Genomic DNA, 288,358 nt, shown 5'->3' with positions numbered 1-288,358 from the left:
ATTCTCTGTCTTCATCACTGCTCTTTGTCTGATTTTTTTGTAAAGATCACATTTTCACTTCTCACCTGTAAAACTACTTAACTGAGCTCTAAAGACAAATGTGTTCTGCTTTTTATTGTGTTTTATTTAAAATTAAAAATTTTATGTTAAATTAAATTAATTTAAAAATCTTCATTATAATCTGCATTAAAAATCTTCAATGCACTTTAGTTTTTAAGATTTATAGAGACAGAAAGTGGTGCCTGCACACGAGTATCAAAAATATATTTTAATCCATGCTCCCATTTGGGATGGGCTTCCCTGGTGGCTCAGAGGATAAAGCTTCTGCCTGCAATGCGGGAGACCAGGGTTTGATCCATGAGTTGGGAAGATCCCCTGGAGAAGGAAATGGCAACCCACTCCAGTACTCTTGCCTGGAAAATCCCATGGATGGAGGAGCCTGGTGGGCTACATACAGTCCATGGGGTCGCACAGAGTCGGACACGACTGAGTGACTTCACTTTCACTTTCATCTGGGATGATCTTAGAAAATACTGATGTAAAGAACAGTATTCCTTTAATCAGCTCCATCATCTTTCCTTATGTGTTTACTAGAGTTTAATTTTTTGGATTTATATTTTACTTCAATATTTTTAATCATGTATTAAACTTTTCTTTTTGACCTAGTACATATGTGGCATTTAGGAAAAATATCCCATGAATACATGAAAACTATATTGATTACACCACATAAAATATACAAATGGTAGTTCTGCTTATTTACTGAATTACTTATGCCAAGTTAATTACATAAATTACATAAATTACAAAAATTACATATTTTGGTGCTTACTATATGGCAGGTTCTTACTTAAATTTTATCTACATGACCACTAACAGATTCAACATTTTTTAGTCTCCAAATACAATTATCTGTATAAATTCTTTGTCTTGCTTATAGAAATTTTTGTCATGTATATTTTGATTTTATACTATTCAACATTAAGATTTCTATTTGTTATTACATAATTATTGTTATTGCATTGTATCATTTGTTATCCATAATTTCCTTTAATTTTATCCTAGTTTAATTCAGTTTACTGTACTTTTCATTATAATCTAATTTTTTTTTCAAGAAAGATCTCTAGCTTGCAAATGCCAAGTTGTTGAATTACATTGGTCTTAAACTTTCAAATATGAAACTCTTTAACCATCAAGCAAAAAGGTCTGGACCACTTATACTCTCTTATAATTATACTGTAATTATATTGGGATCAATTTCAGTTTTTCTGTTTGATACTTTTCACTTCCCATATTGACACTTTGAGAATTTTGTTCTCATTATATGCACTAGAATATATTTGTTGCTATTATTCACAAAGCAAATATTCTAGATTTCTTTAGAGACAATTTTAAAATACATAATAGACAAATATTTTAATAAGTTTTATATCTGTGATAATCTAATCAGGAAATGGCAACCCACTCTAATATTCTTGCCTGGGAAATCCCCTGACAGAGGAGCTTGGTGGGCTACAGTCCATAGGGTTGCAAGAGTCAGACAGGACTTTGCAACTAAAGAACAACAATGAGAAAAATGACTTTAAATATAGTTTTATTAAGGGCTACTATAAAGAAATGCCATGTCACATATTATTACAGAAATGTCAGGAGAAAGATGGTGTTGAATTCAGGCTAATTAAATGTAAAACTGTGGTCTGCATGGTTGTTGATCTTTATCCTTAGAAAACACTTTCATTCAATAGCAGAAGACAAGAGCATCAGCACCCAAAGACCTCTCTACCCTCCCCTTGTGTTTACCAAGGTTTCGATGTGAAAGTTTATTTACCTCGTCTTGATGCTGGACAAAGGTCTATCGCTTCATCTTGATTCTCTGTGAATATCCTATTTCTCTCTCACAAGGACTGCCGAATCCTTGTTACTGTTCTATCTTCATTAGGAAGCTGTGGCTAAATTATCTTAATTCTCACTTTCATCTTACACAAGGAAATCAAAAGTGCTTTGAACTTTTATCATTTACTGTCTTATGATGTAGATGGCTACCTTTTCCACAAGCCCAAATAATCTTTCTACTGTTAAAATTGAAAACAAATGAGACCAGGCTTGAAAGTTCCCTGAGCAGACAAAACCAGTTTAGTCGTATCAAGGGAGCTCAACTTAGCTTATTTTGGCAAGACTATCTTGAACTGGGTCATTACTTGTTTGTGCCTCTGGATAATCGTAAGCAAAATTTAAACAGTTTCCCAAGATTGGTAGGAGGTAATCACTAACCAATCCGCTATCATTTAAGATTCTAATATCACCACCAATCCCTGTGAACAATCGAAGTCACAGCCTTCTCACTATAACAATATATAGCTGTTTATAACAATATACCCTTGAGCCTCATTCCATTTTTTGGTTTGACTGTTCCTGGTTCACCAACTGACTTTCTGTGTGTGCAAAATAAGCTCTGATTGGTTACGTTGATTGTCTGGTTTTACTGCTGTTTTTCTCTTTTGACACCACCTCCTCCCAAATTCATGCTTAAAAATAGAGCCCTAGGACTTCCACCTCTAACTACAGAGGATTACATTGTATCGGACCAACATCCCTATGAGTAAAACACTCAACAGCACCAAGAGCCTGCAGGTGGCAGCAAGCCTTCGCTTCTTAAGGCATCTGTGGCAGTGAGAGTGAAAGGCGCTCCGTCCTCTGGACCCTCTGCAACCCGGTGGGCTATACAGTCCATGCAATTCTCCAGGCCAGAATACTGGAGTGGGTAGCCTTTCCCTTCTCCAGGGATTGAACCCAGGTCTCCCACATTGCAGGCAGGTTCTTTACCAGCTGAGCCACCAGGGAAACCCATTTGAGGCAGACTCATGTCCAAAATGCCCCCAGTTTTCCACTCTTCCCATTGGCATCTTCCCATTGGCACCCACCCCCATTGCATTTTGACGTTGTAGACCCTCCCAGTAAAAGTAGAGTCAAGTCCCACACCCGTGGGTATAGAGGCGGATTTGGAACTTGCTTTCAGCCAACAGAACACAACCGAAGGCCTGCAGTGTCAGTTCCCAGCCTGTTCCATGAGAACCTTCTGGAGTTTCCTAACGTGGGTGCCCACCACTGCCCCCTGAACGTCTTCAGTGAAAAAGATGAGACGCAGGGACAACAGCTAAGGTACCCAGGCTCCCGGCCAACCAACCTCAGGCAGCACAACAGTCTAGTTACTCCTAACTGCGTTAATATAAACCAGGAAACCCAGTTTAAGAAAGAAGCCCTCTGCAGAGTCCAGGCCTAAACGGCGAGCCTCCAGAACCAGCGATAGGCGGATGTCTGTTATTTTCAGTTGCTAATTTGCGGCGTGGTTTGCTTTGCAGCCGCTGCCCTCTGCAGTGTGGCCTGTCTCTCCGCCGGCCCAGCCTGCTCCTGGGTGCCGCCAGCAGGCTCCGAGCCTGCCGCGGACCTGGAAAAGACCAGGAGCCCCAACAAGGAGCCGCCGCGGGGCCTCCGCCTCCCTTCCCCCCGCAGAAGCTGCACCACCTGGAGGTGCTTTAATGCTAGAAATGGCCTCTGAGACAGCTGCCCAGAAAGGGGGACATTCTTAAGACGTCTTAGAGGAAACAGGAATATGCACGAAGGAAAACCGACAAATCAAGGAGAGAGGAAAGCATCATTGCAAGTCAAAAAAATAGAATTCTGTTCTTTAAAAGTCACTGCTTAAGATGGCATGATGTGCATTTGACTTGTTAAACAGCCTGTTACGGAACCAAAACACCTGTCACCACTATAAATGTCTTCCGGGTGTCAGTCTCATATTTAGCATTGCCTACTTACTTTCTCTAATAGGGAAACCATACCTTAGGTTGGAGCGAACAGCAGTCCTGGAGCAATCACAGGGATTTATCTATAAGGATACAGCTTCCTCCCCTGAAGCTCACTTTCACAGCAATAGATGATTCCGGTCCAGAGGAAGTGCAAACTAAGGTGTTCAATCTGTTATCATCATCATTTGCTGTGAATTGAAATGAAAACCTATATTCACTCACTAAACCCAGCCTTCACTCACCTGTAAAATCTCCCTGTCAAGGATAAGCCAATGACCCACACCTGACACTGTTGCCAACCAGGGTTCTTGGCTTCCTTAATCAATAAAAATTGATCAGAGGCCAGAATAGAAATTCAGGAGAGGCTTTATCAGGGCGCCTGCTGTCTCAGGGGCACAAGAACAAGTGACGGATTCCCTTGCTCGCTGGCTCCCTGGGCAGGGAGGTGGGGGGGTTGGTTAGCTTGCTCCTCGCATGGGGTCAAGGTAGGGGTGAGTCCAGGGGTCAGCAGGCAGGGTGGTGTAAGTGGTTTGCCCACCCCTTAGGTGGTGTTGCATGCAGGGCGCATGCACAGTACCTTGCTGTGTTCTCAACCCCGTTTTTGTTCCCAGGTCTTCAAAAGTGGCAGTTGAGCTCTTTTGATCTTTCAGCATCTTTTGTCCAGAATTTGCCCCAACTCCACACACATGCAGTTGTTTTTGTTTAGTCGATTAAAGCGTCCGACTCTTTGGTGACCCCGTGGGCTGTAGCCCCCCAGGTTCCTCTGTCCGTAGGCTTCTCAGGCAGGAGCACTGGAGTGCGTTGCCTTTTCCTTCTCCAGGGGATCTTCCTGGAGGGAAGGATCAAACCTGCGTCTTCTGCATTGGCAGGCGGGTTCTTTACCACTGAGTCACCAGAAATTATAGTCCCTTATAATTTCTTTGTATCTTGTAGCTCCAGGACAGGTCTATCCAAATGCAATTGCAACATTGCAGCAAAGGGCTCCAGGTCCCAGCCTGTCTTAACACCACTCTGCTAGAACTGTTTCCATGGATGTTTATTTAATAGACCCATCTCCCTTCCACCCCCCTCAATTCTACATGTCTGTTTTTTCCAACCAGGAAAACAAACAAACATAAAGACTTGCATAATATTCTTACCTTCTAAATACATTTGGGTTTGTCTCAAAAGACACTTACCCCCTTTAGCTTTCATTTCGTGTCTTTCCAGTTCTGTAGGTTAATAAACAATGGCAGTGATGAGTTTTTAGGGTGGCCTCCATCAAATAAAATAATGAAAAGCGTCCCTAGATTTTAAGGTTTTGGCTTATTCAAATCTTTTTAATTAGGAAAGAAAACTACTTTATTAAGAATGTAGTTTTCACCTCAACTTTAAAAGCACAATAATAGTTATCCCAGGCTGTGATTAAGCTGACCTTAGATTTAGTGGTATAACTAGAAGAGGTTAGTATTTGTATGAATAGAAAAAAAAACAGTGTTTCATTTATCTGTGTCAGTTCATCAGAATTATTAGAATATAATAAAGAATATATGTATATGTATAACTGATTCTCTGTCATACACCAGAAACTAACTTAACATTACAAATCAACTATACTTCAATACCAGCTTCCCAGGTGTCACTAGTGGTAAGGAACCCACATGCCAGTGCTGGAGATATAGGCACAGGTTCGATTCCTGGGTCAGGAAGATCCCCTGGAGGAGGGCATGGCAACCCACTCCAGTATTCTTGCCTGGAGAATCTCATGGACAGAGGAGCCTGGCAGGCTACGTCCACAGGGTCTCAAAGAGTCGGACATGACTGAAGTGACTTAGCACACACAGATGCATACTTCAATATGTAATAACTAAGAAATCTTCTTTTCTAAGAGTCTTGCCCAACAGTATCCCCATTGCTACGAAGCTGGTGGGGTGTCCCTTTTCTGCTGGAGAGGAAGAGAAGAGACAGATGTGCTCCTACTCTCATGCTGCAAGGCAGATTCTGAGCAGCTGACTTTTCACCTGCCCAACTGTGTCGCAGTCGCATTGCCCAGAGTTCAAGTGCAGGGTTAACTGTCAGAGTCACTTGTGCCCAAGCTAAAGGGTTGCCGTGTCTCCGTCACACAGCTCTGTTAAGAGCGCTGAGGTGATAAGGATGTGATGCTTTATAGCACCTGCTTCAATAGCTTCAGAAACTTCAAACTTTCAAGAACTAGTTCAAGATACTTTTCACTTCCTTCCTTTCCCTTACTCCATCCCATCTCTACTCCCCAACTTAGGTAAGACATTAGTAAAATAAGAATTAAAAGTCACCGGACCCCCATACACACACACACAAGAATGGCTATAGAAGGGGTTCTTCAAACAGAAAGCAATGATGAAAGAAAGAATCTTGGAGCTTCAGAAAAGGAAGGAAAGGAGAAAGACTGGAAAAATGGGTAACCACAATAGACTTTCTTTTCAGGGGTTTTCTAGATCATACGTGACAACTAAGATAAAAATTTGAATACCAAGTGATACTCAAGACAATGACAATGATACTTTACCGTGGGGAGAGGAGACAGGTCTCTTGAAGTGGTAGAGTGCTGATACCGGGGGACTCTGACAAGCTATCCATGCAGACTGCAATGCTTGGAGTAACCACTAAGAAAGCAGTACAAACTATACACTCAGAAACGCTACAAATAAGTCAAGGTGGACTGCAAGGAGATCCAACCAGTCCATTCTGAAGGAGATCAGCCCTGGGATTTCTTTGGAAGGAATGATGCAAAGCTGAAACTCCAGTACTTTGGCCACCTCATGCGAAGAGTTGACTCATTGGAAAAGACTCTGATGCTGGGAGGGATTGGGGGCAGGAGGAGAAGGGGACACCAGAGGATGAGATGGCTGGATGGCATCACTGACTCGATGGACATGAGTCTGGGTGAACTCTGGGAGTTGGTGATGGACAGGGAGGCCTGGCATGCAGCGATTCATGGGGTCACAAAGAGTCGGACATGACTGAGCGACTGAACTGAACTGAACTGAACTGAGAACTCTAAAACAGGTTCAGTTCACTCACAAGAAGACATGAAAAGAGTAGCCGAAGAAGAGGAAGCGATACTCTGCAGGGCCCTTTGGTGTCCCTCATTTCTTTGCTTATAGGAAACAGCCTTCATTCAGCCTCCACGAGCTTCCCTGAGTTCCACTGGGCAGATTCAAGCAGTCGTTCCTGAGAGAAGGGAGGAGACGTGAGACCAGGGAGAAACAGTCAAAGAGCAGCCTTGGGGCAAGTTCCTATTTCTCCATCAACAGATACATGCAACAATTCAGTTCAGTTCAGTTACTCAGTTGTGTCCAACTCTTTGCAACCCTATGAGTGCTTTGAGCTATTTTGCCGATCCTGAAACCCGCTCCGGGTGGGAAAAGTTAGCAAGCAATGATGGGAAGCTGCCCACAAGCATGTAGACCTCAGACCAGTTGGACCTGAAGGCTGATGATGCTGACTCCTCACCACCAACCCATTGGAAGACTGTCCACATGCGCATAACGCCCTCTGTGAACAATTACTGTACAACTTCTCACTACCTTCCCCAAGTTGGGACATGCACTTCTGAGGGCATTAACCTGCTCTACTCCCCTTTGCCTGGCAAAATAATAAGGCAATCCTTGTCTACTTCAGCGGACTCCCTTGGTGGCTCAGACAGTAAAGCGTCTGCCTACAATGTGGGAAACCCGGGTTCGATCCCTGGGTTCGGTCCCCTGGAGAAGGAAATGACAACCCATTCCAGTATTCTTGCCTGGAAAAATCCCATGGATGGAGGAGCGTGGTAGGCTACAGTCCATGGGATCGCAAAGAATCAGACATGACTGAGTGACTTCACTTTCAGTTTCTTTTTCTACTTCACCCAAAACTCTGTCTCAATTTGGCACCGGTATACAAAGAAGCTGAGCTTTGGCATGAGAAACAGAAGGGAAAATAAATAAATAAATGGCAAACTTAAACCCTAACATATCAAAACTGTAAATGACTTAAACATACCAATTAAAATATAGAGATTGGTAGAGTGCAATCTCTTTTAAAAAATAAAATAGACCGTTGACAGATATCATTAAGGTAACATCAACAGTAAGGCTATCTTGATATGATGTGATGTAAATGCCAAATTAACTTGGTGGTATTTCTCCCCCCAAACCCATAACCGCAGTCTTATTTTGATTTCTAAAAAAAATAAGCATATCCCAGTTGAGAAACATTCTACAAAATATTCAAACAGTAATTCTCAAAACTTGAACTTTGTTAAAGTCATCAAAAATAAGGAAATTCTGAGAAAATATCACAATCAAGAGGAGCCCGAGGAAACATGACTATCTTGGTAAGGAACTGAGGAAGTCTGAGTAAAATATGAATTTTGGTAAATAATAATGTTTCAAAATTAGTTCATTAATCGTGACAAATGCACCCTAATAGTTTAAAATAATAATAGGAAACAGTGAGTGGAGGATCTATGGGAATCCTCTGGTTTGCTCAAATTTTTGTGCAAAACACTATAAATCTAAAACTGTCCTAAAATTTAAAAATCATTTTTAAAACTGAATGATCAACGGATGATCTCTTTAAATGACTATCTTGTACCCTTACTCCTTAATGTTCCAGATCTGCCTTATAGCAGTCCAAAACTAAGCATTGCTGGAGTTTCACGGCAGCATTAACGTGATAAGTGAAAGTCGCTCAGTCGTGTCCGACTCTTTGATACCCCACGGACTATGCAGTCCATGGCATTCTCCAGGCCAGAACACTAGAGTGGGTAGCCTATCCCTTCTCCAGGGGATCTTCCCAACCCAGGGATTAAACCCAGGTCTCCCACGTTGCAAGAGGATTCTTTACCAGCTGAGGCTCAAGGGAAGTCCTCACTGCAGCATGGTGTAATGCTAAAGTTGTAAGCTTAAGCTTGATGTTCAGCAAGGAGCACCTTGCCAAAAATTTTAATGTAATATGTTAATTTCACAGTACATTTGTACATAGTATCTCGTTGTCAATGTGCCCATAAAGCCAAAAGCAAGCCACATGACTTTCAGTCTCCCTTCTATGAGGCAGCACATTTATGGTTATCGAAACTGAGTTCATATAAACAACCAAGTAAGTATGTGTCTACTAGCTTCTCAAGGAACCCACTTTAAGGTAGAATGAAGTCCATTAAGTGGTAACTGATGTCAACCTCTTTGAATGGTTTTGTTGAATTTATAACTGGGATAAATTTGACAGGGATAATTGTCTTATGCATTGTCATGTCCTATGTGTCAGATCAACAGACCATTTCTTCTTCTCTGTGGTTTTAAAACCAACTGTCCAAAGTGCACTGGAGCTTAGCTTTTCATTGCGAAGAGGGATATAGACTGAGCTGGAGGGGTGGAGTTCATGACACATTTCACTACACATTATGAAATATTTAGTAGGATAATGCCATTTTCAGGAACATACAGTCAAGCAGCAATACTCAAAAATGATTTTAGCAAAATCTCATTCCTATTCTTTGAAATAAGCAGTGGTTTTCATCTAAAATCATGTTTTTCAAAGTGGAATCAAAACCTCCAGGGACGTCTAGGTTTTTGGCAAGGCACAGAGCTCTGAGGCAGGCCTGTGTCTGGCATCTATTTTTTTCTCTTTCCATCATTTCTTTCTTTGGGTGAGGAATATAGGCCACGTTAAATGGATGCTTCCTGGTGGGTTTGCTGTTGCTGGAAAAGAACTTCTTCCTCTCAGGACATGCAGTATAAGAAAACACAACCCCAGGAATATGTGAGATCAGGCCTCTCATCGAAGGAAAGGTGGCAGTCTGAGAAAATAAGTGATGAGATGCAGAGAGAGGAACTCTGTTAGTCTACATTTTCTAATGCGCACAGTTCTGGGCAGGAATAACCTGAGACCATGAAAAACTGCAAAAAGAAACATGAGAGGCTCTATGGGAGCTCAAGGATTAAAAACGCAAATCATGAGGATCCAGTAAAAAAAAAAAAAAAAATCATCAAATGAACATGAACACTACTCTTGCATTTTGCATGCTGGCATGCTAAGTTGCTACAGTCTTGTCTGACTCTGTGCGACCCTATTTACTGTAGCCCACCAGGCTCCTCTGTCCATGGGATTTTTCAGGCAAGAATAATGGAGTGGCTTTCCATGGCCTCTTCCAGGGGATCTTCAGGGATTGAAACCACATTTCTTATGTCTACCTGCATTGGCAGGAAGGTTCTTTACCACTAGTAACACCTGAGAAGCCCACGCTTCCATTTTATGGATGAGTTAATGATTGAAAGCCTTTCATGGTCTTTACCATTGTGTTACACTCTAACAATAAAATCTGAATTCACCAGATAGGGTTCTGGTTTTCTAAAGACATCTTCACTTTCCATAATAAATTATAACCTAATTACTTTAACAGTGAAATATTCTTATATGTTGAATGATATCAAGCAAAATATAAATTGAAATATAATAATGTATAAGTAAGTACTTACTGGAAAAAAGGAGCCGTACAGTATTTTGCTACATGGAGGAGGATGATAAGCAACTTCTTAAACAGAAATAACCTCAAGACGTGAAGTTAAGGTAGTTATAGTACTGAGAAATGGAAATATAGTACTGAGAAATTTCCTGCTGTATCAAGAATGTCCTAGTCATCAGAGATTGCAGCAACCCAATGTGAACTCCTGATCCTTAAGGACACTCAGGAAGGAGAAGAACACCTGTGATCTAACAGCCTTCAGACTGTAACCACTCCTTATGCTGAGCCCCAAGGGAACTTAGGATGTGAGCAAACAGGATACCAGCCCAGAAGAGCAAAGATACGTACAGAACGAATGATTTTACTGAGCCCAGACTCTTGCATCTTCCCATACGTAGAAAAGTGCTAAATTTCCTAACTTAGGATATCTGGTTTACTTTAATTCACCATAACGTTTTGATGTTCAGACTACTTGCCCTTTGTTGCAAAACTCCTGTATAACCTGGTTCCTCCCCTCATCTCTTCCAAGCAGTTCTCTCAGGATTACTTGAGATGCTGTCTCCTGGGCTTGAAATCCTAAAAACTCCCACCGAATAAAATTTAACTCTCAACTATTTAGGCTGTGAATATTTAATTCACCAGTACACATGGTAATAGCCACAGGGATGAGCTATTACAATAATGAAGTTTCCTCTCTTTAGTTTTTCAAGCAAAATATGTACGAATTTTTCACAGTGCTGGAGATACTGTTTTTTGTTATCTGCAATTCAGTTCTTCTCAGATACTTTGGTTTTCAGTTTTATTTCTTTCATGCTGCCTGCCTCCCATTTTCCAGTCTAAGGACGTCAAGGAGAAATGAGAATTGAAATGAGTCACATCATTTAAGATTATCAGCTCAGTTCAGTTGCTCAGTCGTGTCCAACTCTTTGCGACCCCATGGACTGCAGCATGACAGGCTTCCCTTTAATTATAATTTAACTTATAATTTAAGATCATAGGAGGAAATAAAGTCAAGAAAGAAAGTCAGAGTTGTTAGCTCACTGTCCTCAGGCCATATGCCTGATAGGGACTGAGAGCAACCAGGATGTTCTCAAAGATTTTCCATTGATTTCCCCACCTTTGCCTGGGGCCAGGCATGAAGATGATTCACCTCAACAATCCAAACCTCATCAGAGATCTAGTAAAGAGAGCTTTGAGCTTCTCTTTATCTTGACTGTTTCCAGTGGAGACAGAGATCATTCAGGATAAACTGAAATGTGTAAAAGCATAAGAATGTGTAGATTGGATCAGAAACACTGGAGTGAGGCAGTGGCCTCATATATCAGAACTTTTCATAAAATGAAGATATTACACACTGGGTGTAATTGTGTGAAGCTATTCTTTATAGTGGGAAAGTTAATCCAAAAAAAGGTAGAAATTTATTCATTAAATGCATAGATTGATGGCCACAATCCATACAAGCCTTGAAGCGACAGCCCACCATTGCATACATGTTATATTTAGGTCCAGAGGTCTTGTCTTCCAGAATGTAATTGGGTGAAGTAGTATTTCTTCCCTTCAACTCTACAACTTAAATCGCTTATAACACAGAAAATGATTATCGCATGGAATTTTGGTCTTAAATCCTACTCGGGTTGGTGGTAATACCCCCAAGTTTTTAATCCACAGTCACCGGGTAAGGCTGCAAGACTGTAGGGCATGAGTCAACAAATGGTCTCTGTAGAAGCCCAGAGATTGAATATTTTCGGTTGGGGGCCTTTATCTCCTCTGCCACAACCACTCAGCTCTGCCATTGCAGCACGCAGACAGACACAGACAGCACACAAATGAACAAGCGCCACGGCCCAGAAACACTTTCTTTACAAGACCAGCTGGCAGATGGACTGGGTCTCAGGCCATGGTTTGGAATTCTCCGCTCTAGGGAAGATTTGCATGGGGCCACATGCAACCTAGCATGTCTGGAATCTGATATCAGTATTGGCAGAGGGAAGCAGAGAGGCTAAGGTAGCCCCTCGTCTGTGAAGGGGCATCAGCTTTGTCCCATCCTGATACAGAGACTCGGGGGACCATCAGAAGCATGTGGGATTGGGATGTGAGAAAGCTAAGCATAGGAACTTCGTGACTGGTGGCAAAATGTGGCAACCGTGAACCCCAATAGTAAGTTTTAGCACAGTGCCCTGTTAAATTAATTAAACAAGAGGCTGTTAGACTGAAGGGGCTTAATGCCCTGGCTTCCTGTGTAAGCAAATCAAATTCTAAACCTAGACGGACAGGGAAGCCTGGCATGCAACAATGCATGTGGTCGCAAAGAGTGGGACACAACTGAGCAACTGAACTGAACTGATAAGCGCCTCAAGGTTACAAAACTGAAACTTAAGGACAACCAATCACAAACAGAAAATAGGCTTTAAGCTATAGATAATCAGTAATTTCTTTTCTTTGTGTTCACCTTTATAAAAACCTCTCCCCGAAATCCTGTCACTGGAACACTCCTACCATTTCTGGTTTGGAGCTGCCCAGTTGGAATTGATTTTTACTCAAATAAAGTCCTGAAAATTTTCATTATGCCTCCATTTATGTTTTAACACCTGAAACATCCATGGATCAACCATGGTCACTAACTCAAGGAATATATGGGACTAGTCACCCCACAAGAGACTAGAGAAAGTCAAGAGAAAAACCACTTGATTCCACAGAACTTGTCTCCTGAATCACCATGAGGTCACATAAGCCCAACATTGTGCATATCAGAAGGCATCTTGGCAAACAGCTGAAAATGATTAAAAAAAAAAATTGAAATACCAATTCATCTCAAAGAAAATGTTACCAGATTATATAAAGAAACTGTGGAAGAAGGTGAGGGTCGGATGATTTGAGAGAATAGCATTGAAACATGTATATTACCATATGTGAAATAAGTCACCAGTCCAGGTCCGATGCATGATACAGGGTGCTCGGGGCTGGTGCACTGGGATGACCCAGAGGGATGGGATGGGGAGGGAGGTGGGAGGTGGATTCAGGATGGGGAACACAGGTACACCCATGACTGATTCATGTCAATGTATGGCAAAAACCACCACAATATTGTAAAGTAATTAGCCTCCAATTAAAATAAATGAATTAATTTTTTAAAAAAAAGAAACTTCAAATTGCTGAATTTGAATGAATTTACTGTAAGAGCTTCCCAGGTGGCGCTAATGGTAAAGAATCTGGCTGTCAATGCAGGAAACAAGAGATGTGGGTTCAGTCCCTGGGTCGGGAAGATCCCCTGGAGGAGGAAACTCACTCCAGTGTTCTTGCCTGGGAAATCCCATGGACAGAGGAGCCTGGTGAGCTACAGTCCATGGGGCCATAAGTGAAAGTGAAAATGTTAGTCACTCAGTCTTGTCCGACTCTTTGTGACCCCACAGACTGTAGCCCTCCAGGCTCCTCAGTCCATGGAATTCTCCAGACAAGAATGCTGGAGTGGGTTGTCACTTGCTCCTCCAGGGGATCTTCCTGGCCCAGGGATTGAACCTAGGTCTCCCACATTACGGGCAAGACTCTTTACCAGCTGAGCCACCAGGGGAGGCCTATGGAGCCATAATAGTCAGATACAACTGAGCGACTGAGCACACAGCACACACACAGGCACTGTTACTGTAAACAAATATAATAAGGGAGGAGAAGGTGGACCCGAGACCTCTGTTCTACCCTATAGTCAAGGCATTGCAAGGAAAGCCAGGCAAATTATAGCAAGTAAAGAAACATTTTTAGTTGAGCAGATCAGCATCAAAAATAAATATTCAACCCTATTACACAATTTCATACAAGGTATTTCTTAGTCCTTGAAAATTTATTTTGTGAAAAAAGGATGTTAGTTCAATTCGTATCCTCATCCTTCCTGTGTGTGTGTGTGTGTGTGTGTGGGTTTTCAGTCATGTCCGATGCTTTGCAACCCCATGGATTATAGCCTGCCAGGCTCATCCGTCCATGGGATTTTCCAGGCAAGACTACTGGAGTGGGTTGCCATTTCCTTCTCCAGGGGGTCTTCCTGACCCAGGGATTGAACCTCTGTCTCTTGTGTCTCCTGCAATTGGCAAGTGGACTCTTTACCACTGAGCCACCTGGGAAGCTCCCAAAAGAGAAAAATAATCCCTATGCAAATTTTCATCCTTAGGTCAAAGACTGATCAAGGCTTAGACTCTGACAGGAGGAGAAAAATTGAACAAATAATACAGTCCCACAGAAGAAGAAAAAAATATTCAAATAGCTTGATATACTTTCAAACTTAGGAATCTGCTTTACTTTTAATACAAGCTTCTCCGTTCTAAATTTCCAATGATAAAATGCAAATTCAGGAATATTGGGAAGGTCAAAAGGATTTTTTAAGCACATGATTCTAATCAAAGCTAGATGATAATTAAACTGAAAGAGAACGTTTGATTTGGCAAAGTAGCTTTTCCGTTCGCAGGAGGCTGGTCCTTGCTTTTATGACTCTAGTGCGCTTCCTGCTGAACTAAGAAGGCATTTGATTTCTGCTTTAGATTAAGCAACTCTGGTCCTTGTTCCTGATGGCTCTCCATGTCATTGTACCACAGTGATGTTATGGAAGAAAACACCAAGTCATATCATTCTAAAAGCAATCTTTAATTATTAACTGATGGGCCAGTTTCTAACATAATATAACTGAAGATAGAAATCAAGATCCAGCCCCAAGCTTCCTGTATCCTGCATCGAACCTGGACTGGCGATTTGTTTCTTATATGGTATTATACATGTTTTAATGCCATTCTGGGATGACCCAGAGGGATGGTATGGGGAGGGAGGTGGGAGCAGGGTGCAGGATGGGGAACACGTGTACACCCATGGCGGATGCATGTTGATGTATGGCAAAACCAATACAATATTGTAAAGTAAAAAAATAATTAATAAAATAAAATAAATAAATTTAAATTAATTAAAAATTAAAAAAAAAAGAAATCAAGATCCATTTTCCCGATGATTTCCAAATGTCAATGATAGAGATAAGCAACAAGAAGTATGGCAATGCTTTACAGCTAGAATTTTTTATTTTTTTTAAATTTTTTCCTTATTTCTAAGGCTTCTCTATTAAGATGTTCCTTTAGGGCTTCGCTGTTGGCTCCGTGGTAAAGAATCCACCTGCCAACGCAGAAGAAACGGGTTTGATCCCTGGTCTGGGAAGATCCCATATATGATGGAGCGACGAAGCCATAAGCCTCATCTACTGAGCCTGAGCTCTAGCGCCTGGGAGCCGCAACTGTTGAGCCCACGCACCGCAGCTTCTGAAACTCAGGAGCCCTAGAGCTTGCGCTCGGCGACAAGAGGAGCCATGGCAACGGAAAGTCTGCACACCGCGGCTACAGAGCAGCCCCTGCTCATCACAACTGGAGAAAAGCCTGCACAGCAACAAAGACCAGCGCAACCAAAAATAAGTAGATAAAAGTTTGTTTTTTAAAAAGACATTCCTTTAAAGGCTTAGTCGATGATGTCACAAACATTCCTGAAACCCCACACTCTTTTTGCAAAGACTCCTGCTATTTATTTATTTGCTATATGAAGAGAAGACCCATTCCTGAAAGCAGACATTCTGACTTGATTTTTCTAAGCCATCAGGATATTGTGAAAAATAAAAAGAATAGATCCCTGGATCCCTTAAGTGACAGATAACTAATAGTATATGAAGGAAACAGGGCCAAATATTCAAAATAAAAAAATCAATACCATATTATTATGGTAATTATTATCACAGACAAAAATTACTAGTGTATTGTTATGGTAATACCATATTTAGTTACATAAATCCATATATTTTCTCACAATTTCATTCTAACTGAAGGGTGAGTGGCATGCAAGAATATAGATTCTGATCTATGGCTACTCTTAACGAACCCTTTTATATCTCACCATTAAATAAATAATAAAGAATGATTTAAGAATTCATTGTATTTAAGGGCATAGTTAATTAAAAATAAAAGAATGCCCTTAACTGAGATATCCATTTCCTAATATTTATTCCTCTTAACTACCTAATTCCACAGAAAATAATGTATCTAATCACAGAAAAAGAAAGACAAATCATCAGACCTTTTAAGTTTGGAATTTTCAATTAATTTTGTTTTCAGGCATAAGATAAAGAAAAACAGGTCCTTCTCCAGTTTCAAGGTTGTAGGATATTCTTCCTAGGAGATATTTGCAGGGTAAGAAAACAGAATCTTGTTCAACTCAAGTCTTTCCTCTTTCCTTTGAAAAATGTCAGCCTATGAAGAAATTATCTTAAAGTGAGATGATTTGAGAAAAGAACCAAATCTTCCAGAGGATTACAACCCTCAGTGTTGGAAAGTGGTATACTGAGAAGCAAACCTAAGGGAAAAGAAGTCAAAATAATGCCATTTTCTTCTTTCTGAGAAGACAACATCCTACAGAGTACCTCTAAGAATTTTCAGCATTTTCCAACACTTCATGTTTGTCTTCAGTTCAGTTCAGTTCAGTCGCTCAGTCGTGTCCGACTCTTTGCGACCCCATGAATCACAGCACACCAGGCCTCCGTGTCCATCACCAACTCCCGGAGTTCACTCAGACTCACGTCCATCGAGTCAGTGATGCCATCCAGCCATCTCATCCTCTGTCGTCCCCTTCTCCTCCTGCCCCCAATCCCTCCCAGCATCAGAGTTTTTTCCAATGAGTCAACTCTTCACATGAGGTGGCCAAAGTACTGGAGTTTCAGCCTTAGCATCATTCCTTCCAAAGAACACACAGGACTGATCTCCTTCAGAATGGACTGGTTGGATCTCCTTGCAGTCCAAGGGACTCTCAAGAGTCTTCCCCAACACCACAGTTCAAAAGCATCAATTCTTCAGCGCTCATCTTTCTTCACAGTCCAACTCTCACATCCATACATGACCACAGGACAAACCATAGCCTTGACTAGACGGACCTTTGTTGGCAAAGTAATGTCTCTGCTTTTGAATATGCTATCTAGGTTGGTCATAACTTTCCTTCCAAGGAGTAAGCGTCTTTTAATTTCATGGCTGCAGTCACCAGCTGTAGTGATTTTGGAGCCCAAAAAATAAAGTCTGACACTGTTTCCACTGTTTCCCCATCTATTTCCCATGAAGTGATGGGACCAGATGCCATGATCTTCGTTTTCTGAATGTTGAGCTTTAAGCCAACTTTTTCACTCTCCACTTTCACTTTCATCAAGAGGCTTTTTAGTTCCTCTTCACTTTCTGCCATAAGGGTGGTGTCATCTGCATAGCTGATATTACTGATATTTCTCCCAGCAATCTTGATTCCAGCTTGTGCTTCTTCCAGTCCAGCGTTTCTCATGATGTACTCTGCATATAAATTAAATAAGCAGGGTGACAGTATACAGCCTTGACGGACTCCTTTTCCTATTTGGAACCAGTCTATTGTTCCATGTCCAGTTCTAACTGTTGCTTCTTGACCTGCATATAGGTTTCTCAAGAGGCAGGTCAGGTGGTCTGGTATTCCCATCTCTTTCAGAATTTTCTACAGTTTATTGTGATCCACACAGTCAAAGGCTTTGGCATAGTTAATAAAGCACAAATAGATATTTTTCTGGAACTCTCTTGCTTTTTCCATGATCCAGCGGATGTTGGCAATTTGATCTCTGGTTCATCTGCCTTTTCTAGAACCAGCTTGAACATCTGGAAGTTCACAGTTCACGTATTGCTGAAGCCTGGCTTGGAGAATTTTGAGCATTACTTTACTAACGTGTGAGATGAGTGCAATTGTGCAGTGGTTTGAGCATTCTTTGGCATTGCCTTTCTTTGGGATTGGAATGAAAACTGACCTTTTCCAGTCCTGTGGCCACTGCTGAGTTTTCCAAATTTGCTGGCATATTGAGTGCAGCACTTTCACAGCATCATCTTTCAGGATTTGAAAGAGCTCAACTGGAATTCCATCACCTCCACTAGCTTTGTTCATAGTGATGCTTTCTAAGGCCCACTTGACTTCACATTCCAGGATGTCTGGCTCTAGGTCAGTGATCACACCATCGTGATTATCTGGGTCATGAAGGTCTTTTTTGTACAGTTCTTCTGTGTATTCTTGCCATCTCTTCTTAATATCTTCTGCTTCTGTTAGGTCCATACCATTTCTGTCCTTATCGAGCCCATCTTTGCATGAAATGTTACTTTGGTATCTCTAATTTTCTTGAAGAGATCTCTCGTCTTTCCTGTTCTGTTGTTTTCCTCTATTTCTTTGCATTGATCGCTGAGGAAGGCTTTCTTATCTTTCCTTGCTATTCTTTGGAACTCTGCATTCAGATGCTTATACCTTTCCTTTTCTCCTTTGCTTTTCGTGTCTCTTCTTTTCACAGCTATTTGTAAGGCCTCCCCAGACAGTCATGTGAAGTGATAAATCAAGAGAATGGATTGAGAGGGTGGGGAGGTCAACTGGAGATTGGGGGAAGATGAAAAGGTTTCTGGCAGGGAAGCTCACATTCCTATTTCCATTCTAAGTCCCCTGACTGGGGCCATGCTGGGTTATTTATCTTCAATGACATACAACTTCATTATCGATTAGTATGAAGAGAACCAAAAGTTATGACAGGCAAATAGTCGTTATAATTGATGTACTTCATGTTGCTGTTTCTTTCAGGTTATCGGGGGTGGGGGGGAGAAGCCAAATGTTGCAAAATAATCTAAATGATTTCCTATATTCTTCTACTTATCCAGGGTTTCTGTTGGTATGCAGTAAATTTTATGATGTATGCTATTATGTCTAAGTTTTGAAACTCGTTTCCTGAAACATGCTTAGTTATAGAGCTGACCAGAATTATTATTTACTGGGTTTAAGGCTGCCCGGTAAAAGATACCTTTTATGTGTATTGTATACAAGAAAGAGACAGTGAGGTCTTCATGTTACTATGCCAACATAGCTCTAGAGTGTGTTCATTCATTTCTTTTATAGTGATTAGTTTGAATAACAGTCATTTAATCTTCTCAAATCTCCATTTCTTCATTTATTAAACCTGTCCTGAAAGGTTGCCTGGACTAAAGAAGTTCATATATGTGAAGACACTTGGTTTCAGGAACATACGGGTTCTGAATTTTTCTAAACTTTACTGATTCATGAAGTAGCAGCTATGAGATAAGTGACTTGAATCAATGCAAAGATATACATGACGTGTTCTCTACCCTAAATTTCTGAGGTACATTCATGACTAGGTCAGTAATAGAACTTAAACATGTGACCCCGTGCACTGTAGCCCATCAGGCTCCTCCATCCACAGGATTTTCCAGGCAAGAGTACTGGAGTGGGCACCATTGCCTTCTCCAAATAGACTGAGCCCACAGTACTGTTCTGTCTGTGACAGTGATTTGTAAGGGGTCTTTTATGTACTTCCTGCCGGGGTTATGGGGACACTTTCTGCCAGGAGCTCAGAACTCTTTCAGCACTGACTGCCCAGCAACAGCAGTGCTCTCTCTGCATAAGACGACCCCAGATGCCCTGGGCTGCGAGTCTGTGCAAGGTGCCATCACTGAGTTTCCCCATGCTTCCCTTCTCTCCACTCGTGGTACTCCATCATCATTCTAGTCACCACCTGGCTTTCCTGCTTAGGAAAAGATTACTAACCGGCCATAGATAAGCTCTACAGAAAACAGCAAGCTTGTAATAAAGATGTCATAGAACAAAATGATCAGCAGACAACACCCTGGTATGGGAAGCCGAAGGATAGGGGACCCACACACTGGATCTGTGTGATGAGAAGTGCAATTTTTATGACTGAAGGCAGAAATTTTCACATCTTCTTTAACAAGAATGGATCATATGATCCAAGACATACATATGTTATGCTAGGACTATGAGGACACTTGCACATTTCACTTTCTGACAAATGTTTTGCAAATTTCTAATATTTCCATAAATCGGTAGCTGAGTATATAAAATTGTGATTATGTAGTCTCTGCAAAATCAAATGAAAACTTCTTTAGGTGACTAACTTCAGGATTTTCAAAGTATGCATTTTTCATAAATTTTAGTTTCAATTATAAGCAATCAATCCCCGGGTACTTCCAGCCTGCTCCATAACTGAGTCAGACTTGCTCCATGATCAGCAAGGAAGACAATGGACAGTAGGTAAGCTCCTCACGGAGGCTGAAGGAAGGGGCTGGGTGCTGATTGTATCCTGGCACAGTAATGGAGTCTGTGCCTTAAGATGATTTGAATTTGTGTGATTTGAAGCAAATGACGAAATAAGTATGGTCAGAAAGAAGAGTGTGTGTGGACTCTTTACCCAGTTTTAATAGCACCGGGTATGTGATGGTAATGGAACATTTGAAAATGTGTGGATGGGACTTGAGAACTGATGTGGCTGAGTCTGATACAGCATAAACCAGAAGACAGGCTGAGGGGAATTCCCTGGCAGTCCAGTGGCTAGGACTCCATACTCTCACTGCCAAGGGCCCAGGTTCTATCCCTGGTTGAAGAACTAAATATGCCAAATGCCGGGTGGCACAGCCAAAAAAAAAACAAATGTCTGGAGCAAGAGAAAAGTTGGCATCTAGGAGGCAAGAAGAGCCACCTTCCCCCACCCCCAGAAAAAAGAGCAGGCTTAAAGGTTGAGGAGGAACTGGATACTAATGAATTGGCATTGAACTTATAGTACTATGCCAGTTTTACAATTTTAGAATTTTTTATCCAAAATAATTTGCTTCTAACATTAATTTGGAGAGGTACTGAAAGTTTTGATTCTACAATATTAAATTTCATTCATCACTGATGCAGGATTATCTATAAGAGGAAATGTACAGACTAATTTTTACAAAAGTAGACATTGTTTCCTGAGACTTCAGTTTTCAAACGCTGCTGAATAAATACTTCTTCAACTTTCAGAAACCATACCCTCAGGAAAGCCTGAGAACAATGTGAAAAACTCAAGTCAAAACTATGTTTTATTTTAGTTCATTCCAAGTGATTGTAAATATGGAATTTTGCTGAAAGCTAGTTTGTAAACTTAGTTATTGTATTCATTATCATATACCCCATGATAACAGAGTCATTTTGTCCAAATGACTTTCCCTCATTTTGGTTTAATAAAAATGCTGTTCCAGTTGTTCCTGCTGCGAAACCCGCCTGTATAACTCTGCCACTGCAAGCTCAGCCACCGTTGGAATTGCAAAGCTTGCTCTCCTGGCCAGGATCAAGCTTCAAGTCCAGATGCATCGCATTTCTGTGACTGGAAAATAGATGATGCAATCAAAGCATGTCAGAAATGTACCAGCAGAAGGAAAGAGAAACAAGACCAGGAAGTTCTTTCAGGAAGATTCTTTAGGCTTATTATCTCTCGTGATAGTATCTTAACAGCATAATGAACTGTTTTCTTCTTATTAGTTTAATGATAAAACTTCCGATATCTAGATATTACATGAACTCAGTGATTATTTTACTAGATTCTAATTTTCTCAGTGTTATATAGCTTAAGGGTGCTTATCAGTAACAAAGAAAAATGATTACTTTGATTTTCAGAGTATGTTAAAGTCATACACATTTCTTTTATTAACAAAGCTGTGAACACGTAACTTTAAGGCACTCAGTGGCTACAATTTACCCCATGTGAATGAATCACAAAGCTTGCCTTTCTCACCAACCCTGATTATTGTCATGCCCTAAGCTGCCAGTATTAGGTTTTCAATCAAATGAATTTAAAGTTGTGCCCGTAAGCATACAAATGAAATATTGTATTTCTGTGGACTTCTATTACTGTGGTCAAGAAGCTTTTTAAAAACTCAGGATTCGACTGTGAGTAAAAATGTGTGTGTGTGTGTGTGTGCGTGTATGTGTGTGTGCAGTGCAAAAAAAAGCTTGGAGGTCTATTTAACCATTCCATAGCAAATGTATTTAAAACATGTTAGTATAAATGATTTCAGTAGAAAGCACTGAATTGGTATCTATACAAGATGGAAAAACCCTGGCAATGAACCAAGACTTTGCACATTCCCTTGACTAAATTCTTCCCTTTTTAGCTGATTATTCTGGCATCCTGTGCAGACACAGGTGTCTATTACAAATTTTTAGACAAATAACACATTTCATAAAATCTTCGCTCCGTTTGTTTTACTTTGAGATCCATCAGTCTCTGTACATCTTTTTCATAAAAACATGGGCCAGTAGAATGAAGAAGGATATACTGTGAAAGGTCTACTGAAGTTTAGGTAATTGTACAGAAGGAAAATTTTAGACCTTGCACTGAAAAACACACAAAACTCTTTGTAAGTCCATGTTTTTGCAAAAATAATCCATTTTCCTATATGAATCAAAAGGTTTTAAACTTTAATCTTTGTATAAATAATATACACAGAGAGTTTGAAATGTCAAACAGCGCTGAAAACTTAATAAAAGCAAGTTTTTTGAAATGTCAAAGACAGAAGCTGTACGATTTCAGTTATGTGAGGAAAATAAAAAACAAATGAACAGACATAACAAAATGAAGTCATAGATACAGAAAACAATCAGGAGTTTTGCCAGAGGGGAGGAAGTTGGGAGGAGAGAAAAAGATGAGGGGAATTAACTGTAATCTAGTTCCAAAATAAACGAATCATGGGTAGGAAAAAAAGCACAGTTGGGGAAGATAGTCAATAAGTATGTAATATCTTTGTATGGTGACAGATGATAACTAGCCTTATCATGGTTATTATTTTAAAATATATAGAAACATCAAATCACTGTGTATAACAGGAATGAACACAGTGTTGTAGGTCACTTATACTTCAAAAACAAACAAGCAAGCAAACTCGTAGAAAAAGAGATCAGACTTGTGGTTACCAAAGGCATGGGGTGGTGGGAGGGGGAACTGGGGAAAGGTGGTCGAAAGGTACAAGTTGTAAGATGTATCAGTTATAACTGGATAAATACCAGGGCTGTAATGTACAACAAGGTATATATAATCAACATACAGCTGCATGTTATATTTAAATATTAAGACAGGGAATTCTGAGTTCTTGACACAAAAAATTCTTTTCACACTTCTTTATTTCTGTTTCTATATGAGATGCTTGTTTACTAAACTTAGTGTGATAATCATTTTGTGATGTATGTAAGTCAAATCATTATGGAGTCCCATCTATGTTATGTTTTTTAAAATGCTCTGAATTTAGCAAACAGTGTCCTGCAAGAAAGTATCTTTCATACATTTTAAAAATTAGTATGTTCTTCCATGATTACTACTGGATGATTTTCAAATGCCGCTAGTTAATCTTCATTCCATTGTAATCTCATCCCCTGAACGTTCTGCTTAAAATTTGTTATTCCTTAGAAATTTTTCTAAGATATCAATCTCAGGTCTATTAAGTTGGATGACATGGTTTCAAAACTATTAAAAATAAAACGTTTTATTTTCTTTTGATTTCCTTCATTTTCATGTTCTGAAATCGCTTTATGTTCTAAAGTATCACATCTATCAGTTTAGGCTGTATATCTTCAGGTACGATTGTTTATCTCATAGTAACTGATAGACTCATCAAATTCATCTCTGATGTCCGATGCATCTTGTATTGCACTCAAACCCATTTAAAGATACTGACCTGTCATATTATTAATATTTTATATTATGGAAAGAAAGAGTAAATTAATCATTATAGTCACACATCAGAAATCTGTAACAGTGTTCAAAAAATCTAATAGGTTAGATCTATCTAGAGAGACAGTGACTTTGCCCATGATATAGTAAAAAAAAAAAACAAAATGGGGGGAAGTTGCTTTAGAGTTTTATAAAATAAAATAGACAAATGAATAAGTAAGAAAACTCTTTGCAAATGTGTGTGTGTGTGACTACACATAAGAAAAAATTTGAAAGCCTAATGCACTTTCACAGCAGTTAATTAAGGGAGTTGAATCATGAGATGTGGAAAGACTGAGCAAAGAATGGTGAAGGGATGAAAAAATTATTTGATTTGTGTCGATAGTCACATAAAAACGTTATAATTTAAACTATTACAGAAAATATTAAGTATAGTCTCCTGAAAAGAAAATTCCAGAAACTTTTTTGAACCTGGTATCACCGACTCAATGGACATGAGTTTGAGTAAGCTCCGGGAGTTGGTGATGGACAGGGAGGCCTGGCGTGCTGCAGTCCATGGGGTCACAAAGAGTCAGACACGACTGTGTGACTGAACTGAACTGAACTTGAACCTGAGTTCTGATGTCTTACATAGTTTAACACACAGGAAGATTTTTTTGTCATAATTTAACCATATGTCTTCTTTGCTAGTCATTAAAAAAAAAAAAACCTTCTTTCATGAAGCTGTGTAAAGTATAATGATATATTGAAATTTAGGTATTGAGTTGGACTGTTGGGCAAGCCACAAATGTGAAACGATGGTTATCATACTCATCCTAGGTACAAACCTTGTACCTTTTCTGGCAACTAATGTCATCCTTGTTAGATTCCCCTTTGTCTCTAAAATGATTTTTTTTTAAATAAGTGTGATATCTCCCTTCTAACTTATAGAAGGTTGTGGTAATGTATGGGATACGAATTAACTAACATATAAAACAGTGAAAATGTCTGTAAGTATAAATCAGTAATAATAACTTGTAATACTTGAATCAGGTCAAAAATGGCAGATTACAAACTTTGCATCTAACTAAGCAGAGAGAAAAACTCTTAGGGAATATAATTAAAAGCAAAATCTCCTCCATACAGGAGGAGACGGAAGGAAGTTACGAGTTCGACTATTTCAAAGGCCCAGTGGAATATTTAAAGTTTTTAGGAAAACACAGCATTACTCAGTATCTGTTGTACTCTGTACAAACTGTTAGCTTGAGAAATTCAAAAAGTCTTAATATTTGATTGTACTATATTCCTTTACATTATGACATATCCTTGCAAAGCTGGGTTTTCAGCAGTCACTATTAAAGAGCAGAGATATCATTTTGCCCACAAAGTTCTGTACGGTCAAAATATGGTTTTTCCAGTAGTACAGATGTGAGACCTGGACCATAAAGAAGGCTGAGCACCTAGGAATTGATGTTTTCAAACTGTGGTGCTGGAGAAAACTCCTGAGAGTCCTTTGGATAGCAAGGAGATCCAACCAGTCCATCCTAAAGGAAATCAACCATGAATATTCATTGGAAGGGCTGAAACAGAAGCTGAAGCTCCAATACTTTGGCCTCTTGATGCAAAGAACCAACTCATCAGAAAAGACCCTGATGCTGGGAAAGATTGAGGGCAGGAGGAGAAGGGGATGACAGAGGATGAGATGGTTGGATGGCATCACCCACTCAGTGGACATGAGTTTGAGCAAGCTCCAGGAGATGTGAAAGACAGGGAAGCCTGGCGTGCTGCAGTCCATGGGGTCCCGAAGAGTCTGAAATGACTGAGCAACCGAACAACAACAACAATGATAATAAAGCAAGTACCTGTGAAAAGCAAAGTAGGAAAGGAAACAAGAATTGCAGTTTCCAATCAAGAATTGATGCTTTTGAACTGTGGTGTTGGAGAAGACTCTTGAGAGTCCCTTGGACTGCAAGGAGATCCAACCAGTCCATTCTGAAGGAGATCAGCCCTGGGATTTCTTTGGAAGGAATGATGCTAAAGCTGAAACTCCAGTACTTTGGCCACCTCATGCGAAGAGTTGACTTATTGGAAAAGACTCTGATGCTGGGAAAGATTGAGGGCAGGAGGAGAAGGGGACGACAGAGGATGAGATGGCTGGATGGCATCATTGACTCGATGGATGTGAGTCTGAGTGAACTCTGGGAGTTGGTGATGGACAGGGAGGCCTGGTGTGCTGCGATTTATGGGGTCGCAAAGAGTCAGACACGACTGAGCGACTGAACTGAACTGAACTGAATCCAATCCTAAGCTTTAAGAAGATGTGCCCAACAGGTGTGTATATTAGTAATTCTGATTACTGAAGAATGAAATAAAAATATAATTTTTCTTTCAATTTATGTATGCTTTTTTTCAAATAACTATATTTAAATATCTATTTATTTGGCTGTGCCGGGTCTTAGTTGCAGCACATGAAATCTTCGCTGCAGCATGCAGGATCTTTGGTTGAAGTACATGAACTCTTAGTTGCAGCGTGTGGGATCTAGTTCCTTGACTGGGGACCAAACCCAGGCCCCTTACATTTTGAGCATAGCATCTCAGCCACTGGAACACCAAGGAAGTCCCCAAAAAGCTGTTAAATTTATAGGAAATAAATATTTATTAAATTTTGTATCTGTCCAGTTAATAAACACAACTGTTAGCTGTTTCTCTGGATCTAGATGTGCCATGAAAAATTTACTGAGATGATAAGTTGGTTATGAACCATGAAAGCTCGGGACCTTCTGGATCAGCACCCGATCTCTGAAAAACTACTGTGCTATATAAAGGAGTACAGTAAAGTCACCTCAGTCTGTGCCTCTTTTCCTGACACTCAAGTGCATATTCATTAAAATGGGAATAATTCTAAGACTATCTTTTTGGGGTTTTTTTTTTTTTTCAGTATTTTTCCAGTAGTCATATATGGATGTGAAAGTTGAACTATAAAGAAAGCTGAATGCCAAAGAACTGATGCTTTTTAACTGTGGTGTTAGAGAAGACTCCTGAGAGTCCCTTGGACTGCAAGGAGATCCAACCAGTCCATCCTAAAGGAGATCAGTCCAGAATATTGATTGGAAGGACTGATGTCGAAGCTGAAACCCCAATACTTTGGCCACCTGATACAAAGAGTTGCCTCATTTGAAAAGACCCTGATGTTGGGTGCCGGGGACCAGCCCTGGCTGATCCAGGGTACTCGAAGCGGGGACGGCGTCGGCGACCTATTTATTTAAATATTTTATCAAAGATAAAAAGAGTAATAGAATGAGGATAGCTCAGTAGGAAAATTCAGAGGAGAAAAGAGGCTGAGTAGCTTGGTTTACGCGGGAGACCAATAAAACTTCAAGACAAGAAGTTTGCACCACTTACGTAGGCCGCAGGCGTCCTTCCGTTCTCCCGAAGGAAAGGAGACACTGAGGCCTCCCTGGTCAGATCTTAGAAGCCCAGGCATAATTAGCAAGCATGGCGGGTTCCGCGCTCCAGATGGAGACTCAGCCAGAATTTGGGAGACTGAGCGACATGGGGAGACCAAGTTTTGGTGAACAAGGCCCGCACTTTATTTTCCAAAGTAGTTTTTATACCTTAAGTTGTGCATAGAGGATAATGGGGGAAGGGGTGGAGTCATGCAAGGACAGCAGTTCCTGGTCCTAATCGAAGCCAGGCTTTCAAACTTATCATATGCAAAAGTTCAGGTGATTTACATCATCTTCTGGCCAGGAGGCCTGTTAACATTTTAAGAAACTTATCTTTTTCTAAAGGTGATTATTCCAAAATCAGGCACCAGCCTCCAAAAAAGCATTGAACAAAGCTGCATTCCTATAGGGCAAAGGTGAGGTGGGCTCAATCAAGAAAAGAATTAACTCAAGGGTCCAAGGTTACAAACATTGAGGCTACTACTTACATTTCTATATACCCATTATATCAATCAATACACTGCCAAGGACACTGTATGTAAGGAGTATGGAGACTTAGCAGCAAACATTGGCCCAATAACTGAAAAACCCTTCACCAATACAATTTCTAATCAATCTTTTAACTACTCAAAGGAATCTGTGTTTAGACAGTTTAGAACATCTCCTGCCTCTCACAGTTGGGAGGCTCTGAACAATCACATGTGGCCGGAAAAACCTATTCGGGCAGGCTAGAGGATTTCCAAGGGAGTTTGTAGGTTGAAACACTCTTGTCACGCCCAGGAATTATTAACCGGAGCTGTAAGCTAACTCTTTTTTCAGAGAGAGGTAGTGGGGAACAGCCCCCCGTAAAGTCAGAGGTGTAGGTGAAAGCACAAAGCAGAAAGTAGGCAGACTCTGGTTTTGGGGGTAGATGCTCGAGAATTTCCAGGGAGACTCCTGAGGCTTGATCCCGCCTTTGCATATGCCGAGCCTCCTTCCTCATGACCTTCGCCAAGGGCAGCGCTCGCTCCCCGCAGTTGGGAAAGATTGAAGGCAGGAGGAGAAGGGGACAACAGAGGATGAGATGGCTGGATGGCATCACTGACTCGATGGATGTGAGTCTGAGTGAACTCCAGGAGCTGGTGATGGACAGGGAGGCCTGGTGTGCTGCCGTCCATGGGGTCACAAAGAGCAAGACACGACTGAGCAACTGAACTGAACTGAACTGAACTGATCTTTTTGTTTAGGACACCACATTTAAGTTTTGTTTCCCCTCCCTAATGACCAGGTCCACTGCTATCTTTTTATCTTTTTGTGCGTGTGAATTTATATATATATATATATATATATATATATATATATATGTGCATGGGAATGAATTAATAAAAAAAAAGTTATTTTCCACCAAAACTCAGACATCTACCCAACAGAGGACCTAACTTCCTGGGCCTGACAATTCATTGAAAATTTAGAAAACAACCCTGCTCTGACAACCCATCATTTCATTACTTCAGTTCAGTTCAGTTGCTCAGTCATGTCCAACTCTTTGCGACCCCATAAACCACCAGGCCTCCCGGAGTCCACCCAAACTCATGTCCATGAGTCAGTGATGCCATCCAACCAGCTCATCCTCTGTCATCCCCTTCTCCTCCTGCCCTCAATCTTTCCCAGCATCAAGGTCTTTTCCAATGAGTCAGCTCTTCGCATCAGGTGGCCAAAATATTGGAGTTTCAGCTTCAGCATCAGTCCTTCCACTGAACACTCAGGACTGATCTCCTTACTTAAATAGCTATTGATGTGCACATCCAGCAGTGTTTTGATTGATAAAGAAAGAGGACATGACATTGGGCAAGTCCTGTCTTCAGCTCACAGTGTCTCTATTCTTTGAGGCTTCACATTTACAGAATTGTATATCTGCAATGTAATTAATTATCTTAAGCATTAAAGAGAACAGAAAAATCAAAGAAACAAAGGCCAAAAAAAAAAAAAGCTAACCTGTATACCACCCATGTGTCTTGTGTTCTCCTATAAATACTGGATTCACGAACCATTGCCAAAGCAGGTCATTCATTTCAACTGGAATGAAACACGATAGCAATGTAATTTTCTTAATCTCCTGTATGGCTTTCCTTCCACGCATTACATTTCCATCCCTCATTTCTTTTGTCTCATTTCATGTCTTCTATTATAGTGGCTTTAATATGCTTACTCCCCAATCTCTTATTGGCCCACATTCAAACCATTTTCTGTAAGTAATTAGCTTTAGTGTGTCTGAGCCTGTGTTATCTCTGCCTGCTCTGTTCACAGCAGTCTTTTATATGTAGTCTTCTCATATTAGAATTTTAAAGAGTCAGAATAGGATCAATGTTTGCTGAGGATATTATACAGTTTTGAGGAACTAATTGCTCCACAACTCTTTGAGTAAAAACACAAATCCACTGACAGATGTATCATTTAATTAAAAAAACAAAAGGTTAAATTAGACTAGAATTTATTAAAGGTTATTACTATATCACAGAGTCCCTAAATTCAAAATAAAATATCAAGTGTTGAATTTAAAAAAGAAAGTACAATGTGAGAGCTGGGAGTAAAGTTTTATTTGGGGCAAAATGAAAAGACCCTGATGCTAGGAAAGATTGAAGGCAGGAGGAGAAGGGGACAACAGAGGATGAGATGGCTGGATGGCATCACCAACTCAATGGAGATGAGTTTGAGTGAACTCCAGGAGTTGGTGATGGACAGGGAGGCCCGGCATGCTTCAGCCCATGGAGTCGCAAAGAGTCGGACACGACTGAGCGACTGGACTGAACTGAACTGACTGAAGACTACAGCCCAGAAGACAGCACCTCAAACAACTCTGAGAAACTACTCCAAAGAGGTAGCAGGGGAAGGTCAGTTCCTATGTGACTTTGGTGAAGGTGGGAGAACATGCAATCAAGCACGTTTATTTTTTAGAAGGTGTCCTCTGGCCTCATGAGGCCTCTGCTTGTCACGAGAAACAGTTGTCACCATGAAGGACTTCAGTGCTTTTCTAGATCTGAGGAGATTCAAGAATTGGGCTTATAAAATCAGCTCCTGAGAATACCTAACTACCTGAAGACCTGTCCTGCGGGTTCCCCCCTACCCCCACCCCAACCCTGAACAGGAGGCTGCATTTCTGCTCTCCACTCTGCACTCCTTTCAGGGGGCGTTGGAGGTCACCAGCTGCAGGGCACATGATATAATCCTTGTAGAGGTAGACAGCAAGTGCCCGAAGATGTCAAGTACCAATCTGTAGTTGGCACAAGCAACCATAAAAACATCCTATATAAAATTGTGCTCAGACAGGGTTAAGAAAGATCGAAATAAAGTAAAAAAAAAAAAAAAAGAATGTGCCTCCTTTTGACTAGGACAGCTTCAACATATTCCTCAGCTTGACTGATCTTAAAAATTAAGCTTCTTCCTAATTCTAGGCCCTACCTTAGAACATTTACTTTTAGAAAATTGGTCACTGTAAATTCTTTCTCTGTTTATTTGAGATGTAAACATTTTCTTTCTTTTTTTAGTCTTTTTGCCTATTTTACAACCTAGCATTTTCTTTCTCAACGACTTGAGAGATTTCCCCTTAAAATGTGCTATCAAGGAAGATTCTATTCATAATGAGTTGAAGAGATGGGGTTGGTAGATAACTGTTAGAAAGGATCTCTTTCCCACTGAAATGGAATGATAAAATATGGTATTATTCATCCCTCCTTCACCCATTTCTGTGTAAGGATTGGAGCCTAACTTCAGTGGGTTCCTTGCTCTGAGTAGTAAAAGTATCTCACTCACGAAAAGACTAGAAAGTACTTTTCCTTGGGTTAAAGCCAGTTGACAAACACAGATGGCCTACAATCTCCTCCCACCCCACCTCTTACGAACCACCTTTTCTTTATGCAGAGCTGAGTTCATACTGAGTTTGGCGTCTCTCCCCTATTGCTGCAACCTTGAATAAAGTCTTCCTTCTGGTTTAACTTTGCTAGAGCGATTTTTGCTTTGATACCCTAATACCACTCCTTGATGACTCAGCTGGTAAAGAATCCGCCTGCAATGCGGGAGACCTGGCTTGATCCCTGGGTTGGGAAGATCCCCTGGAGAAGGGCACAGCTACCTACTCCAGTATTCTGGCCTGGAGAATTCCACCTTTTAAAGTTATTTTAAAATATATTTGAAATTCTCAATTTTGTTTCATTTTTTTTCCCTATCTCTGGCCAATCAGCTGGGTATTGTAGAGTTGGAAAAGAGAATTCAAGAGAATAACTGTTTCCATTGATAATCTATATCAGCAAAGTAATTCATATTTCAGATTATGAAATTATCATATATTCTTAAAAAGAAATGTTTGAAAATAAAATTAAGAAGCTAAATTTAGTATTTAATCATTCTTGGTGGTTTAAAATTCTATTGTCTCTTCACAATAACATATATTATGAAGAAATAAAATTTACTCTAGATGTAGACATGGCATTTTGTTTATTCTGCTTTCACATAGTACGATCCAACACATATTTATTGAAGAAATTTAAAACTGTTTCTAAGTTTATTATATATTTGTATGTTTCAGTTCAGTTCAGTCACTCAGTCGTGTCCAACTCTTTGCAACCCCATGGACTACAGCACGCCAGGCCTCCCTGTCCATCACCAACTCCCGGAGCTTACTCAAACCCATGTCCATTGTGTTGGTGATGCCATCCAACCATCTCATCCTCTGTCGTCCCCTTCTCCTCCCGCCTTCAATCTTTCCCAGCATCAGGGTCTTTTCACATGAGTCAGTCCTTCACATCAGGTGGCCAAGTATTGGAGTTTCAGCTTCAGCGTCAGTCCTTCTAATGAATATTCAGGACTGATTTCCTTTAGGATGGACTGGTTGGATCTCCTTGCAGTCCAAGGGACTCTCAGGAGTGTTCTTAGTGTTGGTGCTCAGCTTTCTTTATGGTCCAACTCTCACATCCATGCATGACTACTGGAAAAACCATGGCTTTGACTAGACATAGTCATAAGCTATGACATACATAGCTTTGTCAGCAATGTATCTGCTTTTTAATATGCTGTCTAAGTTGGTCATAGCTTTTCTTCCAAGGAGCAAGTGTCTTTTAATTTCATGGCTGCAGTCACCAACTGCAGTGATTTTGGAGCCCAAAAATGTCTCTCACTGTTTCCATTGTTTCCCCATCTATTTGCCATGAAGTAATGGGACCAGATGCCATGATCTTAGTTTTCTGAATGTTGAGTTTTAAAGCAACTTTTTCACTTTCCTCTTTCACTTTCATCAAGAGGCTCTTTAGTTCTTCCTCAGTTTCTGCCATGAAGGAGATATCATCTGCATATCTGAGGTTATTGATATTTATATGTTTATTTCCTTGAAATTATAGTCATTATATGCAATAGTGGTGTGTTCATAATCAATGGTAGAGATGGGAATTGTTTATGGATTTAGAATAGATGCTGAGGGGTTTAGAATGCAAAGCCAGAAGTTGTTTGGGGCTCAGCTGGGTCCAGTCATTAATTAAAAGAGAGAAAACCAGACAGGTAAGAAAAGCCAGCAGGACAGGGAAGATGGTGAAATGAGCTGCTGACAAATTAAGTTTCCAATGCCTGTGATTTAGCCCAAGGGAGGTGTCCACTAAAACTCTAAAGACTCATCAGGGCTGGACTTGGGCATTGGAAAGCATGAGGGAGACAGATAATGTCCTATAGAAGGAGAAACACAGAACTCTTTAAATGAAAAAATGAAATGAAACAGAGAAAAAGTAATATATTCCACAGAAGAGAGAGAAATAATTGAGGAATGTCCTGAGAAAGAAGATCAAGGGGTTTCAGAATGGAATGAAGTGATAGGTTAGTAGATAAGTAACTGCTGAAAAGGACCTCTTTTCCACTGAAATGGAATGAAAGAAGATAAACGTTAATTTGTAAACAGGGCATAAAGCGATGCAAATAGAAGCTGAGAACAGTCCTATTAAATAGTCTCTGTCTTCTCTGATAAGAATAAAGTACTATCACCTGTGGAAAATGAGATCGGGCTGGATAATCAGGGCTTCCAAGTGTCTGCTCCGCTATGGAGACAGCTCTAACTGGACCAGCCGGGGCACAGAGCGCTGCAGCCCGTCTGCGACTGGCATCGCTTTGTGACATGACATCAATCCGCCACCTTCCAAATCACTGATACAGCTGTCACTCCCCTGCATCAGCTACTGTGTCACTCCCATTGTGTGTTCTGGTAACAGTTTGAACACTATATTGCACTTACAGACATGTACCGACCGTAAGCTCCGGCTGGGGACTGGGGGATGTGAGGGACGGGCTATATTCCCATGTTATCAATGCTATGCCTGACACCGAACTCCCCCGCCCCACAAAACTCCTGGTAGTAAAATTGAACTGTATTTTAATATTATTGATTAAACAGTTCAATTTACAAAAGTCCACAAGCCCCTAAAGATTAAATACAGACAGAAGGGCCTGTCTCAGGAGTTCCAAGCATTGTCAATAAATGTTTCTGAAAGGTGAATATTTTGACTTTGTGTTCAAATCTTTAATTGCTTTAATGTTAACCCTTAACACACTTATTTTATTTTGCCAATTAGATTCCAACCTTTTGAGGAGAGTAACTTTAGTCACAAAACTGCATAATAAAACCTCTATTGGCTTGAAAATAAAACCTTGAGAGAGGCAGTTTTGTAAGAAAACGACATATAACATAATGCATTTCTCGGCTAGCCAAAAAGGATTTGAGAATCAGAAAAACAACTGAAATCTGCTTTTGAGTTCACTTCAGTTCAGTTGCTCAGTTGTGTCCAACTCTTTGCAACCCCATGAACCGCAGCACACCAGACCTCCCTGTCCATCACCAACTCCCAGAGTTCACTCAAACCCAAGTCCATTGAGTCAGTGATGCCATTCAGCCATCTCATCCTCTGTCGTCCCCTTTTCCTCCTGCCCCCAATCCCTCCCAGCATCAGAGTCTTTTCCAATGAGTCAACTCTTCGTATGAGATGGCCAAAGTACTGGATTTTCAGCTTTAGCATCATTCCTTCCAAAGAACACACAGGACTGATCTCCTTCAGAATGGACTGGTTGGATCTCCCTGCAGTCCAAGGGACTCTCAAGAGTCTTCTCCAACACCACAGTTCAAAAGCATCAATTCTACGGCACTCAGCTTTCTTTATAGTCCAACTCTCACCTCCATACATGACCACTGGAAAAACCATAGCCTTGACTAGATGGACCTTTGTTGATAAAGTAATATCTGCTTTTCAATATACTATCTAGGTTGGTCATAACTTTCCTTCCAAGGAGGAAGCGTCTTTTAATTTCATAGCTGCAATCACCATCTGCAGTGATTTTGGAGCCCCCAAAAATAAAGTCTGACACTGTTTCCACTGTTTCCCCATCTATTTCCCATGAAGTGATGGGACAAGATGCCATGATCTTAGTTTTCTGAATGTTGAGCTTTAAGCCAACTTTTTCACTCTCCTCTTTCACTTTCATCAAGAGGCTTTTGAGTTCCTCTTCACTTTCTGCCATAAGGGTGGTGTCATCTGCATATCTGAGGTTATTGATATTTCTCCCAGAAATCTTGATTCCAGCTTGTCCTTCTTCCAGTCCAGCATTTCTCATGATGTACTCTGCATATAAGTTAAATAAGCAGGGTGACAATATACCACCTTGACATAGTCCTTTTCCTATTTGGAACCAGTCTGTTGTTCCATGTCCAGTTCTAACTTGCTTCCTGACCTGCATATAGATTTCTCAAGAGGCAGGTCAGGTGGTCTGGTATTCCCATCTCTTTCAGAATTTCCCACAGTTTATTGTGATCCACACAGTCAAAGGCTTTGGCATAGTCAATAAAGCACAAATAGATGTTTTTCTGGAACTCTCTTGCTTTTTCCACAATCCAGTGGATGTTGGCAATTTGACCTCTGATTCCTCTGCCTTTTCTAGAACCAGCTTGAACATCAGGAAGTTTACAGTTCACGTATTGCTGAAGCCTGGCTTGGAGAATTTTGAGCACTACTTTACTAATGTGTGAGATGAGTGCAATTGTGCAGTGGTTTGAGCATTCTTTGGCATTGCCTTTCTTTGGGATTGGAATGAAAACTGACCTTTTCCAGTCCTGTGGCCACTGCTGAGTTTTCCAAATTTGCTGGCATATTGAGTGCAGCATTTTCACAGCATCGTATTTCAGGATTTGAAAGAGGTCAACTGGAATTCCATCACCTCCACTAGCTTTGTTTGTAGTGATGCTTCCTAAAGGCCACTTGACTTCACATTCCAGGATGTCTGCCTCTAGGTGAGTGATCACACCATCATGATTATCTGGGTTGTGAAGATCTTTTTTGTACAGTTCTTCTGTGTGTTCTTGCCACCTATTCTTAATATCTTCTGCTTCTGTTAGGTCCATACTATTTCTGTTCTTTATTGAGCCCATCTTTGCATGAATTGTTCCCTTGGTATCTCTAATTTTCTTGAAGAGATCTCTAGTCTTTCCCATTCTGTTGTTTTCCTCTATTTCTTTGCATTGTTCTCTGAGGAAGGCTTTCTTTGGAACTCTGCATTCAGATTCTTATATCTTTCCTTTTCTCTGCTTTTTGCTTCTCTTCTTTTCACAGCTATTTGTAAGGCCTCCCCAGACAGCCATTTAGCTTTTTGCATTTCTTTTCCATGGGGATGGTCTTAATCCCTGTCTCCTGTACAATGTCACGAACCTCCGTCCATAGTTGATCAGGCACTCTATCAGATCTAGTCCCTTAAATCTATTTCTCACTTGCACTGTATAATCATAAGGGATTTGAATTAGGTTTAATAGGAAATATAAAGTATGAGATCATTTTATGTTCTCATATCAGATTTGCTCTCTTTTTCATTTAATGTTGAAGAGGTCTTATCAACACTGATTGAATGAAATGTCAGCAAAAAGTAAAAAAAATGTTAATTTTAGTATGTACGGAATGCATGCTGACCAATGAAAAGACAACTTGAACAAAATTTTGAAGTTTTTTTTTGGGGGGTGTTTTTTCTGTTTTTAAATGATCATATTCTTTTTATGAAAGATAATTCAGATAGCTAGTTGGCATTTTAAAATAAAATATAGAATAATATGAAAAATTCACTCTTGGTCAGAACTTGTATAGAAAACTTATGAAATTAGAAATATGTGACATCCTATTTCTAAGCAAGTAAAATCAACACAATGAAAACTATTCTGTTGCATACACCAAATAATTCTTGTTAGTTATTAAATAGTTTCTTTTCTAACTGGAAACCTTTCCAATGATATGTAATGAGAAAATAATTATGTAAAAATTATTAAAATATAGGAAATTAAAAACTGTAAATGTAATTTTTATCAAAAAGTCAGAAATACTCCTCCATTAAGAAAAGATTTGAACTGTGGTGTTGGAAAAGACTATTTCGAGTCCCTTGGACTGCAAGGAGATCCAACCAGTCCATCCTAAAGGAAATCAGTCCTGAATATTCATTGGAAGGACTGATGCTCAAGCTGAAACTCCAATACTTTGGCCCCTTGATGCAAAGAGCTGATTCATTTGAAAAGACCCCGATGCTGGGAAAGATTGAAGCCGGGAGGAGAGGGGGACGACAGAGGATGAGATGGTTGGATGGCATCACCGACTCAATGGACATGTAGGAGCAAACTCTGGGAGATGGTAAAGGACAGGGAAGTCTAGCGTGCTGCAATCCATGGGTTCACAGAGTTGAACAAAACTAAGCGACTGAACAGAACTGAAGGAAAGGTTCAGGACTTCCCTGCTGGGCCAGTAGTTAAGAATGTGCCTGCCAGCACAGGGGGCACGGGTTCAGTCACTGGTCCAGGAAGATCCCACAGGCTGCAGAGCAACTAAGCAACTGTTCAGTTGCTACTGCAGCCCCAGCACCCTAGAACCCATGCTCTGCAACTGAAGGAAGTCCCCTGCAGCAAGGAAGACACCACAGTCAGAAATTAAAAAAAAAAAAAAAAAAAATTCAAACAGCAAAGCACTTTTACTGCAGTAGCCAGGTCAACACTACCACCTGCTGGTCAAAACACAAATCGCAAGCCTGGAAAGGGTATGAAAGGGTTTAAGTTAAACACTTTCTCTGGGAAGTGAAGTGAGACTCATCCAGTCCAGTCCGACTCTTACCAACCCCATGGACTATACGGTCCGTGGAATTTTCCAGGCCAGAATACTGGAGTTGGTAGCAGTTCCCTTCTCCAGGGGATCTTCCCAAGGGATATTCCCAACACTGGGATCAAACCTGTCTCCCACATTCTTTACCCGCTGAGCCACCAGTGAAGCCCAATACTGGAGTGGGCAGTCTATCACTTCTCCAGGGGATCTTCCCAACCCAGGAGTGCAACCGGGGTCGCCCGCACTGCAGGTGAATTCTTTACCGGCTTAGCCACCAGGGAGACCAAATTATTTTCATGTCTGTGTGCCTGAAATTTGCTTACCAACAGAAACTTCATAAAAATTTTGGAGCCAAACTTAATTCAAGTTCTAGCTCTGACCACTTATTAGCTTTTCAGCCTTGAAAACTTAATTTCCCTCGGTGTTAGCTGTCTCACATGTGAAACAGCAGAACTGTAGTGAGTATAAACCATATGTATGTCCAGCACATACTCGAGATAATAATAACTGATATTTTCAAGCAAGAGCAGCCTCATTTTCACTAGAATTATCTGATCTCTGCTATTTTTTTAAAAAGTGTTTTCATGGGTAGTGTTATCCAATAGGTTTTGCTGCTGCTAATTTTCAGGCCTTGAAACTCCTTGTCAAAGGTCCATGATAATCATCATCATACCACTTACAGAGACAGAAAGCTAACAATAGACTTATTTAACCTAACCAAGGCAAAAGAGGGATATATATTAAACAAGGAAAAGAGAGAGAAGGGGAAAAACATTCAGACGCGTTTGAATCAGTGATTCCATTTTTCCTTATCTTGGACAAGCTTCTGCTTATTTAACTTACATACAGAGTACATCATGAGAAATGCTGGGCTGGAAGAAGCACAAGCTGGAATCAGGATTGCCGGGAGAAATATCAATAACCTCAGATATGTAGATGACAGCACCCTTATGGCAGAAAGTGAAGAGGAACTAAGAAGCCTCTTGATAAAAGTGAAAGAGGAGACTGAAAAAGTTGGCTTAAAGCTCAACATTCAGTAAACTAAGATCATGGCATCCAGTCCTATCACTTCATGGCAAATTGGTGGGGAAACAGTGGCTGACTTTATTTTTGGGGGCTCCAAAATCACATGGATCGCAGTCATGAAATTAAAAGATGCTTATTCCTTGGAAGGAAAGTTATGACTAACCTAGACAGCATATTAAAAAGCAGAGATATTACTTTGCCAACAAAAGTCTGTCTAGTCAAAGCTATGGTTTTTCCAATAGTCATGTATGGATGTGAGAGCTGGACTATAAAGAAAGCTGAGCACTGAAGAATTGATGTTTTTGAACTGTGGTGTTGGCGAAGACTCTTGAAAATCCCTTGGACTGCAAGGAAATCCAACCAGTCCATTCTAAAGGAGATCAGTCCTGGGTGTTCTTTGGAAGGACTGATGTTGAAGCTGAAACTCCAATACTTTGGCCACCTGATGTGAAGAGCTAACTCATTGGAAAAGACCCTGATGCTGGTAAAGACTGAAGGTGGAAGGAGAAGGGGACGACAGAGGATGAGATGGCTGGATGGCATCACCGACTCAATGGACATGGGTTTGAGTGAACTCCAGGAGTTGGTGATGGACAGGGAGGCCTGGTGTGCTGCAGTTCATGGGGTCGCAAAGAGTCAGACACAACTGAGCGACTGAACTGAACTGAACTGAAATGAAGCAGAGTAGGTTAAATTCCTCACTACAGACAGTCTCAAACTTAGGATGGTTCAACATAGTTTTTTCGAACCTTCGGATGGTGTAAAAGTGACGCTCGTTTAGTGGAAATTGTACTGTACATTTTGTCCTTGGATCTTTTCCTGGGTCAGTGATATGGGGCAGACATGCTCTTGCCACATGAACAGCAATGGCAACCGCTCCCAGTCAGTCACCTGGTCACAGAGGTATACCACTGATACACTTACAATCATGCTGCTGCTGCTGCTAAGTCGCTTCAGTCGTGTCCAACTCTGTGTGGCGCCATAGACGGCAGCCCACCAGGCTCCGCCGTCCCTGGGATTCTCCCAAGCAAGAACGCTGGAGTGGGTTGCCATTTCCTTCTCCAATGCATGAAAGTGAAAAGTGAAAGTGAAGTCGCTCAGTCGTGTCTGACCCTCAGCGACCCCACGGACTGCAGCCTACCAGGCTCCTCCGTCCATGGGATTTTCCAGGCAAGAGTACTGGAGTGGGTGCCATTGCCTTCTCCAGCAATCATGCTAAAATACTAAAATTTTTTTTTTTTTTTTTAAACTTTACAAATTGTATTAGTTTTGCCAAATATCAAAATGAATCCGCCACAGAAAAAGTAACCAACCTTCCCTGACCGGGAATTGAACCCGGGCCACGGTGGTGAAAGTGCCAAATCCTAGCCACTAGACCACCAGGGAACTACTAAAATGTTTTGATCCACTTCACCAGATCTGATTCTGATTGCTTAGTTATTTTAGATCACTTACATGAAGTTCCAGTACTTTGGCCACCTGATGCAAAGAGCTGCCTCATTCATTGCGAAAGACCCTGATGCTGGGAAAGATTGAAGGCAAAAGGAGAAGGGGACGACAGAGGATGAGATGTTTGCGTGGCATCCCCAACTCAGTGAACATGGGTTTGGGTGGACTCTGGGAGATAATGAAGGACAGGAAACTCTGGCATGCTGCAGTCATGACATGACTGAGTCAGACATGACTGAGTGACTGAAAAACAACACATTTAACATGTTAATGTTATTGTCTGGAGTACAAAATGCTAAAGGAACCTGAATGTGTTAAAGTGAAGGGAAAACATCATTACATCTCAAATTAATGACCAATGTGATTTCTTTAAAGATATTGTACTGAGTATTTTGATAATCCATGATGAATTAAATGTATAGCCTTTTGAAGACACATTACTTTCGGTGTCAGATACTTCAAAACAAACCATCTGTTAACACAAATCCTTATTATATCAATCCTATATATTCATCTGCCTTACATGGAAACTTTTGTGTGAAAGAATCTTAGTATATATTTCATAATGAATGGCTTATACTGAATTAAATACATCCACTGAGACAGCAGAAATCATTGCAGTGAATTACATTCGCAAGTTCAACAGGTCAGATTTTCCCTCTCCCAACCAACAGATGTGTGCGTATACATAAACAGAGATAAATCATATTTTTAAATCTGTGACTTTAATAAGATTAAACACTTAAACAAGTACAAACATATTGATATTTTAAAATATATAGTTTTCACATAATTATTTATAATAAAAACTGAAAAAATAGAGTTAAAATTTTATTTGCATTTTCCTCCAATTTATACAGCTAAACAATTGTACAATTCCTTCCATATATAAAGGTTTTACATTTGTATTTCCTACAATTAAGAAAATTCAAATGTTAAATTTTGACATACCTTCAATTATGTACAAAAAAAATCACCAAATTACAAATTTAAAAATCATTATAAATTGTGAAAAATACATATTATAAAAAATTATGTTCTAAAAGTAGCATTATACTAATTCATATAATCTAGGTAACTTCAAAAAAATAATGTTTAAAAATTATAGTAGTGTCTATATTGCCCTAGCGTAAGAGGAGGTATTCTTTGTAAATATGTATGTTATAAATGAGTCTGACTTCTTTCAGAAGTGCCAAAATTATTTTCACTTTAATCATTTTCATTACAAATTTTGTAAAATGTTTATCATCTAATAAAATTGAGTATGCTGAACACAATGAAACCCTTTATAACTAAAAATCATTGTGAATGCCAATCATTTAGTGACTTATTCATTCAACTATTTCTATGAGTAGAGTGATTTTTTTCTTTTCTCTCAAGTGGCTTTAGACTAATACATTTTATAGTTTTTGTTTCCACTCTATAAATGAGTTTTTGAGGATTTGCCATTATTTTACATCTACAAAATGTTTCCAATCAACTCCCAGCTTCCACATATAGGATTGCTGCTGTTTAGTCGCTAAGTAGCGCCCGACTCTTTTGTGACACCCTGGACTGTAGCCCACCAGGCTCCTCTGTCCATGGGATTTTCCAGGAAAGCATATTGGAGTGGGCTGCCATTTCCTTTTCCAGGGGATCTGCTCAATCCAGGGATTGAACCCAAGTCTCCTGCATTGGCAGGCAGATTCTTTACCACTCAGCCACTGTGGAAGCCCCACACATAGGATATAAAAAGCCTAAAATCTCCCTTTAGACTTACCTCTAAGAAACACTTAAAATGTGTCTGAGTGGTGCTTCCCTGGTGACTCATTATAAAGAACCTGCCTCCCAATGCAGGTGACATGGGTTCAATCCCTGGTCCGGGAATACCCTACATGCCACGGAGCAACTAAGCCCGCCTACCACAACTGTTGAGCCTCTGCTCTAGATCCTGGATCTGCAGTACTTAAGTGCATCCAGGTGGCCATGCTCTGCAGGAAGAGAAGCCACCCCAACAAGAAGCCTGAGTACTGCCGCTGGAGAGTGGTCCCTGCCTGAGCACTGCCGCTGGAGAGTGGTCCCTGCCCCCAGCAGCTAGGGAAAAGCCTGAGCAGCAATGAAAACCCACACAGCCAAACTAAAAAAATAATCTAAAATGTGTGTGTGTGGCTGGGTAGGAGGGAGACTGCTTCTGAATTGGGAGTATCATGTGTCTGTTCCCCTGTCTACTGTGAACTGTCTCTTTGGTTGTTACGCATTTCCTGTTTCTCAAGCACGTGGGTTTTTGACCACCCATTCTGGCTTCAGCCTTTGGCGCTTACGTGTTCCTAGTTTAAGTAGATCTGTCTCTCTGATGAGTGACCCACTGCTCCTCCAATTCCCTGATATTCACGTGTGCTTGCTTGCCTCACTTCAAATTCACTCCTTGCATCTCAATCTATAAATGCTACTCAATTCTTGAATCGCCTCTGGCCACCAATTACCACAAAATATAACTCTTCAAAATTCTGTGAATTACTAGTGCTTCTGATCCTGGTCTCCTATCAGGCCTTTACCCATTTTGTTACTCAATAAAACACTGATTGTAAACAGCTAACCTAGGAAAAAGCTGATAATGAGTCTTATCAAACCAGTAACCTTATTTTATGAAATTTCAAATGGGTATGAACTTCAATAATTTTCTTAATCAGTAAAGTTCTTGACCAGGTAGAAGTTATTTCTATTGATGTTTACTGATGTATTTCCTCCACAATTCTGAGTACACAAAGTTGGCTGAAGTCTGAGCTGAAAAAATGGAATTATAATGCTATATATGTGAAATACTTAATCTTTAAATACACAGATTAGTTAAAAGTACAGTTTAATGTTTTAACCAAACAATAATACATGCCTACTATAAGCAAAGCACTGCTTATGTGCTAAGTAATGTACTAGGTGATCTGTTTTTCAAACGAGAAAAGTTGAGCTACTGAGTATATAAACACTGATCATAGTTCATGAAGAAAGCTTTTTAAAGAAAATCAATAAAATGGACATAAGCCATTTTTTTAAAAAAAAGAAATCTTTTCCTATCTAATTGGCACTTTACTGAAGCTGGCACCTTCCTCTGGAAGACATGGAACTGAATAATACTATCACAGAATAATAAAAATGTTAAAAATCAGCAATATCAACAAATCACTTCCTGGAATTCTTGAGTTAAAGTGAAGATATGTGTATAGAATGCCAATATTTCTGAATGCACTATGTACTGGGACACAAAAAAGATAAGTAACCCACACTCTAACAGTTCACTAACTGTCTATAATAAATCAAGGACAGACTAGTACATATAAATGTAAAAACAAATAATATTATTTAAATGGTTTTAAATTCATGTTCTTTCAATAATAGTTCTTGAAACTTAGAACTTAGACTAGATATATTTAAATTTTTACACCATGAATTTTCTTAAAAAGGCCAAACTACTGACAATGATAATTAAAATAAAACAAGTTGTAAGAGGGATAGAAACATCACTTTGGTTTTAAAATGTAAACTGTTAAGCAAACATTGGCTTTTTCTTTCTAGTATTGTTTATTAGCTGGGGATTTCATCTGTGTGTGTGTGTGTGTGTGTGTGTGTTCTGACGCTTTTGATGGGCTTTGAAGGCACAGGTCTGTTTCTTATATTAAAACAAAAACAAATTCAGAGTTCATACATATAAAAGAAAAACATTTAATTATAAAAAACCAGTTTCTAAAATATGTTGCCCATATTGGATAGTTAATGCTGCAGTGATAACATGAATTCTTACAAATGCAGGCCGATTTTCAATCTTCTCTTTTGCTGTTTCATCCGTCATTCCCTGCTTTGTTGAGATCACATTCTAATGAAACCGCAGTCAAAACTGCATTCTGATTTTGAAATGCCACATCTGTGACTGATGGTGGTGGTTTATACAAAAAGACTGCAAGTCCATTGAAGAAAACAGTGATAATTTTACAAATAACACCTAAGTAGAAAAACAATAATTAATCATGGATTTTAGGCTTTAATTATTACAAAAATTGATCCTCATTGAAAATTCTTCATGAATAGAATCTCACTACATAAAAAAACTTTCACTTTCGCGTTAAAAAAAGGAGTATACAGGCAATTAGTTTTATGTTTTTAATTTTTAAAACTTTAGTAAGAAAGGTGATAGTTTTCAATAGAACATCATCTACAAATCAATGAATGAGTATTCTTTTTTCTAAACAACGAAAATATACAATAACTATTCTATTTTTGGCTATGATTGTACATTCTTCTGGAGAAGGGCATGGCAATCCACTCCACTATTCTTGCCTGGAGAATCCATGGACAGAGGAACCTGGTGGGCTACAGTTCACAGGGTTGCAAAGAGTCGGACATGACTGAAGGGACTCAGCATAGCATAGCATACACAGCATGTACATTCTTAACCAAGGAAAGATACTGACAGCTTACATCATCATTGAACCTGAATAATCAGTTGCAACATTTTTGTGTCCATGATGAAAAGTAATTCTAAAAATAAAAAAAGCTTCAGAGTTCTTAGGAGAAAGTCTCTTTGGTAATATATAATATTCAATACTTAAAATTTACCTTTAAGCATCAACTAAAAATATGAAACATTTAGATTCACATCACAGGCTTCAATTTATTTTCAAAGAACTCTGAGAGTTTTTTGAAAGAATATCACCTTTCTTACCAAAGTTTTAAAAATTAAAAAGAGGCTCTTTCTCTTTAAAGAAACTATTTCTGGTCAGAGTACAAGCATCTAAGTGCTACCTAAATATATTAAATGACCTCACATTGTAGTTTTTGCAGTAACTAATTTGTATTAATCGTTAATATTTTACTCAAACTGGGCATTTGAGAAACAGAAATACTCATTGAGCTAAGCATTTCTAGATTTATACTAATTATAGGTACTATTATTATAATATTTTTGGAATACTTAAAGGTACATATGTTTCTGGTGGAGGAATTCTCATATTTATCACTGAGTAGAAGGCACCCCACTCCAGTACTCTTGCCTTGAAAATCCCATGGACGGAGGAGCCTGGTAGGCTGCAGTCCATGGGGTCGCTAAGGGTCGGACATGACTGAGCGACTTCACTTTCACTTTTCCTTTCATGCATTGGAGAAGGAAATGGCAACCCACTCCAGTGTTCTTGCCTGGAGAATCCCAGGGACAGGGGAGCCTGGTGGGCTGCTGTCTATGGGGTCGCAGAGACTCAGACATGACTGAAGCGACTTAGCAGCAGTAGCAGCAGGTAAAAGAAAAATTAATTATCTACATTTTTGGTCAAAAAGTATAAACATAACCACTTAAATAATTTTTTAAGCATAAAAATACACTGAATAAAAAATGTTTCTTAACAGGTAAAAGTGATGGGAAGATTAATTTTGCCGATTTTAGTCAATATTTATCATCTCATTGTTTTCCTAGATTTATGTATTTATTTCTTCAGTGGATAATTTATTATTCTGTCATTATAAATTCAGACAGCATATTCTGAATTTAAACACATGTAGGAGAAATAAGGGGCTTCCCTGATAGCTCAGTTGGTAAAGCATCCACCTGCAATGCAGGAGACCCTCGTTCAATTCCTGGGCTGGGAAGTTCCCCTGGAGAATGGACAGGCTACCCACTGCAGTATTCATGGGCTTCCCTGGTGGCTCAGACAGTAAAGAATCTGCCTAGAATGCAGGAGACCTGGGTTCAATCCCTGTGTTGGGAAATCCCCTTGAGGAGGGCATGGCAACCCCCTCCAGTATTCTTGCCCTGAGAATCCCCATGGACAGAAGAGCCTGGTGGGCTACAGTCCACAGGGTCACAAAGAGTCGGACACAACTGAGCAACTAAGCACAATTTCTTAGGTTGTTTTTAAATTTTCTAATTTTATCTACTGAAGGCAAAATGGGTTAAACATCACAGCTAACCTGTTATATCATAAAAAGATCTCTTAGGAAGTACCTTAGAGCCAAGAATACATCCTGACCTAGGCTCTATGTGCTCTCCAAAGCCCAAGTGCTTAGATGACAGTCATTCCAGTTTCTCAGAATTCTCTTTTAGCTTTTTGTTATACTTTCCAAAAAAATTTGAGAAAAATTGGTAAAAGAAAATTATATAATATGTGATGCAAGGACAGCTAAAATGTTACTCCCTTCTATCTTGGACTGTGCCTCACAGACTCTAGACATGGCCTTTTAAAACATGCTTTGATAACTGTTCTCTGCTTCAAGACTAAAGGACAGTCCAACTGCATGGACCAAAACATGTCAAAACCTAAGTAAGAAACAATAAGATATCTTTTCTCTTGTCATAATCCATTTACTGCAAAGTTATCAAGAAGTCACCACTTACTTATGGCCACTAGCATATAGGCCATCCTGACGTTATTATAAATCCAGCAAGCTCCTTTATTTCCACATTCGTTAATATCCCAGAGAATACATGTGCTGTCTATTGTGCTGCCAAATATAATAGGTCCAGGTATGGTGCCTAAAATAAATCACATGTAAAATACATGAGTGAAGGTTATAGTTTACAGTAACAGGGTTTTTTACATATATTTTCTACATAAATGGGAAACAGGTATTAATCTGTCTATCCTACAAATGAATCAGTTCATGTGCACGTGATAGGAATATAAAGAAACACAGATAAAACATTCTAAAATAATTATAGATAATTATTATATATTTCAGGTCAATTCAAAATTTATTTTAATAAACATCTTATTAATCTATTTTATATTAATACATTAATAAATATTACTTTATTTATTAATTAATAAATAATAAATGATATATAATAAATAAATAATAATATATTATTTGCTATTAAATAAATAAAACATTAATAAATGTTAATGGGTTAATATTTAAAGAAATATTTTTGTTCATTGCTTTTCTAATAAATGTCTTTGAAATTACCTATTATATTTTAAAAAAAATCAAAATAAATATCTGATGCATGGAATAAGTCTCCTAAACTTCAGCATATGTATTATGTGTATGTATATGTGTACATGTTCATGTAAAGTAATATGGTTGTGTGAGTATACATATATATATATATATACACTGTATATACATACATACACTGACATGTATGTGCATGGGAGTGTACATGCACAAACATATTCACACTAACATGTTGAGTTCACCATTAATTGTACAACTATGGGCAAATCCCTGGATCTCTCAGGTCCTTAATTTATTCATCTAAAAAAGGGGAAAATTGGTCTAGGGGATCTCTAATGTTCCCTGCTTTTGGTTTTCATTTTTATAAACAATTGTAACATTATGTGTATCCAGGGTATTCGAAGGAGAGACGGCGTCGGCGATTTATTTAAATATTAATTGGAGATATAAAGAGTAATAGCATGAGGATAGCTCAGTAGGAAAATTCAGTGGAGAAAAGAGGCTGAGTAGCTTGGTTTACGCGGAAAATCAATATAACCTGTGACACCAGGTTAGCTATGACCACGGAGGCCGCATAGCCTCTCGAATAGCGGAAGGTGCCCCACCTTAGACACCTTCTCGAATGGGTCTTAGGAGCCCAGGCAAATAAATGGTTGCAGAGGACCTCCACGCTCCAGATGGAAACTTCAGACAGAAATTGAGAAAAAGAATGACATGGGGAGAACAAGCTTTGGTGAGCAAGGCCCGTAGCTTTATTTTCAACAGGGGCTTTTATACCCTAAGTTACACATAGAGGATAATAGGGGATGTGAAATCATACAAAATCAGCAGTCTTTGATCCTTATTGAAAACCAGAGTTTCTTTTCTGCAAACTTATCTTATACAAATGGTTTAGGTGATTTACATCATCTTCTGGCCAGAAGGCCTATTAACATTTTATGACTCTTGACAAAGGTTTGTCAACCATAAGACTTATTTTCTCTAAGAGTAATTATTTTAAGGTTTGGCGCCATCCTCCGAAGGTGTTAGATAAAGTTGCATTCCTATAGGGCAGAGGTGCAGTGGGTTTACAACAAAGGAAAGAATTTATTACTTTAAGGGTCTAAAGTTGCCAACACCAAGGCCACTACTTATTTTTTCTACATACCAACTATATTAATTAATACACATTCAAGGATACAGTACGGGGGATGTGGAAACTTGGCAGCAAGCATTGGCTCATCAATGAAATCTTTTACTAGTTTTATTCTGACAGTTTCTATCTCTCTGAGAGGCTCTAAGCTATTTGAATATCTTAAGCTTCCCATGCCTCTCAAGGCTGGGAGATTGTAAACAATCGTATGCATAGCTGTAGGAGTCCGGGTAAACTTGTCAGGCAAGTTAGAGAACTATCTGAGGGGGTTGGATTTAAACACTCCTAATGCCCAGGAACTTATTAACTGGAGCTGTAAGTTAACTCTTTATCAGAGAGAGTGAGATGGTGGTGGGGGACAGCCCCCTGTAAAGTCAGAGGTGAGAGCACAAAGCAGTAAAGTAGGCAGACTCTGGTATTTTGGGGGTAGATGCTCGAGAATATCCAGGGGGACTCCTGAGGCTCGATCCCACCTTTGCGTATGCCGAGCCTCCTTCCTCATGACCTTTGCCATGAGTGGAGTGCCTCTCGTTGGCTCCCGGCAGTGTATAATATTATATGTAAAATTATACACACAAATAATTATGTTGCTGTCTTATTATTCTTCCTATATCTTGAATCTTACATTTTGGGGGGCTTAAGTTATTTCTTTCATCAATTTTTAACTAGACACAATATTTACAGTACAGTTTTTATTGAAACATACAAACTCATTATTTTTCACTGCTAATGCAAGAAGATTATGTCCCAAATGGAGTTAAATACAGGGAAAAAAAGGAATTACAATGGCAATAAATAAGATTTTATCATAATTTAGGTTGGTAGTAGGTTTTATGTGAATAAACAAAAAATTTGTCTTTTACTGTGCTGTGTTAGAAATGTGCTGGTGATCATATGTCATATTTTAAATAAATATACTCTTTAGCATTATATTTGCAACAGAATTGGAAACAACAGGGAATCAATCAGGTAAAAAGTAAAGTCTATATCTTTTTATGTGATATATAAATACTACATCTTGAATAGTGGAAGATAGTTTTCTTCAAAGACAATTATGTAGTTGCCCACTACAAATAAACTAATTGTTTTATTGGCACATATTGTAAGTAAATAAATCAATTAACAGTAAGGAATAAAAATAGTCAGCAGTTACCAATGCACTTAGAAAGATGACATACCTAATAATCGAAGCAATGTACACTGTATTCCCAATGCTAGAGATCGCTGCCTTTGATTAACACACCTGGAGATATTTAATGCATAGGAGACAAAAAATAGTTGTATAGTATATTTACTCTTTGAGAAAATTCATTTTTATATGAGCTCAACATTTCTAGATTAAAGCAAACATTATACATAGGAAGTAAACAATTATTTATAACAGCTTATATACAGTTCAACCTTTCTGGAATTGTAAGAGAAGAAAAATTTTATCTAAACTAAAATAGTGCAAATAATACCAAAGAGAGTCAAATGAGTTTTAACAAATACACAGAATATGTAGGAATAACACCAAACATAAAGGAGAAAGGACATTCATTAACCAGACTATTTCTTCTTGACTATTTGATTATTCTGTATGTTACAAGTTACATGACTTAAGTTGCAAGCAAATAATTCTTACTCTCTTACTAGCATTGAGACAGAAATTACACCTGTGAGTTAAAATTACAAATTAGAGTCAGTGTAAAACAGTTTCTGATATTCGATTTGATTCCACAATAAGTCTTTTCAGTAATAACTCTCAAAGATGGATGAGACATGATGTTGGCACACAAGAGAGTTAGACAGGAGATAAAGGAGATCAGTCTTTAAAAAACAAATATGTAGGTAAATGGTGATGTAGATAAAATAGGTGTAATATTAACAGACTACTTCATGTTTTTAGACAAAATCTCTAAAGTTTCCACTTGTCAAAAAGTATGTGGAAAGGTAGTGACTGAGTATCAAGAAACAAAGACTGAAGAGGGAAAAAAACTAGTTTGTTAGGAAATATAAAAGAAAGGCTGATGAGCTTATAAAAGGGCAAATAGGAAATATTTTATAGCTCAGATGATAAAGAATCCATGTCCCAATGCAGGAGACCTGGGTTCAGTCCCTGGGTTGGGAAGATCCCCTGGAGAAGGGAAAGGCAACACACTCCAGTACTCTTGCCTGGAAAATCCCATGAACAGAGGAGCCTGGGGGGCTATAGATCGTGGGGTTGCAAAGAGGAGGTTCAAGACGGAGGGGATATGTACACCTATGGCTGATTCATGTTGATGTTCAACAGAAAACAACAAAATTCTGTAAAGCAATTATCCTTTAATTAAAAAAATAAATTAATTAAAATAAAAGAGTAGGATACAACTGAATGACTAACACACACACACACACACACACACACAAGAAGGAAGAGGCAATGAAACTATGAAACACTGTGAAGAGCCCGGTGACAGGCAGCGTTTTTACTGTTTATGGGAAGGTTTACTATAACAGCACCTACTGTATAAGGCAGAATGCCCATCAGTCTGATTCTGACATGTGGAATGCACTGCCATTTCCATCATACTCAAATACAACTGATCATAACCACAGCTTACAACTGAAGCCTCATTACAGGAGCAAAGAAAATAGCATTGAACAGATGTCAAGTAGGTAATGTTAAGACACTTTCACAACCATGATCTCATTAAAGCCTCAAACATCTCAGGTTCAATGAGGTAGCTCTTCCAATGCCATAGAACTAATGATCTAGTGAGCACTGAATTAGTAACGGAACCAACAGTCAATATAAACCCCAAATGCATCCCTGAGTCCATTTTCTTTTTCATTCAACATGTTGCCTTAGGGATAGCAAATTTCACAATGTAACACATACCTTAGGATGGACACAGTTATAGGAGTACCAGCCATGAAGGTAAAAACAATTGCAGCAAAGAAAACGCCAAGGAATGGGGGCAAGTTTTTACATTGACTTGAACACTTTCCAGCTTGAGCTTCAAGACTAACACTTGATGGAGTAGGTGTTATATGAATTTCCCCTTCAATACATGAACAGTTATAATATACCTAGAAATATTAGACATAAACATATGGAAAGTGCTTATCTTGAAAACATATTTTATCATTGCAAATTAAGTGATTTCTAGACATGGCAAACACTCTTACACAATCTTAATTCAAACACAACAAACAATGATAACCCTTAAGAAATTAAGCAACTGAAAACAAAGGGCCATATTTACAAAGTAGAATACTCTGTATTTGACTTATGTGTCTATGATTTTAACTTGTAACCTGTTACTGATTCATGTCTTATAAGACAAATTGACAAGAATATAACTATTAGATGATCTAGGGGGCTTCCCTGGTGGCTCAGATGGTAAAGAATCTGCCTGCAATGCTGGAGACCCAGATTCAATCCCTGGGTCAGGAAGATCCTCTGGAGAGAGAATGGCAACCCACTCCAGTATCTTTCCCTGGAGAATCCCATGGACAGAGGAGCCTGGTTGGTTACAGTCCAAGGGGTCACAAAGAGTCAGACACAGTGGAGTGCACACACACACACACACACACTCTAGACTGCTTTCAATAGAACTATTCAATTGCTCAAACAGTTTTCCTGCTAGTTTTCTTCTTTTCCATTATTATGATACAAAGAAAAGCATGCATTGTGACAATCTCACTATCTATGCTAGCTTGAAAGAACATTTTAAGTGTTTGCCACAGTAAAATTAAATAATACAAGAGTTTGGGGGAAAAAAATACTGCTTTCAACTGAACTTTTTACTTTAATTTTCTAAAAAAGGAAACTGTATCCATCTTAAGATGACATATTTACCATAAACAAAAAAACAGAAGTTATTACATTATCCTAAAGGTTATTTTACATATAAAAATTAACTATTTAATATATGTATACACATATACATGTATATATACATGTATACTATAATAGCATGATATGTTGGAAAGTAAAAATGGTGGGAATGCAAACTAGTACAGCCACTATGGAGAACAGTGTGGCGATTCCTTAAAAAACTGGAAATAGAAGTGCCTTATGATCCAGCAATCCCACTGCTGGGCATACACACTGAGGAAATCAGAAGGGAAAGAGACACGTGTACCCCAATGTTCATCGCAGCACTGTTTATAATAGCCAGGACATGGAAGCAACCTAGATGTCCATCAGCAGATGAATGGATAAGAAAACTATGGTGCATATACACAATGGAGTATTACTCAGCCATTAAAAAGAATACATTTGAATCAGTTTTAATGAGGTGGATGAAACTGGAGCCTATTATACAGAGTGAAGTAAGCCAGAAAGAAAAACACCAATACAGTATACTAACACATATATATGGAATTTTGAAACATGGTAACAATAACCCTGTATACGAGACAGCAAAAGAGACACTGATGTATAGAACAGTCTTATGGACTCTGTGGTAGAGGGAGAGGGTGGGAAGATTTGGGAGAATGGCATTGAAACATGTAAAATATCATGTATGAAACGAGTCGCCAGTCCAGGTTGGATACACGATACCGGATGATTGGGGCTAGTGCACTGGGACGACCCAGAGGGATGGTATGGGGAGGGAGGAGGGAGGAGGGTTCAGGATGGGGAACACATGTATACCTGTGGCGGATTCATTTTGATATTTGACAAAACTAATACAATTATGTAAAGTTTAAAAATAAAATAAAATTAAAAATTAAAAAAAATCACAAGTATTACTTTTGTAGGAAAATAATTCAGGTGTATGAAAAGTGAGGCATAATCATTTTGCAAAGGCTTTTTACATCTCAACTTTATCCTCACTACAAATCTTTGTCTATGTTTAAGGCCACAGTAAAGTTGGAGCAGAGCTAGAGAAGTCAAGGTGAATCAGTGCTTTCATTGCCCCGAAGGCCAGAAACCACTGGGACTGATTCAGGAAACCCAGATGTGGAGGTGACATTCCTAAAATGACTGTTATGGACTCAGCAACCAGATACATCAAATAATGAAATAATGGAGCCTTTAGAAATATTAAGAAGAAAAACTGAAAGCAGTATTTTCTATCCTAATGAAATTTTACAACTCCCTTACATAAAAAAATATACAGTTGCCTATAATATAGATAGCTGTTAGTTAGCATCTGTTTCTGTCGTTTAGACCACTGGTATGAAATATATTCTATTTCTGTGAACAAATGTGTACAGTTCTTTATTACATTATTATTAATGCATTTTTGCCTATCTAAAATATTTCATTTAAAAAATCCAGTGAAAAAATGAGTTGTTACATGGATTAGCTGGGCATAAAAAAAAACCAGGACAAATAGAAAATTTGGAAGTCAAACTAACTTGCTTTTCTAAAACAATCCCTAGAAGACAATTTTACTGTTTAAAACGGTAATGATAATATATGGTGACAAATACAAATATTGAATTAACCATGTCAAAATGACCAATACCATTTCAGGTGTGCTCTGGGTATTAGAATTTTTTATTTATTTACTTATTTATTTATTCATTTATTTTGGTTTCCTTGTGCAGGATGTTATTTGTGTCTATACATTTTGATATGTGGATAAAACCCTTCCAACAATTTAATTCCTTATCATAATCTTCTAACTGAAGTTAATTAGTAGCACTTACTGATATTTTTTTGATTATTTTAATATACAGGAAAAAGCTACCTACTTATCTGCTTCTCAAAGAAACAGTTTACCTTCTAGATAGTTCTGAACCTGTGATATGCACCATGCTCACTTGTGGAATTTGATTCCTTATAACTGACACAAATACCTAATTTTTTCAACCTGTTTTGAAACTAAAGCCTCCCCAAATGTCCACAGATTTGAAGGTATGGTAAACCTCAGTTCTGGGGCTTTAAAAATCTTCCTGATGTCTTTCCTAAGTTTTTATAGGAACTTTATGGTAGTGATCTAATTAATTGGTTTTATTCCAAGGATTAAAACTGCACATGTCAATGAAGTCTATTAAACCTGCTATGATTTATCACATTTTTTTCTGCCATATTTTCAATATTCTTATACCACTATTTTTAAATCTAATAAGCAAAATTTAAACTATTTTTAAATCTAGTAAGCTCCAGGAGTTGGTGATGGACAGGGAAGCCTGTCGTGCTGCAGTTCATGGGGTTGCAGTCGGACACGACTGAGCAACTGAACTGAACTGAATTGAAGCTAGATAATATGAAAAAAATGTATACTCTTTCCCACATTCTGGTTTACCCCCAGCAGAAAAATGAAATCCTACATCTCTGCTGAGATAAATGTTCAATGTATTTATCACACACAAAATCATTAGATAGGTACACATATGCACAGACATATTTGTGTGTGTATATATGAACATATAAATATGTATAACCACACACACACAGATATCCATGTTAGTTCTAAAAGAAATATGAAGTAATTTTGTGATCTTAAACTTATCTTCATATAGGAAAAAAAAATGCCATATCACTAATCCATATTTCAAATAACCAATATTGTGCTGTTTTGTCATATAATTCTTATGTATCTTATTCATCGTAGTCTTTTATATCATATATTTCCCTCAGATCTTTTCAAAGTTATCACATTATCTGTTAACATATAACATAACCTATTATGTACTACTAGTAATGTGAATATTATTTTTCTCAAGGCTTTTAAATTTAATGAAGATAGAATTTTTAGATTGTAGATGTAGTACAACAAAATTCTATGGGATTTTTTTTTAATGATTTAATTGAATTTAAAATAAATAATATTCAGGTAAGCTAATATGCATTCTAATCCACTACCAAAAGTAACTTTGCACTTGAGAATGGGTTAGTGATTTGTATATTTTTTAATGTGTCCATTGTTTATCAATTAAAAACAAATATTTATTCAGTTTTTATTATATACAATGTACTTAGTAAGAATAAGAGAAGTTTCCTGACTTCAAGGGACATACAGTATAGTTGAAAAAAAATTTTTTAATGTAAAAAGGTAAATAATATTTCGGAAGTGATGTTTAAAGATATATGTGAAGAACTGTCATGACAGTAATTGAATCTGAGGCATAAAAAATGGGAGAGGTTGGGGCCTTTTTAAAAAATTAAAGCAAGAACAACAATGAATTTTAAGTGTATAATGCATTATTATTGACTGTAGGTACAATGCTGTACAGCAGAGCTCTAGAGCTGACTCATTTCACTCAACTGAAACTTTATGCCTGGCTTCTGAATGGAGGCGGTAGGCCAGCGAGAAGAGACTGGTCATAGCATAACTCCACTGGAGGAAGATAGAAGGGCATCCAGAAATACATAAACATACTGCCTCGTACAGTAGTAAAGGAGCAAACACAAGTTACCTTTGGATGTATTTTGGAAACAGATTGTGTACAACCTGCATAGCAGGGAGAAAAATACTGGACTCCATTTCCTCCACACACGGGATAATAATACGATCGCAGGCAGTTACAGTGGGCATTACAAGGAGCCGTCAAGTTTCCCAGTTCTCCTGTCCTGTCAGCATGAAATAAAAGATGGATAAATTATCTACGTTATAACTTTTAATGAACAGATCAGAAGCAAGCATTGCTGTATTTTGCCATTCAGTCATTTATTCATTCACTTAATGCTTATTTAATTAGCAAACAAACAAAATGTCTGCCTTTTCACATAGAGCTTAACTTCTTGTGGAAGAGATGGGCAGTAGAAACGACAGCTATATAATAGAATGTCTGTCAACGTTTTAAAAAACATAGGCAGAGTAAGCAAAGCAGTTTCTCATTTGGTATCAGATAATTTTTTTTTTTTTTTGGTGGGGGTTGGGGAGGGCTGGTTCTGGGGATTTTAAGACATTCAACAGCATCCCTAACCTCTACCCACTGGATGTCAGTAGCATCCCCATAGCTATGACAACCAAAATGTTTCCAGACACTACCCTATTTCCCTAACATGAAAGACAATGAAGTCACTCGGACGTGTCCGACTCTTCGTGACCCCATAGATGGTAGCCTGCCACACTGCTCTGTCCATGGGATTTTCCAGGCAAGAATACTGGAGTGGGTTGCCATTTCCTTCTGCAGGGTATTTCCCTAGGGAACGGGTAAAATGTTGAACCTGGAAGGATGAATACAGTTATAATATTGAGCATACTCATTTTATCAATGGGAAAACTGAGGCCTAGAGAAATTAATTCACTTAACCTTCTCTGCCATTTAATATCCCTGGTTCCCAGGTTCACTGTTACTCCATCCCGCCTCTTAATAGGAGGCAACCTCTTTTAAAGTATAAAGGGTTACCCTCGGCAAAGATGAGCTTCCCATGTGGTGCAGTGGTAAAGACGCCGTCTGCAATGCAGGAGACACAAGAAACTGCAGGTTTGATCCCTGGGTCAGGAAGATCCCCTGGAGAAGGGAGTGGCAACCCAATCCGGTATTCTTGCCTGGAAAATTCCACGGACAGAGGAGCCTGGTGGGCTACAATCTGCAGGGTTGCTAAGAGTTGGAGATGACTGAGCACACATGCATAGACAAAGGTATTTCTCCAATCCCTCATCTATTTATTCACTCAATCAATATATATTGAGCAAGTGCAAGCCACTATCCTAGGAATTGGGACCACAGCGCTGAAAAGGTGGTTGTCATCCTCAAAGATTTCACAGTCCAGGAGCAGAGATGGACCAAATGTATACAATAATATGGTTATAGACTGTGGTTACAGGTATCAACAACATGCATTTTAGATACCTGCACTGAGGAGTGATGCTTAAAACAAGCCACAGTTTAGGTAAGAGGGTTGAAGGGCTGCTACTCGAGTCGTAAACAATGAGTCAGTTAGCTGGGTAAATGGGGAAGGCGAAAGGCACTTCAGAGAAGCTGATAAAAGATACAAGGACGGGAAATAGCATTCTACATTCTACATTCTATATGGAGAAATATGAATGACGTCTAAGGCAGAGAGTAATAGGAAATCTAGTTGAAAAATAGTCATGGATCAGATTATTGAGTGCCTCATGAGCCTTGTTGAAAACAAAGGGCTTTAACTTATTTTGAAAAGGTAATCAAGTATTTTAGACTGAGAAATGACATTGTTAAAAGTACATTTTTAAAGAAATAACCCTAGGAGTTATACAAAGTTTCCAGTTACAATACCCCAGGCAATAAGTTATGACAATGTGTAGTAGAGAAATAGAATACTGATGAAAGAAAACAGATTTGAAAAATATTTTGGATGTAGAATCAGTAATATTCGGTGTTTGGCTGACTGGAGATAGGAACCGAATGGAAGAGTTAAGAATGACTCCTAGTGTCTAACCCGGCATTTTGGCAGAAAAGAGCTAGTTTTAGGGAAGAGACGATGGGTGTGGTTTTATAAATGCATATTGAGATTAAGAGTCCCAAATTCGGTGAAGAAATTTGGTCTGGAGCCAGGTATCTTAATATCCATCTGCATATGGATGTAGCTGAAACTATGAGAATGATAAGATCAACCATGTAAAGAGTGGGAAGAGTACAGAGAGGTCCTGGGAGTTCATGTATTTCATGAATACATAATGAGCTCCAATTATGTGCTTTAGTGGATATAGATCCAAAATAAATAAAGAGACAGAAATAAAGATAGAGAAAGAGAGAAAGGAAGGAAGGAAAAAGAATGGAAGTCAGGGTGGAATAAAATTTCCTGCAACCATGAAGCAATGTTTCTTGTACTGGGGATGAAGGACATAAATGAGTGATTTATCTAACTATTAGAAGATAGTAACTGCTATATTGCAAAAAGGTGACACTTAAAGAGTAGGTGGAAAACAAGAAGTTCATACAGGGAACAGATTAAAGAGAAGGATATAAACAGGAAGATAACCAGTGGGGAATTTGAAGGAAAGGGTGATCAAAGAGTTAATTTTAAGTAATTCATCTCCTGCTTGGAGCCTCTCCTTCAAATCTATTCTACCAGCTGCTGCTAAATTTCTTTATCAAGCATGATTCCATTCATGAAATCAAGCATTACAGTCTCTGCTCTCATCTAGTTTATAATATATATGTAGAAATAAGGTAACAGAAAAACTATCCCTGCAACTCTAGAAATAGTCTCTGCACAGTAACTTTTAAATTAAAATATTCTTATAATTCCCATATTATTGATAAATGATTACTAAGAACATCAAAGTTTAAGACAGTCATGTAAACTACCACAGAAACAAAGAAATGTAGAATATATTCCTTATTATCAAGGATTAGTCACTGTAGCCTATATATTTGTAAAGTTTTATTTCATGAAGTAAAGGGGGAACTATTATCAGGAAAACAGCCAATGTTTGTTAAGTTTATGAATTTTTAAAAAATTTTAAAATATGTAAAATATTTTATTTTAAAAAATTGAATACTTTTAAAAACCTGAATATTAAAACTTTAATATTATATTTAATATACACAAAAATACACATAACTGTGTGTTTATACATATACATATGTAGATATAAGAAACATGTTTAATCACAAATAGCTGAATTTAATCATTAATGTTTTATTTGAATCCAAAATATTATTCTATAAATATGCTTCTACAAAAAGCAAAGATTTCCCTAAATCTACTGCAACTCCTTGATGGATATGCTTCTTTAAGGTGCTGTTTCAGATAAGCAATGAAATCACAGCTTTAGGCCCTAGAAGGAAAAAATATTGTGTGTGCTTACTAAGTATAAAGTAAAATGCAAATCACCATAACCAACACTGATTACCAAAACAGACCCAAAGATCTTACAGATAGATTACCAAGTGATATAGGACAATGGCAAATTTTAATACCTACTAGAGTTCTGGAAATATCCTTTGACAATCTCCTTTCAACTGAATTTAGTGTTGTACTCATGTGTGTGTGTACTTAGTCGTGTCTAACTCTTTGAGATCCCAAGAACTCTGTCCATGGAATTTTCCAGGCAAGAAAACTACAGTGGGTTGCCCCTTCCTCCTCCAGGGGATCTTCCTGACCCAGGGATCAAACCTGCATCTCCTGTGTCTCCTGCATTGGCAGGCAGATTCTTTATCACTGCATCTCCTGGGAAGCCCAGTGTAGTGCTCATATCAAACATTTAAAAACACATTTATTTCAAATATTATGAATATTACAAATATCCCCTGAAATGATCAGTATTACTGATCTTAAGCTTTGGATATACTGTTATATAGGACTTTGAATGAACCTAACAATAAGCCTAATTCATTAATTCAGAGTTATAAAAGCTTTTTAATCATCTATGGTTACACAGCAACGGGCAAAGATTCTTGGCATCACTCTACTAGAAATCCTGCATCTTGACAACCTCTCTTTCTCCCACTCACTAAGGAGGTATTTCTTAAGCTTCCAAGTCTGTTCTATCCATATACTTTTTCTTACGAGTGAGTTTCTTGCATAAGGTTATTATAACTAAGCTGTCCATGATATGGACATTTTAATATGCAGGGTACAGAGGTAAATTAAGAATGTAGGGCCACAGAGAAAAATGATCTGACGCTGTCACACCTCTGTTGTGGCTTGGCTTTATCTCTATATGTATGTGTGTATGTGTGTATGGGTTTTTCCAGGTGGCTCAGTGGTAAAGAACCCACCTGCCAATGCAGGAGATGCAAGAGACATGGGTTCTATCCCTGGGTTGGGAAGATCTCCTGGAGTAGGAAATGACAACCCACTCCAGTACTCTTGCCTGGAAAATTCCATGGACAGAGGAGCCTGGTGGGCTACTATCCCTGCTGTCACAAAAAGTCAGACGTGACTGAGCACACATACACACACACACACACACGTGTATGTGTATACTCACTTTTAGTCTTTTCATCACTAAGAATGTGTATGTAATTAAGCACGATCTCTATGTCCCAGATCTTGATCTCTCTCCATGACCAGTCCCCACAGACACCTCAAACTGATACCACCTCACTTGCCCTCCCTTCTGAGTAAGCTAAGGATAACTCATTGGGTAGTGACTCTTGTTTAAGGTAGAAAACACCAGATGGACTCACATCCACATCATTTGCCAAGGTGATAGAGTAGTAAGTTTCTGTACTTCTAAAAGGAACATACGAAAAACTGTGGTTTCTTGGAGCACATCTGGGTGAAGTTTATGGGTGTCAATCACATCTGTACAACTTACCCTCTATCTACCTTTCAACCTTTCCAGGTATTCCCCTCCTATGTCCAGACACATGACTTAAGTCCCATTCAAACCAGTACCTGAACCGAGCCTTCACTTTCTAGAATGTATGCTTTGGCTTAACATATTCCTCTGCATTCCCTCTCTCCAAATCTTTCTCTCTCAAACTTTTTGTATATTTAAGAGGATATATTAGCCCTATTTCTCTATTGTGCCATGAAGCCCTACCTAAATCTAAATTAAAGAAACTGAAAAGCTCTCTTCTGAATTCCATAGCCCTTTATATTGCTCAACACCTAACACACTTTTCATTCACTGTTCTGTCTCCCAATCTATGCAGCTACCCAGGAAAATCCTTTAGAGTAGGAATTTTGCTGTAAAAGTCTACCAGAGGAAGCAGTCAATAAATGCTGAATAATGGTAATAAAGCTGAACCAAACACTGCTTTAGAAGATTCGCCATTTTTCATTAATAGAATGACAGACATAAACATTAGCTACAAATCATGATAAATGTTACTGACAAATTTTTCTCTATATTTATGTTATCTGAATCTATATTAATACAGAATTATAGAGTTCCTGACCTGGTGCACCATCCCCTTCAACAGTCTCAAACACATATATTCAAACAATTAAAGCAGTACTGTGGGCTATAAAACACTCTGCTGAACAATGCCCTGATCCTCTACTTGTGGATTACAATTTCAAAGCAGAATAAACCAGGCAAAGAAAGATAAAATAGTCAAACCAGTTAAAGGCAGAAACATGTTTATAGGTCAGAAAAACGAGAACTTATTTCTTTAAAACAAACTTCTAAAGTAAATACAACAATGATTACCATCACCTAGTTCTAGCTTCATTTTAATTTCTCTCCTGCTCTATGTTAAATCTACCTAATGAAAGAATTTCATCATAAGGTGTTTCAAAATTTAAATCAACAGGAACATATAACATGAAATTCTCCCTAGGATGTTGAATCCACTATGGACAAAGATTCTGTAATATTGATCTTTGTATCCCTGAGCATAGTACTCAGTACAGAACAGTTGTTCCTTAAGTTCTTCCTGAAAATATCCAACTTTTAATATGATATCAATTACTGAAACTAAATAGAAAAACTACATATTCTTACATAGGAAAAGCAGCCTTCCAATTTTTTTTAAGCCAATTACTCATCATTTTCTTTAAGAAAGCATACACTTGGAAATACACACACAGTTTATTACTCTGATATTGATATCAAAAAGCAATGAAATATATTTACCCATTATATGATTCAGACACACCCGCAAATGGCTCATTTTCACAGTTGGCATAAGCAAACACAAAAGTCAGTACAAGTGAAATTACAGATGTGAGCAAAGCAAACTTCATTATGTTTTTACACGTCATTTTGAATTTCGAAACAAGAACACCACCTAAAATCTGACCAAGAGCAGCTCCAGGAATTAAAACAGTCCCTAATGAGAAAAAAGATACAGACAGTGAGAAAACATACAAGTATACTCAGTAATTTATACCAAAAATTATACTATTTTAAAACTATAATTTTTATATGTGTGTGTTAGTCACTCAGTCGATTTTTATATAATTTTAATAAAATTTATACCATTTTAACCCAATAGAAAATGGTACCTTCTACTTCCCTCATACCAAAAATTGGAAAACATCAAAAACAAGTACTACTCTGGTTCTAACATATGAAGCATTCATGTCATTTAGAAATAATAATAGTCATATTAAAATGAGAAGTTAATAAAATTAATGCTTTGAATATTAAGATTAATATGTATATAGCCTCTGTAGCTCTCAAATTCATACAACAAATTGTCTCATATCAGAAAATCGGAAACATATCAAAGTCAGTATAAACTTCAACAAGTGGCTATCCAAAATTTTGCTTCCTTGGTGGCTCAGTGGTAAAGAATCTGCCTGCAATGCAGGAGACCAGGGTTCAATCCCTGTGCTGGGAAGATTCTCTGGAGAAGACATGGCAACCCACTCCAGTCTTCTTGCCTGGAGAATTCCTTGAACAGAGGAGTCTGGAGGCCTACAGTCCACAGGGTCGCACAGAGTCAGACACGACTGAAGTGACTAAGCAGCAGCAGCATCCAAAATTTTACACACGTAAAATTTAATACACATCTAATGTGGTAAAATAAAATTATTAAAGTTACAACAAAAGAAAATGTTTTACCTGCAAGAGTAGCTGCAGAGCTAGAAGACAATCCAAACTGATTTTCTATAAATTTAGGTAAAAAGGTAGCAAATCCAGTAGTAATTAAGGCTTCTGAACAAGTTGATAGAACTAAACACATAAAGACAGTATTCCTCATCAAATTCTAAAGAAAAAATACAGTTCACCAAATGAATAACTATGATTATACTGCAAAATGTAGCACTAGAATGGTAAGTTCCCTGATGAAATAGCACATTTTAAATAAATACAATTATTTCTAAAATTTCAGCATTTCCTTTAGCACAAAAATACAAATATTGATTATTGATAGCCTTGTATATAAATGTTGATAAAATTTATACATAGAGCACCTAGAAAATTGACACATAATTAATCAGTAGGGTGAATGTGCCCTGATCACAAGCAAGGGACCAGGGAAAGGAGGTGAAAGCTGGTTTGGAAAGTTCCCTTCCCCAGTCTTACTATAAATCTCCACATAATAAATCTACGTCTTACTCAATTTTTTTATTGTGTTCTGAATTCCTACAGTCAATAAATGAATAATTGACTGTGAGCAGAGATGAGAGTGGTTCCTAAGTATCATACTTGTAGTTTCGCTCCACAAGTGAAGCAATTAGTAGTTAAGAACCTTAGTTGGGTATTTCCTTATCGCTTCAGTCGTGTCCGACTCTGTGCGACCCCATAGACGGCAGCCTACCAGGCTCCCCCATCCCTGGAATTCTCCAGGTAAGAACACTGGAGTGGGTTGCCATTTCCTTCTCCAATGCATGAAAGTGAAAAGTGAAAGTGAAGTCGCTCAGTCGTCTCTGACTCTTCGCAACCCCATGGACTTCAGCCTACCAGGCTCCTCCACCCATGGGATTTTCCAGGCAAGAGTACTGGAGTGGGTTGCCATTGCCTTCTCCATAGTTGGGTATAGAGTTAAGCAATTTTAAACAAGGGTCTATATTGCTGGTGTTCTCAGAATCTATTAATCTACCGGAGGAGAGTAGAGAGATTCACTTATTTCACCATATGTAACTATAAAGTGAAAAACTACAAAGTATAGTTCTGGAACATTCAATGCAAAAAAAAAAATCCATAACTAAGCAATACACACACACAGAGGAGGCACAATAAGGCAGGATAAAAGATTCAGAAGTCAGAGCCAGATGATGCAACACAAAAATAACAAGAATGACAAAAGGGAAAAAGCACCTGAATGAAGAAATGCAATAGTTTTTTAGAATAGTAACTAGAAAATATTTAAGCTTTCAGATTGAAAAAGGTAATGGATTCCTAGTAAGCATTAATGAAAAATGATAGACTCATAGGACCTAGTAAAGTTCCTGAAATCAAAGAGAAATTCACAAATTGGCAGATGGAAAGGATAATTAAGTATCACATAAACTTGAAACTTCTCAACTCCATCATATTTAACTCGAAAGAAGCCAAACACTATCAACTTACAATGAAAATTAAAGAAGTATGATCTAAAAGTATTCATACAGTTAGAAATATCATTCTGATATTCAAGGATACTTAGATGGCATCCTATCTGAGAAAACAGTGATAAAATGCTGTATCTATAGAGATTTGAATCAGAATTGAGATATTCAAGCATGAGAACATAAGGATTAAAAAAAGCATTGGTGAGTAATGAGTCTTGAGGTAATACATGTGAGAATTAATAAAAATAAATTTAAATAGAAACATATGAAATAAAACAAAACTACTATAAAAGAAAATAACAGTTGTTGGAATTTAAAATTATAAACAATCACAGCAAAACACAAGAATGTGCCTATATGGGAGGGGAGGAAGGAGAGTTAACAGGTAGGATGAATGAAGTAAAAATATTTTAAGGCTTTCATTTGAGGAGGAAAAAAAAATAATGAAAAGTAAATAACTTCAAATCTTGAAAAGGTAAAATTATAAACTCCCTTATGTACAAAACTTTTATGATGCTAAACAGAATACTCTGCCAAGTTTAATAAAATAGACCATATAACACTATTGTTTCTTTAACCTCAAATTCAAAAGAAGTAACCTCTAACTGCCACTTTTTCCACAAAGGAAAAAATACTGGTTTGGCATTCTCAAGAACAGTTACAATTCATTGGTAATTGATCCACCCATTACATATGATATATGGGATAATGGACTACATGCTAAGGAGTAACTACTGAATATTGATATTGCCAATAAGATAACTCATGTTCTTCCAACCATTCTACTGAGGAATACTTTTCATTTACTCAAAGCACAATACAATTAAATCTGGAGAAGGCTGTATAAGAGCTAGAACTACAGTAAATAAGCAAGCAAGAATGCTTTGTGATAATACTTGTGTGTATGGGTATACTGTTTATTAACATTTGTTTTACATTTTTATCAATAACCTCAGATATGCAGATGACACCACCTTTATGGCAGAAAGTGAAGAAGAACTAAAGAGCCTCTTGATAAAAGTGAAAGAGGAGAGTGAAAAAGTTGGCTTAAAGCTCAACATTCAGAAAACTAAGATCATGGCATGCAGTCCCATCACTTCATGGCAAATAGATGGGGAAACAGTGGAAACAGTGGCTGACTTTATTTGTCTGGACTCCAAAATCACTGCAGATGGTGATTGCAGCCATGAAATTAAAAGACGCTTACTCCTTGGAAGGAAAGTTATGACCAATCTAGACAGCATATTCAAAAGCAGAGACATTACTTTGCCAACAAAGGTCCGTCTTGTCAAGGCTATGGTTTTTCCAGTAGTCATATATGGATGTGAGACTTGGACTATAATGAAAGCTGAGTGCCGTAGAATTGATGCTTTTGAACTGTGTTGTTGGAGAAGACTCTTGAGAGTCCCTTGGACTGCAAGGAGATCGAACCAGTCCATCCTAAAGAAGATCGGTCCTGGGTGTTCATTGGTAGGACTGATGTTAAAGCTGAAACTCCAATACTTTGGCCACCAGATGTGAAGAGCTGACTCATTTGAAAAGACCCTGATGCTGGGAAAGATTGAAGGCAGGAGGAGAAGAGGACAACAGAGGATGAGATGGTTGGATGACATCACCGACTCAATGGACATGGGTTTGGGTAAACTCCAGGAGTTGGTGATGGACAGGGAGGCCTGGAGTGCTGCGGTTCATGGGGTCACAGAGAGTCGGACATGACTGAGTGACTGAACTGATACTGATACTGATATATATATACATATGTATTTGTGTGTGGAGTACGTGTGTGTGTATGAGTGTGTGTGTGTGTACACACTGTACCTTTAGAGCAGCTGGAAAATCTTTAAAACTTTGTCCAAAATTACCATCTGTAGCTTGTAAGGAAGCACTCTGATGAGTTTGGGAAACTTTTCCTTCTTGAATTTTTGCTGTACCTAAAAAAGTAGTGAATATACTCACTCTATCTTCTTGCTTTCAAATGATTCTGTCTCATCATTTACACATTAAACAAAGTGAGTTAAAAGCTTTTTTCTTTTACTCTAATTCTAACACAGTTTCTAGGTGAAATAATATTTACTATTATCATGTCCTTTAATTTTTAATAACAGTACTGTGAATAAAGTTGAGAAAAGTCACTATGTGGAAACAGAAGCTGAATGGCCCAGGGTAGAAAAAAATCAATGAGTCCATCAACTGCTACTCTTCCTACTTTTCTTTTGCCTGTTTCCAAAAGTTAATCATCTATTCTTGTACATATAACAGTAGAAACAATGAAATGTCTTCAGCCTAGAGAAAAATACTTCTATAGATATGTTTATGAACCACACAATTATAAAGAAGTAAAATCTCACAGAGAAAGGAATGGATATTTTTTCCATTAATCTTTTGTTTTTTGTACAAATTTTTAGTATTGAAATTTGGTGGGAAATAAGTATACTACAGCATAACTTTGGTGACAACTGAAAAAAAAAAAGTATTTGTATTATCCTTAACCAATAACTAACATCAATAATTTAACGCAGATTGGGTCCTGAAGTTACTAACTAAATACAAACTAACAGTTTAAAAGATATTATATCTTACATAAACATAAAACAAGATTCCTATAACACATAAGTTACAAATTTAGCAAGTATTTAATAAAAAGGTGAATATGTACAGTTTTACTAGATATTAATGAAAAAACAACAAAAGCCATGAATATTAAGATTGTTACCCAATATCTCCTAAAATAGAGGCATATTCAAAAGTTTGCATAAGCAGACAACTGACATTCTATGTGAAAAAAAAAAAACAACATTGAATTTCCCAGAGTTCTTACTAATTCCCAGGGTTCTTATTAATCATTTAGGAAGCACCACTTGGCCTAGCATTGGAATAAAACTCTCTGATTTTAAAGAAGATATTTTTACCTGGTAAATGTTTTGGAAAGCAAGAAAAAGGTATTATCAAAGACCAAGCAAGCAGCCAAGATATAAGAAATCCAATCCACCATGCCCCCAGCCATCGAGGGTCATCCTCAGTGATATCAATGCTGTGTGACAGAAAAACAAGAGGCAGACGTCAATTCTCTCTTGTTAATTAGAACTCAGCCCTGATAACTACATAATTTATAATTCAAATGCATATACAAAGAAACTATATTATTCAAAATTTCAAGTGGAACCATTTTGAAGAATCCCAATGGATAGCAGGCATAAATGGCCTACAAGTATTTCACACGACAAATACAACATAAAAGTTTTAGCTATTTAATAGTAAATGTAAGTATGTTAACTATTTGAAGGCATACATTGAATTTCTGAACATTCTTCAATCTTGGTTAACTTTTTCTTCTTTAAATATTATAATATGTAGATATTATAATATAGATATAGATAATATAGTACAGAACACTAAATACATCTCACAGCAAATCACCAATTTTTGTTAAAAGCCAATATACTGTGCTTCAATTGTGGCATTCATTTGAATGTAAAAATTCTGCTTAAAGTGATATACATTAACAGTTTCTTAAAATGGTTGTCACATTTTTATATCAACAGGCTTTCCCCTAAAACACACTATTCCGATAACTCATTTCACCCCACCAAAATGAAAGTCCAGCTCTCTACTCCAGGACTTCCTCTCCAAACCTTTTAGATAGTCTCTAAAAGATTAACCTAGGACTGCATACAACAGTATCGTTACATAGTACAACCTCTGAATGTTTTTATTAAGCTACAGTCTCTAAAAGATTAACCTGGGACTAATAGCTAAAGAACAGATCATATGCTGTGACTATATTTCCTTATTCATTGTTCACAGTCACGCAAAGGACTGTGTAGTTACAGTAAAATGAGATAACATGCCCTCATCAAAGGTTACTAATTTCTCTATTCAAGAAAAGGAGAAGGTAACTCAGTGGGTAAGAAGGGGGTTTCAGAGTCAAAAAGACCTACTTCATTTCATGCCTTGGCCACTTACCCAGTTCTGTATATCAACTACCTTATAAGATAAGTAAGAGGATTAAATAAAATGGCATGTAAAACAAAGTTTTATATATATATATATTTTTATATACACAAAACCTATATTATACATATCTTATATACACAAAAATACCTATATTGTCTGAAACATAGTATGGGATAAATAAACATTATCTATTCTTATCCTCCACTGTCACAATTGTTAAAGCTGAACAACTGTTATCTCTATGCTATTATCAGAGCTACTACAGCACTTTGTCTGAGAACCATAAACTATTAAGACTCTTTCAGGCTATCTACCCACAGCAACATCTACTGAAAGCACAACTAATTTTAACTATTAGTTTTGAACAATGCATAGCATCTTGGTTGTATATTTTGAAAAATAAGACCAGCTAACTATTAGTCATCCTTATTTATCATCACTTAGTCATCACTTACCAAGTGATGATGTGGCATTAATTCATGAAGCAACACAGCCAAAATACTACATAAAAATTGTGTGTATTCAGTTTTTTTTCCAGAAAAATCCCTCATGATAGTCTGAAGAAATACTATAAGAATGCTCTGTCTGTGGTACTAACATGATTAAAATAATAATATAAATCTAAATAAAAGAAACATAGATATCGCCTTGCCTGTGTTTCAAATCAACATCAATGTACAGGGTCAGCAACTGTCCTCCCAGCACGTAGCCAACAGCAGGGCCTAGAATTGACATGGCATAGCCAATTCCTAGAAAAAAGCAAAGACACTGAACATGATCATCGGTGCAATTTTGCTTTGAATGTCTGACAAGTTAAGAAAGACAAATATTTTACTATAGAAAAACAAAATGATTCAAATTATATCAAAATTACACATTTAACTAAAAAAACGCCATTTGAGTGGTATCACTGTCAAGGAGCTTCAAATACATGAATCTATATAAAATTTTTTAGACTACAATAATGACTGCAACAAATCCAATAATTATAAATATATGGAAAGCTCTATTATGTGAACTCACAGCAGGGGTAGTCTCCATCTACCATTACCCTCTGTGAACAGTGATGGTAATTATTGTCTACAATGCTCATGGAAGAAAGCAATGTGAAATGAGAAGCCTTTTATCTTCTGTGCATACATGCATGCTAAGTTGCTTCAGTCGTGTCTGACTCTTTGCGGCCCTATGGACTGTAGCCTGCTGTACACATTCCAAAAGCATTCTTTATTTTGGACTATGGCAGCTGATTTAAAACCTGGATTTGGTCATTAGTCTGCTTCTTAAAAGTATACCAGTAAACTCTTGCTCTTAGTGAATCTCCCATTTTAACTGATATTTAAAATTTTGCCATACACAACTTTTTACTTTTTATTAAAAAATTGTTCATACAAAAAATTATATCCTCATATGGCACCACCTTCTGAAATGATTATTAACTACTGAAATTCTCATTCCTATACATGAAAGGAAAGGAATATACCAAACACAAAGTGAAGCAGACATCAGTGGCAAAAATGATTTATGTACTAGATTAAGGCTCCAAAGTAGAGGTCATGCAAGATGATCTGAAAACATATAAGACTTTTATTTATCTATGGGCTCTCCTGGTGGCTCAGTGGTAAAGAATCCATGTGCCAATGCAGGAGATGTGGGTTCAGTCCCTGTGTAGGAAAGATCCCCTGGAGAAGGAAATGGCAACCCACTCCAGTGTTCTTGCCCAGGAAATCCCATGAATAGGGGAGCCTGGGAGGCTACAGTCCATTGGGTCACCAAAAGAGTTCGGCACGACTTAGTGACTAACATATATTTTTAAATGTAAAAAATGTGTTAGTAGAAAATTTTAAGTATATGTAAGATTCATGTTCACAAAACTTTTATGGATAGAAATACATGATTTAAAATGTTGGAAATTGATGATTCCCAAATTATCTTTAGTGATAGATCTTTTTTATAAATTAAATCCAATTGGGTTTAGATAGATACATTTATAAGAATGGTAGATGGACTAGGTAGACTAGTGTTTCCAACCAAATTGCCCACTAAGAAAAACTTTTAAAAATTATAAACATTATTTTTAAATATATACTTGAAGGCAAAGAGATAAAAATAGTGAAGGATCACTGTGTTAAGATTCTGAAGAAAAGAGATATTTAACAAAAATCAAGGCTGATTTTTTTTTTTTTTTCCTGAGTACACTGGTTGATTCTACAAGAGGCACTGGAAGGGGAAACTGTCCCTTGCTAGGCTTTAGGAAGTAGGGATACAAATGATGCAGCTCAAAGTGTATCTTGTAAAGTTTCCCTGCCCTACATTTTAAGTTGGCCCCAAGGAGGTTATACTCTAAAAGCGAGGATCAGTTAGAGGTAGACTGGTTCACAGCATAAGTGCAGCTTAGCTTCAAATAAATGCAATCCCTGAAATTAGATAAAAGGCATCGCATTTCAGTGTTCTGGCATATGAGAGAGAAGGCAATGGCACCCCACTCCAGTACTCTTGCCTGGAAAATCCCATGGATGGAGGAGCCTAAGGAAATGGCAACCCACTCCAGTGTTCTTGCCTGGAGAATCCCAGGGACAGGGGAGCCTGGTAGGCTACCGTCTATGGGGTCACACAGAGTTGGACACAACTGAAGTGACTTAGCATAGCATAGTAGGCTGCAGTCCATGGGGTCGCTAAGAATCGGACATGACTGAGCGACTTCACTTTGACTTTTCACTTTCATGCATTGAAGAAGGAAATGGCAACCCACTCCAGTGTTCTTGCCTGGAGAATCCCAGGAACGGGGGAGCCTGGTGGGCTGCTGTCTATGGGGTCGCACAGAGTCGAACACGACTGAATTGACTTAACAGCAGCAGCAGCAAGTTATTAAAAGACATGTGTAGTGATTCTCAAAAAAATTCTAGAACTATAGAATACATCTGTCAAAACAAACATGAAAAGGATCTACAGTAGCTTACTTAGAACTAAACTTGTTATTATGAAACTGGAAAATATATTATTAAATCAGTAAATATTTATCAAGACACAAGAAAAAATAAAGATAGAAAGTATAGAAAGGACATTAAAGGACAAATAATACATTAAAAAAAAAAAAAAAAGGCCTAGCATACAGGTAACTGGAATAGGAGAAGAGATAATAAAGCTGAAGTTAATATATTGGAACAGTCTGCTTGTGCTGAATTCTCTTATTTTTCCATCTAAAAATGAGTATTTTCACTGGAAACAGAAGATTAACTGCCCATTAATGTTCTCTCAGTACTTTAAAAGCACTATTCTACTGTGTTCACTTCTACTCCTTTCCTATGATTATTAATATAATTTCTAACTTACTGACTTAAAATTGTTCTTCAAGTTAAAGGAAAATGATTTTTAAATAAAGCACTGCTGATGCTGCTGTTGCTAAGTTGCTTCAGTTCGTGTCTGACTCTGCGACCCTATGGGCCATGACTCGCCAGGCTCCTTTGTCCATGGGATGCTCCCGGAAAGAATACTGGAGTAGGGTGCCAGGTCCTCCTCAAGCGGGTCTCCCCAATGCAGGGATCGAACCCACATCTCTTACATCTCCTGCATTGGCAGGCAGGTTCTTTACCACTGGTGCCACCTAGGAATCCCAAATAAATCATTAATAATACTTATTTCAGGAGCTTAAATATAGAAGGGATCACAGGACACAGAAAGAACTGACTAAATGCTGGGACAAGAATAAAGTTCAAAGGTTTTAAGATTATGTGATGATCAGGAATGTGATAAAAGTATCAATTAACATTAGAATTTCATAAAATCAAGTTTGCATATAAGGTAATTAGTAGATGAACAATAAAAGAGCATATACCTAGGAAGTTAATAGAGGGGAGAAATAAAATATGATTTTAACACAAAATAAGATTTAATGAACTTAAAAGTTTAATTAAAGGACAAAAATTGTAAACTCCAAAAAGCATTTAAAGACAAAGACATAATGAGTGAATGGCATGGAGATGGCTGTGAGGTTAAACATGCTGTGTGACTACAATTTTCCCATCATTCTAATAGGTACCAAATTTTGACTGTTTTCATTTTCCCCATTTTTGCCTTGCTGCCTAAAACTGTTTCACATAGAGGGAGGCATCCTATCAGTAACAGATACTATTGTAAAACAAAGAAAGAATGGGGGAAGATTTTGGAAATGGGGAAATGTATAAACATTAAAAAGCTTAAGAAAGGATTTCACTCAACAAAACCTAAGTATCCAATGAAAAGAATCAGTTACCTGACATTGAAAACAAATTAAATGAGTTTCCCAGTTTTATTACTTTTTTTTTTTTTTTTTTTCTTTACTCTCAAAAATTACCATTCAGTGAATTCCTACAGTACTGAAAAGAGTTACAGTAGCAGGCTTTGTGGCTGTAATCTTTAGAAAGACCGTGCTTGTGAGGTTGACCCTGGATTTGCATCTGGGATCTTAAGTGTCCAGAGGGATGCCACCATTCCCATATAAAGGTGGATCATTGTGCTGAAACTGTTTGTACAAACAATGAGGTTTTTCCAAACACATGTATTCCTTCTGAGAGTCTAGAACTTTCTTATGTGCAAGTCAGAGGGTTCCTATACGGCCAATTCCCAGTAAAATCCTTGAGCATTGAATCTCTAATTAACGTAGCTGGCAGAAAACATTTCATATATGCTCTTACAACTCCTGGCTGAAGGAATTAATTTTGGCCTCTGTGGCTCCACTAGGGGCAAGTGGGTGCTTGAAGCTTGTGCATGGTTGTGTATGCACTTTACCCTAGGCGCCTTTTCCCTTTGCTGATTCTCCTTTGTATCCTTCTGCTGTAATACACTGTAGCCCTGAACACTGTCAGTCCCAGGGAATATAAAATCTGGGATGGTCTCTTGGGCCTTCACCCCACCCTTCCATTCTTAAACAATCTTTGAAAAACTTCGTATTTTGTGTGTTACTAAAATATAAAGACTGAAATTGTTTTATGAGAAGCACTGATTAGAAGAGGACCTCAGAGAGAAAATCTGTGAACTGGAAGACTGAAAAGCAGCACTGGTAGCTAGCTGAAATAAAAGCACTGTTAAATTTGTTAAGTGGAGTTGTACAGATCAGCCAGAATGTATGAGAGAGCATCAGATCTTGTGCAAAGACCAAAGCAAAGCAAGCGAACAGGTAGAAGTGTAGTGGTTTCTGTATCAGAGATTCAGGGCTACACTGAACACAAGTGACTTCCAGTGACTATGGCAACAGGTCTCTTTAAACATTGAAAGTTGATGTCGCCCCAAAATTCATATGTTGAAACCCAATTCCCAATGCAGTTGCATTTGGAGGTGGGGCCTCTGGGAAGGGATTAGGTCATAAGAGTTAAGCCCTCAGAACAGGATTAGTGCCCTTAAAAGAAGGCCTCAGAGACCTCACTTGTCCCCTCTGCCACAGCTAAAAGGCAGCTGCCCACGAATCAAGAAATGGACCCTCACCAGATACTAAATCTCTGGACACCATGATCTTGTACTTGCCAACCTCCAGGACTGTGAGAAATAAATTTTTATTGTTTGTAAGCCAACTAGTCTATAGTATTCTCTTTGAGCAGTCCAAGTGGACAAAGTCCCCTACATGTGAGTATACAGATAAAGTGAAAGTGAAAGTGTCAGTCGCTCAGTTGTGTCTGACTCTTTGAGACCCCATGGACTATAGCCCGCTGGCTCCTTTGTCCCTGGAATTCTCCAGGCAAGAATACTGGAGCCATTCCAGTAAGAGAATAAGGAGTCATTCCCTTCTCCAGGGGCTCTTCCTGACCAGGAATTGAACCCAGGTCTCCTGCACTGCAGGCAGATTCTTTAACCACCTGAGCCACTAGGGAAACCTCGATAAAGTGAAAACTCACATGTAAATATATTACACATTAATTTGGATGTAGGCCATGCATGGTTTAGTCAGCTCTACCTTCCAGGAACTCCAGGGATGGAATTTAAGAGAAACTTGTGCTGTCAAGAATTAGATCACAAAGGGAAAATACTGAGTCATATGTAAAAAGCATTAATCTGAAATGGACAACTCCACAGAAGTTTCTGAGTACCACTGTGTGGTTTCTTTTGTTGCTTTAGTCAATTCCATGTAGGATGAAGTAAGTCACACAGAACAGCAGAACTCTACCCCCACACCTGTGTACATTAGCCTGGGAAGCATTCCAGCAATCCAGATGACCTACTTCTTGGATGGCACTTCCAGGAAGGCTTGAAATGCCCAGCACAGGAGAGAAAGGAGGATGCCGATAAAAATCAACCACATTCAACTGAAGGACATGGTACTTCAGCAAATAGTTAAACAAAAAAAAGTAATATTGCATTTACCTAGTGTAAATACTTATGAAATCACAACTAACTTCTTTAAAAGTGTATGCTGTACATTACTTATAAATTAAATAAGCAATAACATGAAATGACACTGAGTATTAGCAGCAAACTTACCTATATAGAGAGAAGATTTGTGGATGGGCACAGAGTCATCAATAAAGGCTGTTCCCAGGGTATACAGAGGAGTTCCTCCTGTTCCCAGAAACAGTTGTCCCAAAATAAAGACATACAAGTAGTAGAAAAGTGGAGAACTTGAAGTGCTACAGCTGCCTTTATTCTTTGCTGTTAAGCAAGTATCTTTAGGGAAAAAATAAAATAAGATGGTGAATTTATCAAGATGTTAGCTAATAATATAAATTTCATAAGTTATATTTGCCTAAAGAGACTCTGATGCTGGGAGGGATTGGGGGCAGGAGGAGAAGGGGACAACAGAGGATGAAATGGCTGGATGGCATCACTGACTCGATGGACATGAATCTGAGTGAACTCCGGGAGATGGTGATGGACTGGGAGGCCTGGCGTGCTGCGATTCATGGGGTCGCAAAGAGTTGGACACGACTGAGTGACTGAACCGAACTGAACGTAACCTTCCTTCTTCACTTTATTATACTTAAAAATACTTAGAATATAATTAAGATATTTAAAAGACATATACTATTAAAGAAAATACATGAACCATTGGATGCCTGCTCAATCACTCAGGTGTGCCTGACTCCTTTGCAATCCCATGGACTGGCCTGCCAGGCTCCTCTGTCTGTGGGAGTTTTCAGGTAACAATATTAGAGTGGGTTGCCATTTCTTCCTCCAGGAGATCTTCCCAACCCAGGGATAGATCTTGGGTCTTCTGCATCTCCTGCACTGGCAAGTGGATCCTTTACCACTGAGCCACCTAGGATGCCCATATGAAACATTACAGCTTCAAAACATGACAGCATCAAAATATGTGGTCCATATATGCAATGACATATTACTCAGCCATTAAAAAGAAGGACATAATGTCATTTGTAGGCAACACAGATGGACCTAGAGACTGTGGTACTGCGTGATGTCAGACAGAGAAGAGTATCCTATGACATCCCACACATGTGGGATCTAAAAAGAAACAATACAAATGAACTTACTTACAAAACAGAAAGACACTCACAGACTTAGAAAATGAATTATGGTTGCTGGAGGGAAGGATTGAGGGAAGGTATAGTTGGGGCATTCGCGATGGACATGTATAATATTGCTATATTTAAAATGGATAACCAAAAAGGGCCTACTATATAGCACAGGGAACTCTGCTCAGTGTTACATGGCAGCCTGGATGGGACAGGAGTTTGGGGGAGAATGGTTACATGTGTATGCATGGCTGAATCCCTTCTCTGTTCAACTGAAACTTATCACAGCATTGTTAATCGGCTATACTCCAACACAAAATAAAGTTTAAATATATATATATATATATATATATATACACCTTTTTTTTACCACAATATTGATTTTATCAATCAATATATGGTCATATGGCATTTGTCTTTCTCTGAGTTACTTCACTTAGTGCGATACTCTCTAGGTTCATCCATGTTACTACTACAGCTAACCATTGTTTCTTTCTTTTAATGGCTGAATATTATTCCATTGCATGTACGTGTGTATATATATATTCACACACACATACACACACACCCTGCATCCTCTTTATCTTATTCACCTATTGATAGACATTTAAGTTGCTTCCCTGTCTTGGCTATTGTAAATAATGTAGATATCAACATTGGGGAGCAAGTATCTTTTCAAGTTAGAGTCTTCTCTGAATAAATGCTCACGAGTAGACTCTGGATCAATTTAGTTTTTTAAAGAACCTCCAAACTGTCTCCACCAATTTACACTGGCTGTACCAATTTACATTCCTTCCAGCAGTACAGGAGGGTTTCTTCTTCTCCACACTCTCTCCAGCATTTGATACTTGTAGTTCTTTTTTTTTTTAATCATGGCCATTTTGACCAGTATGAGGGGATACTTCATTGTAGTTTTGACTTGTATTTCTCTAATAATCAGTGATGTTGAGCATATTTCACGTGCCTATTGAACATTTGTATGTTTTCTTTGGAGAAATTTAGGTCTTCTGCCCATTTTTTGATTGGGTTGTTTTCTGTTATTGAGTTGTATGAGCTATTGGTATATTTTGGAAATTAAGCCCTTGTTGTTCACATCATTTGCAACTATTTTCTCTCGGTCTATAGTTGTCTGTTTGTCTTCTTTATGGTCTTCTTTGCTATGTAAAATTTTATATGCTTGATTAGGCACCATTTGTTTATTTTCACCTTTATTTTGACTGACTTGGAGACTGACCTAAGAAAACATTGCTACACCTTATGTTAAAGAATGTCTTATCTATGTTGTCTTCTAGAAATTTTATAGTGTCATGTCTTATATTTAACTCCTTAAGCCACTAAGTTTATTTTTGTGTCAGATGTGAGGGAATGTTCTAATTTCATTGATTTACATACAACTGTTCAGCTTTCCCAACATCTCCTACTGAAAAGATTGTCTTTTTTCCATTATATACTCTTGCCTCCTTTGTCAAAGATTAACTAACCCTATGTGTGTGTGTTTCCAAGCTCTCCATTCTGTCCATTAATCCACATCTGCTTTTCTGCCAATACCACACTGTATTGACCACTGTAGCTTTGCAATATTGTCTGAAATCTGAGAAGGTTATACCTTCAGCTTTGTTCTTTTTTGTCAAGACTGCTTTGGAAACTCTGGATCTTTTATAAAGATCCAGATCTTTTATCTCCATATAAATTTTAGAATTATTTGTTCTAGTTCTGTGAAAAATGTAATAGGGAATTTGATAGGTATCTGCATTAAATTTATAGATTGCTTTGGGTAGTATGGCCATTTTAACAATATTAATTCTTCCAATCCAAGACCATAGGATATCTCTCCATTTCTTTAAATTATCTTCTGTTTTCTTTATCAATGTTTTATAGTTCTCAAAATACAAGTCTTTTACTTCCTTTGTCAGGTTTATTTTACTTTCGCAATGAAATTTTAAAAGGGATTGTCTTTTTACTTTTCCTTTCTGATACTTCATTGTTAGTGCAAAGAAATACAACAGATTTCTGTGTGTTAAACTTGTATCCTGCTACCTTGCTGAATTCATTTATCAATTTTGGAAGTTTTTGTGTGGACTCTTTGAAGGTTTTCTACATATCATAATATATCATCTGCATAAAATGATAATTTTACCTCTTTCTTTCCAATTTGGATACCTGAAAATGGTTACCTTGAAGTTTGATTAAATAAAACCTTTTATAAAAATATTACATTTAAAGGCTAGGCATAATAAATCCATCTTTTCTAACTTCATCATGGGCTTCCCTGGTGGCTCAAACAGTAAAGAACCCACTTACAATGCAGGAGACCTGAGTTCAATTCCTGAGTCAGAAAGATCCCCTGGAGGAGAGGGAATGGCTACCCACTCCAGTATTTTTGCCTGAAAGTCCCATGGACAGAGGAGCCTGACAGGCTATGGTGCACAGGGTCACAAAGAGTCAAATATGACTGAGTGACTAACATACACACACAAACAAACTCATCATATTATATTAATGAACTAAGAGACTTGTTAAAAATATATCCCTAACCCTCTCACTTTAAATCTAGTGTAGCACCCAGGAATTTGTATTTTAACAATGACTTCAGCTAATTCTATTTTCATTTTCTTGATGTCAGATCAAGGTTTATTATTTCCAGATTGATGAGACGTACTCTTGCCTAGAAAATCCCATGGACGGAGGAGCCTGGTGGGCTGCAGTCCATGGGGTCGCTAAGAGTCGGACACGACTGAGAGATTTCACTTTCACTTTTCACTTTCATGCACTGGAGAAGGAAACGGCAACCCACTCCAGTGTTCTTGCCTGGAGAATCCCAGGGACGGTGGAGCCTGGTGGGCTGCCAGAGTCGGACATGACTGAAGTGACTTAGCAACAGCAGCAGCAGCAGCAGGGCCCCGAAAACACCAATTCTGAATATTCTTTAACTGGTTGATAGTCATCAAATTTTCAGATGCAAATTCAATGCGTAAAAATAATTCTTAAAATTTTGTATTTAAAATATTCTCTACAATAATATTGTATATATTCATGCTATAAGAGGTTGGCGGATATTTTGGCAGGTAATCCGTATTTATAACGGGACTAACTCTGCATTATTTGTGATATTTCCCTGGCCATGTCAAACCTTTGAATTATAATTCCTGATTTCAATATTTACTTTCCTGGAAGTAGTAGCTTAGACTATCGATCTCTTATTACTTGATACACTGCAAAATTGAACACATGTATATGCATTATTGTTTTACTGTTTTCTCCTACTTCCTTTTTTATAATAGATAAATTGCCTTTAGGAAAATATTTTGTTGTAATAATCTGGTAGACATTTTGATTATATGAGTATTCTATGGGGTTTGGTGTTTTTTTGTTTTTCCCAGAGGAAGTAATCAATGAGCTTCAACTTGCTTGTTTAAATAAATTTTCAACATGCTTGAAGAACATCAAGAAAAATATACAGGGTTAGGAGAGAAGATGGCTGAGAAATAAAAAGGCGAGATCACCTTCCTCCCCACAAACACATCAAAAATTCATCAGTATGTGGAACAATACCTACAGAATAAGTTCTGAATGCTGGCAGAACCAGCCAAGCTTTCAAAAAGGCAAGCCAATCTCCTTAGAACAAGACAAGGCAAAAGATAAAGATAATAAAAGAGACAAAGGATTTCGGGACAGGGACCTGAAGGAGGAAAAGTTTCCTCATACTAGGAAACTCTCTTGCGGGTGGGGTCAGGGGAAGCTTCAGAACCACAGAGGGGAGCACAGTGGTGGGCGCTCAGAAGGCACAACGGACGGAATCCACCACATGGACGTCACGACCAAGAAGCGGCTTGGATGTCTCCGCCTGCAGCAGAGGTTAGAGCAGGGTGTCATGGCTCAGGTGCGGGTGTTGGGCCTCAGGGAGAGGACCTGGGTTGGCTTCCACTCTCTGAGGGAGCTGGGATGACACAGTGCAGGGAGTCAGGGAAAAGACTGGGCATCTCAGAGGGGCAAGAGGTCCTTGTCACTGGGACACCCTAACTCTGCACTCACAGACAGTGAGAGCTGAGTGAGCGCCTGCCAGCGGCCACCAAAACCAACCAAACCAGTCAGAGCCCCAAGCAGAATTACACGTGACTGCAATTTACAATTCCACAGCAGGAAATGCAAGCTACCAGACTATGGCATCTGGTGTCATCACTTCACTTCAGGGCAAAGAGTTGTGAAAAAAATGAAAACATGGACAAACTTTATTTTCTTGGGCTCCAAAATTACTGTAGATGGTGAATGCAGCCATGAAATTAAAAGATGCTTGCTCCTTGGAAAAAAATTAATAATAAACCTAGACAGTCTATTAAAAAGCAGAGACATCGCTTTGCTGACAAAGGTCCTTATAGTCAAAGCTATGGTTTTTCCAGTAGTTATGTACAGATGTGAGAGTTGGACCATAAAGAAGGCTGAGCACTGAAGAACTGATGGTTTTAAATTGTGGTGCTGAAGAAGACTCTTGAGAGTCCCTTGGACTGCAAGGAGATCAAACCAGTCCATCCTAAAGGAAATCAACCCTGAATATTCACAGGAAGGATGGATGCTGACACCGAAGCCCCAACACTTTGGCCACCTGATATGAAGAGTTGACTCATCAGAAAAGACCCTGATGCTGAGAAAGACTGAAGGCAAGAGGAGAAGGGGATGACAGAGGATGAGATGGTTGGATGGCATCACTGACTCAATAGACATGAGTTTGAGCAAACTCTGGGAGATGGTGAAGGACAGGGAAGCCTGGCGTGCCACAGTCCATGGGTCTCAAAGAGTCAGACATGACTGAGTGACAACAACAAGCCACTACCAAACCCAGGGAAAGTGCCTGAAACAGCAGACAAACCGGCACTGATGCTGCCCAGACCGCAGAGGTGGTGATCACCACCAGGTTGTGAGCAGACATGGGTTGCTGCCTGCACCCTGCGGAGAGGCTAAGCAGCTTGGTTCTTCCCAGGGTCCCACGGTCTGGGGCCAATTGCTCTGAGTATGCATGACCCATATCAGGCTGTAAGAACATCCAGCAGGTCTCCACTGCCACAGGCAGCCCCTAGAACTTCCCTGGTGGCTCAGACAGTAAAGCGTCTGCCTGCAAGGCAGAAGACCTGGGTTCAATCTCTGGGTCAAGAAGATCCCCTGGAAAAGGAAATGGCAACCCACTGCAGTACTCTTGCTTGGAAAATCCCATGGGCAGAGGAGCCTGGTAGGCTACAGTCCATGGGGTCGCAAAGAATAGGACACAACTGAGCGACTTCACTTTCACTTTCACATCCCAATTGTGGCTGCCATACCCACTCCCTCTCCCCAGCCAGAGTGAGCAAGTGAGTCCTAAGAAGTCTCAGCCTTTGCCTCCTCGTGTCTAGGCAGGGAAGAGTCATGAGAGGACAACCTACAAGCAGTGCGTGTGTGCGTCCTCAGTCACTTCAGTTGTGGCTGACTCTTTGCAACCCAGTGATCTGCCGTCCACCAGGTTCCTCTGTCTATGGGATTTCCCAGACAAAAAACTGGAGTGAGTTGCCATGCCTTCCTCCAGGGGATCTTCCCGACCCAGGGATCAAACCAGTGTCTCCTGCACTGCAGGATTCTTACCCACTGAGTCACCTGGGAAGCCCACCTCCAAGCAGAGGCAGACCTAAAACCAAAGCAGAACACCAGGGGCTGTGTGACCAAAGAAGAAAAAGAGACTTAGCAGCCACAGGTGCAGCGGATCAAATACCCACAATTAGCCTAAGACTGTGGACTCTAGAGACTGTGGACTTTGGGACAAAGTACAAGCCAGAGTAAGGCCAGATCTGAGACTGGGCGGACCCCACACAGCCCACAACAGGTTTAGAGAACTTGCTAGAAATATTGGAGGACTTTGGTGTGTGTTTCTCTGAGTGTTCTGGGCTGTTGAGTATTGCTTTTACCAACAGTCTTGGGGTTTTTATCTTCTATGCTGTGTGGTTTGTGAGGTTTTAGTGCCACAGTAAAGGGTTAGACTTGAACCCCTGAGGTGGGAGACCTGAGTCCAGGACTTTGAACAACCAGAGAACTCCCAACCCCATGGAATATTAATTGATGAGAGCTCTCCCAAAGGTCTCCATCTCAACACTAAGATCAAACCCTACCCTAAGGTCAGCAAGCTCCAGGGACAGATGCTCCATGGCAATCCTTCAACAAGACAGGAGCACAACCCTGCACATTAGCAGAACGGCAGCTCAAAGCATACCAAACCCACAGACACATCAAAAAGCACTGCTGGACATGGCACTGCCCTTCAGAGAGACAAGATCCAACTCCATCCACCAACCAGAAAACCTTCACAAGGCACTGGTCCAACCCCACCCACGGGGGGCAGACTCCACAATAAGAGGAACCTGACCTTCCAGCCTGCAGAAAGGAGACCCTAAACATAGCAAATTAAACAAAATGAAAAGCCAGAGAAACATGTAGCAGATAAAGGAGCATGGTAAAAACCCAAAAGACAAAACAAATGAAGAAGAAAAGGGCAGTCTACCTGGAAGAGAATTCAGAGTAATAATACTAAAGATAATCCAAAATCTTGAAAATAAAATGGAGGCATGGATAAATAGACTGTAGGCACAGATAGAGAAGATGAAAGAAATGATCAATAAGGATCTAGAAGAATTAAAGAATAGACAATCGGCAATGAACAACACAATAACTGAGATGAAAAATACACTGGAGTGAACCAATAGCAGAGTAACTAAGGCAGAGAAATGGATAAATGAGCTGGAAGATATAATGGTGGAAGTGACTGAGGCAGAGCAGACTAAAGAACAAGGACTAAAAAGAAATGAGGACAGTCTCAGAGACCTCTGGGGGGCAATATTAATCATAAAAACATTTGAATCATAGGGGTCCCAGAAGACAAAAGGAAAGGGCATGAGAAAATATGTGAGGAGATTATAGCCAAAAACTTCCCTAAAATGAGAAAGGAAATAGCCACCCAGGTCCAGAAGGCTCAGAGATTTTCATACAGGATAAACCCAAGGAAAAACATGCCAAGACACACATTAATCAATCTAACACAAAGAACAAATATTAAAAGCAGCAAGGCAAAAGCAACAAGTAACATAAAAGGGGATCCCCATAAGACTAACAGCTGATCTTTCAACAGAAACTCTGCAGATCAGAAGGGAATGATGGGATATACTTAAAAGTAATGAAAGGAAAAAACCTACAACCAAGATCACTCTATCCAGCAAGGATCTCATTCACATTCAAAGGCACAATGAAAAGCTTTACAGATAAGCATAAGTTAAGAGAAATCAGTACCACCAAACCAGCTTAACAACAAATGTTACAGGGACTTCTCTAGACAGAAAACACAAGAGAAGGAAAAGGCCTACAAAAGCAAACCAAAAACAATAAATGATAATAGTATCATGCTACTGCTACCACTAAGTCGCTTCAGTCATGTCCGACTCTGTGCAACCCCATAGACGGCAGCCCACCAGGCTCCCCCGTCCCTGGGATTCTCCAGGCAAAAACACTGGAGTGGGTTGCCATTTCCTTCTCCAGTGCATGAAAGTGAAACGTGAAAATGAAGTCGCTCAGTCGTATCCGACTCTTCGTGACTCCATGGACCGCAGCCTACCAGGCTCCTCCATCCGTGGGATTTTCCAGGCAAGAGTACTGGATTGGGGTGCCATTGCCTTCTCCGATGTATCATACATATCAATAGTTACCTTAAATGTAAATGGATGAAATGCTTTAACCAAAACACACAGATTGGCTGAATACATACAAAAACAAGACTTCTGTATATGCTGCCTACAAGAGATATGCCCGAGACCTGGGGACACATACAACTGAAAGTGAGGGAACTAGAAAAAGACATTCCATGCAAACAGAAATCAAAGAAAGCAGGAGTAGCAATACTCGTATCAGATAAAATAGACTTTTAAAAAAAGACCATGACAAGAGACAAAGAAGGACACTGCATAATGATCAAGGGATCAATCCAAAAAGAAGATACGATGATTATAAATGCACCCAATATAGGAGCACCTCAATACATAAGGCAAATGCTAACAACTATTCAAGGGGAAATCAACAGTAATAACTGTGGGATATTTTAATACCCTACTCACACCAATAGACAGGTCATCCAGACAGAAAATTAATAATGAAACACAAGCTTTAAAAGATACATTGGACCAGTTGGACCTAATTCATATCTACAGGGCAATTCATCCCGAAACAGTAGATTTCACTCTTTTTCTCAAGTGCACATGGAACATTATGCAGGATAGATCACATCTTGGGTCACAAATCAAGCCTTAGCAAATTGTAGAAGACTGAAATCATCCCAAGCATCTTTTCTGACCACAACATTTTAAGATTAGCTATCAACTACAGGGGAAAAAAACAACTGTAAAATAACACAAACACATGGAGGCTAAACAATATGCTTCTGAACAGCCAAGAGATCACTGAAGAAATAAAAAAAGAATTAAAAATATACCTAGAAACAAATTACAATAAAAACACAACAATTCAAGGCCTATGGGATGTGCTAAAAGCAATGCTAAGAGGGAAGTTTATAGTAATACAAACCTACCTCAAAAAGCAAGAAAAACATTGAATAAACAACCTAACCTCACACCTGAAGCAACTAGAAAAAGAATAAGAAGAACAACAACAAAAACACCAAAGTTAGTAGAAAAAAAGAAATCATAAAGATCAAAGAAAAAATAAATTAAAAAGAAACGAATGGGACTATAGCAAAGATCAATAAAACCAAAATCTGGTTCTTTGAGAAGATAAACAAACTTGACAAACTTGACATTATCCAGACTGACTCAAATCAATAAAATGAGAAATGAAAAAGAAGTTACAACAGACAATGCAGAAATACAAAGGATTATAAGAGACTACTATGAGCAACTATATTACATGCCAATAAAATGGACAATCTCGAAGAAATAGACAAATTCTTAGAAAAGTATAACCTTCTAAAACTGAACTAGGAAGAAACAGAAAATATGAACAGACCAATCACAAGCATAGAAATCAAAACTGTAATAAAAAAATCTTCCAACAAAAAAAGCCCAGGGCCAAATGGCTTCACAGGTGAATTCTACCAAAAGTTTAGAGGAGAGCTAACACCTATACCACTCAAACTCTTCCATAAAATTGCAGAGGAAGGACAACTCCCAAACTCAGTTTACAAAGCCACCATCACCCTGATACCAAAACCAAAGATGCCACAAAAAGAAAATTACAGCCCAATAACACTGATGAACATAGATACAAAAATCATCAACAAAATTCTAGCAAACAGAATCCAACAACACATTAAAAGGACAACAACACATCATGAACAAGTGGGCTTTTTTCCATAAATGCAAGGACTCTTCAGTATATGCAAAATAATCAATGTAACACACCATATTAACAAATCAAAAGACAAAAGCCTATGATCATCTAAATAGATTCAGAGAAAGATTTCAATAAAATTCAACACTCATTTATAATAAAAACTCTCCAAAGAGTAGACACAGAAGGATCAAATTCAACACTCATTTATAATAAAAGACTCTCCAAAGAGTAGACATAGAAGGATCATACGTGCATGTGTATTTAGTTGCTCAGTTGTGTCTGACTTTTTGCAACCCCATGGACTATAGCCTGCCAGGATTCTCTGTCCATGGAACTCATCAGGCAAGAATACTGGAGTGAATATCCATTACCTTCTCCAAGGGATCTTTCGGACCCAGGGATCAAACTCGGGTCTCCTGCATTGCAGGCAGATTCTTTACAAACTGAGCCACCAGGGAAGTCTCTCATAGGGATCATACCTCAACATTATAAAAGCCATATACCACAAACTCACAGCAAACATTATTTTCAGTGCAGAAAAACTGAAAGCATTTCCTCTAAGATCAAGGAAATACAAGGAATAAGACAAGGGTGCCCACTCTCACCACTATTATTAAACATAGCTTTGGAAGTCCTAGCCACAGTAATCAGAGAAGAAAAAGAAATAAAAGGAATCCAGATTGGAAAAGAAGTAAAACTCTCACTGTTTGCATATGACATGATACTATATTTAAAACCCTAAAGATGCCACCAGAAAATTACTAGAGCTGCCCAATGAATAAAGTCACAGGTATAAAATTGATACACAGAAATCCCTTGCATTCCTACACAGTAACAATGAAAAATCAAAGCGCAATTAAGGAAACAGTCCCATTAAATACCTAAGAATAAACCTATCTAAAGAGACAAAAGATTTTTATGCAGAAAAGTACAAGACATTGATGAAAGAAATCAAAGATATACAAACAGATGGACACACATACCATGTTCTTGTATTGGAAGAATCATTTTTGTGAAAATCACTATACCACCCAAAGCAACTGACTGATTCAATTCAATTCCTATCAACTACCAATGGTATTTTTCATAGAACTACAACAAAAAATTTCATAATTTTCATGGAAACACAAAGACATCAAATAGCCAAAGTAATCTTGACAAATGAAAATGGAACTGGAAGAATCAACATTCTTGACTTCAGACTAAACTACAAAACTATAGTCATCAAGACACTATGGTACTGGCACAGAAACAGAAATGCAGACGAATGGAACAAGACAGAAAGCTCAGAGGTAAATCCACAAACCTATGTGCACCTTATGTGACAAAGGAGACAAAGTTACACAATGGAGAAAAGATAGCCTCTTCAATAAGTGGTGCTGGGAAAACTGGACAGCTATATGTAAATGGACGAAACTATAACACCTCCTAATATCATACACAAAAATAAACCAAAGTGGATTAAAGACTTAAATGTAAAGCCAGAAACTATAAAGCTTCTATAGGATAACAAAGGCAGCATACTCCTTGACATAAATCACAGCAAGATCCTCCATAACCCATCTCCTAGAATAATGGAAATAAAAACAAAAATAAACAAGTGGGACCTAATTAAACTTAAAAGCTTTTGCACAGCATAGAAAACTATAAACCAGGTGAAAAGACAAAATTCAGAATGGGAGAAAATGACAGCAAAGGAAACAACTGACAAAGCATCCATCTCCAAAACATACAAGCAGCTCATACAGCTCAATACCAAAAATACAAACAATCCAATCAAAAAACTGGCAGAAGATCTAAACAGACATTTCTCCAAAGAAGAATACAGACAGCTGATAAACATGAAAAGATGGTCAACGTCTCTCATTATTCAGTTCAGTTCAGTTCAGTTCAGTTGCTCAGTAGTGTCCAACTCTTTGTGACCCCATGAATCGCAGCATGCCAGGCCTCCCTGTCCATCACCAACTCCCAGAGTTCACTCAAACTCATGTTCATCGAGTTGCTGATGCCATCCAGCCATCTCATCCTCTGTTGTCCTCTTCTCCTCCTGCCCCCAATCCCTCCCAGCATCAGACTTTTTCCAATGAGTCAACTCTTCACATGAGGTAGCCAAAGTACTGGAGTTTCAGCTTCAACATCAGTCCTTCCAAAGAACACTCAGGACTGATCTCCTTTAGAATGGACTGGTTGGATCTCCTTGCAGTCCAAGGGACTCTCAAGAGTCTTCTCCAACACCACAGTTCAAAAGCATCAATTCTTCGGTGCTCAGCTTTCTTCACAGTCCAAGTCTCACATCCATACATGACCACTGGAAAATCTCTCATTATTAGAGAAATTCAAATTAAAACTACAGTGAGGTATCTCCTCCTAGGGTCAGAATGGCCATCATCAAAAAAGAAAAATCTACAAACAATAAGTGCTGGAGAGGGTATGGAGAAGAGAACCCTCTTGCATTGTTGGTAGGAATGTAAATTGATATAGCCTTTAAGGAGCATAGTATGGAGATTTCCTTAAAAATCCAGGAACAGAACTACCATACGACCCAAGAGTCCCACTACTGGGCATACACTCTGAGAAAACCATAACTGAAAGAGATGCATGTATCCCAATGATAGTTGTCGCACTATTTACAATAACTAGGACATGGAAGCAACCCAGATATCCATCTACAGATGAATGGATAAAGAAGATGTGGTACATGCATACAATGGAATATTACTCAGCCATAAAAAAGAACCCATTTGAGTCAGTCCCAATGAGGTGCATGAACCTAGAGCCTATTACACAGAGTGAAGTAAGTCAGAAACAGAAAACAAATATCATTTATCAGTGCATATATATGGAATCTAAAAGATGGTACTGATGAGTCTACCTGCAGGGCAGCAATGGAGACCCAGACATAGAGAACAAACTTGTGGACACAGTGGGGGAAGAAGAGGGAGGGATGAATTGAGAGAGTGACACTGAAACATATACATCACCATGCATAAGACAGATAACCAGTGGGAATTTGCTGTATGATGCAGGGAGCTAAAACCTGATGGTCTGTGACAACCCAGAAGGTTGGGATGGGTAGGAGGTGGGAAGGAGGTTCAAAAGGTGGGGACATATGTATACCCATGGCTGATGCTGCTGTACAGCAGATACTAACACAGTAGTGTAAAGCAATTATCCTGCAATCAAATTTCTTTTTTAAAAAAGGCAATGGAGAAAATGTTAACAATGCAAAAAAAAGAAAATAAACTCTCCCATACCTCTACTTTCCTCTACCTTATGCTCTCCCATGTCACTTAGATGGAGGCAATAGCCCCTGTCAACAGTTTCTTTGATCATTTTTCAGACATTTTCTCAGACATTCACAAGCCATATCCATTTATATTTTTATACATGATCATATTAAACATACTATTCTTGTATTCAACAACCTCCAGTTTCTACTTCTTATGTCCTAGATATCCTTGATATTAAAACTCAAAGCTATAGTTAAATTTCTTTGTTGGCAGTGTTATAATATTCCACAGAATAAATGTCTTGTGATTTATTTACCAAGTCCACAACTACTATTTAATAACTAATAATATAACATATATGGCTTCACATGTTGTTCAGCGGTAAAGAATCCACCACCTGCAAAGCAGGAGACATGGGTTTGATCCCTGGGTTGAGAAGATCCCCTGGAAAAGGAAATAGCAACACATTCCAGTATTCTTGCCTGGGAAATCCCATGGACAATTAGTCTGGCAGGCTAGTCCATGGGGGTGCAAAAGAGTTGGACACAATTTAGTGACTAGACAACAACAATATAACACAATTATTAATGTTATCATATTATGCATACATTTAGGTCAAACTAATGCCATGATGAATATTTTTAAAATTTATTTTGGCATATCTGTGCAAGCCTATCTATAGGACAAGTTACAGAAGTGGAATTTCTGGATCAGCATGTGTAAATCTTTATATTTGATTTGTCAAACTGCCTTATCAAAAAGTTATAAAAATATGCAATCCCATTAGCAATGAAGGAACACTTTACATAAAAAAAGCTTGAATCACTACCAACCTCACATAAATAAAATATATATGGACACACACAATTTTAAAATTTCATTTGAAAAAATCAGCAAAGTAAGCATTTTTCCATATGCCTCTTGGCCACCTTCATGTTTTTCGGTGAACTAACTTTTCAAATTCACTTCAGAGCTTTTAATTTTGATATCTAGTTTATAAAAGTCTTCCTTTCTCCTTGATTATATATAAATTCATTTATGCTAGGTTTCATCCTATCATTTTTACTACTTTAATTTTTAATTCATACATGTAATATATTTTAGTGGGAAAATACAAGGGTACAGCATTCTGTCAATTAATCAAAGAATAGATCTCATTAAATTTCTTATGCGTGGTTTATTTCTTGACAATCAGTTTTATCACTGATCTTTGCAGCCCCTCTCCCCAGATCTCTTGTAAGTACTTCATCAGTCCAAGGCTTGTGGGTATTAGAAGCTCAGCCCAGCTACAAACCATTTTACATTACTACATTTAAGGCTCTGTAACAGATATTATTTTATCATTTTCCCCAAATAAACAAGGTCTATGAGTTATTTATAAAACTACTGTATCCAATATACTGGATTACTTTCTGCATTACTTCTGAATATTTCCTTCTACTACTTTTCCTAAAATTGATAAAAATTGACAGTGACATTTCAAGCCACAGAAAGGCAAAGAATCTTAAAGTGCATATTTCTAAGTGCAAGAATCCAGTTCACAAAGGATATACACATAATAATTTTAAACATATGACAATCTGGAAAAGCAAAAGCATGACAATAGTTGCCAAGGGAAGAGGGGAGGGAAGGTTGAATATATGAAGCACCCCAGGATTTTTTAGGGTAGTGAAACTACTGGATATGTTGGCTTGATTGTGGATACAAGGCACTATGCATTTGAACATCATAGTACAAAGAGTAAAATCATTTCAAAGGCCAAAAGGCGTCAGGAGGAAATACAGAATGTGACAACAGGATCTAACTAATACAAATGCATGAAACGCCCTCACTGCAAGGATGGGTCCTGAGTAACTGTGGAAATGAGTGGAGTCTTCAAGACTAAAGGCAAAAGGATCTATATATAATCTCTATACTCTCAATGATAAAGTTATTTCCCATCCTGTAATAAAGAAACCAGGGCCCATGAGAGAAACAGTTAATCCTAGAACTGGAGCAGGAAATACACAGGATGAGCCTGAAGCATCTCAGAGTGCCAGGACATAAGGAAGTTCTCAAAACAAACAAAAAACATCTACAGTAATGAAGGTAAATGGAAAGGAGCCAAATGGAAAAACTCCAGGTAGACAAAGCTAGAATAATTTGAACAACAAAATAAAGTAGCATTGGATTATAACCAAAAGTATAAGATATATATCCATGTATCCACACTGAAAAGAAGTGGATTTTTAAATTTTTATTTTACTTAAATAAATAAATAAATAAAAGTGGAAGGAGAGACAAATCCTAATACAGAATAATTCCAAGTAATTTATGCAGTTACTCCATCCTCAAAGAGATGGAACATAACACTCCATTTCTGAAATGTGGGGTACATTTAGTGACTTTCTTCTAAATTGTATACTATAGAAAGTAGGAAAAGAGCAACTTCACTGCAAATTAACCTCAAAAATACTACCTGAGCCAAGTAATCAAGGTTATCATCAAGAGTGATAAGTGATGCTTATATCATATCCTTGATATGATGTGATGAAAATGGCATTTTGCTGCGTGGTCCTCCCCCTGGAAATCCCATTAGCCTAGTCTAATCACAGGAAAAACATCAGACAAATCCTAATTGACGGACAGTTTACAAAATATCTGCCTCAAAACTGCTAAGATTATCAAAAGAAAAGAAAGAAAAAGAAAAATCTGGGAAATTATCAAAGCCAAGAGGAGCCAGAGGGATAATGACAACTAAATGTAAAAGGCATACTGGATCAGATCATAGAACAGAAAAAGGAAGCTAGGTAGAACTAAGTTCAGTTCAGTTCATTTCAGTTACTCAGTTGTGTCCGACTCTTTCCAACCCCATGAACCGCAGCACACAAGGCCTCCCTGTCCATCATCAACTCCCAGAGTCCACCCAAACCCATATCCATTGAGTTGATGATGCCATCCAACCATCTCATCCTCTGTCATCCCCTTCTCCTCCTGCCCTCAATCTTTCCAAGCATCAGGGTCTTTTCAAATGAGTCAGCTCTTCACATCAGGTGGCCGAAGTATTGGAGTTTGAACATCCGTCCTACCAATGAACACCCAGGACTGATCTCCTTTAGGATGGACTGGTTGGATCTCCTTGCAGTCCAAGGGACTAAATCTACATAAAGTTGGGACTTCAGTTAACAAGCAGAAACATTAATAAATGATGTATCAATATTAGTTCATTAATCATAAGAAATGTAGCATACAAAGCAAGATTTTAATAACAGGAATAAATGGTTATGGTATAAACGCAAACTATACTATCTTCACAATATTTCTGTAAATCTACACCCACATCCAAATTTATAGGCTATAACTAAAGTAGTACCATAGCAAAGCATCTCATTCAAACAAAAAAGACACTCCCCAAAGAAAGAAGTCAAAATAAGAGACATGTTAAAATAAATCACATATTAATATCAGTAAATTGCCCCTAGCACTAACACTACTGGCACTAGATGAGTTTATTGTAGAATATCAATGGAGAAAATAACATACAAAAGAATATCCAGGAAAAAGAAATACGGAAAAAATCAAGCAATTAAGAAGCATCTCTAACAAAAAGCAATTAAGAATTAACAAATGAATAGACATCTGATTAATAAAATATAAAATAAGAAAAGTCACACAAAAAAATCATCTGAAATAACCAGCAAAATATATTTACTAACATAATGAAAAAGGAGAAATAACATACATACAAATAATACATGAAAAGAAGGAAATAAACTATAAAGAGAAGAAATCTTTTAAAATTCACAAGAGACTACTTAGATAAAAATTCTAGCAAATTAATTCAATCACCTAAAATGGCTAATTCCCAACCCAGTTAGTTTCAGAGATGAATTTTATCAGAACTTTATATATTAATAATAATAAGTCTAATGCTACTTAAAGTACTCCAATACATAAAACAGGACTAAAACTTACCAAAATATCTTTGACTACAAATTGATAACATGAAAAAGATTAACAATACCAAAGAAAACCATAGACCAATCTCATATGTGAATATCAATACAAAAAAGTCATAAACAAAACATTAGCAACAAAATCCAATAACATGTATAAAAAATACAGCATGACTCTATAAAGAAGTACATTCAGTTCAGTTCAGTCACTCAGTCGTGTCTTACTCTTTACAACCCCATGAATCGCAGCACACCAGGCCTCCCTGTCCATCACCAACTCCCAGAGTTCACTCAAACTCATGTCCATAGAGTCGCTGATGCCATCCAGCCATCTCATCCTCTGTTGTCTCCTTCTCCTCCTGCCCCCAATCCCTCCCAGAATCAGAGTCTTTTCCAATGAGTCAACTTTTCACATGAGGTGGCCAAAGTACTGGAGTTTCAGCTTTAGCATCAGTCCTTCCAAAGAAATCCCAGGACTGATCTTTAGAATGGACTGGTTGGATCTCCTTGCAGTCCAAGGGACTCTCAAGAGTCTTCTCCAACAGCACAGTTCAAAAGCATCATTTCTTCGGCGCTTAGCCTTCTTCACAGTCCAACTCTCACATCCATACATGACCACTGGAAAAACCATAGCCTTGACTAGACGGACCTTTGTTGGCAAAGTAATGTCTCTGCTTTTGAATATGCTATCTAGGTTGGTCATAACTTTCCTTCCAAGAAGTAAGCATCTTTTAATTTCATGGCTGCAATCACCATCTGCAGTGATTTTGGAGCCCCCAAAAATAAAGTCTGACACTGTTTCCACTGTTCCCCATCTATTTTCCATGAAGTGATGGGACCAGATGCCATGATCTTAGTTTTAGGAAGTCTATTAAAATTTAACATATTAGACCTAATTAGAAAAATCAAATGACCAGTTTCGTAGATTTTAAATAGACAATTGACAAATGTCAACTAAATCATATTATTCAACATAAAACAGGAATAGGTATTTAACATAATTAAATATATAAGTGTGTATACACACACAGGTATATATACACACACATGCAGACTGCTAAAATCAGGAGCTAAGACAAGGATACACACTAACTCTGCAAATTTTCATATTATACTAGAGGGAAAGAGAAAAGAACTAGAAGCCTATGAATAGGAAATCAAGAGGTAAAGCCACTCATATTTGCAGAAATTATAACTTCTTTTTGGGACACTGAATTCATTCCAGAACCAATGGAAAAACTACTAAAAACAATAAGGGAATTTAGTAAAGCAGTAAGATACAAAATTAATTAAAATAAAAAGAATATACAAAACAAAGTAAGCTTCACATGCATAAGTTAGATGACAAGAGGAAAAAAATGTATAGAAAGAAAAACACTAAGTACACTTAGAAATAAATGTGAACATCTTACAGGAAGAATACTTGTCTACCTAGCATCACTGAGAAGTCATAAAGGTGGAACAAAATAAGGAAGAATGTGTCATAAAGCTGAGGAGCCAGACAAAAATTCTAAATTTAAGCAGCAATCTTTCCATGTGGGAAAGAAAGAAACGCTCCATGACTTATTCAGGAGGAACATCCATCTCAGCCAGAAAACAATTACCGTTTGTCCAGAACAGAGCTGCAGGCCCTCTCCTGAGTGCGTGTGAAGTGAGGCAGGGCCCTAAAACGGTGCCCAGCGCTCCCAATCCTAATTCCCGGGCCTGACTATGACAACATCACACCTCTGATTATGTAACAGTGGCAAAGGGAAATCTCAGAGTAAATCCATCTTACTAATTAACTAACTTAAGGTACTAAGTTGATTTTGAATTAGTCTGAGAGATCCAAAATCACTACAGGTGGTGACTGCAGCCATGAAATTAAAAGACGCTTACTCCTTGGAAGGAAAGTTATGACCAACCTAGATAGCATATTCAAAAGCAGAGACATTACTTTGCCAACAAAGGTCCGTCTAGTCAAGGCTATGGTTTTTCCAGTGGTCATGTATGGATGTGAGAGTTGGACTGTGAAGAAAGCTGAGCACTGAAGAAATGATGCTTTTGAACTGTGCTGTTGGAGAAGACTCTTGAGAGTCCCTTGGACTGCAAGGAGATCCAACCAGTCCATTCTGAAGGAGATCAGCCCTGGGATTTCTTTGGAAGGAATGATGCTAAAGCTGAAACTCCAGTACTTTGGCCACCTCATGTGAAAAGTTGACTCATTGGAAAAGACTCTGATTCTGGGAGGGATCGGGGTCAGGAGGAAAAGGGGACGACAGAGGATGAGATGGCTGGATGGCATCACCGACTCGATGGACGTGAGTTTGAGTGAACTCTGGGAGTTGGTGATGGACAGAGAGGCCTGGTGTGCTGCGATTCATGGGGTCGCAAAGAGTAAGACACGACTGAACAACTGAACTGAACTGAGAGATTAACTGACTGTGTTCAACAATCTAATCACAAAAGCAGAAGCTTTCTCTGGCGGGCAGAAGATTTAAATTAGCAAAAAGATTCTGTGAACTTTCGCTGGTTTTAAAGATGGAGAGGACCATGTGCCAAGAAAGGTGAGGAGCTTCTAGAAGCTGAGAGAAACCCCCATTGACAATCATCAAGGAAATGGAAGATCGTAGTTCAACAATTCTGAGAAACGGATACTTCACGACAGTTTAATAGGTTTGCGAAAGAATTCTTGTCTAGAGCCTCAAATGAGAGCACAGCCAGCGGACACCCTGAGATGGAGATTCTGGGCAGAGAACTCAGAGCTGTGCCAGACTCTTGAACTATGGAGATGGTAAGATAATATATTTGTGCGTTTTCAAGTTGGTAAATTTGTGTAATACGCTATACAGCAAAAGAAAGTTAATACAAACTTCATACAAAAAGCTCTCCAAGGTAATAATTCACCTCATTCAAAATAATTTCCTCATAACCCAAAAGGAAAAGCAAATACATAACAGAACAATTACCATATTGCTAGCCTTTAAGTGATGAAAACAATTGGTTCTTAAAATCAAAAGCTGAAAATAGGGATTTAATAAGCTCATTCATAAATGTGGTGAGATAAGGGATTTTAAAAAGAGAAAAAGTAGGCTGAAAGCTCTGGAAACACATGAAATACAAATGAAAACTACCACAGAAATAAAAGTCACACTGCAATGGGCAAGAGAGAGAAGAGAGATTGTGAGAATTACAAGGACAGACAGAAAACACTTGAGGAAAAAAAAAATTAAATAAACAAAAACCAAGACTTAAAAGATTAGAGAGAAAATTACAGAAATGATATCTAGACAAAGAAAATCAAACATATGCAGAATCAATCAGAATATAAAAAATACATATATTCAAGTAGGAAGCTTTCCTAAAATAAAGACTAATCTATAATTTTAAAAGACGTTAAACAGCCCTAGTGATTTTGATGTAGAACTTTCAACAAGACATTCCCTTATAAAGCTACTAGATTTCAATGATGAAGAAAGACTTCTTTGAACAGTCAGGAAAAAAGATAGTCACTTAGGCAGAGGGAAATTTTAAAAAAGGATTTAGCTGGACTCAGACTACTTTAAACCAAAATTAATTCCATAAAGGCAGTAAAGGAATGACATAGAAAATCAGTGAAAGATAATGTGACTCAGAAAATTTACGCTGAGCCAAACTGTTATCCAAACAAAGATAAAAGACAAATATTTAACATATTTAAAATCTCATGGAATTAACCTTTCCTTAAAACAAACAAACAAAAATCTACTAGAGGATACATTTCAGCCTACCGTGAAACATAAGTATTTCGTTCAGAGATGCACTCTGCTGCTGCTGCTGCTAAGTCACTTCAGTCGTGTCTGACTCTGTACGACCCCATAGACGCCAGCCCACCAGGGTCCCCCATCCCTAGATTTTCCAGGCAAGAGTACTGGAGTGGGTCGGCATTGCCTTCTCCAATGCATGAAAGTGAAAAGTGAAAGTGAAGTCACTCAGTCGTGTCAAACTCTTAGCGACCCCATGGACTGCACCCTGCCAGGCTCCTCCATCCCTGGGATTTTAGGGCCCTAAAGAATACACTGACATTGTACAGGAGACAGGGATCAAGACCATCCCCATGGAAAAGAAATGCAAAAAAGCAAAATGGCTGTCTGGGGAGGCCTTACAAATAGCTGTGAAAAGAAGAGAAGTGAAAAGCAAAGGAGAAAAGGAAAGATATAAACATCTGAATGCAGAGTTCCAAAGAATAGCAAGAAGAGATAAGAAAGCCTTCTTCAGCGATCAATGCAAAGAAATAGAGGAAAACAACAGAATGGGAAAGACTAGAGATCTCTTCAAGAAAATCAGAGATACCAAGGGAACATTTCATGCAAAGATGGGCTCGATCAAGGACAGAAATGGCATGGACCTAACAGAAGCAGAAGATATTAAGAAGAGATGGCAAGAATACACAGAAGAACTGTAAAAAAAAGATCTTCACGATCCAGATAATCACAATGGTGTGATCACTGACCTAGAGCCAGACATCCTGGAATTAAGTCAAGTGGGCCTTAGAAACCATCACTACGAACAAAGCTAGTGGAGGTGATGGAATTCCAGTTGAGCTATTCCAAATCCTGAAAGATGATGCTGTGAAAGTGCTGCATTCAATATGCCAGCAAATTTGGAAAACTCAGCACTGGCCACAGGACTGGAAAAGGTCAGTTTTCATTCTAATCCCAAAGAAAGGCAATGCCAAAGAATGCTCAGACTACTGCACAATTGCACTCATCTCACACACTAGTAAAGTAATGCTCAAAATTCTCCAAGCCAGGCTCCAGCAATATGTGAACCATGAACTTCCTGATGTTCAAGCTAGTTTTAGAAAAGGCAGAGGAATCAGAGGTCAAATTGCCAACATCAGCTGGATCATGGAAAAAGCAAGAGAGTTCCAGAAAAACGTCTATTTCTGCTTTATTGATGATGCCAAAGCCTTTGACTGTGTGGATCACAATAAACTGTGGAAAATTCTGAAAGAGATGAGAATACCAGACCACTTGATCTGCCTCTTGAGAAATTTGTATGCAGGTCAGGAAGCAACAGTTAGAACTGGACATGGAACAACAGACTGGTTCCAAATAGGAAAAGGAGTACGTCAAGGCTGTATATTGTCACCCTGTTTATTTAACTTCTATGCAGAGTACATCATGAGAAACGCTGGACTGGAAGAAGCACAAGCTGGAATCAAGATTGCCGGGAGAAATATCAATAACCTCAGATATGCAGATGACACCACCTTTATGGCAGAAAGTGAAGAGGAACTAAAAAGCCTCTTGATGAAAGTGAAAGTGGAGAGTGCAAAAGTTGGCTTAAAGCTCAACATTCAGAAAACGAAGATCATGGCATCCGGTCCCATCACTTCATGGGAAATAGATGGGGAAACAGTGGAAACAGTGTCAGACTTTATTTTTTTGGGCTCCAAAGTCACTGCAGATGGTGACTGCAGCCATGAAATTAAAAGACGCTTACTCCTTGGAAGGAAAGTTATGACCAACCTAGATAGCATATTCAAAAGCAGAGACATTACTTTGCCAACAAAGGTCCGTCTAGTCAAGGCTATGGTTTTTCCAGTGGTCATGTATAGATATGAGAGTTGGACTGTGAAGAAGGCTGAGCACTGAAGAATTGATGCCTTTGAACTGTGGTGTTGGAGAAGACTCTTGAGAGTCCCTTGGACTGCAAGGAGATCCAACCAGTCCATTCTGAAGGAGATCAGTCCTGGGATTTCTTTGGAAGGAATGATGCTAAAGCTGAAACTCCAGTACTTTGGCCACCTCATGCAAAGAGTTGACTCATTGGAAAAGACTCTGATGCTGGGAGGGATTGGGGGCAAGAGGAGAAGGGGACGGCAGAGGATGAGATGGCTGGATGGCATCACTGACTCGATGGCCGTGAGTCTCACTGAACTCTGGGAGTTGGTGATGGACAGGGAGGCCTGGCGTGCTGCAATTCATGGGGTTGCAAAGAGTCGGACACGACTGAGCGACTGATCTGATCTGATCTGATCTGAAAGAAGACCATTCATGTTAAGTAATATCAATTTATTAAATTGCATATGTTATAATACAGCTTTACAAGATAGCTAGATTTACCTATTACATGACTTCTGTGGTATTAATAATTGAGGGAACTATCTGAACCTTGAATTTCAACTTCTGATATGAAATCAAAAAGTTTCTGACAAAATACTTTCAACGCTAAATTAAATGTATGTGATTTGACAAAACACCACAAGAGGGAGCTTCTATGTCATTTAAGAACATAAGAGGCGTGTTGTCAAAAAAAACTTAAGGCTCAAATTTTCTTTAATGAACAAACTGGTGCCGAACTCTGCCCAGCAACATGTGCAGGAACTAAAGGCCAAAGGGCAAAAGGAAATCCATAATCCAGAATATTCAGAACTTAAATATAAAGCTCAAAGCAACCCTCAGCCTTGTCCAGAGGGCCCCAGCCTGCTCCACCCCACCACCCCACCTCCACCCTGGCGGGCATTCACCTTCAACACCTGTTAAAGGTAAAGAGGCCACCTTTTCCTCTGGCCTATCCTGCTGTCGAGCATTGGGAAGGAGTGCAATCCATTCCCCCAACCACACTTTTCTGACAGTATTTCCAGGAAGTGCCTGAAACTCCCAAGAAGCAGTTTTATGGGGAACCCCGTCTGCTTCATTTACCTGTACTCTGAGGTGGCTGACTTGGATGAAAAGCAACCTCTCTTTCTCCCCAGGGAGTGACTTTTTTTCCCAAGGCTCCACATCCCATCACCTTAGCCCTTGCCCTGAAGAAGGAGAATGAACTGCTGCTTTTGTTTGAACTTGACCATCCCCAAGTCAAATTCCCAACATTCACTGGATCACAGAGAAAGCAAGAAAATTTAAATATATATATATATATATATATATATATATATATATACTTCTGCTTCATTGACTATGCTAAAGCCTTTTACTGTGTAGATCAAAACAAACTGTGGAAAATTCTTAAAGAGGTGGAAATACCAGATCATCTTATCTGTCTCCTGAGAAACCTGTATGCAGGTCAAGAAGCAACAGTTAGAACCAGACATGAGACAACTGATGGCTCCAAACTGGGAAAGGAGTATGACAAAGCTATATCCCATCACTCTGCTTATTTAACTTACATGTAGATTATTTCCTGAGAAACACCGGGCTGGATGAAGCACAAGCTGAAATCAAGACTGCCTGGAGAAACATCAACAACCTCAGATGTGCAGATGACACCACCCTTATGGCAGAAGAAGAACTAAAGAGCCTCTTGCTGAGGGTCAAAGAGGAGAGTGAAACAGCCGGCTTGAAACTCAACATTTCAAAAAATTAAGATCATAGCATTTAGTCCCATTGCTATGTTATGCTAAGTCACTTCAGTCGTGTCCGACTCTGTGCGACCCCATAGACGGCAGCCCACCAGGCTCCCCCGTCTTTGGAATTCTCCAAGCAAGAACACTGGAGTGGGTTGCCATTTCCTTCTCCAATGCATGAAAGTGAAAAGTCAAAGTGAAGTCGCTCAGTTGTGTCCAACTCTTAGCAACCCCATGGATTGCAGCCTAACAGGCTCCTCCGTCCATGGGATTTTCCAAGCAAGAGTACTGGAGTGGGGTGCCATTGCCTTCTCTGCTGGTCCCATTACTCCATGGCAAATAGAAAGTGAAAAAGTGGAAGCAGTGGCAGATTTTATTTTCTTGGGCTCCAAAATCACTGCAGACAGTGACTAAAGCCACAAAATTAAAAGATGTGTGCACCCTGAAAGGAAAGCTATGACCAACCTAAGACAGTGTATTAAAAAGCAGAGACATCACTGTGCCGACAAAGGTATGTGTAAGTCTAAGCTATAGTTTTTCCAGTAGCCGTGTACGGATGTGAGATTTGGACCATAAAGAAGCCTGAGCGCTGAAGAACTGATGCTTTTGAATTGTGGTGCAGAAGACTTCACAGTCCCTTGGACAGCAAGGTGTTCAAACCAGTCCATCCTAAAGAAGATCGACCCTGAATATTCACTGGAAGGACTGATGCTGAAGCAGAAGCTCCAATACTTTGCCCACCTGATGCAAAGAACTGACTCCTTGGAAAAGCCCCTGATGCTGGGAAAGATTGAGGGTAGGAGGAGAAGGGGACGACAGAGGATGAGATGGTTGGATGGCATCACTGACTCAATGAACATGAGTCTGAGAAAACTCCTGGAGATAGTGAAGGACAGGGGAGCCTGGTGTGCTGCAGTTCATGGGGTTGCAAAGAGTCAGACATAACTTAGCGAATGAACAAGTCTACACAGCATCTTCTGACCTGGAGATGGTAGCTCATCCCTATCTCCCTCTTCTATAACCTCTGTTCACTTATCTTATTATCACTCTTTCAAAAATCTTTCTTACAAAACTTTAAAGGGAAGAAAAAATTATCTCTGAGTTTCACTATCTGTAATATGCATCCCTGTAAGCACAGGGATCAGGGGAGGACCCTTCTTACCCAGGCCCAATGGCAGGCAGCTGGCGGCATATTTGTGTAAGAGGAGGGGGAAAAAAATACTCTTTCTGGAGGTGGGCAGCGACACTCTGAAGTCCAAGCTTCCCGAGAGTTCCTGAAACAACTGATGGAGAAACACATGATAAGTCAGGTTGCAGCAGGGTATCCTCGGGCTACTTTGGTTCATAAAAATAGAGCAAGTGGGTGAGGAAAGGCAGCACAGGGAATCTCACAGATGATTTAGGGCTCTGTATTTGTGGGAGCTGAAGACCTGGAGAGCCTCTGCCTGTTTGTCAACTAACCCACCTGGGATGCTGAGCTGATCACTCATCTCCCACGAGAACCTAGCTCAACCGATAAAATGATTAAAAACAAAAAACAAAAAACTATCACAGCATCCATACAAAGATGCTGTTAAGAAAAAACTGCAACATACTTTCATTCAAATTAAGATTCAGACACTGACTAAAAAACATATTTTTATGGAGCAGATGAAAACTGTGAGCACATCGTAATGGCAAAGCAGAAATGAAATAACTCAGAAAAGAAGTAGTGAGAGAAAGAGGAGATGAAGTTTGCACTGTAAAACTCCAAGAAAAAAGTAAAAGGGAATAGCCAGAACTGTGTGGAAAGGAAGGTAAACCACAAGGATGAACAGGTTGAGAAAACACAGTCATGGACACATAATACAGACATTACAAAAGGGAGTAAAATGAAAGATAAAGAAAAAGGCAGAGAAAATGCAAAGGATATAAGGTGGCCAAAGAAGATTACATATACACATAACTGAAGTATCTGAGGGGGAAAAAAAACAACAAACTAACATCAAAGAAGAAAATACTCAGATATGTAGTTTAAGAAAATGTCCCTAAAATGTGAAAATATGCATTTAAACCTATATGTTTCAATCTGCGTAAATGGGTGCTAGGGAACCATGAAATCAATAGTCATCCTAAGATATAGCTTCAACTGGACTTTGAAGAGACTCCAAAGTGCACAGACATATGGACTCTTGAGAATATTCTTGGTAGAAAATACGAGCATTTATATTGTATATCTGGGGCTTCCTTGGTGACTCAGCTGATAAAGAATCTGCCTGCAATGCGGGAGACCTGGGTTCGATCCCTCGATTGGGAAGCTCCCTTGGAGAAAGGAATGGCAACCCACTGCAGTATTCTTGCCTGGAGAATTCCATGGACAGAGAAGCCTGACGGGCAACAGACCAGGGGATTGCAGAGTTGGACATGACTGAGTGACTAACACTATACTGGACATCCAGCGTCACACGCAGTTCTAAATGATTTCAGAATACACAGGTGGAAAAAGGCCATTAATAACTTAAATATAAGGATGAGTAAGAACTCAGGGAGTTGGTGACGGACAGGGAGGCCTGGCATGCTGCGATTCATGGGGTCACAAAGAGTCGGACACGACTGAGCGACTGAACTGAACTGAAGAAAGTCCCAAAAAGGCAAAGATCAAATTATGAACATTTTTAAAAAAAGAGAAACATTGAAATTACAAATCTGAATTACATCTTGTGCCAAATAACACTCACCTTTAACTACAATGAAATCTATCCTATTTTACTCATAATGTATTATTCCAAAGGAAAAAAATTTAAGCTTTCACATACATTTCTAGCCTAATCTTTACAACATTCTGCAATCATTCTACAAATGAAGAAATTGAATATCAAAGTCACATGCTATGAGGAGTCAGATTTTGCAACATAGCCTAATAATTGGATTCCTAGTCTTCTGATCCTCCAATACATTCTCCGTGATCTTTGGGAGCTATAATTAAATGAGCTGAGCCATTACCTAAAGAGATACAAAGCAAGATTTCCTCAAATATAATTTATGGAATCCTAGGCTTCTGAGAATTTCCATGAATGGAAGGGTGCTATGGTCAAATCAGTGTGGGAAATATTGTATTATAGTACCTCTCCTCTTAGATTAATAAGCATGCATTTATAAGTAATATGAAAGTTTTATACATTATCTGTCATACATTCAAGTGGCTTTTTTCTCCATTAATGTCTAACATCTCACAGAACTAGTGTTCCATAAAACATACTTTGGTTTGAAGTATAACGAAGGTGTCAGGTAAAACAAAACAACCCTAGGTAATTAAAAGTTTTAAATTAACTCTTGTATTGACAGACATAATTCTGAAAGGATTAGTGTTATCAGTAATCATTAGTGATTCCTAGTGCCAAGACTCTATTATTTTGGGGGGCTCCAAAATCACTGCAGATGGTGATTGCAGCCACGAAATTTTAAAAGACACTTGCTCCTTGGAAGAAAAGTTATGACCAACCTAGACAGCTTATTGAAAAGCAGAGACATTACTTTGCCAACAAAGGTCCGTCTAGTAAAAGCTATGGTTTTTCCAGTAGTAATGTATGGATATGAGAGTTGGACTATAAAGAAAGCTGAGCACCAAAGAATTGATGCTTTTGAACTGTGGTGTTGGATAAGACTCTTGAGTCTTGGAGTCTTGCAGTTCATGGAGTCGCAAAGAGTTGGACACAACTGAGTGACTGAACTGAGTGCCAAGGCTCAAATTTTGCTTCCCATCTTTTGTCTTACAACACATCTCCTTTGAAATGAACATACAGATGTAGAAACTGTGAGGATGACTCCAAATCTCAATTTGAACTTCCAGTGTTTTATGTTCTAGAATTACACTTTTCTAAAAAAAAGAAATCTATATTTTATTTATTTAGAGTTATACTTCTAATGCCAAGCTTGTACCTCTAAATCTAAAACAAAATTCTTCACCACAAACCGAACTTCCCCACCTGATATTCCAATATCTGTTCATAACATCCATTTTCTAGTCATCAAGTCTGAAACATGAAAAGCATTCATAATATAGTCCTTGGCTATAATGACTGTGTCAAGTGCTTTTTCTCCTGACACCACACCCATTGTTCAAGTCTAGTCATCTGAGTTGCCCTAAGGAGATTTTCATTTACTATTTTTTCTTTATTCAGTGACTAGGCCTGTATGACTCACTGGGCTCTTAATTACCATGCATTACTTTTATCTTATCCTCATTTATGTTAACAGCAATAAAAATAATACACACTGGGTACTTATCTTAAGCAAGGTCCTTCAATGGCAAACATTTTCTTATCTAATCCCCAGAAAAATCCTATGAAAGTGATACTATTGCTTTCCTCATTTACAGATAAGTAAAGTCTGGTTAGATTAACTTCAAAATTTCTTAAGATTTAAGAGCCTATCCTATGTATTTAAGAGATTTCATCTCATGGTTAATGGTGACATAAAGTAAAATTAATGTTTCTTGAATAGTTTGGGATGTGAATTCAAAACATTTCTATAAGAGCTCCTGACTGTAAGATAAAGAGACAAAAACTTTTTAATAATAAGATTTAAAAGTTGATCTCCTGATCATCTCTAAAGTACAATAGAAACTCTGGACCTAACAGGCATTAACCCATTAAAAGATAAGAAAACTGGAATTGCATATCATGAATATAACAGGAATGACCATAAATGCATAAAAGATTTTTTTAGCATTAGAAAAGTATATGTATAAGTATATACCAATAAATTTAAAATCTCTTAAAATAAAAATATTGACTACAAATGATATAAAATTTGAATGAACCTATTGTGGCTCAGCTGATAAAGAATCCGCCTGCAATGCGGGAGACCTGGGTTTGATCCCTGGGTTGGGAACTCACTCCAGTATTCTGGCCTAGAGAATTCCATGGACTGTATAGTCCATGGGGTCACAAAGAGTTGGACACAACTGAGTGACTTTCACTTTCACATGATTCAGGAATAAATTGAAATAGGAATCAAAAGTGTACTTCTAAAATCAACCTATCCAAAATGGTTTCTCTAGAGAATGTATATCAAAGCTCCATCAACAACAATCAATCGGTATATGGTATTTAAACTGTTCCAATATAGGGAAGAAAATAAAAAGTTTCTCACTTTGTATGAAGTATTAGCACAATTGGGCTTCCCAAGTGGCTCAGCAGTAAAGAATCCACCTGTCAGTGCAGGAGACCTGGGTTCAGTCCCTGGGCGGGGAAGATCCCCTGGAGAAGGAAATGGCAACCCACTCCAGTATGCTTGCCTGGGAAATCCCATGGACAGAGAAGCTTGGCAGGCTACAGTGAAGCTTGGCAGGCTACAGTCCATGGGATTGCAAAAGATTCCAATGTGACTTAGCGACTAAATGGCAACAACATTAGCACAATCTCACTTCAAAACAACAGCCAGTTGCAAGGATGAGCTTAAATCAAAATATTTGTTGTTAAGAGTCGTTAGAATATGTGTATATTTTTATATATGAGTTAAGGTTGCAGTAGGGCACAGATAAAAGAGATAACAAGCAAATTTAAGATTTTTGTATGGATGCTTTACGAGTGAATTTTTTTTTTACAGAGGCAGTTAAAGGAAGAAACACTGGGTGCAACTGGGCAATTACTGAAATTGCAGCAATGTGGCCTTAGGCAGAGACACATAGCAACTTTCAACCGGGAAAATAAGCAGGAGAACCCCTCCTTCCCCACATGCAAACTCCCAGTGGCTGAATCCAACTAGAAGCCACATGACAATATAGTCCATGTGGCTTATTCTAATAAATCAGACAGCTGACAAGCTTGGTAATTCTCCTTTCTGTAATCACTTCTATCATCCAGGCTGTTTCCTTACCACCTGCCTGTCTCTCAGTTGATGAGGGATTTTACAGTCTTTATAAGTCTTCAGCTGTTCTCGATTAGGTTGCCACAGGGCTCCTTTTTTTTTTTAATGAAAAGTATCAGTATATTTTTATTTATTATTTTATTATAATTAATGTAAGCATCTGATGCCAAAGAAGTGAAAGTGATTTAACAAACTCAGAATTTTGGCACATCCATGAAATTTCCATTTTATTTATAGCTTTAAATCGCATTAGTTCAAATGCATTTCTCTACAACTATTTCAACATAGCTACTTCAGAACTATTTCGGTCATCCTTATCAGTTGACTTTACCAAAGACTCTGAATCTAAAATAAACATAAAATTTCCAATCGGTAACGTTTCATTACAAATGGGGTAAGTCACAAGTTGATGGCTGGGGCTGTTAATTTCCAATAAGACATTCTTTTGACATGTTTCTTCTGATACCCCTAGTATAAATGAGAACCTTCAGAAAACCAAAGGGCAGAACCAAGGTACATTAAAGAAGCCTCTGCAGCTTAAGCTTCCCACAGTCCTAGACCCCTGAGAGACGCAAGGCAAAGCATCTTTCCAGCACAGTAAGTGGGTTTCCAATATTTCCATGTGGTCAGGCTTTCAGAGACAGACACTTAGGCATATCATGAGGATATACCATCTTGGCTCTGGTTTCCTTATCTATGCCAGAAGAGGTTAATACCCATCCAAGTCCAAAGGTGGAAGAACACATAAACAGATACGGTAATCGGCTACAGCTGACTGTAAAAGCACAGGCTGGTGCCAGCGCAGCCCTATGGCAAGTTTTCCTCCACACAGCCCAAGTAAAACAGTCCTGCTGAAGATAAACGGAACAAGGACAGTCAGTGCACAGAGAGACAGAAACCTTCTTCCCCACCACTCTGACCTTTTAAAAGGTAGATAGTACTTAGCATATTGACTTGTGTGTGCTGCTTTTAAATATGATCTAATGCTGCTCCACTTCTTCTTGCTTCTATTCTGATGTGTCATCCCAGTTGCCTATGGTATCATATTAGGAACCCCATCAGTAATTGCATAGGCTATTCCTAACTCTTCATTCATCAATTCATTAATGCTTCATTGAGCGGCTTATTGGAGAGAGGACACAACGGGAACTGCAGCAATGCCTGGTCCAAGATGCAGGGCTGTTTCTCCATCCTCTCGCTCCCGTCTGTGGAGGGCCGGACCCCTAAGCGAGCAGACACTTTGGGGAGACCACCGCGGATAGCGGCACATGTCCCTCAGCAGGGCTGCAGCGGCCAGCCGGCCACACATTATGCTCAGCAAGGTCTGGCAGCCCGCAAGCGGGCTCTGTGCACAGTCGGCCACATTCCACGGGTGTTCTTTTAACAAGTACTATTGGGTATATGAGAGTTGCACTATAAAGAAAGCTGAGACCGAAGAATTGATGCTTTTGAACTGTGGTGTTGGAGAAGACTCTTGAGAGTCGCTCGGACTGCAAGGAGATCCAACCAGTCCATCCTAAAGGAGATCAGTCCTGGGTGTTCATTGGAAGGACTGATGTTGAAGCTGAAACTCCAATACTTTGGCCACCTGGTGCAAAGAGCTGACTCATTTGAAAAGACCCTGATGCTGAGAAAGGTTGAAGGTGGGAGGAGAAGGGGACAACAGAGGATGAGATGGCTGGATGGCATCACCAACTCGATGGATGTGAGTTTGAGTAAGCTCCATGAGTTGGTGATGGGCAGGGAGACCTGGCGTGCTGCACTCCATGGGGTTGCAAAGAGTAGGACACAACAGAGCGACTGAACTGACTGGGTACAGGGATATTAACAGGAACCCTCAGTCCAAAATACACTCTGCCTTGCCAGTGATTAAAAACAACCCAATTTCCCTTCTTAACAAGGATCCATCACTTCTGCAAATTCAGTGGTCATCTTCTCTACCTGTTGATTATTTAGTATGAAGACTAAGGCTGGAAACAAATTCTGTAAGTGGATATTTAGGTACAGAACTAAAAGGCTCCAACCCACTGCCACTCCCTAGTCCAGTACCCTATGTATGCTGGCTATGGAGGTCCCAGCAACACAGAATGCATTCTGCCTCACTTAATGAATATACCATGTTCTGTAGAGAAGGAAATTTTATTCTTCAAGTTATAAGAAAACAGACACTATTCTACCAAGTCAGAGACTTCTGGGTGTTGGGGTACATAGTAAGACACACAAGTGAATTTCATGAGCAGAAGTCTGTTACTGTAATTCTGCTGCAAATGAATTTCTTCATCAGAAGTGATGCAACTTCTTCAGAAGTTAGCTATAATAATGAATTGAGTAAGTTCTAACAACATTGAGTGTTGCTAGAAGCATCACAAGTGGTAAAAATAAATTCATGTCTAGAATATGTATTTGTCTTAGGAGGACAAACTGCAACCAGGATAGATATACTCTGGCTCTCCTGGGGTATATTGGTTGCCCTAGGGAATGTTACCAAATCACTGCTCTCAGGACTAGATCCTGAAGTTGGTAAATTGGGTAATGCATCTGCAATACAGGAGTTAGACCAGTCTATGAGGAGGGAAAAATCATTTTGAACCCATGTTTAGCTTCCTTCTATACTATGTGGTCATTTTTAATATGGGTCAATTCCACAAAAAGCACAGTGACTGGGGAAAAACACTGACTGACACTCACTGGACAGACCATATTTTCTTCCTGATTGAGAGTGTCTTCTACAAAGGATGCCCTCAAGTTAACAAGTGGCAAAAAACACCTTTACATTCTAGGCTTCAGATTCAGCATCAGTCCTTCCAATGAATATTCAGGATTGATTTCCTTTAGGACTGACTGGTTTGAACTCCCTGCTGTCCAAGGGACTCTCAAGAGTCTCCTCCAACCCCACAGTTCGAAAGCATCAATTCTTGGGCACTCAGCCTTCTATTTGATCCAACTCTCACATCTGTACATGACTACTGGAAAAACAATAGCTTTGACTAAAGATACCTTTGCCATCAAAGTAATGTCTCTGATCTTTATTAATAATATGCTGTCTAGGTTTGTCATAGCTTTCCTTCCAAGGAGCAAGCATCTTTTAACTTCATGGCTGCAGTCTACTATACATGTGTATTAACTCATAGCATACTATTAAAATTACCTTGTTAACAACTTTCATTTTTGTTTTGTTTTGTTTTCAAGCTTCTGACTGGCCAGCTTATCTATTAGAGTGTTGTGCATGGAAGAGTTAGTTGCTCAGTCATGTCCAACTCTTTTGTGACCCCATGGACTGTAGCCCACCAGACTCCTCTGTCCATGGGATTTTCCAGGCAAAAATACTGGAGTGGGTTGCCATTTTCTTCTCCAGGGGATCCTCCTGACCCAGGGATTAAACCTGGGTCTCCCACACTGCAGGAAGATTCTTTACTGTCTGAGCCACAAGGGAAGCCCAGACTGTTGTGTGTGAATCAATGAAAATCTGTACCTCAGGCCTTCTCTCCTATCAAAACAGAATTTCCACAGACGATTGGCTTTTAGGGACATGCCTGAGTGGGATTTCTCTACAAAATGTTCACCTTTGGTAGGTGCCAGCAAAAACCCTTTGTAAGCCAGGCTACACCTTTTCCTGCTCTGTTAGCCAGTCACCAGGAACTCTGTGAGATCCTTGTAATGAGGACATCTGGGGTTTTGTAGTAAAACCATGCTAACTCCTGCCTATAACAACCTTTCTCCATTGGAAAAGAGGGAAGTGCAAGTCAATAAAAAACAAGTAGGCTAGTAGCATGAGATATATGCCTATAGTTACTTGCATCTTTCAAATTTATTTTCATCTACCATTTCATTTAAAAACAAAATGTCCAACTTTCACATGTCTAATTTTATGATTTGTTCCCTTGTAGCTAAGCTAGTAAAGAATCTGCCTGCAACGGTGGAAACCCAAGTTCAATCCTGGGTCTGGAAGATCCCCTGGAGAAGGAAATGGCAACCCACCGCAGTATTCTTGCCTGGAGAATCCCCTGGACACAGGGGCCTGGTAGGCTACAGTCCACAGGGTCACAGAGTCAGACACGTCTGAGCAACTAAACCACCACCACCACAGTAGTAACATACTTTATGATGAGGAGTTCAGGTTGCACAGTGATCCTAATCCTGTTTATGTCTAATATACCAGCACTGAGGAGCAAACCAATGGTTGCTTTTCAAAAGAATAATGTAGGCAAAAAAGCTTAGCCTTACTAAAAAAAACCCAGGGGTCCTCCCTGTGAAGACTTGCCAGAGGCTTCCTATATCTTCCCAGTCTGCCATCAGTTCAGTTCAGTTCAGTCACTCTGTCGTATCTGACTCTTTACGACCCCATGGACTGCAACACACCAGGCCTCCCTGCCCATCACCAAATGCTGAAGCTTACTTAAACTCAGGCCCATCGCATCGGTGATGCCATCCAATCATCTCATCCTCTGTCGCCCCTTCTCCTCCTGCCTTCAATCTTTCTCAGCATCAGGGTCTTTTCTAAGGAATCAGTTCTTCCCATCAGGTGGCCAAAGTATTTGGAGCTTCAGCTTCAGGTATGGCCAACGGGTATGGACAATATTTATGACAGTGTTCTTTGGACAGTCTGCCATAAACAGTCATAAACATTGTCCATACCTGCTGCAAGAACTTTATCACGTTCCAGAACTCAGAAGGCCTTTGAGCAATACAGGTCAATTAAAATAGACTGTGGAGTAGATAAAACCATGGCCCCACTTGCTGTTAATAGCACTGAATGGATTAAGGTGACCCCAAGCAAAATACATCCCATGACATTTGTTTTAAAACCTACTTGTTTTAATGACCTGAACTTCAAGCAAATACTTTTAATTGGAAAATAAGGCTCAGGGAAAAGTGCCAAAGGATTTGACTCTTCCTTACTCTGATAAGCTTAACTAAGTCCAAAGAGACAAGACACAATGAAAAACTTAGAGTGTGATTATTGGCACATAAACCTGAATCATGTGAAATGATTTTCTTGGGCTCCAAAATCACTGCAGATCGTGACTGAAGCCATTAAAAGACACTTGCTCCTTGGAAGAAAAGCCATGACAAAACTAGAAACCATATTAAAAAGCAGAGACATTATTTTGCCAACAAAGGTCTGTATAGTCAAAACTATGATTTTTCCAGTAGTCATATATGGATGTGAGTTGGACCATAAAGAAGGCTGAGGGCCAAAGAATTGATGCTTTTGAACCGTGGTGCTGGAGAAGACTTTTGAGAGTCACCTGGACTGCAAGGAGATCAAACCAGTCAATCCTGAAGGAAATCAATCCTGAATAATCACTGAAGGGCCTGATGCTGAAGCTGAAGCTCCAATACTTTGGCCACCTGATCCAAGAGCTGACTCACTGGAAAAGACCCTGTTGCTGGGAAAGATTGAAGGCAGAAGGAGAAGGAGACGACAGAGGACAAGATGGGTGGATGGCATCACCGACTCAATGGACATGAGTTTGAGAAAGCTCTGGGAGATGGTGAAGGACAGGAAAGCCTGGCGTGCTGCAGTCCATGGGGTCACAGAGAGTTGGACATGACTGAGGGACTAAACAATAACAATACCTGAATCAATTAGTTTCTGAACCATCTACACTATTAAATGAACCATTAGCCTCTTCCAGGAGAGATTGTGACTGAATAAATATTAAAATGACCCTCAGTTCCCTAATTTTTATAGGCAAGAAACAGGCTAATACAACTTTTAAGCATCCAAATATAGCCAGGGATAATTATAAAACAGGACCAACAGAGAAAAATGAATTGTAAAGCCCCTCCCAAGAAGCTGGAGGAGAGTTTACTCAAGGAACAAGCATGACAGCTTCCCAGTGGGATTTCAGGATTTCTCTGAACCAGTGACTCCTGGAGTGCAGTCAACATTGCAGTCTATGGGGTTGCAAAGAATCAGACAGGTCTGAACAACTAAACAATGAACAACAAACTGGTAATGATTATTGTGGCAAGTACATTAGTTTCACATTTCTGTTTTTAAAATGTAAACAGAATGTTAACTGGAAATACAAAGAAGAGTCAAATAAATAATACAAATATAAAGAGTCATATCAACTCAAGATGTATCACAGATTTAAATGGAAAATGGAAAACGATAAACAGACTGGCTCCAAATTGGGAAAGGAGTACGTCAAGGCTGTATATTGCCACCCTGTTTATTTAACTTATACGCAGAGTATATCATGTGAAATGCCAGGCTGGATGAAGCTCAAGCTGGAATCAAGACTGCCAGGAGAAGTATCAATAACGTCAGATATGCAGATGATACCACCCTAATGGCAGAAAGCAAAGAGGAACTAAAGAGTCTTTTGATGAAAGTGAAAGAGGAGAGTGAAAAAAGTGGAATAAAATTCAACATTCAAAAAAATAAGATCATGACATCCGGTCCCATTACTTCATGGCAAATAGAAAGGGAAGCAATGGAAACAGAGACAGACTATTTTCTTGGGCTCCAAAAGCACTGCAGTTGGTGACTGCAGCCATGAAATTAAGACAGTTGCTCCTTAGAAGAAAAATTATGACCAACCTAGACAGCATATTAAAAACCACAGACATTACTTTGCTGACAAAGGTCCCTCTAGTCAAAGCTATGGTTTTTCCAGTAGTCACGGATGGATGTGAGAGCTGGACTATATAAACAGCTGAGCACCAAAGAATTGATGCTTCAGAACTGTGGTGTTGGAGAAGACTCCTGAGAGTCCCTTATACTGCAAGGAGATCCAACCAGTCCATCCTAAAAGAAGTAAGTCCTGAATATTCATTGGAAGGACTGATGAAGCTTCAGTACTTTGGCCACCTGATGCAAAGAACTGACTCCTTAGAAAAGACCCTGATGCTGGGAAAGATTGAAGGCAGGAGGAGAAGGGGATGACAGAGGATGAGATGGTTGGATGGCATCACCAACTCAATGGACATGAGTTTGAGTGAACTCCGAGAGTTGGCGATGTACAGGGAAGCCTGGCGTGCTGCAGTCCACGGGGTTGCAGAGTCAGACACAACTGAGCAACTGAACTGAACTGAACTGATAAACTTTTTGAAGAAAAGAAATAGAAAACCTTTGAGATCAAGGACTAGGAAACGAGTTCTTAGGCTTGACAACAAAAGGAAAAAGAGAGACACTGAATTTCACTCAAATCAAAATTTTTTGCTCTGTGAAAATCTCTGTTAACGATGTTGAAAAGGATAAGCTACAGACAAGATGAGAATATTTGCAACCTACCTATGTGACAAAGATCTAGTACTTGAAATACATAAGTAACTTTCAAAACTCTACAGTAAAAAAAAAAAAAAAACAATCTAGTTAGAACATGGGCGAAAAATAAAAAAGATATTACATGAAGGACAAACAGATGGCAAAAGAGCACAAGCAAAGATGCTCAACATCATTAGCCATTAGGGAAATGCAGATTACAAGCAGAACAAGATTTCACTACAACCTATCAAAATGGGTAAAATAAAAAATACTGAGGGGGAATTCCCTAGTGGTCCAGTGGCTAGGACTCCATGCTCCCAATTCAGGGGGCCTGGTTTCCATTTTTTTTCAGGAACTAGATCCCACATGCCCCAATTAAAGAGCTCACATGCTGCAACTAAAAATTACTGCATGTCACAACAAAGATTGAATATCTCATGTGCAGCAACTAAGATCCAGCACAGCTAAATAAATAAAAATAAATACTAAAAAAAAAAAACTTTTAAAGTAATGACAGCAAGAAATGTTGGCAAGGACGTAGATAAACTGGATCATTCATACATTGCCAATGGTACTGTCACTCTGGAAAACAGTAATAAACTAAGCAGAGAACTATCATACGACGCATCAGATTTACTCCGAGGTGTCCATCCCAGAGAATGAAAAGTATGTTCATCCGTATACAAATGCTTATAACTTAACTTGGGACAGCCAAAAAAACTAAGATCAACTCAAATGCCCTTTAGCAGATAAATGGTTGAACAAAACATGGTAAATCCATACCATGAAAAACTTATTAATTAGCAATAAAAAGGAAAGAGTAATTAATAAACTCAACCCTGATGAGTCTTTACAGAATTATTCTGAATGAAAAAAGTCAATTTCAAAATGTTAAGAACTGTATAACTACCAAAGTATAGTACAATTTTTAAACATAAAAATGTTATGAGATGCTTTATTATGGAAAAGTTTTAAACTGTAATTATTTAGCTCTGTGAGAATGGTTAATATATATAATTGAATATGGTACAAGAACAAGAATGCTCATACATTGTAAACTATGAAAAATATTATACTAACTCTATAAGAGACATACACAATAAAAATATTAAGACAATCCCAAAGTTGCTCTCTTGAGGAAAGAATAATAATGAATTTTTTTCCCCTCTTTCTACTGTCTAGTTTTACTCAAACTGTCTGCCATGACCAATAGAACTTTTCTAACGAGAAAAATAAAATGCATTAATAAAAATCACAACAAAGGAGGGTCAGTTAAATAGATTATCTATAAAATGAAACAATATAAAAGCATAAATATTCTTCATTTTGTCTTTTTAATATTTACAATATCCCACATATATTCTAAGTTAAAGAATAGATACCCATAAGTTCAAAATATTGTTTCCTTAGAATGTGCATTGGTATATATATGTGAAAATGTGATAAAAAGATATATGAATATGTATAAAGGTTAGTAAGAAGGTATGAGAATATATTAATGACTCAGTTCAGTTCAGTTGCTCAGTAGTGTCTGACTCTTTGCCACCCCATGGACTGCAGCACACCAGGCTTCCCTGTCCATCACCAACTCCTGGAGCTTACTCAAATTCATGTCCATCGAGTCAGTGATACCATCCAGCCATCCAATGACTATGGATGGATCCAATGACTATGGTATTAATGACTATGTAATGTAAAAGTGCAATTCTGCATAACTACTTGTGAATACACATATGAATATGTATATACATTAAAAGGCTGAACTACTGATAGTGTGCTATCTAGGATGTGTTATCTTGCAGACTTACTTCCTTTTATTCCATATATTCTAGTTTTTCCCCTTTTATATCATTTTTTTAAAATTTTTCTATCTTCTGATTGGCTGCCAAAGGGACATATCATATTCAAAATTAGGAAAAATTTAAAACTATTTAGAAAGAGGTACCTTGGCTATTTAAAAGGCAATATTTTAGTATGTTATACTGAGTAGCCCCAATTAATTTAGCTACGGCAAATCAAATTTCGCCAGACTTTTGGATATGCTGATATCAAATGGCACTTACAAAAACATATGTATCAGACTGAAAGATTTTTAGTTGTCCATATTGTAACTACCATTGATAATAACTAAAACAAACCAAGAAAGGCAGTTTTTTACATTAAAATAGCTGTTAATTAGCATGAACAGAATTTTTATTCATTACTATTATTTGATGAGAACTTACCAATACCAGGCACTGCCTTAGCACTGTGTGTAATTTCCTATGAAGTAGCAGTTACTACTACCATCATGATTTATAGTTGAAAAAAACCTGTGCAGGATCACACAGCTCTATCATCCAGTGCTCGAGCAAAAATTTAAACTGTTTTGTCTGACCTTAATATCCCTGTTATACTACTGATACTTTCATTCAATGTAATGTGCTAATACCACTAAAATAAAAGAAAAAATACAGTAAAACACACTGGTTAATTTGTGCATTTTTAAGAACTAGTGACCAAGAAAATTGAATTTCCTCATTTTTTTCTCACCACAATTTTTACCAACCATTCTGAGGAAGCTACAAAAAGCATTGCTTAATCATTACCTCCCATACATTACATCTGGTTAGACACAACTATGCCTATGGTCCGCTTGAATGCCCTACCAGACATTTCCTTTTATTTCACACATGAAGATAACTAAGGGTAATCACTATTACAGTCTATCCAAAAACATCTGACATTTTGGTATCACTTTAGAAGTACAGTAGATAGTGAAATCAATATTTTAGCAAGCAATTTAAGATGAAAGCCAAAAATTTAATATCAATGCATTTCGCTTCTATTTCTGAATATGCTTCTCATTTTAGCTTCCTTTTTCATGTTGCAAATTTTTAAGATACCAAATCTTACCCATAAAAGTCATTTATGGCAAATAATCTTTGACTCTGATAACTTATAATTCTTTCCAACTCAGTGGCCAAAAGAAGGGAAAATTATTCTTTATGGAGTAATTTTGGGTTCCATAAGGCCAAGCTAACAGAAAATGTGAACAGAGAATCCCAGACTGCCTTTATCTGCCGTAACCTACTCTTACTGCCTTCTGTGAAAGGACAAGGCATCAGACTCCTAACATGCCTCTTCTGAAGGGGTCCAGTCATTCATTTATATGTCTGATAACAAACATTTCTCAGGTACCTACTATGCATCATATGCTGTTATAGGTGCTGGCCATAATGAAGTTTCTAAATCCAATAATCTGGAGGAGAAAATGTAAAGTGAATAGTGGAAGCAGGGTAAAAGGGACAAGCATATCCATGGAGTTCTTTGGTCAATAAGTTCAGAACCATATATTTCATATACCCTAACCAAAGAGTCACACAATGCATTCACTTTTACAGTGATACAATAAGGCACGTCTTCAGCATTCATCTTTTCTCAAACTCATTGAACTAGAGGAATCCATGCTTAACATATCCCTGATACCATCAGAAACTCGGCTTGGCAGATCATATTTTGGTAAATGTAGCAACATTACTGTCTCTTGTTCAAGACCACGAACTTTAAAATTTGTATCTGTCTGCAAACTATAACTGTGGGCAGAATTGAGTTTGTGCTAACATCTCATTGACACATGCCTCCCTACTTATTTTTCTCTGTGAGTTTCCTCTATTTCAGAAGTTAGGTCATGTGAATTTCAACAAAACTGGCTACATTAAAGTAGGTAGTATTTCCTTATGCTTGTGAAACTCCTGTTTTAAAGGAAAATATAAAGCAATAATCCTGAAATGAAAAGAAACATTTATTTCTATGTCCACAGTTGATACTACTAAATAAGGAAATTCTAAACTGGACAAGTATTTCCCAAAATGGACTTCTAAAATAACCAGGGTAATTTTTAAAAACATAAATTCCTGAGTTTCACTTCTTGAATTAGAATTAGGATCTCCACAGGGCATTAAATAAGGGTACCAACCGTCTAGGATAATTCATATTATCAAGACCATGAACTTTAAAATGTGTATATGTCTGCAAACTATAACTGTGAGCAGAATTGAGTTTGTGCTATTATCTCATTGACACATGCCTCCCTACTTATTTTTCTCTGTGAGTTTCTTCTATTTCAGAAGTTAGGTCATGTGAATTTCAACAAAATTGGCTACATTAAGGTAGGTAATCTGGGAAACAGTAAAAACAGTGATGTTAAAAACAATGATAGGTTCTTCTACAGCACTGAATACCCCTAAAGTTAGCTCTAGCTCTTTTACTGTTGTATATTAAATTTAAAGATCATTTTAAATAATTCACTTTATTACACTAGTATATATTTTAACCTAAGAAACCACCTGCCCTCTTTATTGCATTATAGTAAAATTTAAATCTAAGAAAAATCAAAGTGATTTTCATAAGAAAGAAGCAATATAAAGAAGGAGGAACACCCAGAGACCAAGCAAAATTAAAGCGTCCTGTATTTCACTGAAAAACTCTAAGATTTTTGGCCCTCTGTCTTTTCCATTCTAGGCAAGAATTCCATATTCAAAAAAAAAAAGCTTTAAGAACACAAGACAAAAACAAAACAGTAATTAAAAATTAAGTCCAATCTTGAGTCCTGCTCTAATCATTTTCCTAATTCAACATTTTTAGTTAGTCAGCCTGTGCAACTAAAGTCCTTTGATGCAAAATGCTCCCTGAAATACCATTTCTAAAACATTAGAAATTTAGTGATTAAGCAAATGGGAAGTGTTGAGAGCTATATATATATATATATATATATTTTTTTTTTTAGAGAAAAGGATATGAAAGAGAAACAAGAAAACAATACAACTTAAGAAAATGTATCCAACTATTGATCAATAGAGAAAAACAGCTTTACTGGATTTAGTAATTAGTTCTCTATAATTCTTAAGTGTTTACAAATGACTCCTGTCACAAAGTCTCAAAGACAAGAAAAGATTATTTTATTTACCAGCATTAAATTAACACTCATCCAAAGGAAATTAAAACGTGTTTGGATGAAGACAAAATGTTATGTGGCAAAGTTTTGATTATTTATTGCATTTTAACAATATTTAAAAGCTATATTAAAATATGTTATGTTCTGTTGTTGGTCTGACCCAGGTCTTGTGCACAGCAGGCAGACACTTTACTGTCTGAGCCACCAGGGAAGCCAAAAATACAGCAAAAATGAGTGGCGAATATGATTTACTTGAAAATGGTTTATGACATTATTCTATTCTCAGGTTAACATATAAAGAAATCAGCCCTTAGAAGCATTTATTTCCCTAAAATTAATTCTTCCTTTTTTGTGTGTTTGTCTTTCCTTTTTTTTTGAAATTAATTCTTCCTTTTTTCTTGTGTTTGTCCAATAACAACAAGTAAAACTTCTCTTTGATAAATGTTATTTTTTCCATTCAAAGTTAGATAATTGCCTCTAACCCTTCAGTTCAGTTCAGTTCAGTTCTAACCCTTATGTCTCCACTAAAATTTTCTTTAAGAAAATAATTTCCCAAACCTACTTAAATTTATTTTTTATAGAATAGAAAATTCAAGCTGTTTCCAAACACTTTTCTTCCTTTTTTGCTAATTCTTAACCTCCTTTTGTGTTATTCTCACACCTGTGGAAATTATACATGCTTATCATATTTCATATTTTGTTTTCTTCTACTTACCAATTATATTACATTACTTTAATCTCCTCTTACAGAGAGTATTTCATCCAAACTGCTGTTTGGTTTCCCTCAAGTTCAAAACAATACCAACAAAAAAAGCATACAAAGGAATATATTCATTTTCTCAATGTTGGTTTCAAATTAACTTAAAATGACATGTATGATTCAAATAATATGATTTCTTAATGGTATACTCTTTAGGTTATTTATTTAAAATTACCTAAGAAGATTATACATTTCCTTCTAATTTATTTCCAAAAGCTTTCAAATTCATTTGTTTTCCTTTTCTCACTTAAATCTCCAGTTTTTTTTCAACATTCTCCTTAGAGTTGGATAAATAACTCAGATTTGTGGTTACACGATCCTGTATTTACAAAAGTGGATTAATTCACTTGAGCAGACAAGTTAGTGCAGACCATTAAAACTGGCTATCTGTTACAGATGGCCCAAAAGCACACAAAAGGATGGTCAACAACACTAACTAGTATACAGATGCAAATTAAATCTACAATGAGGTATTACCACTCGCAGTTCAGAATAGTCATCATCAACAAATTTACAAACAATAAATACTGGAGAGGGTGTGGAGAAAAGGGAACCCTCCTACACTGTTCACGGCAATGTAAATTGGTAAAGCCACTATGGAGAACATGGAGGTTCCTTAAGAAACTAACAACAGAACTACCATATAATCCAGCAATCCTACTTCTGGACGTATCTATGGAGAAAACTATAATTCAAAAATAGACATCTACTCCAATGTTCAAAGCAACACTGTTTACAATAGAAAGGACATGGAAGCAACCTAAATGTCCATTGACAGAGGAATGGATAAAGATGTGGTACGTGTGTACAATGGAATATTACTCAGCCACAAAAAAGAACAAAATAACACCATTTGCAACAACATGGATGGACCTAGATACTGTCATACTGAGTGAAGTAAGTCAGAGAAAGAAATATCATTTGATATTACTTACTTGTGGAATCTAAAAAAATGGTACAGATGAGCCTATTTACAAAACAGAAATAGTCACAGATGTAGAAAACAAACTTATGGTTACCAAGGGGCTTCTCTGACAAATCAGTTGGTAAAGAATCCACCCGCAATGAGGGAGAACTGGATTAGATCCCTGGGTTGGGAAGATCCCCTGGAGAAGGGAAAGGCTACCCACTCCAGTATTCTGGCCTGGAGAATTCCATGGACTGTATAGTTCATGGGGTTGCAAAGAGTCAGACACAACTGAGCAACTTTCACAAGGGAGAAGGGGGAAGGGATAAGTTTGGAGACTGGAACCGACATATACACACTGCTATATATAAAATAGGTAACTAATAAGGACCTACTGTATAGCACAGGAAACTCTATTCAATATTCTGTAATGACCTATGTGGTAAAAGAATCTAAAAAAGAGTGGATATATGTAAATGTGGGATTCTCTGGTGGCTCAGACAGTGAAGAATCTGCTGACAGGAGACCTGGGTTCAATCCCTGGGTCAGAAAGACCCCCAGAGAAGGGAATGGCAACCCACTCCAGTATTCTTGCTTGGAGAATTCCATGGGTAAAGGATCCTGGCGGGCTATAGTCCATGGGGTCGCAAAGAGTCAGACACACTGAAAACTCACACACACACATACATGCTCCACCTTGCTGTACAGCAGAAACTAACACAACATTGCAAATCAACTTTAATAAAAATTAAAATAAAACTGGCTATATGAACTTAGGGAAGAAATGGCATAATTTCTTAAAAATGTTGTAATTATTTTATATACTTAATTAACCACCAGTAATAAATAAAAAATTTTAAAAACCTAAACAAAGCATAAAAACTAGTATTAATTTTAGCTGTTATTGACCACCTATGAAATCACCAGAAATTCACTTCACCTATTTTCCTAGGGGGTGTGTATGTGTGTGTGTGTGTGTGTGTGTGTGTGTGTGTGTGTGTGTGTTAGTCACTCAGTTGTATCTGACTTTTTGCAACCCCATGGATTGTAGCCCGCCAGGCTCCTCTGTCCATGGAATTCTTCAGGCAAGAATACTCCAGTGGGTTGCCATTTCCTTCTCCAGGGGATCTTCTCATTCCAGGGATAGAATCCAGGTCTTCTGAATTGCAGGTGGATTCTTTACCATCTGAGACACAAGGGAAGCCCTGTCCTAAGGTTCTTCATGGTAAAAGAAGGGATTCACAACTTCTAACATTCTTTCTATTTGCAAGTGTCCAGTTTCCTTTACATATATAATGTAATTTCAACCCTGAGTTTTTTATCTGTTACATTGTAAACACCTCCACTTACACCAAACACAGCCCAGTGACATTTCTATTAAGGAAAAGTTTCAGGAAAAAAAGAATGTAAAAATTTCAAAATAGCAACCAGGCATTTTTCATATATTGACTGCGGAAGAGTAACTGGTATATTCTTTCCTAAAAGTCAGTGTGACATTACCTATCAAAAATTAGAATAAGGAAGCCCTTCTAACCAGTGTTTTCATTTCTAGGAATGAAGACTAAAGAATGACTTGAACATTTACATAAACATTCATGTCTAGAGAGATATATTGCAACACTGGATATATAGTATGCAGTTCATACTTAAGTCCAAACCTGAATTCTTGATTTGCACTCCCAATTCTGTTCTACCCAGTCTTCCACACAAGAGTAAATGGCTCTAGTTGGCCAAACCAAATATGAAGGAGTCATTATCCATTCTTTCTTCACAATCAATCCACTATAAAGACCCATCTCTTTTTCCTCCAAAGCAGATTGAAAATCAATCACTCCTCTAAATTTCTACTGTTACCAATCCCACCCCAACCACCTTTATTGCTCACCTGAACTATAGTGAAAATCTCCTGGGTGATTTTCTCACAAATACTCTTGTCCCTCAGAACAACAGACGCCAAATGATCATTTAAAAACATAAATAAGATCATGTAATCCCCTGTGTAAAACTCTCTCATGAATTCCCACTGCATTTAAAGACAAATCCAAATGACTCACGCTGTGGTCTGCCTGCCTCTCAAGTTTATCTCAGCTACTTTCTCCCTACCTTTGAGAATGCTGGCCAAAATTGACACTTCCTAAAATCTACCAAGCTGTCTCCTGCTCCAAAGCCTGCAATCATTTTTTCTCCTGCCTGGAAATCATCTTTCAGGACTGGCTCCTCATTATCCAGTTTTTATCACAATAGCCTTCCCTTGCCCATGTATTTTCCCGTGTGTGCACTATTACTTCATACTATTTCTTCCCTTATACACTCACCTCAATAGTGTTTGTTGCTTTATTTTGTATTTCCTCCCACTAGTATATACAATCCAGAGGGCATGAAACTGTTTCACTGCTATTATTTCGGCATCAGGTAGAGTCCATATCAATAAATATTCATCATACCAATGGCAGAATAAGGGCAAACTGAATTTTTATTTTTATTTTCCATAGAGAAATTGTTATTTAAATTATTAGTAAATTTAGAGTAAAAAATTTACAGCTCCTCCAATTCCTCTACCTAATCTACTTCAACTAAAATCATGGAAAACATCAACATGAATGTGGTGAAAACTTGCATGATATACAATAATGTACTGAAAGTTTATAATCTGGTTTCAAGAACCTTTTTGGCTTCATCTCTGGCCACACACTTCTTAATTTGTGGCAATTTCCCTTTGGGGAATAGAAATTATTCAAACTGGCTGCGACACAACGGGTGTATGGAAGAGAGGAAGCAAAGAAGATGGCTGAGGACAGATCAGGCTTTTGCACTTGGAGCAGGTGTTTATATTTTAGTTCAAAGAGTTAAAGTTGTATACTTTAAGAACAGTAGGGTATCTGATCAACTGGAAAAATGAGGGATTAAAATCCGGACAAAGATCACCACCTAAAGGCTATCAATACAATACTGTTTTTGCTATCACAGAATCAGTTTTGTATTTCTTGTGACAGACAAAAATTCAGCTTTTCCCTTACCATTAGGATATCAAAGATACTATACGAAATCCTGCATGTCTTATTTATAAAACTACTCCCAGAGAAAGTATGTGCAGTTGAGCTAATAAAATTTTATGGAATCTTAGATAATATACTAGAACCCAGTAACTGTTCTTTCTATAGATAACACATTCACCTTATCTCATTCATTTCAAGCTTTATCACCTTTTTAATATATCTTCTCTTGATCCATATACTTGCAAATTCTATTTTTACTTCTAAAATGAAGTTTGCTTACTTAGTATGTACATCCCTAAAACCACACTGTATGATATATATACTTTGTTATTGAAAATACTGTCCTATTGTCAGTCTACAACTGGGAAATAGATCTTGGGAAATGTTAACACTTTAATATGAATCTTCAATATAATACAAATATAAAAATCTTAACTTTTTGAAAATAATGACTGTCATGCAGCAGGCCCCAGTTCCCCTTTCTTCTTACTATAAGCCTTTTTTTCATTTACCTAACCTCTGAAAGCTTCTGATTTTGTGGCTCTCTGATTTTATTTCAATATTTGCTATTAAAAGTCTCAGGAAGGACAAAAATGTCTACTTTCATTTGTACATTTCTCGGGTTCTCCCATAATTGGTTTTCCATTAAAAAAAGATACTTTGGGGGAAAAAAGGAGAAGGAATATAATTAATCAAACTTCCTTTTTCTGAGCCTTTAAATAATGTACTGAGCAGAGCAACACTTTAGGTAACTAAGTTCTGCGTCTCTAAATCAGAGTCAAAAGTGAAACTGGTTTCAGTACTCAGAAAAGGCCCTACTCCTGTAAGTTTCACCTCTCATTCTCAAATCAGGAGTCAACAGGTCCAGGGTGCAGAGCTGTAAGCACAGCACAGAACTAAGGGGAAAAACTAGATCTTAAAGCCCCAGCGAAGCCACACCACCAGCAAAGCAAAAAGGTCATGTTTTTTTTTAAGGAAGATTGTGTATAATATGGGGAATGAGTATTAGAAGATTAAAAACTTGGAGATCCACTGAAGCAATGAACAATGCACAATCTGTCTCAATAATCTCCTGCTCCACACAAATCACATCGTAACAAAGCAGTGAACACTGGAAGACAGCTAAGCCCTTACCCTAAATACCATACAAGTGAGGTGCAGTACAGAGCCAATACAACTTCTTAAAACAAGCAAGAAGGGAACAGAAACTTACCTTCATAAAGAGACCCAAATTGGTATTTTCCACTAAAAAATTTGGGCAGTGAAAACACAAGCGCTCCCAGCCCTAACATAAAGGATGCAAACGCAAGCCATCTGGGTTTGTGTCCTCTTTCACCAATGAACGATACAAATAAAGACAGCAAACAGAAGGCAATGTCATAGCTTGATGATATCAAGCCGGTCAGGGAACTCTGCAGTTCATAGCGCTTCTCGATAGTGGAAATGCTAATATTTACTAGGCCATTCACCACAATACCTAAAAGAGAAAAGAGTAAATTTATGTGCATTATTACAACTTTACCATATAGAGTATGATAATTAACATGACATTACTAAAGTTTGTTCATTTCTATTGATATTTTTAAATGTCCAATTTTAAAAATCTCAACGTTTCAAAACTAAGCAAGCCAAACATATTTCCTTTACAAATCAATTCTCTTTTAAATTATACATTTGTAAATTTTCAGTCATTAAGTAAAGTTGATGTTTATCACATACTGAATTACAGCTAACCATGTTTCTTTAAATACAAAAGAGACTGGTAAAGTCTCATGAAGCTGATTCATTAGAGAGTTTCCAGGTATAGTATATTCCCATGGGCCTCACTTGGAAGACTACAAAACATATAGGTGATTGAGAGGTTAAAAGCTAAAACTGTTCAAATTACTCAATCCTTGACTTAGTCTTAGGAAAGGTGCAATTGAGTTCTCAAACCTCTACCTTCTTCCAGCACTCTTAGAGTCATTAAAGTCATCATTTAAAAGTTCCTGGGGCAAAAACAAACAAACAAAAAGTCTATTTCAATTACTAGCATTCTAAATCATAGGCAACGTGACAGAAAATAACAACTTACACTTCATCTGCTCATTATAACTGTGATTAAAGAATATAAGATAAACAAGAAAAAGCTGAAAATTCAAATCTGACTAACAACAAAAATGTCTAATTAGGATACTGATTATATAGAAGTTTAGATATTACTATGTTGCTGCTGCTGCTAAGTCACTTCAGTTGTGTCCGACTCTGTGCAACCCCATAGACGGCAGCCCACCAGGCTCCCCCGTCCCTGGGATTCTCCAGGCAAGAACACTGGAGTGGGTTGCCATTTCCTTCTCCAATGCATGAAAGTAAAAAAATTACTCAGCCATTAAAAAGAATACATTTGAATCAGTTCTAATGAGGTGGATGAAACTGGAGCCTATTATACAGAGTGAAGTAAGCCAGAAGGAAAAACACCAATACAGTATACTAACGCATATATATGGAATTTAGAAAGATGGTAACAATAACCCGGTGTATGAGACAGCAAAAGAGACACTGATGTATAGAACAGTCTTATGGACTCTGTGGGAGAGGGAGAGGGTGGAAAGATTTGGGAGAATGGCATTGAAACATGTAAAATATCATGTAAGAAACGAGTTGCCAATCCAGGTTCGATGCACGATACTGGATGCTTGGGGCTAGTGCACTGGGATGACCCAGAAGGATGGTATGGGGAGGGAGGAGGGAGGAGGGTTCAGGATGGGGAACACATGCATACCTGTGGCGGATTCATTTTGATATTTGGCAAAACTAATACAATTATGTAAAGTTTAAAAATAAAATAAAATTTTTTTTAAAAAGTGAAAGTGAAGTCTCAGTCATGTCCGACTCTTAGTGACCCCATGGACTGCAGTCCACCAGACTCCTCCATCCATGGGATTTTCCAGGCAAGAGCACTGGAGTGGGGTGCCATTGCCTTCTCCAAGATATTACTATAAAGTGAAAATAAAAAACCATCTAATCAAATTACAAAGTTTCAAACTGATTATTCTTTTTACTTAAGAGGCTACCATGAATTGTTTTCAATCATTAATTAATATAAAGAGTACATCCAAGATATTATCTCTGTAATCTCTTCAAATTTTGCTTTATCAAGACTGTAACTGGGAATATATTGCAAGAAACTTCTTACAAATTTTAAAAGTCCTAACATGATTTTTACTTTCATATCAATTTAATAAATCTATACAGCAATTTATAGCTCTTGATGTTTTAAGATATAATTTCTAAATAGCTAGGAATGACAGATTTATAAGGGGGATAGCTTAGTCGGTAAAGAATCTGCCTGCATGGCAGGAGACCTGGGTTCGATTCCTGGGTCAGGAAGATCCCCTGGAGAAGGAAATGGCAATCCACTCCAGTATTCTTGCCTGGAAAATCCCATGGATAGACGAGCCTGGCAGGCTATAGTCAATGGGGTCACAAGAATCAACAAGACTTGGTGACTAAACCACCACCACCAAGGTTGTCTGAGAATCTGAAAAGTTCCCATCTAAAATCAACTTCCCAACACCCTTGCTATACTGATTAAAAATCAGTCATTAGAATTATTGTTTTTACAGTAAAAAAAAATTTCTGAGAAAGTAAATTTGTAGACTCTTACGGAAAGACAGCATTTTAAGCCTAGGATCCCAAAGTAAATTCTACACTACATAAACTCCAAGAACTTTGCTTTTTTAAAAAAAGAAATCTCATGAAAGGCTACATACTATGTCCACTGTAAATGCACGAAGCTAGGAGGTACATTAGGAAATTAAGTGCTAAGAGAGAGTGAGTAAATGAGTGAAGTCGCTCAGTCGTGTCCGACTCTACGACCCCATGGACTGTAGCCTACAAGGCTCCTCTGTCCATGGAATTTTCCAGGCAAGAGTACTGGAGTGGGTTGCCATTTCCTTCTCCAGGGGATCTTCCCAGACCAAGGATAGAACCTGGGTCTCCCACACTGCAGGAAGACACTTTATAGTCTGAGCCACCAGGAAAGCCAGTGCTAAGAGAAATACTGTTTATTTTTGATAAGTGGCTGGGTTAAGTAAATTCATTTGACAAGCTTTGGCTCTTTTTTCACCAATCACCTATTATAATACTGTATCTTGGAAATGGTATTCCCAAGAATCAAGATTGAGAAACATGATAATGTTTTCAGTCATTCAAACTTAAGCTGAAATAAGAATTTATGGAATCATTTTCATCTCAGATTACACTTCTGAAGTTGGAGATTTCTAGATAGGGTAACTCCAGGCTAAACTTGACACATTTCTCTAAGAATTTCAACAATATTTTATATTAAACATAAAATGATATATTCTGGAATAATATTGCAGTTTCAGAATATGTCTTAAAACACAAGATAAATTTTTACTTGTGAAAGAGTCGGACACGGCTGAGCAACTGAACTTTGCATTTGACCTTAAGACGCTTGGTAATCACTGATTTTGGACAACTAAGGTTAAGATGCTGAGAGAGGGCCAACTTTGGTTGGGACAAGAAAGGTGGAAAAGGAAGCAACTCAAGCACAAAACTGTCCTTCCGAGAAGAGCTGCAGCTGCTTCGCAATCAACAAATATTTACTCAGCACCTAACCTGTGCAAGCAACACTGAGCTGCTTTAAGACAGTGGGGCAGGAATAGGAACAGGTAGAATATATTTCGATTCAGTCTTCTGTTAATCTTAAAAAAGAGCTATTTCAAACCCATTTTTTTTTTCCGATTACATTTCTTTCCATCAGTACTTAATTGCCTTTACAAAAGTTTTAAACTGTGACTCCCCCCCCCCCAGAAAAAATCTACATACTATCAAATTCCAGCTAACTTATTGCATGTCCTTGAAGATGTGCCATTTCAATGTCGCCCTAGCATAAGTTCCATTTCTTTCATTCTCTGCATGCCTTCCTTCGTGAGAATCACTGTCTCTCTGCCTCACTACCTACCCCTCCAATAGAGACTTAGATTGCAACTTCCTGAGGGTATAAACCTGGGCTTTTATCAGTAACTCCTGCTGCTGCTGCTGCTAAGTGGCTTCAGTCGTGTCCGACTCTGTGCGACCCCATAGACGCCAGCCCACCAGGCTCCACCGTCCCTGGGATTCTCCAGGCAAGAGTACTGGAGTGGGTTACCATTTCCTTCTCCAATGCATGAAAGTGAAAAGTGAAAGTGAAGTCGCTCAGTCGTGTCCGACTCTTAGCGACCCCATGGACTGCAGCCTACCAGGCTCCTCCGTCCATGGGATTCTCCAGGCAAGAGTACTGGAGTGGGTTGCCAGTGCCTTCTCCATCAGTAACTCCTAAGAGAATCTAAGAGAGATCCGTGAACAAACAGATACGGGGTTTGAGGTGCCTTAACAGTTCCCTTGTGGCTCAGCTGGTAAAGAATCTGCCAGCAATGCGGGAAACCTGGGTTCAATTTCTGGGTTGGGAAGATCCCTGGAGAAGGGAAAGGCTACCCACTCCAGTATTCTGATATGGAGAATTCCATGGACTTCGACTTCTCAGTCCGTGGGGGTCGCAAAGACCGAGTGACTTTCTCTTCACTTACAGGACTTCCCTGACGGCTCAGACGGTAAGGCGTGTGTCTACAATGTGGGAGACCCAGGTTCGATCCCTGGGTCGGGAAGATCCGCTGGAGAAGGAAATGGCACTCCAGTAGCACTCCAGTACTACTGCCTGGAAAACCCCATGGACAGAGGAGCCTGGTAGACTACAGTCCATGGGAAAGAGTTGGACACGACTGAGTGACTTGACTTACACTTACCAGTTAATAACGCCTGAAGCCTCTGCAGATTTATATTCCCTAGACTCAGGAGAACATCCAATGCTCTCCAATTACACTCACAAAAACCTGAATGCATAGATATGACCAATCCTATGTATGTCCAAAAAGTTTCTCCTTGGCGAACCGCCCTACCTTCAGGTGCACATTTATCCACTCTCTTCCAGAAGCGATGTAAAGACAAATCCCTTTAATAAGTTGTTTTTTTTTGTTTGTCTTTTTGTTGTTGTTGTTTTTTAGCAAAATGCATGCTTTTTGCACCCAGTTCCCGAAGGAGGGCTCCCCTCATTTCCACCTTCTCTGCAGGAAATTGCTAGGCTGGAGGTAGAACACTTAGAAGAGAAAAGAGCTTGCCTGGCAAGTTTTCAATGTTTCGCTGTAAGAGAAGCTAAAAATGCAGAAGCGTGAACCTGGTTGGGTGGCGTCTGTGCGAGCGCTTGCCAGCCCGGAGCCCGGGGACCACCCGCCTCAGGCGCGCAGACCCCCTCACCCCCGGGGCTGGCGGCGCACCTGCCCCCCCTCCTCCTCGCCGGCGCCCCTCGACGCCCCCGGCTCTCCCACCTCCTTCCCGAAGCCGGCGCCGGTCCTCACCTTGCGTGAGGGCCAGGAGGCAGTAGTGAAACAGAAAGCCCCCGGGCGTGTTGCAGCGCTGGAGAGCCCGGGGTTGGAAGCTGCCCCAGCCGCAGGGCCCCTCCTCATACTCAGACAGCGACTCGAGCTCAGAGGCGCCGGGAACCCCCGAGAGCTGAGGCGGCTCCAGGGGCTCCTGAGGCGCGGGCGGCGGCGGCGAGCCCGCGGCCGGGGTGGGCAGGACGGAGATGTCGATGGAAGGCGACGACGCACAGACGCGGCGCGGGGTGTCTGGGCTGGAGGAGACGAAAGCCGGGTTCTCGATGCCTTTGCAGCTCTTCATGATCCGGGCGCGTCCTCCCGACTCCCCGGGGCTGCCGGAGCCGAAAAAAAAAAAAAAAAACAATAATAATAAAAATAAATAAAAAATACACCAAGGTTCCGCTGGGGCTCCTCCTCCGGGCAGGTGGCAGCGCCCCCGCGCGGGGCGAGTCCCCGCCTCCCCGGCGTCCCTCTCAGGGGCTCTGTCTCCGCCGCCGCCGCCGCCGTCGTCGTCGCCGGGAGCTTCCTCAGCTAGCTGGCGGCCGTCGGCCTCGCCCACCTGTGGCCGCCCGCGCGGAGGGAGTCCACGCCTCCCGGGCGTCCCTCTCAAGGGCTCCCGGGCGTCCCTCTCAAGGGCTCCCCGGCGTCGTCACCCGGAGCCTCCTCCGCGAGCTGGCGGCCGCCGATCGCGGGCGTCCGGCCCCGCGGCGGTGCGGTCGGCCCTCGGCCTCGCCCGCCCGCGCGGAGAGAGTCCCCGCCTCCCGGGCGTCCGCCTCAGGGGCTCTCTCGTCGTCGTCGTCGACGGGAGCCTCCTCAGCGAGCCGGCGGCCGCCGGCCCCGCGGCGGTGCGGTCGGCCCTCGGCCTCCCCCGCCTGTGGCCGCCCGCGCGGGGCGAGTCCCCGCCTCCCCGGCGTCCCCCTCAGGGGCTCTCTCGTCGCGCGGCCCGTCAGCCTCCTCAGGAGCCTGAGAGGGGGCCCCCGGTTCCCCCCGCGCCCCTTCCCAGGGACTGGGAACCAACAAGAAACACACCTGCTTCAGGAGAAAATTCCAGAAACTCTTCAGCGGACTTCTACCCTTGAACCAGTCGCTCAGTCGTGTCCCCCTCTTTGCGACCCCATGGACTGTATAGCCCACCAGGTTTCTCCGTCCATGGAATTTTCCAGGCAAGACTTCGGGAGTGGGTCTCCATTCTCCAGGGCATCTTCCCGACCCAGGGATCGAACCCGGGTCTCTTGCTTTGCGGGCAGACACTTTACCCGCTGAGCCACCCGGGAAGCCTGCCTTTGCCGATTAGCGAATCAGGCTTCGGCCTGGACTCCCAAGGATCTGAGCCGCCACAGGTACAGTATTTTGGATTCCGTGAGCATCCTGCTAAAAGACTTTGTACCTGTCATCCTCCCTAGAAACGGAAATACCTACCAGCCCTCACCACTACAGCGATTGGCATGATAACCACCTTTTTTGTAGCTTTCACTTCCCCCAAAGTGAAGGAATACAAATTAGGAAACTTTAAAGCCATGTATATATATAATATTCTTTCTGCTGTACATTGCATACCTTCAGATGAACAATGCTGATAGCACTGTAAATAATTTCTATCTGTGGAATAAATAAGAATAACACCTTGAACAACCGAATACCATTATGCTAATTGTAGTTACAATTCATTCATTCATCCTTTCATTCATTCAACAAAACACATTTATTTTCCGGACTCCAAATACTGTTTTAAGCCCTGGTGGTGAAAAAGTGCGCAAAAACGGACAAATACCCCTAGGCTTACTGTGCTTACATTCTGATAGAAGACGGACAATAAGTAATAAATATGCAGTGCGTGTGTTCTCAGACATATGTGACTGTCATCCTGTGGACTGTGGGATTGACCCTATGGACTGTAAGATTTTCCTCGACAAGAATATTGGAGTGGGTTGCCATTTCCTTGGCCAGAGGATCTTCCTGACTCAAGGATGGAACCTGCAGCCCCTGTCTCCTGCACTGCAAGTGGGTTCTTTACTACTGAGCCCACCTGGGAAACCCCTACATATGTAGTGCCTGGGTGTGCTCAGTCCTGTTTAACTCTGAGATCCTCTGGACTTTAGCCCACCAGTCTCTGTCCATGGACTTTTCCAGGCAAGAATAATGGAGTACATCTCTACAAATGCTATGGAGAAAAAATGCTATGGACAGGCTGGGAAGGGTGTTTTGGGGAAGGGGGAGAATTTGATGCAGTTTTAAATAGGGTGGACAGGAAAGGCCTCAGGTTTTTAAGCAAAAACCTGAAGAAAGTAAAGGAGGGAGTCTGGTATGTTGGGGAAGTAGAGTGGGCTCAAATGAGATGGTTGGAGAGCACTAGAAGCCACAGCAGGGGTGTAAAGGGGTACAGGTGGGGTGGGAGAGAAGTGGCAGGGGCCAGACCCTGTAGGCCATTATAAGGACTTTGGCTTTATTGTGATTAAAACAGGAAGGTTTGGAGTTGAGGCATGACTTGATCATGGTATGATTAGGTTTTCAAAGAACCCATTCTCTCTCCCCTTCCAAAGGTAAACTAATGCATCTGAAAGTAATGTATTTTAAACAAAGACATTATGATCTTGGAATGTTCATCTTTCCCTAAATGAAATGCTTATTCCAAAAAGGAACATAATAAAAAACCACAAATACTGTCTATTTGCTACATAATCAGGGCTATGTACACAAAGCTGTTGGGCTTCATAAGACTGCAGACTGTTAAGGAACCAGCTTCTTCAGATCTGACTATTGGTTATGCTGTGCTATGCTGTGCTTAGTCACTCAGTCGTGTCTGAGTCTTTGAGACCCCATGGACTGTAGCCCACCAGGCTTCTCTGTCCATGGGGATTCTGCAGGCAAGAATACTGGAGTGGGTTGCCATGCCCTCCTCCAGGGGATCTTTCCAACCCAGGGATGGAACCCAGGTCTCCCCCATGACAAGCGGATTCTTTACCGTCTGAGCCACCAGGGAAACCCAAGAATACTGGAGTGGGTAGCCTATTCCTTCTCCAGGGGATCTTCCCGACACAGGAATCAAATTGGGGTCTCCTGAGTTGCAGGTGGATTCTTTACCATCTGAGCTACCAGGGAAACCCCAGTTGTTGGTTATAAAAATTCTCAATATGTCTGAACTACGTTTAGCAAAGTTAATAGAGGTCTCAGATATTACTGGATACTATACTGCTGTCATTGTTGTTCAGTCTCTCAGTCATGTCAGACCCTCTGTGACCCCATGGACTGCAGCATGCCAGGCTTCCCTGTCCTTCACTATCTCCCTGAGTTGGCTCAGATTCATGTCGATTGAGTTGGTGATGCTATCTAACCATCTTATCCTCTGCCACCCACTTCTCCTTCCTCTGCCACCACCCCCTGTTCAATCTTTGCCAGCATCAGGATCTTTTCCAATGAGTCTTTTCCACTACACTGCTATATGATATCATTTTCAGTACATTAGTACTATTATTCATTTGTAAGGGCCCTTTTATCGAAAGTTGGAGTACTTCACTAAATATTAATTAATCATGCTATTAAGTTCTGGGCTTCCCCTGTGGCTCAGCTGGTAAAGAATCCACCCATAATAGAGATCTGGGTTCAATCCCTGGGTTCGTAAGATCCCCTGGAAAAGGGAAAGGCTACGTACTCCAGTATTCTGACCTGGAGAATTCCACAGACTGTATAGTCCATGGGGTTGCAAAGAGTCGGACATGATTGAGAGACTGAACAACAATGACAGCAGTATAGTATCCAGTAATATCTGAGACCTCTATTAACTTTGCTAAAAGTAGTTCAGACATATTGTTTGAGAATTTTTATAACAAATTCTAGAGACAGTTTTCAAGTCTTCCTATCCTCATTTAGGCTAATTGCCCGCCCAAGAAGCTACCTCTAGATTCAGTGCTAGTGCCTCTCAAACGGCAGTAATTCAGTAGCGCGTGCTGCCAAATTGGTTATAAAAAAGTTAGCACGTGCTAACCATAAAAAGTGCATGCTTTTTATAACCAATTCTAGAGACAGTTTTCAAGTCTTCCTATCCTCATTCAGGTTAATTGCCTACCAAAGAAGCTACTTCTAGATTCAGTGCTGCTGCTGCTAAGTCGCTTCAGTCGTGTCCAACGCTGTGCGACCCCATAGACGGCAGCCCACCAGGCTCCCCTGTCCCTGGGATTCTCCAGGCAAGGACACTGGAGTGGGTTGCCATTTCCTTCTCCAATGCATGAAAGTGAAAAGTGAAAGTGAAGTCACTCAGTCGTGTCCGACTCCTAGTGACCCCATGGACTGTAGCCCACCAGGCTCCTCCGTCCATGGGATGTGCTAATGCCTCTCAAACAGCTATAATTCGGTAGCGCATGCTGGTCCTATCCAAGTGTATCCTTACATCCAGAGATGAGAGTATGGTGATGGAAAGATTATCATTCATCCTGAAACAAGACGTTTTATTTATTGTAACCATAGACAGTAGGCTCACTTAATGTAGCATGGAGGAATGTTTGTCAAACACTATTACTTCTTAATAAAATAAACTAGAATTTAGAAGAAAATTCACAGTGAATGACATGTAAGTACTATTTTGTAAAACTTTTCTCACTTATATATATACTAAGCCTATTTTACTGATGAGGGATTGAGATATAAAACATTTATCTTATTTTGAACAGACACACATTTGTGGCTCAGTGGGTAAAGAACCCACCTGCCAATGCAAGAGACATAAGAGACGAATGTTCAACCCCTGGGTCAGGAGGATCCCCTGGAGGAGGACATATCAACCCACTCCAATATTCCTGCCTGGGGAATTCCATGGACAGAGGAGCCTGGTGGGCTACAGTCCATGGGGTCACAAAGAGTTCAACACGACTGAAGCAACTGAGCACAAACACACGTACATTCTGTTTTTTATCCTCTCACAGTCAAAAAAAGTCTACCCTGGCCTAAAACCTAAGGAAAGAGTAGAAGTAGAAACTAGGATTTTTTAAATGTCCAATCATTTTGAGTTCAGTCCCTCAGTCGTGTCTGACTCTTTGTGATCCCATGAATCGCAGCACGCCAGGCCTCCCTGTCCATCACCAACTCCCGGAGTTCACTCAGACTCACATCCATCGAGTCGGTGATACCATCCAGCCATCTCATCCTCTGTCATCCCCTTCTCCTCCTGCCCCCAATCTCTCCCAGAATCAGAGTCTTTTCCAATGAGTCAACTCTTCGCATGAGGTAGCCAAAGTACTGGAGTTTCAGCTTCAGAATCATTCCCGCCAAAGAAATCCCAGGGCTGATCTCCTTCAGAATGGACTTGTTGGATCTCCTTGCAGCCCAAGGGACTCTCAAGAGTCTTCTCCAACACCACAGTTCAAAAGCATCCATTCTTTGGCACTCAGCTTTCTTCACAGTCCAACTCTCACATCCATACATGACCACTGGAAAAACCATAGCCTTGACGAGATGGATCTTTGTTGGCAAAGTAATGTCTCTGCTTTTGAATATGCAATCTAGGTTGGTCATAACTTTGCTTCCAAGGAGTAAGCGTCTTTTAATTTCATGGCTGCAGTCACCATCTGCAGTGATTTTGGAGCCCAGAAAAATAAAGTCTGACACTGTTTCCACTGTTTCCCCATCTATTTCCCATGAAGTGATGGGACCAGATACCATGATCTTCATTTTCTGAATGTTGAGCTTTAAGCCAACTTTTTCACTCTCTACTTTCACTTTCATCAAGAGGCTTTTGAGTTCCTCTTCACTTTCTGCCATAAGGGTGGTGTCATCTGCATATCTGAGGTTATTGATATTTCTCCCGGCAATCTTGATTCCAGCTTGTGCTTCATCCAGCCCAGCGTTTCTCATGATGTACTCTGCATATAAGTTAAATAAGCAGGATGACAATATACAGCCTTGACATACTCCTTTTCCTATTTGGAACCAGTCTGTTGTTCAGTGTCCAGTTAAGAGCAGTATCTACTATCATCTTCATTTTACATATTAAAGAAACTACACTCCAGAAAGGATTAGCAACTCTTCCAAAGTCATATAACTAATAAATAGTCAACCACTTATTAAGGATTTGAATGAATTTTCTCAGATCTCTTCTCTGGCCTCTGCATTTTCTCTCTTGTAATGGCTATAGCTTGTATTTGTGGTTACAATTATTGCATAGCAATTCTGAGAGATCAAAACTCATATTTACTTCATATTGATGAGGTCTAGAAGACTAATGCTGCTCTGAATTCCCCAAATTTTGCAAATATTCAAATTAGAATTGATATGTAATCATTCTAGACTCATTGAAAAAGAATTTTTGACAAAAATAAGTGGTATTTAAATGTATAAATAGATATGGTCACCATTTTATCTCTGAAATACAAATTAACTTAACCAATCAGCAAAGTTTGCTTGATGAGATTTAAGTACATTCGTAGTTTAAGACTATTTTGCAGCTTTGAATGAACAAATTCGAACTATCAAAATCAAAGAAGCATAATCTTCATGCACTTAAATCCATGCTGGCTAAGGAGAATTTGCCACTCTTGCTGTGAGGAAGAGTAGAATTTTGCTGAAAGATTAGCAAAAGTACCATTGCTTCATCTTAAGTTCTTGCTCTTCATGAAAATGCAAGAAGTACTTTCCTGTTCCCTCACATCCTTTATGCTGCAATTTTAAAACGAAGGGGGTTGAAGTTTGCAAAAACCAAACAATTTCATAGATTTTTGTCTCTGATAATTGTGTGGAAAATTGTCATTTGAAAATTCTTTGTTCAACCTAGGGTAAATCTAGTGAGCATATTCAAAATGCCATCTTAATTTTTAAGGAAGTAATTAATAAATTGCTATTCTTTTGGCAGATTTTATTTGCTATATTTTTTAACTGTGGAGAATGAGAGAAAGAACAGCATCTAGATTTTAAAGTAGAAACCGCCCCCCAGTGTACATAGGAGCAGAAGTCCCTGCCTGCAAGTTCCATTTTCTGGCATGTGCAGTAGCGGATCTTCCATATCAGGAGCTGGGTGAACCCAGGGGAACTGGACCAGGGACAGAAGCTTTCGAGATGATCCCACCAACTCCCCTTGCTCTGATCCCATGCTTAAAAGCATTCTAATGATTATATTTTTGTGTTCTATGTAGATACGCTTATAGGGTGAAAATGTACTTATCTGCCTATCTAGAGTATTTTATATTCCTTCATTTGATTGTAATACTCCCATCAGTTCCCTTCCACTTTCAGACAGGATGTGAAATCTTTGGCAGTATAGCATTATAAGACTTATAGAATGTTAAAATTGGAGGGATCCTGAGGAAGCCTGAAGAGAAAGATGGTCAGATGCAGATATTTTTGAAATAACTTAAAATCCTAGCGTTCACATACATACTACTATATAAAATGGGTAACTAGTAGGGACCTACTGTATAGCACAGAAAACACTTCTCAATATTCTGTAATGACCTTATGGGAAAAGAGTGGGTATATGTATATGTAAAACTGATTCACTTTGCTCTACAGCAGAAACTAACACAACATTGTAAATCAACTATACTCCAACAAACTTTTTTAAAAGGACAGAACAAAACAGAGTGAAGCAACACCAGAAAAAATTAAGAAAAATTCCCAGCATTAAAGATTTATACCACTAGATCTTATATTAACTAAACAAAAGCAGAAAAGATTGTTTCATTGCCTCATTCAAGAAGACTAGTGATTCTCCTAGTATTCTTCACTTTAAACTCTCTCCAAAATGTATAATTAAAAATTATATCCAAGAAAAAATTTAATGCTGACTAGATTTGTAAAATACTGCTTTGAATTGCAGTTTCACAGGAAAATATGTTTATATTAATAAGGAAGACAGCTATATTTTTCATTCAGTAATACAAATCATAAATCACAATGAGAGTATCTATAAACAGGATTGATCATAATTTTTAAAATAAAAAAGGTAAACATTTAATACAATAATTCTCATAAGAAAGTAAACTCAGTAGGGAGTGAAAAATGAACTATTAGCATAAAATTTACTATATAGTATCAAGTTAAGCCTTTCATTGATAAGTGATTGTTATTATAATTCATTCAAAACACTGAATTCCTTAAAAGCATACTTATGGCCAAGTATCACAACATTCAGTTCAGTTCAGTCACTCCGATCATGGAGAAAGCAAGGGAATTCCAGAAAAACATCTACTTCTGCTTCATTGACTATTCTAAAGCCTTTGACTGTGTGGATCACAACAAACTGGAAAATTCTTAAAGAGATGGGACTATTAGACTACTTTAATTCTCTCCTGAGAAAGCTGTATGCTGGTCAAGAAGTAACAGTTAGAACCAGACATGGAACAATGGACTAGTTCCAAATTAGGAAAGGAGTACAACACGGCTGTATATTGTCTTATATATTGTATTATTTAACTTCTATGCAGAGTGCATTATGTGAAATGTTGGGCTGGATGAACCATAAACTGGAATCAAGATTGCCAGGAGAAATATCAACAACCTCAGACTGTACCATACCAAATTAGTAATTATGATATTATTTCTATAACACATTGTTTTTATACTCAAGGTCTGGTTTCGATCCCTGGAAGCAGTCTTCAACATGCTGTGATTCTATCAGTCAACTCAGTTGCTCAGTCGTGTCGGACTCTTTGTGACCCCATGGACTGCAGCACACCAGGCCTCCCTGTCCATCACCAACTCCGGAAGCTTGTTCAAACTCATGTCCATTGAGTCGGTGATGCCATCCAGTCATCTCACCCTCTGTCATCCCCTTCTCCTCCTGCCTTCAATCTTTCCCAGCATCAGGGTCTTTTCAAATAAGTCAGTTTTTCACATCAGGTGGCCAAAGTATTAGAGTTTCAGCTTTCGCATCAACCTTCCAACGAATATTCAGGACTGATTTCCTTTAGGATGGACTGGTTTGATCTCCTTGCACTCCAAGGAACCCTCAAGAATCTTCTCCAACACCACAGTTCAAAAGCATCAATTCTTCGGTGCTCAGCTTTCTTTATAGTGCAACTCTCACATCCATACATGACTACTGGAAAAACCATAGCTTTTACTAGACAGGCCTTCATTAGCAAAGTAATGTCCCTGCCTTTTAATATGCTGTCTAGGTGGGTCATAGCTTTTCTTCCAAGGAGCAAGCGTCTTTTAATTTCATGGCTGCAGTCACCATCTGCAGGGATTTTGGAGCCCAAAAAATAAAGTCTGACACTGCTTCCATTGTTTCCCCATCTATGAAGTGCTGGGACCAGATGCCATGATCTTAGTTTTTTGAATGTTGAGTTTTAAACCAACTTTTTCACTCTCCACTTTCACTTTCATCAAGAGGCTCTTTAGTTCCTCTTTGCTTTCAGCCATAAGGGTGGTGTCATCTGCATATCTGAGGTTATTGATATTTCTCTCAACAATAGTGAATGCAGCTTGTGCTTCATCCAGCCCTGCATTTCTCATGATGTACTCTGCATATAAGTTAAATAATCAGGGTGACAATATACAGCCTTGACTCTCTTTCCAATTTTGAACCAATCTGTTGTTCCATGTCCAGTTCTATAGGATTTACACAACCAGTGTCATAATCATTACAAAATACCTTCTTTACTGAATAGAAAAATGGCCATCCTACCACTCTTGATAGTCCCCATGACACCCACGATTTAACCACTCTCCACTTCTTAACAAAAGGAGATAATGAAAGTTACTAGAATTTAGATTTATAAAACTATATGAGACATGAAGGTTTTAGTTCTAGCAGCCTGCTTCTATCAAGATTAAGGTCCAATACACCCAAAATCTCAGTGCATTCAGAGGCAGAAATAGGCCAGTAACAGAAAAAGTGACAGTGGTGAGTGAGGAATTTTCATATATTCTTTCACAATAATCTTTTTAGAATTCACTGGGAGTTAGGAAACGTCTAGTGTGAGATGAAGGGAGCTAGCAAGATGCTATTAGCATAATAATTTACTTGTAAATAAATTAAGAGCTTTAATAAACAAAGTTCAAGGCAGTAGACACAGGTAAAATAAAACCCTTACATTTCCACTCTACAACTTGTGAAAAGCTCTTAGAGTATGGTCCTATAGGGCAAGGACAAAATGTACACTCTGCAAAAGAGATATGAAAATAGAGAATTGCTTGAGTATCCAAAGAAATACACAGAATCAACTGTCAATTGATTGACAGTTTAACTGTCAGTTTAACACAATTTAACAGACAGTTTAACACAATTTAACTGTCTCTTCAGTTAAAGAGAAGGTACAAGCCTCTCCATACTCCAACTTATCAGGGGAGATGAAAATTTGCTAGACCAGAAGAAGAAAAAAAATGCAGAAGAACTATAAGAAGTAAAAACTTCTGAGGCAGTCATGAAACAAAAACATTTTTTTTTAAATATGAAAAATGGAGTACAAAAACTGGCATTAAAAGAACAGTCAGTAAAGGGACTTCCACTTCTAGGCAGGATGGGGTAACAGAGACTAGATTTAATCTCTTCTTGAAATACCCAAAAGAAGAAGACAAAAAGAAAGACTCTAAGGGGGAAAAAATGTTTTCAAGACACCTGATACCAAATTATGAAGGGGAGTAATCTCAAAGAGATGGGAAACAAACTAGGTGAGCAGTTTGCTGCCTTGAGAGAGTTTTCAAGTGATGGTGTGTGTGGGTAGGGTGGGACAAGATGTGAAATCCATAGAAAACCCAGCAGACTCTCTCGAGTTGAGAAGACAAAGCTGAAGGTCCAAGACAGCTAGAATGTGCAAGACAAAACACTGAAATGGAAAGCTGGACTGGGTTGATGGGCAGAGGATTCCCTCTAGTATTTAGCAGAGCCCAGAGAGATGTGTAAAGAAATGGTGCTAGTCCAGGAAAAGAACCATCTTAACAGATTAGAAGGACAGTGGCCAGTAAGGCAACATGAATGTGAAACAAGTTTTCAGACATTAAAAAAGGAAATATTAATAATTTATCTTCCAGAGCACCTGCAGCTATGTTATAGAAGTCCTTCAGGCTAAAGGAAAATGATAACAAGTGAAAATAATGATTTGTGCAAAGCCATAAAGAGCACCAGAAATGAGGAGATGGAGCTTAAGACCCATGGAGAAATATGTGTGATTTTATTATGTCAGTCTCTTTAAAAGACAGTTCATTGTTTAAACAAAAATAAAGAAGTATTGTGGGATTCATAGTTGTGTAGAGGCAAAACATATGCCAACAATAATGCAAAGACCAGATAAAAAGAAATGGAAGTATGCTATTGTAAATGTCATATATGTGAAGTGAAAACATGTCAAAGGTTTAATATGATGACTTACACCATGAGGCATAGAGCAGCCTCTAAAATAGCAACAATAATAAAAAAGCCAAGGGAAAAAAATAAAGTGGAAATACATTCAATTAATCTAAAGGAATGCAGAATAAGAGATGAAAGGGGACAGAATGGATAAGACAGAAAGAGAACAAGTAACAAGGTGATGATTTACACCTAAATATATTTATAATCAAGGAGATCCAACCAGTCCATTCTGAAGGAGATCAGCCCTGGGATTTCTTTGGAAGGAATGATGCTAAAGCTGAAACTCCAGTACTTTGGCCACCTCATGCAAAGAGTTGACTCATTGGAAAAGACTCTGATGCTGGGAGGGATTGGGGGCAGGAGGAGAAGGGGACGACAGAGGATGAGATGGCTGGATGGCATCACTGACTCAGTGGACGTGAGTCTGGGTGAACTCTGGGAGTTGGTGATGGACAGGGAGGCTTGGCGAGCTGCGATTCATCGGGTCGCAAAGAGTTGGACACGACTGAGCGACTGAACTGAACTGAACTGATATTAATAATCACACTAAATGTAAATAAAGATTACAATTTAAAGGAAAAGATGATCAGGTCTGATACAAAACGCAAGCACCAATTAAATACTGCCCACAAGTAACATACTTTAAATATAAATGCTAAAAGTAGAAGATTGAAAATGATATATTATGCTTATACTAATCAAAAGAAAGCTGGAATGGATACATGAATAACAGTCCAAATAGACTTCACAGAGAAGAATATTATCTGAGATAAATTTATTTCTTAGTGATAAAGGGGTAAATTCCTCAATAGCACTTCATCTCAAATAATTATGCACTTAAAATAGTGTCAAAATGCATGAAAATTAAAACTGATAGAACTGCAAGGGAAAATACACAAATCTACAATCATGCTCAGAATAATTAATATGCTCTCAATGATTAATCCAACAAATAGAAAACTCAAGAGTATACCAGATTCAAACAACACTATAAGCAATCTTGATCTAATTAACATTTATAGAACTTCTCGCCAATAACAGTAGGATACATATTCTTTCAAAGTGCACATGGAATGTTTATCAAGATAGACTTTGAGCCATGAAAAAAGTCTCAGTAATTTTTAAAAGATTCAAGCCACACAAAATATGTTCTCTCATCACAATGGAATCAAATCAGAAATCTGTAACAAAGAGAGGTAGAAAATCTCCAAATGTGTGAAAACCAAATAACACAGCTCAAACAACCCACAGGTCAAAAACAAAATCAAAATGAAAATAACTGAATGAAAAAATAAAAAGCATCCGAATTTGCAGGATGCTAGTAAAACAATGCTTATAACATGCCTATAAGAAGAAAGGACTTGAGTCAGTGACTTCAGTTCTACCATAAGAAACTGAAAAATAAAGAACAATTTAAATGTAAAGTATCAAATAAAAAACAACAGGAATAATAAAGGCTGGAGAGGAAATTAATGGCATAGATAACAGGAAAACAATAGAGAACTTAACAAGACTAAAACCGATTTTTTAAGAAGACAAAATTGAAAAATTTCTAGTCCGACTGACCAGAAGGGCACAAATCACCAATATCTGGAACAAGAGAGGTGATATCATTACAGACTCTACATGTATAAAAGGATATAGTTATAAATAACCTATGCCTACAAATTTGACAGTTTGGGTGAAATGAACAGAAGTCCATAAGACAAATTACAAAAGAACTCTTAATGGGTAACAGATCATCTGAACAAGTCTAGGTCTGTTAAAGAAATTGAATTTGTAATTAGAAATCTTCCCACAAAGAAAACTTCAGTCCCACTGACTTTTTTTTAATTAAAAGATAATTGCTTTACAGTATTACATTGGTTTCTACCAAACATCAACATGAATCAGCCATAGGTTTACCTATGTCCCCTCCCACTTGAACATCCCTCCCACCTTCCTCCTGATCCCATCCCTCTAGGTTGTTATCAAGCCCTGGTTTGAGTTCACTGAGAGTAACATGGAACATACATTACCATATGTAAAACAGGTAGCCAATAGGAATTTGCTATTTGACCCATCGACTTCTGTAAGGAATTCCACTGAGCATTTAAGGAAGAACTTGTATCAATTCTAGACTTCCCTGGTGGCTCAGCAGTAAAGAATCCTCCTGCAACATAGGAGACACAGGTTCAATCCCTGGGTCAGGAAGACCCCCCTGGAGGAGGAAATGGCAACCCACTCCAGTACTCTTGCCTGGGAAATCCCATGGATAGAGGAGCCTGGTGGGCTACAGTCCATGGAGTTGCAAGAGTCAGACACAACTTAGCAACTAAACAGCAAAGCAATTCTACATAAACCCTTTCAGAAAATCAAAGATAAGGGAACACAACCCAACTTACTCTGAGGCCAGTGTCACTTATCATTTATCTAAATTTCACTATAGCATCTACCAACAGTTATCTTATATGGATTCGATAAATAACTGTGAGGCAAATGACAGTACTGTTAGTCTCCTCAGTATTGTTGAGGTATTAGGGCCGTTTTTGGTTGAATGACTCTGGCAAAACAGTGTTTGAATAACAGACAAATGTCAACCATAGAGAATTTTAATAGAAGCTGAGAATATGTATTGGGATAGGCTGCCAAATAATTCCATGAACTTAAAGCAGATTCTTTCTGGTTCATAAATAACAGATTTTTTCTAGTTCATGAAAGGTTCAGTGTGACTTTTCCTCTTTAGGAGGATCTCCTGAATGTTCTCCTTCCAATGAAGAACTCAGGGATCCATGTTCCTCCCACTTTCTCGTTCTCTCTGAAGTCTTTCCTGGCAGTCAGTCAGTTGGAGAGAGAGTACACCTCCGTACTGCGTGTTCCTGGCTAGCACTGAAACAGATCATAGGGAACGTCTGTCCATATGTCACTGATCAAACTCAGACCTATGCTTCAATGCCAAAGGAGCTCAGTATATAAAACAGTTCGGTGAACATATTGCATTATATCTGCCATTAATATTATAAAAACTTTGTATAGCAGCATCAAGATTCACAAACTAAAACCATGATCCATATCTAACAAGATGACATAGGTCTAAAAAAATTCTATAAATAAACTTAAAACTGGAAAATAAACATTTGACTAAACATCAGCTAGTTAAAATATGGATCAAATGTGTGTTTTAAGAAACATTAATTGAAGTATGAAATCCAGGTTAAGATTTTCTCTCTGCATCATTCAGACTGACCTGAAATATTGTTTACTACCCTGATTCATGCACCAAAGAAAGAAATGACTAATGGGAACAGGCCCAATGATGTAAGATGGAATGAAAAACTGTAAATTTTCACATGATAATTAGTTGAAAAAAGTATGAGAGTTTATCCTGAAGGAAAGATACAGGGATAATTAGCTGTTATACAATATTTCAATGAGGGGACCATTTGAAACAGAGATCACGTTTATTCTTTATGGTTCTTAAGATTAGTAAAAGGACCTTTCATGTTGAAGGAAAACATGAGTTCAAAATAAAGAAAATCCTTTATAAGTAATTGGAACAGTGATTCTCAAAATGTGATCCAGGAACCCCAGGAAAATCTGAGAGCTTTTCAAGGGGTCTGCAAGTTCACAGCTATATTTAAATAATACTAGGATGTTTTTTGTCTTTTAGATTCCCATTGTATTATAAAGGAACAGTGAAGTTTTCTTGAGGCTGTTTGACATATCACAAAAAAGAAGACATAAGAACCCCTTGTTAAGCTAGACATTAAAGAGATTTGAAAAGAGATAAAACCATTTCATTCTCCTCACTATCATTGCTTTAAATGTATTTTTTAAACTTTATTGAGATAGTAGTAACAAAAGTGGTATATATTTAAGTTGTGGTGGTGGTAGTTTAGTCTCTAAGTTGTATCCGAATCTTGCAACCCCATGGACTGTAGCCTGCTGGGCTCCTCTGTCCACGATATTTCCTAAGGAATAGTTCTTGAGTGGGTTGCCATTTCCTTCCCCAGAGGATCTTCCCAACCCAAGGATCAAACCCAGGTCTCCTGCATTGCAGGCAGATTCTTTACCATCTGGGCCACCAAGGAAGCCCCAAGCTAACATGCTGCTGCTGCTGCTGAGTCGCTTCAGTCGTGTCCGACTCTGTGCGACCCCACAGACAGTAGCCCACCAGGGTCCCCTGTCCCTGGGATTCTCCAGGCAAGAACACTGGAGTGGGTTGCCATTTCCTTCTCCAATGCATCAAAGTGAAAAGTGAAAGTGAAGTCGCTCAGTCGTGTCCGACTCTTAGCAACCCCATGGACTGAAGCCCACCAGGCTCCTCTGTCCCTGGGATTCTCCAGGCAAGAGTACTGGAGTGGGGTGCCATTGCCTTCTTCACAAGCTAACATACCCATCAATTTATATAGTTACCTTAGTGTGTGTGTGTGTGTGTGTGTGTGTGTGTGTTGTGTATGAGAACACTTTAGATCTATTCTCTTAGCAAATTTCAAGTATACAATGCATTAACTGTAGTCACTGTGGTGTACCTTAGGTCACCAGAATTTCTTCATCTTATAACTGAAAGCTTGTACTCTGACCAACACCTCTCCTATTCCTCCAGGTCTTCCAGTCCCTGGTCCCACTCTTTTCTCTGTCTCCATGAATTCAACTTTTTAAAAAATGCCGCATGTAAGTGAGATCATGCCGTAGTTGCCTTCCTGTGTCTAGCTTATAATTATTAAAATTTAAAAACATTTATGCTAATATTTAATGGGTGTATTGTCACTATTTTATATGAACTAATTCTTTAAAAGCTTCATTTTAATTTGTAACATGATAACTATCAATAGATGCATCCCATATAAACAAAAAGCTGTTTATGATATTCTATTCAGTAAGTTCTGACAGAATAAATGGACCTGAGACAAAAAAAAATTTGACCCATTGAATTAGAGGTATACAAAATGGGACAGATTGCCTCAGTAGGTAAAAAATTCTCTTTCACTGAAGGGGCTAGCTGGTTAGTTAATAGGGATATTGTGGGAATGTATTAGCATTCATACTATAGAGATTTGGGTTAGATAACCACTGAACCCCTTTCCAGCCATCCATTCATTTCATAAAATACTGATAAAAATATAAACTCAATTAAAATTTTTCATCTAACATCTATTTCGTGTCAGAGCCATACTTAGAATTTTGTCTTTCTACTCTGCCGCTTTTTTCCTGTGATCCTATTCCCATAGCTAGCAACCTTATATTTACTTCCAGGCCTTGGCCAGGCAAATAAATGTTCTATTCTAACTAGAACCATTCATGAGCTCACCAGCTAAGATGTTTGTTTATTGTGACCACCTTCCTTTCTTAGCACTCCTTGACTGAATAGACAATAGACTTCTTGATTTCTGGTGTACTGTTTACTGTTTATTCTATTTATGTCTAAGGCATTCAAGGTACATGTTAGCCAAGAAAGAAAGATTCAGTTCTGAGATGTGGGTGAGAAGAAAACAAGAAAGAAGCCAGATGAAATACTACCTAGTTTCGAGGTCATCCATGGAGTGGAATGAGTCATGAAACAGTAAAGCAGGTTCAATTGTATGCCCACAAATGCTTGCCCAAACAATGAACCTGAGTATAAAAGATGTATTCAATGAATGTCATGTAGTACTTTCTAAAGTAAGTGTAAAAAATCAGTAAGTATGGTATGGTGTAAGCATGGAGATACTGTAGGCGCAAATATTAATTAGGTACTATCATATATGTGTCAAAATATTCAAGTATTGTTGGGACCAAAGTTCTAGATCAATTACACATTCCTTTAAAATGGCCATGGCTCAGAAACTTGTGCCTATTATTTCCTTGCCCCCCCCAAAAAAAATGTTAAGTGTTAAGGCAAAAATCCTAAGGTGAAATTCAAGCAGTAAAATAAAATTGCCCACAGGATACCTGCAATGACACCAGACTGATCTGAAATATAATTTCCTACCGGTCAACAGGTGTCATTTTATGACTCTCCCAAATTTAAACACTTGAGATAATTTCAGTTGTCCCCAAATATTTTTGCATTTACTATCTGAATATTTGAAAAGTGACCTATTCTGATGGTGCCTGGTATATAGAAATCTTATCTTCTCTGAATCCTAGAAAAGGAAAAGCCAGTATACCGTCTTAGATGTTTTGAAGACAATAGATTTCATCAGAGAGAACTGACACTGTTGTATTCTTCACCTCTCATATATGAACTTCCTTACACTATTCTTGCAAGTTGTCTATAATTTGTAGAAATAGAAATTTAGAATAAAAATTTAAAAAATAAGATCTTTCATAAAACAGTCCAATCCTTTCCATCATACTTAGAATAAAATAGCATCCTTCCCACAGCCTATGAGGTCCTATATACTTTAGTCCCTGACTACCTCACCAACATTATGACACTACCTCTTGCTCAGTATACTTTGGGCTTCCCAGGTGGTGCTAATGGTAAAGAACCCACCTGCCAATGCAGGAGACGTAAGAGATGCTGGTTTGATCCGTAGGTCGGGAAAATCCCCCGGAGGAGGACATGGCAACCCACTCCAGTATTCTTGTCTGGACAATCCACATCAAAGGAGCCTGGTGTGCTACAGTCCATTGGGTCACAAAGAGTCAGACACAACTGAAGCGATTTAGCACACATACACGCAGTGTACTTTATTCTTAAGTTTCTCCTATATCCTTAACATGCCAAACTCTCCTCTGCCTCATTGTCCTGGAACTTGCTAATCTCTCTGCCTACAAGATTACTTTCCAGAATCTTATAAAGCTGATATTTTCTCCATGTTCAATCTCTGCATAAGTATTATATCAAGTAGGCTTTCCCTGTCTGAATGGAAACAGTCATCACACGCGCGCACACACACACACACACACACACACAATCACCTGCTCTGATATCTTTCTTTATATTATTCATCAAAATTCACAAATATTTTATTTACCTTTTTATTATCATTGCTATCCTAAACCAAATAATTTTGTATTTCCCGTTCTAGCATTATAAGAGTTGAATAAACTTTTGTCAAGTAAATCAATTTGAAAGAAAGCCACAAAGTAATTATTATAACGATCATTATTGACAGGGATGTGCTAAGTCCTTTATGGGCATTTTTGTGACCTTATTTTACCGACCACTGTATCCTTATCTTTCTTTTTTATTATTTAACAAAATTTTTATTTTATATTGGATTATAGTTAATTACCAATGATGCATTAGTTATAGGTGTACAGCAAAGTAATTCAATTATACCCATACAAGTATGTATTCTTCAAATTCTTTCCCCATTTAATTTATTACAGAATACAGCTGAGTTCTTTGAGCTATGCAATAGGGTCTTGTTGGTTATTTATTTTAAATATAATAGAGTGTTCACATCAATCCCAAATTCCCAATTTTTCTCTCCTCATCCCTTTCCCCCTGGTAATCATAAGTTTGTTCTCCAAGTCTGTGAGTGTTTCTGTTTTGTAAATAAGTTTATTTGTATCATTTTTTTTTTAGATTCTGCATATAAGCATATTATGTGATATTTGTCTTTCTCCAACTTCACTTAGTATGATAATCTGCAGGTCCATCTATATTGCTGCAAATGGCATTATTTCATTCTTTTAAATGGTAGATAATATTCCACTGTGTGTATATACACATACACACATATACCACATCTTCTTTACCCACGCATCTGTTGATGGACACTTACCTATAGTAGTATCGTGGGCAATTTCTGAAATGACTCCCAATGACTCTTACCTCCTGATACTTATTCCATTATGTCATCTCCTTCCTTGTGTGTCCTGGCTAGACTTAGTGACTTATCTCTAACAAACAGAATATGTCAAAATTGGTGGTAGTGGCAGGTTGATATTAAAAAAAATAGTAACTTCACTGAAGTGAAACCTGATGCATACAACCTTGACCAAACCATCAGACTTATGGATACTGGCAATATATATTGACATCTTGTACCCATGTTATGATAAAATGGAAAGGGATATCACTTTTGTGTTATCCTTCTAATAATACAAAACCTCAACAAAATCATGAGAAAATATCAACAATTCAAAATTAAGGGGCAATCCTACAAAATAACTAGCTCTTCTGAAAAAGTCAAGATTACAAAACCCAAAGAAAGACTGAGGAATGGTTACTAAGAGATGAAGGGTTACAAAGAGACTAAGGAGACATGACTACTCTGAATTGGACCCCAGGTGGAGGAACTGTTGAAATCTGAATAAAGTTGTAGTTTAGTTTGTTTTTTGTTTTTTTTAAGGGACGAGCTATCAATTCTGAGACTATGCTACAGAAGACCCTGACTTCCATCTAGTTTGTACTTACTCTTGGGCTCTTCCTGCTTGCTGCTCTGATGAAGCAACTTTCATGGCATAAGCCACATGGAGAGGTCCACATGGCAAAGGACTTCTGGTCAAAAGCCGGTGGAGTCACTGAGGCCATTGGTCCAACATACTTTGAGAAGCTGAATCCTACAAACAAAAACAGTATAATTACCATGGTTAAGTTTGGAAGAAGGTTCTTCTCTATGTAAGACATGAGTTGACTGCAGTCACAACTGACACACTGATACCACCCCCCTGAGACCCTGAGCCATAGAACCCAGGATTGTGTGCTGTGCACTTAGTCGCTCAGTCATGTCCAGTTCTCTGTGACCTCATGGACTGTAGGCCACCAGCCTCTTCTGTCCATGGGGATTCTCCAGGCAAGAATACTGGAGGGGGTTGCCATCCAGGGCATCTTCCCAAACCAGGGATTGAACCCAGGTCTCCCACATTGCAGAGGAATTCTTTACCATCTGAGCCACCAGGGAAGCCCACCCAAGCGAACTGCTCCCAGATTCCTGACCCACAGAAACTAGGTGATAAACGTTTAAAATCACTAAATTTTAGATTAATGTATTACACAATAATAGATAAGTAAGACCCATGGTTCTATACAATTACTATTCCTGCTTTCTGCAGGAAAGAGAAAAGTTGCTTAAAGAACTTAAGTAACTTGCCCAAATTTACATAATTAAGTGACAAAACTGGAATTCAAACACTGGTCTATCAGAGACAAAGACTATGGTCTTAGTCACTGCATTAAAATGTGCTCACAAGGTCCCTTACCGTTACATATAAATATAACAGCAGTTATATTTCTGTTAATGAAATTGATCTAAAACAAAGTAAAGTTTTAAAAGCATCTGAACCTATTACCAAATAAATTTCAGAAAAAAATAGACTTTAACATCTAAACAATGTCAAAGCAAAACCACGAGTTTTTGAGAATGATCGACTGAACTGAACTGAAGCCCAGCAATGATAGACAAAATCAGACATTCTATAAGATTCCATAGTGAGTTCGAGGGATTTCAGGGATGAAAAAGTGCCGGGAGCCGGCATATTGCATATTGAGTGCATATTGCGTATTGCATATTGAGTGCAGCACTTTCCACAGCATCATCTTTCAGGATCTGGAATAGCTCAACTGGAATTCTATCACTGCCGGTAGCCAGCGTGAGGAGCTCCGCCCATGACAAAGGTCATGAGGAAGGAGGCTCGGCACATGCAAAGGTGGGATCAAGCCTCAGGAGTCCCCCTGGAAATTCTCGAGCATTTACACCCAAAACCAGAGTCTGCCTACTTTCTGCTTTGTGCTTTCACCTACACCTCTGACTTTACGGGGGGCTGTCCCCCACTACCTCTTTGAAAATAGAGTTAGCTTACAGCTCCAGTTAATAGTTCCTGGGTGTGACAGTGTTTCAACCTACAAACTCCTTTGGAAATCCTCTAGCCTGCCTGAATAGGTTTTTCAGGCCACATGTGATTGTTCAGAGCCTCCCAACTGTGAGAGGCAGGAGATGTTCTAAACTGTCTAAACACAGATTCTTTTGAGTAGTTAAAAGATTGATTAGAAATTGTATTGGTGAAGGGATTTTCACTTGCTGGGCCAATGTTTGCTGCTAAGTTTCCATATCCCTTACCTGCTGTGTCCCTGGCAGTGTATTGATTAATATAATTGGTGTAAGTAGTAGCTTTAATGTTTGTAACCTGGGACCCTTGAGTTAATTCTTTTTCTTGTTATAGCCCACCGCACCTTTGCCCTGTAGGAATGCAACTTTATCTAATGCTTTTGGAGGGTGGCGCTTGACTTATCACCTTTAGAGAAAAATAAGTTTTCTGAAGAAAGGGTCTTAAAATGTTAACAGGCCTCCAGGCCAGAAGATGATGCAAATCACCTAAGCTTTTGCATATGATAAGTTTGCAGGAAGAAAGCCTGGCTTGCTGCATGACTCTACCCCTTCCCCCATTATCCTCTATGCATAATTTAAGGTATAAAAACTACTTTGAAAAATAAAGTGCAGGCCTTGTTCACTGAAACTTGGTCTCCCCGTGTCGTTCTTTCTCTTACCTTCTGGCTGAATTATTCAGCCTCTTTTCTCCACTGAATTTCCTCACTGAGCTATCCTTATTTCAGCCTCTTTTCTCCACTGAATTTCTTCACTGAGCTATCCTCATTCTATTACTCTTTATATCCTTAATTAACGTTTAATTAAGCAATTGTTTCCTGATCTTCGCCTAGCCGTCTCTCCTTCGAATACCCTGGATCAGCCGGGGCTGGTCCCCGGCAAAAAAGGGGAAAGATATGACCATGAGATGGCAGTAGTACTATGAGCCTTATCTCAGCAAGACAGGTTTTCTTGTAGGGGAAGTCCTCACCGCATGATAGTTCAGTTTAGCCAGTCAGTCCTGTCTAACTCTTTGCTCCCCCGTGGACTGCAGCACGCTGGCCTCCCTGTCCATCCCCAACTCCCAGAGCTTACCCAAACTCACGTCTATCAAGTCGGTGATGCCATCCAAACATCTTATCCCCTTCTCCTGCCTTCAATCTTTTCCAGCATTAGGGTCTTTTCCAATGAGTCAGTTCTTCACATCAGGTGGCCAGAGTATTGGAGTTTTGGCTTCAGCATCAGCCCTTCCAATGAATATTCAGGACTGATTTCCTTTAGGATGGACTGGTTGGATCTCCTTGCAGTCCAAGGGACTTTTAAGAGTCTTCTCCAACACCACAGTTCAAAAGCATCAATTCTTTGGTGCTCAGCTTTCTTTATAGTCCAGCTCTCACATTGTACATGGCTACTGGAAAAACCATAGCTTTGACTAGATGGGCCTTTGTTGGCAAAGTAATATCTCTGCTTTTTACTATGCTGTCTAGGTTGGTCATAGCTTTTCTTCCAAGGAGCAAGCGTCTTTTAATTTCATGACTGCAGTCACCATCTGCAGTGATTTTGGAGCCCAGGAAAATAAAGTGATAGTGATAGTATTGCAGCCTAAAGCCCTGGGGTAAGGGGTGAGAAGACTAATCTAGAGAAAGGGAGGCAAGTGAACTCCCAAGGGAGAGGAGACTCACGGAGGAGACTTACATGTCTCAGAGATGTCTCGCTGGAGCCCAGCAGGGAGTCGAGGTCAGAGAGCTCCAAAGGGCAGCAGCAGCTCTGATTTTGTAGCTCTGTGTGTGTGTGTGTGTGTGTGTGTGTGCTCAGTCCTTTCAGCCTTTGCGACTCCAGGGACTGTAGCCTGTCAGCCCTCTCTGTCCATGGGATCATCCTGGCAAGAATTCTGGAGTGGGTCTCCATTTCTTCCTCCAGGCTTTTGAAGCTACAGGGTTTATTTTATCCATGGCTGGCAGATGTTGGGCATAGTTTCCCATGATACAGAAAGCAGTCCAACTCAAACTGACTAAAAATCTATTATGTTGAAAACTATTAATGTGTAAAAATTTTAGTTTGACACCAGTGACCTTTAGGGCAACAGGACCCAGTCTTCTGTGAATAAACAACCTAGGGGGCATCTTTGATTACTTTATAAAACAGATTCACACTAAAGTTCTTCTGCTATTAACTGGGTCTAATGGGAACATCTTGCCTTTAAAGATCTCTAGGCTAAGGTGAAACCAAACTTTTAGTTCACAGGAAACGACTGCCACAGAAGTATTATTCAGGCATAAAGTGAAGTCGCTCAGTCGTGTCCGACTCCGTGCGACCCCACAGACTACAGCCCACCAGGCTCCCCCGTCCCTGGGATTCTCCAGGCAAGAACACTGGAGTGGGTTGCCATTTCCTTCTCCAGTGCAGGAAAGTGAAAAGTGAAAGTGAAGTCGCTCAGTCATGTCCGACTCTTTGCGATCGCATAGACTGTAGCCCACCAGGCTCCTCCATCCATGGAATTTTCCAGACAAGAGTACTGGACTGGGTTGCCATTTCCTTCTCCAGGGGATCTCCCTGACCCAGGGATTGAACCCAGGTCTCCCACGTTGCAGGCAGACGCTTTACTGTCTGAGCCACCAGGGAAGCCCATTCAGGCATATGAGAGGCTCAAAATTCTTTGAGAAAAATATTGGCTCCTCTCCTAACATTACTGTAGACTCTGTCCCAGGCACCTCCATGAGAGGTGGGATTACCTCCAAGCAAAAATAAAACTACCTCTTTAATTTGTGTAACTGCATCTTATTCTGCCTATTGACCATCATCCATAAGGAACATATGAATCTTTTCAATAAGATACACAGTCCTTATTCCAGTCACTAGCCAGAGAGCACAAGTTAGATCTGGAAATTTTATGTGCTAAAAGTGTAGATGAGAGGTTACAGTCTAAGGGCAGTGTTACCATAAAGTCTTTGGAAATTCTGTAATTTCTATCTTTAAGCCAGAACTCTAGAAATTACAGAAACTTAGTTCCTGACAGAACTATTTTTACTAAGTTATATTTAGTATCTGCATTTTTTTTTTATAATAAACTATGTCAAATGGCAGTAACAAATGACCACTCCAACTGTGGTGGCTAAAAATTATTTCTAGCTCCACTACATGTTCAAAGAGGATTTGAGAATGTTTTCTCGGTTATACGTAGGTCCTCGGGGGTGCACATTGACTGAGAAGCTGCTGTCTTAGGGCTGTACCACATAAACCACACAGTGATGGCGCTAGAAAATAATCTGATCCCAACGAGACCCATTTCACTTCTGCTTACATGTCACTGGCCAGAATGACTAACATCTGACTTCGAGGGGACTGGAAAATGTAAGTGAGGGGAGGGAATGTTTGATGAATATTATCTCTGTGACAGTATCATTCCTGTAAATTTTTGAGAACTCAATATGATAGATACACTTATTTGCTATTGCTGTTTTAACAAATGACCACAAACTAGTGACTAAAACAACAAGCAATACAATTCCTTACAATCTTTGACGATCAGAAATCCAGAATGGTCTCACTGGATTAAAATCAAAGTGCTGGCATTCCTTGGCCCATAGTCGCCTTCCGTCTCCCATCTTCGAAGCAAGATGTGGGCAGTTTGGATTTTCTCACATCTCTTCATTCTGACACTGACTCTTCTGCTTCCCTCTTCCACAATCCAGGGTTCTCATGATGACATTTAACCTGGAAAAGCCAGGATACTCTCCCTATTTTTAAGGTCAGCTGATTAGAACCTTAATTCCATCTGCAACCTTAGTTCCCCTTTGCCACATTCTGAAACATACTGACAGGCCCCAGTTAAGAATATGGACATTTTTGAGGGGCTATCATTCTGCCTATCAAAGTAGGATATGAAAAATTATGTACAGCTTTGTCATATTTGCTATTAAAGACCTACTCCAGTATTCTTGCCTGGGAAACACCATGGACATAGGAGCCTGGTGGGCTACAGTCCACGGTGTTGCAAGAATCAGACACGACTTAGCAACCCCACCATCACCACCACTAAGGTAAGTACCATTCTTTTTGGGCTTCCCTGGTGGCAAGGTGGTAAAGAATACACCTGCAATGCAGAAGATGTAGGAGACATGGGTTCAATCCCTGGGTCAGGAAGATCCCCTGGAGAAGGAAACAGCAGTATTTATTTCCACTCCATTATTCATGCCTGGAGAATCCCATGTACAGAGGAGCTTGGAAAGCTACATTTCATAGGGTTACCAAGAGTTGGACACGACTGAACTGACTGAGCATGCACAATATTTATTATGTTAAGTAGTGAATTTTATATAAAATTTTCATTTAAAAAACTATGAAAACTTCCTTTTTATCAATTCATAGGAACAAAGTAACACAACCTCTTTTCTTTGTAGTCTTAGAGACAAGGAAGAAAACTAAATTCAGTAATGCATTGCCATATGAATTTGTGTCACTTTTTTTAAGCAAGCAAATCCTGCATTCTTAGGTAGTCTTATAATTTATTTCTCCTTAAAATAAATGCTTCCTGTTGCTCCCAATGTTTTTAAATCAAAAAATATAGTGTATTAATAACAATAATGTCAGCATTGTTGAATTAAAAAATTATAAAATACGGATGCAAAGTGAAAAGAAAAACACATTTTGAATATTTTCTACAGAATAAAATTGTTCTTATATTTTATTTTCAGTAATATAGAGATCAAGGCATGCATATTCTCAGGAAAGAGAATATTCAGAGAAATGAAGAAAAATCCCTTCTCTCAAGGAGCATAACATTTATTTGGAGTGATAAAATCATACACATAAAGGTATAACTAGCTACACCTAGCATGAAATAAACAGAAAAGTGCCTTCTAGTTAAATGCTATGAGAGCCATATCAGAAGGAAAAATGAGTAATTATGTGGAAAAGAAATGTCTGATTGGAGAAGAGTAAGTATTTTTTTTAATAATAGACTTTATTTTTTAGAGCTCTGTTTTCGGTGCACAGCAAAAATAAGAGAAGGTACGGAGATTTCCCATATAAACCCTGTCCTCTGTCCTATACATGCAGAGCCTCCTCCATTATCAACTTCCCCCACCAGAGTGGTAGATGGGTTACAACTGGTGAAACTATCTTGGCAAATCATTACCACTTAAAGTTCATCATTTCCTTTAGATCTCTCTTTTGATGTACATTCTATGGATTTGGACAAACTTATTGCCTGGAAAATTCCATAGACGGAGGAGCCTGGTAGGCTGCAGTCCATGGGGTCGCTAAGAGTCGGACTCGACTGAGCGACTTCACTTTCACTTTCACTTTAATGCATTGAAGGAAATGGCAACCCACTCCAGTGTTCTTGTCTGGAGAATCCCAGGGACGGGGGAGCCTGGTGGGCTGCAGTCTATGGGGTCGCACAGTCGAACACGACTGAAGCGACTTAGCAGCAGCAGCAGCATAATGACATATATCCACCATTATACTATCATACAGAGTAGGTTCATTGTCCTTAGAATTAATCTGTGTTCTGCCTGGGGGTCCTCCTCTCCCCTGGCAACTACTGATCTTTTTACTGTTTCCAAATTTTACCCTTTTCAAAATGTTATGTAACCTGGAATTATATAGTATGTAGCTTCTTCAGATCGACTTCTTTCACTTGAAATATGAATTTAAGTTTCCTCCAGTCGTTTCACACAGCTTGAAGGCTCATTTCTTTTTAGTGCTGCATAATATAACTGTCTGGATATGCCACACTTTATTTATCCACTCACCTACTGAGGGGCATATTGTTTGCTTTCAGGTTTAAGCAATTATGAATAAATCTGCTATAAATATCCAGTGCAGATTTTTATGTGGATGTAAGCTTTCAACTCATTTGGGTAAATACTAAGAAGTATAATTGCAGAATATCATGGTAAGAGTATCATTAGTTTTGTAAGAAATTGCCACTCTGTCTTCCAAAGTGGCTGCACCATTCAGAATTCCCATCAGCAATGAATGAGAATTCCTGCTGTTCCACATTCTTTCCAGGACTTCGTGCTGTTGGTATTCCAGATTTCAGCCATTCTAACAGGCTGTAGTAGTATCTCATTTTTTTTAATGTATTTTATGGAATCATGGTTGATTTACAATGTTATGTGAATTCTGTTGAACAGCAAAGTGATTTAGTTATACATATCTATATATATTATTTTTCATATACTCTTCCATTAATGGTTTATTATAGGATAGTAATTGTAGTTCCCTGTGCTATACAGTAGGACATTGTTTATCCATTTTCTGTATAATAATTGCATCTACTAATCCCAAACTACCAATCCACACTTCCTCAACCATCACCCCCTTCCCCTGGAAACCGCAAGTTTGTTCTCTGTCTCCATGATTCTCTTTCATTGTTGTTTTCATTTGCATTTTCTTGATGACATATGATATTGAGCATCTTTTCACATGCTTATTTGTTGATTGTATATCTTTTTTGGTTACATATCTGTTAAGGTCTTTGACTCATTTTTAAATCAGTTTGTTTTCTACTGTATAGCACATGGAACTCTGCTCCATGTTAAAATGTGCCAGCCTGGATGGGAGGGAGGTTTGGGGGAGAATGGAATCAAATATATGTATGGCTGAGTCCCTTAGCTATACACCTGAAACTACCACAACATTGTTAATCAGGTATGTCCTAATACAAAATAAAAAGTTTAAAACGTTTGGGAAGAAATCAGTTTGCTTTCTCATTGAGTTTTAAGAATTCTCTTATATTTTGGAGAACAGCCGTTTATCAGATGTGTCTGTTTCAAATATTTTCCTCCAGTTTGTGGCTTGTCTTTTCCTGTTCTTTTGCAGAGCAGAAGTTCTTTATTTTAATGTTTTAGATTTTACTAAATTTAAATAGATAAAGACCCAGAAAAAGGGCTCCTGCCACTTTTATGGACCAGGGGTTTGCAGGGGAGGATGGGGCTTCACTTGTAGCTCAGCTGGTCTTCCAAAGAATCCGCCTGCAATGCAGGAGACCTGGGTTCAATCCCTGGGTTGGGAAGGTCCCTTGGAGAAAAGGGAACAGCTACCCACTCCAGTATTTTGGCTTGGAGAATTCCATGGACTATATACATATCCATGGGATATATATATATATATATATCCAAAGAGTTGGACACGACTGAGTGACTTTGCTTTCAAGAGATGGCTGGGAGTTGAAAAGTACTAAATATTGAGTTAGGATGAAGAAAAATATCTTCAAGACCTTTCAATAATGTAACCTGAGCAGAGGCACCTGAGAGTGGCATTGGCCAAAGTCTCCTGATAAAAACATCTCCAAACTAAAGTGTTTGGGCTGGGAATACAGGTACCCATAAGGTACAAATAAGAGCATGCTGGCCAACTGAAGGGCTGAGTCCTTGAAAGTAACTCCCTCCAGACTTGGTACCAAGTCTGGTGCAGAGGGGAGATTTGACCCATGAGACCTTCCAGGTAAAGCCTTTTAATTATGAATGGTTGGACCTGAGAGATCACAAGTAGGATTTTGGTGTGGTGCTGGACTCCTCAATTACTTATTATCAATATTACCTTTGCCTCATTTGACACCTTCTTTATCCCTTAACACAAATAAGAAACAATGAACTTGACCAATATGATAATTATTAAGGATCGTGTGTGTGTGAGTCTGTGTGTGCGTGCATTAGTTGCTCAGTTGTATCTGACTCTTTGCAACCCCATGGACTGTAGCCCACCAGGTTCCTCTGTCCATCGAATTCTCCAGGCAAGAACTCTGGAGTTGGTAGCCATGCCCTCCTCCAGGGGATCTTCCTGACCCAGGGATTGAACCTGGGTGTCCCACATTGCAGGCAGATTCTTTACCATCTGAGCCACCAGGGAAGCCCATATGATCATATGATATATTTAAAAATCCAAAACTGTTGAAGTGATTGAGTCATAAGATTCCCTCCATGGTCAACTCCACTCTAGCTTTCTCTGTTCCTTCAATAAACCCAACTCATCTGCTTTGTATCCTTTGTATAAATTGTCTGAGACACTCTAATCAGATAGTCCTGGGTCACACATCTCAGTCTATTTAGATCTCTGCTCAAATGCCACTTCAGAGCAACACTAATTTAAATCCAGTAAAATATGGAAGTCACTTAGTCGTATCCGACTCTTTGTGACCCCATTCTGAAGGCCAGAATACTGGAGTGGGTAGTCTTTCCCTTCTCCAGGGGATCTTCCCAACCCAGGGTTCAGACCCAGGTCTCCCGTATTGCAGGCGGATTCTTTACCAGCTGAGCCACAAGGGAAGCCCAAGAATACTGGAGTGGGTAAGCCTATCCCTTCTCCAGGGGATCTTCCTAACCCAGGAATTGAACCAGGGACTCCTGCACTGCAGGCGGATTCTTTACCAACTGAGCTATCAGGGAAGCCCCATCCCCCCCTCCAAAAGGAGTACGTTAAGGCTGTATATTGTCATCCTGCTTATTTAACTTACATTCAGAGTACATCATGAGAAACGCTGGGCTGGTAGAAGCACAAGCTGGAATCAAGATTGCCGGGAGAAATATCAATAACCTCAGATATGCAAATGACACCACCCTTATGGCAGAAAGTGAAGAGGAACTCAAAAGCCTCTTGATGAAAGTGAAAGTGGAGAGTGAAAAAGTTGGCTTAAAGCTCAACATTCAGAAAATGAAGATCATGGCATCTGGTCCCATCACTTCATGGGAAATAGATGGGAAAACAGTGGAAACAGTGTCAGACTTTATTTTTGGGGGCTCCAAAATCATTGCAGATGGTGACTGCAGCCATGAAATTAAAAGACGCTTACTCCTTGGAAGGAAAGTTATGACCAACCTAGATAGCATATTCAAAAGCAGAGACATTACTTTGCCAACAAAGGTCAGTCTAGTCAAGGCTATGGTTTTTCCAGTGGTCATGTATGGATGTGAGAGTTGGACTGTGAAGAAAGCTGAGTGCCAAAGAAATGATGCTTTTGAACTGTGGTGTTGGAGAAGACTCTTGAGAGTCCCTTGGACTGCAAGGAGATTCAACCAGTCCATCCTAAAGGACATCAGTCCTGGGTGTTCATTGGAAGGAATGATGCTGAAGCTGAAACTCCAGTACTTTGGCCACCTCATGCAAAGAGTTGACTCATTGGAAAAGACCCTGATGCTGGGAGGGATTGGGGGCAGGAGGAGAAGGGGATGACAGAGGATAAGATGGCTGGATGGCATCACTGACCCGATGCACATGGGTTTGGGTGGGCTCTGGGAGTTGGTGATGGACAGGGAGGCCTGGCATGCTGCGATTTATGGGGTCACAAAGAGCCAGACACGACTGAACGACTGAATTGAACTGAACTGAAAATATGGAAACTGTTTTCAATATAGTTCTGTTCCAACCTCCCTCCTTTGTGCTTATATAAATGTGTTACAAACCCAGCAACATAGTATTAAAATTATTGCTTCATAAAATGTTATAGAAATAAGGAGAACAAAAGAGAATATTATATTTATGAAGTTTTTCTTTTTTATTAACCTACATATATACCATTTCTGATATTCTTCATTTCTTCCTAACTTTTTTCCAAGTTACTCTCTGGTATTATTTCATTGTTTCAGTATAGCTCCATTCTCTGCTGCTTCTTTTAAGCTATATTGTTGCATAGATTATATCCATATAGAACTCATTTTACTTGTTCTATTACATATTAGTAAATTAAATATTTCCACAGACAAGATAGCTTCTAAAGGAGAAATTACTGTTATTTGTACTTAATTGAAAGCATATATTTTGTAAATGCAATGTAATAAGAAATATTGTATAGTTTTAAATTTTTCTTAAATATTTCCTTCTTATCTAGGGAATTCTTCATCAGTTACCAAATAACCAACCTGTTAATTATCTCCTTGGTACCTAGTTTTGTAAACAAGCTGTTTAATCTATAATTTTTTTTTTTAAGTTAAAGCTTACACATTCTTGTCACTACATAAGACATTTTTACGTTGTCAGTGACTCATGGTAAAGCGTCTGCCTACAACGCCGGAGACCCAGGTTCAATCCCTGGATTGGGAAGATCTTCTGGAGAAGGAAATGGCAACCCACTCCAGTATTCTTGCCTGGAAAATCCCATGGATGGAGGAGCCTGGTAGGCTATAGTCCATTGGGTAGCAAAGAGATGGACACGACTGAGTGACTTCACTTTCTTTCTTTCAAAGCCAGCAGTGTTCTTCAGTTCCACAACTCTCCATATGCCACAGGACACAAGACTTGTCTGTTGCTAGACCAAAAATACATGGTCTGGGAATAGTACCTGTGAAAAATATATTTATGTATTAATAGCCAGCTTGCTGTCTACAAATTGGGATAATATTTTGTTAATTAGATTTAAATTTAGGCATGTGTTTTCAGTTTCATTCCACTAAACATGTCATTTTACATCATCATGCACTAAAACGTGAACACAGTGAGGGCAGGGGTTTTCATCTATTTTGTTCACTGATATAACCCCACTATTTGGAAAAAGTTTAACATACATGATGAAATAAAATTTATATTTCAAGGCAGGTCAGGAGAAACATAGAATTCTCTGTGTCCATTTGGGCCTCTCCCTTCCTCCCTAATGTACAATGTGTATCTGCATTATGCATTAGCCACATCTTCTCAAAGATGGTCATGCCTGCTTGAACATAAAGATCCTTTTTTTCCCTTTCTTCTCACACTAGGAGTGTAACTTCTCAAAAGAATAGTGTTCTTTTCCAACCCTGTAGAGGGTCGTGGTGACTTGCTGCTTGCTTTTTACATGCTTATCTATGTTAGGTAGTTAGAATAGGAAGAAGGAGTCCAGAATGGCGGTGGCTAAAAGACAAGGAAGGGGAAAAGCCCATGAAAATAGAACAAAGGAAAGTCTGAGGACCAGAGTGAGGACCTCAGGTAGAATAAATAGCACTCCTGGCTAGCCCAACTTATATAACATAGGCCCAGGGAGGAGGAGAAAAAAAAACAAATAAAAATAGGAGCCAAAGGGCTATAGGGCTCTTGCTGTCTCTCTCTCTCTCTCACTCTCTCTCACTCTCTTCTCTTCATGTCTTTTGGGTTGGCGTGCCCTCACACCTCGAGGATGTATTTTCTTTTTACTTTCTAAATAAAACCGAGCTGTAAGATGGAGCTGTAACACTGATCTGTCCGAGAGCTGTGACACGGTCTGTCCGAGGGTCTGTCACTTCAAATTTTTGAAGTGACAAGCCACAACCGAGGAAATTACACACTCCCCCAACACCTAGACTATGTATCTTTGGTGACTTTTTTTGTATATAAAATATCAATATGTAATAAACTCGCACACCTATGGGCACCTTATCATTGACAAAGGAGGAAAGAATATACAATGGAGAAAAGACACCCCCTTCAGTAAGTAGTGCTAAGAAAACTGGACTGCTACATGTGAAAGAGGAGAAGGCAATGGCACCCACTCCAGTGCTCTTGCCTGGAGAATCCCAGGGACGGGGGAGCCTCGTCAATGGCACCCACTCCAGTGCTCTTGCCTGGAGAATCCCAGGGTCGGGGGAGCCTCGTCAATGGCACCCACTCCAGTGCTCTTGCCTGGAGAATCCCAGGGACGGGGGAGCCTCGTCAATGGCACCCACTCCAGTGCTCTTGCCTGGAGAATCCCAGGGATGGGGGAGCTTCGTCAATGACAACCCACTCCAGTACTCTTGCCTGGAGAATCCCAGGGACGGGGGAGCCTCGTCAATGGCACCCACTCCAGTACTCTTGCCTGGAGAATCCCAGGGATGGGGGAGCCTCGTCAATGACAACCCACTCCAGTACTCTTGCCTGGAGAATACCAGGTACGGGGGAGCCTCGTGGGCCGCAGTCTATGGGGTCATGCAGAGTCGGACACGACTGAAGCGACTTAGCAGCAGTAGCAGCAGCACACATGAAAGAATGAAACTAAAACACTGTCTAACACCATGTGTGTTAGCCACTCAGTTGTGTCCGACTCTCAGTGACTACATGGACTGTAGCCCACCAGGTTCTTGTCCATGGAATTCTTCAGACACAAATTCTGGAGTGGGTAAGCCATTCCTTCTCCAGTGGATCTTCCCAACCCAGGGACTGAACACACACAGGCAGATTCTTTATTGAGCCACCAGGAAAGTCTCGGATAATATATTTTTGATAGTAAGTTATGAAGCACCGGAAAATTTTTTTACAGGTGGTAAGAAAACCTACTCTGTGATTAGTTCCATAAGTACGTGAGGTCTCATTTGGGGTAGTGATTATTTGGGAGTTTGAGAATATATATAGAATTCATGCTAGACCTGTTTTTCTGTGGGGTTATTTTGTTAAAATTGCTTAAGAACTTTGATTTTGTGAAAGGCCAAGGTATTCTCCATAGTGGCCAACTCAAACCTGATTTATCATAATATTGAAAGACAATGAAAATGAAATTGACTTTGAGATGAACTTGTCAGGTCTATAGTTTTCCTTTCTCCTTATTCTGAGAAAGTAACCATGCTCTTTGTGCCTAGTTCCCTGAGAGAAAGTTGATATTATAGAACCAAAAGTAGTAGTAAATAACCTGCTTTCCTGGCTTTTCAGCTCAAGAAAGTTTCAGCTCCTTGAGAAATTATGCTAAAGAGATGGGAAAGGAAGAGATTATTTCCAAATGCACAGGAGGATAGAGGCTGTTGGGCTACACAGAGATGAGGGGCCTTCCTCTGCCACCACTCCTAGCAGCAGTGGATAAAACATGGCCACATGTGCACAGTGAACCCAGAGAAGCTGAGACCCTGGGACTCCAGGATCCCCAAGAGGTGCTGAGAATGGAGATCCCTGGCCTAGGCAGACACCTCACTGCCAATCTTGGTTCCTGACTAACACTTTATTTTCTTGGGCTCCAAAATCACTGCAGATGGTGACTGAAGCCATGAAATTAAGACACTTGCTCCTTGGAAGAAAACTTATGACCCAACTAGACAGCATATTAAAAAGCAGAGATGTTACTTTGCCAACAAAGGTCCATCTAGTCAAGGCTATGGTTTTTCCAGTAGTCATGTATTGATGTGAGAGTTGGACTATAAAGAAGGCTGAGCACCAATGAATTGATACTTTGGAATTGTGGTATTGGAGAAGATTCTTGAGAGTCCCTTGGACTGTAAGGAGACCCAACCAGTCCATCCTAAAGGAAATAAATCCTGAATTTTCATTGGAAGGACTGATGCTGAAGCCAAAACTCCAATACTTTGGCCACCTGATGTGAAGAACTGACTCATTTGAAAAGGCTCTGATGCTGGGAATGATTGAAGGTAGGAGGAGAAGGGGATGACAGAGGATGAGATGGTTGGATGGCATCTCCACCTCAATGGATATGAGTTTGAGTAAACTCCAGGAGTTGGTAATGGACAGGGAGGTCTGGCGTGCTGCAGTCCATGGGGTCACAAAGAGTCAGTCACGACTGATCAACCGAACTGACTGAACGGAACACTGAGTCAGTCACTCTCAAGATCAACCATGGGCTTCTAGCTCTCAATGGTAAAAATAATAATCTGAAAAATAGAGGCAGTTTTGGGGCTCCAGGTAAGTATTCTGAATTCCCAGTGTTATCTGAAATGGCACACTTTATACCCGCTAGGGATAGAATCTAATTAGAGACAACAATATGCAAATTGAGCTCAGGTCTCTCTAGTTTGTCTCTGCAATGGTATCTGCTACCTCATAAGGTTTTGCACCAGTTTCAGCAACAGGCCAGGGTGAGGGTTGCAAAGAAGTCTCTCTAAAATCCACGACTCCTCCCAGGCAATTCTATTAGGACCAGAATTAAGGTGGTTGGAGAAGGAAATGGCAACCCACTCGAGTGTTCTTGCCTGGAGAATCCCAGGGACGGGGGAGCCTGGTGGGCTGCCGTCTATGGGGTCGCACAGAGTCGGACACGACTGAGGCGACTTAGCAGTAGCAGTAAGGTGATATTATTAAACTAAAAACAGTCACCATGTATTTTTCTTAATTGCCTCTGAAACACGTATTTCTAAGAAACTTTTATCTGTGAAAAAAAACATCACTAACTGCTGGAGATTGCTAATTTAAATTCTGAATTATATTACCCTCATGGTAAAATATGTGAAGGAGAAGTAAAGGAGAAACGGTTGACTGCCATTCCAGTTCTACCAAGATCAGCCTTTAGCTCCTCTAGTTGCCCACGGATTGAGCACCCTGGGGGGATCTCAAGAGGAAGAAAAACAGGAAGCATCCTATGCTGTGCATGTACAGGCCCCTAGACAGTTGAAACACAGATCTCAGGAAACATTTCAATGCACTCCAGATTTTTGTATCTTCTCATGTTTAGAAAAGGACTAAAATCATCAACCTGAGATGTCTATTCTTTACGATTAGCAGTAATATTTTGATGTTTGACATGTTTTTTCCTAGCAAAAAAAAAAAAAAAATCATATATATCCTGACTCCTCCCTTACCTCTTTGGAGCAGGTCCTCAGAACTCTGAGAGGCTGGTTTCCTGGGCTGTTTCCCTCAGTAAGGTCCCTGAATAAAATGTAAATCACAACTTTTACGTTGCACTTTTTTCTTTTGTCAACAGATACGTCACATGGTAAAGTATGTCAACAAAATTTAGGCTAGTTCTATCCTCCTTCTAATTAAAAAAAAGCCCTCAACATAGTACATTATACACATAAATTATAAATCTGACATTTTAGCTCATGCTTTATAAGGTACATAATAGTTCAAACTCTAAAGAGGTGACATGTCTCCACAATATGAATCACCAGTCATACTGAGAATTAGAGGAAGGTTTCAGGTACATGCCCACAATAATTGACTCAAACTAACTGCAAAATGTTCTGATGTAAATGCCAGTGTTCATTGTGGCATCTGACTACAGCATGCATCCACAGATATTAACTCTGCTTTTTTAGTTCTGCTTTTGCTTTTAATACAGATAGCCATAAAATAATAGGAATGAAAATTCAAAAATATTTCAAAAGAATAAGAAAGAATACTTCATTAGTGACCAAATTCTTAAGCTGTATAATTAAACAACATTTACACTTGGTCCATTTGAATTATAACAGAAATAATAGGATTCCTGCTGTACCAAATTACAGGATAATTTTTTTTTTCCTGAGAAGAAATAAGTTTTAATTTCTAAAGTAGAATTACAGAAGTACATTTCTACCTCTTTATTCACTCCAATGAAAGAGCAGAAATTCTTCCCAATGATGACTGCTCCAACATGGGTTCTCCATGTTTTATACCAAGAGAGATACACTTTTCATGTGTGCAAGAAAAGACACATTTATATATTTACAGGATGATGGGAAAGGTAATTATTTAGGGCACTAGTGCCTCTTCTTGGACTCTCATAAGCAATAATGGAGAAACCAAAGCTATGTATAGTATTTCAGAAAAAATAATCCAGAAATATCACACTTCCTAATTTCAAACCCCATTATAGAGCTATAGCAATCAAAACAGTATGACACTGGTATAAAAACAGATATATAGGCCAATGGAACAGAATCATGAAACCCAAGATAAACCCCTGCATATGTGGTAAACTAATACTTGACAAGAGCCAAGAATACTCAGTGGAATAAAGATACCTCCTGAAAAAAAATGATGCCGGTAAAACTAGTCATGTAAAAGAGAATGAAACTGAACCCCTATCTTACATCACTCACAAAACTTAACTCAAGATGGATTAAAGACAAATATAAAACCTGAAGCTATAAAGCTCCTAGAATAAAACAGGGAAAAATCTCCTCTTGGCAATGGTTTTATGGCTATGACACGAACAGCACAAGCAACGAAAGCGAAGTAAATAAGTACAACTACATCAACTCAAAAGTCTGTATACAGCAAGAGAAGCAAGCAACAAAATGAAAAGACAACCTACAAAATCAAAGAAAATCTGTGCAAATCTGACATCTGTTAAGATGTTAATATGCAAAATATATAAGGAACTTATACAACTCAAAGGCCAAAAAAAAATTGAACAATCCAATTAAAAAATGGCAAGACATTAATAAATTAACATTTTTTCAAGAAGATATTTAAATGGCCAACAATTACATCAAAAGGTCACTAATTATCGGGGAAATGTAAATCAAAACAACAATAAAATATCACCTCACACCTGTCAGAATGGCTGTTATTAAAAAGACGAGATAGTGTTGATGAGGATGGGAAGAGAAGGAAGCCCTTGTGCACTGTTGGTGGTGGGAATATAAATTAGTGTAGCTGCTTGAGAGTAACTAACTGTGGACCTCCTGTTTCCTGTTATTGTACAGCCTAAGAATAGTTTTCACATTTTTTTAATGGCTTAAAAGAAATCAAAAGAAGCAGATTTTGTGGCACATGAAAAGTATATTAAATTCAAATTTCAATGTCCATAAAGTTTTATTAGAACATAGCCATGCTCATTTGCTTATGTATTGTAAGCAAACCCAAAACTTTTACCCTCTAGAACTTGGCAGAGCAAGGTTACTGACCCCGGACCTTAGCAGACTGAACACCACTGAGGGGCAGGGGCTAGAACAGACAAGTAAGGCAATGTAAGTAAATCAAATAGCACAGGTGATATGATAAATTACTTGTTTGGGGGAAGAAAAATTGAAAAGAAAAAAAGCTTACATGAGAGTCTATGTAAAATGAAGCTTGGAAGTTTCTACTAGGGGTTAGTGGAAGAGTGGTTCCAAGAGAAAGGGGCAAAGGTTTTACTCAGAACTGCCAATGCTGGTGTTTACCAAGAGAGCAAAGTTCAAAAAAAATAGTAGAAAAACACTTACCTGTCACAGAGAAAGTTATCAAAATATTGAATAAAATAAATGAGTCAGAAGTTCGGAAACATTTCACTCTTTTAGAAATACCAGGCTGCTCCTGAGATGTATTGAAAAGGCTTTGGCTTGTTGTCATCCATATGTACAAAGGAGTTGCTATCCTCTTTATATTAATAATTTTCTGATTCTTCATATGCTACCCCTGACCATTATGCATTTTAGAATTCAAAATGACCATATTCAATCAGTTCAGTTCAGTTCAGTCACTCAGTCGTGTCCAACTCTTTGCAACCCCAAGGACTGCAGCACGCCAACCAGGCTTCCCTGTCTTTCACTATCTCCCAGAGTTTGTGCAGACTCATGTCCATTGAGCTAGTGATGTCGTCCAACCATCTCACCCTCTGCCACTCCTTTCTCTTCCTGCCTTCAATCTTTCTCCTCCTTTCTTCAACCCTTTCAGGGTTTTTCTAATGAATTTGGCTTTTCACATAAGGTGGCCAAAGTATTGGCATTTCAGCTTCAGCATCAGTCCTTCCAATGAATATTCAGGACTGATTTCCTTTAGGATGGACTGGTTGGATCTCCTTGCAGTCCAAGGGACTCCCAAGAGTCTTCTCCAATACCACATTTCAAAAGCATCAATTCTTCGGCACTGTTTTCTTTATAGTCCAACTCTCACATCCATACATGACCACTGGAAAAACCATAGCTTTGACTATATGGACCTTTGTTGGCAAAGTCTCTGCTTTCTAATATTCTGTCTGGGTTTGTCCTAGTTTTTCTGCCAAGAAGCAAGTGTCTTCATTTCATGACCACAGTCACTGTCCACAGTGATTTTGGAGCCCAGGAAAAGAAAATACATCACTGTTTCCACTGTTTCTCCATCTATTTTCCATGAAGTGATGGAACCAGATGCCATGATTTTAGTTTTCTGAATGTTGAGTTTTAAGCCAGCTTTGTCACTGTCCTCTTTCACTTTCATCAAGAGGCTTTTAGTTCTTCTTCACTTTTCTGCCATAAGGGTGGTGTCATCTGCATATCTGAGGTTATTGATATTTCTCCCAGCAATCTTGATTTCAGCTTGTGAGTCATCCAGCCCAGCATTTCTCATGATGTATTCTGCATAGAAGTTAAATAATCAGGGTGACAATATACAGCCTTAACATACCCCTTTCCCAAGTTTGAACCAGTCCATTGATGGGAATACCAGACCACCTGATCTGCCTCTTGAGAAATTTGTATGCAGGTCAGGAAGCAATAGTTAGAACTGGACATGAAACAACAGACTGGTTCCAAATAGGAAAAGGAGTACATCAAGGCTGTATATTGTCACCCTGTTTATTTAACTTATATGCAGAGTACATCATGAGAAACGCTGGGCTGGATGACTCACAAACTGGAATCAAGATTGCCGGTAGAAATATCAATAACCTCAGATATGCAGATGATACCACCCTTATGGCAGAAAGTGAAGAGGAACTCAAAAGCCTCTTGATGAAAGTGAAAGTGGAGAGTGAAAAAGTTGGCTTAAAGCTCAACATTCAGAAAACAAAGATCATGGCATCTGGTCCCACCATTTCATGGGAAATAGATGGGGAAACAGTGGAAACAGTGTCAGACTTTATTTTCTTGGGCTCCAAAATCACTGCAGACGGTGACTGCAGCCATGAAATTAAAAGACGCTTACTCCTTGGAAGGAAAGTTATGACCAACCTAGATAGCATATTCAAAAGCAGAGACATTACTTTGCCAACAAAGGTCCGTCTAGTCAAGGGTATGGTTTTTCCTGTGGTCATGTATGGATGTGAGAGTTGGACTGTGAAGAAAGCTGAGTGCCAAAGAATTGATGCTTTTGAACTGTGGTGTTGGAGAAGACTCTTGAGAGTCCCTTGGACTGCAAGGAGATCCAACCAGTCCATTCTGAAGGAGATCAGCCCTGGGATTTCTTTGGAAGGAATGATGCTAAAGCTGAAACTCCAGTACTTTGGCCACCTCATGCGAAGAGTTGACTCATCGGAAAAGAGTCTGATGCTGGGAGGGATTGGGAGCAGGAGGAGAAGGGGATGACAGAGGATGAGATGGCTGGATGGCATCACTGACTCGATGGACGTGAGTCTGAGTGAACTCCGGGAGTTGGTGATGGACAGGGAGGCCTGGCATGCTGCGATTCATGGGGTCGCAAAGAGTCAGACATGACTGAGTGACTGATCTGATCTGATTGTTCCATATACAGTTCTAACTGTTACACTTTGTCCTGCATACATTATTCTCAGCAGACAGGCAAGGTTGACTGGTATTCTCATCTCTAGGACTTTTTCACAGTTTGTTGTGATCCATATACAACTATAAATAATAAGTTATTGTATGTTATACACATTTATATATGTAACTTGAAATTTGGCATTTTTGTTCATTTTATTTTTAAATATTCATTTTGACAGCTCCACCTCAGTTTCACCATTTAATAGCAATTGGTTTCCATTATAAAAATATCACATAATGCATTTATGTTATCTGACCAATTACAATTTTTATTGTTCACCTATTTTCTCATACAAACCATTACTTCTATGAACATTTCTTAGCATGTCTCTTTCTGAACATATGTAAGGGTTTTCTAAGATGTATACTCCTAGGAATGGAATTTTGGGGTTACATGGTATATACACTTTCAACTCAGAACATAAAGCAAATAAGTGTTCACAATGCTTCTACAGTTTCACACTTCCGCCATATAGAAGTGTAAAAGTGTAAAAGTGAAAAAGAGAAACTCTATTTGCCCAAATTCTCAACAAGAGATCTTGTTATGTTTTTTAAATTTTTAATTCTGATGCATACAAAATGACTCAATTTTCAATTATATTTTCTCAGGGTATATGCCCAGGAGTGGGATTCCTGGGTCACATGGTAGTTCTATAGTGTTGTATTGGTTTACATTCCCACCAACAGTGCAAGTGGGTTCCCTTTAAGATTTAATATTGTGTTGATGCCCATACTACCTAAAGCAATCTATAAATTTAATGCAATCCTTATCAGAATACCCATTATATTTTCTACAGAACTAGAACACACAATCCTAAAATTTATATGGAACCACAAAATGATCCAGAATAGCCAAAATAATCTTGAAAAAAAATAACAAAACTGGAGGTATCATGTTCCCTGACTTCAGACTATACCACAAAGATACAGTAATCAAAATCGCATGGGACTGACACAAAACAGAAAGTACAACGGAACAGGATACAGAGCCCAGAATTAAGTCCAAACACTTACAAACAACTAGTCTATGACAAAGGAGGCGTGTCATATAAAATGGATAAAAGATAGTCTCTTCATAAATGGTGCTGGGAAAACCTGCCATCAACACATAAAACGATGATATCTGAACATTTTCCCACACCATATACAAAAGTAAATTCAAATGAGTTAAAGACCTAAATGTAAGCCTCAAAACAAAACAAAAAAACTCCTAGAAGAAAACATGCAGAACACTTTTTGACATAAATCATAGCAGGATTCTTTTGAGTCTGTCTCCTGAGGCCAAAGAAACAGAAGCAAAAATAAGCTATTCCTACCTAATTAAATATGAAAGGTTTTTCACAGCAAAGAAAACCATTGACAGCCTACCAAGTGAGATAAATACTTCCAAATGATATGGCCAATAAGGGGTTGATATCCAACATGTATAATCATTTCATACAACTCAATACCAAAAAAACAAACAACCCAATTAAAAAATGGGCACAAGACCTGAATACACATCTTTTCCAAAGAAGACATATGAATGGCCAAAAGGCACATGAAAAGACACTCAGTATCGCTAATCACCAGAGAAATGCAAATCAAAACCACAGTGAGACAGCACCTTGCATGAGTCAGAATGGCTATCATCAAAAAGTCTACAAATAAATGTTGGTGAGGGTGTGGGTAAATGGGAACTCTAACACACTTAGAAGGCAAGTGGGAGCACACCCTGGGAAGACAGTATGTTGGTTTCTCAGAAAAACTAAAAATAGAACTGCCATGTAATTCAATAACTCTACTTGATATATATCCAAAGGGAAAAAACAAAAAACAAATCACTAATTCAAAAAGATACCTTCACGCAGTGTTCACAGCAGTACTATTTACAACAACCAAGATACAGAAGCAGGGACTTCCCCGGTGGTGCAATGTTAAGACTCTGAGCTTCCAATGAAGGGGCCCTGGGCTCAATCCCTGGCCAGGGAACAAGATCCTGAATGCCATAATAAATAAAAAATAAAATAACTATACTATTTTTTTAAAGATATAGAAGCAAACTAGGTTTGTATCAACAGATAAATGGATAAAGAATATGTGTATGCATGTATATACATATATACCATGAGGGATCACTCAGACCTAAAAAAGAATTCTGTCATTTGCAAAAACATGAACAGACCTAGAGAATGTGATGCTTAGTGAAATAAGTCCCAAAGAGAAAGACAACTATTTTATGTTATCACTTATATGGGATTTGAAACAAACCAAACAAAATCTAAAGTCATAGAAAAAAAGATCTGATTTGATCAGGGGCAATTAAGATGGTCAAAGACGCAAACCTCCAGTCGTAAGATACAGAAGTACTGGGGATGTACACCACGTGATGACTACAGTTAGCACTGTGTCACTGAGAGTTAAGAGGGAAGATCCTAAGAGTTCTCATCATGAGGAAAAAACATTGGCTCTTTCTTTGTTTTTCTTCCTTCCTTCCTCTTTCTTTCTTATCTATATTAGACGACGAATGTGACTGCGGTAAACTTACTGTGGTAATCACTATACCATATGTGTGACTCAAGGCATCACGCTGTACACCTTAACCTTACACAGTGTGCGTTGTGCCCGGCTGTGTCTGACTCTTTGTGATCCCCTGGACTACTGCCTGCCAGCCTCCTCTGGTCATGGAATTTTCCAGGCAAGAATACTGGAGTGGGTTGCCATTTCCTACTGCAGGCCAGCTCTTGTGTTTCCTGCATTGGCAGGCAATTTCTTTACCACTGTGCCACCTGGAGCCCAACCTTATACAGTACTGTGTGTCAATTATATCTTAAAGCTGGGGGGAAAGGGGAATAAACTCTTAGTGCTGAAAAGGAAAATGTTCTGTTAATAAACCAGACCTTGATGCTTTTCTAGACTATATATGTAAGGTTAAATGCTAAATGTTAAATCAAGAAAGCATCAATCTAGTTTACATAAGAATCCAGAGAAGAAAAAGATTGAAGAGACAGGATAGTCATAGGTATTAAGACTTTGGTGAAAATGCAACTTAAAGAGCACAAATAAACTCATCAATTCTAAAACATAAGCACTCTGCTGTAACACCAGGTATTGTTGTTTAGTCACTAAGTTGTGTCCAACTCTTTTGATCCCATGGACTGTAGCCTGCCAGGCTCCTCTGTCCATGGGATTTCCCAGGCACGAATACTGGAGTGGCTTGCCATTCCCTTCTGCAGGGACAGAACCCTTGTCTCTTGCATTTCCTGTATTGGCAGGTGGTTCCTTTACCAATGAGTCACTAGGGAAGCCCAGTATTAAGTAGGCTTTGCTTAAAAATGTCCCTTCAGGCAAAATCAAGCACCCAAAATAATTAGGCTGATGGAGAAAATACTGTAGAGGTAAACCATTCAAAAACCTATGCAACTTTGTAACCACAGTCCTAACAAAAATAATCACAATCTTAATGAATTTTAGCTTAGCTAAATCTCTCTAGCATTTTCACCCAGCATCACAGTCAATCGGTACTTTAAGTTTTAAGGCTGGGGCTCACCTCCCTCCTTTGAAGAAGTAGTTCCTTGAGGTCACCAACTGTCAATAGAAAGCTGTTTCGTCAAAAATTTAAATTTAAAATCTGATATTTAAAAATGTCTTTGCAGCTTCTTCATCTGCAGTTGCAGCTTCACTGGATACATTAACACTCTAGAATGTGTACTGATCCTTGATAGCATTAAAATACTCAAAACTGATTACAAAGAAAAGTATTTCAATAGGATTTTTAGCTGGCCTTTTTCCTTAAGACTAAGGTTTTCTCATTAACATTGAGAAGCTTCCACTAATTGTTTTAAAAGCTGCTAAATTGGTGTTAACCAGTGACATTGGGGTTATATTTTCTCTATCAATCCTCTGTGAACTAGTTTGCAGCATAGAAACACACGTTCTATTGTAGCAGAATATTATATGCAAATTGAAGTCCTAACACTACTCTCCAAATTGTTATAATCTTTACTTTTACTCTACTTATGCAAAAAATACATATATAGATATTTACACATAAACACAGAAACATACTACAAGTTCCTTCAAAATGGATCAGAATATTATTATCTTATTTCCTCATTGCATAAATTTTCAAATAATATTTTTGGACAATATTAAGAAAGAATATAAATACCTTACAAGTATTAACCTGTAATTCTAGGAAAACCTATACTGTACATTGGTGTTTAAAATCCTACATACATTAAAAACATAAGAGAAACACTTTATAGGAAAGTACTTTATTATGAAAATACAAATCACCACAGATTACATTTCTACTACTTTTGCAATCACATGTGATTTTCCTTTTCTGAATGTAGCACAGCAACAGATCTTGTAGAATCTTTAAAGGAAAAACTTCTGTTTTCACATTCTGATCCTCAGATATTCTACTATCCTGCTGGTTCAAACAGAGGACAGTCAAGTTTCACATAAAGGCAAGTTTATAGATTTTCACAAATGCATGTTACAGCTAGGTAGAAAAACGTATAGGAAGATATGAACACTCCCTGCTTCACATTTCCTTCTGCCAGCCAAGACCATGAATAGGGCCATGTCTGCCTTTACACACAGGGTCACTGACTAATATGAATAACAAAGGAGAAATTTTGTCAGTTGTTCATTCTCCCAAGAGAACAAAAGCAACATTGTAGAGAAGTTTTTGTTTCATAACAATTTTATTTTTTAATAGTTGGAAAATTGCTTTATAATTTGGATAGGTATTAAATCATGTATGAAATAATTATATCAACATTTTTCTATTGAAACACATTTAAGCTTAAGAAAAACTCCACAAATGGTTGGCACGTTTTCTGCATTCAGATTTGAACATTTTTTAAGTGAAATGATTATGATTAATCATAAAATTAAATATAAAAACACAAAAATGGATATCAACTGAGGTATCAGTAGTCTTTACCAATAAAATTCAAGTCAAGAAATTAAGTAAAACAGAGAAGTATATGATCATATTGAATTTCATGTCTACTAATAGTAAAGAAGCGTGAAAATATGTATTGTAAACTGGCCAACTGACTGTTTGGATAAATTTTCTGAGAAAACCTTTCCATTACCAAATAAAGGAAAAATGCTAATTTTTAAATAGTTTGACATGTCTCCTTTTGGAGAGCAAATATGACTTTCATGTAAATATTTATTGTATGAACTGGATTGGCACATCTAGTCTTATTTTGAAAATTATTTATAAATATGCACAGCCCAAAGGAAAAGTAGCAAGAATAAACTACATGAAACCTAAATAATTCTGCACAAAAAAGGGAACGTGTTAGTTCTTCAGTTGTGTCTGACTCTTTGCGACCTCATGGAGTGTAGCCCTCCAGGCTCCTTTGTCCATGGAATTCTCTAGGCAAGATTACTGGAGGGGGTTGCCATTTCCTTCTCAACGGGATGTTCCCAACCCAGGGGTTGAACTGGGGTCTTATTTCTGGGAAAGACTGAGGGCAGGAGGAGAAGGGGACGACAGAGGACAAGATGGTTGGATGACATCACCGACTCAATGGACGTGAGTTTGAGCAAGCTCCGGGAGATGGTGAAGGACAGGGAAGCCTGGCGTGCTGCAGTCCACAGGGTCGCAGAGTCAGACATGATTTAGAGACTGAACAACTCCCTCACTGCAGGCAGATTCCTTACCATTTGAGCCACCAGGGAAGCCCAATCCTACATAACCAAAGACCAATAATGAATATATAAGACATCACTGCAGTTACAATTAACTTTTGTGTATTTTCTACTTTCACGTCATCTTTTTCTTTCAGAGTATGACCTTTCTATTGTAAGTATTAAATATGTGTGATATCTTTTAAAAATGCAAAACATAGACTATATTATTATTTTATATTCAAAATAATAAAACTTATAAGATCACATGAACTTATTAAACATGTAGTTATATTAAATTATTTTAAATTTTATTAATATCCAATAATATCCCATTGATAGATTGACAATTGTGTAATTCTTACATAATGTTGATTCTTCTCTTTCATTTTTTTTAACTCTTGGATTCTTCACAACTGTAGCCAAGACATCACTATTTTCCTGTGGTAGATTTCTATATAGGCTCAATGCAACAGCATTAAAGAAAATAGTAGCTACTTTGCAGGTAAAACCTGAATTTGAAAAAAAAAAAAAAATACAGTCATCAGATGCATCAATTTATGTAGAGCAAAATGTTTATGGAAAGAAAGATATTTACCAAAGAAAAGGTGAACATATTTCATCTCTAAAGTTACCAATTTTCCAATTGTAGAATGTAAGTAATGTCATAAACTTATATCAAGTTACTTAAAGGAAAATGTGTTTAAATGTTTGTAAAACTTTTTAGATTTCTTAAATGTATGACCCAAGAAAAATGCAAAGTATATTACTATTTCACAGAATGTATTAACTCTAAAACATAAAAATACATTTCTACTTTCAAAACTAATTATCAGTGGAAACTGGAAACTTTTAAAGTCACTTCATGCAACTTTACTCTTTTTTGAAATATATATAACTTTCTAAATGCCAACAGAAACATTTTAGAATAACTAATTGACTATGTTTAAGTTTTTAAATTCATTTTCATTTTTCAAGTTTCAGAAAAGTATAGGCATTATATCAAAGTACTTGAAATTTGGATGCAAATAACCCTGTTAAAGTAAAAAATATTTTATAGCAACAATATCAATTATAGTGGTTTCAAAGATAAAATAGGAAACATTAATGAGTCTATATCATTTGTAATGATACATTTCAAACATTTATTTATAACAGCCAAACAGGGCAAACAGCCCAAATATCCATTAATAAGAGCATGAATAAACTATAGCATATTCAAAAATGAAATGGTATTCAGAAATTTTTAAAAAGCACAAACTCCTGCATAGAGTAACATGGATGAATCTCCCCAAAGTGTAACATTAAGCAAGACAGGTGAAATCTGCCCCGCCCCCAGCATATATTCTATTCCATTTCCATAATTTCTAGAACCGGCTAAACCAAGGTTTTGTAATAGAAATATGAAAATGGCTTATCTGTGCAGAAGGAAAACTGACTCGAAAAGGGCGTGGGATGAATTTCTACAGTTGTTTTGGATGCGGCTTTCACAGGTGCACCCAATTATCAAAAGCCTGACATGGAACACCCACGACATAACCATATGAACTCCTGTGTTAATTGTAGTGAACTCAATCTTATTTTTTTAAAAAACAGTACCACTTGATACATTTTTCACAAACTAAATAGCGTGACCAGCATTTGGATGAAGAAAATTAAGCACTGCCAACACACCAGAAACCCTTCTCATATTTCCTCAAAGTCACTGATGACAAAAGTTTAATCTTATTTGCTTTGGAAGAATATTTATAGCACGTTAAAATTCTGTAAGTGGAGTCATACAATACATATTCATTTGTGTCTAGTTTCTTTCCTGCAACATTATGTGATTCATATTTTATGAAGTTGTGTGCTTTTAAATTTCACTGTTTCATAATATTCCATTGTTGATGTTATCACAATTTATCCATTCCATTGTTTTATGAATATGTATATATATTTAGCTTCCAGCCTCTAAGCCTCACATTTTAGATTAACTCAGTTCAGTTCAGTTCAGTCGCTCAGTCGTGTCCGACTGTTTGCAACCCCATGAATCGCAGCATGCCAGGCCTCCCTGTCCATCACCAAATCCCAGAGTTCACTCAGACTCACGTCCATCGAGTCAGTGATGCCATCCAGCCCTCTCATCCTCTGTCGTCCCCTTCTCCTCCTGCCCCCAATCCCTCCCAGCATCAGGGTCTTTTCCAATGAGTCAACTCTTTGCATGAGGTGGCCAAAGTACTAGAGTTTCAGCTTTAGCATCATTCCTTCCAAAGAAATCCCTGGCATTCTCAGCCGCCGCCCCTGACCTCAGACGTGGAGTAGCTCCTCTCTGCGACTTAGATTAACTACTTAATAATATTATAAATGTGAATGCACAGCCTGATAACTGGGAATCTAAATGACATAGATTTACTTATTATTTATGTAACCATACAAAATTTTATATGCAGCAGGAGCTTTTATACTGTAAAATCTGACCTCACAAACTAGCTTACATATAAAACATAGTTACTCTTTACTCATCTGTCCTAACCTAGAAAGTGTTGCACCGATGCTTTTTAAGATGTTCTTAAAACAGATGAGTTCTCAACACAAGCTTAACAAATCTGAAGCACCACCCTAGAAATACAAACCCATGAATATAAAAATTGTTTTACCAGAAACAGGTTATGAGCACCTCTTACCAAAGTAGTACTACAGGGAGTTACAATGTTGACCCAAAGAAGACACTGGTTTCTCATTAAGCTTTTTATTAATGGGTCTCAAATTCTGTGACAGATTTTGGTCAAGTTGTTTTCATTAAAAAGTACTGATTTTAAGAACTAATAACTTAAACTGCCACACACAAAACATATGGTCCACATAACATTCTCCTTTCCTTCTGAAGGTTTTACGATGCATTGTTATCATTAACCAGTCTTTGGCTATTAAACATAAATGGCCAATTGAGACAAACAGTTCTGAGACCGTTCTTCCACCACTATTAAGACTTGGGGTGGCAGGTATTGGGGATAATATTCATTTAGCCTTCTGAGCTTTCTGGGCAGCCTTGGTGACCTCGCCAGCTCCAGCTGCCTTCTTGCCCACTGCTTTGATGACACCCACAGCGACCGTCTGTCTCATGTCACGCACAGCAAAAGGGCCCAGGGGAGGAGAGTCAGAGAAGCTCTCGACACACATGGGCTTGCCGGGAACCATATCAACGACGGCAGCATCGCCGGATTTCAAGGATTTAGGGCCATCTTCCAGCTTTTTCCAGAACAACAATCAATCTTCCCCTTCAGCTCAGCAAACTTGCAAGCAATGTGAGCTCTGTGACAGTCCAGCACAGGTGCATATCTTGCACTGATCTGGCCTGGATGGTTCAAAATAATCAGCTGGGCTGTGAAGCCAGAGGCTTCCATTGGTGGGTCATTTTTGCTGTCACCAGCCATGTTGCCATGACGAACATCTTTGACAGACACGTTCTTGGCATGGAAGCCCACATTGTCCCCAGGAAGGGCTTCACTCAGTGCTTCATGGTGCATTTCTGCAGACTTCACTTCAGTCATTACACTGACTGGAGCAAAGGTGACCCCCATGCCAGGTTTGAGAACATCAGTCTCCACACGACCCACAGGGACAGTACAAATACCACCAACTTCATAGACATCCTGGAGGGGCAAACGCAAGGGTCTGTCTGTTGGGTGAGTTGGTGGCAGGATGCACTCCAGAGCTTCAAGCAGGGTGGTTCCATGGGCATTGCCATCCTTACGGGTGACTTTCCATCCCTTGAACCATGATTGCTGTTAGCACTTGGCTCTGGCATGTTGTCACCATTCCAGCCAGGAACTGGCACAAAAGCTACTGTGTTGGGACTATAGACAATTTTCTTAACGTAGGTGCTGACTTCCTTAACAATTTCCTCGTATCTCTTCTGGCTGTAGGGTGGCTCCATGGAACCCATTTTAACTCCAACAATTAGTTGTTTCACACCCAGAGTGCAGGCCAGAAGGGCATGCTCATGCCCGCTCTTGGAGATGCCAGCCTCAAATTCACCAGCACCAGCAGCAACAGTCAGGACAGCACAGTCAGCCTGGGAGGTGCCTGTAATCACGTTTTTGATGAAGTCTCTGTGTCCAGGGGCATCAGTGATGGTAACACAGAACTTGCTGGTCCCAGATTTCCACAGGGAGATAGCAGTGGTGATACTATGCACGTTCAGCTTTCAGTTTGTCCAAGACCCAGGCGTACTTGAAGGAGCCCTTCCGCCTCAGCAGCCTTCTTCTCGAACTTTTCCACTGTTCTCTTGTCAATCCCGCCACATTTGTAGACCGGATGGCCAGTCGTGGTAGACCTCCCTGAATCTACGTGCCCAATGAAGACACAACAATGTCGATGTGGGTCTTTTCCTTTTCCATTTTTGGTTAGGTTTAATGGTGGTTTTCAAGATACTTGTGTCCTGGAGGCAAACCCGTTGTGAAAGTGTTTTATGACTCTTTGATTATCCACTTTTCTAAAGAGTTCTTTCCAACATTTTGTTCATTTTTCTATTAAGTTATATATCCTCTATTTATTGGTGTTCTGTGGGGTTTTTTTAAAAAGTATCCTGGACATTAGTTCTTTTTCACCTTTTTACTTTTTCCACTGTCTTCTAACATTGTGGTTATCTTTTCTGTCTCTCAGCTGTTTCTTTGGATGATCAAATTTTATTAATTTTATAGCTTGTGCTTTTTGTATCCTTCTTTATGCAGTCTTTTCCTACTTCAAGGTTGTGAATATATTCTACTGTTAATCTCTCACACTTGCTTCAGCGCATCTAGAAATGATTTTTGTGTATAACGTAAGGGAGGGATCAAGATACATTTTTCCAGATATGGAGATATAAAGTAATCTATTACCCTTTAGTTAAAAGACCACCTTTTTACCCGCCTAGTGTCTCCTTTGTCATTATCAGATGAGTGTGCAAGTGTGGGTTTACTTCTGGGTTCTCTACTCTGTTCTATTGGTTAATGTGCCGACACTCGCACTAATACCCTTTTGTATTGATTATTACAAGTTGATAGTAGGTTTTGCTATCTGGTGGCATATACCTTTCAATTTTGTTTCTTCTTTAAGATTCTCTGGATAGATCTTAGCGCTTTGGCTTCCCATATGAATTTCAATTCCCTTGTCAATTAAAAAATTTCCTTCTGGGATTCTGTGACCACACCAAGGCTATACATTAATTTAGGAGAGGCGGTATTTTTAAATCTTCTTATCTGTAATCGTGATACATTTTTTTCATTTATTTAGATTATGATTTCCCTCAAATAAATTTTATATTTATCCGTGTAGAGGTTTTATACAACTTGCAACAAATTTTTTCTTGGTATTTGATTTTTAAATGTTACTGTATTTTTTAGATTATTTCTGTATTTGGTTGTGCACATGATTTCTGTGTATTGATTGTATACTAAGCAACTTTACTAAATTCATGTATTAATTCTAATATGCTGTGTTTCTTAATTTGAGTGCTAATGATACATATGCTCACTTTATAAAAATGTGTTCAGCTATACATTTATAATATGTGCTCTTTCTTTATATTTTCTATAAAAATTTTACCAAAAAACTCAAACTTGATGAAGTTGGTTGATGAATTTCCTTGCTACCAAAGAGAACCGACAGATTGATAAAATACATTTTTCCTAACTTTTTTGAGTGATAAAACTTTTGAGGATTTGATGAATGCCACAGTCTTCCTCTATAGCAGATTCACGACTGTACAAACAGAATTTTAGGATTTCAAAATTACACAAAGTTTAACGTGGGCTCCCAGCATTCCTGGATCCCTCTTGAATAAGTTTTGCCCTAGAACAGTGGTGTGCACAGAACTGTCTGTGACGATGGCAGTGTTCTACATCTGCACTCTCCTACAGGGGCACTGGATGTTTAATTGCATTAGATTAACAGAAAACAACTTTATATGTGATGCAGCATTTCAAATACTTACATAAATTCCATAGTAATTTAGTTTCTAAAATATTTTGTATATAATAAGGTTTCTTTAATAATTAAAGTATCCACTTGTTCTTAGTTTATTATGACTATGCCTTACTCCAAACAGCCATAGTTTTAAAAAACAATTTTACTTCTTGACATTCTTCAATAGATATCACTTACATACTGCTACCAATAGGTAGGCCATTTTTGTCTTGTAATAGATCCAACAATTTCCAGTGCTTCCACAGCGCTCAGTATCCCGAAAGATGCAAGAAGTTTCTCTTATTATTTTAAAAATTACTGGTCCAGGTAGAGTCCCTATCAAAAATGCAATGATGATAAATTCTCCATGAAAACACTGTAGGCTGGAATCAGAATGATTTTTATCCCAAACTTAAACTTATATACTTAGCCATCATCACTCTAAACATACCATTTTAAATTATCTAAGAATTTATTTTTAATAGGATTGTTAAAAAATGGAAACACAATTGTGTGTTTTTGAAAATCCTTATTCTTGTAGATATTTAAAAAAAAAACAAAAACTAGCAGATTCTCATCTTCTTAGAATGGTATGCATGCTCTTCTTTAGTTCAGTGGTCCTCAACCTTTTTGGCATCAGGGACCAGTTTCAGGGAAGACAGTCCTCCCACAGATGGCGGCAGGGGATGGGCCTATGACTCAAGTATGTGACATTTACTGTGCCACCACTGATCTCACAGGAGGCAGAGCTCAGGTGGGCATGCGAGCAATGGGGTGTGACTGCAAATACAAAAGAAACTTCACTTGCTCACATGCCGTTCATCTCCTGCTGTGTGGCCCGGTTCCTAACAGGCCACCAAACAGTACTGGTTCATGCCCTAAGGGTTAAGGACCCCTGATCTAGTTGACATCTCAACATTTTTGTTAATTTCTGAATTAAAAGTTTAGGAGGAAGTATTTAAAACAGATTCTAAATACTGATTTTGTGAATCCAATGTATCTCCCAAAAGATTTAAAATTCTGAAATTTTCAATGACTGAAAAATTAGTTTTAAATGCAGTGTGTTATCTGTTATGTGTCAAGATATTGAGAGAAATAACTGAAAAAGTAAATTCTTAGGTATGTTCATAGCAGCCCTAGCTTCAGAAGACCCCAAATCTAGAGGCATACTTGTGTGCTGCCTGAGGGAAATCTCTGTATACTCATAGAGAAAACATCTTCCCAGCAACAGTATCACTTTCAGATAAAAGTGAATGAAATCTTTAAAAAAATGAATAAGTAAGTAAATAAATACCACTCCAAAGACATTAGAGATAGGTTCTCAGAACTAATATATCTGGGTTCTCAGAACTAACATATCTAATGACTAACCTTCTTGCTTAAGAAATTGTGAGTTCTCATGCGTCATGACTTTGATGCCTATCAAAGAAAGCTACCCATCACCAGATTTCCCAATCCCAGGGAGTGCCGGTACTCTGTCTACAATTGCTCAAAGTGAAATGAGGCCTATTAACTCAATTTTTTTATCTATTTCCCTCCATGTTTTTTCCAATCCATGATAAATCTTTGTAACACTAACTCCAAGTATATCTTGGATAAGTTGATTTCTCTTTTTCATTACAACCCCCAGAATCAAATTTAATATAACTCAGACTAAGACTTCAGCAAACACATTTATCTTTTATAAATACTTCTCTCCAGCAGCAAAGTTATCTTTTAAATGTAAATCAGGTAATATCTATCATCTGCTTAAATTTTCTGAGACCTAGAGACAGTCATATCTAAAAGATCATCACCTTGTCCCACCCTCTATCATTCAAAAATGTACCAGCCTCACTGGCTTCATTTCTGAGGTAGGAAACTGTGCCCTTGCTCTTTCTTATGCTCCCTCTACCATTCAGAATCTATCTTTATCCATTGGATCATTGTCCACCATTAAAATATGATCTAATTTTTCTCAATCAAAATAGCTATTTTGAATTCTGAATACTGAGCTAAGAATTTCTTAGATTCCCCATTACAGCCACATTTAAATTTTTCTACATTCTTGATCCTAATTACTGTCTGTCTTTGTCTTCAACCCAGTCTAATCTTGTTTCCTTACCCCACCAATATTTTAAATCAACTTCTTGAATCAGAGCTCCTAATATAGTCTTCATGTGGACTTGAAAGCTAGTTTTTGCACTTTAAAAAAGCCTGAAGTACAGAGTGCATCACCATCACAAAAATATATTTGTTCTTTGTATGTAAATCTTTTAAAACATCAGATACAGTATCTTTGGTAATGAAAAAATTTAAAGCACTAATCTAGGTTAATGATTTCTCAAACACGCAAGAATGTAAAATATAGTTTCTGTGGTTATATGTGCTTTGTTTCAGCTTACCAAACCATTTGTATAAGCTTGAAGAATATATTTCTGATCAAAAAGATTTTCTTCTAGTTGAGTAAAAAATTAATATACATTTTATATGACAAGATGGATTTACATTAAGTATTATCTTTTTATACTGTCTCCTAAATTCTGTAAAGCATCTCCCCATTCACTTGTTTTGTCAGTTTATCCTTATTATCATTATTATTTGTTTGAAATTCTATATATACATGTTGACACATATAAATCAAAAGAGAAACAATTCAATTCAATTCAATAATAGATTGCCAAAAATCCATACCACATATTCTCAAAATCACAAAGGTCATACCCATGGCCAGAGGACGCTGTTTGTCAGACACAATCCTGCAAGCAAATAGCAATGATATCATCAAAACAGCATTATAATTAGCTGTAGAGAATGCTTACTAGGTTCAGGGGTAATTTTTTTTTTCCCCTGTGCATCCATTAGACTAAGAATCTTTAGCCAGTTGACAGAATTCAGTCTGGTTGAATTAATTACAGCTCTTCCCATTTCCCCATATTTTGCCAACCAACTTTAAAACTTCTTACACTTCTCAAGGAGGAAGCATTTATGGCCCAAACTCTCTGCTCCAGTCTTTGCTGGAAAAAGTGTAGCACTACCTTTCCTACTCCTCATTTCATTCTGCAGGGCAGTTGTCTCAGATGTCTTCCTTTTGGACCCATGAGATTCGTCCTCTACCTTTCTCTCCCTTGCTCTCTGCCTTGGGAATCTGACTTGAATGGACTTCATCAGCAGGTTCTCTTGCCTCTGGCTACTGATTGGGTTCTGCCAATGCTGTGCTCCAGACTGAGAAAGGAAAGTGACGTCAAGGTCTTCAGCCCCAGGTTTCCTCCCTGAAGAGTTTCCCACGTTGACTGGGTCTCTAGGCAAAGCAGTCCCCGCTGCAGGTCTCTCCTCTTCCCACCCTTGTTCCTCTTGGGTGTGGGGTGGTAAGAGACCTGAAGCTGTATACTTTGCCTTATACCCTGCCCACATTTTAAATAGCCACTTTATTCAACCTTACTTGTTCTAATTGGAGAGTGCCATCTCTTTTCTGTTGGAAATCTAAATTTTACCCTCACTATTCAAAAGTTGAAATAAATGAAAAAATAACTTTCTAAAAATATATATAAAGAATGAAGATCTCTGTACTTTGTATGGGTCAAACTAAGTATTTGTTTTAAAAAGAAATCATAATGCATAGTGTCACATATTAGTAGTTAAGAAAATAAACTAAACTAAAATAAAAGTAATAAACCTTTGAATATTTTCAAAAGTAAAAAAATCAAAGCTACATTTAAATGGATATTTAAACAAATCCTATGCATATCCTTTATTTCCTTGTTCTGGAACTTGAATAATAAACAAATATGACCAAGATTGTCACCTAGAAATAACTCAGTGTATTAAAATTCAGCATTTGGACAGTATTTTATGACTTTTTTGTAAAAAATAACTCCACCTGTATCAACCTGATAAAATTACATACTCTTCTCTCAAAAGTTTACTACTGGGAATATGAAACCAAATTTACCAATTTTTAAAGGATTTAAAAATGTTTTTAAATAAAAAATAATTCAACTGTTAATATGAGTAGATTCATTAAAGACATATAAAGGAAGTAAAGTGAATTTTTTTGGTATTTTATCTAAGAGGTAAGGCTGTGATAAGATGGTTTAAGAATTTCATGGAATAAACAAAACATGTATTAGTACTCTTTCAAAATGGAACAGGCAGTTTCCAATATCTCTGATAACTTCTAAATTTATATTTTCAGCCCATATTTTCTTAAGTTCTAGACTTCAGTTCCTATCGTACACAAAAGTTGCATTCCCCTCATGCCCCTATCACAAGAAGTAGAATCATCATCCATGCAGCTTTCAAGCCCAAAATCTAGAATGAGGCACGCTTAAAAAAGAGTATCCTTTCCCACTTTCATCAAATCAATAATAAAATACTGTGATTTTTAAAAATAACTTTTTCCCCATCTCTGATTTTCTTAATCTCTAATTCCACTAACCTACTCCAAGCATGTTTTTTTTTTTTTTTTGCATGAAGAAAATGAAACAGTTTCCTTACTTATCTCCCCCAAATCATTTTTAATTCTTTCAGCCCACTCTCTACATAGAGCCATAGTGATTTTTTTAAGGTAAAATTTTGATTATTTCATTGCCCCCCTAGGATCCTTCAATGGCTCATCAGTCTCACTGCACGCCACCTCACAACTTTTGCCTTTGGCATCCTCTTTGCTTACATTCTATCACACAACACTCTTACAAAGCTGTTTCTTGCACTCAGCTCAGAGTCTTGCATATATTGTTCCCACTGTGTGAAATTCTCATCCCTCACCTTGAGGACTGTTAAAATGTGATTTCTTTAAGGATACCCTCTCTGAATCTCCAGACTAATTAAGATTGTCCCATAATTTTCTCCTGGCATTCTTCTACATTTTCTTTGCAGTATATTTTATTGTTATAATTAAACACTTAAAGTGAAACTACTTTTTTTTTTTTTCCCCCGGCCTTACAACCCTCCAAAGTCCATCAGAGAAGCAGGGACCTGGTCATTTCTATTCCTCTTTCAATTCACCGTTTTCCCTGAAAGTGCTCATCCACCTTCTAGCTTAAATCCATGGTACCTATCACAAGTGAGAAGAATACCGAGACATGCTAAAATAATGAGGAATGGAAGGGAAAGACATGAAGAACTAATTTTTCTTCATGAGCGCCTTGATGGAGAGAGAACTGAAAAATCATACTTCTCTGTTTAGACTTAAGCCTCACAGCTTCAGACGGGTCAAATTAGTCCAGAGGAAAAGGAACATTGTCTTTCTTTGTTATTGTTTTGTCGCCAAGTTATGTCCGACACTTTTGCAACCCCTTGAACTGTAGCACACCAGGCTCCCCTTTCCACAGGATTCTCCAGGCAAGAATACTGGAGTGGGTTGCCATTTCCTTCTCCAAGGGATCTTCCCGACCTAGAGATCGAACCTGCGTCTCCTGCATTGGCAGGCACATTCTTTACTGCTGAGCCACCGGGGAAATACTACCCCTCATCAAGAACTGTAGGGTCGGTTTTAGATCCCTATTACATCTCTAAAAGCCCTGCTCTCTCTGGAATTGTAATCCCTCTAGTCCTCTGCCACCTTGTGCCTTTAATATATTATCTCAGCTTTTCCAGTGATCTTCTGAAAGAGCACTGGCCTGCTGCAAAGTATTTCATCCTACATCACTTCCATGACATGAATTATCACTTGATAATGACATCACAATTTAGGTATTTGACTCTATTATTATATTTTTAAAAAATAAATTTTGTTGAATTTGTATTATGATTATATGCTTTGGAAAGCTATAAAAAGCACATACTAGAGAGACATGCTTGTTTATACCCCGGCTCTCATCTACTTCCTTTATGCACTTAATTAGAATTTTACTTTTGTTGTATTAAATTCCTACATGGGTTGAGATCTATTTCTAAGCTTAATGTCATTCTATTCATAAATCAGCACTATACTGCTTCAGTGTTGAGGCTTTATGGTGCATTTTAGCTTATGAGGATAAGCCTCTGTTATTCGTGCCTCTTTGTTTCAGATTCCCAAATCACTCTTGCTTATTATTTTTCCAAAAAAACTTTAAAATCAGGTTTTACACTTCAATAATTCTATTGGTATTTTCATTATCACACTAAAATTACACATTAACTTAAGGAGAATTGATATATTGGTGGTGCTAGGTCTTCCTATTCAATAATAGGAGATATAACCTTTCAAATTGTTCAAGTAAGTTTTTGTGACATTCAAGTGTGTTTTGCTTTATTTTGAAATTATTATTTATCTTGAAACTCATAGGTGGTTGTAAAAATATTAATAGTACAAAACATCCTGTGTACCCTCACCCAGCATCAGTAAATGGTGAAATCTTATATAACTGTAATTATAATATTAAAACTAGGAAACTGACATTGGCTCATTGCTGTTAACAAAACAACAGACCTTAATTTATTTTCATTTTTCAGTTTATAAATGTTAAATTTTTAAACTGAATTCGTGTGTTTGTGTGTGTGTGTAGTTCAATATATCTGTTATTTTTTTATATTCTGTTACCTTACTAAACACTTAGCTAAAATGTACTGGCTATTATTTCTAATACAGTGTAAAAAAGAACTGGTAATATTGCTCTTAGAAGTTCTATTGTGGCTGGGTAGATAAGTACTGGAGTTCATATCTCATCAAAAGTGAAGGATCTTATATTTAACATACCTTTCTTTCAATTAAATTCTCCTGAAAGACTATACCCTAGTATCAGTCTTAGAACTGATAAGATCTTTAAAAAACTTACATGGACAAGGAAATGGCAACGCACTCCAGTGTTCTTGCCTGGAGAATCCCAGGGACAGAGGAGCCTGGTGGGCTACAGTCCATGGGGTCACAAAGAGTCATACATGACTGAGCAACTGATACTACTACTTAAAAAACTTAAACCTATCGTCAAATCAGCCAAGTTTTTGCTTGGTTTACAGGGAACTGTTCCTATCTACCTTTCTTAATCAAGCTATTGTAAGATATTTTTGGAGTTATTAACATTCAGAGTCTCTATTATTTTTTGGTGCACAAAATCTCACATACGATTAAAAATAAGTACAGGTGTTTTAAGAGACAGAGTCAAGAGAAAAGTTGAAATTTAATAATCCTACAGAATATTCAGATACTAGATACCTGATAGATATTTTAAATTTAGGGGACTAATAAGTTCAAGGAAACAAATGACAAGGTAGAGAATATTATCAGAGAACTAGTCTATTAAAAAGAAATAATTCTATAACATAAAAGTACACTAATTATAGTGAACTCATGCATGAATTGAAAAGCTAATAAGATACAGAGACAGCTAGAATTAGTAACCTAGGGTACATAACTGAACAAGCAGGTGGAAATATGATTAATACATTGGAGATCAGTGAAAAAACTTAGGCTGAAGCGCAGAGCATAAAAACAAATGAAACTGAAAGTAACAGTGAGAAGATACACGGATATAGTGAAAGGTTTACAATTTGTGTAACTGATATCCAAAAGGTAAGCAGACTAAGAATGGAACAGAAGCAGTATGTGAATAGATAATAGTTAAGTATTTTCCAAAACCAGTGAAAGATACTGTGGTAGATAGTTACCTGAGATGGCTATCATTGATTCTTTTTTCCCCTCAGACATGCACATTACTCCTGATCTCAAGAAGTGGAATCTAATCACCCTCCTTTTGAAACATGACTTTTTGGACAAACAGAATGCAGAAGAACAGCATTCTTGGACTTTCAACCTGGATCAAATGAAGCCTTGCAGTTTATACTTGTAGCTTATGCCTGTGTCTCTTAGAACACTAAAACTTGGGATGTTCCCTTTTGGAATTCTTGCACTTTGTTAGCAGACATTTAAGTTACATAGCAAAGCCACTTGGCAACAGCCCCACCTAGGCTCCTAGCAAAATTCAGCCTAAATTATCAGCCATCTGGGAAATCTAGCCCAGTCATGCTATCAGACAACTCAAATGTTATGTGTCATCTGACCACAAGCTCAAGAGAAACCTCAAGCAAGAACTATTCTGTTGAGTCCAGTCAACTCACAGAACCATGAAATATGAGGAAAAATGTTGTTAAGTGATCAAATTTGGGATGGTTTGTTGCTGCTCTGGACTGACTTCCCTTCAAAATTTATATGCTGAAATTCTACCTCCAGTACTTTAGCTGCTGCTGCTGCTGCTAAGTCACTTCAGTCATGTCTGACTCTGTGCGACCCCATAGATGGCAGCCCACCGGGCTTCCCCATCCCTGGGATTCTCCAGGCAAGAACACTGGAGGGGGTTGCCATTTCCTTCTCCAATGCATGAAAGTGAAAAGTGAAAGTGAAGTCGCTCAGTCATGTCCGACTCGTAGCAACCCCATGGACTGCAGCCCACCAGGCTCCTCCGTCCATGGGATTTTCTAGGCAAGAGTACTGGAGTGGGGTGCCATTGCCCTTTCCGCCAGTACTTTAGAATGTCATCAAATTAGAGACAGGGTTTTACAGAGATAATTAAGTTAAAATGAGGTCAGTTGGATAGGCCCTAATCCAATAGAACTGACATTCTTATAAGAAGAGAGAGTCTGGACACAGACATTCACAGAGTGAAGATAATATGAAGACTCAGGGAAAGACAGCATTGAAAGGCATACTTGAAAGTATGAGAAAAAATATATATATCAAGACTTCTGGGATGCAGCTAAATTTATACTTGGGTAGAAAAGGCATATATACCAATACACAGAAGACATAGGTGAATAAAATAAAAATACTAAAAATGCAGAAGCAAAATGATAGAAATTATAAAGATAAAAGAAGAATGATTTATTAGCCACATACATACACATTCAAATTTCAATTTAAAATATTCTCACAAATTCTAGGCCCAGGCATATCACAAAAAATTTCTTCTAAAGATTTAATTAAAATACATAATAATAAAACCAGATTAATAATGATGCCCAAAGCTAACAAGCACATTGATAAGAAGGAAAATTCTAAGGCAAACTTCAAAAAAAAAGGCAACCTTATTCTTGAAAATGGGGCTTCCCAGGTGGTACAGTGGTAAAGAATCTGCCTGACTGAAGGAAACATAAAAGACGTGGGTTCAATCCCTAGGTCAGGAAAATCCCCTGGAGGAGGAAATGGCAACCCACTCCAGTATTCTTGGGGCTACCCTTGTGGCTCAGCTGGTAAAGTATCCACTTGCAATGCAGGAGACCTGGGTTGATCCCTTGGTTGGGAAGATCCCCTGGAGAAGGGAAAGGCTACCCACTCCAGTATTCTGGCCTGGAGAATTCCATGGACTGTATAGTCCACGGGGTCACAAAAAGTCAGACAGGACTGAACGACTTTCACTTTCCAAGGACACTACAAAAAAACCTGCACCTGTCACAGTAATGAACTTTTATCTCCCTCTAGTGATAGCCTTTAGCAATCAATCATGTAAAGATAAAAATAGCTTCAGCTTGCCAGCAGGGAGCATAATTCTTCTGAAGCAACTTTGCAGCCTTGTGGGTTTTGCCTTTACAAACACCTGCATTTTATCTCTTTCTTGGAACACATTTCAACTCTTGCTCAAACCAATGTCTTCAGAACTGGAATTCTCAGACCACAAATAAAGCCTTTATTTCTTCGCAGTTCTACTGTGGTGAATTTTTTTCTACATTGTATACAAAATTGGAAGTAATCTACCAACTAACTATTAGAAATTAACATGAAGGCAGTCACAGGATACAAGATAAAAGCACAAGAATAAATTGTATGTCCTTCAAATCAGTAATAAACAAGTATATTATATTATACTGCTGCTGCTAAGTCGCTTCAGTCATGTCCGACTCTGTGCGAGCCCATAGACGGCAGCCCACCAGGCTCCGCCGTCCCTGGAATTCTCCAGGCAAGAATACTGGAGTGGGTTGCCGTTTCCTTCTCCAATGCATGAAAGTGAAAAGTGAAAGTGAAGTCGCTCAGTCGTGTCGGACTCTTAGCGACTGCATGAAAAACAGTTAGCTAGGAATGCACCAAAGAATTGATGCTTTTGAACTGTGGTGTTGGAGAAGACTCTTGAGAGTCCCTTGGACTGCAAGGAGATCCAACCAGTCCATCCTAAAGGAGATCAGCCCTGGGATTTCTTTGGAAGGAATAATGCTAAAGCTGAAACTCCAGTACTTTGGCCACCTCATGCAAAGAGCTGACTCATTGGAAAAGACTCTGATGCTGGGAGGGATTAGGGGCAGAAGGAGAAGGGGACGACAGAGGATGAGATGGCTGGATGGCATCACCAAATTGATGAACATGGGTTTGGGTGGACTCCGGAAGTCGGCGATGGACAGGGAGGCCTGGTGTGCTGCGGTTCATGGGGTCGCAGAGTCAGACACGACTGAAGTGAACTGAACTGAAGTGAACTGAACTGAACTGAACTGAATGGCTAATGAATAAAAGAAAATATGTTCAATAATATTAGTCCTATGAATAAGGAAATTAAGATTACAATGAAATATCAACAGTTACACAACAGTAGACTGCTAGAAGAACTTATGCACTTATACAAATACTTAAAAAATTTATTAAAATGCTTAACATACTATGATTCATAAATTCTGTTTATACATGTACTCAACAGAAATGTATTCATTTTTTCCAAAAGACAAGTAAAAGCATGTTCATAGAAATAGTAATCATATTAGCCTAAAGTGGGAACAACATTAACTATAGAAAGAATAAATTTTAGTATATTCACACAATGGACTACTATGCTGCTAGTCACTTCAGTTGTGTCTGACTCTGTGCGACCCCATAGACAGCAGCCCACCAGGCTCCCCTGTCCCTGGGATTCTCTAGGCAAGAACACTGGAGTGGGTTGCCATTTCCTTCTCCAATGCGTGAAAGTGAAAAGTGAAAGTGAAGTCACTCAATCGTGCCCGACTCTTAGCGACCCCGTGGACTTGGGCCCACCAGGCTCCTCCGTCCATGGGATTTTCCAGGCAAGAGTACTGGAGTGGGTCGCCATTGCCTTCTCCCTATAAAACCATACTATACAATATGGTAACTATTACCCACATGTGCCTACTTAAATTTAAGTCAGTTAAAACTAAATACAATTAGAGTTCAGTGCTTCATTCACACTGACCGCATTTCAAATGCACAGTAGCACATGTGGCCAGAGGCTATAGTGAACATCGGAGATACAGAACATTTCCATCATTTAAAAAAATCTGATTGGATAGCACTGCAATACAGCAATAAAACTGAATTTCTGCTATATGCAACTATATGAATGACTCATAAGCACGTCATTGAGTAACAAAATGCAGACACAAATAATTATGTGCTGTATCCTCCTGTTTCTGCATAAAGTTCAAAAACAGGACAAATTAACCTATTCATTGCAGAAGTCAAGAGAGTGGTAATCTAAGGGATTAAGGATTTAGATAAGAAAGGAGGTGGAGGCAAAGTTTTTGAAATAGTTGAATTATCTGTTTCTTGAGCTGGACTCTGGTTACATAGATGTCTTCACTTTGTAAAAATCTATCAATCTATACTGGTAATTTAGCACAGTCTTCTGAAAATGTATTATGCTTCAATAGAATGTCTGTAAAAATAATATCAATATTTCCTGCACATATCCATATACAAACTGTTTATAACTGTAGGATAGTTTTTTGATGATGAAATAATGAGCTAATGTTTTCTTTCCTTGAGGATTTTTGTTTGGCTAGTTTTCAGGAGATGAATGCTACCGATGAGAAATTTGATTGAAAACATTTTTGAGTTCTCTCTTTTTTTAGATGACAAAAGGACTTTTTCTTCATTTTTAAATCCAATAATTTTACCACAGTATATCTCAATGTTGAGATATTAGATACTCCTTAAGAACTGACAGCAAGGCAAATTATAACCAACCAAGATATAACTGGATAAACTTTGATAAAATGTCTGGTGACTAGCATCAAGTACGTTAAACTTCTTATGTTATACTACTTAGATTGACATAGATTTAACCACTTACATTAGCTGGTATACTTAATTAATTAATTAATACTAGAACTAAGACTAAGTGAACATAAGGGTGAGAAAATGAAATAATAATATCTCTTGTCTCCCCATCTATTAGGCAGCCATCAAGTTTTCCTTCTTTTGATCTTGACCCTGTTCACTTCTCCAATTTTTGTTAGTTGTATGTGTACACTGGATCTCCTTTTCCTTTCTTCTATATTTGTCTCTTCTCACTAATACATTTCTGACTCTTACTTTATATTCTCCATTCTCCCCCTTCTATGCCACATTTTTGTTCTTGTTCAGTAGCTCAGTCATGTTCGACTCTGCAACCCCATGGACTGCAGCATGCCAGGCCTCCCTGTCCTTTACTGTCTCCTGGAGCTTGCTCAAACTCATGCCCATTGAGTCAGTGATGCCATCCAACCATCTCATCGTCTGTTGTCCCCCTCTCCTCCTGCCTTCAATCTTTCCCAGCATCAGGGTCTTTTCCAATGAGTCAGCTCGGGCATCCTCTGCCTTTTCTAAATCCAGCTTGTATGTCTGGAAGTTCTTGGTTCATGTACTATTGAAGTCTAGCTTGAAGGATTTTGAGAATTACCGTGTTCCATGTGAAATGAGCACAACTGTATCATAGTTGGAATATTCTTTGGCATTGCCTTTCTTTTGGGATTGGAATGAAAACTGACCTTTTCCAGTCCTGTGACCACTGCTCAGTTTTCCAAATTTGTTGATATATTGAGTGCAGAACTTTTACAGCATCATCTTTTAAGATTTGAAATAGCTGCAATTCCATCACCTCCACTAGCTTTGTTTGCAGTGATGCTTCCTAAGGCCCACTTGACTTCACACTCCAGGATGTCTGGCTCTGGGTGAGTGACCATACCATCATGGTTATTTGGGTCATTAAGACCTTTTTTTTTTTTTTTTTACTGTTCTTCTATGTATTCTTGCCACCTCTTCTTAATATCTTTTGCTTATAATAGGTCCATATTATTTCTGTCCTTTATTGTGCCCATCTTTGTATGAAATGTTCCCTTGGTATTTCCAATTTTCTTGAAGAGATCTCTAGTTTTTCCCATTCAATTGTTTTCTTATATTTCTCTGCACTGTTCACTTAAGAAGGCTTTCTTATCTCTCCTTGCTATTCTCTGGAACTCTTCATTCAGTTAACATATAGTTATGCTTATATTTTTATTGGATTCATGGTAACATTGTTCTCGAGCATTTTTACTGTCTATAGCAAAGTAATGCTTAATAATTTTAATTTATTTTACTATAATTATTTGGTATAGAGGAAGGAATTCTTCCTTTTTTATCCATTTTTACTTAACCATATTTGAATGAGATACATTTTCTTAAACTAGAGGCAGAAAGTTATGGGAATGGAACATGCAACAGGTTTCCAAGCTTCAAAACTAAAGAGATCTCTGTTTATGTAGAGGAGGGGTTTTAATATAATCCCTATGTGCGGTTACACTGTCTCCACTCCTGCACACCTGGCCTGCTTGCAAAGAACTTCTGTTGCCAGCTCTGAGCTTCTGAGATCTCTTCATATTTCTTGCTTTCCAAGGTTATGTATTCATTTATAGAAGGTACATTTTGCTGGCACTTTTTGAGATCTGCTGTCTGGACCTCCCAGGCATTTGCAAAGCTTTTCTCCCATTCTTTCCAAAAATAATCTGCTCTGACTTATCTACCTAGGTCTTACTCCCAGAACTTTCATCTTAAGGTGGAACTCTCACCTTCCAAGAAACAGTAATATATGCTGGAGATATTGAGATCTGTCAATTCCGAGACTCAACATTTGCTGTATCTTTTTGTGATAACATTTGTGATATCTTTGTGAATCTACAATCTGGTTCCTTGTTCTACTTCAATTTTGGTAATATTTATATGCAATTACAACTCTTTTTTTTGTCTCGTAACTGTACTAAAACAACATTATAAGTGTGCTCATGTGTGTTTGTGTGTGCATACTTATGTGTTTTATTCTTCTTATTGCTTTGTATAGTTATCAGGAGAAGTGAGAAGATTCAGAACCAGACCTCTAGAAAATTACAATCATCTTTCTCATCTCACTGCTGAGAATATTTACTCAGAAGTTTCACATGAACTTTAAATAAGGCATGATCAATACTTTAATCATTATCTTCAATCTGAGCTTTCTCTTCTTGAATTTCCTATCTCAGTTAATGGATTACCATTCATTTAGTTCCCAGACTAGATATCTGGACATCAGTTCAGTTCAGTTCAGTCGCTCAGTTGCGTCTGACTCTTTGCAACCCCATGAATCGCAGCACGCCAGGCCTCCCTGTCCAGTGAACTCCCAACTCCTGGAGTTCACTCAAACTCACGTCCATCGAGTCGGTGATGCCATCCAGCCATCTCATCCTCTGTCGTCTCCTTCTCCTCCTGCCCCCAATCCCTCCCAGCATCAGAGTCTTTTCCAATGAGTCAACTCTTCGCATCAGGTGGGCAAAGTACTGGAGTTTCAGCTTCAGTATCATTCCTTCCAAAGAACACCCAGGGCTGATCTCCTCTAGAATGGACTGGTTGGATCTCCTTGCAGTCCAAAGAACTCTCAAGAGTCTTCTCCAACACCACAGTTTAAAAGCATCAATTCTTTGGTGCTCAGCCTTCTTCACAGTCCAACTCTTCCATCCATACATGACCACTGGAAAAACCATAGCCTTGACTACATGGACCTTTGTTGGCAAAGTAATGTCTCTGCTTTTCAATATGCTATCTAGGTTGGTCATAACTTTCCTTCCAAGGAGTAAGCGTCTTTTAATTTCATGGCTGCAGTCACCATCTGCAGTGATTTTGGAGCCCAAAAAATTAAAGTCTGACACTGTTTCCCCATCTATTTCCCATGAAGTGATGGGACCAGATGCCATGATCTTTGTTTTCTGAATGTTGAGCTTTAAGCCAACTTTTTCACTCTCCACTTTCACTTTCATCAAGAGGCTTTTTAGTTCCTCCTCACTTTCTGCCGTAAGGGTGGTGTCATCTGCATATCTAAGGTTATTGATATTTCTCCCAGCAATTTTGATTTCAGCTTGTGCTTCCTCCAACCCAGCATTTCTCATGATGTACTCTGCATATAATTAAATAAACAGGGTGACAATATACAGCCTTGACGTACTCCTTTTCCTATTTGGAACCAGTCTGTTGTTCCATGTCCAGTTCTAACTGTTGCTTCTTGACCTGCATATAGGTTTCTCAAGAGGCAGGTCAGATGGTCTGGTATTCCCATCTCTTTCAGAATTTTCCATGGTTTATTGTGATCCACACAGCCAAAGGCTTTGCCATAGTCAATAAAGCAGAAATAGATATTTTTCTGGAACTCTCTTGCTTTTTCCAAGATCCAGCGGATGTTGGCAATTTGATCTCTGGTTCCTCTGCCTTTTCTAAATCCAGCTTGAACATCTGGAAGTTCACGGTTCACGTATTGCTGAAGCCTGGCTTGGAGAATTTTAGCATTACTTTATTAGCAGTAATGTAGTACTACATTTCCCCACATTTTATACCAGGAACATCAAATTAATAACCTTGCCCTTTTATCCAAGCTAAATACTTCTCAATTATGATCTATTCTTTCTCTCTTTCAGTAGAGATAAATTCTAAAATGGTTTCTTAAGTTCTTTTCTTTGTTTCCAGTTTTCCCCCATGAGCTCCAGCACCCAGACTATCTTCAAAGTAATCTATCTAAAACACATATTTGATAACTTTTACTTCTGAAGTCTGCTCTCTTTAATGGCTTTCTGGTGTACACAGAATAGCATCATTCACGTTAACATGGCAGAGAAAGCGTTCCACGACCAGGCCCTTATCAAGCTCAAATCTCCCTGTCCAATTCACAATCATGGTACTCTTGCAACTAACTCCTTGCCAATATAGTTCACACACTTTTGCCTCTACATTCCCTACTCATTTTTCCTGTTGAGAACTGTCCCCCGTTTGCTTGCATTATGAGAGATCACTTATCTTTATGACTCAGTTCAAGTGCCACATTGTCTTAAGCATTTTCAAATCATCCTAGATAAAAATGACCATTTTTTCTCCTTTGTTCCCAGGTCACCCTGTACAAGCTTTAATCAAGGCATTCTAAGTGCTCACTGCACTCCTTTTTATGTGTTTTTCTCCTCCTATTAAACTCTAAGCAACATAAAGACAGGTCCATACAAGGTCCTTGTAGTTTCAGTACCAGATACAGGTGAATAAACGAAAAGCCCATCTCATTTTACAGATATGTTCAAGTTTTGTCACCCATCTAAGCTGCCAGTTCACCAAAGACAGAGACCATATATGCCCAATTTAGATCTTTCATTGGCATATATTTATTCATGTTTTCTAGTCTATTTTTCTAGCAGACGACAAATTGCTTCTCACGACCTAAGGATTTACGCTAGCCTTTTGAAAAAAATAATTTGAAAATAATGACCAATTATTCTGTTACTATGATAAAAATATCAAATATACTTCATATATTCAGGAGGAACAAATGAATAACCAATGTTTGTTTATTTTAGAATAATAATCAACTTATATATTAAAATTCCAAAATTCTAGAAGCTATTTTATGTTCCCTTATTGATGACACTGATGTTTTCTCATAGTCAAACTGGCTAATATAGAAGTAAGTAGGCAATAAACATCTATAACCAATGAATGAACATTGAAATAATGTGTTAAAATTGAGATTTTTCCTATATCTATGAAATTTCCAGGTGCGTAAAATTAATGTTTAGTTTTAAATTAAACTAAATCTGTTTTCTACATACCTTCTGCAAATAAATTAGAGGATTAAGCACATACAAGAATTTTGAAAATATAACAATTTTCCCCTTGAGCAGTTGCTACCTTGAAAAAAAAGCTTAAATTATTTACTGCAATATTCTAAAAGCTTCCTAAAATTGTCTTTCACATGTATTAAATGAATAATGATTATGAATAACATATACACACCGAAGGATGGTCAGGATGCTTGGTACACCAGCAAAAGCAGAAAATACAATTGTAGCAAAGATAAAAGCAATGAACAAAGGTAATTTATAACACTTTGGATCACATGTCCCTTTTGTAGCATCAATAAAATCACCTTGATCATCTGAGGTTGTTAATCCTTCTTTAATGCAAGAACAATTGTAGTATGTCTATAAAAATGAAGATAGGAAACAATCTTTAGAAATATAATCATAAGGTAAAAGCTATTATAGTCATAAAATAAAAATTAAATCATTAACTGTAGGGAGACTAGGCAGTTTTATTAGTAAATATTTTTTGCCGTGTTGCTGATATTTGTTGTTTTAGTCACTAAGTTATGTCCAACTCTTTTGTGACCCCATGGTCTGTAGCCTGCCAGGCTCTTCTGTCCATAGGATTTTCCAGGCAAGAATACTGGAGTGGGTTGCCATTTTCTCCTCCAGGGGATCTTCCTGACCCAGGGATTGAACCCGCATCTCCTGCATTGCAGACAGATTCTTTACTGCTGAGCCACCAGGAAAGCCCAATTAGTAAATATGCTTACATTAGCTCATATGTTGTTAATTTATAAATTCAGGACTAACGATAAATAATATCAAGGCATTTTACCTAACAAAGAATTGGGTACATGAGAATATACAATTATAGTTACTTAGGAAATATTGCATTAATTTAAGAAATTTCACTAAAAATATTTATATTTAATTATACAATAACTGAGAGAGATATGGGTTGAGAATGAATAAGGAAAATATAATGAACAAAATGGAATTTTAGATGGGATTTGAAATATGGAGAATTACTCAATTACGGACAGTTTTAGAACTGTGCTGAAAAGATGAGACTTTACTCTGTATGTGATGATGACAGGGCTGTTATCTATTAGGCAGAGGAGGCAAAGTGTGCCTAGGGCCCACAATACTTTCAGGACCAAAATAGAGGTTTTAATTTTACTGTCTTTTAAAATCAGAGAAAAAATAAATGTCATAATAAAGGAATATATTATAATGTATCAAGCCTGGATCATATTTGTCTTTACACCATTGCAGTTGAACATTAAATCAAATTCTCTCTCTCTTTCTTTTGTTTTAAGTGAAAGAAGAGGTTTACAAAGACAAAAGTGCCTAAGGTCAATGTAAGTCATAATGTAGTCCCTAACGAGAGCCAATAAAACCTTCAGGTTGTTATTTTAGTACTGGTAATTCAAGAAAGATGAACAGGTGACATTTTCTAAGAAGAGCTAAACAGAGCTGGAGATACAAAAACTAGTAAGCAATTTGCTAATATATTGAGAAGATTCTAAATTAAATAATTTTGTTGTTCAGTCGCTAAGTCATGTCCAGCTTTTTGTGACTCTATGTACTGCAGCACACCAGGCTTCCCTGGGGAAATAAAGATGACTTGAACCTCAGTGATTCAGAAGATGATGGTACAAAAGTCATATCAGTTGTTTAGGGAAGCTGCTAAGTGGTTGCTGGATATGTTAAACAAAAACAGAAATATCCAAAGAGTAAATCATTCTTTCCGTCGTATTTTTTTTATAATGCCCTTTTACCAAACATCATTTTAGGTATTATTAAAACAGAGTAAACATACAACAGAAATCCCTGCCCTCATGTAGAAAATTTACTTGCATAATATAAGTGATTTTTTTATATAAAAAGAACCTTTAATGGAGCACACGGTGATGAATACTACGGAGAAAAAAATAAAGGAAGGAAAAATCAGAGAGATGATAAGGATGAGTTTTGCACAGTCAGGTAATGCCACAAAGACACAGTGATATTTAAGCAGAGGTTTGAAGAAGGTAAAGAAGTGAGCCATTGTGGCTATCTGAAAGAAGTATATTCCAGGTAGGAAAAACAAAATAGAAATTAAAAAGCCTTGGGACTTGAGCTTGCTTGACAAGTTCAAAGAAAACAAGGTGGAAAATTTGGTTGAATCAGAGTGGACATAAAGAAAACTAAGAGAAAACAAGATCAGAGTAATGAGGAAAGGATTTATACAGAAATTGGTAGGTAATTGCAAGAGCAGTTTAGAACTTTGGTTTATATTCTTAGCAATATGAAACCATTAGAGGGGTATATGTATAAGTGATATATTTAAAAAGACTACTTTAGCAGCTATATTGATACTACTGAACTGTGAAAGCAGAGAAAAGTTAAAAGGCTATTGAAATAAGATGCAAGTCAGTGGTGACTGGGGCCCAGGTATCAAAGAAAATGATGAAGATAATCAGATACAGCATGTATTTTAAAAGTAGATTTGAAGGGTCCTAGGGGAATGCTTACCAGAAGGAGAAAGTCATATGGAGAAGGCCTCCCTGAAAGAAACTAAGATTTGCAGGAAAGGGCGATCAGTCCAAGGCACAGAGAGGGAACCAAGAAAATAAACACAATGGCTTTACTTTCTCCTACCCCATCTTTCTGATTTTCTACTAGGACTTCTTACTAGCATATAGTCCAGTCAGAAGCTACAGGGCAAAGGAACTCTCATCCTATAGTCCAGTCTTCTGGAACAATGAGTAGGGTAGAGAAGGTGCAAAGTAGAGATCTAGTGTAACAAACAATTGCAGGCCATAGAACCTAAGCTGACCAACAGGAAAAGTGAAAATATGAAGAAAGTTTAGTGAACAGATGATAGAATTACAAGATATTAGGCTCTGTGGAGTTATAACCAAAGAGATATAACCAAAACGGCAAAAGTTAAATTAAAAATGAAACATTAAAAAATATTCAATCCAAATAATAAAAGAGGAAGACAGATCTAACTCTACAATATCAATAATTACAATAATTGTCAGTTGTCTAAAAATGCCAATTGAAAGACAGACATTAACAGAAATGTGGAATAAAGCAAAAGCATATTATCCATGGGCTATGGGAGACACTTTAAACTGTTGGAAAATAAAATGATAGAAATAAGATGCACCATGAAAACAGCAAGAAAATCTACAGTGACTATTTAATACACAAAACATACTTCAAGAAAGAGTATTATCAGAGTTGGAAAGGAACATTTTGTAAAGATAAAAGAAACAATTCATCAAGAAGCTGTGACAATTATTAATGTTATGCACACAGTGAGAGAGTCTGAAAATGCATGAAGCCAAAATAGAGAAATAGATGATGGTATAATTATGTTGATATATTTTTATATATAATGTTTAGGATTTCATATATCATTACAAAGTATGCAAAATGATAAGAATAATCGGCTTAAAACTAGAAGAACAAACATAAGTAGGCTACTACAAATAGTAGACCTGAAAACAAGAACTTTAAAATAGTTATAATTAATATTTTCCAGAAAATAGAATGTAAATAGATAAAATATCTTAAGGAATGTACAGTTTCTCCAGGGGTTTGGATTCTGCAAAAACACAGTGTTAGAACTGAAAAATACAATGAGTAAACTTACCACCTCAGTTAATGGGTTTGACAGCACAGCAGACATTGCAGAAAACAGAAATAGCAACTGGAAGACAGGCCAATAGAAAATATCTAAACAGATAAAAGGAGATGGAAAATGGAAAAAAAAAAAAAAGGATGGGACGCAGTAGAAAAGTCTATTTGTAGTCTAGTGTTAGGCAGAATTCTAAAATGGCACCTATGAATCCCACCCCTCTATTTTATAAACCTGCATAATTACTAGGTTGATGGAAACTGGTGAATTTTAATCCTCTTACTAAGTTTATGTTACATGGCATTGCTAAGAGGTGGTAAACCTCACCCAATCAGATAGTGTATATAAGCAACTGGGCCTTTCCCGAACTCAGAGATTCAGAGCATGTGTCATAAGTGAGATTCCTTTGCTGGCTTTGAAGATGGAAGGAGTCATGTAGCAAAGAAGGGGGGTGGCCTCTGAGACCTAAAATCGGCCCTTAGCAGACAGCTAACAAGTAAAAGGAGGCTTCATTTTTTACAGTCCAAAGGAACTAAATTTGGCCCATAATCTGAATGAGCTCGGAAGTAGGTTTTTCCCCCCAGAGCCTCCAGAAAGGAATATATTTCAGCCAATACCCTGATTTCAATCTGTGAGACTCTGAGCAGAGGACTGAGTGATGCCATATCTGGATTTCTGATCCTGTCAGCTAATAAATGAGTATTATTTAAAGACACTAAGGCTGTAATAATGTGTTACACAGCGATATTAAGCTAATATACAGTGCTTCCCCCTCCAATAAAAGAGGAAAAAATGAGGGAGAAACAATTACCAAGAATTTTCCAACTGATAGACTATAAATCCAAAAACTAAAGACATTCTGTGAAACTCTAGCAAAATAATTATAATGAAAACCGCATCCAAGCACATCAAAGTAAAATTCTTGAAAATCCAAAATAAAGAGAAAATTTTAAAAGCAGCTAAGCAGCCAGAGACATAAAGACGACATAATGGCATCTTCCAAATGTAGGGGCGGGGCAGGGAGTGGGGACAGATCATTGCCAATATAGGATTCCATACCAAATGAAAACAGTTTTTCTTTTCAGAAATGAAAGGTAAAATATAGTTCTTCAGGAAGAAAGAAAATAACCTCATATGAAAATGCAAGGAAATGGGCAAATTGACTGTACAAAACAGCAACAAAAAGCGTATGGTGTGTGCTGTGTCTGACTCTTTGTGACCCCATGGACTGTAGCCCGCCAGGCTCCTCTGTGTACGGAGGGGGTGGCCATTTCCTGCTCCAGGGGATCTTCCCAACCCAGGGATCCAACCCAGGTCTCGTGCATTGCAGGCAGATTCTTAACCATCTGAGTCACCAGGGAAGCTCATAATTTACATAATTTATCAAAATTACATATGTCTGCAAGAATACTGAATATGTCACCCAAGGATACTGGAGTGGGTCGCCTATCCCTTCTCCAGGGGATTTTCCCAACCCTTTGATGTGGGGTTTCCTGCATTGCAGGTGACTTCTTCACCAGCTGAGCCACCAGGGAAGCCCAACAAAAAGGATATGGGTCCTTAAAAGTATATGGGGAAATAAAATATATATGACAAAAATAACACACACAAAAAACACAAAAATAACACAAAGGAGGCAAATCAGTAATGAAATTAAAATATTCTAGGGGTGTTTCAACTGGAAGAGACCCTAAGCCTGGCTTCTTGTAATCCTTAACACTTTGGACAATACTGACTTCCCTTCTCTATAAATAATTAGAACGAGGCTCCTGTTGAATGAGAGCAGTCTCTAGAAGAAGCCCCCTGAAACTGCTGTTTTATGATGAAAGCCATATCAGCTGCTGAAAAGAACTGCTGCTAAGCTGCTAAGTCACGTCAGTCGAGTTCGACTCTGTGCGACCCCACAGACGGCAGCCCACCAGGCTCCGCCGTCCCTGGGATTCTCCAGGCAAGAACACTGGAGTGGGTTGCCATTTCCTTCTCCAGTGCATGAAAGTGAAAACTCAAAGTGAAGTCGCTTAGTCGTGTCCGACTCTTAGCGACCCCATGGACTGCAGCCTTCCAGGCTCCTCCGTCCATGGGAGTTTCCAGGCAAGAGTACTGGAGTGGGTCGCCAGTGCCTTCTCCGGCTGAAAAGAACTAGTCCCAGTGAAAAGATCATGAAGAAAAGCTAGAGATTTCTTTCATATCTATGTAAGGATAGTTGAAGGTCTTTGATAGCATGGAAAATAGCAATACATGTGGGTCTCAAAGAGACAAAACACTTGGAATATTATCAACATGAATAGCAGATATCTGTTTTCAGTTTTGGTAAAGCTGTGAATCTCTACAGAAAATTAGAAATCTTCAGAGATGTAGTGTTTCCTACCACTCCTCTTGTAAATTTTTGCATAAATCTAATGAAGGGCACTCAATTCTAACACATTTGACCCTGATCATACTTTGAATATGAACATTTAATCAGAATTATTTCAAAGTTGACATATTTTCATTGAAAAAAAAATTTCCAGAAGGAATTCCACTAACACAATTTAGACACAATAGTTTTTTATATATGTTTAAAGTTTTTTAAATATTTCTCTTATTTAATTTTCATTTTGTTAAAATTATGTTTATTGGTATCAGTTCTTTCCCACTTGAAGTTAATGTATGTTTTATCCATTAATTGGCTTCATCTGTATCAAATGGTACTAATCATAACATCTGCTATGGTCAGTTTTCCTTCAGAGACTTTATTGCGTTTCAAAGCTAATTGTCTTGGGTAATTTGTAACATCTAATTTTTGGTCATGGAGAAGGCAATGGCACCCCACTCCAGTACTTTTGCCTGGAAAATCCCATGCATGGAGGAGCCTGGTAGGCTGCAGTCCATGGGGTCGCTAAGAGTCGGACACGACTGAGCGACTTCACTTTCACTTTTCACTTTCATGCATTGGAGAAGGAAATGGCAACTCACTCCAGTGTTCTTGCCTGGAGAATCCCAGGGATGGAGGAGCCTGGTGGGCTGCCGTCTATGGGGTTGCACAGAGTCGGACACGACTGAAGCAACTTAGCAGCAGCAGCAGCAGCAGCAGCAGTAACGGCAGCAATTTTTGGTCAAAAATATTTCATTCTTTTAATTTTTATTCAGGATCAAATGTTATCACAGAGCACCAGCCTGGGCTCCCTGTATTATGTGGCAGCTTCCCACCAGCTATCTATTTTACAGATGATAGTGTATATATGTCAATACCAATGATATAAATAAAAATGTTATCACACAGTTTGAGTCACTATTTTGTGAATTACTTCATTATTCCTTAAGAATTAATTATTCCTTAGACAAATTAAATATAAAGATTTTTATGAAATAGAAACAAATCCCTAAAAGGGATTCCCCAGAAAAAGAAAGAGGGGTTAGAGCATTTCAGTGAGTGGGCTTTTTGGCTCTTGAATATCCCATGGGATCAAAACACCAAAGTCAAACAGTTCTGCTTTATACTGTGGTTACAATATGAACACTTAAAAAATCATTTATTTAAAATAAAATTTTCCATAAGTTAATAAATTGTTGAAGATGGGTAACATATAGGAGTTCATTATGCTTTTCTACTACATTTAAAGTTTTCTATAGTAACCTATTTTGAATAATTTAAAATATTTTAAATATATTTTAAAATATATAAATCATTTAAAATATGTAATAGTTTTTAGAAAATATAATATTTATAAATAACCATCTTAAATTTTAAAAATTTAAGGAATCATTTTAAACATTTAAGAAAAAAATTTTTAAGGGTATATAATCTTTTCAATATAAATATTCAATAAAAACTGAAGATACATTGTTAAATCATAGGCCAGAAAAAATACGACAATGAGGAACTAAAGTTGGTCAGGTATGTTATTATCTTGTAATAAAATTATCTGTTTGTGACAGCAAAAAAGAATATTGTGGTGTAGATACAAATAAATAAAGTACTAGTAAAGTACTTCATTGCCTACTTGGGAAGATGGTATAATGTCCATATGTGAGGAAAAATGCTCTTTGTTTTTCTCTTCCCCTCACAAAGACTAGCCAGAGAGAGAGGAGAGAGAACCATTGAATAAAATGATGGATCCCAAAGTCGTTCCTGGGCTTCCCTGGTGACTCAGATGGTGAAGAATCTGCCTACAATACAGGAGACCCGGGTCCCATCTCTGGGCTGGGAAGATCCCCAGGGGAAGGGAATCTTGAGTATTCTTGTCTGGAGAATCCTATGGACAGAGGAGCCTGGCAGGCTACAGTCCATGGTGTCACAGAGTCGGACTCCATTGAGTAACTAACACTTTCACTTCACTTACGGTTCTCCATAAGTACTATGAATTGTGACCAATAAATCCACAATTTAAGAAAAATTTAAGAAAAGAGAAAATAAGGAGAAAAAAAGGATTTTATAGAGAGCAAGAGTAAAATGTAAACATCTATAAGATGCACTTCTTAATGGAGACAGAGAAGCATAATAGAAGATAATAACCTTGCTAGCCTTTAATGTTTTAGACTGTGTACAACCTGCAAAGCAAGGAGAAAAATATCCAATATCATTTCTTCCACATGTAGCAGAATAAAATGCAGACGAGCATTTACAATGAGAATTGCAAGGAGCTGTCAGGTTTCCCAACTGCCCTATTCTGTAAAAAAAAAAAAGAGATTGAATGTAATTATAATACTAGTGTATTATACATATTAACACACACATCGAGATATCAATGAGACCAATAAAATGTGATTCTTAATTTTAACAGATTTAGGAATAACTTCTATACAATAAACTGTACATATACAAGGTGTAGAATTCGCATACACTTGTGAAATCATCACTGCAATCATGTTAAAGAACACGACCATCACCCGCAACGGTTCCCTCATGCTCCTTTGTATTAATAGTTCCTCCACCCCATGGCATCTGCTGATCTACTTTCTGACACTATTCATTACTTTCAATTTCAAAGCATTTTATGAAATGGAATCATACAGTATGTGCCCTCTCTTTGTCTGACTTCTTTCGTGAAGTTGGTCTTTACATGGTCTTTGTATGGTCATATGTTTCCATGTCTCTTGAGTAACATCAAGGACTAGAATTTTTGTATCATATGGGAGGTGTTCGTTTAACTTTTTAAGAAACTGTCAATTAGTTTTCCAAAGTGATTGTGTTATTTCATAATCTCAGAAAGAGTGTATAAGATTTCAACTGTTTCCTATATTTCTTGCCAACACTTGGAAGAGTCTTTTTCATTTTAGACATTCTAACAAAGATATAGTTTGAGAGTCCCTTGGACTGCCGGGAGATCCAACCAGTCCACTCTAAAGAAAATCGGTTCTGAATATTCACTGTAAGGACTGATGCTGAAGCTGAAACTCTACTTTGGGCACCTGATGCGAAGAACTGATTCAATTGAAAAGACCCTGATGCTGGGAAAGATTGAAGGCAGGAGGAGAAGGGGACAACAGAGGATGAGATGGTTTGACGGCATCACTGACTCAATGGACATGGGTTTGGGTGAACTCAGGGAGTTTGTGATGGACAGGGAGGCCTGCTGTGCTGCAGTCTATGGGGTCGCAAAGAGTCAGACACAAATGAGTAACGGAGCTGAACTGAATATGAGTTTCCCTAATGACTGATGCTAGACATCTTTCCATGCACTTATTTTCCATCTATATTTATTATTTGGTTAAATATCTGTTCAAATCTTCTCCCCATTTTTGTGGCTTTCTTATTAAGCATTGAGAGTTGTTAATATTAGCAAGAAATCTAGTTCTTTGTTAAACATATGATTTTCAAATATCTTCTCATAGTCTATGGTCTGTCTCTGCATTACTTTAATGGACTCTTTCAAAGAGCATGTGTTTTTTATTTTAATTAAGTCCAATTTATCAATATATTTCTTTGCGGATCACATATCTTGTGTCATATCTAAGAAATCTTTGCTGAACACAAGTTCACGTAAATTTTTTCTCATATCCTTGGAATTGTATATTTTACATCTACAATCCATTTTAAATTATTGGCATTGTATAATATACAGATCAAAGTTTATTTGTTTAAATATAGATATCTAAGTGTTCCATAAACTGCATATGCACTCTATCATAAATCAATTATCTATATATGTATTTGTGTACTTTTGGACTTTATTCTGTTCCACTGACTTACTTGTCTATATTACACCAATACTACTTTCTTGATTATTGTGGCCTTATAATAAGTCTTGATATCAAATAGTGTTAGTCCTCCATGTTTGTTCTTTAGAATTGTTTGTTTGTGGTTTTTCTAGGTCCTTTGCATAACTATATGAATTTAAATGTCATCTTTCCAATATCTAAAGAAGGAAGCTCACTAGGATTTTGGTTGCGAGTACATTGAATACCCACATTAATTTTTGTATTAACATCTGAAGATTAACATCTTAAAGATATTGAGTCTTTTAATCCACCAACATTGGATATCTCTTCATTTTAAAATTTAGGTCTTTAATTTCTCTCAGCATGTTTTACAGTAATCATTGTATAGAGTTTTTACATCTTCTATCATATTTATCTTTAAAATTTTCTTTTAAAATACTATTGCTAATGGTATTGTTGTTTAATATCAATTTCAAATTGTTTGTAGGTAGTGTATAAAATACCAAAGATTTTTGAATACTGATCTTTTCTTCTACAGAATTTTTTCTTGCTTAATAGTATTGTTAACGTTATTTTTTAAGCTTTTCTAGTTTTATTGAGATATAATTTACACTTTATAAACTTAAGGTGCATAGCACAATTATTAGACTTACATATGCCATGAAATGATTACCACAATAAGTTTAGTGAGCATCCATCATCAATATAAAATTAAGTAAAGAAAAAAAATGTCCTTGTAATGAGAACTCTTAGAATTTACTCTAACAACTTTCATCTATAACATGTAGCTGTACCCCACTCCAGTACTCTTGCCTGGAAAATCCCATAGACGGAGGAGCCTGGCGGGCTGCAATCCATGGGGTCGCTAAGAGTCAGACACGACTGAGCGACTTCACTTTCACTTTTCACTTTCATGCATTGGAGAAGGAAATGGCAACCCACTCCAGTGTTCTTGCCTGGAGAATCCCAGGGACGGGGGAGCCTGGTGGGCTGCTGTCTATGGGGTCGCAGAAAGTCGGACACGACTGAAGTGACTCAGCAGCAGCAGTGTCTATTACATCCCTAGTACTTATATATAAATGGTAGTTTGTACATTTCCACTGCCTTCCTTCAGTTTCTGCTTAAAACCCTGCCTTAGTAACAAATTTGATATATTTTTCTGAGTTATTAGTTGAGTGGTTGGTTGGTTTTTGAAGCATAATTGGCCTACGACACTGTTAGTTCCTATTACACAGCATGGTGATGTGGTTTCCTATGCATTTCAAACTTTCCATCACACTAAGTCTAGTTACAACACATCAGCACACACAGATATTACACAGTTACTGACTATAATGCCCACACTGCACATTTCATATCTGTGACTCACTTATTTTGCAACTACAAGTTTGTACCTCCTAACTCCCTCACCTATTTAATTCCTGCCCTCAACTCCCTTCTCTCTGGCAAGCAGTTGTTTGCTCTCTGTATCTATACCACTTTGTTTCTGTTGTGTGATGTTTGTTCATTCGTTTTTAAATACATTCCACACATAAGTGAAATCATACAATATTTGCCTTTGAACATATTTAACTTATATTTAAATACCCTCTATTTCCATCTTTGTTGTTACAAATGGCAAGATTTCATCATTATTTATGACTAATATTCCACTGCATGTGTGTCACATCTTTTTTTATACATTCATCTATTCATAGGCACTTGGGTTGTTTCTATACCTTGGCTATTGTAAATAATGCTGTCATAATTACTGAGGTGCATATATCTTTTCTAATTAGTGCTTTTTTCTCTTCACCTAAATACCCAGGAGTAGAAACTAAACTTGTACGTATGCTTTGTATATATTGGATATAAATCCCTTATCAGATATATCCTTTGCAAATACCTTCTCCCGTTCAGTAGACAGCCTTTTACCTTTTGCTGGTGCTTTCTTTTACTGAACAAAAGATTTTTAGTTTGATGTAGTCCCATTTGTTTATTTTTTTATTTGTTTTCTTTGCCTGAGGAGACATCCAAAACTATCACTAAGACTGAAGTCAAAGAGTGTACTGTCTGTTTTCTTCCAGTACTTTTGTGATCTCAGGCCTTACATTTAAGTCTTTAATCCATCTTGAACTTATTTTTGTTTATGGTATGAGAGAGTAGACCAGTTTGATTCTTTTGCATGTAGCTGCCCAGTTTTCCCAACACCGTTTGTTGAAGAAGCTGTCTTTTCCCTGTTGTATATACCTTCATTGTTGGAGCTTAATTGTCCATATAAGATTGCTTTTATTTCCACTGATTTATGTGTCTGGTTTTTGCCTGTGCTATACGTTTTGATGACTGTAGCTCTGTAGTATAGTTTGAAATCAAGGGAGCATGATTTCTTCTTTCATGAGATTATTTTGGCTGCTTAGGGTCTTTTGTTTCCTTACAAATTTTAGCATTAGTTGTTCTAGTTCTCTGAAAAATGTCATTGATATTTTTAGGGATTGCACTGAATCTGAAGTTCTCATTGCGTAGTATGGTCATTTTAACAATATTAATTATTTCACCCATTCAGTTCAGTTCAGTTCAGTCGCTCAGTCGTGTCCGACTCTTTGTGACCCCATGAATCGCAGCACGCCAGGCCTCCCTGTCCATCACCAACTCCCGGAGTCCACTGAGACTCACATTAACATGGTCTATCTTTCCCTCTGTGTATCATCTTCTATTTCATTCATCATTGTCCATTATAGTCTTCTGAGTACAAGTTCTTTACCTTCCTAGATTTACTTCTAGGTATTCTGTTCTTGTAATGCGTTTAAAATGGAATCGTTTTCTTTTCCTTTTAATTTTTAAAAATGTTTTTGGCTGTGCTGGATCTTCATTGCTGTGAAGTTGCGGTGAGTGTGGGTTACTCTTCACTGCAATGTGCAGGCTTCTTATCTCAGTGGCTTCTCTTCTTGCGGAGCACAGTCTCTGAGACACACAGGCTTCAGCAGCTGTGGCCTCAGTAACTGCGGCTGGTGGACTCTCAGTGCACAGGCTCAGTAGTTGTGTCACAGCTTAACTGCCTCACAGCATGTGGGATTTTCCCAGACCAGGGATCAAACCTGTGTCCCCTGTATTGCAAGGTGGATTCTTAACTACTGGACCACCTGGGAAGCTGGAGATTGTTTTCTAAATTTCTGATAGAAATTAGTTAGTGTATAGAAATGCAACAGATTTCTGTGTATTAAATTTATACCCTACAACATTACCAAATTCACTGATGAGCTCTAGTAGTTTTTATATCCTGTTTTGAATCCTTTCCAGCCACTCTATATATTTTCATTAGAGTATTTAGAACATTTACATTTAAAGAAATTATTACTAGTATGTACTTTACCGTCATTTTGTTCACTTTGGGGGGTTTGTTTCTGTGGGTCTTTTTTGTTCCTTTCTCTTCTTTCGCTCTCGTCCCTTATGATTTGTGACTCTTTTTCGTGTTATGTTTGGATTCTTTTCTTATGTGTGTGTCTGTGTAACTAAGAGATTTTTGATTTGCAGTTACCATAAAGTAGGTACCCACAGACAGAGACACATGTATCATTATTTTGTTATTTATCTCAAGTTCAAACACATTTTAATAACCCTGCATTTTTGCTCCACCCATGTTTCCTGTTTTTTACCTAGATTACATCTTTTTATGTACCCCTTAACTATTTATTGCAGATATAATTTGATTAGTTTTGTCTTTTAGTCTTTCTACTGACTTACATGTGGTTGATTTACTGTCTTCCCTTCATATTGCCGTCACCAGTGAGTTTTTTCATTTTCTAATTTTCGTGTTTCTAGTAATGGCCTCTCCTTTTTCAGTTAGAGAAGTCCTTTTAATATTTCTTAAAAAGCTAGTTTGGTGGTGCTGAACTCTTTTAGCTTTTGCTTAGCTAACTTTTTATCTCTCCATCACATCTGAATAAAAGCCCTGTTTGGTATAGTATTAGGTTTTTTCCCTTTCATCACTTTAAATACATTAAGCCACTCCCTTCTGGCCTACAGAGTTTCTGTTGAAAAGTCAATTGATAGCCTCATGGGAGTTAATAATACTACTTTTAATATTGATTTCTACAGTTGTAGGTAGCATATATAAATGACATAGATTCTTGTAGATTTATTAGTATCTTACAAACTTGCTAAGCTCATTTTATTACAGTGTTTTTTTGGATTTTCTACATAGGCAATGGTGTTGACAACAGAGTTTTGCTTCTCATACCTTTTATTTTTTTCTTACATTATTGCAGTGGTTAGAAGCTTTATTTGGATTTTAAAATTGTCTTCTACTTGAATTTTTATCATATGGATTACTGGTATAATAACTGTGTTAACATTCTTCTCTGATAAGCTTAACATATACATCAGTTATGGGTCTGTCATTTTGCTAATCATTACGGGTTGTATTTTTCTGCTGATTTGAATTTCTTTTAATTTTTCAAGGGTATTTAGGTCTTGTAAATTTCACCATTTTGGAAACTAGATATTTTTGTATTTTTATAAATAAGCTTTGTTCTGGAATGCAGCTAATTTATAGGTAAATGCTTTTTGCCTTTTTGAGCTCTTGCTTCCAAGATTTGTTAGAGCCAAAGTAGTGCTCAGTTTAGAGCTAATTATTACCCTTTACTGAGGCAAGATCCTTCTGTATTCTATACGCTCTGTGATTTTGGAGGTTTCCCAGTCTAACTGGTCAGAACAGGCACTAACCCCAACAGTGTGTGTGTGGTGGGTTCTGCTTGCTTTAATTTTCCTTTGTAGCCTTAGACTCAGGTACTTTACTCACATATATGCTAGTTAGTGCTCTGCTTCATACTTCATCCTCTGTAGATACGCTATGTCTTCTCGTATACTATCCTCTGAACTCTAGCTGCACTGATTTTTTCTGGACTCTCAGCTTAATTGCTTCAACTCAAGGAGTTTGACAGAATCTGTATGGTTCCCCCTTCCTGTATCATGACCTCAAAACCCTCTTAAGGCAGTAAGCTGGAGGAATTATAAGGCTCACCTTAAATTTTTCCTACCTCTCATGTATCACTGTCTTTCACTGACCGAGTCCTCTGTCATGTAAACCCCTGTCTCAATTTTTGTCAAAATTTTGGTTGGCTTTTGTAGTAGGGGAAATGTGTTATTCCATCTTGGCTGAAAGTGGAAATCCAGAACAATTGCTAAATATAAATTTATAAGGAAATAAAAGGATCTTAATTTACATTATTAGTAATTTGAAAAAGTAGCTATATTTAAAATCATTTTTAAGACTATCATTTTTTTATTTATAAACTATGTATTTGAACCAATATAGGCAGCAGGAACCGATTCTTGGTAAAGTGCATGAATTTATTGAGAGAATGTCAAAGAGCTCATAGAAATATGTAAGAAGCCTCAAAAAGTAGATTCTAAAAACCATCGTGAACCCTAAAAAGGCAAGCAAAAGTACATTATAGGACTAATCTTCTTAGCGAGATGTCCCCCGTGCCTCCACCCCCGGGATCTGATGCACTGCAGTATCCAGTTTTACACTGGCTGCTGCAGGTAATCTCTGGCTGATCATGGGCTTTTTTCTTACTTTCTCAAAAATCAAAATCTTGAGGGAGCAGTCCAATCAGATGAGCCTAACTCACACACCTGCTCATGAGAAGACTAGTTTGTATCTCCTTTTGGTTGATTTAAAGGGCTTCCCAGATAGCTCAATTGGTAAAGAATCTGCCTGCAATGCAGGAGAGCCCGGTTTGATTCCTGTGTCGGGAAGATCCAATGAAGAAGGGATAGATGAGTCAAGGCCCTGACTCACATGTACACTGAATAAGCCCCAAACAGAAGAGAGGATGAATATTAGGCACCAGGAAGGTATAGTTTTTGTATAAATTTGTAATATATATTGTTGCATTTAACTTGCTAATGTTTTGTTGATGCTACTGCATCTAAGTTTATGAGAGATATTGTTCTGTGTGATCCTTTTTTTTTTTTACTGTCTTTGGCTTTGCTATCAGAACAATACCAGCCTCATCAATCAAGTTAGGAAGTATTCCTTCCTTTTATACTTTCTAGAAGATACTGTGTAGAATCACTGTTAATTCCTTAAATATTTGGTAGAATTCTCCAGTGAAATCATCTGGGCCAGCATATGTTTTAGGGGTACTTCGTAAATGGTGGATTCACTTTGCTTAATAGTCCCTTCTATAACTATTCAAATTATCTACTTCATTTTGGGTGAGTTTTTTCTTCTGTTTTCGAGAATTAGTCCATATTACCTGTCAAATTTATATGCATGGAGTTACTTTTGGTAGGCCTTTATTCTTTAAATATCTATGAAGATAGATATTGCCTATTTTATTCCTCATAACAGTAAACTGTATGTTTTCTGCTTTTTTCTTTGTTAATCTTGATAGTGATGTGTCAATTTTATTGATCTTTAAAAGAATAAGGTGTTTTTTTTTTTGTTTGATTGATTTCTACTTGTATTATTATTTGCTTTCTTCTGATTCTTTTGAGTTTATTTTGCTCTTAAGTTCATGGGTAGGACCTTAAATTATTGAGGTATTTCCTATTTTTTACTGTATGCATTTAGTACTATGAATTTCCCTCCCAGTCCTGTTTTAGTTTGGTCCCACAATCACGGTATGTGGTATTTTCATTTTCATTCAGGTAAATGTATTTTCTGTTAATTTCTCTTCAGACTTCTTTGATCTGTGGGTTCTTAGAAGTGTGTTATGTGGTTTCCGAGTGTTTAGAGACTGTCTCATTATTGTTGTTTGATGACAGTTTGATTCTGCTGTGGTATAGTGCTCTGTATAGTTTCAGTTCTTTTATACTTTAAAGGTCTGTTTTGTAACCCAAAGTATGGCCTATTTTGCTATATATTCCATTTGTATTCAGAGAATAGGTATTCTGCTTCTGTTGACCGGAATGTTCCATAAATATAAATTTGTTTAAGCTGACTGACTGTGCTATTCAGTACTTTTTTATCTCCCTTGAGAGAGGAGTAATAAAGTTTTCAAGTATATTTTTGGATTTATCTTTTTTCTTTCAGTTTTACTAGCTTTTTCCTCTTAGATCTTGAGTCTCTGTTGTTAGCTGTACACTTAAGTATAACTGTTTGCTCTTTGTAAATTGACCATTTATAATTTTGCAATGTTTCTTTATCCCAGTTTCTTTATCAATGTTTCTTTATTCTTGATTCTAAAGCCTGATACTAATATATTTATTTTAGATTTCTTTTGTTTAGTGTTTGTATGTTATGATTTTTTCATCTTTTGACTTTCAATATGTATGTCATTATTTACTGTAGATTTCATGTAGACTGAGTTTAGCTTAGGTTTACTTTTTTAAACAATCTGACAATCACTGCCTTTAAATAGGTAGGTTTAGATTAGGGATCAATGAATACACTCTATAAGGAGCCAGACAGCAAATATTTAGGCTTCACAAGACTTGTGCTGTTTCTTGTATATTCTCAGGTATCTGGGAGCCAACTGTGATCTTCCCAGAGACTGGGGAAGACATCAGACACCACCTTTGACTTCTCACTCTAGCCCACTACAAATGGCCAGTCTCCCTGGAAGGAGCAAGTACACATATCTGCCATCCCAGCTTTTCTGACTGCTGCCCAAGGAAGGAACAGGTCCTGGGATCACTTGGCTGTGATAGCCAAGGGGCCTTGTATTCACAGGACTGTAAACAAAAGAGCAGTTATTAATAGGCATAAGAACACCCCTCCTGCAGTGATAAACTCAAGCTTAGCACAGAGGGAGCAGGCAGGAAAAGCCTATCTCCCAGTTTCTCTCTAAAAGTAACCTAACTACATATTTTCTCCTCCACTGCTTAAGGATCCAGCTTCCCATCTGCCTGCATCTATGTGCCAGCTGCCATCCCCTCCCTTGGGCCACTGACACATCCCAGCCATCCTTAACTACTGGGGGTGACTACAGACAAAGAAGGACACCTGGGCAATCACAAAGATTTGATGAACAGCCAAGAACTCAGGGTTGGTTAAGTGATAAGGCTATTTAGTCAGTATAATTATAGATAAGGTTACTGTTATAGATATAGAGCTATGGGCTTCCCTCATATCTCAGTCAGTAAAGAATCTGCCTGCAGTGCAGGAGACCCAGGTTCGGTTCCTGGGTCGGGAAGATCCCCTGGAAAAGGAAATGGCAATCCACTCCAGTATTCCTGCCTGGAAAATCCCATGGACAGAGGAGCCTGGCGGGCTACAGTCCATGAGGTATCACAAGAGTCAGACACTACTTAGCGACTAAACCACCACTGTTATAGATAAGGTTCATCTAGTTATTATAGTCATTAAAATATAACTACAATAATTTGTTTATAGATATACAAGGTAAAAGGTACAAATTTTGACATCAAAAACATACATAAAATGCAGGGGGAAAGTGAAAGTGTAGAGCTTTATTATGCATTCAAGGTTAAGTTGTTATCAGCTTAAAAAGACTGTTATAAATATGCTTTCTATAAGCCTCATGGTAACCACAAAACAAAAACCTATAGAAAATGCACAAAAGAAAGAGGGAAAAGAGTCTAAGCACTAAATAAAATCACCAAATTACAAGGGAAGAGTAAGAACCAAGAAGAAACACAGGAACTACAAGACAGCCAGGAAACAGTTAACAAAATTGCAGTAAGTACATACCTATCAACAAACACTTTAAATGTAAATAGACTAATTCCCCAATTAAAAGACATGGAGTATCTGAATGGATTGAAAAAACAAGCCCCATATTTATGCTGCATACAAGAGACTCACTTCAGATGTAAGGACACATACAGACTGAAGTGATGGAAAATTATATTACATACAAATGGAAACCAGAATAAAACTGGGATAGCTATACTCATACCAGACAAAAAAGACTTTAAGACAAAGACTGCACGAAGAGACAAAAAGGTCATTTTACAATAAAAAGGGATCAATCCAACAAGGATATAACACATGTAAATATTTATGCACCCAACACAGGAACATCGAAACACATAAAGCAAATATTAATAGACCTAAAGGGAGAAATAGATGGCAATACAATAATACTAGAGGACTTTGACGTTCCACTTTCAGCAATGGATAAAACATTCAGACAGAAAATCAATAAGGAAACACTGAAATTAAGCCACAGGTTTGAAATACAAGACTCACCAGACATTTACAGGACATTCCATGTGATAATAACAGAATACATATATTTCTCAAGTGCACATAAAAATTCTCCATATGTTATGTCACAAGTCTTCATGAATTTAAGAAGACTGGGATTATATCAAGCATCTTTTCCAACCACAACAGTATGAAACTAGAAATCATTTACACGAAGAGGACTGGAAAGTTCACAAATATGTAAAGATTAAACAACATGCCACTAAACAGCCAATTGGTCATAGAATAAATCAAAAGAGAAATGTTTAAATACCCTGAAATAAAATTGAAAGCATACCAAAGCCAATGGGACACAGCAAAAGTATGAAGGTTCTTTAAAAATGAAAAGCAGAACTACCACAAGATACAGAAATTACCCTCCTGGGTATACATCCAAAGAAAATGAAAACACTAGTTTGAAAAGATAGGAATGCATACACCCCAGTAAATGTTGACAGCATTATTTACAGTTGCCAAGATACGGAAGCAACCTAAGTGTCCATCAACAGATGAATGGATAAGGAAGATGTGGTATTTATATACAATGAAATATTACTACTCAGTTATAAAAAAGAATGAAATTCTGCCATTTGCAACAACATGGATGGACCTAGAGGGTATTATGCTTTGTGAAATAAGTCAAACAGAAAACAAGTAACTCTATGTTATCACTTATATGTGAACTCTAAAAAAATAAAGAAAGCTGAGCGCTGAAGAATTGATGCTTTTGAACTGTGGTGTTGGAGAAGACTCTTGAGAGTCCCTTGGAATGCAAGGAGATCCAACCAGTCCATTCTGAGGGAGATCAGTCCTGGGTGTTCATTGGAAGGACTGATGTTGAAGCTGAAACTCCAATGTTTTGGCCACCTGATGCAAAGAGCTGATTCATTGGAAAAGACCCTGATGCTGGGAAAGATTGAAGGCAGGAGGAGAAGGGGACGACAGAGGATGAGATGGTTGGATGGCATCACCGACTCGATGGACGTGAGTCTGAGTGAACTCCGGGAGTTGGTGATGGACAGGGAGCCTGGCGTGCTGCGGTTCATGGGGTCGCAAAGAGTCAGACACAACTGAGAGACTGAACTGAACTGAACTGAAAAAATAAAATGAATAAATGTATGTAACAAAACAGAGAGACTCAAAGATACAGAGAACAAACTACTGGTTACCAGCAAGGATAAGGAAGGAGGGAGGGGCCAGATAGGGTATAAGACTGAGAGATACAAACTACCATGCATAAGAAAGCAATAAGGATATATTATACAGCACAGGGAAATAAGCTGTTATTTTATAATAACCTTAAAAGGATTATAATCTATAAAAATACTGAATCACTATTTTGTACACCTGAAACTAATATAATATTGCATATCAACTAGTTTTCAGTGAAAAAAAAAAGCAATTCTAAGAAATTCATATCAATTAAACCTTAGACGAAGAAAAAAGAATGATCTCAAATAAACAATCTAACTTTATACTTCAAGAAACTAGAAAAAGAATAAATTAATAAGTCCAAAACTAGTACAATAAAGAAAATAAATATCAGAACAGAAATAAATGAAAAAGAGCAAAATAAATGATTAATAAAACTGAGTTTTAAAAATAAAAGATAAATAGAATAACATAGCTAGACTTGCAAGAGAAAAAAGGAATTAAATAGATCTAATTATAAATGAAAGTAGAGACATTACAGCTGATGCATTACAAATATAAAGGTCATAAGAGACTATTGTGAAGAATTATACAACAAAAATTTGTTCTTTCTGGTTTTCATCTTTCCTGTTTTTTTGCTTTCTCTGGTTTTCGGTATGAGATTTCATCTTCTCTCACCTGTTAGCATAGCATTTATATTGCTTTTTAAAAATGTTTTAATGGTTTTTCCTAGAATTCCCAATATAAATTTACAAGTTATTTAAGTTTACTTTCAAATAACATTATAAGACTTCATTGATATTACAAGTACTTTATAAAAATATATTCCCAATTCCTCCCTCCCCTTTTATAAGACTGCTGTCATTTATTTCACTACCCATAAATTATAACCACTGAATACCTTAATGCCATAATTATTTTGAAGAATTAACCTATCATAACAATTAAAATAATAAAAATAAAAGAACATAGTCTACCAACATTTATATTCACCTCTAGTGTTCTTTGTTTTATATGGATCTATTAATGCATCTAATAAATCATATCATTTTTTCTGAAGAAATTCTTTACACATTTCTTATAAAGCAGGTTTACTGGTGACAATTCCCTTATATTTTGTTTAAGAATATTTCTCCTTCACTTTTGAAAGATACTTTCATTGTTTATACCATTCAAGGTTCACTTTTTTCCAATCCTTTACATATTTCACTCCATTCTTTTCTTGCTTACACGGTTATAAGTAAAGTTTTATTTCCTCTGGCTTTTATTTAAGATTGTTTTTGATTCTGCAGGTTGAATGTGATATGCCTACATGTAGATTTTTTTGTAATATTAATCAATTTTGGTATTCCTGAGCTTCCCAAATATATGGTTTGGTGTCTGTCATTAACTATGGAAAATTCTCAGCCATTATTACTTCACCTATTTCTTCAGTTCTTTTGTCTCCTTCTTCTCTTTCTGGCATTTCCGTTATAATTGTGTTACATCTTTGTAATTGCTTCATTGTTCTTGGATATTCCGTTTCTGTTTTTTTCATTCTTTTTTCTCTTTGCTTTTCAGTTTGAGAGTTTCTGCTGATGTGTCTTCAAGGTCGTTAATACTTTCTTCAGTTCAGTCCAGTTTACTGATGAATCAATGAAAGGAACTCTTCATGTTATTATACAGTCGTTTTGCCTTTGTAGAATTTACTTTTGATATTCTTCTTAGAGTTTCCATTTCTCTGCTTGCATTATCTAGATTTTCTTTCATGTCCACTTTTTCCATTAGAACCCATAGAATATTAATCATAGTTACTTTATGTTCCCAGTCTGATAATTCCAAAACCTCATTTCTTTTAGAGCCAACAACAAATGTTATTAATTATCCTTAACCTGAGACTGTCTTTCATCTTCTTTCTTGAAGAATATTTCCACTGGATAATAAATTATGTGTTGAAAGTTCTTTTCTGTCAGGACTCTTAAGACATTGTTCTACTATCTTTTGAACCTGTGGCTTCTGATGAGAAATTCACAGTCATTGTCTCACTGCACCTATATTTATTATTTTAACATTCTCACTTGATAATGTCAATATCTGGATCCCCTGTGGGTCTGTCCTATAATCTGTTTTGTCTCATGATTTTGTGGCTGTCTGGTTTTTTGTTTTTTTTTTTTACTATGAGACCATTGTCTACAACACTTTACAGCTTTGTATGATATTATCTTTCTTTCAGAGTGTCAAGTCTTTCTGCTGCTACAGTGCTGGCTGACCAAATTAATCCAATTAGAGAAAAATTAACTCCTGGCTGGTTACAGTACTAAAGGGAGCCCCTCACTCCTAGATCTTAACCTTACAAGAGGTATCAGTTAAGAACATGGTGGTTACCATGGTTCCTTCCCAACAGCACATTCTAAAATTGAACTCTTATCTATAGGGCATCACAAGACCAGTGAAAATTTTCTTTGCTTTTTATATTATTTTTACTTGATCTTAGCCTCGTAGCTTCACTGTTATGTAAATGTGCTGAGTGAAACCCTAAAGAGTGTTATCTTATTTGTTTCCATTTCTTCTTACTGATGTCGTGTCCCATTCCATGGCCTAATTTTTGTCTCTTTAGGCTCAAAGTTCTGTCAAAAAACTGTGCCAGATTTTGGCCATCTTACTATTAGGTTGGTGCAAAAGTAATTGTGGTTTAGCATTGTTGAACTTCGCCCTTTGATACTGGAATACATTCTTAACTAAATGTGGTTAAACATTATACATCATTCTAATGTGCATCTCTCATTTTACATCTTTTGCTAATGAATTACTACTTGCTATTTATTTTGGAAATGATGTTAGACAAAAAACAAATTCGAGAAATTTTCTTATTCGAGTTCGAATAAACTTGGGTCATAAAGCAGCAGAGACAACTCACAACATCAACAATGCATGTGACCAAGGAGCTGCTAGTGAACGTACAGTACAGTGGTGGTAAAGGAAGTTTTGCAAACAAGGCAAGAGCCTTGAAGGTGAGGAGTGCAGTGGCCGGCCATCGGAAGTTAACAATGACCAACTGAGGGATCATCGAAGCTGATCCTCTTACAACTACATAAGAAGTTGCCTAAGAACTCAACGTCGACCAGTCTATGGTTGTTTGGCATTTGAAGCAAACTGGAAAGGTAGAAAAGCTCAATAAATGGGTGCTCATGAGCTGACAGCAAATCAAAAATATTGTCATTCTGAAGTGTCATCTTCTCTTATTTTATGCAACAACAAACCATTTCTCAACTGGATTTGATGTGTGATGAAAAGTGCATTTTATACGACAACCAGTGATGATCAGCTCAGTGGCTGGACCAAGATAAAGCTCCAAAACACTTCCCAAAGCCAAACTTGCACCAAAAAAAAAGATCATGGTCACTGTCTGGTAGTCTGCTGCTGGTCTGATCTCCTACAGCTTTCTGAATCCCAGTGAAACCATTATACTTGAGAAGTATGTTCAGCAAATCGATGAGATGCCCTGAAAACTGCAACACCTGCAGATGGCAGTGGTCAGCAGAAAGGACCCAATTCTCCATGACAATGCCTGACAGTACTTTGAACCAATGCTTCAAACTTGAATGAATTGGGCTATGAAGTTTTGCCTCATCTGCCATATTCACCTGTCCTCTTGCCAACTGACTACCATTTCTTTAAGCATCTCAACAACTTTTTGCAGGGAAAATGCTTCCACAACTAGCAGAACTCAGAAAATGCTTTCCAAGAGTTTATCAAGTCCCAGAGCATGGACTTTTATGTTACAGGGATAAACAGACTTATTCCTTGTTGGAAAAAATGTGTTGGCTAATGGTTCCTATTTTGATTAATAAAAACATACTTGAGTCTAGTTATAATGATTTTAAATTTAGGGTCCAAACCGCAATTACTGTTGCACCAACCTAATAGATGCTTTTCACCCAGACCCTTTGCCAGAATTCCCCAGTTTCTTGCCACTGTCCAGAAATACTAAATGTACTCAGGGAAAACAGTAATTGCAGAAGGTTGCTTCTCCTTACAAGGTTTGCCTTTCCCCAGGATTTTGGTGCTTTAGCAGCTACTTGCCTAAGCAACTGTCTGATATCTTTAAACAAATCTTTTAAAACATTGATTCAGCTTTTCCAGGTGTACTCAGTGGAAGCACTGGCCTGCCGTGTAGTTGAAGTAGAAGTCTAATTTTCTATACTTATTTTATCTGCTTAGTTTTTCAGTTTCTAATTCCAGCTCTGTTTCTCTTCCTTAACATTGCTGCTGCTAAGTCACGTCAGTCGTGTCCAACTCTGTGCAACCCCATAGACGGCAGCCCACCAGGCCCCTCTGTCCCTGGGATTCTCCAGGCAAGAACACTGGAGTGGGTTGCCATTTCCTTAACATTAGATAACATTAAAATAATCTGTGCCCAGTTCTTTGAATTTTTTCAGGTTTAACTAAAAGGAGACCTTACTCATGCATACTTTCAGATGCCTTCGGTTCCATTCTTTGACAAGAAGGCTGACATACCAATTCAGACAAAGGTAAGCCTGGCTTCATACAGTTAGTATGGTCTCTTATATGCTACTCACTTTAATACAGATTTCTACTTCTAGGTTCTGATTCATTTCAATATCTTCTTTCTTTATATGAATGCACAAGCTGTTACACCACAAGCTATCCTTATGATATTTCTGCCCTAACAGTTAAAGGTGAAACTATGCTTTATGTTTCTTTTACATGTTCAGTAATGCCAAGAATGTTATGAACCTATTAGGGTTACTGGGTAAACAATTATTGACTAATAAATATGTGATTGGTTTGGATATGAAAGTACAAAATTATACTTACCCACCATAATCTTCAGTGATCCCAGCAAATGGTATTGGATCACAGTGTACAAAAACTACAAATGCAAGCAGTACAAGGGATACAGCAGATGTAACTATTACAAATCTCATAAGGCCTTTAGAAGATATGTGTAACTTGGAAATAATGATACCTCCCAGAATCTGGCCAAGTGCACCTCCTGGAAGTAAAACAAGTCCTAAAAGAAAGGAGGAAGAGAAAACACAGTTAAAAATAGTAGATGTATGGCAGACACCAACACAATATTGTAAAGCAATTATCCTCCAACAACAAAAAATAGTCAGCTAAAGACAGGACAGAAAATTCACACATTGATGCAATCTCCTCTGCTCTAAACATGCAGCAAACATAAGTTTAACTAAGAAGCCAAGAGAAAATTTAAAGACACAATAAACAACAAACCTCAACCTTAAGAGAAATACAAATTTGTGCATGGGACTGATACTACAGGCCTAAAGGACCTAGAATAAGAGGTTCCACAAAGTGTTTTACAGCAGTTATGAGCAATACAATAAAATCAATGCCAGAGAAACAACATTTGAAAGTCTGCAGCCAACTATGATAAATTTAAATAATTAAAGCGATATTAGTCCTGGGCATAAACATGTACTATAATTATGGAAAATGTAAAAATAAAAAATATTAAATCATATAAAGTAATAAGGTAAGAAAACTTTGTAACATCAAGACTAAAATGAAAACTGTAAAAGCTGCCAGAGAGTCTGTTACTTGCCAAAGAATTATAATTATAGTTTATTTTTAAGAAAGATAAAATTAATAACCTAGACATACATACACACATGCATACATACACACAATCCTGAGCAGTGGAGTTAGTGAACTGCAAGTGAGCAGCTAAAATTTCCTAAACCAACTGATGGGGATAAAATGAATAAAACATGAATCCACTGAGAGAAGACAGAATAATGGGGGAAGAGGTAGGAAGCAAAAGAGAAGTGCAAAAAAACAAAATATACAATTAAAAAATGAAAAATTAAATGTCAGAATTCACAATAATGATGTATGAATAAAACAACTATTAAAAAGACAGATGATGAAATTTGATATTTTTTAGAATGGAAAATTTGAAAATAAATAGTAAAAAAAAATGTACCATGAAATGTAGATCATGAACATGTTTATAACTAATGACATCACATTAAATAAATTATATAAACACTGCCTAGATTTCAAGGAAATTAAAAATCTATAAACAAAGTGTTTTAAATCAGCTGTCTCAGAGATGAAAATTTACTTTACAACACTGTTAAAGACATGTAAAATATTAACTGATTTGAACAGGAGTTATTAAAAAGAGAAATAAAAGCCTATGTCTACAAACAAAAAATCTCTGTTTTCAACAAAGCATGGCTTAAATAAAAATATGCTGATGAGAATTTAAAATGCTTAGAACCAAACAATAATACAAATTACATCTAAATGTATGAGGTGCTATCAAATAAAATCTATAAGTAATGACATCTCCATCATAATTTGTTAGGAGAACTAAATGAGTTAATACTTAAGTGCTCAGGACAGAGTACAGTCATGCAGCAAACATTATATGAGTATTTGTTTAAAGGTAGAATTTACAGACAAATTCATTTATTAGAAAAGCAAAAAGTACAAATAGTGTAGAGGCAATATTTATTAAGAAATTTGTGGGAACTTGAAGTGAATCAGAGAGTAAGCAATAAGGCTATAGGTAAAGAAGTCAAGAAGAAGTAAACCACATTGCAACTCATAATCTCAGAAATTAAGGGTAGGTATTAATATGACTGAAAGCAAGAGTGAGGTAGACTTAAAAAAACAAGAGGTTTGGATGGCAGTCTACATAAAATGCTTGATCCCCAATTCCTATCCCTAACCACAATGCCAGAGGACCCTAGGTTTCTTCATTTTGAACCCAACAACCATAGAGTTGAGAAAGCCAAGTACATCTGTGAGCATAAAACTGAAAACACAATTTAACTGAAAAAGTATTGGCTGCCAGGCTCATTGCCCTAGGCAATAAGAAAATACTGAACACTGGAAGTTCAACAGTTAAAAACTGGGTCCTTGAGGACTGCCCTAAAAAGAAACAAAATGGTTGAAAATTGAATTGCAAAGCACAGAACTTCCAAGCAACTTTTTATGCAAATATTATATTGAGGTACAGAAAAACACACAAATTGAAATTGTACATTTGATGAATTTCCAAAGTGGACTTAATTCTGTAACCACACCCAGGTAAAAAAAAATTAATCAAACATTTACTAGAAGGCCAGAGGCTTTTTTGTGCACTTACAAGATTTTATAAAATATGAATTATAAAGTATGCATACATTATAGCTTCTTTTATTGGACATGATATTTGAAAAATCCACCCATGTTTTTGTATATAATAATAATAGTTCATGCCGTATCACTGCTGAATAGTATTCTAGTATGTGCATACAACACAACTTTTTTACTCGCTGTGATGTTAACAAATTGTGCTGCTACTTTAAAAATTCATGTATATGTTCTTTTTGTAAACATTTGCATTTTTGTTGAATATATTCTTTTTTTATATATATGATATTATACATGTTTCAATGCCATTCTCCCAAATCATCCCACCCTCTCCCTCTCCCACAGAGTCCAAAAGACTGTTCTATACATCAGTGTCTCTTTTGTTGTCTCGTATACAGGGTTATTGTTACCATCTTTCTAAATTCCATATATATGTGTTAGTATACTGTAATGGCAGCCCACTCCAGTACTCTTGCCTGGAAAATCCCATGGATGGAGGAGCCTGACAGGCTGCAGTCCATGGGGTCGCTAAGAGTCGAACACGACTGAGTGACTTCACTTTCACTTTTCACTTTCATGCACTGGAGAAGGAAATGGCAACCCACTCCAGTATTCTTGCCTGGAGAATCCCAGGGACGGGGGAGCCTGGTGGGCTACCGTCTACAGGGTCGCACAGAGTCGGACACGACTTAAGTGACTTAGTAGTAGTAGTAGTATACTGTATTTTTTATGTAGTATGTTTTTTATGTAGCAGTATGTGGTGTTTTTCTTTCTGGCTTACTTCACTCTGTATAATAGGCTCCAGTTCCATTCACCTCATTAGAACTGATTCAAATGTATTCTTTTTAATGGCTGAGTAATATTCCATTGTGTATATGTACCACAGCTTTCTTATCCATTCATCTGCTGATGGACATCTAGGTTGCTTCCATGTCCTGGCTATTATAAACAGTGCTGCAATGAACAATGGGGTACACATGTCTCTTTAAATTCTGGTTTCCTCAGTGTGTATGCCCAGCAGTGGGATTGCTGGATCATAAGGCAGTTCTATTTCCAGTTTTTAAGGAATCTCCACACTGTTCTCCATAGTGGCTATACTAGTTTGCATTCCCACCAACAGTGTAAGAGGGTTTCCCCCTTTCTCCACACCCTCTCCAGCATTTATTGCTTGTAGACTTTTGGATCGCAGCCATTCTGACTGGTGTGAAATGGTACCTCATAGTGGTTTTGATTTGCATTTCTCTGATAATGAGTGATGTTGAGCATCTTTTCATGTGTTTGTTAGCCATCTGTATGTCTTCTTTGGAGAAATGTCTGTTTAGTTCTTTGGCCCATTTTTTGATTGGGTCATTTATTTTTCTGGAATTGAGCTGTAGGAGTTGCTTGTATATTTTTGAGATTAGTTGTTTGTCAGTTGCTTCATTTGCTATTATTTTTTCCCATTCTGAAGGCTGTCTTTTCACCTTGCTTAGTTTCCTTTGATGTGCAGAAGCTTTTAAGTTTAATTAGGTCCCATTTGTTTATTTTTGCTTTTATTTCCAATATTCTGGGAGGTGGGTCATAGAGGATCCTGCTGTGATGTATGTCGAAGAGTGTTTTGCCTATGTTCTCCTCTAGGAGTTTTATAGTTTCTGGTCTTACATTTAGATCTTTAATCCATTTTGAGTTTATTTTTGTGTACGGTGTTAGAAAGTGCTCTAGTTTCATTCTTTTACAAGTGGTTGACCAGTTTTCCCAGCACCACTTGTTAAAGATATTGTTTTTAATCCATTCTATATTCTTGCCTCCTTTGTCAAAGATAAGATGTCCATAGGTGCGTGGATTTATCTCTGGGCTTTCTATTTGTTCCATTGATCTATATTTCTGTCTTTGTGCCAATATCATACTGTCTTGATGACTGTGGCTTTGTAGTAGAGCCTGAAGTCAGGCAGGTTAATTCCTCCAGTTCCATTCTTCTTTCTCAAGATTGCTTTGACTATTTGAGGTTTTTTTGTATTTCCATACAAATTGTGAAATTATTTGTTCTAGCTCTGTGAAGAATACCATTGGTAGCTTGATAGGGATTGCATTGAATCTATAAATTGCTTTACTCATTTTCACTATATTGATTCTTCCAATCCATGAACATGGTATATTTCTCCATCTATTAGTGCCCTCTTTGATTTCTTTCTGGCACCCCACTCCAGTACTCTTGCCTGGAAAATCCCATGGATGGAGAAGCCTGGAAGGCTGCAGTCCATGGGGTTGCTGAGGGTCGGACATGACTGAGCGACTTCACTTTCACTTTTCACTTTCATGCATTGGAGAAGGAAATGGCAACCCACTCCAATGTTCTTGCCTGGAGAATCCCAGGGATGGGGAAGCCTGGTGGGCTGCCGTCTATGGGGTCACACAGAGTCGGACACGACTGAAGTGACTTAGCAATAGCAATTGATTTCTTTCACCAGTGTTTTATAGTTTTCTATATATAGGTCTTTAGTTTCTTTAGGTAGATATATTCCTAAGTATTTGATTCTTTTTGTTGCAATGGTGAATGGAATTGTTTCCTTAATTTCTCTTTCTATTGTCTCATTATTAGTGTATAGGAATGCAAGGGATTTGTGTGTTGATTTTATATCCTGCAACTTTACTATATTCATTGATTAGTTCTAGTAATTTTCTGGTGGAGTCTTTAGGGTTTTCTATGTAGAGGATCATGTCATCTGCAAACAGTGAGAGTTTTACTTCTTCTTTTCCAATTTGGATTCCTTTTATTTCCTTTTCTGCTCTGATTGCTATGGACAAAACTTCCAAAACTATGTTGAATACTAATGGTGAAAGTGGGCACCCTTGTCTTGTTCCTGACTTTAGGGGAAATGCTTTCAATTTTTCACCATTGAGGATAATATTTGCCGTGGGTTTGTCATATACAGCTTTTATTATGTTGAGGTATGTTCCTTCTATTCCTGCTTTCTGGAGAGTTTTTATCATAAATGGATGTTGAATTTTGTCAAAGGCTTTCTCTGCATCTATTGAGATAATCATATGGCTTTTATTTTTCAATTTGTTAATGTGGTGTATTACATTGATTGATTTGCAGATATTGAAGAATCCTTGCACCTGTGGGATAAAGCCCACTTGGTCATGGTGTATGATCTTTTTAATGTGTTGTTGGATTCTGATTTTAGAATTTTGTTAAGGATTTTTGCATCTATGTTCATCAGTGATATTGGCCTGTAGTTTTCTTTTTTCGTGGCATCTTTGTCAGGTTTTGCTATTAGGGTGATGGTGGCCTCATGGAAGTTTACCTGCCTCTGCAATTTTCTGGAAGACTTGGAGTAGGATAGGTGTTAGCTCTTCTCTAAATTTTTGGTAGAATTCAGCTGTGAAGCCATCTGGACCTGGGCTTTTGTTTGCTGGACGATTTCTGATAACAGTTTCAATTTCCATGTTTGTGATGGGTCTGTTAAGATTTTCTATTTCTTCCTGGTCCAGTTTTGGAAAGTTGTACTTTTCTAAGAATTTGTCCATTTCTTCCACGTTGTCCATTTTATTGGCATATAATTGCTGATAGTAGTCTCTTATGATCCTTTGTATTTCTGTGCTGTCTGTTGTGATCTCTCCATTTTCATTTCTAATTTTACTGATTTGATTTTTCTCCCTTTGTTTCTTGATGAGTCTGGCTAATGGTTTGCCAATTTTATTTATCCTTTCAAAGAACCAGCTTTTGCCTTGTTGATTTTTGCTATGGTCTCTTTTGTTTCTTTTGCATTTATTTCTGCCCTAATTTTTAAGATTTCCTTCCTTCTACTAACCCTGGGGTTCTTCATTTCTTCCTTTTCTAGTTGCTTTAGGTGTAGAGTTAGGTTATTTATTTGACTTTTTTCTTGTTTCTTGAGGTATGCCTGTATTGCTATGAACTTTCGCCTTAGGACTGTTTTTACAGTGTCCCCTAGGTTTTGGGTTGTTGTGTTTTCATTTTCATTTGTTTCTATGCAAATTTTGATTTCTTTTTTTATTTCTTCTGTGATTTGTTGATTATTCAGCAGCATGTTGTTCAGCCTCCATATGTTGGAATTTTTAATAGTTTTTCTCCTGTAATTGAGATCTAATCTTACTGCATTGTGGTCAGAAAAGATGCTTGGGATGATTTTAATTTTTTTGAATTTACCAAGGCTAGATTTATGGCCCAGGATGTGATCTACCCTGTAGAAGGTTCCGTGTGTGCTTGAGAAAAAAGTGAAATTCATTGTTTTGGGATGAAATGTCCTATAGATATCAATTAGGTCTAACTGGTCTATTGTATCATTTAAAGTTTGTGTTTCCTTGTTAATTTTCTGTTTAGTTGATCTATCCATAGGTGTGAGTGGGGTTTTAAGTCTCCCACTATTATTGTGTTATTGTTAATTTCCCCTTTTATACTTGTTAGCATTTGTCTTACATATTGCCGTGCTCCTATGTTGGGTGCATATGTATTTATAATTGTTATATCTTCTTCTTGGATTGATCCTTTGATCATTATGTAGTGATCTTCTTTGTCTCTCTTCACAGCCTTTGTTTTAAAGTCTATTTTATCTGATATGAGTATTGCTACTCCTGCTTTCTTTTGGTCTCTATTTGCATGGAAAATCTTTTTCCAGCCCTTCACTTTCGGTCTGTATGTGTCCCCTCTTTTGAGGTGGGTCTTTTGCAGACAACATATATAGGGGTCTTATTTTTGTATCCATGCAGCCAGTCTTTGTCTTTTGGTTGGGGCAGTCAACCCATTTACATTTAAGGTAATTATTGATAAGTATGATCCCGTTGCCATTTACTTTATTGTTTTGGGTTCGAGTTTATACACTGTTTTTGTGTCTCCTGTCTAGAGAAGATCCTTTAGCATTTGTTGGAGAGCTGGTTTGGTGGTGCTGAATTCTCTCAGCTTTTGCTTGTCTGTAAAGCTTTTGATTTCTCCTTCATATTTGAATGAGATCCTTGCTGGTTACAGTAATCTAGGCTGTAGGTTATTTTCCTTTATCACTTTAAGTATGTCTTGCCATTCCCTCCTGGCTTGAAGAGTTTCTATTGAAAGATCAGCTGTTATCCTCATGGGAATTCCCTTGTGTGATATTTGTTGTTTTTCCCTTGCTGCTTTTAATATTTGTTCTTTGTGTTTGATCTTTGTTAATTTGAATATATTCTTAAGAAAGGAATTTGTGTATATAACTAGGACTTGAATTCTTGGGTCAGAGGATATGTATCAGTTCAGTTCAGTCTCTCAGTCATGTCCCACTCTTTGCGACCCCATGAATCGCAGCACGCCAGGCCTCTCTGTCCATCACCAACTCCCGGAGTTCACTCAGACTCACGTCCATCGAGTCAGTGATGCCATCAAGCCATCTCATCCTCTGTCGTCCCCTTCTCCTCCTGCCCCCAATTCCTGCCAGCATCAGAGTCTTTTCCAATGAGTCAACTCTTCGCATGAGGTGGCCAAAGTGCTGGAGCTTCAGCTTTAGCATCATTCCTTCCAAAGAAATCCCAGGGCTGATCTCCTTCAGAATGGACTGGTTGGACCTCATTGCAGTCCAAGGGACTCTCAAGAGTCCTCTCCAACACCACAGAGGATATGTATAGGTTCAGATTTTTATGACACTGCCAAACAGATTTATAAAACGATAAACCAATTTACACTCTCACCAGGAGTTGATAAAATGGCAATTGCTCCACATTCATACCAACATATCTTTCTCTTACATTTCAGCAATTCTGGTGACTGGGTACTAGTTTTGCCTTGTGATTTTAATATGTATTTCCCTGAAAAACCACTGAAGGTGAGTACATTTTCACATGAATATTGGCCAACTGGTATCATCTTTTATATAATGCCTGTTCAAATCTTTTGTCCATTTTTATTGGATTATCTACCTTTTTATTATTGTCAGATTTTTAAATATATTCTGGACCCAAATGCTTTGTAGAATATTTCTATTGAAAAGATTGTTTTATATGCATTTTCACTCTTCATGCTGACCTTTGATGAATGTAAGTTCTTAATTTTAATGTAATACCACATTTTTTCCTCCATATTTATGTAATTTGTGTCCTGTTTAATAAATGTTTATCTTCTCTAAGGCACGAAGATATTTTCCTACATCTTTCTAAAAAGCTTTATTGTTTTACCGTACACATTGAGACCTGCAATCTACCTAGAATTGGTATCTATGTATGTAGTTACATAGAGGTCAAGATTTGTCTTTATTTAAATGTACTGATTTAAACAATAACTGTATTCAAATAATTTTAAATTTAAAAAATATTTAAATTTAAATTTTTGTATTTAAAAAATTACTACTTTATTTATTGGGCAACAATTCTCTACTACCTTCTGATGCTATATATCCTACAAGTAAATGCGATGACTGCTTTTTGTCCTACATTTTCACAGATATTTCTATAGTATGCTGTAGTTCCAATTTCAAAGTGTAGAATTGGTAACTGTATTTTGCACACTGGTACTGCATACGCTTCTAAACTCTAAGAGCGACAGAGGAGCACATAAATTGCTGTCCTTTTCCTCATGTATGGTCCAACAGGAAAAACCCAGGACCCCAGGAGGAGAAAGGAAAGTCCCAGCTCCCATTAGGGACTTAAATGAAGCAGCGTCTCATCAACAGACCTTATGTCCAGTGAAAAAAAGTTTCCAGGGGCTTGAGGTTTACAGTGGATTAACCACCAACTGAATTCCATTGTCCCTACAGCCTTGAATGGCCTGTACATGGTGATGTCACTAAATTTTGGGCACAGACTGGTGGCACTGGATACACTGTCTTGGACACTGCCAAAGTCTTCTTTTGCGCCCCACTAGCACCCAAAGAAGACTAATTTTCATTTGTGCTAGAAGGCCACAAACATACATCTGCAGGACTCCCTCAGGAGTACCTAAATTCCTCTCCCATTTACTACAAGGGGCAGATTTATTTTGACTGCCACTACCTACGATGCCCAAAGCTTTTAATGATAGAAGATACTCAGTTGGTTGTAGGGTGAGAGGCCTGACTCAATGGCTCTGACTTTGGTGTTATTGTACCATCATCAGCAAGGAAGACCGATCAAGCCTAACAAAATCCAGAGACTGCTCATCAGGTTTTGGGGCACTCTGCAGACAGAATCACAGCACTCTATCCCTCTGGAAGTTAAGGAAAAACTGTCTCCCTTTCCACTAACCAAAAGCCAGTCTAGCATTGGATTTTGGATTTTTGAGTATTGAACACAGTAGACAACTCACTTACGGTTTCTCTTTGGTCTATTATATTAGCTGACCCACAGACCTACACTGAATGCTAATCAGAAAGCTGTGGTATGCTCCATACTTTGAGGTGAAAGTGAAAAGTGAAAATGAAGTCATTCAGTCGTGTCCGACTCTTTGCAACCCCGTGGACTGTAGCCTACCAGGCTCCTCTGTCCATGGGATTCACCAGGCAAGAATACTGGAGTGGGTTGCCATTTCCTTCTCCAGGGGATCTTCCCAACCCAGGGATCAAACCCAGGTCTCCCGCATTGCAGGCAGATGCTTTAACCTCTGAGCCACCATACCACAAACCTAATAAACCGATTTCAGCTGCAAGGCTCTGTGACTGATGATTTTATGTGCTGGAGCCTCTGGAAAAAGGGAGGAAACCCCCACTCAGAAGCATTATTGCTTGTATAAGAGTCACAGACTCCCTGAAACAGCTACATTTAAAAGTAACTCTTAGCTTATTCTGGGGAAGAAAATGGGAACCCACTCTAGTATTCTTGCCTGGAGAATTCTGTGGGGAGAGGAACCTGGTGGGCTACAGTCCACGGGGTCACAGGGAGTTGAACACGACTGAGTGACGAACACTAACACTTAGCTTATTACTGGTCTCTTGGCATAATCAAAGTCCTGACTCACAGAAAACTTGATTTTGTGGACTGATATTCTCATTTGGAGATGAACCAAAACAGACTCACCACTAACCATTTGACAAGCCTTACTTGTCAACTGGAATTGGTGTGGTCCAGCCACGGAGGTGGTCATAAAAGAGCCACAAATGTTTAAAGAAACACCACCACTAGACCGCATAGCCCTCAGAATACTGTGGGAATTTCTTTCAAATGAAGTAACTTTCTTTACTCTGGGAAGATTTTCAGAGGGACTACTGATACACTATCTGTACACACCTTGAAGGCAGTTGTCTCGACTACTCGACAAGTAATCTGACTAGAAAGGTGGTACAAAAAAACTTCTCCCTAATTTTCGTTGAAATAATCAATGACACCTCATCCCTGGAAAGCACTCTGGTCAGCCTCAGTCACTGATCAGCATTGTTATGGATGAGTGAATTGCCCAAAACTTCATCCTCGCAGGCCCCGGTAGAATATATGCAATTACTAACCCGTTCTGTTATGCCTGAATGAATACCTCAGGCTAAGTGGAAAAGTCAATACAGAAACAAGCAGAAATGTATCTTACTGTCTAAGGTAGATCCTGAGGACCAAGAAATTTGGTCAGCTGGCTGCATCCGAACTTTGCTAGCATGATTGAGGCCAATACTGCAGATGGCCTTATCCTGTTCTTTGGAGTCTTATTGATATTAGCTTTAATTAAGTACTGTATGAAAAAAAACTGAATGATTAGTCCCTATCTGTTAATTATATTAATTATTGTCAAACAAAATGGTATACCTGTGGAAAAACCTGTCATATGGCCCCTGAAACTGTGTCGTGTTTGGCTTTTGGACTATGTGCAATCCAACAACGGTGTGCCCTTTACCACAAAATCTACTCAACAATGGGGCTGAAAGTCAAAACTTTTGCACATATTAACATTTGTTTTTATTTGGCTTACATGTTTTATGTTCCTTTTTTTTCCTTTCTTATTTTTTTAAATTGTTAATAACATATTTCAAGTTAATGTGCTCTTTACTATTCTCTTACTGGTTACCTGCAAGTTACAGTGTGTATCCCTGATTTTTTACAACATAAAATAAATGATCACATTCACCATTTTCCCATTAATGCTAGAACCTTAAAACATTTAATTCTACTTGCACCCTCTTTTGGAGAACCAATTCTCAATATCTAATAAAACTGATGTACTTAATAGCAATGTCTCTTTGATGTCTAAACTTAGATCAACTTTTACAAATGTGTACAAGGAACATCTATACAAGTCTATTTGTTACTTTATTGTTTGGAAAAGTGAAATAGTTGGAGGCAACTTCATGTCGATGTATATGATATAGAAAAAGAAACAGTATTCATAAAATAGAATCCCATAGCAATGTTAAAATGCCTTAAATAGAGATCAATATGAATCTGATGAACATAATTTCAGATAAAAGTAACAGAAGAGCACATACAAAATGATATATAGATTTTAGAAATAGACTGTATGTAGACAGGTACATAAGAGGTAACAATATATAAATATGTGAGAAGGAAGAACTCCAATTTTAAAAGAGGTGTAAGTTACCTCTGCAGAGGGAGGAAAAGAAATGTGATAAAAGAGAAATGCAGAAGTCCTACAAATTTCTATAGGGTGTGGAGAAAAGGGAACCCTCTTACACTGTTGGTGGGAATGCAAACCAGTACAGCCACTATGGAGAACAGTGTGGAGATTCCTTAAAAAACTGGAAATAGAACTGCTTATGATCCAGCAATCCCACTGCTGGGCATACACACCGAGGAAACCAGAAGGGAAAGAGACACGTGTACCCCAATGTTCATCGCAGCACTGTTTATAATAGCCAGGACATGGAAGCAACCTAGATGTCCATCAGCAGATGAATGGATAAGAAAGCTATGGTACATATACACAATGGAGTATTACTCAGCCATTAAAAAGAATTCATTTGAATCAGTTCTAATGAGGTGGATGAAACTGGAGCTTATTATACAGAGTGAAGTAAGCCAGAAGGAAAAACACCAATACAGTATACTAACGCATATATATGGAATTTAGAAAGATGATAACAATAACCCTGTGTACGAGACAGCAAAAGAGACACTGATGTATAGAAAAGTCTTATGGACTCTATGGGAGCGGGAGAGGATGGGAAGATTTGGGACAATGGCGTTGAAATATGTAAAATATCATGTATGAAACGAGATGCCAGTCCAGGTTCGATGCACGATACTGGATGCTTGGGGCTAGTGCACTGGGACGACCCAGAGGGATGGTATGGGGAGGGAGGAGGGAGGAGGGTTCAGGATGGGGAACACATGTATACCTGTGATGGATTCATTTTGATATTTGGCAAAACTAATACAATTATGTAAAGTTTAAAAATAAAATTAAAAAAAAAAAACTAGTGATGCAATGATGGGAATATGTTCATATTTTAAAAATTTGAACAAGCAGTATTCAGATATTTAAAATTTAAGCAAACACTACTGCTCCTTCTACTTCCCACTTAGTTGAAATATTTCATAAATACATAAAGAAAACTTTACATAAAAATTTCACATGAGTACAATGAATGGAAATGTCTACCTGCAAGTGCAGTTGCCTCATTGGGTGATAATATAAACTGATTTTCTATATATATAGGCAAAAATTCAGATGCTCCGATCATAACTAAAGATTCTGAAGCTCTGGACAGAGATAGGTACACAAATATTGGATTCTTGATCAGAATCTGAAATAGAAATAAGTTACATATGAATTATTTTATTTTATTAGGTAAAGAAAAATAGATATACCCACCTGTATATTAGTGACTGATCCACAAAAAGTTTACCTTTTTCAATAACTGACAATACTATATGTATATAAAAATTGAAACAGAAACTTAAAATTCACCAATATACCATAAAAGACATGTAGTGTTTGAACCATTTTTATTTGCTATTTGATCTCCATAGCACCTATAATTTTGATTTGTGACTCTGGCAGTGTGCTAGGACTGCTAGAACTAGAATATTAATTTTCAAACTGATTTCTATATTTCTTAGATATGTATATATCCTTGAGAATGTTCAGTGATGTTTTATATTTGTATATTTTTAAATAAACTTAAAATTTCTTTTTCTATCCCTAAACACTATTTCTGAAATCTATCATTTTCTGCGTATTTGTCAAATTCATCTTCTGGGTTATATTTAACACATTACGTAGTGTAATACCACTCCCATAGGGTTAAATGCTTAAGTCGACTTGAGCTTCCTACTGGTGTGAACAAGGTGACATTAAACATCCCTGTGCAACCCTTAAAGAAATAGGACAGAGTGTCTTTGTAAATATATATACTAGACAGGGATTGCTAGGGCTCTGGGATTTGGTCTACCTCATGCCATTATTTCTCCAAATTTTTCTCCAAAATTATCAGTTTATACTCCCACCGTAATACAAGAGAATTCCATTTTCTTCACGTAGTGACTGATACTTTTCTAAAATTCATCAAAGCAATATTTCTGATTTCATATTCCTTTCCAGAACTTCGCCATTCTCCAAGAAAGAGGGTTGAACTTCAAAAGGCCTGACTGACTGCCTCACAAAGCAAGTAATGCTGCACAACTTCTGAGGCTGGGTCAAAATAATGACAGTACGACTTCTGCTGGGAACGAACTCTCTCAGGAGTCTGGCCGTGGAACGTGGTTACCATGTTCTGAGAAAAACCAGGCCAAACGGGGACGTCACGTGTGGGCATTCTGGCAAACAGCCAGAATCAAAAGCTAATATCTGGAACAAGCCTTCAGATGACTTCATCACCCAGACTTACTTCACTACAATTGATCAAAACAGATGCTCTTTTATTTTAAGCCACTAAGTTTGGGAGTGGTTTGTCATGTAGCAACAGATAACTGGCATACCCCACATATTCACAAACACTTTAATATTAGTTGGCTTTCAAAATTTCACCATTCTAATGAATGTATATTATTACAGTGCTATTTTTTATAATTCTCTAACTTCAAATATAACTGAGCATTTCATCATATAATTTCTTAGCTATTTAGTATTCACTTGGGAGTATGAACCAGCTGTTTATATGCTTCCTGAAATTCTGTAGATTTTCCAAGAACTCTCATTTATTCTAAATACTAACTTGTGTTGGATTTAGTTATCTGTCACTAACCTTTTAACACTGTCTACAGCTTCCTTCATTGAACAGAAATCTTAATGTAATGTACTTAAGAAATCTTAATTACATTAATGTCTTAATGCAATCTAATCCATAAACAAGCTCAAATTTGACACTATTACAAATCTTGTCTATTATTTTCACATCCTTATATTGCAAGGTGTTTCTTTCATTTTAAACCTTGACTTTGTCATTTTTTATAGTCACATTCTACTAACCTAGAAATCATCTTTTTGCATAATATGAAGTAGACAGCCAACTTCACTTTACCACACAAAGAACCGAGTTAGTCATCATACCTACTGAACAATTATCTTCGGACTGCCTCCTCTATCATATGACAAGTTCTTATATACACTAATCTGTAGCTGGGTTTTTTGTTCCACCGGCTTGTTTGTTTGTACTGAGGAAATACTACCTTTTCTTTTTTTAACCACTATGGCTTTATATCAGGTCTTATTGTGTACTAGAATAAATATTCTTTGTTTCACTTATTCATGCCCTTGCATGCCCAGTCACTCAGTGACTTCCCTGCCAGGCTCCTCTGTCCATGGAATTTTCCAGGCAAGGATACTGGAGTGGGTTGCCACTTCCTTCTGCGGGGGATTTCCCCAACCCAGAGAAGAGCATGACCTTGCACACCAGAGTAACACCCACTTTTCCCCACAGCCAGTCCCTCCCATCAGAAGCTTGTACGAGCCTCTTACCCTCATCCATCAGAGGGCAGATAGAATCAAAACAACAATCACAGAAAACTAACCAAAATGATCACATAGATCACAGCTTTGTGTAACATAATGAAACTATGAGCCATGTCCTATAGGGTCACCCAAGACGGATGGGTCATGGTAGAGAGTTATGACCAACTGTGGTCCACTGGAGAAAGAAATGGCAAACCATTTCAGCATTCTTGCCTTGAGAACCCCATGAACAGTATGAAAAGGCAAAAAGACATGATACTCCTGGAGAAGAGCAGAGAAATAGCTCCAGAAGGAATGAAGAGGCTGAGCCAAAGCAGAAACAATGCCCAGTTGTGGGTATGTCTGGTGATGAATGTAAAGTCTGATGCTGTAAAGAACAATACTACTTAGGAACCTGTTAGATGCTTGAATCAAGGTAACTTGGAAGTGGTCAAACAGGAGATGGCAAGAGTGAACATTGACATTTTAGGAATCAGTAAACTAGAGTGGGTTGGAATGGGTGAATTTAATTCAGACGACCGTTATATCTACTACTGTGGGCAAGAATCCCTTACAAGAAATGGAGTAGCTGTTATAGTCAACAAAAGAGTCCAAAATGCAGTACTTGGGTGCAATCTCAAAAATGACAGAATGGTCTCAGTTCATTTCAAAGGCAAACCGTTCAATATCACAGTAATCCAAGTCTATGCCCCAACCACTCAATGGCACCCCACTCCAGTACTCTTGCCTGGAGATTCCCAGGGACGGCAGAGCCTGGTGGGCTGCCATCTATGGGGTCGCACAGAGTCAGACACGACTGAAGCAACTTAGCAGCAGCAGCAGCAGCATGCCCCAACCACTAATGCCAAAGAGCTGAAACTGAATGGTTCTATGAAGATCTACAAGACCTCTAGAACTAACACCAAAAAAAGATGTCCTTTTCATCATAGGGGACTGGAATGCAAAAGTAGGAAATTAAGAGATACCTGGAGCAACAGGCAAGTTTGGCCCTGGGATACAAAATGAAACAGACCAAGGCTAACAGTTTTGCCAAGAGAACACCCTGGCCATAGCAAACACCCTCTTCCAACAACACAACAGATGACTCAACACATGGACATCACCAGATGGTCAATAGTGAAATCAGATTGATTATATTCTTTGCAGCCAAAGATGAATATGCTCTATACAGACAGCAAAAGCAAGACTGGTAATTGATTGTGGCTCAGATCATGAACTCCTTATTGCAAAATTCAGACTTAATGGAAGTGAAGTGAGTGAAAGTCGCTCAGTCATGCCCGACTCTTTGACCCCGTGGACTATACAGTCCATGGAATTCTCCAGGACAGAATACTGGAGTGGGAAGCCTTTCCCTTCTCCAGGGGATCTGCCCAACCCAGGAATGGAGCCCAGGTCTACTGCATTGCAGGCAGATTCTTTACCAACTGAGCTATGAAGAAAGTAGGGTAAACCACTAGGCTATTCAAATATGACCTAAATCAAATACCTTATGATTATACAGTGGAAGTGAGAAATAGATTCAAGGGATTAGATCTGATCGAGTGCCTCTGTCTATGGATGGAGGTTTGTGACATTGTATAGGAGGCAATGATCAAAACCATCCCCAAGAAATATAAATGCAAACAAGGCAAAATGGTTGTCTGAGGAGGCCTGACAAATAAATGAGAAAAGAAGAGAAGTAAAAGGCAAAGGAGAAAAGGAAAGATACATCCATCTGAATGCAGAATTCACATAATAGCAAGGAGAGATAAGAAAGCCTGCCTCAGTGATCAGTGCAAAGAAATAGAGAAAAACAATAGAATGGGAAAGACTAGAGATCCCTTCAAGAAAATTAGAGATACCAAGGGAACATTTCATGCAAAGATGGGCTCAATAAAGGACAGAAATGGTATGGACCTAATAGAAGCAGAAGATATTCAGAAGAGATGGCAAGAATATACAGAAGAACTGTAGAAAAAATATCTTAATGACCCAGATAACCATTTTGTTGTGATCACTTACCTAGAGCCAGGCATCCTGTAGTGTGAAGTCAAGTGGGCCTTAGGAAGCATTACTATGAGCAAAGCTAGTGGAAATGATGGAATACCCATTCAGTTATTTCAAATCCTAAAAAATGATGCTGTGAAAGGGGTACACTCAATAACCCAGAAAATTTGGAAAACTCAGCTAAGGTCAAAAATTTGAAAAAGTCAGTTTTCATTCCAATCACCAAGAAGGGCAAGGCCAAAAAATGTTTAGACTACTGCACAATTGAACTCATTTCACATGCCAGTAAGGTAATGCTCAAACAGTATTGAACTGAGGACATCCAGATGTACAAGCTGGATTTAGAACAGGCAGAGGAACCAGAGATCAAATTGCCAACATACACTGGATCACAGAAAAAGCAAGAGAATTTCAGAAAAATATCTACTTCTGCTTCACTGGCTATGGTAAAGCCTTTGACTGTGTGGATCACAACAAACTGTGGAAAATTCTTTAAGAGATGGGAATAACAGATTACCTTACCTGCCTCTTGAAATATCTGTATGCCTGTCAATAACGAACAGTTAGAACTGGACATGGAACAACAAACTGGTTCAAAATTGGGAAAGGAGCACATCAATGCTGTATATTGTCACCCTGCTTATTTAACTTATATGCAAAATACATCCTGTGAAAAGCCAGGCTGGATGAAGTTCAAGCTGGAATCAAGATTTCTGGGGGAAATATCAATAACCTCAGATATGCAGATGACATCACCTTTATGGCTGGCTGAAAGCAAGGAGGAACAGCCTCTTGATGAAAGTGAAAGAGTCGAGAGTGGAAAAGCTGGCTTAAAACTCAATTCAGAAAACTAAGAGCATGGCATCTGGTCCCATCTTTCATGGCAAATAGATGGTTAAACAATGGAAACAGTGACAGACTTTATTTTGGGGGGGCTCCAAGATCACTGCAGATGGTGACTGCAGACATGAATCTAAAAGATGCTTGCTCCTTGAAAGAAAAGCCATGACAAAACTAGACATCATATTAAAAAGCTGAGACATCACTTTGTCAACAAAGATTGGTATAGTCAAAGCTATGGTTTTTCCAGTAGTCACATATGGATATGACAGTTGGATTTTAAAGAAGGTGAGAGCAGAAGAATTAATGCTTTCTAACTGTGGTGTTAGAGAACACTCTTGAGAGTCCTTTGGACTGCAAGGAGATCAAGCCAATGAGTCCTAAAGGAAATCAATCCTGAATATTCATTGGCAGGACTGATGCTGAAGATGAAGCTCCAATACTTTGGCCACCTGAGTTCACTGGGAAATACCCTAATGCTGGGAAAGACTGAGGACAAGAGGAGAATGGGGCGACAGAGGATGAGATGGTTGGATGGCATCATCGACTCAATGTACATAAGCTTGAGCAAACTCTGGGAGATAGTGAAGGACAGGGAAGCCTGGCATGTTGCAGTCCATGGGACTGCAAAGAGTCAACACAACTGAGTGACTGGACAAAAACAACAACAAATATTGTGTATCTTTCAACTTATCCTAGTCTCCTCTAATACCATTACATAGAGTTATAGATTTTTTCATGAAGTTCTTGAGCAGCTTTGTTAACATAGTTCCTGAATTGTTTATAGTTTTGTGATTACTTTTTACTTTGTTAATTTTAAAAGTACTATTTCATGAATAGTCTTGTTTATTTGAATATTTTATTTTGTTTTATTTTTTAATTTTATATTTCTCATGTTGCATATTCAGACACTGCTCAATTACTGGGTTACATCTCTTTTATAGGTCCTTCTAGTTCACAAATGTAATTTATTCATAATAATTATTGAGAATTGAACACTAAGAATAGTCCTTATTCTAATGAAAGTTAAAGCAATATTTCATGATTCTGGATGAAATGGAAGACTGTATTAGATACAACAAGCAGAACAAGAAGCAGAGAAATCTAGTTTTTGTCTGGGTCTGCAACTGATTTTTGAAGCAACAGTGAGCAAATCACAATCTCTATATATCTCATTTCTAGCAAGTATTATGTAATAGTAGACAGAGCAATGGCCTCAGAGCCAAATACATGAGGTATTCTTATGGCTTTAACCTCAGTTCAGTCCCCTGTACATGTGTGTGTGTAAGTGTGTGTCCAAAGTTATACAGGTCTTAGAAAAGTTACTCATCCTTTCTCCCTTATTTTGCTCATCCTCTTTAAATTACTGGTAAAGTAGAAATTATAATATCTAACTTATGGTGATTATGAGAATTGAGTATGTGTAATAATTTAAATAATATCTGATACATATTAATAGTAGGTGCCCAGTAAAGAATACGTATCAATTTCATAATTTATAAAGTAAGAATAATCACATCAGATTACTAATTTGTTACTTATAAACTTTAGTGTGCCTTAAATCATTTGGAGGATGGTTATAAAACATATATTGCCAGGTCCTACTTCCAAAGTTTCTGGTTCAGTAGATCTGGAATGGGGCCTAAGAATTTATGTTTCAGCAAACTCCCAAATAATGATGATGATGCTAATCTGGGAACAAGGGCATGAGACAATCTTTGTGTTTAGGCTGACATGAATGGACTCATTGGCTAACTCATAATGCAACTTATCACAGTGTTACACAGGAAATAAAGTCCAAGCAGACTCTCGGTAGCTCAACAATGCAGTGCTTGTAAAGAAATAGAACATCATTCAGAATAAGATGGCAGCCCACCATGACTGCTCAACAGTGGGAGTTCCATTGCTTTGTCCCGATTGCGTCAAAGGCTGGAATATTCAGCTTCTTTCTGTCAGCTTATTGGATCTATGTCTACTTCTGTTTTGGCTACTGACTATTCTCTCTCCACTTGCTTCTTCATCTCAATGGCCTTTGATAACTCATCTTCTCTATGTCCATTTACCAAAGCCGTGTTGCTCAATTTTCCCTCTCTTTCTCCTATGTATACTCCCTGAGAGAGAAATTGATGAGATAAGTTACTTCATAGCAAGGTGCCCCTACTGGTTATTGTTCTCAAGATATGATACTCAGTAAGTTTTAGGGAAATCTAAGATTACTGACTTGGGCTCAAATGCTGACCCAGATCTACTTTTGGTTAGAACAATTAGAATATATCATTCAGAGTACAGTGACTAATGCACAAGGAAACACTTCTGGGCACCTTATTCAGAAAGGGACTATGAACAGAGAAAATGATCAGCATACCAAGGATTCTCTTACAGGTTTTCTTACCTAAAAAATCCAGCCTATTTCTTTTCTTAGGTATAACATATGGGGGGAGTGCAAAAAAGAAGGCCAGATATATAAATTGGTATCTAAGTGGTTTGCTGTAGCAAAATGAGGGTTAATTCTGGTACTGGTTGACACACAAAGGGAGAACCTGAATTAGTTCCACAAAATAGAAGACAGTTCTGTGCAATTAGCCATGTCTTGCTGTACTGTGGGTCTTAGTCCTAGTCCTTCTCAGAGTTTCTCAACAACCCAGGGTCTTTACTATACTAGAGGAAGCTCATGCTGGTCTGGAATTTCAAACTAGGTTCAGTTCAGTACTAGGTTCAGTTCAGTTCAGTCACTCAGTCGTGTCCGACTTTGCGACCCCATGAATCGCAGCACGCCAGGCCTCCCTGTCCATCACCAACTCCCGGAGTTCACTCAGACTTATGTCCATCAAGTCAGTGATGCCATCCAGCCATCTCATCCTCTGTCTTCCCCTTCTCCTCCTGCCCCCAATCTCTCCCAGCATCAGAGTCTTTTCCAATGAGTCAACTCTTCCCATGAAGTGGCCAAAGTACTAGAGTTTCAGCTTTAGCATCATTCCTTCCAAAGAAATCCCAGGGCTGATCTCCTTCAGAATGGACTGGTTGGATCTCCTTGCAGTCCAAGGGACTCTTAAGAGTCTTCTCCAACACCACAGTTCAAAAGCATCAATTCTTTGGCACTCAGCTTTCTTCACAGTCCAACTCTCACATCCATACATGACCACTGGAAAAACCATAGCCTTGACTAGATGGACCTTTGTTGGCAAAGTAATGTCTCTGCTTTTCAATATGCTATCTGGCTTGGTCATAACTTTCCTTCCAAGGAGTAAGCGTCTTTTAATTTCATGGCTGCAATCACCATCTGCAGTGATTTTGGAGCCCAAAAAATAAAGTCTGACACTGTTTCTACTGTTTCCCCATCTATTCCCCATGAAGTGATGGGACCAGACGCCATGATCTTCGTTTTCTGAATGTTGAGCTTTAAGCCAACATTTTCACTCTCCACTTTCACTTTCATCAAGAGGCTTTTGAGTTCCTCTTCACTTTCTGCCATAAGGGTGATGTCATCTGCCATATCTGAGGTTATTGCTATTTCTCCCAGCAATCTTGATTCCAGCTTGTGTTTCTTCAGTATTCTTGCCTTGAGAACCCAATGAACAGTATGAAAAGGCAAAATGATAGGATAAAAGAGGAATTCCCCAGGTCAGTAGGTGCCCAATATGCTACTGGAGATCAATGGAGAAATAACTCCAGAAAGAATGAAGGGACGGAGCCAAAGCAAAAACAATACCCAGTTGTAGATGTGACTGGTGATAGAAGCAAGGTCCGATGCTGTAAAGAGCAATATTTCATAGGAACCTGGAATGTCAGGTCCATGAATCAAGGCAAATTGGAAGTGGTCAAACAGGAGATGGCAAGAGTGAACGTCAACATTCTAGGAATCAGCGAACTAAAATGGATTAGAATGGGTGAATTTAACTCAGATGACCATTATATCTACTACTGAGGGCAGGAATACCTTAGAAGAAATGGATTAGCCATCATGGTCAACAAGAGTCTGAAATGCAGTACTTGGATGCAATCTCAAAAACGACAGAATGATCTCTGTCTGTTTCCAAGGCAAACCATTCAATATCACAGTAATCCAAGTCTTTGCCCCAACCAGTAACTGCTGAAGAAGCTGAAGTTGAACGCTTCTATAAAGACCTACAAGACCTTTTAGAACTAACACCCAAAAAAGATGTCCTTTTCATTATAGGGGACTGGAATGTAAAAGTAGGAAGTCAAGAAACACGTGGAATAACAGGCAAATTTGGCCTTGGAATATGAAATGAAGCAGGGCAAAGGCTAATAGAGTTTTGCCAAGAAAATGTACTGGTCATAGCAAACACCCTCTTGCAACAACACAAGAGAAGACTCTACACATGGATATCACCAGATGGTCAACACCGAAATCAGATTGATTATATTCTTTGCAGCCAAAGATGGAGAAGTTCTATACAGTCAACAAAAACAAACTCGGTTACGTACTCCTATATGTGCTTACTTAGCTGGAAGTTGAAACAAGAGCAGGACTAGTAAAATATAAAGTATTAGGTATAGAGGCCTGAGAAAAGCAGACTGAGATTCAGGACAGGGCTCAAGCAGCAGTGGGATACAAATGTTAATGAAGAAACCAACGCAGAGGAATGTTGCAGGGAGGAAACAGTTCCTAAAAATGGGTCATATAATGTCCCAGTTAATTCTGGAAATTTTCCTATCATGTGGTAGAAGCATTAATCTACTGCCTACCCTAATCCAGGTTGCATGATGGGAGACACTGGTCCTGCCAGGTAAAAAGGCCTTGGTGTCTATGGACAAATAGAAGGAAAACAAGTTGAGGAGGACACCAATAAATGTTTAACTTCTCAAGAGTTTTACTTGTAATTTACCTTCTCACGGAAGTTGTGGATCAGGAGGTGTCTGGAACACTGACTAATGTGCAGGGACCACCTTAGCAAGGCTCACACTGGGCACCTGCTCTGGCTGCTCTTGCTTCAGGACAACTACCCTCTCAGTGAAGGCGCCACTGCAGGGAATGGGGGGAACACACACCTGTAGCGAACGGAAACAGCTCAGACCCAATTCTCAGGGCTTCTCCTCCAGCACCTCGGGACCCAACCTTACCCCAGATAGGGCAAGGATGTCACTGAGCGTAGGACAAGCCCTAGCTCATACCAGACTGGCTCTATCCATGCCAGCTCCAGCCCCACCTCCCACCAAGGTGATAGCTGGCCGGTGTACCCTGGGGGAATACATGACCCTTGCACATTTCAGATCCAGCTCTCCCACCAGAGGCCCTGGGAGCACACACACTGTACAGGGATGCTCTCACATAGGGACACCCTTTCGAGTCTGGGAATAGTTAACTGCTTTACCTAATTTCATAGAGATATTCACAAGAAAGTTAAACACCATGAGAAGACAGAGGAATTTGTTTCAAATGAAATTATAAGGAAAAAAAACTCTAAAAAAAGAATTAATGAAATTATAAATAAATAATTTCTCAGATAATGAGTTCAAAGCATTAGTAATAAGAATGCCAACTGAACTTGAGAAAAGAATAGATGAACACAGTGAGAAATTTAACAAGGAAATTGAAAATATAAAAAGAGCCAGTCAGAGCTGAAGAATACAAGAATTGAAATGAAAAATGCACTAAAAGGAATTAACAGCAGACTAAAGGACATGAAAGAATGCTTAAGTGATCTAGAAGGCAGAATTATGGAAATCACCCAATCAGAACAGCAAAAAGAAAAACAAGTTTAAAAAGTAAGGGCAGTTTAAGGGACATGTGAGATTTCATCAAGCATAATATTATGTATATGCAGGTCAGGAAGCAACAGTTAGAACTGGACATGGATCAACAGACTGGTTCCAAATAGGAAAAGGAGTACGTCAAGGCTGTATACTGTCACCCTGCTTATTTAACTTATATGCAGAGTACATCATGAGAACGCTGGGCTGGAAGAAGTACAAGCTGGAATCAAGATTTCTGGGAGAAATATCAATAACCTCAGATATGCAGATGACACCACCCTTATGGCAGAAAGTGAAGAGGAACTAAAAAGCTTCTTGATGAAAGTGAAAGAGGACAGTGAAAAAGTTGCCTTAAAGCTCAACATTCAGAAAACGAATATCATGGCCTCTGGTCCCATCACTTCATGAGAAATAGATGGGGAAACAGTGTCAGACTTTATTTTTGGGGCTCCAAAATCACTGCAGATGGTGACTGCAGCCATGAAATTAAAAGACGCTTACTCCTTGGAAGGAAAGTTATGACCAACCTAGATAGCATATTAAAAAACAGAGACATTACTTTGCCAACAAAGGTCCATCTAGTCAAGGCTATGGTTTTTCCAGTGGTCATGTATGGATGTGAGAGTTGGACTGTGAAGAAAGCTGAGAGCTGAAGAATTGATGCTTTTGTTCTGTGATGCTGGAGAAGACTCTTGGGAGTCTCTTGGACTGCAAGGAGATCCAACCAGTCCATCCTAAAGGAGACCAGTCCTGGGTGTTCATTGGAAGGACTGATGCTGAGACTGAAACTTCAATACTTTGCCCACCTGATGCAAAGAGTTGACTCATTGGAAAAGACCCCAATACTGGGAGGAATTGGGGGCAGGAGGAGAAGGGGATGTCAGGATGAGATGGTTGGACGGCATCACTGACTCGATGCACATGAGTTTGGGTGAACTCCGGGAGTTGGTGATGGACCAGGGGGCCTGGCATGCTGCAATTCATGGAATCGCAGAGTCAGACACGACTGAGTGACTGAACTGAATATTATGTACATTATAGGGGTCCCAGAAGGAGGAGAGAGAAAGAACAGGGTTAAAAATGTATTTGATGAAATTATGGCTGAAAAATCCTGAACTTCAAGAATGAAACAGATAACCACGTACAAGAAACACACAGAGTCTCAAAAGAGATGAATCCAAAGACATCTACACTAAGACTTGTCATAATTAAAATGGCAAAAGTTAGAGACAAAGAGAATTCTAAAGAAGAGCAAGAGAAAAATAAAGAGTAATTTACAAGGGAATCCCCCCACATTGCTATTAGTGATCTTTCTGCAGAAGCTTTGCAGGTCATGAGGGAGTAGCATAATATATTTTACTGTTAAAAGGGAAAAACTTACAACCTAGGATATTCTACCCAGCAGAGTTATTGCTCAGATTTGAGGGAAAGATAATGAACTTTTCAGACAGAAAAAACAAAAAGAAATCATGAATACTAAACTGACCTTAAATAAAAAGTGTCTTCTAAGTTGAAAAGAAATGATAATAAGAATTTATGAGAAAAGAAAAATCCCACTAGGAAAGGCAAATATATAGTAAAGGCTATGGACCAACCACTTAAATAAGCTAGTATGAAGATTAAAAGACAATGACTGTAATATCATCTATAACTACAGTATCTAAGGGATAAATATGGAAATGTAAATATGACATCAACAACACACAAAAAAATGGATGAGGGAAGTTAAAACCATAGATCTTTTAGGATGTGTTTGAGTTTAAATAGAGAACAGTTTAAAACAAGTAGAGTTACCAGTCAACATATATGAAGCCACATATATGTAATCACAAATCAAAAACCTATAATAGATACACAAAATTAGAAAGAAAAATACAAGTATACCAGTAAAGAAAAATCATAAAAATACATGGGAAAAAACAAAAACAAGAAAAACAGAGAAGAACTATAAAAACAATCAGAAAAATAACGAAATGGCAATGAGTACATACCTATCAATAATCACTTTAAATGTCATCAGAAAAATGCTCCAATCAAAAGACAAATGTTGGCTGATTAGGTAGAAAAACAAGATCTATCTATGTACTGCTTAGAATTAACACTTCGGACCTAAAGACACATACACAAACTGAAGGTGAGGGGATTGTAAAAAGACAGTCATGGAAATGAAAAGAAAGCTGGGGTTACAATACTCATATCACACAAAACAGACACTAAAAACAGTCTATAAGAACAAGTCTATAAAACAGTCTATAAGAACAAGCAAAGGCATTATATAATGACACAGATCAATGTAAGAAGATGACATAACATCCATTAACATATGTGCACCTAATATGTGAGCACCTAAATAGACAAAGCAAACACTAACAAACATAAAAGGAGAAATGAACAAGAGTACAAAAATAGTAGGGGACATTAATACCCCATTTGTATCAATTGACACACCATCCAGACATAAAGTCAATATGGAAATTGTGGTCTTACACGACACATTAGACTACTTGGCTTAACAGACATCCATAGGACATTCCATCCCCAAACAGCAGATATACATTCTTTTCAAGTGCACTTAAAGTGTTCTGCAGGTCAGGTCATATGTAGGCCACAAAATAAGTCTCAACAAATTTAAGAGGACAGAAACTATATTGAGCACTTTTTCTAACCACAGTGGTATGTAACTAGAAATCAGTTATAGGAAAAAAAAAAAAAATGGACAAAGCACAAATGTGGAGACAAAATAACATGCTACTAGAAAATCAATGGGCCAGTGAAGAAATTAAAGAGGAAAACAGAAAAGATACACAGAAAAATGAAAATTAAAAAGACAAATTTCAAAAGCTATGGGATGCAACAAAAGCAGTTCAAAGAGGGAAGTTCATAGCAATACAGTCCTACCTGAAGAAACGAATCTCAAAACAAACAACTTAACCTACCATCTAAGTAGAAAATATCAACAAAATTAAGAGCTGCTTTTTTTTTTTAAAGATAAGCCTTAAGCTAGGTTCATTAAGAAAAAAAGATAGAGGATACAAATAAACAAAATAAGAAATTAAAGAGGAAAAATTACAACTGATATCACAGAGATACAAAAATTATAAGAGAATATAGCAAATAGTTAAAGGCCAACAAATGGACAATCTAGAACAAATGGATAAATTTCTAGAAACATACAATCTTCCAAAACTGAATCTAAAGAAGAAATACACAATCTGAACAGATCCATCACTAGTAGTGAAATTGAATTTGTAAGAAAAAATTCCCAGCAAACAAGTCCAGGACTGGACAACTTCATAGGGGAATTCTACCAAGCATATAGATAAGAGCTAATACTTATAGATAAGAGCTAATACTTCTCAAGCCATCTCAAAAAATTTTGAAGGGAACACTGTCTAATTCATTCTACAGGGTCACCATTACCCTCATACCAAAATCAGATAAAGACAAGCACATAAAAATAAAACTATGGGTCAAAATTTCTGATGAATATAGATGCAGAAATCCTCAAAAAAATTAGCAAATTGAATACATGTTTGTTAGTTTTGTTGCTTTGACGTGTAGGTTCATAAAAGCAAAACTCAGTCATAACCAATGAGAAGGGCTGACAGGAACTTTACCTGGGTAAGGTCCTATAGGCCATTCTGAAATAAACATTTCTAAACGGAACAAAAAAAAGTTGTTTGTGAGAGTATTTGTTAACTTCTAAAGTTCTTTTCTAAGTTATTAAAATATAATAAAAAGATAATGCTAATACCTCTGTCATCTTATTAAATGGATTATTTATTTATATAGAGAAAAAATAAATCCATTATAATATAAAGTTAAAGCAATATAAAAGTTAAAAGCAATAGAAGAGGAAAAATACTTTGTATCAATCTTTGACACTAACCAAGTTCATAGTGAAGCCACATAGGTGAAATGGATCCTATTTTCCATTACCTATAAAATGAGTAGGTTAATTAAGACTTCAAAAGTTCCATTCAGATCAAGTTGAACACTTTATAGTTTTCTTAAATCCACAACAAAAATATCGTACATGTCAATTTAATTTGCTTGTTCATATAAAATACTTTACCCCAAAAGTAGCAAATAAGTCCTTGATACTAGGTCCAAATTCCTGATCTTTTGTTTGATCTCTGTCCAAAATATGAGGCTGTTTACGTTTTCCAGCTTTTATCCTTGCTGTGCCTATACGTTAACAAGGAGAAGAATCTTATAACATGTTCAAATAACTAACACACATATAATAAGCATTCATACATATTCCAACATAGACCCAATTGGTCCTGAAATGGTAAGTGAACTATTTTTGAACAAGCTAAAGTCAAGCTGGTGGCCCCTGGTGGCTCAGACGGTAAAGCATCTGCCTGCAATGCGGAAGACCCAGGTTCAATCCCTGGGTTGGGAAGATCCCCTGGAGAAGGAAATGGCAACCCACTCCAGTACTCTTGCCTGGAAAATTCCATGGACTGAGGAGCCTGGTAGGCTACAGCCCATGGGGTCCCAAAGAGTAGGACACAACTGAGCGACTTCACTTTCACTTTCAAAGTCAAGCTAATAAACTAAAAGACATGCTCTTCTAAAACAGTACTGTCCTAAAGAACTTTGTGATAAGGAAAATTTCCCATATCTGTACTCTCCAATATCTCCAATACTGTAGCCATTAGCTATGATGTGGCTATTAAATATTTTAAAATGTAGCTCCTATGATTGAGTAAATGGATTTTTAATTTAAATTGAAATTTAAATAGCTACATATAGTGACTACAGTATTTGACAGCATAGCCCTAAAATATAAAAGCACAAATTTGGTATTACTAAAAATATTTTGTACCAATTAAATTTACTACCATTAGGAAACGATTTGATTTCTCTAATGTTACATGTATATTCCAGTGTTTTCCAAAGACTTATAATAGTTAGTACTTTACCTTATAACATAAATCATGATAGGTAAATAGGATTAAATATGCTTCTTTCATTAAGAAAATTTTAGATTGCATGAAGCATTTTTAGACAGGAATGACAAACAAAAATATGTACTAATGACAGTCTGGTACATAAATAAAATAATTACTTGGTGGCATGCTTTATTTGTTCAAATAATACTAGCACATGTCACTGTTTGTCCATTACAGAAAGAAATGTACACAGAAAGTAATGAAATTCAGTCATATTCTGAGAACTGGGGATCAGGGTAGGGTGAGGAATATACTCTCCTTTAATTTAATGAATTATATTTTTATAGTCACCTCGTAAACTCTGTGGAAAGCATGAAAATGGTATTAATGTAGACCATGCAATAACTGCAATAATTACAAAATAACTCCACCAACTCTGCTGCCAACGTTCTTTATCATCACTGTCTCCAACACTTTAATAGAGAAAATGAAAAATTTCAACTTTGTATAGTTTATTACAAAGCCATAATTAAACAGAGAGAGAAAGAGCATTTTCTGTTAGTCTTTGTTATTGCTTTGTTTTGCTGATATTGAGTGGTTGTGAGTTCTCCAATTTTGTGGTTCTCTTCTGTCATGTAGGATGCTAAATTTTGTCCTTTCCCCACTTTTCCCCTGTCTGCTCAGGTGGTGAACAGTAATTCTTTGTCCCTTTTAAACTTCTTTCTCTGACAGAAGTTACACATTTAGAAGACTCGCTTTAAATCTCATCTATTTTTTAAAAATCATTCTTACCCCCTTTAAATCATGTGCCAAATTCTTTAGAACAAGGTTGGCCCTTTAAATTGCACAACTAACACTTTACCTGGGTATCTGACTCATTACCATTTCTTGGTAATCTTTTTCTTATAGTCCCTTCTCTGAACTCTCAGATTGAGCATGTTTTAGCCTTCTAGTGATCCTAACTCATCACGCTTGGATAGCCTTTGTCTTCTATCCCCTCTGCGGTTTTTCTTGGTCTATGTTTGCAAACCATAAAGCTTTGCAGTGGGCAGAGCAAGATGGAAATGTGAAGGGTCCTCTGCTGGGATTTTGTTGATTTTTTTACCCTTTTCAGTCACAGTTGCTTTGTAGTTTCAACATTCTTTGTTTCCAATTATGCTCAGGCCATGATTTTTGTGGGGAATTTTCATGTTATGACATTATTTTATATCATTTAGGGAGGAGACTTGGGGAAGCTGATTACCACATCGCTGCCATTATCTTCAGTTCCACACACATTTAAGATGCTGTCCAACCAGCTGTTGTGGGAAAAAGTCCACATCCACAGGAACCAGCTTTGGTGGTACTCTAATGCCAGCAAGATCTGCTGCCAACAGAACCTGGTGAGTAGCCTGCGTTTAGTCGAGAAGCCTCGACTTCCACAGAGTATGGAGAATGTTCCCAGTTTATTCATTGATGGGACAACTTCCTATCCATTGCTACATTATTCAGGGATACAAATACCAACTTGCAATGACACAGGGTTACAAATTTGATGTCCAGAGTTCAGTAAGGATATATACATGTGGATATGTTATGCCCAGGGAGTTTCAACTCCAGATTATCACTGGGCTCTGTTTCCTTGTTAATTATAATATTCATAAAATTTATATTTTTCTCTTTTAAAGTATTTATAAAATTACAGCTTTTTGGAAATCTTTCTTTTTACATTTGAACCCATCTATGTATTCTAACTATATGTATGCATTGGTTCCAATTATTACCATGCAACTACTCTCATTTGACACACAAATCCAACTGTTACAAGTCAAAACATTTTATTATAACCCATAATTATCATATGTATCTGGAAGAGCAATTTTGTAAAAACAGCCCCTTATTTGATGAATGAGGACTTATTTAACATTATAGAAAATAATACAATAAAGCTTTAGTTATTGAAACCCTTCAGTATTGGCATGAAATAAAAAAATATATCAGGGAACATACTAGAGATACAGAGACAGGAAGAAAATCTATATATACAGGAAAATTTTATTTATCATAAAGATGGTATTAAAAATTAAATTAATATTTTAAAAAATCATGGACTGACTAAAAAATGTTATAAGCATAAATAAATATTCCTTTCAGGAAAAAATATAAATGTGTCCCATTTCTCATATTATATGCAAAAATAAACTGAAATTGATGTTAAATTTAAATGTACAATCAAATCCAGACAAGGACACTACAAGTAAAGAAAATTACAAGTCAATATTCATGATGAACATCAGTGCAAAAATACTCAACCAAATACTAGAAAACTGAACTAAACAGTACATTAAAAGGATCACAACCATGATCAAGTGGGATTTGTTCCAAGGACACAAGGATGATTCAACATCTGCAAATCAATCAATGTGATTCACCACATTAACAAAATGAAGGATAAAAATCATATGATCATGCCAATTAAAGCATAAAAAGCATTTGAGAAAATCCAACATCCATTTATGATGAAAGACGCTCAATGGATTGGGTATACAGGGAACATTTTGTTGTTTAGTCTCTAAATTGTGTCTGACTCTATTGCAACCCCATGGACTGTAGCCTGCCAGACTGCTCTGTCCATAGGATTTCCCAAGCAAGACTACTGGAATGGGTTACCATTTCCTTCTACAGGGGATCTTCCCGACCCACAGATCAAACTGCATTGGCATGTGAATTCTTTACCAATGAGCCACCAAGGAAGTCCATAGAGGGAACATGCTGCTAAGTCTCTTCAGTCGTGTCCAACCCTCAGTGACCCCATGGACTGCAGCCTTCCAGGCTCCTCCGCCCATGGGATTTTCCAGGCAAGAGTACTGGAGTGGGGTGCCATTGCCTTCTCTGAGAGGGAACATACCTCAACATTAAAAAGGCCATACATGACAAACACACAGCTAACATCACACTGAACAATGAAAAGCTAAAAACATTTCTTCTGAGATCAGATAAAGGCAAGGATGCTTACCTAGCCACAGCAATTAGGAAAGAGAAAGAAATAAAAGGCAACCAAATCAGAAAGAAGTAAGTAAAACTGTTTCTGTTGTAAAATGGCATGATATTACATACAGAAAACTCCAAAAACTCCACCTAAAAACCTGGTGAGGGCCCCAAGCTATGACACCATTCTATTAAGCCAGATATTTCTGGATAATGGTGTGCAGATTAAGACCAGTAATTGCCATGCTGTCATACTGCCTTTGTCTTATCATATATCCCTAGTCAAAGACTAGAGAGAGAACCACAGGAATGAGATACCAGAGGGAAGAATAGGGGATCTATATGAATGGTAGTGATAGCACAAGCGCTTTTGGTAGAATGAATATTGTTATGAATGAATATTTGTGTCCCCTTCAAATTCATATGTTAAGATTCCTTGTAATGGTTTTAAGAAGTGGAGCTTTGGGGAGGTGATTAAGTTATGATGGTAGAGTCTGCATGAATGTGACTAAAAACCCCAGACAGACTTCTTGCCTATTCACCCATGAAAGGACACAGGGAGAAAATAGCTGTATCTATGAACCAGAAAGCAGGATCTCACCAGACACTGAATTTGCCAACACCTTGATCATGGACTTCTCAGCATACAGAAATATAAGAAGTACATTTCTGTTTCTGTAAGCTCAGAGTATGAGATTTCTATTCAGTTCAGTTAGGTTCAGTCACTCAGTCATGTCCAACTCTTTGCGACCCCATGAACCGCAGCATGCCAGGCCTCCCTGTCCATCACCAACTCCCGGAGTTCACCCAAACCCATGTCCATTGAGTCGGTGATGCCATCCAGCCATCTCATTCTCTGTCATCCCCTTCTCCTCCCACGCTCAATCTTTCCCAGCATCAGGGTCTTTTCAAATGAGTCAGCTCTTTGCATCAGCTGGCCAAAGTACTGGAGTTTCACCTGTCCAAATAGACAAAGACAGTAGAGAAGAAAATTCTTGCCTAGGATATGTGCTGTTGTTCCTGTTGTTGCTGAGTTGTGTCCCACTCTTTGTGACCCCATGGACTGTAGCACAACAGACTCTTCTGTCCTCCACTATCTCCTGGAGCTTGCTCAAATTCCTGTTTATTGAGTAGGTGATGCTATCTAAGCATCTTATCCTCTGATACTCCATTCTCCTTTTGCCTTCAATCTTTCCCAGCATCAGGGTCTTTTCCAATGAGTCAGTTCTTCACATCACATGGCCAAAATATTGCAGCTTAAGCTTTGCCATCAGTCTACCAGTGAATATTCAGGGTTGATTTCCTTTAGGGTTGGTTGATTTGATCTCCTCGCTGTCCAAGGGACTCTCAAGAGTTTTCTCCACCATCATACAATTCAAAAGAATCAATTCTTTGGCACTCAGCCTGCTCTACAATTCAACTCTCACATATGTATATGACTACTGGAAAAACCATAGCCTGGACTATATGGACATTTATCAGCAAAGTGATGCTTCCGTTTTAAATACAATGTCTAGATTTGTCATACCTTTCCTTTTAAGAAATTCAGTTCCATTCAGTTCAGTCGCTCAGTCATGTCCAACTTTTTGCAACCCCATGGATTGCATCACTCTAGGCCTCCCTGTTCATCACCAGCTCCTGGAGCTTACTCAAACTCACACCCATTGTGTCAGTGATACCATCCAACCATCTTATGCTCTGCCATCCCCTTCTCCTCCTGCCTTCAATCTTTCCCAGCATCAGGGTCTTTTCAAATGACTCAGTTCTTCATATCAGGTGGTCAAAGTATTGAAATTTCAGTTTCAGCATCAGTCCTTCCAATGAATATTAAGGACTAATTTCCTTTAGGATAGACTGTTAGATCTCCTTGCAGTCCAAGGGACTCTCAAGAGTCTTCTCCAACACCACAGTTCAAAAGCATCAATTCTTCGGCGCTCAGCTTTCTTCACAGTCTAACTCTCACATCCATACATGACTACTGGGAAAACCATAGCTTTGACTAGATGGACCTTTGTTGGCTAAGTAATGTCTGGTTTTTAATAAGCTGTCTAGGTTGGTCATAACTTTTCATCCAAAGAGCAAGCATCTTTTAATTTCATGGCTGCAGTCACCATTTACAGTGATGTTGGAGCCCAAAAAATAAAGTCTGTCACCATTTCCACTGTTTCCCCATCTATTTGACATGAAGTGATAGGACAAGATGCCATGATCTTAGTTTTCTGAATGTTGAGTTTTAAGCCAACTTTTTCACTCTCCTCTTTCACTTTTATCAAGAGGCTCTTTAGTTCTTCTTCACTTTCTGCCATAAGGGTGGTGTCATCTGCATATCTGAGGTTATTGATATTTCAAGGAGTAAGCATATTTTAATTTCATGGCTACAGTCAACATCCACAGTGATTTTGGGAGCCAAGGAAATAAATAAAATCTGCACTGCTCCAGTTTTTCCCCTTCTATTTGGCACTAAGTGATAGAACTGGTTTATTTCTGCTTTATTGACTATGCCAAAGCCTTTGACTGTGTGGATCACCACAAACTGTGGAAAATTCTGAAACAGATGGGAATACCAGACCACCTGACCTGCCTCTTGAGAAATCTGTATGCAGGTCAGGAAGCAACAGTTAGAACTGGACATGGAACAACAGACTGGTTCCAAATAGGAAAAGGAGTACGTCAAAGCTGTATATCGTCACCCTGCTTATTTAACTTATATGCAGAGTACATCATGAGAAATTCTGGGCTGGAGGAAGCACAAGCTGGAATCAAGATTGCCAGGAGAAATATCAATAACCTCAGATATGCAGGTGACACCACCCTTATGGCAGAAAGTGAAGAAGAACTAAAGAGCCTCTTGATGAAAGTGAAAGAGGAGAGTGAAAAAGTTGGCTTAAAGCTCAACATTCAGAAAATGAAGATCATGGTATCCAGCCCCATCACTTTATGGCAAATAGATGGGGAAACAGTGGAAACAGTGGCTAACTTTATTTTGGGGGGCTCCAAAATCACTGCAGATGGTGACTGCAGCCATGAAATTAAAAGATGCTTGCTCCTTGGAAGAAAAGTTATGACCAACCTAGACAGCATATTAAAAAGCAGAGACATTACTTTGTCAATAAAGGTCCATCTAGTCAAGGCTATGGTTTTTGCAGTAGTCATGTATGGATGTGAGAGTTGGACTATAAAGAAAACTGAGCACCAAAGAATTGATGCTTTTGAACTGTGGTGTTGGAGAAGACTCTTGAGAGTCCCTTAGACTGAAAGGAGATCCAACAAGTCCATCTTAAAGGGGATAAGTCCTGGGTGTTCATTGGAGGGACTGATGCTGAGGCTGAAACTCCAATACTTTGGTCACCTGATGCAAAGAGCTTACTCATTTGAAAAGACCCTGATGCTGGGAAAGATTGAAGGCAGGAGGAGAAGGGGATGACAGAGGATGAGATGGCTGGATGGCATCACCGACTCAATGGACATGAGTGTGCATAAACTCCGGGAGTTGGTGATGGACACGGAGGCCTGGCATGCTGTGGTTCATGGGGTCACAAAGAGTTGGACACAACTGAGCGACTGACTTGAACTGAAGTGATGGAACTGGATGCCATGATCTTAGCTTTTTTCACATTGAGTTTCAAGCCAACTTTTTCACTCTTCTCTTCCACCTTCATTAAGACACTTTTTAGTTCCTCTTCACTTTCTGCCATTAGAATGGTATCATTTGTATGCCTGAAGTTGTTGATATTTTTTCCCTGCAATCTTGATTCCAGCTTGTGATTCATCTAGCCTGGCATTTCACATGATGTACTTTGCATAGAAGTTAAATAAGCATAGTGACAATAATTCAGTAATTCCATGGCCAGTTCTAACTGCTGCTTCTTAACCTGTAAACGGTTTCTCAGGAAGCAGGTAAGGTGGTCTGGTACTTCCATCTCTTTTAGAATTTTCCACAGTTTGTTGTGATATGCACAGTCAAAGCTTTCAGTGTAGTCAAGGAAGCAGAAGCAGATGTTTCTCTGGAAGTTTCTTGCCTTCTCCATCATCCAGCAAATGTTGGCAATTTAATCTCTGGTTCCTCTGCCTCTTTGAAACCCAGCTTGTACATCTGGAAGTTCTCAGTTCATATACTGCTGAAGCCTAACTTGAAGGATTTTGAGCATAACCTTGCCAGCACATGAAATTACTGCAATTGAACTGTAGTTTGAGCATTCTTTGGCATTGCCCTTCTTTGGGATTGGAATGAAAACTGACCTTTTCCAGTCCTGTGACCACTGCTGAGTTTTCCAAATCTGCTGATGTACTGAGTGCAGCACTTTAACAGGATCATCTTTTAGGATTTTAAATAGTTCAGCTGAAATTCCATCACTTCCACTAGCTTTACGTGACTTAACTCTGCAGGATGTCTGTCTCTAGGTGAGTGACCACATCAAGGTGGATATCCAGGACATCAAGACCTTTTCTGTTCAGTTTATGTGCTCTTGCCACCTCTTCTTAATCTCTTCTGCTGCTGTTAGGGCCTTACCATTTCTGTCCTTTACCATGCCCACCCTTGCATGAAATGTTCCCTTGATATCTCCAATTTTCTTGAAGAGATGTCTAGTCCTTTCCATTCTGTTATTTTCCTCTATTTCTTTGCTCACTTAAGAACGCCTTCTTATCTCTCCTTCCTATTCTCTGTAACTGCATTCAGTTGGGTATATCTTTCTCTTTGGCCCTTGCCTTTTACTTCTCTTCTTTCCTCAGCTATTTGTAAAGCATCCTCAGATAACAACTTTGCCTTCTTACATTTCTTTTTCTTTGGGATGGTTTTGGCCACTACCTCTTATACAATGTATGAACCTTCATCCATAGTTCTCAGGCACTCTGTCTACCAGATCTAATCCTTGGAATCTATTCATCACCTCCACTGTATAATCATAAAGGATTTGATTTAGCTCATACCTGAATGCTGCTGCTGCTGCTAAGTTGCTTCAGTCATATCCGACTCTGCGACCCCATAGACGGCAGCCCACCAGGGTCCCCGTCCCTGGGATTCTCAAGGCAAGAACACTGGAGTGGGTTGCCATTTCCTTCTCCAATGCATGAAAGTGAAAAGTGAAAGTGAAGTCGCTCAGTCGTGTCCGACTCTTAGTGACCCCATGGACTGCAGCCTACCAGGCTCCTCCATCCATGGGATTTTCCAAGCAAAAGTACTGGAGTAGCCTAGATATTTTCCCCACTTTCCTCAATTTAAGCCTGAATTTTGCAATAAAGAGTTTGTGATCTGAGCCATAGTCTGTTCCAGGTCTTGGTTTTACTGTCTGTAAAGTTTCTACATCTTTGGCTGCAAAGAACATAACCAGGATATGTATCTTCCCCTATAAAGACAAATCTCTAGGTTAATGGAGGGCCAACCTGATGACAAAGTAATCAACCTGATAAAAGCTTGTCTCCTGATGAAAGTATCATATCAGGAACTCACGGTCTACTGCTACTATTGATGAATTGGGCAATCAGCAGTATTCATAATTATATCCTGGGAAATATTCTTGTTGACAGATTGTCCTTAGTGTGAAGAAGTCCAAGTAGTGCATTTATGCAAAGTCATCATTACTCTCACCAGCTCTTTTTACATGAGCTTACTGAGGAAGAATTTAGAGTGGTTAGAAAAAAATGAGAGAGGCTGATTAACATTCACAGGATGGGTCACCTTGTCCAACTGCTAAAGAGCCTCTTACAAAATGCACACCATTTTCATGTGCTAGTTGCAAGAGGTTCATCTACATATTCTCCTGGTTACATAATTTTTATACTGCTCTAAGTCCCAACCATACATTAGTATAAATTTATACCTCAGTATAAATTTAGTATCAGAGGATAAGATGGTTGAATGGCATCACCGATTCAATGGACATGAGTTTGGGTGAACTCCCGGGGTTGATGATTGTCAGGGAGGCCTGGTGTGCTGCAGTCATGGGGTCACAAAGAGTTGGACACAACTGAGTGACTGAACTGAACTGAACTGAATACCTATAAAAAATTAGTATAAATTTATACCTCCTGGGTGGCTCAGCTGGTAAAGAATCCTCTTGCAGTGCAGGAGACCCCATTTGATTCCTGGGTCAGGAAGTTCCCCTGAAGAGGGCTACCCACTCCAGTATTCTTGGGCTTCCCTGGTGGCTCAAAACGTAAAATATCTGCCTAAAATACAGGAGACCTGGTTCAATCCCTGGGTTGGGAAGATCCCCTGGAGGAGGGTATGGCAACCCACTCCAGTATTTTTGCCTGGAGAATCCCATGGACAGAGGAGCCTGGCAGGCTACAGTCCATGGGGTTGCAAAGTGTTGGACACGACTGAGCAACTAAGCATAGCATGCCTCAGGGTATCCCTTCTATGCTAAGTGGTCAACAACCTGACATTCACTAGAATGATTTCCTGTATTTCAAGGCCACTGTTGAGCAGCCACTGTAATATAGTGGCTATCCTTTTTCTCATTTCAATAAGAGAACTTTATATTCACACATGTAAATGTTTCCTTTTCCCTGGAAATATTTTCTAGTATTATTAAAAGAAGCTATATGTATTACAGAATGCAAGAAAAATTCAACATATAATTATCAGTTAATGTGATATACCACATTAACAGAATAAAGGACAAAAGCACATGATCATCTTAAAGGATTCAGAAAAAGCATTCAACAAAGTTTAACACTGTTTCATTATAAAAAAACACTGAACAAACTATGAACAGAAGGAAATTACCCCAACATAATAAAAGCTATATATGAAAAGCCCACTTCTAATATTGTATTCAATGTGAAAAACTGAAAGTTCTCCCTCTAATATCTGGAACAAGGTAAAGATACCTACCTAGTTTTACCACTTCTATTCAACATAATACTCAAATTCTAACCAAAACAAATAGGCAAGAAAAAGAAATAAAAGCCATCCATATTGGAAGGAAGAGGTAAAACTATCTCTGTCTGAAGATGATATGAACTTCTAAGAAAATGCTAAACACTCCAAAGAAAAAAAGCTGTCAGAACTAATAAATGAATTCAGCAAAGTTGCAGGATACAAAGTTAATACAACTCAAGTGTAGTTCTATACACTAACAATGAGCAACACGCAAGGCAGAGACTTGTACACTGAAAACTCCAAAACATTGCTGAAAGAATTAAAGAAGATACAAATAAATGGAAGAAAGACATGCTCATAGATCTGAAACTCAGTATTGCTAAAATGCCCTTAATACCCAGAGTGACCTACAGATTCAATGCAATCCCTATCAAAACCCCAACAGAATTCTTTACAGAATCAGAAAAAAATCCTAAAATTTCATATGGAATCTCAAAAGACCCCAAATAGTCAAAACAATCCCGAGAAAGAAAAAACAAAGTCAGAGGCTTCATATGTCCTGGTTTCAAAATATATTATAAAGCTATAATAATCAAAACAGTATGGTACTGGTACAAAGTATGGTACTGGTTACAGAATCTAGAACAATGGAAGAGAATAAAGATCCAAGTAATATATTCTCATAAATACGAGACAAATCATATTTTATAAGAAGAATAAGAATATACAACAGGGAAAGGAAAACCTCTTGAATAAACGGTGCTGGAAAAACTGAATATCCATGTGCAAAAGAATGAAGTGGGATCCTTTCCTTACAATATATATGAAAATAACTCAAAATGGATTAAATATCTAAACACAAAACTTGCAACAATAAAGCTCCCAGAAGATAATATAGGAGAAAAGCTTCATGGTTTTGATTTTGGGAATTAATTTTTGATATGAAGCCAAAAGCACAGGCAACAAAAATAAGATTAGAGCAATGGGACTACATTGAACTTAAACTGGACAGCAAAGGAAACAACAGAGTGAACAGAGAAACTACAGAACAGGAGAAAATATAGGCAAACCATTTATCTGGAGTAAGGCTAATATCCAGAATATAGAAAGAATTGTGTCAACTCAATAAGAACAAAAATCTGATTTTAAAAACGTGCAAAGGACTTGAATAGATATTCCTCCAAAGAAGATTTACAAATGATCAACAAGTATTTGAACATCACTAATCATCAAGAAAATGAAAATCAAAACCACAACAAAATATCACCTCATACACACTGGTCATTTAAAAAAGAGAAAATAATAAGTATTGGCAAAGATATTGAGAAACTGGAAGTATTATGCACTATTAGTAGGAATGTAGAATGATACAGCCACTGTGAAAAACAATATGGAAGTTCCTCAAAAAATTAAAAATAGAAATACCATACAATCTAATAATCTGGGTATATATATATCCCCAAAATATTGAAGATAGAATCTCAAAGAGATATTCACACATCCATGTTGAAGTAACCTAAAGGTCAACTGACAAATAGATAAATAAAATGTGGTTCATACATACAATGAAATATTATTTATCCTTAAAACAGAGGAGCATGGTAGGCTGCAGTCCATGGGTCACAAAGAGTCGGACATGACTGAGCGACTTCACTTTCACTTAAAACAGAAGGAAATACTGTTATATGCCACAACATGGATGAGTCTTGAAGACATTATCCTAAGTGAAATAAGCCAGTCATAAAAAGAAAATTACTTCATGATTCTATTTATGTAAAGTATCTAAAGTAGTCAAACTCTTAGAAACAGAAAGTAAACGGGCTAAGGGGAAGAGGGAAATGTTGCATAATGAACATCATTTCTTACTTGTTTTTTTTAGATTTTTTTTTTTGGCTGTGCTGCACTGCATGTGGAATCTTAATTCTCTGACCAGGGATTGAACCTGTGCCCTCTAAAGTGAAAGCTCAGAGTCTTAACCACTGGATTGCCAGGGAAGTCCCAATTGTATAATTGATATAGAGTTTCAGCTTTGCAAGACAAAAAATTTTAGAGATATGCTGCGCAATATTATGCATATAGCTAACATTACTGTATTACACACTTAAAAATGGTTAGAATGGTAAATTTTATACTATGTGTTTTTTAACACAATTTAAAAAACTATATGCAGAATTAGTAGTAAGGCTGTCATCATAAGCCACTTTTTAAATTACATTTCAAACAGCAAAGTGTATTTAGATGTATTTATATGTACCTATATGTGCATACTAGTCACATTTATATGCTTTTAAAAATATAATGATTATAAATCAAATATACATTTATAAGCTACAGTATCTATTCAATAAATATTTTATACAATGTAAACCAGAAAGAAAGGAAAAAAAAAAAAAACAACAGCTTACCTTCTCCCAAAAGTACTATTCACAGTTAGCACAGAGACCTTAATTAGGGGTGCTCCTATAGTATAACCCAAAGAATATCCAAGTATTCCTACAGCTTCCACAATGCCTATAAAATGAATATTGAATGTCAAATAACTATATAACCCAGCTTTGTTGCAAAATGATAAAAATTATCTAATGGAAATGGGTTACTTCTGAAAGCTTCATTGCATACTTTGTTAGTCTCCAAAGAAACAGCACAAATAGAATATTGAGAGAGAAAGAGAGACAGAGACAGAGATTTCAAGGAATTGCCTCATGAAATTGCAGGGCTGCCAAGTCCAAATTTGTAGGACAGGCTCTCAGGCTGAAAATTCAGATAAGAGTTAATGTTACAGTCTTGAGTTCATAAGGTTATGCACAGGGCAGGCCAGTAGGATGGGAAAACTCAGACAGAGTTTGTACATTGCAGTCTGGAGACAGAACTGTTTCTTCCTTGGGAAACATGTCTGTTCTGCAACGCTTCAACTGATTGGATGAGGCTCACCCATATTATTGAGGGTAATCTTGACTCAAAGTGTACTGACTGTAAATACTGGTCACATCTAAAACATATCACAGAAATATCTAGCCTGGTGTTTGACAGAAGAACTAGTTGTCATAACCTAGCCAAGCTGACACATAAAATTAATCATGCATATTACTCAATGCACATAGAGAAATTCAGATCATTTTATAATTCACTGTAACATTTAATCTACATTTAATATAATTTAAATAAATATACATATATTTAATATAATTCAAAAGTATTTCACTTTAATTTGTGGTACTAAAGCAAGATGATATTTCAATATAAATGTCATTTTTGCATCCTTCACTTTAGCTGCCAGGGAGGCAGGAGGTAATAATAAAGTAATCTATTCTCTGTAATATATACATGTATGCTTTTAATTGCTATTCTGTAAAATTAAAAGCAAAACAAACAGATTTGTGCTACCATCAGCCAACACTAATAAACTGGTGCAATTTTGTTCTAAAAGCAAGCATAAACATGAATGTCATCTATTTTAGTTTATTGACATGACTTTCCTTATCTCGGGTGGAAAATTATTATTTTGGTGTAAAATGTTATTTTCTGTTAAGTCACCTTCACAACAGGTATGTAAAAACAACTTAATTTTTTTTCAAAAAGGAAAGTTAGATAACCCTGTACAAATAGATAATCTACCGGGACCAGAAGCTATTACAATATAAAGGAGTACAGATTACTGTGACATATACTCAGGGTTACTTTTTGTATGACACACTAGCATGAAATATTATAAAAGTGGATTCTACATTGTAGCTAATTAAATAGCATGTCACTCCTCTCCTTGATAGGATGAACAAGATTAGAACAAGAACTGTTATAAATTCATTAACTTCAAAATGTCAAAGCCCTCCAAAAAGACTGAGTTGGTATACGTAGAGAACTTAGTTCAGTAATAATTATTTCAGCACTGCACTGAATCTAGTTCTGAGGAAGCATAAAACGATGTTTTCATTCCCTTAAGGACATGACGGCAGCAAATCCCACTATATCTTCAAAGTTTAAGCATACAAATATTCAAGCAATTTAATCTAGTAATTTGAGTTATTTATTTCCTAGAGAAATTAACTACAGCCTTTATAGTTTGATAGGATGAAAATATACAAAAATCATATTACAAGGGAAAAAAACTTGCCTAGATAAATACCAGCTGAGTGTGTGGCAACGCTGTTATAAATAAAGGTTACTCCAAGGATATAAAGAGGTATGGCTGCGATTCCCTGCACACTCTGCCCAAGGATGAAGAAAGTCATGTAGTTTAATCGGAATGAGAATGAAGCTTTCGAGCAAGGCTTGACAATCTTCACTTCTTGGCAAATATCTTTTGAAAAGATAATTACATTTTTGTTAAATGGGTCAAAAGTTAAACATACAACAAATATGCAGTGTCTTCTATGAAATGTTTTACCTTTTATAAGCTATTTCTACCATAATGCTTTAATTTTAGTTAACATCTCATTTATATTGAATGTAGTAGTTCTACAGTAAATCATTATGTTCTCAGAAAAAAAAACAATGATAAAAGAAAATTTGTGGGAATACTGGAAAAGACGCACATATTATAAACCAAATATAAATCTTTATTGCATGATTATATGTGTATACACATTTATATGTGCATAAGTATATATACATAGCCACACATACACACATATTCCTCTTAAATCTGGCATCTGGTACCCCTGAGTTTCGACCCCAGAAAAAAAGTATTTCTGATGTCCTAAGTTAGCTGAATTACTAAAGATTACTTTCTGAGATTAATTGTAGATCAACTTTTTCAGCAATCTTCACGTTAACTTCATGTCACTAAATAGTTTTCCATTTTAAACCCCCTAACTTCTAGATACAGGTGCATAAGGACAAGGCATTATCGAATAAAATTTCTCTCTATTAGAGTTACTCATTATATAGCAAAGTACTGTATTTTAAATTCTTTGAAGTGACATTCCATTTCTTATTCTTTCTCAAATTCACATGACTGTAGCTGAATAGTCAACAAATGTTTGTTGGAATTACATTTGTTGTTAGATTGGTAGATCCAAGCAATGCTATTAGATCATTCTGACTGTGTCTATTCTGATTCAAATGTGTCTATTTAACAAAATATTCTTAAAATATTAGCTCAGTTCAGTTCAGTCGGTCAGTCATGTCCGACTCTTTGCGACCCCATGAACTGCAGCACGCCAGACCTCCCTGTCCATCACCAACTCCCAGAATCCACCCAAACCCATGTCCATTGAGTCAGTGATGCCATCAAGCCATCTCATCCTCTGTCATCCCCTTCTCCTCCTGCCCCCAATCTTTCCCAGCATCAGGGTCTTTTCAAGTGAAAAGTGACCGAAGTATTAGAGTTTCAGCTTCAACATCAGTCCTTCCAATGAACACCCAGGACTGATCTCCTTTAGAATGGACTGGTTGGATCTCCTTGCAGTCCAAGGGACTCTCAAGAGTCTTGTCCAACACCACAGTTCAAAAGCATCAATTCTTCAGCACTCAGCTTTCTTCACAGTCCAACTCTTCCATCCATACATGACTACTGGAAAAAACATAGCCTTGACTAGACGGACCTTTGTTGACAAATTAATGTCTCTGCTTTTTAATATGCTGTCTAGGTTGGCCATAACTTTCCTTCCAAGGAGCAAGCATCTTTTAATTTCATGGCTGCAATCACCATCTGCAGTGATTTGGGAGTCCAGAAAAATAAAGTCAGCCACTATTTCCATTGTTTCCCCATCTATTTCCCATGAAGTGATGGGACCAGATGCCATGATCTTAGTTTTCTGAATGTTGAGACTTAAGCCAACTTTTCACTCTCCTCTTTCACTTTCATCAAGAGGCTCTTTAATTCTTCTTCACTTTCTGCCATAAGGATAGTGTCATCTGCATATCTGAGGTTATTGATATTTCTCCTGGCAATCTTGATTCCAGCTTGTGCTTCCTCCAGCTCAGCATTTCTCATGATGTACTCTGCATATAAGTTAAACAAGTAGGGTAACAATATACAGCCTTGATGTACTCCTTTTCCTATTTGGAACCAGTCTGTTGTTCCATGTCCAGTTCTAACTGTTGCTTCCTGACCTGCATATAGGTTTCTCAAGAGGCAGGTCAGGTGGTCTGGTATTCCCATCTCTTTCAGAATTTTCCACAGTTTATTGTGATCCACACAGTCAAAGGTTTTGGCATAGTCAATAACGCAGAAATAGATGTTTTTCTGGAACTCTCTTGCTTTTTCAAAACTGGTAAAAGCACAGATTGCAAAATAGTACACAAGTGGAATTTTTCAGCTGGTCCAGTATCCACATGTCAAATGGGAGGAGGTCTCTAGAACTGTGATCCAAACTACAAATGTTTCAATTTTACATAAATGTGTTAACTAGTGGTGATATCACAATCAATCTGACATTTTCAACACCCTAGCCTCTTAGTTTCTTGAATTTCACTCTGTCCATGTACTTGTACTCCATTTACCTTAGCTATTCATTTTAAACTTTTGGAAACAATAACTACAAACCTTCCTCAATCGCAATTCCAAGCATCCTACACTCAAACTATTTCCACCTTTCCAGATCACTCCTTCTAGCAACCAACTTGCTACTCTCCTTAAAACCCACCCGGACCTATAATCAACCCACTGAGCCCACTCTGTTTCACTATCTCAATGTCACTTCCATCGCCTTACTTTTTTCATAGTCATCTTAGCACTTTTAAAACCTTTGTTCTCTTTTATATCATGCAATCCCTTAGTAAAATTTCAGCCTTTCAGTCAAATTAAACTCTGTTCCCTACTCTACAGCTACATGTTTAAAGCTGAATGTGGCTGGAGGGAAACACACAATGAGGCAAATCTCACTTTGAATGCATGATTGTTAAATTCAACTAGGCCCTTCACCCTCCTGATAATTAAATATGTCCCTAATTGACCACTCTTGGCTTCTCCTAGGAAATTCAACTTGATTTCCTTCTCCTAAGGATCGTGGGCCTGAGATTCAAATGTCCAACATTTGAAAACAAATGTTTTTCCATCAGTAGGATACAACTAATCTTTTGGTACCCTTCTTCATCTTAAAAAATATCCTTTGATTGGACTATAATTTCAAGAAGCGTGGCAGGCAAGAAATGTAATAAATAAAACTTTTAATTATATTAAATAACAAATTATGATTATAGTTTGGTGGAAATATATCTGTTACAGTGTTTATGGTGAGGGCCATGTTAAAGTGGGTTGAGTGAAGAATATGAGATAAAGCCAGAAAGCATTCTGGAATTCTTTCCAAATTTTTCAATGAAAATGAGGAAGTTGTGCTAAGGGATACTGTTGGTTATGTCTGTTGTTGTTTCAGTTGTTTAAGAATAGGGAAAAACCTGAGCACGTTTAAATGCCAATCATGAGAAGCAAAAGAGAAGGAAAAGTTGCAGCAAGAGGGCAAGGAGACCACCCATGGAATAAAGTCCGCATGAAGTTAAAACAGCACGGGATGTTTAGTGGGAGGACAGCTCTTCCATTTTAACAGGAAGGAAGAAGAGTGCCAATATGAAGTTATAGGTGAAATTATAGTTTCTATGGAAAAAATTTAAGGGAAATTTCTGTTATGGCAGTATTTCCCATCCAACACAAAAGGTAAGAGTTAAGTGAGATGTTATAGGCTGAATGTTTAGAGTTTCATATATTGAAACCCTAATCCCCAATGTGATGACATTTGGAGATGGGGGCTTTTAAATAGTAAGTAGCTCGTGAAGGTAGGACCCTCATGAGTGGGACTGGTACCCTTATAAGAAGAGAGGACACATGAGGGCTTGCTTTCTCTCTCTCTGTTATATGAGAACATAACCTGGAAATGAATCAGCTGGCACTTGGATCTTGAATTCTCAGCCTTCAGGGCTGTGAGAAATGTTTTTGCTATAGCAGTCTCTGATGTTTTTGCTATGGCAGCACAAACTAAGACATGAGGAAAATCGAAAATCTTTGTTGTGAATTACAGAAGGGAGTTAAAAAAAAGTCAGTGGAATAGATCCATTTGAGAATATAACTGAGGTTGAAAGTAGCAAATTCATTGTGGGACTAAGCAGTCCTCTTGTGTGATTTTTTGTCTCTAAAATACTCATCAGCAGGCCAGGTAGAGATATAAAAGAGAGGTATATGGTTGGATCAAAAGTTTTCCAGACCAGGAACAAGAAAGGACAATGCGGCAGAGAGCTTAGTATAATCATTAGAGTGTGTTTGAAATACTCTAACATGTCATATTAAGGGACACAAAACAAGCTACAAATGAAAGAAAGTAACAACAAGGAGAACCTGATAAAGGAATAAAGTAGACATCAATGTACTAAAAGTTTCAATGAAAGGCGAGAACTGAAGTCTCGGTTGCATGAATGAGCTAGGAGAACTAGTGGATATAATCAGAGAGCAAGACAAGAGATATTTAGGAAGTTCTTAGTAAACTGACAATGCACTGAAACCATTGATATGGTAGGTATTCAATTATATGTAGAGATTTAGAAACTAAAGACCAGAGTGTGATACAACTGTTTTCATGAACTAGAGGGGAAAATTAGTTTTTAACTTCTCAAGGATTTGGTGGAGTAGGATTTCTACATGTTAATTAGGACACAGGGGATGAGTACTTAAAACTGAGACAGGGTAGAGGGGCAGAGAAAGGGAGTGTGAGGTAGCGGTAAATGGACTACTTTAAGCTTCAGACCAGTCATACAGGAAGATAAGTATGGCAGGTGACTAGGGAATACAGAACAAATAGAACAGGAGAGATATTCAGAAAAGAGGAAGAGATGGACTGTCCCCAAAATAGGACGAAAGAAGATAAATTAAAAATACATACATGTGTAAACTGAATTGTGGGCATAGTGCAGAAAATTAGTTATGTAAAAACTAAACTTCTAAACAAAATGGGCAAAACAGCTACATAGATAGACAGATGAAATGAGCACTTCTACTTGCAAAGATCATTCTTTTACTTTATTTCTGTTTTTCTAATACCAAGCAAAGGGTTACCCAGTCAACACATTGAATGAGTGTTGTTAGATAAATTTCATGTTCCTAATCACAAGCAGAAAATAAAATATGTAGAATCTAGATAATATAAAGAAGACAAAGGAAGAATGACTATACTATATCTACTCTCATTACTCCTGAGGACTCATCAAGCAGCATTTTTAATATCTCAAGCAGTGCTTCCTAACTTTTCATCCTTTCTGACCAGAACAGGGTTAAAGGAAAAATAGGAGCAAAATGTTCTCCATTCCCTTCTTTCCATAAGTCTTATGGAAATTATGACTTATGGATGACTTATGGAAATTAGCTGTCTAATTCAATTAGCTGTCTATTCTATAAATACAATAAAGATATTACAAATATATCCTATAAAATAATAAATGTATTTATTCTATATACATTCTGTAAATATACAGATTATAAATATATGTGAACATTATATACTTCATAAATTAGTGATATATGATACATATTATTTATAATATGAATTATGGTATAATAATATCTTAATACATAAATTATATTTAATATGAACTATTTATTTATGTTATAAACACACAGCATAAACACACATCATAAGCATACTTTTAAATATCATAAACATGTAATACACATATACACACATACACATGCATAAAGATATCCTCATGCCTTTTCCATCATTTCTTGCTTAAGCCCAGTCTAAAGGTTACAAATGCATAAATGCATTTCAACACTTTTACACACCTATACATAAGAAAGTATCTGACATAAAAATGTCAAAAATAGTGCTTTAAAACTTTAGTGTTTTTTATCTACTGGGGGTAGATTAAAAAAATGTGGAATAAATCAGAAAAAATTAAGAAAGCAAAGATACCACCTATCTTTTCAAAGTCCTACACCAAAGGGCAGCACCCATTTTTGAAATGGTAGAAATAGCTAGAAAAGTTCTGACTATTTGAGTACGTCTGTGTAAGTGTGTATCTTTGCCTTTGTATTTATATACATGTGTTGAGGTCAAAATAAAGGGATCAGTTAAAATATATTGTAGAAGATGTAAGAAAAAGTTCTCAAAAGATTTATAATATATATGAAAATTGACAGAAGAAAAACAACTTCACGAAATAATTATCCCAAATATTGTCCTAAATATTCTTTCATTTTCCTAGGCCCTTCTCCTAGATGAAAGGATATGTGCTCATGAGAAGATGGAAGAACGGCATATATGTTATTAGGGAGCCACCATTAATTAGCTAAGTAAACTTGGTCACATAAACAGATACAGATGAATGAATGTACAGACAAGTATGACTGTTTACATTAAATTCCTAGAGTCAACGGTTTAAATGAATAATGATTTGATGGATGACAGTATCTTTTAAAATCTTACCTTCAAATTCTACATTCATTTGAGAATCTTCAACACTAAAGTACGGAAAAGCAAATAAGAGTGATCCAGATCCTACTAAAAAGGAGGAAACTGTAATCCATCTTGGTATGTTTCCTTTTCCTCCATAGTATGCTATAAACACTACTACCAGGCAAGATGAAATATCATAAGTCAATGACAAGAATATATTCTCAATGATGCTCAAATTATTTTCCTTCTTAAAACTGTCGGTGCTCAGATCTACAAGACCAAACACAACACCTAAAATGTGAAAAGAAGAAAAGAAGCAATAATCTTCATTAAATAATCTTTATAAAGACAAAATAGATCATCATTATAATCATTAAAAAACAATTCACAATGATTTAAGTTTATTTTAAATTACTCTGAATGCTTAAGATCTATAAAAGCCTAATAACTTCTTTTCCAAAATACTAATAAGACTTCAGTTCAGTTCAGTTCATGTCTGACTGTGACCCCTTGGACTGCAGCACGCCAGGGCTCCCTGTCCATCACCAACTCCTGGAGCTTGCTTAAACTCACGTCCATCAAGTCAGTGATACCATCCAAACATCTCATCCTCTGTTGTCCCCTTCTCCTGCCTCCAATCTTTCCCAGCATCATGGTCTTTTCCAATGAGTCAGTTCTTCACATCAGGTAGCCAAAGTATTGTAGCTTCAGCTTCAGCATCAGTCCTTCCAGTGAATATCCAGGACTGACTTCCTTTAGGATGGACTGGTTGGATCTCCTTGCAGTCCAAGAGACACTCAAGAGTCTTCTCCTAACCTCTATGATTTGCTATTGAACTCTTTTTGTAACTATTTTTAAACAGTATTTATGAGTAATTTACTAAAAAATGTGTTCTTTTTAATCATTTCACTTAGTACTGATCTTTATTTCAATGTATTATGCTTCAATTATTTAAAAAACAATAAATAAAAATCTGATGAATACATTTTTATCTCCCATCCAGAATAGGAAATGAAACTTTACTGAAATAGTTGAAACTCCACATGTACTCCCTAAACACATTCTTTACTCACATGCCACAATCCATATCCTATATTTGAAGTTTACCATTTCTGAACCATTTTAACACCTTTTTTGACAATGCATATATACATCCTTAGACAATTTAGAGTATCATTTGTCATGTCTTTGAACATTAAGTAAATGGTATCATATAGGTACATTTCTATAACTCAGCATCCAACTGGGGAAAATAAACATATTAAATATTTTAAACAGAAAAATTGATCTAGGGGTTGATTACAAAAGTAATACATTTGTTGGAATGAAAAGAAGAAAGTTACTAATCAAAACTCATGAAATATATGCTACTAACTGGAGTGGTGACTGGAGTGGCAACAGCTACTGCTGCTGCTACTGCTGTTGGAACTGCAATCACTGCCTCTTGCAGGAAGCCACGACCCACACACCTAATAATACTATGAAAGCTGGCTACCTCATAGTCACGTGCTATTTCCATGGCTCTTGCAGTTGCTTGAGACAGTGCTCAAAAGTACCTGACCACTGCAGCCTCCACTATTGTTGCTGTTGGAGCTCTATTCACTGCTGACTATAAATCCAGGAGCCTCACTTATCCAGTACTGCTGCCATTGCCAAAATTATCACCAGAATAGAGAGAGAGAAAAAAAGAGAAAGGCTTCCCCTGCCCCTTTTTCAAATGTTCTGCAGCAGCCTTTTACTGGCAACACCTAAGTGGAAGCCAACTGTCAAGGAAGTCTGGTAAATGTAGTTTACAGGCTGCCAGTCCCCTTGGAAACAGGAGAGAGTCCAGAAGGGCAACAATGGAGTTTATGGGCAACAGACAAACAACTTGAAGAGTTGTCTCCCTCTGGACTACTCAGGACACATTTTCACCCTTCTTTCCATATTTAAACTTCCATACCAAATTAGCAGCAACATAATCATGCTTCTGCCAAATGTGTCTCAATAATAATTCTTACAAACAAAAATGTTCTCACTCTTTCCCCAGAAAGGTCACTCTTACCCTTCTTCAATCCAATCACAAACCTGAATGCATTTCTTCACTATAAAAATGAGTTGCAAGGTATAAATGGTATGCTGCTGCTTAGTCGCTTCAGTCGTGTCCAACTCTGTGCGACCCCATAGACGGCAGCCCACCAGTCTCCCCCGTCCCTGGGATTCTCCAGACAAGAACACTGGAGTGAGTTGCCATTTCCTTCTCCAATGCATAAAAGTGAAAAGTGAAAGTGAAGTCGCTCAGTCGTGTCCGACTCTTCTCAACCCCATGGACTGCAGCCCACCAGGCTCCTCCGTCCATGGGATTTTCCAGGCAAGGGTACTGGAGTGGGGTGCCATTGTCTTCTCCATAAATGGTATAATTAAATAAGTAAACAAAGATGTAGGCCTAACTAAAACTGTGAGGGAACGAGACTGCAAAAGAAATAATAATCGGACTTAGAACCACAGTTTAACAGACCTCAATTAGCAAGAAACAAGATATAAACATTTTTCTGTACCTAAAAGAATTTTTTCAACTCTCATTTTAGATGTGGCCACGGAGGATAATGGCCAAGGCAAAGAATGCCCTGTTAGTAACTGTGTCCGTCTCTGGGGCTGGGGCATTAGTTCCTCCTCTAATTCATGAATATTTTGCAACCTAAAGTTCTCTTCCACAATACTATTCTGTTAAATAGTAAGGGAAAGAGGAAGAGAAAAACATAAAAATTGAAATACACACAAATGTATATATGTTGATGGCACCCTACTCCAGTACTCTTGCCTGGAAAATCCCATGGACAGAGGAGCCTGGTTGGCTGCAGTCCATGGGGTCATGAAGAGTCGGACACGACTGAACAATTTCACTTTCACTTTTCACTTTTATGCATTGGAGAAGGAAATGGCAACCCACTCCAGTGTTCTTGCCTGGAGAATCCCAGGGACGGGGGAGCCTGATAGGCTGCCATCTATGGGGTCGCACAGAGTCGGACAGGACTGAAGCGACTTAGCAGCAGCAGCAGCAGCACACATAAAACAAGAGAAAAATGCACAGTTGCTACATATTTTATTTAAATCTGAATATACCACAGTTAAAATTCATAACTTCCTTTTTCCATTATTCACCCTTTCTTCTTCCTCTAGGTCTCAAATAACACATATGTAGGTTACTATCATAAAGTATATGCCTCCCTCTTCAGGATAGTACCCAAACTTTTGATTGCTGTCTCCTAGCTGAAGCCTCATCTGAGTCTTTAATAGGATAATATAACAATCTATAAAGCTAAGGGTTTCTAGTTCATGAGCTGTGTAGTAAGGCCAGTGAATTCCATGAACATGAACATCTTGATGTACATCTTTGGCTGTAAGATGAGTTCCTTCATTAAAAGCAATGTGATAATACATAAGATGATTATGATGGTGCATGAGGCACAGTCCAATTATAGTTGTTCTGGCAGAACCGTGGTGCTAAAAGAACCCAGATCTAAACATCTATTTCAGTAGGGAGAAATTAAACAAACAACATAATCAACCTGCCTCTAGGTAGCTGGTTTGTTTCTCTAGGGAATGAAGTTATTTCCTGGATTGTATTGAATTTTCCTGGTGGCAATTCAGGCACTCAAAAACGCAATAGTCAGATCAGCTCTGATGAAGATAAATCCTTGCATTCAGCTCTCATATAAACTTTATCTCAAATGCAATTATCACTATAAATATGAGCCCATTGAGAACACATACAATGGCAGGGAAAAGAGGCTGATTAATATTCACAGAATAGTTTATCTATCTACGTCATTATTGATAGCTTCCTCTGCAATGGATTTCTTTTGGTGAACCATTCAAATAGGATAACTTTGCCCATTCAGAGACACATACTACTTACCTAACACTTTCCTAGTCATCAAATGGTCAAACCATTAACAATGGCAGCATGGTATCTAAGCAATACAGACAATCAGACATACTCTCCAATGTTTTGCCCACTGGAAAGATTTCCTTTTTCCTCTGTTTTTCAGGGCTATGCTGCTACATATAACATTATATTGTAGCATACATTGGCCTTCAAAAAAACCACAGGTTCACCAAAGATTATGTTCTTTCTTAGCAGTAGATGGTAGAAATGAAGAAACTTTTCCTTCATTTTAGAAGAGGTAGCCCTGCAGCATATCAGTCATATGCTGATTTATCAGTATATCCCTAGAAGCATCGCTGAAGTGGCAGGCAAATTTTGGGTATATAAGATATTATCTCCCATGACAGATTTTATGTTAGTCATTCTAAGAAGGCTGGAATATGATTCTAGCTATTAGTCTAGTAGCAATGAGAGGTAGGATGGGTCAAGAGAGCAATCAGTATTCCCTTAACTCAGGTGAAGTAAATTCAATGTCTGCAAGCAAGCAATTGCTTTTTTGAGACATAGAAGAATGGTTGCCCATACTGGGAAAGGAGGTTCAGGATTCAGGGTTTATAGTTGTTGGATTCACGGAAATCCACACTAATGCTTTTGGCCCATTTCTCAGGGTTCCACTCCCCTCCAATCAATGTCCCAACTCTCACACCTGAGATCACATGAATTTATGAATTCAACTTATGCTGTAATTCTGCAAGTGTGGATAAGGGTTGCTCCAAACACACAGTATGAGGCTAAAAGGGAAAATTCTCACAGGACCATCAGAGAACCTCACACATTTTCTAATCGTGCCCTAAAATTCTCATTTTCCTTCTGTAACTTTTTCAGTGAAGTGAGAAAACAGTCAATCCCAAAACCTTGGCAGTCAATAATACTGCCGTAGGAGTTAACTGCAGAAGCTATTGGTCTCCCAAAATCTTGACTCTAATAATAACTTTACCCCAGCAACATTTTAAATAACTCTTTTAAGTCACTTCATGTCTTACTTCCAGTGTACCATTTTCCACAGCCACAAATACTGTTTTTTTCATTACTTTCAAGCCCAGTAAGGTCAGATAATCAATTTTGGATTCCTATCTTTGAGGGTTGATTTGTTTGTATTTTTCCTGCCTCAATGCCTGGTATGGAGTACTACATTTAAAAGCCATATAATTTTTGCATTTATAGACAAGCTAGTTTTATTACATTAATGAAGCCAAAAATTTAGTAAAAACCCTTTTCAAATATGTTTATACATCATGATATTTACAAGATAAAGGAATATTATTCCCTTTGCACATCAATACCTTAACTGATTTCTTAGCCACCTTAATTCATAATTTTTCCAAAGAATATGTTTTTTAATGTGATCTTATTTCTAACTGAAAGAAAATGGACTGGAATGGCTGAATTTAACTCAGATGACCATTATATCTACTACTGTGGGCAAGAATCCCTTAGAGGAAATGGAGTACCCATCATAGTCAACAGAAAAGTCAGAAATGCAGTACTTAGATGCAGTCTCAAAAATGACAGAATTGATCTCTGTTCGTTTCCAAGGCAAACCATTCAATATCATAGTAATCCAACTCTATGCCCCAACCAATAACATTGAAGAAGCTGAAGTTGAATAGTTCTATGAAGACCTACAAGATCTTTTAGAACTAACACCCAAAACAGATGTCCTTTTCATTATAGGGGACGGGAATGCAAAAGTAAGAAGTCAAGAAACACCTGGAGTAACAGGTAAATTTGGCCTTAGAATACAGAATGAAGCAGGGCAAGGCTAAGAGAGTTTTGCCAAGAGAACGCACTGGTCATAGCAAACACCCTCTTCCAACAACACAAGAGAAGAATGTACACATGGACACCACCAGATGGCCAACACTGAAATAATATTGATTATATTCTTTGCAGCCAAAGATGGAGAAGCTCTATACAGTCAGCAAAAACAAGACTGGGAGCTAACTGTGGCTCAGATCATGAACTCCTTATTGCCAAATTCAGACTTAAATTGAAGAAAGTGGGGAAAACCACTAGACCATTCAGGTATGACCTAAATCAAATCCCTTACAATTATACAGTGGAAGTGAGAAATAGATTTAAGGGATTGGATCTGATAGAGTGCCTGATGAACTATGGCATAGGTTTGTGACATTGTAGAGGAGACAGGGATCAAGACCACCCCAAGAAAAAGAAATGCAAAAAAGCAAAATGGCTGTCCGGGGAGGCCTTACAAATAGCTGTGAAAAGAAGAGAAGTGAAAGGCAAAGGAGAAAAGGAAAGATATACCCATTTGAATACAGAGTTCCAAAAAATAGCAAGGAGAGATAAGAAAGCCTTCCTCAGAGATCAGTGCAAAAATAGAGGAAAACAATAGAATGGGAAAGACTACAGATGTCTTCAAGAAAATTAGAGATACCAAGGGAACAATTTCATGCAAATATGGGCTCAATAAAGGACAGAAATGGTATGGACCTAACAGAAGCAGAAGATATTAAGAAGAGGCAGCAAGAATACACAAAAGAACTGTACAAAAAAGATCTTCACAACCCAGATAATCGCAATGGTGTGATCACTCACCTAGAGCCAGACATCCTGGAATGTGAAGTCAAGTGAGCATTAGGAAGCATCACTACGAACAAAGCTGGTAGAGGTGATGGAATTCCAGTTGAGCTATTCCAAATCCTGAAAGATGATGCTATGAAAGTGCTGCATTCAATATGTCAGCAAATTTGGAAACTCATCAGTGGCTACAGGACTGGAAAAGGTCCAGTTTACATTCCAATCCCAAAGAAAGGCAATGCCAAAGAATGCTCAAACTACTGCACAATTGCACTCATCTCACACGCTAGTAAAGTAATGCTCAAAATTCTCCAAGCCACGCTTCAACAATACGTGAACTGTGAACTTCCAAATGTTCAAGCTGGTTTTAGAAAAGGCAGAGAAGCTATAGATCAAATTGCCAACATCTACTGGATCATCAAAAAAGCAAAACAGTTCCAGAAAAACATCTGTTTCTGCTTTATTAACTATGCCAAAGCCGTTGACTGTCTGGATCACAATAAACTGTGGAAAATTCTGAAAGAGATGGGAATACCAGACCACCTGACCTGCCTCTTGAGAAACCTATATGCAGGTAAGGAAGCAACAGTTAGAATTGGACATGGAACAACAGACTGGTTCCAAATAGGAGTTCCAAATAGGAGTTCCAAATAGGACTGGTTCCAAATAGAAGTACGCCAAGGCTATATACTGTCACCCTGCTTATTTAACTTCTATGCAGAGTACATCATGAGAAACGCTGGGCTGGAGGAAGCACAAGCTGGAATCAAGATTGCCGGGAGAAATATCAATAACCTCAGATGTGCAGATGACACCCACCCTTATGGCAGAAAGTAAAGAAGAACTAAAAAGCTTCCTGATGAAAGTGAAAGAGGAGAGTGAAAAAGTTGGCTTAAAGCTCAACATTAAGAAAACTAAGATCATGGTATCTGGCCCCATCACTTCATGGCAAATAGATGGGGAAACAGTGAAAACACTGTCTGACTTTATTTTGGGGGGCTCCAAAATCACTGCAGATGGTGATTGCAGCCATGACATCAAAAGACGCTTACTCCTTGGAAGGAAAGTTATGACCAACCTAGATAGCATATTCAAAAGCAGAGACATTATTTTGTCAGCAAAGTTCCACCTAGTCAAGGCTATGGTTTTTTCAGTAGTCATGTATGGATGTGAGAGTTGGACTATAAAGAAATCTGAGTGCCAAAGAATTGATGCTTTTGAACTGTGGTGTTGGAGAAGACTCTTGGGAGTCCTGTGGACTGCAAGGAGATCCAACCAGTCCATCCTAAAGGAGACCAGTCCTGGGTGTTCATTGGAAGGACTGACGTTGAAGCTGAAGCTCCAATACTTTGGCCACCTGATATGAAGAGCTGACTCTTGAAAAGACCCTGATGATGGGAAAGACTGAAGGCAAGAGGAGAAGGGGAGAACAGAGGATGAGACGGTTGGATGGCATCACCGACTCAATGGACATGAGTTTGGGTAAACTCCAGGAGTTGGTGATGGACAGGGAGGCCTGGCCTGCTGCAGTCCATGGAGTCGCAAAGAGTCGGACACAACTGAGCAACTAAACTGAACTATTTCTAATTGTTCTTATAAGATTAACTAATTCAACAAAGATGCTTTTATAGCTTTGCAGTGAGTTAACTCAGAAGTCCTGGGTTACACAAAAAAGGCCTGGCTTCAGGACTGGTCTTTGGCAGGCTCCTGGGAGAGGACTCTGAGCCCTTGGAATATTCTGCCATATAAGAGTACTTTTTATATGCTGGAGGCTTTGGGCCACAAAGTACCATTTTGGTCAGATAGTTTATGTTAGCAACATGACTTGCAGTGAATGCCTTTTCTGTTGTGTGTAAGGGGTGGGATAATAGAGTCTGAGTAGCTGAGGTCAGTCACACAGATATTGCATGTGTACATGACCGAGACCTCCCTTCAAAAAAAAAAACAAAAAAAAAAACCCTGAATACCCAGGCTCACATGGTTGAGCTTCCTTGGTTGGCAGCTCTTTGCAAGTGTTGTCATATACACTGTTGCTGAAAGTATTAAGCAGTCCCTGTGAGTCCACTGGGAATGGACAATGGAAGCTTGGCCTGGTTTCTTCTGGGCATTGTCTCATGTGCCTTTTCCCTTTGTTAATTTCAATCTGAATACTTTCACTATAATAAATGATATTCATGAGTATAACATCTTTCTCTGAGTCCTTCTAGTGAATCACTTAGCCTGAGTGAGGTTTTAGAGATGTCCAAAGTAATAGTTAATAAATTTTAAAGTGGTTAAGGCCTCCAAATGGCTCTTTATTGCAAAGCATAATATTTTCATTGAGAAAACACTCTTTATAAGTATGTAAGTATCTAACAAGCTAAAGAAAACACTACTAAATAAAGAATATCTTCAGTTATATCTTTGCACTGAAATATTTCAGCCTAACACTCAGTTAGAAAATCCTTCTTTGACAAATACTTTACAAGACAAAGTTCTTCAAATAAGTTGTCTCTGTTTGTGATTATTTTGAATATTTCACCAAGTTTAAGTGTCCAAAGTAATAGGTCTCCTTAATTTCAATTCAATATATGAAAATGAATCATTGTAACTTACTAAATTTTAAAAACAAAAGCCACTTGAACAAATGCATTGTCCCCAGTTTATATAAACATGTGTGTGTGTATATACAAAATCTAATTTCAGAAGATGGAAAAGGGTGTAAGCAGCATTCTAATTTATGAGATCAGGGAGTAAACATAAAATTTACCTTTGTAATTCTGCTGAAGTGTATAGCAAAATATCCTTCTTGAGGTTTATTAAACTCTAATCATTTGCTTGAAAGATTAGCAGCAATTATCATTAAGGTTTAAGCATTTAACTGTGACTACTGCAGTAAATCTTATTAAAATAACTGAAAAAAATTGACAAAATCTAACACCTTTTCATAATAAAAACACTTGATGAAAACATGATTCAAAAACACATGAAACTCTCCTTTGAGAGAAGGAGAAGGAGAACTTCATAAATTGATGAAGCACGTATATGCAAAACCTACAGCATACTGAAAAATTTAACTACCACCTGCGCTATGTGTGCCGTCGCAGCCACATGCGCTATACAGAGGTAGCATGTGATCCAGCAATTTCACTCCTATAAATTCCCGGGAAATGAAAGCATGTGTCCAGGCAAATACTTACACACAGTTCCAGTTCCACGTTTAAGGAGCTAAGAGGTCACCACTATATCCTAAGTAACAAACCGAATAGACTGCAAAAATAACACTCTTCTTGGATACATACAAGATGGGAAGACACAGGGCAAACTTGACAAAATTTTGAATTCAAATGTCATCACAATTCATTAACCCATACATTTAATTTTGTGTTTGATTTCCAGAAATATTTGGTTAAAAAAAGTGATAGCTTATTTCAGGGCTTTCATGGGAGCCCTCAAATTTTCAGACAAAAACTTGAGCTGAGAGTTAACAAACCCAAGTCTGTCATTTTTCCTTCACAAGTGCTTCAGTTCAGTTCAGTTCAGTCATTCAGTCATGTCCGACTCTGCGACCCCATGAACTGCAGCAGGTCAGGCCTCCCTGTCCATCACCAACTTCTGGAGTTTACCCAAACTCATGTCCATTGAGTCGGTGATGCCATCCAACCATCTCATCCTCTGTTCTCCCCTTCTCTTCCTGCCCTCAATCTTTCCCAGCATCAGGGTCTTTTCAAAAGAGTCAGCTCTTCACATCAGGTGGCCAAAGTATTGGAACTTCAGCTTCAACATCAGCCCTTCCAATGAACACCCAGGACTGATCTCCTCTAGGATGGACTGGTTGGATCTCCTTGCAGTCCAAGGGACTCTCAAGAGTCTTCTCCAACACCACAGTTCAAAAGCATCAATTCTTCCGTGCTCAGTTTTATAGTCCAACTCTCATATCCATCACATGACTACTGCAAAAACCATAGCCTTGACTAGACGGACCTTTGTTGACAAACTAACGTCTCTGCTTTTTAATATGCTATCTAGGTTGGTCATAACTTTCCTTCCAAGGAGTAAGCATCTTTTAAAGTCATGGCTGCAATCACCATCTGCAGTGATTTTGAGCACAGAAAAATAAAGTCAGCACTGTGTCCACGGTTTCCCCATCTATTTCCCATGAAGTGATGGGACCAGATGCCATGATTTTGTTTTTCTGAACGTTGAGCCAACTTTTTAACTCTCCTCTTTCACTTTCATCAAGAAGCTCTTTAGTTTTTCTTCACTTTCTGACATAAGGGTGGTGTTATCTGCATATCTGGGGTTATTGATATTTCTCCTGGCAATCTTGATTCCAGCTTCTGCTTCCTCCAGCCCAGCGTTTCTCATGATGTACTCTGCATAGAAGTTAAATAAGCAGGATGACAATATATAGCCTTGACATACTCGTTTATTTGGAACCAGTCTGTTGTTCCATGTCCAGTTTTAACTGTTGCTTCCTAACCTGCGTACAGGTTTCTCAAGAGGCAGGTCAGGTGGTCTGGTATTCCCAAAGGGCACTCAAAACATTCCATCCAACACGTGGGTCCTTATAGTCATCACTACTATCATAAGGTAAACTATAGCATCCACTCAGCTTTCAAGGTACATGCTTCACCTGGCATTTTATCCCAGTCAAGCACAGGTAATACCTTAATTATGATACCACCACATGCCAAGAACTACTACCCATTTTCCACTGGCAAAGAGCTCGCTCATTTCACTCAAGATTAAAGGCCCAAAAAAACCAACCCTAAAATTCCAGCTTATGAGTATATATCTTCTGGCACTACTCCCAATACCAATTCCATACTATTCTGAATCCGATCAGAAGAGAGAAACCACACAGTAATTTGAACAAGAAAAGTTTAACATAAAGAATCATTAGCTATAATGGGGGATTTGCAAAACAAGGCATTAGGTAGTTACAAGTAAAGTGAAGTGAAGTGAAGTCGCTCAGTCGCGTCCGACTCTTTGTGACCTCATGGACAATAGCCTGCACCAGGCTCCTCTGTCCATGGGATTTTCTAGGCAAGAGTACTGGAGTGGGTTGCCATTTCCTTCTCCAGGGAATCTTCCCAACCCAGGGATCGAACCCACGTCTCCCGCATTGTAGACAGACGCTTTACCATCTGAGCCAATATAGAAACAGCCAGTACGAGGAACAGTCACTTCCCTTAGGACTGAGAGAGAGCATTCAAGGGCTAAAAGCCAGACCTTGTGAATAGGGCACAGCTGTGGCTTACTGAATGACCAAGAAGTCACTGTGATGCCATGCTAACAAAACTAGCAGGAAATCTATACTCTAAAACTTCATGGTAGGTCTCCTTCTATGTGCTGGGGAGATCTCTTCACGAGAGATGCCAGAGGGAGCTGCCAGCCACTGAGGGCTTCTGGCCACCGTGTACTACAGGAGAGGGATACCAGAGAAGATGCAAACACGCAGGAGCCTGATGCTAGAGAAAGCTGTACATGCTGCAGAGGCTCGCCAAGCAAACACCCTGGAACCAAGAAGCAATATTTCCTGTGCAGTGGCTCTCCAGTACCTCCGACTGCCAAAGTTGAACACTGTTACAGCTTGGGGGTAGGGGGTGGAATTTAGAGGGCCCAGGTCCATTTTCACAGAGTAGGCAAAATGGATGTTTGGAACTGAGAGGCAATCAATTGACAAATTGATTCTGAAAGACTCAAGTAGGTACCAAATCTTACATAAACTCTTTCAGAAAAAAAGAAGAGAAAGGAATGCATCCAAATTTAATGAAGCCAGTATAACCTGATACTAAAGACAGGCAAAAACATTCCAAGAAAACTACAAACCAATATCCTCATTAAAAAATATTCTTAGCGAAATTTTCACAAACTGAATCCAGCAATCTAGAAAAAAAAGAAAATAAGATAGCAATAAGGGTTTATCCCAGGAATACAAGGTTGATTAAACATCCAAAAATCAAAAAACACAATATATAATGTTAGTAGAATAAATAAATAAATGTGATGGCCTCAACTGATACAGGAAAAAAACACTTGATAAAATTCAACACCATTGATGATAAAAAAATTCCCAACTAACTAAAAATAAAAGGGAACATCTGCAAACCGGTAACAAGTATCCACAAAAATTCTGCAGTAAATATATTTAATTGTGAAAGGCTAAATGATTTCTATCTAAAATCAGGAAAAATAAATGAATATCTATTTCAAAACGTCTATTCAACACAGTACTGGAGGTCCTAGTCACTGTAAGAAAGCAAGAAAAAGAAATAAAAAGCATACAGACTGGGAAGAAAGAAGTAAAACTGTCCTGATTCACAGATGACATGATCACGTAGTTAAAACTTCTAAAGAATCTGCCAAAAGGCTCCTAAAAGTAATAAATTACTATAGCAAACCTGCAGGAGCGAAGACCTAAGTAAATAGGTATACAACAGTCAGGTATCAGAACACTCGATATTGTTAAGATCTCAATTTTGTCACTCACCATTCCGAAGCAAGGCTTTCCTGTATCTGTTTGTTTACCAAAACACTCATTCATTCATTTCCTTATTCAAAAAGTATTCTACATCCCCAGCTATTATTGTACCTATTTGTCAAGGCATAATTTAAATCCTTCTTTCCCAAAGAAATGTCTTTGATGATTTCTCAAGACAAACAAATTGATGACTATTTATCAATCTTTGTTCCTCTCATATGGTTCTTATCATATACAGCCTCTTTACTGAAGTTATTTAGATACAGCATTTTAGAGCAAAAAGAGACCATGTTTGGCAGCCTCTGTGCTGTGATTCATGGGGTCGCAAAGAGTCGGACACGACTGAGAGACTGAACTGAACTGAACTGAATATCATCAGTGTAAAAAGGTTTGTGAAGAATATACATGTCATGGGAGTGGTGAGTGTTGTGGCCAAGTAGAAAATATATGCCCCCTCTATTGTTTAGTCGCTAAGTCGTGCTCAACCCTTTGCAACCCCAAAGGCTGTAGCCTGCCAGGTGCCTCTGTACATGGGATTTCCCAGACAAGGATCAGATCAGATCAGATCAGATCAGTCGCTCAGTCATGTCCGACTCTTTGGACCCCATGAATTGCAGCACGCCAGGCCTCCCTGTCCATCACCAACTCCCGGAGTTCACTCAGCCTCACGTCCATCGAGTCAGTGATGCCATCCACCCATCTCATCCTCTGTCGTCCACTTCTCCTCTTGCCCCTAATCCCTCCCAACATCAGAGTCTTTTCCAATGAGTCGACTCTTTGCATGAGGTGGCCAAAGTACTGGAGTTTCACCTTTAGCATCATTCCTTCCAAAGAAATCCCAGGGCTTATATCCTTCAGAATGGACTGGTTGGATCTCCTTGCAGTCCAAGGGACCCTCAAGAGTCTTCTCCAACACCACAGTTCAAAAGCATCAATTCTTCGGCACTCAGCCTTCTTCACAGTCCAACTCTCACATCCACACATGACCACAGGAAAAACCATAGCCTTGACTAGACGAACCTTTGTTGGCAAAGTAATGTCTCTGCTTTTGAATATGCTATCTAGGTTGGTCATAACTTTCCTTCCAAGGAGTAAACATCTTTTAATTTCATGGCTGCAGTCACCATCTGTAGTGATTTTGGAGCCCAGAAAAATAAAGTCTGACACTGTTTCCACTGTTTCCCCATCTATTTGCCATGAACTGGTGGGACCGGATGCCATGATCTTCGTTTTCTGAATGTTGAAGCTTTAAGCCAACTTTTTCACTCTCCACTTTCACTTTCATCAAGAGGCTTTTGAGTTCCTCTTCACTTTCTGCCATAAGGGTGGTGTCATTTGCATATCTGAGGTTATTGATATTTCTCCCGGCAATCTTGATTCCAGCTTGTGTTTCTTCCAGTCCAGCGTTTCTCATGTTGTACTCTGCAGACAAGGATACTAGAGTGGGTTGCCATTTCCTTCTCCAACGTGACCCTCTAAAGGCATTCAGATTCACATTTTTCGTCCATCTGTGCGGACGAACATTAAACACCTTAGAGTTTGGGTTCTCTGATATCGTCTGATGTCCCACACCACCTCTTTAATTCACACACGAGGAAACAAGATCCTGGAGGGAAGTGGCTCCGTCAGGGCGTCTCAAAATTGTGGGTAGAAGCAGAAACCACCTGGTGGTCACATTCTTTTCGACCTTATTTTAATCCTCTAAGTGACTCAGCCTTGAGTGAAGGAGGTTCTCTGGGTTGATGACCAAACACACCTGGCGAAATGACTCAACGACACCCTCATCCTGTCAAGCTACCTGGAGGCCAGGCCCCACTGCGAGGAAAATTACGTCAAATCGGGGCCTGAGTAGCTGAAGTAAACCAGGGCGGGGCCCTGTGAACCTCCGCTGATTTCAGATGCTCCTGGAGAACGCTGGCGGGTTCATCCACATGGAGCTGGGCCTCCCCACCACACCCGGACCTCCCCACCTCGCCAGGGTAGGGGGCCCTCTGCCCTCTGGCGCCCCCCTCAGCCCTCCCCAGGCGCCTCGCCCCTCATCCGCCTCCTCAGTGTAGGGGGCCCTCTGGCGCCCCCTTCAGCCCTCCCCAGGCGCCTCGCCCCTCATCCGCCTCCTCAGTGTAGGGAGCCCCCTGGCGCCCCCCTCAGCCCTCCCCAGGCGCCTCGCCCCTCATCCGCCTCCTCAGTGTAGGGGGACCTCTGGCGCCCCCTTCAGCCCGCGCCAGAACGCACTCTCCTCAACGCAGCCCCCTCGGCGGGCTTACATTGAGCAGTGACCAGAATGCAGAAGAAAATCAGGAAGCAACGAACGTTGTTAAAACGCTGACACCAGGGGAAAACCAGACAGCTCCAGCCGCAGGGCCCCTCCAAACTCCCTTTCCGGTGTCCGAGTCCGGTCTTGGCGCCGCGCCGCGTGGCCCCGGTCTGGCCGCCTCCTTGTTTGCTGAAAGCGCCGAGCTTCAGGAGGCTAACCGGGAAGATCCTGAGGTGCGGGCGCTTCGGCCCGGCCTTCTCGGCCTCGGCCGCCGGTGGCCCGGTGCTCTTGGAGGGCGCGCCCTGCTCGGCCTGCGACTGCACCTGCTCTGGGGCCTGCGCCACCTCCGGCTGCACCTGCACCAGGCCCCGCTGCATCGCGCTGAGCCGGGGCCGTGGCTGGTCTCAGCCAGAAACAAGCCTGCCGGGCCTGGAGGTCGGGGACCTGTTGGCCACCAGGGCCTCCTGCAACCCCAGCCTTCAGGGGGAACGTTTCTTCTTGGGCAGGAGGCAAACGTCCCGCGGGGAGGTTGGCAGTTGCCCCAGGAGAACGTCCGGGGCTGCTTCCTGCTTTGCTTCCACGTGGGGCAGGGGGTGGGGTGGAGGGAACGCTAGTCCTACTGCGTGTGTGTGTCTGTGTGTGTGAGAGAGAGAGAGTAACTCAGTCGTGTCCGACTCTGCGACCCCATGGACTGTAGCCCACTCACCAGCTCCTCTGTCCATGGGATTCTCCAGGCAAGAGTACTGGAGTGGGTAGCCATTTCCTTCTCCAGGGGATCTTCCCAACCCAGGGATAGAACCCACAGTTTCCTGTTTTGAGGCCGATTCTTTACTGTCTGGGCCATCAGGGAAGTCCCCTCAGTTTTGCTAGATTCTTATAACTGCTCACATGGACAGGGGCCCCCAGAGGAACTCGGATGAAAGAGATCCATTAGTGCCTTCAATCCACAACGATCCAAGGATACTGCTTCTTAATACTTAACTCGTTAGGAGGCAAGGGAAGGGGAGTTCTGTTTAGTGATGAGACAGTGAAACCATCTCCTGGTCTCCTCACACTTATTTTATCCTGGTGTTTTGTGAACTGGGTGACCTCACTAGAAATAACCTGCTGCTGCTAAGTTGCTTCAGTCGTGTCTGACTCTGTGCGACCCCATAGACGGCAGCCCACCAGGCTCCCCCGTCCCTGGAATTCTCCAGGCAAGAACACTGGAGTGGGTTGCCATTTCCTTCTCCAATGCATGAAAGTGAAAAGTGAAAGAGAAGTCGCTCAGTCGTGTCCAACTCTTCGCGACCCCATGGACTGCAGCCCACCAGGCTCCTCCGTCCATGGGATTTTCCAGGCAAGAGTACTGGAGTGGGGTGCCATTGCCTTCTTCGAGAAACAACCTGAACATTGTTAAATAACCGGGGAATCAGAAGACATGGGGTGGGGGAAGAATTTTCTTTTCCATTAGAGCGGGCTGGTTTTGTACCTGGAAAATAAATCACATGCTAGGTCCCATCCCCCTATGTAGGGAAGAAAATAATAATCCTTTCTGTTCTTAACGAGGTATTCAGATTCTGGGACAATGATTTCTGTGTGAAAAACACCTAGCAAATGGATGAAAACCAGCAAAGATGAAAAGACAATGTACTTTCCCAGGTATAAATTTTTTTCTGAAAAGAAAGGAGGTAAGAGAATATTACCAGGATAAGAAATATGTTTTTATGTAAAAATGCAAATTCTAACTGGGTTTTTTTTTTCCCATAGGCAAAAATATAAGTTATTTGGGATATAACATTTGGGGAGGATGACTTTCCAGGAGAAAATTAAACTTTCTTTCCTCCCATGGATTAGATGTTTTGTTATCAAAAACCCACATGGACAACAAGTTTTTGTGCTGCTAGCATGGTACTGGGGCTGCTGTAATGGTACTGAGGCTCTGAGAAGAGCTGGGAAGAAGGCAGCCCAGACACCACTGCTGACCTGAGGCCGGGCTTTCCTCAACAGATCTATATGCATATGGGTGAACGGAAATGTTATTTTGCCTATACTAAGAAACTTACCTTGTCAAATGTGTAACTCCATACAGAGGAGCAATGTCCTAGTTTTCCCATCTTCATCTCAATGATGAATATTCATTGGAAGGACTGATGCTGAAGCTGAAGTTTCCATACTTTGGCCACCTGATGTGAAGAGCTGACACATTGGGAAAGACCCTGATGCTGGGAAAGATAGAAGGCAAAAGGAGAAGAGGGCAGCAGAGGACACAGTGGTTAGAGAGCATCACCAACTCAATGGACATCAGTTTGAGCAAACTCTGGGAGATAGTGAAGGACAGGGAGGCCTGGCGTGCTGCAGTCCATGGGGTTACAAAGAGTCAGACACGACTTAGCAACTGAACAGCAACAATCATACTCAAATAGAATTCTCCCTTCATATTGCTTCATGACATTAATAAGCATAAAGGAAACAGGGGGTAGGAAAGGGGTACTCTTTTTCTTGTGCTTTGGTACCAGATTGGGCACTGCCTGAAAGAAGGAAAAAGTCAACACTGATCAAAATAAATGATGCTAGTACTTTTGCTTCTACTCAAAATACAAAGAGCCATACTGAATGTTACCCCCACGCTACCAATGACAATAACCAAAAGAAAAAAGCAAAAAGAAAACTAGAAATAATATTTAAAAAATTATCACTTTTTTGAGCCTATCAGAGAACTATATATTTCCAAAGCAATCAGGTGAAATGACTCCAAGGGTAACATACCTGGGAAGAAGGATGAGGCTCACAAACCGTTTCATCTTTGGCAGAGTTTGAGAACCACTGATGCAAGAATGCGGCCACCTGTATAGATCCCTTTGAAATATGATATCAGTTCAGTTCAGTCGCTCAGTCGTATTTGACCCTTTGCCACCCCATGGACCGCAGCACTCCAGACCTCCCTGTCCATCATCAACTCCTGGAGTTTACTCAAACTCATGTCCATTGAGTTGGTGATGCCATCCAACCGTCTCATCCTTTGTCTGTTAAGAAAAAGAGGGTGAAGAGCCTCAAGAATAATGTTTATTTATGACACGTACCATCCTGTAAACTTTCTTCCCTCTCCTATGGTCTTGATTCCTGTGCTTTGAGTAGTAAATATGAACTGTAAACCCTGAAATATCAAAGTCCTAAAAGAACCCTATAAGAACTACACAATAGAAACTTTCTCCATACTTCTTACTGATTTGATGTTTTGGTCACAGGTTAGTTGAGAGAGTGAAAATGAAGTGGAAAGGGATGGATAAAGTAATAAAATGTAGGTAGACAGCTCCTGAATGGCAATATCAGCTTTCAGAATTATGTGAAGTATCAGCTTTCAGAATGTTACTTGTCCTTACATTTAATACTAAGAATGAAGTTGATGCTTACACTACCTCAAAAAGACATACCATCAACAGTCTGAG

The 288,358-nt window shown here is 38.4% G+C and overlaps 2 protein-coding genes, 1 non-coding gene and 1 pseudogene across 3 annotated transcripts; all 4 read right to left on the bottom strand.

Annotated features, from left to right (window-relative positions):
- Nucleotides 1-39,704: 39,704 nt before the first annotated feature.
- TRNAE-UUC lies at nucleotides 39,705-39,776 on the bottom strand. The gene has a single exon. It is a non-coding gene; the product is annotated as a tRNA-Glu (tRNA).
- A 3,625-nt stretch (nucleotides 39,777-43,401) lies between these two features.
- On the bottom strand, nucleotides 43,402-128,353 carry SLCO4C1 (solute carrier organic anion transporter family member 4C1). Its single transcript, XM_027545527.1, has 13 exons — nucleotides 127,925-128,353; nucleotides 122,740-123,003; nucleotides 74,045-74,227; nucleotides 68,250-68,346; nucleotides 66,553-66,674; nucleotides 65,462-65,574; nucleotides 62,211-62,355; nucleotides 61,278-61,473; nucleotides 55,231-55,384; nucleotides 50,750-50,940; nucleotides 49,068-49,132; nucleotides 46,195-46,332; nucleotides 43,402-43,812 (listed from the first exon to the last, which is right to left on the bottom strand). Exons 1-13 carry the CDS (start codon nucleotides 128,244-128,246, stop codon nucleotides 43,652-43,654), a joined length of 2,151 nt encoding a protein of 716 aa, XP_027401328.1. The 5' UTR covers nucleotides 128,247-128,353; the 3' UTR covers nucleotides 43,402-43,651.
- Nucleotides 128,354-172,223: 43,870 nt separating this feature from the next.
- Nucleotides 172,224-285,307, bottom strand: SLCO6A1 (solute carrier organic anion transporter family member 6A1). The gene is made up of 16 exons (XM_027545450.1): nucleotides 284,941-285,307; nucleotides 269,772-270,032; nucleotides 263,531-263,716; nucleotides 261,857-261,930; nucleotides 252,260-252,281; nucleotides 250,484-250,496; nucleotides 249,978-250,087; nucleotides 248,801-248,913; nucleotides 233,890-234,034; nucleotides 221,124-221,319; nucleotides 204,369-204,522; nucleotides 196,451-196,638; nucleotides 182,206-182,270; nucleotides 179,731-179,868; nucleotides 173,970-174,116; nucleotides 172,224-172,384 (listed from the first exon to the last, which is right to left on the bottom strand). Coding segments are annotated over exons 1-16 (2,181 nt in total). The 3' UTR covers nucleotides 172,224-172,382.
- LOC113894966 lies at nucleotides 176,380-177,986 on the bottom strand (annotated as a pseudogene).
- Nucleotides 285,308-288,358: the final 3,051 nt, after the last annotated feature.

This window comes from Bos indicus x Bos taurus, chromosome 7, assembly GCF_003369695.1.
Source record: "Bos indicus x Bos taurus breed Angus x Brahman F1 hybrid chromosome 7, Bos_hybrid_MaternalHap_v2.0, whole genome shotgun sequence".
NCBI lineage: Eukaryota > Metazoa > Chordata > Mammalia > Artiodactyla > Bovidae > Bos > Bos indicus x Bos taurus.
Note: the sequence above shows the minus strand (reverse complement) of the source record. Positions and strands in the feature narration are given on the sequence as shown.

Excerpts from the sequence above, each read along its gene's own strand:
- SLCO4C1 (XM_027545527.1), bottom strand. The coding sequence starts at position 128,246 with ATGAAGAGCTGCAAAGGCATCGAGAACCCGGCTTTCGTCTCCTCCAGC. Across the intron at positions 66,675-68,249 it reads GATGTTGATTTGAAACACAG|CATTGATATCACTGAGGATG; the intron begins GCAAGGCGATAT and ends TCTGTCACACAG. Across the intron at positions 43,813-46,194 it reads CTATATGCTAGTGGCCATAA|GTGTTATTTGTAAAATTATC; the intron begins GTAAGTGGTGAC and ends TTTTCTACTTAG.
- SLCO6A1 (XM_027545450.1), bottom strand. The coding sequence starts at position 285,307 with ATGCAGCGGGGCCTGGTGCAGGTGCAGCCGGAGGTGGCGCAGGCCCCA. Across the intron at positions 234,035-248,800 it reads ACTTATTTGCTACTTTTGGG|ATTCTGATCAAGAATCCAAT; the intron begins GTAAAGTATTTT and ends TTTCTATTTCAG. Across the intron at positions 204,523-221,123 it reads ATCACTGAAGATTATGGTGG|AATAGGGCAGTTGGGAAACC; the intron begins GTAAGTATAATT and ends TTTTTTTTACAG.